The 258,044-nt window shown below is 43.1% G+C and overlaps 3 protein-coding genes and 1 long non-coding RNA gene across 10 annotated transcripts; 1 reads left to right on the top strand and 3 right to left on the bottom strand.

Annotated features, from left to right (window-relative positions):
• Positions 1-17,320: 17,320 nt before the first annotated feature.
• RB1CC1 (RB1 inducible coiled-coil 1) lies at positions 17,321-77,762 on the bottom strand. 4 transcript variants are annotated; one of them, XM_079901640.1, is made up of 24 exons: positions 77,414-77,762; positions 59,920-60,033; positions 58,847-58,966; positions 57,729-57,855; positions 57,388-57,558; positions 52,558-52,760; positions 50,582-51,008; positions 46,673-46,843; positions 43,883-44,067; positions 43,530-43,716; positions 43,364-43,445; positions 43,181-43,242; positions 41,828-41,931; positions 40,988-41,114; positions 39,000-40,900; positions 30,692-30,857; positions 28,233-28,341; positions 27,921-28,149; positions 26,744-26,798; positions 25,699-25,746; positions 23,581-23,639; positions 21,787-21,923; positions 19,466-19,536; positions 17,324-18,723 (listed from the first exon to the last, which is right to left on the bottom strand). In XM_079901640.1, the coding sequence occupies exons 3-24, from the start codon at positions 58,915-58,917 to the stop codon at positions 18,646-18,648; spliced, it is 4,770 nt and encodes a 1,589-aa protein (XP_079757766.1). In that variant the 5' UTR covers positions 58,918-58,966; positions 59,920-60,033; positions 77,414-77,762; the 3' UTR covers positions 17,324-18,645. The 4 variants fall into 4 exon arrangements, with proteins under 4 accessions (XP_079757769.1, XP_079757766.1, XP_079757767.1 ...); XM_079901641.1 differs by having other exon boundaries at positions 21,796-21,923; XM_079901642.1 differs by having other exon boundaries at positions 19,466-19,530; positions 21,796-21,923.
• Positions 77,763-88,830: 11,068 nt separating this feature from the next.
• On the bottom strand, positions 88,831-156,350 carry LOC307175942. Its single transcript, XR_013824560.1, has 4 exons — positions 156,227-156,350; positions 144,036-144,201; positions 116,517-116,685; positions 88,831-89,686 (listed from the first exon to the last, which is right to left on the bottom strand). It is a non-coding gene; the product is annotated as an uncharacterized lncRNA (long non-coding RNA).
• Positions 156,351-157,246: 896 nt separating this feature from the next.
• NPBWR1 (neuropeptides B and W receptor 1) lies at positions 157,247-160,967 on the top strand. The gene has a single exon (XM_079901705.1). The coding sequence runs from the start codon at positions 157,361-157,363 to the stop codon at positions 158,360-158,362; it is 1,002 nt and encodes a 333-aa protein (XP_079757831.1). The 5' UTR covers positions 157,247-157,360; the 3' UTR covers positions 158,363-160,967.
• A 23,564-nt stretch (positions 160,968-184,531) lies between these two features.
• OPRK1 (opioid receptor kappa 1) lies at positions 184,532-250,065 on the bottom strand. Of its 4 annotated transcripts, XR_013824559.1 has the most exons (4): positions 216,759-217,159; positions 205,412-205,764; positions 199,366-200,438; positions 184,532-185,108 (listed from the first exon to the last, which is right to left on the bottom strand). XR_013824559.1 is itself a non-coding variant. In XM_079901675.1 (3 exons), the coding sequence occupies exons 2-3, from the start codon at positions 205,752-205,754 to the stop codon at positions 199,906-199,908; spliced, it is 876 nt and encodes a 291-aa protein (XP_079757801.1). In that variant the 5' UTR covers positions 205,755-205,764; positions 249,827-250,065; the 3' UTR covers positions 199,268-199,905. The 4 variants fall into 4 exon arrangements, 3 of the variants coding, with proteins under 3 accessions (XP_079757801.1, XP_079757799.1, XP_079757800.1); XM_079901675.1 differs by lacking the exons at positions 184,532-185,108; positions 216,759-217,159 and adding an exon at positions 249,827-250,065 and having other exon boundaries at positions 199,268-200,438; XM_079901673.1 differs by lacking the exon at positions 184,532-185,108 and having other exon boundaries at positions 199,268-200,438.
• Positions 250,066-258,044: the final 7,979 nt, after the last annotated feature.

Below are 258,044 nucleotides of genomic sequence, written 5' to 3'. Positions count from 1 at the left end.
AATTCATGCTTTGTATCCAAATCACAGTGGAAAAGCTCATATGCTATTCAAAGGAATCATCTATTAAATTTTGATTTTCCTAAGAAGTTGCCAACTAATGAAGAGAACAGATTTTAAGTCATTAATTGCAGGAAGACTCCATCAAATACCTATTGTATGAATGAGATCTAGATAGTTGAAAAAATTCCAGGTTTATATTAGATGTTTTCATCCATTATTCCTCAGCTCAGAGACTTGAGCGTAGCTGTATGATAAAGAGGCCTTGCTGCACCCTGCATGTAAATACTGGGCAGTTGCAAAGAAGCACAGTTAATTTCACATGCTCTTTCGGTGCCCTAATTACTAAAGCAGTTGCCACCTTTATAACCAGTACTCATCGATGTCAAGTGGAAGAGAGGAAATAGCGCATCATAAACTTGATGACCAATCGCTGAAACACCACAGTCACTTCAGCAAGATGGTGATTGTTGTTTTCAGTGGGACCATCCTTGACAGTTGTGAGACTTTGCCTGGTCTCACCTTCTGTCGCTAGGAATCACGTCCAGGCATATTTTAGAGAAGCAGATGGTGAGTAATAATATGTTTCCTAGGTGTTTCACTCAAACTCTAAATGCCCTTTCTCTTATCTTTGTCCTTATTGTACTGTTAGAGGAGTTCAGACTACTTGGTTAGGGTTAGGGTTAGGGTTAGGTTCAGGGTTGGGTTAGGGTTAGGGTTTGAAATCACGTCACTGAGGCCATCTCTGAGTTACAGGATATTGTTTCAGTTGCTAATACATGAGCTTTTTTTTTTCCTGATGCTGTCAGCAATTGGTGTTGAGGCCTTTGTTGTACCTGCAGGCTAACATACTTTGGAATGTACGTTTAAGGCCTTTTTATAAATTGATCCTCAGCCTTTTAGAAGAAATTAGAATTAAAAAAAGAAAAACTGTCTTAGAAGCACTAAATGTAATCTTCTTGTATGAAAATATCTTTCAACTGTGATGTAGCCCTATAAACTAGATGTTTAGTCATTATTACTGCTAAAATAATTTCATTTTAAGTATCACCTCTAAATTCAAAGAATTCTTTAATGGAATCATGAGAATATGGCTGTGAACACTAGCTTGAGAAATCCTGCCTTATAACATGGTTTAGAACATCTTTAGGACCATAAAGGGTATCATTTTAAAGAATAAATGGCTATTTAGATCATGTTTGATTCAAACTGTTGTCAGTATTAAGTCTGATGAAACAAAACTGAGTTGCTAAGGCTTTTTGCCACTGGTTCTGAGTCACAATTTCTAATAGATCATACTCTTGAAATAACCAATACTCACCAGTAAAAATTACTAATAACTCCCTAAGAGGATTAAGTACTTTTACTGAAATATATCGTGATTTATCCCCTCTCTTGTTAGTATGTTTGACTTTGGGGAGTAATGTGCTCATTACAGGGAAGATAAACACCTGCTAACGAGGAGGATGGAGGCCACGCAAGGACGACAGCTCACATCCACCGTGTAGACCGCGCCGGCTTCGTTCCAAGCCCTTTACATCTGATGACGGCTTTAGTCCTCACGGCCACCTATGAGCTGTTAATACTACGACCATCCCCATCTGCATCATATAGATGGAGAGACTGAATCCTGGAGAAGGTCACTGGTCCAGGGTGAGAGCTTGTGATCGGCAGAGTCAGGACTTGAACTTCCAGACTTCACGCTCTCTGTGCCCAGCCGACACCATCGCCTTCCTGTTTCTTCCTTCTACACGATTCGTCCACCGAACAGAATCATCTGAACCAAATCCGACGTCACCGGCTTCGCCGGTCAGGAGGCTCTGGCTCTGACCTGTCTGGGGAGGTGCGCGGAGCTTGCTCTGAGCTTGGCTTCCCTCTCCAGGCAGCACGTCTGCGTCTCTGCAAAATCAGCAGTTAGGTCCTTGGCCTGGCTGCAAGCATTCTACATGACTGCTGAGGTAACGCACTCCAGCTTCCCCACGAGGAGAGGTGTCTGTGAGGATGCAGCAGCGCCAAAAGGGCCACCGTGGACAGTGGCCGAAGGACGGCGGCCGTCTCGGAGGCAGCGTCGGCTGGCAGCGGCCCTCCTCCACATCCCCCGGGCACGGCCGGCACCACCAGGGCACACGGAGCCCTTCGCCTGGACCTCGGCAACCCCCCGGACGGACCTCCGATGGTCCTCTTGTTCCTGCCCCGAAGATGCTAATGAGGTAGCATTTATTTATGGCATGATTTCCTAATTGAAGGCAATTTTTAAGAATTTTAGTCTTAAGTATACACGAATCTAAAAACTGTTCATGAACAACACGGGACGTGTAGAAAACAGACGGTCCTTAGACGCTCACAGTGTCAGCCTTGCACTCGCAGCCCGCTTCAGCCACGCAGGAATAAGCACTGCGCCTCTGATGCTTAACGTGAGGGGGACGCGGACTCTCCCGGACCCTTTCTGGGGACGCTGCCGGTGGCCGTCGTGAGCTGCGCTGCAAGCCGCCTCTGCTGTCCAAGCCGCCTCTGCTCTCCGCGTCTCTTTAGTCGGCAAGGGGGCCGCCGGCGAATTCAGTGCAACGAGCCGAGCGTGAAAGAAGAGGCCTCGGACGAAATTTCCAAAGACAGAAAGCAAATGAGACAGCCTGGGCACCGCCCCCCAGTGCACTTAATGCAGCCCCGGACCCCCAGGAAGGTCCGTCACTGGAGTTCAGTAGAGAGACCTGTAACTGCTGGCTCTTCAAGTTTGGGGAATTCGACGCTCTTGCAAAAAGGCAGTTTCCCGAACGTCTTCAAGGGTTATGACCTAACAACTCGTACTGGACAGATTAACCCAAGTTGCACGAGACTGCCACAGTACTGCTGAATTTACTGACATCTACTTATACTTTTTGCTCTCCAAATTCAGGCTGGGAGCTCTGAGATTTCCCATAAGCATCCATCCCCGATGCACCTAGAGTGCTCACTAGGTAGGGAGCTCGAAAGCACGCCAAGCGTGACGCGGAAACACACAGGTCAGGAGGAAGGAAGAAAGAACATGGCAGATGAAGGGCAGGCTTGAATCCATACGTAACAACTCACGATCATCCAAGGCTTTTCAGTCACAAACAGAAATAAAACTAAACATTTTGATAGAACAATTTTGATGTGTCTGAAAAGTTGAAGTTCTCCTGAAAGAGAAATTAAAACCCACCAAGAAGCAGGTGGGATTAAACTGTTAAAGCTGCCGGTATATAGTGTGTGATGAAGGCCATGGAGACCGGTTTTAGTTTCAACGTTCTCCTTTGACACACTCTTTTTAAAAGGTAAAGAGTAAAACAGGTTCCAATTTGTTTAGAAAATTTCTTGGCATCTTCCGTAGTAACTGCACCCATTCATGTACTGTAACTTTCTTATTAATTTGTATTTATTTATAGTTACATAAGATAATAAGCCTTTATCGTAACTGTAGAAATAATATTTCTTTGTGAGCTGCTGGCCATTATTCCATTCACCGAAGATACTTTTCCATTAGCACAGACAAGTTTAGCTTTTTTCCTTTCCTTTGTGATTTCTTCTCTTTGTAAGATTAGAAAGTCTTCTCCCTTCCAGGGTGGTAACAAGTATTTAACTCCATCACTGGGCTGCTTTTTAAATGGAATCTACATTTTCTATCTTCAGTTCATCTGGATGTTATTTTGGGCAGGAAACTAGGTTCATTTTTTTTTGCAAGCGAGCCAGCTGCCTACATTTATAAAGTGTGTTGGTTTGGCTAAATGGGCCTCTTTCCTCCGCTGCTTTATAAAGGGGCGTGGGACTCAGCTCTTCCCTTGTGGTGTGTTTCAGCCTTGGGTGATGGGTTTAGCCGAGGGCAACGAGAGCTGCTAGAGGTCTTGTTCAAGGACTGAGACGCAAGATGCTGGCGAGGGTCACTTTGTGGGGTTCCATCCGGCGCTACCAGGCACCCAACGGTGACCAAGGAGGCCCCTCGATGTGGGGAGGGGCTTAGAAACGCAAAATAAGTCATTGCTCTCTTGTCCTTTCCCATCATCGGATGTGGACCTGCCCTTCTCTGTTCACACACACACCTCCTACAGGCTCACACTACACCACTGAATTTGATTTAACTTGAATCTCAGAATCGGGCAGATCATCTGTCCTGAGCCCCGAGTGTCCTGGGCATGCTAGCCACGGAGCACTGCATGCTCCGTAAAGTACTGGCAACAGGAAAAACACGGCCCTCCCCCATTGTCTTCCTTTGAACTCCCCTCTCTGACCATGTTCCTCCTGTGAGTAGACATGGACCAAGGGTTCAGCAGTCTAAAATTGCATGAGGTTGCATACAGATGGCCAACAGGCACATGAAAAGATGCTCAACATTGCAAATCATTAGAGAAGTCCAAATCAAAACTAAAATGAGGTATCACCTCGTACCAGTCAGAATGGCCATCATCAAACAGTCTACAAATAACAAATGCTGGCGAGGGTGTGGAGAAAAGGGAACCCTCCTACACTGCTGGTGGGAGTGTAAATTGGTGCAGTCACTATGGAGAACAGTACGGAGGTTCCTTAAAAAACTAAAAATAGAACTACCATATGATCCTGCAATCCCACTCCTGGGCATATATCCAGAGAAAATTCTAATTCAAAAAGATACGTGCACCCCAATGTTCACTGCAGCACTGTTTACAATAGCCAAGACATGGAAGCAACCTGAGTGTCCATTGGCAGATGAATGGATACAGAATATGTGGTACATATATACAATGGAATATTACTCAGCCATAAAAAAGAATGAAATAATGCCACTTGCAGCAACATGGGTGGACCTAGATTATCACAGTAAGTGAAGTAAGCCAGGCAAAGACAAATATGATATCACTTATATGTGGAAACTAAAATATGACATGAACTTATTTACGAAACAGAAATAAGTTGTCTATGTCTATTCACAGACATAGAAAACAGACTTATGGTTACCAAGGAGGTTGGGTAGGGATACACAAGGAGTCTGGGATTAGCAGATATACACTACTATATATATAATAGATAAGCAACAAGGATTTACTGTATACCACAGGGAACTATATTCAATGTCTTACAATAACCTATAATGGAAAAGGATCTGAAAAAAAAAAGTATGACTGGATCACTTTTCTATACACCAGAAACTGACACAACATTGTAAATCAACTCTACTTCAATAAAACAAAATAAAATAAAATTGCGTCAGGCTGGATTTAGACTTGAGGTAAAGGACTTCCCCAAGCCGAGGAGAAGGGAGCAAACTTGCTCTGAGCACCTCTGCCAGGCACCGTTCTTGCCTCTCTGGGGCTCACAGCCTGGAGGGTGATGAACGCGAGACAAAGACACACAAGGGCAGACAACACATTTAAAAGTCTAAGACATCCTCCATGGGAACTGAACACCTCAGAGCAGTGGTCCAATATGATGCTTACTACGTTTGAATTTGGGGACCAACGGGAAGGTCGTGTCCACCAGGGACACACACCGTCCCCAGCACACCCCGTCGCCCTCATGATGACTTGTGTATAGTAAGTACTGAGCAAGGGTCTGAGGGACACATGGACCTCCCAGTGGAAGTGAGAGGGAGAAGGCGGAGTGAGGCTGCCTGCGGTAGGAAATGGGAAGCCAGGAAAAGGAGGTAATTGCGAGTATTTCCATTTCTCTGTAACTGTTGAACTGGTGAGTGATTGACAGAATTTGTGATCCTGACCCTGAGCTACTCCATTAACCCCTGTGAGTATCAGTGTCCTTATGTGTAAAAACAGAGAAAGAGATTTATTTCGAGGTTGGAAAAGATGGTGAACCTGGCTCTCTGATTCAGCTCAATCCTTGAACTTCTAGGAAAGAAATATGTTGTCAAAAAATTTGGAAAGGGACTTCCCTGGTGGCGCAGTGGTTGGGAAGCCGCCTGCCAATGCAGGGGACATGGGTTCGAGCCCTGGTCCAGGAAGATCCTACATGCCGTGGAGAAACTAAGCCCATGCATCACAACTACTGAGCCTGCGCTCTAGATTCCGCGAGCCACAACTACTGAAGCCCACGTGCCACAACAACTGAAGCCCACGTGCCACAATAGAGCCCATGCTCCGCAGCAAGAGAAGCCACCACGATGAGAAGCCCGCGCACCGCAACGAAGAGTAGCCCCCACTCGTCACAACTATAGAAAGCCCGCACGCAGCAATGAATACCCAACAGAGCCAAGATAATTACCATAAATAAAATAAATTTTAAAAAAATTTGGGAAAAAACCTCTGAACAACACTAATACAGGCAGTGTCAAGAGAAACAAAAGGGACTAATGAGCGTGCTAAGACTTTGTATAGAGGAAAGGTTTTATTTAGGGAAAAGCATAGCTAGAAATAAATATAAATAAATAAAGCTTTAGACACTTATGGGAAAATGAAGCATATAGGTGGGTCTTAATAAATTACAGATAATCACCAGAAAGATTTTTTTAAGTGTATAACTTTTACACAAGTAGAAATAAAAAGGAAGCAGAGTAAAATTCTGCCAATATCAGGAAAGAGAATTAAGTCCTAAAATAACAATATTTAAAGTAAATGTTTTCTAAAAATCCATCAATATATTTTCTACAAGAGACACTTTATGTAAAACAAAATGCAAGAAAGGATAAAAATGAAGAGATCGAAAAAAGATGCCAGGCAAATATGGATTGAAAGAAAGCAAGGGTAGCTATTAAACAAGACAAAATATATTTTTTAAAACTAAAAGCATCACACTAAACAGAGAAGGATGTTGTATAAAGGTTAATGGGAAAATATATCAAGAAAATGTAACAATTATGAACATAGATCTGCCTAACAATATAGTCTAAAAATACATAGAACAACATATGGCAAAATAGGGAGAAGAAATTCATAAATCAACCATTGCAGTTATTTTAAAAAGTTGAGGTGAAAGACACATTTAGTGAAGTCTGTGAATACACCCACTGAACCCACCCCAATGAAAATATATACTTCTAGCACCCACGAAGTCTCCCTCAGGGCCCTTCTACAAAACTAACTTGTGTCAGCGTGGTTCATTTGCCCATTCTTGAACTTCACACAAATGGAATCATTCAGTATGGAATCTCTGTATCTGTCACTTCAGTTCATGGTTGTGTCCGTGCTATTTCTTTATGTTTCTATGTGTACCGATAGCTCATCCTTTCATGAACTGCTACATAATATACCACCGAGTGAATGTACCACAATTTATTTATCCATTTCTTCCTGAAAAGCATTTGGGGTGTTTCCAGGTTTTATCTCTACACATTATTGTATGCATCTTTTGGTAAACATATGCACTTATTATTCTTGGGTAAATACCTAAGAGTGGGATTACCAAGTCAGTGCAGTGTGTAATTTCAAAAGATACTGCCGTGCTTTCAAATCTCTTCCCCCCTGCAGTGTATGAGAGTTCCAGTTGTCTCACTTCTTTGTCAACACTTGGTAGTCTTTCGAATTTAAGCCAGTCGAGTGGGTGTGTAGTGGCACCTCATCGTGGTTTTGACTTGCATTTTCCTGATGATTAATGATATAAGCACTTTGCTAATAGCTTATTGGCCATTGGTTATCCTCTTTTGTGAAGAACCCATCAAGTCTTTTGTTCACTTTTAAATCAGCTTGTCTTTTTTTTTATCGATTTGCAGTTCTTTATATATTCTAGATACTGGTCCCTTGTCAGATGCATGTATAGCAAATATCTTCTCCCAGTCTGTGACTTGTCTTTTTACTCTAATTAAGGGGGTCTTTTGATAAATAGTAGTTCTTAGTTTCAATGACATCCAATGTCTCAATCTTTTCTTTTAATGTTTTCTTTGGTCCTTCCCCAGAGGGAAAAAGAAAAGGGATATTTTTCTATTTTTTTTTCTCCTAAAAGCTTCACTGTTTTACCTTTTATATTTAATTTTATGATCCATTTCAAAATACATTTTTTGTGTGTTTCAAATACACTTTGTGCATAATCTGCAGCCAGGGCCAAGGTGCACTTATTTTGCATCTGGTGTCTTTTATTAAGAAGACCATCCTTTCCCCACTGAATTGCAATGGTGCCTTTCTAGTAAATCAGGTGACTGTATATATGTGAGTCTATTTCTGGACTCTGTTTCTTTTCCATTTTACCCTGTGAGCAGAAACCGTAACTGGATTGTGAGACCGGAGACAGTCATTTCCCAAGATGCTATTTTTAGGTGGAGACATGAATGCTTTTGCTCTGGTAGAGTTCTTTTGATTCTTTTCCCTGACTTACTTTCCATCTCTTTATAAGGCCAAAGACGGCAGAGAGCTGTAGGCCATGTAATGGCCATGGTGATCCAGACACTTTTTACTATAAATTCTATTACATCTACTTTTTCTAATAGAAAAAATAATACAAAATTTATTATGTCCCTTAACCCAATATCCAGAAAACAAAGTGAAATTATATGAACGCCTAAGGAGCCTTTATTTTGCATTGTTCATCATTCATTTTCTATATTCCTGGTTGTATATATGGATACCTACTAGAAATATTCTACAAATGAGATCTCAGGGAAATAAATAAGAGCTAGTGCTATGACCTGGGATTTTAACTTTTCCTTTTCCTTTTATGAGTAAAAAAAAGTTACATCCATTTGTCTTTAATCTTGGCATTTATTATAATTATAGATATTCATGCTATCTGTGTCTGCACTGCAAATTATAAACTATCTTTTAATTAGAAAAGCACATTTTTAGCTCTTGATTGTGAATGGCAACAACAGCTACAAGAAGAAATATTTGTGTATATTTTGGCTGTGATATTTTTAAGAAATAAAATTATACATATTCTTCATACGATAACTAGAAAAAAAACCTCCTGATGTAAGTATTGATCACAGTTTCTCTGATGCACCCAGTGGGACTAGTTTACCAAATTCAATTCTCTACAAGTACTTGGTCACTGAATACTTAATACCTTGTGAAAATGTCTAAGTCCATCTCAGAATGCACCTGGTTCCCATAAACATAGGTTCAGCAGTATGTGCGACTTTAATGGTGAAATTATGGATTTCTTGTTTCCTCCTCTCCCTGCATTCACTCGGGAAGACTCCCCGTAGCAAAGCAGTTCATCCTGTTATAAGAGGATCATGAAGCAGGAAACAGTCAACACACTTCCTGTCGGACAAACCCTATCCTTACACGGTCTGCTTGTGCTCTTATATTAACGTACAGAACTTGCTCCCAGAAAGGATCACAGCCACCACGCATCACTTTCTGTAACACCCAACTTTGTTATTATGGGAAACTTGAATACAGAGGCTCTCCAAACACTGAAAAAAATATACGAGAAAATATTGAGCAAAGTAACTGTAATAAATTGATAGTCTAAATGTCAGTCATCTCCCATTTCGCAACTGCACCCTCCTAAGTAACGCTGCACGTGAAGTAGAAGGCATTTGGCTTTGGTCCCTCTAACCCCAATCAAACTTTGAATTTCACTGTTGCCTGAACAGCAGAATCATTTTGATGTCAGGCATTTATTTAATGGAAACTTTCTGAACTTCATTCTAATCATAAACTTTTAGCGACAAGCTCTGTAATTTTTTAACGAAATAGAAATAATATGGCAGTGAGCACTGAGCAGGTATTTTGGTATGTCAGAAGTGTTGGAATTGTCAAGATTTTTGTGAATAATCTGTGTATTTCTAATTTAAGTTTGCTTATTCTAATGGACACTGCAGAGAACACATGCAGGCATCCCTAGAACTTGAATAAAATTAGAAAAGTTTAGAGAAAAAATGCATTAGTCATCTGGAAAAATAGTCTTAGAAGCTGTGGATGTGTGGCTTCCAACAAGAGAAAGACTTCATCTATTACTACAGATCTTCCCTGACTTACATTGGGTTTACATCCTGATAAACCCAGCATTAAGTCGAAGATATTTCAAGTGGAAAAGGCATTGAATACACTTAACGTACTGGACACCGTAGCTCAGCCTCACCTCCCTCAGATGCGCTCAGAACACTCACGTTAGCCTACAGCTGGGCAAAATCATCTCACACAGAGCCTGTTTTATACTAAAGCACTGCCTATCTCATGCGGTTTACTGAACACTGTACTGAAAGCGAAAAACAGAACGGTTGCCAGTGCATCAGTGGATCACCCTGGAGACCTCTTGGTGACAGGAGCTGCTGCTGCCCTGCCCAGCATTTACGAGGGGATCCACCGCATCTCGCTGCCCAGGAAGATCAAAATCTAAAAGTCGAAGTACGGTTTCTACTGAATGCATATCGCTTTCACATGGTAGTCGAAAAGTTAAGCTGGACCATCGTGTATCCTATGTTCCCTTGGCAACTATATTACTCACCACAAATCAGCATGGTTTTGCTTTATACCAGAACCACGACCCCTGTGACATGGTCTGCCTTTATACATAATCATGGAAAAATTGGTACTACTGATTCTTAAATATATATCTATGTGTGTGTATATATATATTTAGGAAACAGTTTTGCGTAAAGATATTTAGAAGACAGCAGCACTGACATGCTTATAGAAGGAAAGTGATAAGTAATTCAAAGGGAATAATAAGACAGCATTTATGCTTCGAAAGTGGAGAAACTGTTTTGACGTTCCAGTTATATCCAGAAGCCTCTACCCACTAGGAATTATCATTTAGTTCATGCTGTGAGGTTTCAGCTACCTCAGCTGAGAATACCGTGATTACTGATTAACAGTAAATGGCCAGTTAGTTTTTCAAGAAATCAAAACTTCATGGTTTGAAAAGCCTCTCCAATGTCTTAAGGAGTACACGATGGTTCATATCATCACTGGTTAACATAGAAATGCTTGGGACGTATCAGGCACCAAGGTCGAAAGGTGGCCTCTGTCTAGCACGCTGATCGCCACGGAAAAGTCAGGATCAGAGTGATAAGAGAATTCTTGTAGAGTGTATAATTTCTGAATGCTCTTACTTATTACATGATGATACTATTATTTGTAAGGCATCTCAAAATATTTTAAATTATGTACAATTGCTTTTAGTGCTAATTGGGAAGAAGAGCCCTCTGGGAAGATTTCCAGAGTGTACATGGCCATTGTCATGGTTGAAAAGGTTGCTCATTCATGCTCCCTTGTATCCTTCAATGCTACAGCCTAAATCTGAGTAACATTCATGAAAATGTTACTTTTTTAAAAGGACCTAATTCAGTATATGGTGGCAGGAAAACATAGGGAAAAGTATGCATTTCGACTAGACCATGTACAACCTGTTTTAAAAGTAGTACCACCTAGGGGCTTCCCTGGTGGCGCAGTGGTTGAGAGTCCGCCTGCCGATGCAGGGGACACGGGTTCGTGTCCTGGTCCGGGAGGATTCCACACGCCACGGAGCGGCTGGGCCCGTGAGCCATGGCTGCTGAGCCTGCGCGTCCGGAGCCTGTGCTCTGCAACGGGAGAGGCCACAACAGTGAGAGGCCCGCATAACGCAAAAGAAAAAGAAAAAAAAAAAAGCAGTACCACTTATATAGACAGTGACATCTCCAGAAACCATACTTCTCAAACAGGTAGGGTGAAGAGATAAGCTTGTGTATGATTGTGACTGAAATTGCCAAGAATTCAGGCATCATATATGCTTGTAAGGTTAGGCCTTACACTTCCGTAGGAATTATTTAAGAACTCATTCTTTAAGAAACCAAGTTCATGTTAAAAGCCTAAGCTGGTTAAGCAGACACCCACTGGCCAAACAGAATTCCAAAGAGATTACGAGTGACACCTAGTTAATTATTCAGTGAGTAACATTACTACTATGACCAGTGGGGGAATTAGTTGGTGGCATTCCTAAGTCGGTCTAAGAAGTATTACAGCATCAATTCAGAATTAGACTGTCAGAGAAGCATCTGTGCTATTAGGGTCCACAAAACTGGAGAGATCCTTCTGAAGCGACACATAACGTTTGTAAAAATAGTCCCTGAACGCCACTGAAAGTGTTGAAATTTCCTAAATTGCCATTAAACTCTAGTGACAGTGACGACGGAGGATTCCTGCCTAGTGCCCTGCTCTGAAGGAAAAGGGTAACATCTGTTAAAGTGGTCTGACGGCCCAGCATTTTAGTGAGGCACAGACCCCGGACAGAAGTGTCCCTACGTCACACACACACACACACACACACACACACACACGTACTGCTTGCACCACAAGGCTATGTAGAGGACTGACGGTCCATTTCGTTATATGGAGGCTTGTTTCCGCTAACACCGGAAGTGATGCTGCTACTAGGCCTCATCTATCTTAAGGTGAGAAGGAAACAATCAGGTGGGGCTCAGCCTCGGTGGTGTCTGAGACACCTAAGAAGTATGTAAACCAAATAGCTTACAGCTGACAGGATGTCTCATTACCACTATGTTAGGAATTGTTTGAATTTCCATCTTACCCTTAAAGATTATAAATTATACAAAGTGTTTTTCAGAATCAGCCAAAGATGGCTTGCTTATATTCTAAGAGTATGACTAACATAAAAGCCATCAATTAATGGACATTAATAACATTTTAAACTGCTTCCCAGTCATCACTAGTAAGTGTTTAAGGAAAAGGGGAAATTTATGAAAATTAGATTTTAAAGCAAACAGTATTGGGGACTTCCCTGGCGATCCAGTGGTTAAGACTTTGCCTTCCAATGCAGGGGGTGCGGGTTCCATCCCTGGTTGGGGAGCTAAGATCCCACATGCCTCACGGCCAAAAAACCAAAACACAAAAGAGAAGCGATACTGTAAACAAATTCAATAAGAACTTTAAAAATGGTCCACATCAAAAAAATCTTAAAAAACAAAACAGTGTTCAGTTTTGTTGCTTTAGGCATCATTAAATCACATGCTTTAAGAAGAAAAATCTTCAAGGACGTTTATGCCTAACATTAAAGGCCAACAGCTACTCCTCTACTTTGAGTTGTGGCTCAGTCACTCAGTATGATCAGAAGACTGCGGTAGAAGTGACATAATTTGACTTCCAAGCCTCCGACTTTGTTGCCCCCTCTTTTAGGAATACTGCAGCCCTGCAGCCGCTGTTTAGAAACCAGGGCACTTTGACAGGACACATAAGGAACCAAGGCATCCCCGGTGACCCTAACTCAGTTCCAGCCAACTGAGCGATGTCAGCCATTCTGAGGTGAACTGACAGACGACTGCAGCCACGCCACGTAAAGCAAATGAACGATACTTTATGGCACTGCTCACTGAATGCGCAGTTACAATGTACTTGACACAGAAACTGGTACCCCAAACCCAGAACGCCTGGCACTGCCTGACAAGCCTGGGAGAACAGGGAACTAACTGTCCGTGAAGGTTGGAAAAGCAAAACTGCTATTGGAAGCTGGAAAGATGGTGAGTTACATCTGTAAGTAGCAAAACAACTGGCAAAACTAGCAAATGTGTGTTTTTGGCTAAGAAACTTTCTAAGAAATGTTCAAAGTGTCCACTGGTTTCCTTCAGCTCTGTATGAGGCATGGGAAGAGGCACATGAAAGAGAGAAGGAACTTTTCATTTGCAAGAAGAGTTCAGCAAAAATATAGAAGACACAGGACCTGTAAGGTTGGGTCCACTCTCTCCAGAGCTGAAGATTCTCAAAGTACGAAATCGTTCCTGGGTCATATGATCAAATCAAGACTGTAACTGCTATGCCCATTATTAAGACTTCAGGGTTACGCCAGCACCTAGAAAATCCTCTCAGCTACACAAAGGAGTTCTTAAGCATCTTAAGAGATTTTTCCCAGAGCACTTCACTATTCCAGAGACGTCTGTGTGAATCACGATTTAGCTTTTAAAGGACATTTAGGGAACTCCAAACAGTTTTATAGGAAACCCACAGCATTTTTTAAGGGAGTTGTACTTTGATAAACATATATGCACAAAGACATTTTAAAAATAAACAAGACCTCTCGACTCCCAACTTTGAGTAAGCAGGAAGGAGGATATAAACGATCCACTTCAGAGCACTTATGATAAATGTATAGTCCTAATTTCTAGCAAATATATATCTTCCCATCTGTGTTTGTTCTCTCAGGCCAATGCCTGAAAGAAATGGAATTCATGTAAATGACTCCAACCATCGGAATAAACTGAGCCATAAACCCAGGGCTTTGGGGCTTTCCTCTCTCTCCCTCAACTGGAAGAACATTATGCTAAGTCAGCAGTGATGATGTGATTCTCACTGAGCTCCTAGTTCTGAGACACTGGCCAAGTCACTAATCACTCCAAACCTGTCTTCTTGTCTTTAAAAGGATCAATCCAATAGTGACGTCACAAAAGATGGTGGATTAGTATCCAGAGAATGTGTCCCTCCATTTAAGATGCAAAAATCCTCAACAAAATTCTAGGAACCGAATGCAACAGATTAAAAGGATTACACAAAATGACCACCGGGTGGGGTGGGGAGGTCTATTCCAGAATGCAAGCGTGACTCAACATATGAAAATCAACGTAACACATAACATTAACAGAAGGAAGGACAAGAAAAACACATGGCCATCTCAATTAATACAGAATAAGCATTGGACAAACTTCAACACCGCTTTGTGGTTAAAAACATTCAACAAACTAGAAACTGAAGGGAACTTCCGCAACATGAAAGCCATACGTGAAAAACCCACCACAGTGAGTAGCATACATAATGGTGAGAGACTGAAAGCTTTCCCTCTAAAATAGGAACACAAAGATTCTCATTTTCACTGCTGCTTTTCAACACAGTATTGGAAGTTCTAGCCAGAGCTATCAGGCAAGAAAAAGAAATAAAAGGCATCCAAATTGGAAGGGAAGAAGTAGAACAATTTCTATTTGCAGATAATCTGATAATTAAGGAAGCAATTCCACTTACAAAATCCAAAAGAATAAAATACTTAAAAATAAATTTAACTAAAAAAGGACTGTACACCAAAGGCTACAAAATGTTTCTAAAATAAAGAGGATATAAATAAATGGAAAGACATCATGTATTTATGAACTGAAAGACAATACTAAGATTGTCAATACAGGCACTTCCCTGGTGGCGCAGTGGTTAAGAATCCGCCTGCCAATGCAGGCGACGTGGGTTCAAGCCCTGGTCCAGGAAGATCCCACATGCTGCGGAGCAACTAAGCCCGTGTGCCACAACTACTGAGGCTGCGCTCCAGAGCCCGCAAGCCACAACTATGGAGCCCACATGCCACAACTACTGAAGTCCACGCACCTAGAGCCCGTGTTCCGCAACAAGAAGCCACCGCAATGAGAAGCCCGGACGCCGCAACGAAGAGTAGCCCCTGCTCGCCGCAACTAGAGAAAGACCGCGTACAGCAACAAAGACCCAACACAGCCAAAAATTAATTAATTAGTTAATTAAAAAAAAAAAGATTGGCAGTACTGCCATAAAGTAACCTACAGATTTGATGCAATCCTTAACAAAATTCCAAGTCATTCTTCCAAAATGGAGAAACCAATTCAAAAATTCATATGGAGGGAATTCCCTGGTTGTCCAGTGGTTGGGATTCCATGCTTCTACTGCAAGGGGTACAGGTTCAATCCCTGGTCAGGGAACTAGGATTCTGCATGCCTCACGGCATGGCAAAAAAAAAAAAAAGAAATCATGTGGAAACTCAATGTACCCTAAAGAGTCAAACAATGTTCAAAGAGGATCAAAGTTGGAGGACTCATAATTCCAGATTTTAAAACTTATAACAAAATTTACTATAAAACTCAATATAGTAAAGACTGCAGTACTAAGGACACACACACACCCCCCAATGAATCAGAGTTGAGAGTCCAGCAATAAGCCCATACGTCAATGGTCAAATGATTTTCCACAATTCAGTTGGAGGAAAAAAAGTTTCTTCAGGTGGTACTGGGATTACTGGATATCCACATACAAAAGAATGAAGTTGGATGCCTACCTCACACCAAATACACAAGTCAATTTAAAATGAGTATGAGTTCATACCACAAAACTGTTAGATATGACATCAAAAGCACAGGCAAAAAAAAAATTCAATTGGACTTTATCAAGATGATAAACTTCTGCACATCAAAGGAGATTAGCAAGAAACTGACAAGATGACGTACAGAATGGGAGAAAATATTTGTAAATCATATGAGCCTAGTATCCAGAATATATAAAAAACTCTTACGACTCAACAACAAAAAGACAACTGAAAAAAATGGGCAAAGTGCTTGAACTGGTATTTCTCCAACAAAGATATACAAATGCCCCACAAGCACATAAAACACCCACTTAGGATGGCTACTGAAAAAAAAGTCATGATAATGTAAATGCTAACGAACCAACTAGAAAGTAATATACGGTTCAGGAAAGGTTCTTGTGATGTAACTAAATCTTCGTATCCTATGAGAAAGTAAACTGATAATATAAATTGATTTATCGAGAAATACCAGTATAGTTGTATAGTCTGGCACATAAAAAAAAAAAAAGGCCAAACAAGCAAAATTATTTCCACATGGCAAAACTGGGAAATAGGACAGGGGTTTAAGGGCATATTAATTTTTTTGAAAGCACGTACATGTTTTATACCATGATAATTTTTTTAAATAAATAAAAATGAAAGTTTGTATAATTTTTGCTCATTCTATTCTTAGGATATCCAGGTACTCTTGCAAAAATAAAACTATCCACGTAATTCACGTAAGCTTAAAGTTTACTTGCAGTTAAATGTGACTTAAACTTTCATTCTCATAATAAAGAGAGCTACATTTCTACTCGAGTTTGAACAGTGAATTTACAGATTCTGATAAAGAAATCTTTATAATAGCTAATGTTTATTCAGTACTTAACCTGTTTATCTGAAACTGTTCAAAGCCCTTTATAATTTTCATCACCTAATTTTCAAAATAACCCTACGAGGTAGGTCTTATTATTACACCATTTTATACATGAGAAAACTGAGGTTCAGAGTTTATGCAACTTGGCCAAAATTAAAGTTAGATCTGGGACTGAAGCGTGGACATTCTGACGCCAAGGCTCACCTCAACGACCCAATGGTAAGGGCTCAACCAGGCTTCATTTTTCTTCCTTTTAACTATGAAAACTGCATTTTCTTTCTGTTCGCTTTGTGAAGGTTTATGTGACCACTGATAGCATGGATATGAAATGGGATATAAGAAAAACTCTAAGCAACAGAAGCCAACGTTAAAGAGCGACACTCCTGAGATGTCACACGTCAGCCCACAGCCCCACGGCACGATGACCACGTGAAATCTCAAGTCAAACAGGCCCCCGGCAGATTCATTCAGACCAACCACATCTGCTCAGCAGGACCACTCTGCATATAAAGTTCTTCAGTGCTCTGACATTCTCTGCGTGAAGATGTAATGGAAGGATTGAATAGAAACATGTGAAATCATTTGTTCATTTATTCATTAATATGTTGTCAAATTCAGTTTTCTATACACTATGGTGTTTATTCCATTTTCTGTACTATTAGACATACATATTTAAAAAAATATTTAACTTATTTTTACGAAGAAATTAAATATTTTCTGAAAAAAAGAATCACTTTATTATTGTTCTCTAGCAACAAACCTGAAACAAGTCTCAACCAACTCAACTACTCATTTAAATACCCCTGCTCCGTGGCCACTTAGCTAAAGATCGGCTTCACACAACTCTACTCTACGTAACACTGTTTTACCCTGTTACATAGCATATAGTTAAAGAACATTTTTGTAATAAACATGTTTCTCTTTTGATATGATACAGAACAAGCTTTTCACACTTCGCAGCAATCACTCCAATATATTAAACATGTATCCTTCTTTAAAAGGCACACACACTTACAGGTTCAAATCTTTATTGTTTTAAAATTCTACATGTCTTTTACAATACAACATTTTGTTATATTTAAATGACCTCTAAATGGTTAATGTACAATGAATATGTTTTTTCTGAAACTGAACCATGAATTACGACTTCATCAATATGATTATTCTAAACAGAATAATAAAGTGTTGGGGGGGTCTGTGTGCTGCTTGAGAAACCATCACTAGCACACGCCTCCCTGTAGAACCCAGGCGACCAATCTGTTCAAAGTGCTTTTGAAGATTGCTGATTATGGCTGATCGTAAAGTCAGTCAATCAAATTAGAGTTCCTTCTTGTTTGGAAACATCAAAGGGCATTAAAAAAATAAATGAAACGATTTGTTTTAGTAATCTACAGAGGCAAACTCAAAATTATGATTATCTGCATGCAGTGACACTCCTCCTTAAATAGTTTTGAAGAATTTATACATTTTATAAAGAATGTGTTAAAGAGTGCAAGTCTTCTGATATTGATTTCACAAAAGGACAAATGCTGGTAATAACAACTAACACTGAATATCTAAGTTCAAGCTAAGGTATATGTAACAGGCAAAGAATATGGCTGATCATAAACCACAGTGCACGGGTGTGCCCTTTGAGAAGGTGAACTAGTTTGGTCCGCATTTCTAGAGTTACTTGGGTAGAAAAACAAAAACAAAACCATTTTAACTCAGCCAAGGGTTTTGATGAATTTATTGTTCCTAAAATGTAGCCAGGTAGAAAGTAAATGATATACACGAAAGAAGTATGCTGTCGTGTTGACTTGTATATAAAAAGATGGCCTGCTGTTTTTGGAGTGATGAATGAGCACTGTTGGGACAAACCAGAAAAACGTCACAGAATGTCTCAATTTCTTCCAAAATTATACTTTCTTATTCCATGACACAGCTTTCACTCTGTAAAACTTTGTCCCCAAAGGAACTTTAAATCTGTTTTGTGCCTAAGACAGAAAGAAAAGGGTGATTAAACCAAACTACAGAGGTACCATCCTACCACACTATGCCATGCTCCATCATTGTGGGAAGAGGGGTGTCTTTTTCAAAGGACACAGATCCGTCCCTCACCAGATGAGCATATAACAGACGAGCCACTAATACTGACGGAAGGGTCGGTAATCACTGCTAAAGAGTACAGTACAAAGTGAGCCATATGTTATTATTTTAAACATCAAAGAAACCTCAGCAACACACAGATCAAGTTCTATTGCTGTTCTGGCGCACAGGGTCCACAAACGAGCTAGGAAGACTGCTCACTGCTCTGACTCTACAGCACGGACGCTGCCGACATCAGTCAGGTGCATTCTGAGCCATCAATATCTCACATTACCTTTCTTCACTGGGGGTAGCATTATAAAAGTAAGGAAACATCAGCTCTACCTACAAACAGATCAATCACCAGCTATGCTGTGTTCCTTTTTTAGCACATGAAAACACTAGTAATTTAATACTCAGAACAGAAACTTGTTGTAGTTTTCCTGGATATGTTGATAGCTTGCTGGCCATCTACCTCTACTACTGTAAGGTAAATCACATAAATATTCATAAAATTGCTGGTGCAAACTCACACTCATTAAATTCAGGCCTAGTTCAAGTGAATTAGAAGGCCAAGAAGAGCACTGTTCTGCATAAAGCATCCTGAGAATCTTCTTAAACTCCTAGGTCCACGTCCCACGATGGGCTTACCTTTTTGGCCTGACAGTACTCCTTCTCCATCACTTTTCCAAGGACCCATGGTCTTCGAGATGCACCTGAAGCTATGGAATCAAACCATTGAATTCTTTTTGAAAGTACAACTATAATTATTCATGAAAACGTAACTGCCCGAGTCACAACAGTTTAATGACATTCTGAGAGTGAAATCACAGAAATGCATAGCGATTTATAAAACAAAACGGAATTCACTTTACTTTTCAACCACTAATTTTGGCTTCACTTACTCATTAAGTGCAGATGGTAAGTCAAATCACAGAACTGACAAAGTTCAAGAAACAAAAACACAATCTGAGTACAAATCATGAACAAATAGACCTAGGAATTCTAAATTAGCTCAGCAGTGCCACCTACTGAAAGTGCTAACACATGACCTTTTCTGCTACTGAAAGCAGACAGTTACACAGACAAAATTTATATTCTAGGTTCAAAGCAAAGCATTGTCTTCTCTTTTCTTTTTGGCACCGCAATGCAAACCCAGTCAGTGCACAATAAATAACTAATAAGGATGAAAGAAAGTCTAAAGGGCAGTACTTGTGTGGAGGGGAGATAAAAAAATGTGGAAGGAGACACGATGAAAAAGCTAGTTCTCACACGGCAAAGTATGTAAGAGATAAATACTCATTCTCTTTTAAAATTCATCGGAAGAGAAGTTGTCATAAAAGAGCTGATTCCAAAAGTATTCGACCAATAAATTATCTGTTAAGGGTAAAGCCTCTGAGAAGCTAAAACTGATTTTTTATTCCATAAACCTTACTTGGCATGATATATAAAAAAGATATCCTGAATAAACCATCTGAAATGAACATACAGACACTACCATGTGATACAAAGATAAAAAAGCTCCTGGACCACAGGATATTAGTCTAAGGACTAATAGAGCCCTTCAAGGCTAATTCACAATTTCTGAAAAGAATCATCTAACACTCATGTCCAAGGAGTGATGAGTCCCCGTCATGGGCATAACAACGCCCTGGTCACCCCCACACCCCCTGGGCAAGGAGTCGGTAGGCAGCATTACCCCAACTGGCATCCTGTTCTGTATGTATGCATGTACGTATGTATGCATGTATGTATGCAGGGAAGGAGGGAGGGAGGGACGGAGGGAGGGACGGAGGAAGAGGAAAATGGGGGGCCTGAGTTCTGTGGTAAAGTAAGACTATTAAATAAATTCTTTTCTGTGGGACTTGTGAGAGTCTCCACAATGCAAATGCGCGGCAGATGGTGAGCGGCCGCTAGGCGTAAACACCGAACGCTTTCTGCTCTGAGGAAATGCAGAGTGAAGTAGCTCAGGGGCAGGATGCCACCGCCTGGAAACAAACGTGCGCCCGCTTGCGTACAGCTGTGGGTCAGTACATTCAGACGTGCACAGGCAGAGGTAATGCAAATGGGGCAGAACGTGAACAGCAGGTGACTCTGGGCGAAGGGATATCGGGCTTTTTTATACTGTCCTTATTTATGCAACTTTTTTGGTAAATTTAAAAACCATTTTCAAATCAGTCTAAATAAATGAAAAACAAAAAACCTACCAAAAAAATTAAAGAAAAAAAATCAAGTTCATTGTTTTCAAGGTACAAAACCAGTAAATTAAATTGCAAGCTTCTTTTCTCATTTTTCATGGTCACATTCTACATAACCCACCACCAACAGCCATGGTGGTGTGATCGTGTGTGGCCTACTTCAGAGAACGGGCATATGACATGTTCACAAGTCATTTCAAGCAGGAACATCAAGCCAAACGGACACACAGTCTTGTTTTTGAATAATTCTATTTAGCCTAAGTATCCCAGGGCACCTATTCGGTTCTCTTCGAGTTCTTTAAAGATTAATGTAATCGATGATAGTAATATACTAACTGTAATTTAGTATACTTTAACAAAGTTTATTGCCTTTTAAAAAAAAATTACTGACAAGTTCAATGAAAGAAAAAGGTAGAAACAGGATAATAGGAGAGAAAAGACATAATTTAAAAGAATTTATTTTTGCCAAAACAAGTAATGCCCTTATAAACAAATGAGCATGTTATATTGAAGCTTAAATAGGTATGAGAATTTTGACAGTGTAATTCTGCTATTGCTAGAGTATGAGATACTTGACCCAACTGCATCAGCAGAATCCAGGAACAATAATCTGGATAATGAAGATTTTAGAAAAACAAACAAACAAAAACCTGATAAGGCAGAGTTCCTGCTCACCTACTTAATTCTGACATCATTAGACAACGTGGGAGAAAAATCTTTCATATATTCTCTCCACTCTAGGTTTATTGTTTTGGTTACAGATGTGACACTTACCCCCCTCACCTGGTTTGAGGTCCAGGGCAGGCAGCGACTCTGAGTGCAGGAAGTACAAGGTGGGACTCACGGTGAAGAGCACGTAATTGTCATGGCGCTCGTCCAGGATGATGAGGACCAGATCTCCCACCTGAAAACTGAACAAAGGAATGATTTCATTGATCTGAGGAGTCACCTTGATTCTGCAACGTTCAACGAAACATTCCATTAACAACGCAATAGGAAATTTCATACTTACGTGATTTGTTTTTTACTCTACCCAGGCCCTCACGGGAATGCTGGACACACACAGACGCTCAAAGGCTAACGCGAGCAACCGCCAAAGACCCAAAATTTTTAAACATAAAATTTCCAATAAATCTACTGTTTAAAAGAGCACAACCCAAAACAGGCTTGGGTGAGGGGGAGACAAAGAATACCCATTATAGTGCATCTAGTATAGAAAGAAGGCATTCATCCTCATCTTTCATTTTACAATAAAAAACATAAATTGGGGGAGCAAACTTAGTCACAGTGGGAGAGAAAGAACTACCTTATACTACTTCTCCGGTCTCCAAGTAGTCTCCTCAATTTGAAAGAAAACCCAACTGAACCAGCTGCATGTACTTAGTTAGGCTCAAACAAGTCAACAGCCCGACTCGGGGTGAAGCCAGCAAGGAGGGCGCAGAAGGAGAGAGTAGGTGTGACCGCCTAGGGTGTCTCAGCTGGTGTCTGTCTCTCCAGGGTCCTTCGGAAGTGTCGTTTGGAATATCAGTTCAACGTTAACCTAGATCTAAGATAACTTAGTGGGTCCTACACCTAATAAATCATTAACATCACTGGGGAAACTCTAAAAAGTTAACAGTCTATCATCCACTACTTATTTACTCTACACTTAACTGCCTGCCTAAAAAGATGTGACAGGCACTGTTTTGGAGGATAATACCTTAAAAAAGGAAGATAGGGCCTCTCTGAGGCAGTTTTTTTTTTTTTTTAAGCTCATCTCTCTCTAATCTTTGAAAACCTTATATTGATTTGACTTGACATACAGCTGGTAGATAAAGACTGATACACCCAGCCCTTCCAAATCACTGAGAAAAGATAAAAGTCTAATGAGAAGTTAAAGATCAGTAACCGGGAGTGCCTGATAACCAGACATATGGTCGATGGATCTATTACGGACAAAACAGAGGGTCTTATTTATTTTTCAGTCAGTCCTGACAAGTAGAGAAGAAATGACCAGTATTCACAAGCTGCTAACAATGCTTTATCAGACACCCTCCTTTCCAGTAGCCCAGGCCAAAAATCAATACATTACTATGGGGTAATTTGGTCCTGGAATATTGTCTATTAAGTTATTCAAGTGATAATTTTAACAGTGTATTATGGATTTGTAGCATATCAATAAAATGAAGTCTGAGAAATAAAAATGAAGAAACACTCCAACTTCAAATATCAAGATTCTCCAATCTAAAATGAAAAAGACTAAGGTGATAAACGGGATTTAAGAGAGGTGGCACCAGCTGAAAAGGAAGTAGAATCCAAAGGCTTCAGGAATGTATGTGTAAGTGATAATTAAAGCTATGATAGGAAGGACTTCGAATACAATCCTAATGTTCCCAGAATAATTTAGAAAAACCTTGCTTTTCAATAAAAAAAAAGTTAACTACAAATGAGTACAAAACACTCAGCTGACTGAACCTGAAGTTGAAAGATTATAGCCATTGAAATACATTTTCATTGACAATTCAATACTACTCAGTTCGGTATATCATTTTCACAGAAAAACGCACAAAATACAAATCAAATACTTACTCTCTAATAGCTATCTTTTCCGAATGCCTTGGGGACACGGACGACATGCTCTGAGACATCTAGAGAGAGAACAGTTCACAAAGCTTACACAAGTAACATGTTCTCTCGATGCACTTACTAGGTCCACACTGCAAACGCTTCTTCCAACGTGACACACATTCACGTCTGTGTCCCAGCCTTCAGGGCCCAAACTTCTCTGCTCCATTAATGTAATTCCTTTCCTTCAACAATTACTTTCAGTGGACAAATTTACCTACACTTTTACTTATGTTATTTCTTAATCAGGTTTGGCTGGATTAAAGACTGAATATAGAATTTTATTTATAAATACATATTTAATCCTAAAAAATATCACTAGGAAGGAGACATGTTTTTCGAGAAGAGTTTAAAACCCACTCTTCTGAGCAAGCATGACACAAGGAAGGGGCTGCCCCCCTGCCCCCCCCCCACCAGTGAGCATCGCAGGGGACACGACGGGACGGGACGGGACAGGCTAACTGGTCTGTGGCTGCCTCAGCTCGGCCGGGACTCTCCGCTCCTCAGTCAGGCTTCCGCACATTTCTCACACTGTCACATGATACATGGGACATGGGTCTCACGGTATCCCTCCCAAGCAGTGTGGGCCCAGTTATAACCACACAAATCAAGGACAGAAAAAATGGATTTCTCTTTGTTCATAAGTTTAATTCTGACGCTCAGAATTTCTTCCATTTCCCTTTGAACACTACGAAGGGTCTCAATTAATGTTTAAAAACAAGAGAGAAAGAAAACAACAAATACTGACTAGAAAGACCTAAAAGTGTATTCCAACCTGTCTTCAAAATCATCCAAATAGTCTACATGCTGCCAGTGAGAACAAGCTTAATGACCCATTTTTCAGACTGTGTTCAACTCTGTTTAGATGTTCTTAAAAAAGCTTGACCTCTCCACGCATCTGTTACAAACGAGGGCTTAGACGGGAGGGAGCCCTGGCAGAACACAGCTGGCAATGACAGGAAAGTGCGAGTGACCCGGAGGCGCCGCTCGCAGGGGAGCGGCTGCGCTCTGGACCTGAAGGACCAGACCCTTTCCCTCGTAAGCCTTTCCCCAGCATCTACTGTGTGCTGTGCACCACCTACTATTCCGGGTGCCAGGAGCACACCTGTGAACAAAGTGCCTAAACCCTCGCCCAGCACAGCGTCCATCCCACTGGGGACGCTGCACGGAGCACACGTGGAGCATGTCTGTCCTGTGCAGCGTCCCCAGTGGCCACAGGAAACTCCTCCAAGGCTCCTTGAAAAGGGTTTGCTTCACTCACGGAAACAGCAAATAGCCTTCAAAGAATTGTTTTGGTGATAAATTCATGACTGACAGTCTAGCAGAGCCATGGAATTAATACGTAATTTTTGCTGTTCAAGTTAAGGCAGGCAAACGAAAGAAAGCACAGATGTCTCCCTACAAGACACTTTATTTAAAAAAAAAACTCAATTCTAATCTGTACCTTAAAATTTTTCAGAAGTCCTGAACACAGGCCTTAAACTGTTCCTATTTCCTCATGAACTGTCATCACCAGAATTTGAAAAATGAAGCAATTGCTTTATTAAAGCAGGTAAGATTGACTGTAAAACTGACTCATCAAGCACTTGGCTAGATTCACAGGCTAGAGGGAAGCCACGGCAATTCAGAGGGCCACGCAGGGTCTCAGGCAAGGTGTCAGGTTCAAACACCTTGAGTTAAAAAAAGAAAGAAAGAAAATCCGTGACGGACAGAACGTGCTGATTCCACACACCTCCGGGCGGATGCGCCAAGAGCCTCGTGAGGAGCAGTTCTGACTACCTGCGCACTTAACCAAGAGCCCCAACCTGACATTATAAACACGTGTAATTATGCAATCCGAAGAGATTATAGCTTATTAATAATCAGAAAAGACAATCTGGATTTTGCCAGCTGCTTTTAACATCGTAAGACTGAGACAGTGCATGTGGTCAGGCTTAAGGGTCAACTGTCATCAGTGACCAGCGCAGCTCAACGAAAACTACCAGGAAAGAACTAATCACGCCACACAGCCTTCTGATCTTTATAATGAAATGCAATGCAAACAGTTTAAATGTCAAGATCAACTGGGCGAGAAGACCTTACCAGTCTCTGATTCAACCGCTTGTTTTCTTCTTCTTTCAACTGTAGTGTCTGCAGGGGTGGGAAAGAGAGACCCCTGGTTTATGCTCGAAAATATAGTCTGCGTGCTCAAGTCTGGTTCTACCATAAAAGGTTTGTGGGGACATTCTTTTCTAGGAATCCTTTCCAACTGTCTTATTTACTGGCTTAAAAGAGAATAAGAACAATTTTAGGTTTATTTCCTTAAGCCAAGGATTCTCAAAGTTTAATATGCATTAGAACCACTTGTGACCTTGTAAATACGCAGTAACTATCTGAGATCCATCCCCAGAGGCTCTGTCAGGAGGTCGGGCCCAAGAGGAGGAATCTGCAATTATACTACTCATGCCAGCAGATGCTGATGAACCTTCACTAACAAGAGCACACGTGCAAGAGCACAAATCTGTACAATTCTGACTCTGAGTCCTTATCAGACGGTTACCTTGTAGGGAGCTAAAGTGTTAAAAATCTTCAAAGCCTCAGCAATGAAAAGTGGTCTCTGAACAAAGATGTGTAAAGTCTGCAGCTGAGAAGAAACCCCTTATTACCATTTTTTCTCTTCACTTCAATTAATCACTATAAAAACCCGAACTTTTCTTCATTATTCCCATATTCTACTTGTGCCCTACTTTGGAAAATAGTTAATATTTTGTTTTTTGAAATTAGTAAGTGAAATTCACACTTCTATTGCATTGCTGAATCCTGAACTGTTCCTGGCCGCTTGGATCAGAGATGACAGGACTTCTCGAAAGTAACCACAAAAATAACTGTTAAAAAAGATCTAATTTGGGGAAGTCCCTGGCGGTCCAGTGGTTAGGGCTCAGCACTTTCACTGCCAGGGCCCGGTTTGAGCCCTGGTTGGGCAACTAAGATCCTACAAGCCACACGGTGCAGACAAAAAAATTAATTAAAAAAAAAAAAAAACCTAATCTAAAAACACAAGTCTGCTTTCAGCGTAAGGTTTACTTCACTGCATCCCGGAGTGAACATATTTATTAAACCCTGTGTTTCAAGAAAACGATGCACTTACTCGTTCCAACAGCATTATCCTCTGCCTTTCTTCAGAGAGCATGTGGACGTTTTCTCTAAGAGAGAATGGCTTATTTTAGTTTAAGTCTTAAAATTCTGGACTTCGCAGTCTCCAATAAGGTTTTAGAAATGTAACTGTTAATACAGAGCACTTTACAGATTTAAGGGTTTGGACTAAATTTTCAGAAGCAGCCTGTTTAAATGAGGACCCATTTTGATGGTGTAGGATGGTACGAAATTTATACCACAGATCCTGAATCTACATCGATAAACCTTTTGAAATTATGAGCAAAACTTTGCGCATGCATCTTTCTAGGGATAATGTCTGAAATTTCAAGCTTTCTCCCAGGGACCATTCTTCTTATCCATGTTACAGATAAAACGGTCATTCTTGGGCGGCTTCACCATTAAAACTAGAAACAAACAAAATGCCACAAGTCCTTGAGTGAGCTATAAAACTCAAAGCTTCAGTTCATAAAGAACAAACCAAATCTATATAAAGACTACAAAAGTATTCCTACATGTCTACAAAGCCCTAGTCACTGTCATGTGTGAATCTGCCCATCACACTGAGGTAGTCAGAAACTAATCAGAAAAGAAAACAAGAGCGAGCATGCAGGCTTTTATTTCATTCTTTTAAGCTGAGCCATAACTGACAAGTAAAACCGTAATACGTAATACGTCTAAAGTGCGCAGCGCGACGGCCTGATACACAGGTGCGCTGTGGGAGGAGTCCCTCCATCAAGTTAACTAACACACCCATCACCTCACGTCATTTACCCGCCTCTTCGGTGAGAACACCGCCCATGCTCCACCCCAGCCCCTGGCAGCCACTTTCCTGCTCTCTGCTTCCGTGAGTTTGAATTTTATCTGATTTTACTTCAGTTTCCACACAGAAGTGACAACTCCCTCCCCATAGCACGGCCTCAGCACGCTGGACGCACCCTAAGGAAGTCCTGCGCCCCTGACGCCATGGCCTCGAGGCCTGGACCCCACTGCAGGGTCCCCGCCCGGCCGCCTGCACGCTGCGGTGGCACCTGGGCACGGTATGAAAACGTGCCGAAGTGGATTCCCGCACACCATCAGTGGCGCTATCACAGGCCGCGGCACGGAGAATTCACACGCGCAGCTCTCAGGTCCACGGGCCGCGGCCCCCGGCGAGTAGGACGGGCACTCACCGGACAGACATCGTGCTGGTCTCCAGCGCTGAGTCCGGCCTGCCTTCGCTGAGGGCATCCGGGGCCTCCGCCGGGGGCTCGGGCGCACAGGCCCCATACAGCTCGGGGGCGGCGGCCACCCCCGGGAAGGGGACAGGGCCGCCGCCCCGCAGCCGGCTGACCTCCTCCTCCAGCCTCTTCTTCTCCTCCAGCAAGCGTGCGCGGTCCTCGGACAGGGACTCGATCAAATCTGCAGCCCCGGGCGGACGTGAGCGTTACAATCATGGAGTGTGACACAGAACTAACAACGCTGCGTGAGGAAGCGCCACTGACCTTTGTCCCGCTCCTGCTGCTGCATCGTGCTTTTCAGCTTGTCACTGAGGTCACTGATTATGTTCTCTTTTCTCATTTTCTCTCTTGTTAAAACAGTATTAAAATTGGTCTGCAACAACAGAACGATAACTACTTAAATTATCTGCATGCACAGGGCAGCCAGAGCTAAAGAAAATACGTCTATTTTTGCCCGGTGCATCTCTATGGGGAGAAGAAAAAGCATAATTCACAAGTGATGTTTATTTTGAAATAAAAATGCCACGCTGTGGTGAACACATTTGATTGTATTTTCCTAGTTCCGTACTAAGATATGCTCCAATTTAATATCTTGAAAATGAATGCTATTTTCACATTATTGTCCACATATTTATTGTCAGAGGAAAAGCATCAGTAAATATGTCTTAAATGTGGGGGAAAGAAATAAAATAGCCAACACTTTAACCAGTGCTGTTATATACTTAACTGTTCCTTTTAGTGATCTCCCTGCCTCTGGAATCTTCCTTCTGTCCTTAGCTAAATCTCGATTCCACAGTCACATTTTGGACATGACTGTATCCCATCTCCTCCTCTCATCTGGATATCTGCTGGTTTATAATGGCTGGACCTGCCACTCCTCGACTTCTAGGAAAGCCTGCTCACTGCGGATCTCACACATGCCAGCTGCCTGCAGAGATCCCGTGAGCCAATGTCCACAGTTAAGAGTCAAGATCCTCCAGTCAATCATTAATGCCAATGATGCTAGAAACAGAGACGTTTAACAAGAACGTGGCATTCTTGGGCCAAAATTAGTGAATTTGTTAAATACTGAGTTAAACTCATTTCTAGCCAGAAAGCAGACAGGAAGATCCCCTCAAAAAGAATATTTATGATATGCCTTTGTATTAAACCATTGCTCTGTATCATTTATGGTAGAAAATTAACAAATATTTATAATAGTACATTAGTTACTTTGTTTTCATAACCTCTGGCTGTTTCTGCAATATCAAATGGATTTTCAGAAAAGTTAACACAATTTATAATACACATATTAGAAACAAGACTAGTTAATGTAAGAGCCAACTAGGGCCAAGGAGCCCTTATAAAGCTAGTTACAAATCAACTCAAGTAACTACCACTTAACATCCAAGCACCACTTAAAATTGGCAGGTACCTTAGGAGTCACCTCCCCTCTCATCTGACAGCTATTAAAAGAAGAACTACATTTGGATCAGATGGCTGGCAGCTTTCCACGCTGGTCTCCGTCTTATTTCATCCCCCCTTAATGCTGGAAGTCTGCAGTTGCACAGGCTCACAGGAGCACAGAGACAGGCAGCAAGAAAGCGGGAGAGAAAGACCTAGCTCACGGAGGAGAAGACATGAAAGAATGCACAACTTCAGACTTCTAAAAACAGACCTGAATGGCCTCTTCACTTTAAACCTGGTGGCTCCTCCCAGCCCTGGGCAGTGCATTTCCCTGGTTTCCGTGAAGCACACTCTTTCCGGTTACTCTTTCTCATTCCCCCTTTTCCAGGCTCCTCTGTCCTTCCCCAGGCCTTAACATTTAAAGTTCCTAAGTGTTTGGAGCTTTACTTCTACATTTTCTTTCTGTTCTCTGGTTGACATTTTTTTTTAACTCTAAAAAGACAATAAGAAAAGGAAAACTACACCACACCACATCAAATGTGCACATTAACTGTAACATGCCTACCAGTCTCAGAAACGTATTCCTCGGGATAAAAAAGGATGTCGTGCTACCCTGGCCTGACTTACACCTGCTCTCACACCGGTCTGCTCTGGCAGCCCTCACTCTGCCCTGCGCCCCAGCCAGAGATCCTGATTACGTAGAAATCCAACCGCGTCGCTCCTTTATTTCCTCTCCCACTGCCGCCCAGCACCGTTGCTGATGTAATGTTCCCTCACAGGGCATCCTGACCCTCAGTGGACTGGCCGCTGCTGACCTCACAAGCGTCAGCTCTCACCACTGATCCATATTAATAAGGGAATCACCAAAGTTCAACAGTATTCCACCATAACCTACCGCCAGCCTATCACATGGATAAGAATTATCAGCATGTAATTTAGAATAAAATTTTAGAGTTTAGAAAAAAAAATTCAAATATCATCTATGCAGCAGTACAAACACTTTCATTTGCAAAAACACCAAACTGATGTGAAGAGGTTAAATGCTGTTTACGAGGTCACACAGGTAGCTAGGCAACCAGGAACAGAATTTACATTGCCTCTTTCTAACCTAGCACTGCTTCATTCTGAAGCACCTACTATGTGACATAATGACGGTTAAAAAGAAAATGCTTCTATCACGAAGAAGATATTCAATAATAAATGCCATCAGGATCAATGTGGGAAAATCACATTTAAGCTATAAGAAACCTCAGCTACACAAAGAAAATTTACTTGTAAATGTATGTTCATCTCCTCTAGACCTCAAATGAATGCAGTAAGGTGGGAGACCTACAAACCTGTTGTTCAGCAATCAAAGACGTTCGCACATTCTGCATTTCTTCGTTTTTTCTTTTCTCCTGCTCTTCAAGTTGTTCTAGAAACTTAGCTTTTTCTTCCTGGAGCTTTTCTTGAAGTTCAGCGACTAGGCTTGAAGAATCTTCTTTGGTAGATTCAATGGTATGACTTTAAAAATTAAATACAACATTAATTTTTTGAAAATTACACAGAACTAACACAAAATTATAAATCAACTATACTTCAATAACATTTTTTTTTTTTTTGTGGTACACAGGCCTCTCAATGTTGCGGCCTCTCCCGTTGCGGAGCACAGGCTCCGGACGCGCAGGCTCAGCGGCCATGGCTCACGGGCCCAGCCGCTCCGCGGCATGTGGGATCTTCCCGGACTGGGACACGAACCCGTGTCCCCTGCATCGGCAGGCAGACTCTCAACCATAAAATTTTTTTTAAAAAGTAACCAAATGTATTTTAAGTACAATGTAAAGTCACTGAAGAATTTTGTCTAGAAAGAATGACATATAGTGAATTTAGATTTTTAAAAGACTGTTGTAAGGATCCTGGTCAGAACACCGGGGCATGTCTGCATGAGAGGTTTCAGCTGACACAGGACGCTAAGTAATAAGAATCCTGTAGGAGTGCAATTGTGCGCTCACATCGCGTGTGCAGGCACAGGCGGGAAGGACCTTCCTTCCTAGGTGCCCTGCACCTGTACGCTGCCCAGTGCACCGAGGGGAGTGCTGTTTCTATTTCAGGGTCAGTGCTGTGCAAGGATGAGGCAGGAAGGACAGTTCAGGCACAAGGACGTTCAGACACTACTGACTCTGTAAACACACGGTCATCCCCAACACCCAGGATGAGCACCCGTGACATCAGCACAGGGTATATACTGACCCGCAAGGTGAACACTTTGGCAGTAAAAACAAAGAAAGGAGAGCTTACGGGGCTTCCCTGGTGGCGCAGTGGCTAAGAATCCGCCTGCCAGTGCAGGGGACACGGGGTCGATCCCTGGTCCAGGAAGATCCCACCTGCCGCGGCGCAACTAAGCCTGTGCACCACAACTACTGAGCCTGCGCGCCACAACTACTGAGCCTGAGTGCCACAACTACTGAAGCCCGTGCGCCTAGAACCTCTGCTCCGCAACAAGAGAAGCCACCGCAATGAGAAGCCCGCGCACCACCAGGAAGAGCAGCCCCCGCTCGCCGCAACTAGAGAAAGTCCACACGCAGCCAAAAAAAAAAACAAAAAAGAGCTTTTAACACAAAGAATGATCAAGAACCATGCTGTGCTGGGGCAGGGCTTCTCGTAGCTTTATGGGCGGCCCTCCTTATCCTTGGGTTCCGCATCCACGGATTCAACCAACCACGAGTTGAAAATATCCCAGAAAGTCCCAGAAAGCAAACCTTGAATTTGCCTGAGGGCTGGCAACTATTTACACAGCACCTGCATTGTTAGGTATTACAGGTAATCCAGAGATGCTCTGACGTGCACAGGAGGTTATATGCAAACACCGCACCACTCTATACAAGCTGACTTGGGCTTCGGCGGGTTCTGGTATTGGGGGAGGTCCTGGAACCAATCCCGTGACATCGAGGGACTGTTATTATTAGTCTGAGCCAAAGTACACACTGTGTCACACTGCTGGAGGCTCCCATAGAAAACGCTGCAGATTACCACCAGCCCCATCATTCAGATGCAGTTTGCAGGACTCCAAGGCCCCAGGCGGCTGACCTCAGGGGGCATTAACCCTAGCAAACTGAGCAGTAAGGAAGAGCTGAATATTTTAAGTAGCTTTTTAACAGCATCACTGGCGGGCTTCCTCTGGGGAATTAGGAGCCATGTTTGTGTTGTGTGGGGAGAAGACATAAAAAAGGGTTCCAGTATCTCACAATTTAGCTAAAGCTGTTTCTGATCCAGCGGTACTACCATGGAAATCTAAGAAATTTATCAATAAAGGTTGCCCTCCCCCAAAAGAGAAACTTACACAACCCTATCTTTCCATATATTAATTTAAAACCTTAAAAAGGCCCTGAACTTAAAACTGAAGGAAGCAAGGTATATCTGTTACCAGCTGGGAACGTCATCCCATCACACAGAACTTGAAACAGAGCAACTCTGGTTCCCCCACGTCCATGAACCAGTGTGTGCGAGCAAAGCTATTACACCCAGTGCTCCTAGTAACTAGGAAACCCGCACTGAACACACACCAGAGTGGCCTCTCCCCCATCAGTGACTGTATTAGATTTGGGCCTAGTAACCGAGTAGTTGATCGTGGGTTTTCAAAAACTCTTCTGAGATCACAGAATAAGAGGTTCGAAACGACACCCTATTCCAGTGTTCCCGTCCCCAGGCAGACCCACAGCAACTGCTCCTGGACACACGCCTATGAGCGGCACGGGAGGCAGGCTTCCCGACACATACAAACCACACACACGTGTCCTGCATGCGTGTTCCGTGTACACGGGGTGTGAGAAAGCCCTTGCCCTCAACTCTCAAAATAATATATACTACTGACTTCATTTTTCCCAGTTATAAGGCACCCACTTTTAATTCTGCATTTGCTTAATCCCAAGTAGACGGAGCAGCTCTTCGCACCCTGGCTGTCTGTCTCCTGTCTTCTCTGACCTGTCGATTCACATCCTCCGCCCATTTTTCTCACGGATTGTTTGCCCTTTTCTCTCTGATCTGCGGGACCTCTCTGACATTACAGACATAATTAATACTCCCATTTATATCTCGCCAACGTTTCTCCCAGGCAGGTGGCCTCTCAACGCTGCTGCTGGCAGATGGACAACCGGCCGAGTGGGGACGGCTGGGAGAGGAGCTGGCCCGGGTGCCGTCACAACAGCACCACTCCCTTCATGTCGTCACATCAGCACCACTCCCTTCAAGTCTCCTCACTCCTTTCAAGGGTTTCCTCTGTGCGACGGCAGCCGAGAACGACACTATCCAGAATCCCCTTCCCAGGAAGCTCTGGTTTCAAGTTTGGCAACAAAAAGTTACCTGCATGAAGGAGTGCTAAAGAGTCTATCACTCCAGAGGGCGCTGTGACCAGACAGGAGGGCAGTGAGGGTCACAAGGGGTTTCCTGGGTCGACGTCTCAGTAGACACCTGGCAGCAATCTCCGGAGAATTTGTAACGGTTTCCTGACGAGCCACCAGCTTTGTACTTAAGGTGACTGTGAACCTACCGATTCCCAGCCCTTCCGCAGCAACGCTTACCCTTCGCTCCGTCAGCCCTCCCCAAATTCACACAAGTTCTAAACCTAGTATTAAACCCTTTATTCTTGGAATACTTAAAAGAGGTTCTATTTTTCTAAGCTCATACCAGACAGATACAAATACGACCCTAGGGGAGAAAACCATCAAGACAGGGACCTGGAACTGATTCTCTGACCGGCTCCAACCGGAAGGCAGCAACCACCTTGGCGCCAGGGCAATAGGCGCTCCAGTGGAGCCAGGCCCCCACTGCAGAACCGGACAGCTGTGTCTTCCGGGAGCGAGAGTCTGGAGACATCCAGCGGAGCCCCCAGTGCCCACCAAGCTCCCCTACCCCCTTCTCTGGAGAGATCAGGATCACCTTCCTGAGGTCCCTTCTCAGTTAAGCTGATCTTCCTTCTCGACAACCTCTCCCACCATTTCACTACTACCAGACCCAGAGCGGCTTTCAAATCCCCAGATCCCAGAGGAGCTAAAAATCTAACCAAGGAGAAAATACAATTGCAAGATTTTCTTCATTTATTTTGGCAGAATCATAGGAAGTATGTACACGGATGGATCCAATGAGAGTTAGAACAGGAAGAATCAGGCCAAAATTTGCGTGGATGTAAAGACCAGAGATTCTAGATTCAATATTAGCTATTATCAGTTTGCTATGGTGATTGCCTGAGACGTGGACCTAACGGGTAAACCACGGCCTGCGGGCCAGATCCGGCCTGTGACCTGTTGAGTTTCACCGGAGCACAGCCGCGCCTGTTTGTTCATCTCTCTCACTCCTCTTGATACAACAGCGAAGCTAAATAGCTCAGAGACCACTTAGCCCACAAAGCCTAGAATACTGAAAAGGAAGCCTTCACAGAAAGTGCCAACTGGTTCCCTATACCAGTGACTCTCAAAGGGTGATCCACAGAACCCCGGAGGTAACTAAGACACTGTCCAGGGATCACTAAGGTCAGAACTACTCACACGATGACGCCAAGATGCTGTCTTTTACTCCCTGCTGGCATCGCACAGATGATAAAACTGTTGACACCTTAATGGAGAGACAGCAGCACCAACTATACTCTCAATCACTGTATCCTGCACTTCAAGGCGCTCCAAGTGAAGGCAGGTTTACTTTGGAATATCCTTGATGCAGTAAAATTATTAATATTACTGGATCCTGACCACTGAGCCTACATCTTTTAATCCTCTGTGTGACAAAACGAGAAGTACCTACGAAGCCCTTCTGCATCACGAGGTACGTCTGTCTCATGGCAAAGCACCTGCACAGCTGTTCTGTGTGCGCCGAAGGAGCACCTTCTTTCATGGTGCGCTACTTCTATTTGAAAAATGACAAGCTTTGGTTACTTAGACTTGCGTTTTTGATAGATGTTTTCTCAAAAATGATCAACGTTACTTCAATGAATAAATGACATAATTTGTTACCACTGACAAAATGTGACACTTTAAAAAGAAACTAAAATCTCGAGCTTTATCATATACCCCTGGTAGGGCCCAGAGAATGCTCCTTCACCAAGGCTTTCAGAAACACCACCCCAAAGGCTCTGCAGGGCGCCTGCAGGACAGGGAGAGTGGCGGGACAAGCCAGTAAAATTCAGCGAGCTTCACGGGCAGGACAGGCTCTGGAGGGGAGGGGCCGACCAGCACCACTTAACCAGACGCAGGACGTGGCACCCTCACAGGCAGCAGAGCCTGAGCAACCGAAAGTCTGACCCAGAAAAACCTCTGGCAGTGGCTGTCACTAGGGCTCTAACAGAATGGGCCGATAAAGGCTTTTAAACTGACTTTTAAAAAACCCAGTAGCTGGCGTTCAGAGATCTAACTTCCAGAGAATCGCCATCTTTCACCCAATTCCAAGACCTGAGTCAGTCACCAACTACAATGCCAAAATTTTATACAGAGTTTTCTTTCCAACCTTCAAAGAGACCCACGGCCATTTTCCAGGCTGAGTGTGTATTCAAGGAAGGTAATTAATCAACTTTTGAGGGAATCCTGAGCATCGGCTCTCACGTAACTCTTAATGCCGCTGTGGTCCACCAGGACACCACTGACAACCATACACGAGAGACGCGTCCTTCCATCCAGGATCTGAAATGGAACAGATGTAAAAGCAACTGTTGGCGAATCACTGCTGGTCCCCCTACTGATGGAACGAGGACCATTACGGCAGGAAGAGCCATAAAATCCCTGAAGCACAGAGGAGATTTCTACCACAATCTCGCTCAACTTAAGTATGCGTCCTGTCGGAAACATAAAAACAAGCAACGGGTTATCATGATTTAATCAGGTAGTGACTCCAATAAAACTGCTATTTCATACATAACCTCTTCACTGGAGCAAATTAACAAGACCACTACTACCTGACATGTAGCTACTGATTCGGTGATTTCCTCCCCCTTTATTCTTATTAGTACAGACCAGGGATAAACAAACTTTTCTCTGTAAAGACAAATACTGAATAGTATAAATGTTACTCAGACAATCTCCGTCACAGCTACTCAACTCTGCTGAAAGCAGCCACAAAGCAGAAATGGCCTCTCCGTGAGCCAATACAGCTGTCTTTACAAAACCAGGCTGTGGGCTGGATTCCCACAGGCCACAGACTATCAATCCCGGGTAGAGACCACAGGAAGCAGTGTGATTTCACCAACAGGGACCGCCATCGACTCTGTCTTATCCAGGATTAGATCAACTCTCCGGGCCTCTGTTGAAGTCTCGTTGGCAGGCATTATCGACCTTCCTGCTATCCCTCAAGAAATCACACTAATGCAACCCACTTATGGCAACATGCTCCTCAGGCCTGGTAAACAGGAATTAGCCACTACCTGAGCTACCAGGGCAAGACACATGAGTGCCGGTGGGGTGAGCAATGAGGGCCGTGGAAGCCCACAAGCCTGTCAGCACAGCGAGATTTCTGAGTGCCCAGCGGTCCAGGCCTGCGAGACGCCCGTCCAGGGTGCGGGTGAGGACCCCGAGGGCTGCGGGCAGCACCCAGTACGCTCAGCTCCTCCTGGACACCTGCCCAGCCTCCTGCTGTGTGGGAGCCCCTGCAACCCGTGCCAGCTGCCCTGCGGCGGGGCCCGTCTCCCAGCGGGTGCCAGACGTGTCTGCAGCAGAAACGGGCAGTGTACGGGGCCCCGGCAAGTCCTACAGGAGAATCGCGGCTGAGGCCCTCAGGATTCTGAAGCAGGTGAGCGTTTCCCTTCCGTAAGATGGCTCAGGGCTCGCTCCTGGGTCTGTAGAGGCCGAGAGCCTGACCGTGCTCTCCCCAGTTACCGTGTGACCCGAGCCGCCTGTCAGGAAGAGGACACTGTCTCGCCCACGGAGCCAGAACGCCGGGGGGGACACTCGGGTGACGACGTGGTGGACGCGAGGCGGGCCCACACGAGCCCCAGCAGCGCCAGGCGGGCACAGGAGGTGCTTCCCTTCCCTCTATCACAGCCACGGCGAGCCCGGCAGGGAAGCAGACTGGCGGGCCCGGTTTCCAGAGGACGCTGCACAACACGCGGGCCCGGCTCCAGAGCCCAGGGGCAGGACGAGAGCCCGGCGGGCAGGGGCGCCCATGATCAGCAGTGAACTCGAGGACGCCCGCCCCGGGGGAGGACCGGCCAACAGAGTATGGGAGAGAGGCCGTCCGTGTGGAAAGGTGAACGAAGAGCCGCGCATCCACTCCGGGGTGGCGGGAACGCTCCAGGGAGGGGAGACGGGGGACAGAGGCCGCGTCGCAGGAGCCTGGCTCCGGCAGGTCAGTGCGGGTGAGAGAGACGCGGGAGCCGCGGGAGGCCAGGGTGCTCGGTGCCGGGCGGCCAGCCGTGCTGCGCCCACCCCAGTGCCAGAGCCTCACCTGCACCGGATTATTCACGGAACCCCCTCTGCAACCGGAAATCCGCCAACGAGGAGGACGAGCGTGGAGTCCGGAAGGAGAAGGGCGGCTGGGCCTGCTCCCCGGGGCCGCTCCCCATCGTCCAGGAACACAGTCCCGGGCCGAGCCGCACCCCGAGCCCATCGCTGGGCCCCGCGGGGACGCCCGGAGCCGCCGCGCCGTCCCAGGGGCCCCGCCGGCCGCCAGCCGAGGTGGGCGCGCCCGCGTCTGTCCTCCTGCTGTGTCACCGGTGCCCTCCCGGCCTTCTGCGGTGACTGCCGGGACCTCGGCGTCCCCCAAGCTCTGAGAAGGTTCGAGTATGGCCTAGTTCCTCTAAGAGCCCGCCATCCTTCCAGAACACATAAAGGCTTTCTGTCTTCAAAACAGACGCGGAGGGTAAACTGCGCACCAGGGTATGAACACCACACAGCGGACAGTCGATCACTGGAGGCGGTGTAAAAGTCCCTTTAACCTCCGGCCAGAGGTTAAAACAGCCAATGCAAATATACCTATCGTATGTTCCCTTGGAAAAATTAATGATGGAACCAACCGATAACGTTCTAGAAATTGTTTATTAGGCCACAAACCCCTTCAAGTAATTTTAACGAGTGGAAATGCAGAAGCCCAATTTCTCTCGGCCAAGGCAGTAACATCCGGCAGCAACAATAACAACGCAAAAACCCTCACCACTGTATAAACCCAGCATTTAACGTTATCTTTTGAATCACAGAGGAAATAACTGAAATTGTAATATCAAGAAAATAACCACCAGAAAGCTACACAGCACCAACCCGGAAGGTACTAACTGCTGCTCTTTATACATACATACATACAGTATTTTAAAAGAATGAAAATAAGTAACTTTCAAATGAAGAATTTAGGGAAAGAACTACAAACAAACCAAAAGGAAATTTATAACTTGAATAAGAAGATCCCGAAAACATAGGAAATTTTCAAAAATTATTCCTCTCAAAATCCAAAAGACGAATCCATTTTTAAAAGCCATCCTAATGGATTCACGTAGCCTGTTAATTCTTTTTAGATGTCTGTGAGAAACACTACTTTCAAAAGTACGTTTTTACTTCATGAAGTATCTCCACTGTTACCGTTACCTAAGGTATTACCTAAGGTAAATGAGTAAATCAAGGCACTGCGATTACGCTCACAATTAAAACCTCCATCACTGAGACTTTAATTTTATGATTAGAGACTAAAGTTCATTCTTACCTTTTTGCTATTTGACTCTCAAGATGTTTAATTTTTTCTAACAACTCCTTCTCAACAGCTTCCCTTTCCAAGCTCATTTCTTTACGGGCAGTCTCAACAGCTGCCTCTTTTTCACAATTAAGCCTCTGAATCAGCTGTTCTCGGTCCTGTTCGTGCCACATGACACATTCCTCTTTGTCTTTTTCAAGGTTCTGGATAATAGCTCTGTACTTCTCTTCTTGCCGGGTGATCTTCTCATCTTTTTCTTTCTCAAGAGCACTCAGTTCTGAGTCCAGTTTACTCTGCAGTTCAGCCAATCCTTCTTTCAGGCCTTTTTCTACTTCAGATGCTTGGTGATGCAATGATGTCACTTTGTTTACCTCGGCCCTAAGCATATCAGATTCTTCTTCGTGTCTACTAATTAACTCTGAAATGCACTGATCTTTTTCAATTGTCATTAAAGTTCGTAGTTCGGCCAAGCCCACCTGGTAATTTTCATTATCATCTTGAATCTTCTGGTTTAGTTTACCTATCTCTGTTCTCAAATGTTCTGTCTCTTGTTCCACGAGAGATTTTAAGCTCTCTTTCTGCTGGGCTCTGCTTTCTTCCAGCAAAATTTTTATTTCATCCGTTTCTGCTTCCTTCAGGGCAAGTTCAACCTCTAACTTACACCTCATGTCCGACAAATCAGAAACCTTGAGTTTTAATTCCTGGAGCTGCTGTTCTTTTTCCTGGATGGCTGTGGCATGAGAATCTTGCATCTGCTCGATTCTCTGTTGACTTTCCTTTTCTAATTTCTCCAAACAGACCTCGTGGCCGGTCATGACCTTCTTGAGCTCCTGAGTGTGCCTGACTTGCAGAGTGTCCTCCAAGTCCTTCAGGTGGCTCTGCTCCAGGCACTGGAGCTCTGCCCTCAACAGCTGGAGCTTCTCATCGTTCTCCACGCGGAGCCTCTTTAAGTCTGCTAGCACGGTCTCCCGTGACTGCTTCAGTTCTTCCATCTCGCAGTGTTGCGTATGCATTATACTTTCCATCTCTAACAACTTCTGATCCTTTTCTTTCTGCAGGCAGATGACAGCTTCCTTCTCATGTTTAACCAAAGCAAATTCGTTATCTTTATTTTGTAAAACCTCCTCAAGGCACACCAAGTCTCCTTTCAGCTTTGTGATTTTGTTTTCATTTTCTTCACTCTCCTTTACTAGTGCAGCAAGTTTGCCCTCATATTCACTTTTTAAAGACTGTAGTTCTTTTTGGTGTCTTTCATTTAGTGTTATTTCCAAAGAGCATTTTACTTTTTCAATAATGTTTCTTATTTCTACTGCTGTACACTTTAAAGAATTTGAGAAGTCACACTGTTCCTTCTGCACAAACGTTCGGAAGTGGCAAAGGTCCTCCTTTATGGTTTGTACACTGAGGTGCGAGTCGTGGGCAGTGACACGGCACTTCTCCAGCTGGATGCCGAGAGACGCGTGGTGGCCCGACTGCTCCTGACCTCGGGCACTCGTGTCCTGCATTCGCCTGCTGTCGATGGCATTGATGACTGAGGAGTAAAGGGATTCCACCATCATCTCTGGACTCTGTGGATCACTGATAGGATTGGGAGATGACAAGTTTTCCTCTATTACAAACTCATTCACTGCAGACATGAAATCTGATTCAGGACTTTCTGCTAATGAATCCAAGTCTAACGAAGCCTGGTGAAGAGTCTGTTCTATGTTTGGATGGGGGATAGTTTCAAAATCAAATGTATGTGCATCAATGCTATCCGGAGACAATTCTTCTAAGGGACAGACTGCAGGACACAAGGGGCCCTGCACAGTGAGTGGAGGGGGTGTTCTGGGTGAGGTAGTAGTTGTGATTCCTGTCGTGCTTTCTATCCGGGGTGAGGAAGCCGCCTGTGGGGACGTCTGACTCGCGGATGCCTGGAAAAGAGAGGGACAGGCTTACAGAGCTGCAGCAACACAGGCATTTACGCTAACGGGCGAACCACTGGAAAGAACGGGATTTGCCTTTTGTTCGCTCAGTAGGTCTGTAATGGTCTGTGACATTTCATCCAAACTTTGTGCTGCTTTTACCAAATTATGTAGAGCAAGTACATGCTGGTGTAGAGGGTCAAAGTCACAAAGTAAGGGCACCCTGAAACAGAGCACAATCGAATTAGATTTCTAATTTCTCAATGAAAAATGGATAACTGCAACCAAATACTATAATCTATGTCAAAAGCAACTCACCATCGTCTTTCAGTCAATACCAGGAATAGTTCAAGCAGACTAAGACATATCATTAAAGGGGGGGGGAAGGAGAGGGTGGGACGAATTGGGAGATCAGGATTGACATATATACACCACCGTGTGTAAAATAAATAGCTAGTGGGAACCTGCTGTACAGCACAGGGAGCTCAGCTCAGTGCTCTGTGACGACCTAGAGGGGTGGGAGGTCCAAGAGGGAGGGGATATAGGTATACATATGGCTGATTCACTTCACTGTACAACAGAAACTAACACACCATTGGAAAGCAATTATACTCCAATTAAATAAATAAATAAATATATATAGTAAATAAAAGTGATAAATCAGAAATCTCTCACAGTATGCAGCAACGTCAGATCACTACCAGAAAAGAATTAACTTCACGTAAGGCATTAATTCCCTCCTAGTTTATCTTCTTCATTTTTTTCTGATCACTTTTATACTCCCCAGAAACTTCCCAGCAGCCACGAGCAGCCAGCTCTCACAATGTGCTCCTCTGCTCCGGCACCCCTCGCGGTGCTGCTGCCCTTCCCACAGCTCCAGAGTAACGAAATCATCACAAGGCAGTAACTAAAGCTAAAAATATGAACTGTATTTACCTGAGGAACGGCTGAACTTCGGAAGGACAAAATGATTGCAGAAACTGTAAATCTTTTAATGAAATATCTGGAAGTTCACAGTCAAACTTTCGAGGCTTCTGTGTCTATATTAAAAAAATAGTAATTTACAAAAAAATATACAGTATAATTTTGTAACTGATTTCTTAGTATAATCAAATTCAATAACCAACAAAAATGCTTCAAATGATCTCCTCACACCTAAGAAACTGAATAAAATAATAAAAGGCAAATGAGGGACTATTCAGTGAGGATGGGGAGACCACTTTTCTGAGTCTGAAATAACAGGGACGTGCAAGCTGTTGGTGATCAACTGCCGTGCTCACTCCCCACTTCTCTGTTCTCAGCGTCTTTTCATGGGAATTCTGGTATTCCCGCCAGCATTAAAGGAACCCATTTGTCTCGCTATTACACAGGCTATTCCCAAGTTTCTACCTGACCAACAGCACAGTCGTGAGGACAGCCCCAGCCCTCTGTATCTATTCCTGTCACCTACTAGCGTGCTGTGTTGTTTTAATGCAGTAAAGATCGTTTTTTCTTACGCAAAACTTCCTCCTTGCCCTTTTCTTCACCTTTTCATTACATTTTCCAAAATACAAAGTCTTAGCCAATTTCAGATTCATAAAAAAATTATCTACCATTTCTTTATAAATACTGCCAAGAAATGCACCTTTTAGGATAACTCCAATGGTCTGAGTCATCACTTATGCAGATTTAGAGACGTCAAGACACCCTTCATTAAGCAGGGTTCCTAGATAAAGGAGTGTGGGAAATCCTGCCTATTACAACACTCATTCATAGATACACAAAAGCACATACATTTAAAGCCCTAAGGAATCCTGCAGTACAAACACATGTTGAACAGTTAAGCAGTGTGTCTGAGGAGAAAACAACAAACCTACAGCATTTCCAAAACTTCTTTGATCACGGAATCATATGTTTCATGTAATAAAATTAGTGGTCCCCAGACCACTCTGGTTTAGAAATACAGCAACCTTATTTTTCATGGTTTCAATGAAGATGATCTGATGGGTCACCCTATTCTGATTTGTGCAACATGAATGATAGGGGAGGGGAGGGGAGGGAAAGGGCAGCAGGGACAGGAGGGGTGGAGACAGATAAGGTGAGGGGGAGAATCTGTTCCCACCCATCTCGACAGTGCAGTAGGACTTCATCGTCCCATGCAGTGAAAACTCCTGACCAAAAACTATGAATTCATCTTAAAGCCAAAAACATTTTGATAAAAAATTTCTGTTTCTGATAAATATCTCTACTTCTGAAATAAAGGTCTGAACACACACAGGATTTAGTCATATTAGAAAATAAATTACGTACACAAAAGGATGGGGGCCAGGAGTCCAATCCCCTAAACAGACGATTTCTTAAAAAGGACTTCCCTGTGTAAAGAAATTAACAATATGGTTATTTTACAACTCATGCTATATAATGCTATTCATATCTATGAAATAAAAACAGCATTTTTTCTTAAAAAGTATGTTATTAATAAAGAACACTTACTAAATAACTTCCCAAAGGATTCCCTTTTTGACTTTTCAGCCTCATATAATCGCTTTCCGTCTTTGACTAAAGCACCAGCCCACTAAGAAAAGGAAAGCCTCTGTTAGTGTCACACGCCAAGTCACTGAGGCTCAGGCACAATCAAAGTACAATCCAACCTGCATACCTCCCTGTAGTGTTTTATGAACATCTTTCTCCTGACAACCTCAACAGCAGCTAAGCAGTACATCTGAGGAACTGTACTCAGAGCTTCAACGATCTTGACTCTCTCTAAGAGCTCTATAACGAGGCGGAGCAAAGCCTGCAACTTCTCTCCATCCTGATCAGCATGAAGCATCACAAAGCAACACCACCTACAGAATGAAATCAAGACACACAAGCTCTGTAAACATCATCCAAGCCCATGTCAATCAACCAGTGAAGTATGTCAACATGGTGATAAGATTACGCCATCACTTGGGAGAAATAAAAAAAAATCAACTCTCAACATCCCAAATTAGATACCCTAGAATCACTTACTTCAGTCTGACATGAAGGTTATTTGCTAGTTCTTGTTTGGCAGTGGTGCACTTCTGTTTAATATCCAACAGTTTTCTATGATTTTGCAACATAATCATCAACTGATTTGCATGACTCAGGCACAAATCAGGTAACACAGACGCATCTTTCAAGTTTTCAGCTCTCATCTGATTAGCTAAAAATCCCTTTGGGAGAAAATATTTTAAAGGATATTAACTTTCATGAAAACCATGAGCATTCATTTAAGAGGAAAAGCTTTACGTTAGACATGAACTGTTCTACTTTCAAATAAGATTTTAAAATCTCCTACTTTTCTGAGTGTAGTAGGTGTGTCCATAGCAAAGATTCAGAGTTCTTAAGAAATGTATGCTCATCTAATTCTGTTCCATTTTCGTGCTAGAAAAAAAAAAATGAGACCCAGGAAGCTAAAGCAACATATCCAAGGACACAGCAGGCAAATCAGAACTAGAACCTATGACTGTAAACTCCTGTTACACCACAGTTCAGTCAGAGCACAGGTAAATAAAAACAGGGGCACTGACTTGAAGCCCTGTGAAAACTAACAACAGATTTAATCTAATCAATGATATTCAATAGCATATTATACACTTCCCCCAATAAAAATCAATCGACTTTGCACTACTCCCTGAAAAGTCATTCCCTCCTCTGGTATTTCTGGGCTATTATACACTTTGTTCCACTGATCTGTGCTCATTATCTTTAGAACAATGACTTCTACAGTGTATTTTATTGTTTCATAGGAAAAGTAATTATCACACTTTTTTATTAGCTATCCTTATTTATTTTCACAGGTGAACCTTGCATCTTTTTGTTAGGCAGGGATGGTTTTTAGACTATAGATTAATTCAGACAGATGTGCCAAAGCCAAGAGCAAACACTTAAAAAAAAAAAAGTCCAAAGACATCTTGATGAGACATCTTGCTGATCACTGTATTCACAGGTTTTTTCCCTACTCTACTCACTAGTTACCATGTTATAGAAGTTTTAGGATCTGCACACCCATCTCGCTGTCACACTTGCTACTATAGGTAATTATCCTGGTAGGGCTCAACCACACAACCAACAAAGGACAGCAAGTGTGTCTTCTTACTTTCTGGTAGTTCTCTCTCTCTTTTCTGTTTCATGTTTTTTCTAAATATCATGAAAATATTTAAGTTTAAATGATGTGTGTTAAAAAAAAGTCGAGATGATTCAATATAGGAAAGTAAGATAATTTTAGTATTTATTTTACATCTTATTTTTCTTTCAATATCCTGCGTGCTTAACCGTGGCTGTGCTTTTTCTGTAACTTAATCTATTTTTACAAAGTAACTTACTGCTTTATTCTCTTTTGATAAAATCTTAATAGGTTTTCAATTGCTTTTTACTGAATCCAAGAAAAATATGGCATCAATCCACAATTCATGAAGTACAAGCCCAATGCAGGAGAAATACAAAGAAAGCCACACCTCACCATGTCAAACTGCTAAAACCCAAACCAAAGGCAAAGTGCTACAAGTAAATCAGTAACAGCCTAGAATTCTCTATTAAGAGAAAATATCCTTCAGAAACAAAGGATTTTCAAATGACAAAACCTGCATTTGCCCCTGGAAGGAAATACTAAAGGATATTTTAACGTATGATAGACTTTAATACATCAAGGATGTATGTATTCCTTAAAAGGAATACAGCTAATACGTTAAAAAGACAATATACTATGACCACATTGAGCTTATTCCAAGAATCCAAGGATGGTCCAAGATTCGAAGCAGAACGTACCTTTCTTAATCTGATAAAGGGTTTCTATTAAAACAAGGAGGAAAAACAACCTACTACGAACACTGTAATGGTGAAATGTCGATCATTTTTACAGATCAGGAATTAACCAAGGACAGCCAGTATCACATCTATCTTAGCATTACACTGAGAGGACTCCATTCGGTGCAAACACAAGATAAAGAAATTCAGTTCACAGTAAGGGGGCCGGATCCAAAATCAAGAGACAGAAAAAGAGAATCTGGTAATTACAAGATGAATTCAGTTAGTAAACTATAAAAATGCTATAAATATTTTCAACATGTTTAAAAAGAACACAGCAAGGCTCTATCTCCACGCTTTATCTACCTCCCCGATACTACACGTCCTCAGCCACGCAGGTGAAATACAACATTTGTACCCATTAAAGTGACCACTCTGACGTTCTAATGAAAGAAGACATTTGGAGGAAAAATGGTGGCAGGGAAAGTTGAACCAGCAAAGCATGTGTGAGCGTCAAGGTTAGAAAAGTGGCCTCTTTCGGCTCCAGGCTGTTCTCACAGAGTGCTCTCGCCAGGGGAGGGGCACACAAAGCAGTCGAGAGTCACAGCCAGTCACCACGTGGAAAACTCCCCTCGATTCCACCACCTCCTGCTGGTCATCAACCTAACCTGGCAACAGGGCTCCTAGAACACTGCATTAAACGAGACCTAAATTTTCTGAGGTTCCCGGCTTCCTCAGGAGGGAGCGGGGGCTGCTCGGGCGGCGAGCACGGGGCTGTCGCGTGCGTCGGTCTCCCCTGCCGCTCACAGCGTCTCCGGGCCGCCTCCCCGTCACCCTCCGCAGCCTCAGCTCACGTGGTGCTCTCAAACCCGAACGCGAAGAACTGGCCTCCACCTTTACTACGTGGAACCAGTAATACCGTGTGAACAGCATTCATGGGTGAAGTGAAAACACGGTGCACAGCAACTGACATAAAAGACGGGTCTAGAAAACCGCGAATTCCTTTTCCCGAGAGAAGTCTGCGACAAGCACCTGAGCGAGTTCTTTCTGCTCGTTGACGAGTCGGCCGCAGCTGGCGATCATCTGGTCCAGGGCGTACAGCCGGTCCTCCAGCCCCTTGATGGCCTTCATGTTCTGATTATCCAGATTGGCAATAGTCTGACGGCATTCTGCTATAAAGGGCCGAATGATCCGTGGATCAAGCTGAATGACAAGGAAACATGTGCGAATGAAATTTTCTGCAAATAGCTTAAAATGTATTTCACACTATTTTGATACACAGCTTTAATGAAAAACAGTAATAGTGAAAAATACAGAAAAGCAAAAGCATGAGAAATCAAGGTTATATTTCCACAAGAAGGTTAAGAACAGGGTAGTTATGGTGTTAATAAAACACAATTATTACTGATTATATTGGGATACATAAGTAGGAATCTAGTTCTAGACATTACACTTTTTTTTAAACTTTTTTTAAAAATTAATTATTTTTGGCTGTGTTGGGTCTTCACTGCTGCGCACGGGCGCTACTCTTTGCTGCGGTGCACGGGCTTCTCATTGCGGTGGCTTCTCTTGTTGTGGAGCACGGGCTTTAGGCGCACGGGCTTCAGTAGTTGTGGCACGTGGGCTCAGCAGTTGTGGCTCGTGGGCTCTAGAGCGCAGGCTCAGTAGTTGTGGCGCACAGGCTGAGTTGCTCCGCGGCATGTGGGATCTTCCTGGACCAGGGCTCAAACCGTGTCCCCTGCACTGGCAGGCGGATTCTTAACCACTGCGCCACCAGGGAAGCCGCATTACACCTTTCAATTCAAGCCACAATTCATTCAATTCTCAATATCCCACCGAAAATGTTATTTTCAAGGTCTTATGAAGTACAGCAGAACTAATAACGAAAACACATTCTTAGGTCATTACCTGTCTGATCGATCAACTTCCCCCTAAAACAAAGCAACACCTTCAAACCTCCCTCCCTCCTGGAGAGACCTTTATTCTCAGTCTGCAGCTCCTCAAGGAAGCTGCTTGATCAACTACACTCTCTTACTCTGCAATCTCTCCTGTTCCCGGGCTTTAATTCTCCAAGATTTCTGGGATTTAGGTAATTCAAGGAACCCCCAAAATTCTCTCCACCCTGCTCCACTTTCCCCTGGAAGAACACTGCACACTGGCGTCTTCCGTGCACTGGCTTCCGGCGGGGCTCACAGTGTAGCCCACCTACCCGTGGGAGGGAGACCACCCCTCGCAGCTTCGGGCGTCCCCTCCGCTGGGTCTGGCTCCTCTTCTGTCTCCTCCATAAACAGGCGAGATCCCGCAGGACTCTGTGCTATGGCCCATCCTTACTGTTTCTTACAGGATTTCGAAGGAGGTGAACTCCCCGCGCCTGTCCAACCCTTCATCCTTCTCACAAATGTTCAGCGGGTTTCTGCCTGCCCGCTCACACCTCCACGGGGACATCGGCCGTGATTACTAAGCTGTCCTCTGCTGGAATCCCGAAACGGCTCCCTCGGCACCCAGACGCGTCCCCAAAGCACAGAACACTGAACTGCAGACAAATGCTGTTTCTCTAGCTTCATCTTTGTTCACACGGATTGTCCTGCCAGCTGCTGAAGCCCACCTCAGCCCCCCTGTGAGGGGCCTAGTCAATACCACCTCCTTCGTGTCTTCCCTGATCGCCACAAAGGGACTGTAAATTACTCAGTTTAGGTACAGTGTTAGGTTCACAGACAACATACGAAAGCAGTTAAAAATGAACTGTTATCAAGAATTCAGTGTAGTCAATAAGAAGCTGCATTTCTAACATCACAAAAAAGTTAACACAGCCATTATTTAACACGGGCAGCACCTGCTTCACGCAATATTAACTAAAACTTGTGCATATGTGAACATTTCCTCATTTCCATGGTGAGTCCAATGTGCACACATTTCCAATCCAAAGTATTGACTAGTTATAAATTATGAGGGTGATAAAAGGCTAAAAAAGATGACTAAAATAATTCAAAATTTCAACCTGGGCCAAGTTACAGCTATACGTAAAACACAGCAGTGATTTAAGGAAGAAAAAACAAACTCCAAACCATGGCTCCTGGTTCTAATGCTTCTGTATCTCATAATTCACGCAGAGTACAACACAACTACACAGACAAGCATGGAAGAATATTTTAAGATTCACTGAATTCTGTAGGTATGAATTATTGTGAATTTTCGTTATTAAGCCAGAAAAGGACCACTGTTTCTTCTCTCTTGTCATATAAAGTGAATAAAACTTATGGCTTTGCCAGATTTCATTTAAACATGCAAACACAAAGCCAAATGCAAGCCCTTTAAAAAAGTGGTTCTCGTGGCCTAGAGCCCTGTTCTCTGATTCACGTGGAATTATAAAAGATGACGCTTCAATCACCCTATCACAATCACGTGGTTGATTTTCCACAATCACAGATGGAATTTTTAGGCTACTAAAATGTCAACAGTTTGAATAGGAACACTAGTTTTCATTCATTTTTGGCAGTAATCTTTGCACAATATATTCCATGCTTCCCCACCCTGGCAAATGTCTTAATTGAAGCGTTCTTTGACAACAAATAATAAATGGTCAAAATAAAAGAAATGCCTAAAGGATGTCATCAAGGAAATGGGTGTACTGAGAGAACTAAGAATAAACTTTGGAATGCATTCCATTTCTACTGTCCAACAACTTAAACGAGAAAACATGCTGCTATTTTCCAGGCATCCCAGACAGTGTGCTGCCTTTCCCCCAATAACCAACCAAAGATTAATAAGTCTCTTTTCCAAGTCAAAAGTTTACTTTTGAGAAAAGTTTAAGTATTCTGCCCATCATCTTTAGACAACAGCAGCCTTCAAAATACTGTTTCATATGGTCGGCATCACTGACGCATGGGCCTCAACAACCTCCTCTCAGGCCTCAAAGATTTTCTATCCACTTACTGATCAGATCTGAAGAGGTTTATTTCAGATTTATTCCCCAGGTTTAAAAGTTTTTATAAGTGTACTTGGGGGAGAACTTAATCCAAAACACAAGTCACTATGGTTACAAACTAAAAACACAATGTCTAGGTTTTGAATTTTAAAATATCTCAGGCAGATACTGTATCTAAAATTACTTCTTTTAAACCTCAGAGATGAGTTCCCTGGGAGGGGGTGGGTCGCGCGGGGGTGGGGGGTGGTGGGGGGAGTGATGCAAAAGAGGCCCATGGAGGTTTTCCGGGAGGTGGAAAGGTTCAATGTATCTGCCTTTGGATGTTGGTTACTCCAGTGAACTAACCACTCGAGACTTGTGTATTTCATCGAACGTCAATCATTCTCAGTGTAAAAAACTGTTATAAATAAAAACGAAATTATATCATTAATATTTTCCCCCCAAAAGCTTGAAAGTTCTACAGCATCTGTAAATGTGAACGTATGAATCATTATTAAGTTAATGTAAGAAACAGCGATGGCCAAATGTTATCACTTTATCGATTTACTTGCAGAGAATGCTCAGTACTCAAGGCGCAATAATGAAAACCAGCGAGACTGCTTTACCGAGCAGATCAAAGAGCCTCACTGTAGGGACAAGTTAGAGGACAGAAGATATTAAAAAGTCCAAGCAACATTACAGGATCAGGAGAAAAAAAATTCAAAGTACCACCACCACCAAGACCATCCCCATTGGAGTGGACACCTCAAGGCTCGGCACTGCATAGAGATTTTACCTATATTACTTCTAACAATCTTCCCAAATTTACTATCAGTTCATAAATAAGGTTATGCATTAAATGATTTGATTTGTCCAAAGTCTTAGATATGGTTATAAAGTTTTATTCCAAGGCTCATTATTTCCGCTATAACATGGTACTACCCCCGCCCCTTCTCCCATTACTGTACAGAAAATATTTAGTACAGGTAACATAATTTCAAGTGGTTAAATGACAAGAAAAATCAGATGACTCTTACCCTGCTCATGGAATCAAAGCACTTCCTGACCAGCGATTCCACGTCATTAGGCCTATCCTGCACATTGATCCAGTCTAACAAAGAAACATTAAAAAAAGGCAGGTCACCGTCTTTAGCATCTACTGCAGCTTCGTCCTGCTGGACAGGACTTGGACAAGGTTCCCTCATTTCTTTTCCACTTTCAGCATCTGTGGTGTCTGGGGCTACATGTTGCACGGACTTGTGAAATGAGGTTAAGGAGGGTTTGTTCATTGTTGCAGGCATATCGGGAGAGAGCACCAGTTCAGTGGAGGTTTTCATATCGGCCTTTTCTGAGCCTTCACATTCAGGCAAGGAATCCAGTCTTCCCAAACATTCCCTGTAACTATGTCTGGTTAGGCACTCCAACAGTGGAATCTTGGCCATGACTGAAACCGCAGTTCCTAAACTTAAAGTACAAAAGACCTGTCAGTAAAATAATGGGACTGCTCTAGTCAGAGGTTAGCATTTTGAAAGAAATAATATGTTATTATCACACACAGAAATCTCACCACCTCTCTGTTAACACTACATGCATCTAAGTAGTCCATGAGGTGTTCTTTAAAAGAAGACAGAGAGAAGGAGGATGTCATTCACATGCTGAAACACCCTCTAAAGATAGCAAGTTTACACTAGACACGTGGACACTTGGTTTTTAACAAACCTTAAGGTATAAAAAATTGGAACTTATAAAAAAGATTTACCATAGAAAGTTTAATGTTTGATTAGCTTAAAGATAAAACATTTTTGATATATTGAAAGCAAAGCATAAAATTAACACTCTTATTAGAGATTAAGGTTAACTCTTGCATTCATCACTCCCTGAAAATAAACAGGTAGATAGATGTATGCTGTCAAAAGAACATGGGAGGGCTTCCCTGGTGGTGCAGTAGTTGAGAGTCCGCCTGCCGATGCAGGGGACACGGGTTCGTGCCCCGGTTCGGGAAGATCCCACATGCCGCAGAGCGGCTGGGCCCATGAGCTGTGGCCGCTGAGCCTGCGCGTCCGGAGCCTGTGCTCCGCAACGGGAGAAGCCACGACAGTGAGAGGCCCGCGTACCGCAAAAACAAAACAAAAACAAAAACAAACAAACAAAAAAAAACATGGGGAAAAGATGAAATCTTGATGATTTGACTTCTGTAAAAACTATGTAAAATAATTCAGGATCCTACATTAAATTAACATCTGAGAGAACTACCCACCCCCCAAAACAGTTACTTGAAATCTCAGGTTATAAAAATTGTAAATGCTCCTTCCAGTCTTCATTAATCATTCCTTCCTTTTTATTTAACTCTAGTTAAATAAAAAGTTTAAGAACCAAAAAAAATGAATACAAAACACTGAAAGCACAAACACACACACAACAAAGGGCTACATTTGTGTGGAATTATTGTCGTATTGTTTTACATTCATTATAGCCCTTTTAAAAAAGAACCAATGGGTATCAGATGGGCTTATATGCAAAGAACCAGAAAAACATCTAAATGAGAACCGGAACACAAAGGTTTTTTTCCATCTCAGCAAGCCTTCATCATATGGCAATATTTAAAAAGAAAAATAGAATTTTCCTTGACTGCCTAATGTTTGAAAACTTTTCCACTCCCATTAGATTGTTACTTCTGCATTTTGCTTTACTTTATTGTAAAACTGGTAGCAAGGCAAGAGACAAAGGTTCCTGGTTTCTAAATGATTTCAAAAGTATTTTGAGTCTTTTACATAAAGAAAATACAAGAAAAAGAAACATGGCAGATTCATAAAATATATGGAGGATAAAACTGTCCATAATTTTAAAAATCTTACAGTCCATAAAAGTCATCATAAAAGTCTCAAAAACATGAACCTCAATTATAATAAATATATGGCCTACTAAGAACGCAATTACTGTTACTAAAACTACTGATAAATTGCAAAGGTATTTTAAACAAACATCTTATTATCCATTTTAATGGCATACATACTGAGTAAGTTTTAACTTGATGTCCTCTACGGATTGCAGGTAATTCGAATAAATACTTTCAAATTTGAAAAGTAGCTTTTGGTAGGAATTTGAACAATCCTCCAGATTGGCCATGATTGCCGCCCAGCCTTGGTGCTGAAGATGTTCATCATGGACCAGACCTTCACAGAAAGAGCAAAGTTTCTTGGCAACTTCATACATCTCCTATATTGGAAAAGAAGAAATAATCGGTAAAAGAAGGTAATGTTTGTGTGCACGTCTGCATATGTGTATTTACATACATGCATGAATGTGCTCTGAACTCATTTCAAAGGAAGCACTGCTACAGGAAAGTTTCCGTTTCTGGTTCCTGCTTGTTGCCGTGATAATGAGGAGGAACTCATTGCTCCTGGGAGTAAATGCAGCTAGAGGTCCACACAGGGCAACGCAGCAACAACCATCAAAAGTAAAACTGTGAACTTGCTATGGTGGAATACTACACAGCAGTGAATACAAACCACTAATACACGTGATTACATGAACGAGTCTCAGGAACGTAATGCTGAGTCCAAGAGGCCAGACACAAAAGAAAACAAACCGTTTTAGGAGTCAGGATATTGGTTAACTTCATGAAAGAAATAATGGGTCCTGAAAGGGAGAAAGCATGAAGTGGGGCTTTTGGGGTGACACCGTATTTTAAAATTTGCGTTCACTTTGTGAAAGTGCACTAACAATTATGAATGTGTAATTGTGATATGTCCATTTTCAAATATGTTTATCAATAAACAACACTCTATTATTAATTTCACTAGCAGTAAAGACAACAGTCCAAGGTCACCCAAGTAACTGGGAAACTTGACTCTGGAGACCACGCTCTGGATGGTTAAAAGACAAGAGGGCTGGGGACTTCCCTGGCGTCCAGTGGTTAGGACTCTGCACTCCCACTGCTGGGGGCCCAGGTTTGATCCCCGGTGGGGGAACTAAGATCCCACAAACACAGTGGTGCAGCAAAAAAACAAACAAGAAGAAGACCGAGCCTCTAATTGCTGACGTGATGGACAGTTTGACTGTGGGTCTCTGTCTTGGTTAGAGTAGCTCTGGGTGAATGTTACAAACTGGGAGGTACATTCTTCCCTCCACTTCCCATTCTTCTTTCTCATCACTTTCTTAGCTATTCCTGGACAGTGATCCTTCCAAGCAAACTTAATATCCATTTTATGTAAAACAAATAAAACAAACAAAACAACCAAATTCCCCTCACCCCCCCAAAGCAAAAATGCTTCATCATAGCAATTAACTGTAACTAATTAAGCTAGTGAACAGATAGTAATTAGAATATGATCATGAACATTAAGAATATATCTTTTCATTTGATTATGTTTTATTGTTAATAAACTATGTTCCATTATAAAATAAATTTTTTTTTAAAGATTAAAAAAATAATAAGTTTTTATGTTCTGGAACTTTATAGACTTTTGTTGTTGTTGCTATTGAGAATGCAATTTATTTCCCATTTCTATTCTAAAGCAGTGCCAATACAGAGAAATAGGAATGATGTTTATCTGTTTATCAAACACCCAATCAACCTTACAATTCCTTCCAGTGGGCTTTTATTAAATTCTCTCAAATTTCCCGAATATGCAATCATATCATCTAAAATGGACGTTTTTCACTTCTTTTCCATTAACTTCACCACTTACTTGATTTTTTTTACTTCAGTATATTTCCCAGAAGTTCCAAAAGAATACTGAACAGGTTTATTCTGATTTATGCAAGTGACTCTAGCTTTTCACTTACTTGAAAGCTGATTATCTTTTTACATTTGGTCGAGCCTGTGTTACATTTATTTTGCTCCCTTCTAGGGCTATTTAATTAATTAGGAACAGCTGCTGACTTTTAACACATGCCTCTTCCAGACAACATTAATATGATGCTCTATGTCTTCTCCTGTAAAGTATTAGTGATTGAGGCAATTAATTATATTAATACATATCCAAATATTGAACCATCCTTGTATCCCTATAACATCTGCTTTTTGCTATTAATATATTAGTCTTTTGATACTCTTCTGGGTTATTATCTATAAGGAAAAAAGTATATTCTATATTTTTAGGATTCAGAGAATTCAATCTAGTCCACAAGATCCTTTTGATTATGAGAGAAACGTATTAAAGTCTCCCTTAAAAATTTTTTTGTGGTGAAACACACATAAATTTTACCGTTTTAACACATCTTTAAGTGTGTGGCTCAGTACCATGAACTCGTTCACATTGCTGGGCAACCATCACCACCACCCATCTCCAGGATTCTCTCATCATCCCAAACTGGAACTCGGCATCCATTAAACAATTAACTCAACACTCCCCTCACTCCTCGGTCCCTGGTAACATCTATTCTACTGTCCGTCTCTATGAATTTGACTATTCTAGGGACCTCATATAATTGGAATGATACGCTACTTGTCCTTTCGTGTCTGGCTTATTTCACTTAGTACACTGTCTTCAAGGTTTCTCCATGTTGTAGCTTATATCACGAATTTCCTTCCTGTTGAAGGCTGAATGATATCCCACTGTATGAATATACCGCATTTTGTGTATACATCCACTGGACATTTGAGCTGTTTCCACCATCTGCTATGAACACTGACGTACGTCATTATATTAAAAGTTCTCCTGGGATTAATATTGTTATCTTTAGCCTGTGTTGATAGGCAAACACAGATGTGGCTTGGCTTTTTCACAAATTAAATCTTTTTTATTAATTTCACTTTTTTCTGTTTAATGCTTTTAACCACCACTATCTACTAGCTCCGTGCATATCTTTCTTCTTATACTTTAGCAACCTGTTTTAGCAGTATTTCTTGTGATGGCATAGTTGTTTTCTGTTTTGATCATACCATAAAATTTCTTTTAATAAGAGAAAAGTTGGCTAATTAATAACCAAATACTGGAGGACTGTATTAATCTCACTGTTTTATGTTTAGTATTCACTTTATTATTTCTATTATATCCTATCTAGATTTTTGCTAGTTTAATGAAGATAGTATCCATTCCTAGCTCTTCTCTGCTACTCATTATACGCCCTCCTCTTTCCTACTTGACTTAATCCATGCCTGGATTAAACCTTTACAATTCTTTAACTTGTCACCTGGCATCACTAGATACTGCAAAGATTGTTTACTGCTACACTAATCCTCTCTCTCATTTCATCTGTTTGATTTTTAAATCTTTTTATCAAGTTTTATTTGTTCTTTTGATTTTTTACTCTAATCACTTAACAATTATACGTCCTATTTGGTTAGCCTATAATTTTTATATCTAATATTACATTTTTCTATTAGCATGTAGTATCTATATTTTTCAATTAAATCAAAACCATTGCTTTTTAAGTGGTATGCAACTGTGTAACCTATCTTTATTAGTTTTATTAATTTATTTATAGACCAATAATCAGAAAACAAATCTCAAGGACTCTATTACATAAATTCAGTTTACAGAGTTTGTCTTTTTAAAAATAATTTTGCTTTCTAAAAATCATTTCCTGACTCTTTAATGTTTATTAAGCATATTCCAGAAAGATGAGGTTATTCTCTTTTTATGTTGTATCCTGTGTGAAAAATGGTATAGTTTCACAAATGTATGTACTACATTAAAACAACCTGCTCTGAAATTTCTTTTAAGAACGCAAATATTACTACTTAATAGTTTATTTCATTAATTTATTTTTATAAAAGGTAAATACTCTTTTTCAATTGATTCTAAAAGATAACATTTTTTTTTTATGTCTGAAAGCAAAATGTGTCCCACGACTGATAGCTTACAGCCAGTATTACAGTAAAGTACCAGCAAGTCAAAAACAAACACAAAAAAACAAAAAATAAACCAAATGGCTGGGAAACAATGCACGGGGGCTGCAAGCAGCAACACAGAGGTGTATGTATTAGGAAGAGACTGGGCGCTCCTCCAGGACCTAAATATGGATGTGAGAGAAAAGTCACAATCTTAAGAGTTCTTTAAGCTCTCTGTGCCTATGTCTGTCTACTCAAACATAGGTACTGCACTGATCAAAGCAATGTCCTGAAGTCATTAACTGCACACCATCATCTAGGAAAGAGTAAACAAACCATGTTTAAGACAGTTGTTCCACCCTAAGATTTTGTAACTGTTTGCAAACGTAGGATGACGAACAAAGCACACGCCTGAAATTTAAAATCCAGACAAAGTAATCACAAAATATTTTTTCAAAGTTTGTTATTTTTCATGTTTTTGGCATGTTTCCTCTATAATTTAGACTACTCTACTATTTAGATTTGAATGCTTTTATTTTTTAATAAATTTATTTATTTTGTATTTATTAATTTTTGGCTGCATTGCGTCTTTGTTGCTGTGCACAGGCTTTCTCTAGTTGCAGCGAGCAGGGGCTACTCTTCGTTGCGTGCGCGGGCTTCTCACTGCGGTGGCTTCTCTTGTTGCGGAGCACGGGCTCTAGGCACGTGGGCTTCAGTAGTTGTGGCACGTGCGCTCGGTAGTTGTGGCTCGTGGGCTCTAGAGCTCAGGCTCAGTAGTTGTGGCGCATGGGCTTAGTTGCTCCGTGGCATGTGGGATCTTCCTGGACCAGGGCTCGAACCTGTGTCCCTGGCGTTGGCAGGCGGATTCTTAACCATTGCACCACCAGGGAAGCCCAAGATTTGAATGCTTTTAGAAGCAATCAATTTTTTAGATCATTCGCCAATGCCTAGTAAGCTAATAGTCCACAAAAACATTACCAAGCATGTGAATAAGACATTATTCTGTTAAATAATGCCAATTTTTAATTTTAAACTGTACTAGGTATAAATAAATATTACAATTACCACTGCAAGTTGTGTCCTTGAAGCAACAGTGTGAAAAACTGCAGGCATCATAAGGGACTCTTCAACTTTTATCTCCATGTCATTTTCTGTTGAAAAGGTAGTTTTAGGAATAGCAGGTAGACGTTCCGATAAGATCATTTCCTTGTTAAAAAGAAAAATTGGATTTGTGTCCTATAGAAGTAAAAATTAAAAAAAAAAAAGAAGTAAAATGTTACAAATAACGAACGTGCACACTGCCCTCCATACACCAATCAGATACACATTCCTTGCGACCACGAGCCCTGAGCCCCTCCGTGAAGCTGGAGTGCGTCTGCATGGAAGGAAAGGCCCTGGACACCTACCGTCCCGGCACTGTAGGTGCACACTCTCCGGTCTGCAGCCATGCACTCTCCCCCGTTGACCACCAACACCTGGTGCTGAATAGCGATCTTGTACTTGCTGTGGATGGCATGTTTCAGGTCAGCCACACTTTAAAAGAGGGGGGGCAGGGGGCCAAAACATCAGCTATTTACAGTTGCCCAATGACAACTTTTTTCATTATCCAAGTGGCACTATGTAAAAAATACCTGACAGATAAATGAATTTCACTCTAAAAATTTCCCCAAAAACAGTAGTAAACACTACAAGCTTCTTGTTTCTGCAGCTGGATTCCATAATCAACCAGCCAATCATAAATAGCTAGAAGGTCAACGATCACCCGTGTCCCACACCTAAAAGTGAGCTTATGAAATGCAGGCAGTAGAAACATTTATTTTTGTGATCTTTATATAACGTAGCAAAGGAACATGCTCAAATTAGCATCAGGTCTGTTAAAATCCTCAGAACAAAGAATGTGTGTTAAAATCTCCACATCACATTACACAAAACACATGAAGTCTACACCATATGGAAATCGCTTTCTTTTCCTAATCTTTCAAAAAACCATTCCTTTACAGGTCAAATCAGATTTTATAAAAACTAGAACTTTCAAAAAAATAATTTCATAATTCCATTAAAAAATAAGATTAATTCGAAATTTTATTCTATCATTAACAAACAAAACAAACACTATTGACTTTATTCACATAAAATAATAAAAACAGTGACGAAAAACCACAGGGCTGGTACATGCTGGTTTATGTAGCTATAGCAATAACCCCCTCAGCAGCGCCCTGGGCAACTCAGAAGAGCAACTAGCTATGAAAACTTACTTCTATTCGACTGCTTTGGTTTGAAATCAGTATGTTTACTCTGAAAAACACAGTCACGCAAACAGAACAAAGCACAACTTAACACATTTATCATTAGCGCTTTAGAGGAAGATGACAACTGTATACGTAATATGCCGAGGATAAAAAAGTGAAGACTTGCCATACTGCTACTCTTATTTAATAAAGGAATAGTATTCTCAAAATCAAATCTTTAACTTTTTACATGTACAAAATGCAAAACTGATGAGAATCAATGAAACCCAGCTCACGTTTGCACTGTAAGTTCAGTGTCAAATGTCAGGGTGGTTCCAGTGTTCACCAGAAATACATACAACTTCATGATGATTTCTCTGGATTCTGTGAGCTTATACCTCACTCTGATACGATTACTGAAAGAAACAGACAAGAAAAGTGGTCAATTTACAAACGCAAGTACAAAGACAATTATGCTCACATAAGACAGAGCACAGTTATACTACATAAGCAACAAAAAAACGGAATAGGTTTTGATGTCTAGAACGGCTAACTGGACAATTCAGTAAACTTGTTGCTTAAAAAACAAAAATGAACAGTAATGAGGCTAATGAGAAGCGTAACTTCTATCATAAAGAAAAATAATTTGTTCTGAGGAAGAAAGAAGACAGTAGTTAGAACAGTTTGGTGTATTGTATATTTCACACTGTTCTCATGGACCACCCTATATTAAGAAGAAAAACAAAAATTAAAACTTTGGTCCAACATCATCCTAACTCCAAAAGTTCTTCCCCTGCTTCTACCTTGTAACAATGAAAAAGTCTTAAGGTTAAACTTACTAACAGCAAACAAGAAGAGCCACCACTTGCAATAGGAGGGAAAGAGTCAGTCCCTATTCCTTCCACCAGGTGCCTCTTACTCTGAGTTCCACCTCCAAGCTGAGTTAGAAACACTTCACGAAAGAAACTCTGGCCCTTACAGTTCATCACTTTGTGGAACAGCAGAAAGTGCACAGGTCGGGAAATCAGAATATTTAAAACAACCCTGCCATCACCTAGTTGTCCAAGTCAAAACCCCATATATATAATAAAGCTTCCTCATCTATAAATAAAAGGGACAGATGTCAAGAGCTAGCGTTTTATTTTTAACAACTGGAGGTAAAAATCCCCAATATCAATGTAAGTGACGAAAGATGACAAATACATTTCCAGAAACTAGTAGTTATCTTTCTTTATGCTCTCTCCACATGAACTTAGAGCAGATGAGGGAAGAAAAAAGCAAATAAGGCTTTAAAATTAATGTTTCCAAAATCGCTATTTTAAATGCATTAGATCAAAACTCCGTTATAAAGGCAGGAACTGTGACTTACCGTCAGGCACTGTGAAAAGGATTACCACTTTCTTAAAAAGCAGATTAAAAGTGGCTTATGTTTGCTTTGCTTGATATTGGCAACTGAATGGCATTACTGGTTAAACTCAGTGAACTGGAAAAGAAAAATTTCTGATTATAGAGAGAAATAATTCAATGTGACTACAAAAAACGGTTAAGTGCTCTTCCTTTTAACATTACCTTCTGAAAGAGTAATCTCTACTCAGCTTCTCTTCCTACCTGCACATTCACTGAACCACAAGCATATGACCTTGACCTACACCACTGCATTAAAAAGACACCAAACAAAAGTCCCCAAAGAATTCTCCGACACTGTCAAAGTGTACAGCCATTTTTCAGTCCTTAAAATATAACGGCCCCACTACTTGCATGCTTAACTGTTTCAGTTTCTTCTTTTGTAAGACAGGAATAAAATGGTGCCCGTAGCACTGGGCCTCTGAGGCAGCCCCTCGGCTTCCCCAAGTCCCCTTGCACGTGGGCGGAGCCTGTGATCTGCTTTAACCACTGAGATTCGGCCAAGGTGATGGGGTGTCACTTACATGACGGCTACTCAGGACCATGACCTCCCTCCTGCCAGCTTCCATGGAATGCGCTGTCATAGGGAGAGGCCCACGTGGCAAGAAACCGAAGCCAACAGCCAGAAAGAAGCTGAGGGCATCAGTCCAACAGCCTGCGAGGAACCACCGGTTCTTGACAACCACAGCGAGCTCTCGGAAGCGGATCATTCCTGCTGAGCCTCAGACAAGACCCCGCCAGGGCTGAAACCTTCACTGGAGTCTTGTGAGAGACCGTGAAGCAGAGGACCCCGCCGAGCCGTGCCCACAAACGTGGAATAATACGTCTGTGCTGTTTTAAACAGCGACGATCGTGATAGTTGTTCCTCAGCGACAGGTAGCGCGGCAGCCCACCACAGGCCCACAGGACAGCGCTGGGCAGGGCCGCCGCCAGCCTGCCCGGGCCCCTCGTCCTCCTAGGCCACCTCCCTAGCGCTCGGCTGGGACCTCACCGCCCCCCCGGGGCTGCAGAGGCACCACTGCCGACCACCGAACCCAGCCTGAACCACTCCCTGGCCCCAAGTTCTCTACACAACTCCTCTCGAATACGCTCTGCCACCTGAAACTCTGTTCATTTTTCACTTCTCTTTGTTGATGGAACCGACATTCACCCACTCTCACGTGCTGCCCTAGATCTTCCGTCTTCCTCACAGATCCATAAACGTCGGTAACGATCCACGTCTGCTTGGTTCTGACGCAACATCTACGCTACCTACCCCTGTTCCTGTGGCTACCCAAGCCCTCGCTGACTCTGGACTTTCTCAACTGGCTCCCCACCTCCTTGACCCCACCCCCGCATATACCCTCCCACCGCCCTCAGGGAGGCCATTCTCAACCCGGGTGGTCAGGCGCTTCTGCTCCGGGACACCAACCAGGGTCAGGATGACCTTAACAGCAGCAGCCACCGTTTACCAGTATTTACTATGTCCCAGGCGACTGCTCTAAACGCTTTACTAAATGAAACGTTTTCATTGGATCCTCACAAGAATCCTTTACAGTAGATACTATCATCATCTTCACTTTATAGACAAGGAAACTAAGAATTACGGGCTTCAGTAATGTCACAGGGTAATGAGTGAGGACTCAAACCCAGACAGTCCAATTCCGTCTTCTCGGGTCTCTAACCATAATGATAACACCCAGGAAAACAGCAGACGCTGCGTGGCTTCTTCCTCTCCACCCGCAGCCTCCCCACCGCTTCCCACCCCTCCCCAGCTTGTCACTCCCAGATACCACTCTGCCTACCTTCCTGAACAAAACTAGCCCTTTCAAGTCTCTGAGCCTTCGTGAGGGCTGTTCCCCAGCCTAGAGCCTCCTTCCTTGGTCTGCTGTGATCACCCTCCCCCTGCCCCCCCCCGCCCCGCACACACAGTCTTTCACCGAGTCAATCACACAATGCTGCCATTAGCTGTGCTGACTATGTACTCCACGTGCGCTTCTACGCTGCATATATTGTGATGTTTCTTTACAGAGTTCTCTCCTCTACTGAATGGCAAGCTTCTTTAAAGCAAGGACCCTGTATTCCTGGGAACTAGCTCTAAAATACTTTCTCAATAAAATGAATGATTAATCTTACACCAGTAAAGGATTTCATTATGAAGACTGCCAAGAAGTCACATGCGTGGCACTGACCACAGGTTCTTTATCTCCACCAAGGATAAGTAAGGCTGCACTTCACCCACCACCTACACACTCGCCCCACTACCGATTATGGGTGATGCAACTGCTCTACAAATGCAACCCCAGCGGCTCAGCCCAACTAAACAGATACCTAACTTACATGAAGAGATATGCTCCCGTTACACTACAGTAGAACCAAATCTTTTAATGAGTAAAGGAAAGTGACTAGGAAGCCAACAGACTGAAGTGATAAATAAAGAGCTGATTATCAGGGCATCCCAAGCAGCAGAGCTGGGTCTCTGGGTAGTAATAAGCACGGTCCCCTGCCCACCCCTGTGGGGCTTGTAGTGTGAGAGAAAAACATGTGAAAAATCACTGAAAGTTTAAATGAGAATTTCATACCAGAACATTATCCAGACTATCTTGACTTCTCTAAATTACTTGTCCATCACTTAATAATCATCCTTCCACACCATTACAAATACTTCATAAACATCAATATTGATGGCCAAAAAGCATTCCAACCTGTGAATTCACCACAGTCTATTTACTATCTATCTCCAGGTGTTTGCTTTTTCATCTCACAGGTACACATTTGTTCTTATGCTTAGGATCATTCCCATGAAGTCAATCCTAGAAGTAAAACTGCTGGGTCAAAGCATCCAAAATTTCAAGGCTGTTAGGCTTGCTTCTCTTACCAATTTATACTCCTCAGGCAACGCACCCAGTCAGCAAGGTCGCTGTACCCTTGCCATCACACTATTTTCAAATGCTTGCTAATAGTATTTCATTATTTTACATGTAAACCCTGTCTCTGATTATTTGTGAGTTTGACTTTATTCATGCATAGGTTGCCTACTACGTACCATGCACTATGTTAGACGTGGGATGTAACAGTAAATAAGACCAGCACAGTCCCAGAACTTCTGTGAACCTCAATTACCAGAAAAAATGGAAACTCATCTTATCCAGTGAGCTTAAAAATTAAGCAACACGATATATATATAAACATCCAACGCAATGCCTGAGACAAGCACTCAAGAAACGTACCCAACATTAGATTCTGTAGATTCTGTACATTCAAGGGCTGAGCACTGAAGATACAGAAACAATGAAAAAAAATGTAACATCTGCCGCCAGGAAAAGTAAGCAGAACGACCATAATCGCAATACTGTCTAAGAAGTATGTAGAGATGATAGGGAAACAGGAAAGGCACTCAGATTGACAAGAAAAGAGTAGCGAGAGGGTGCATCCCTAGGGAAAGGATGCAGACCTGAGCTGTTATCAAGAGAGGAAACTAGAGATAAGCAGGGCATCACATGACTGCAGTCAATGAAGATTTCATGGATAAAAGGGCGAATTAGTTAAAAAATGTCAGCGAATGCACAAACTTTATCTTACAGGTGAAGAGGAGCCATCTTGTTTCATGACAGATTATACAGCTGAAGTATGTGACTAAAACAGAAGTATAACAACACTGGTGGCGCAGATGATTCATTCATTCACTCACTCACTCATTCACTCATTCATTCATCCAAATCCACCCAATGCCTATGAACTTAGGCGCCAGGACTGGGAATTCTGTGAACAGAACAGATATGGTCTTTGCCCTGATGGAGTCCACCATCTTGAGGGAGAAGAAGGCATCAAACAAGAAGAAAGCAAACATGATGTAAGTTGTGATGATTACAATGAACGAAGAGTGGGCAGGAAGGAGGACCTACTTTAGGTTGGGGTGACGGCAGCAGGCCTCTGGGTGGGTCCATTTAGACAGGGTTGCAGGGGGTAAGAGGAAGCCCGTCCTGGGAAGGTGGGGAAAGCACTACAGGAAGACACAGCATTTCTCTGAGACTAAACACAAAGTCTTTATAATAATCACTATATTATTCTAAGTTTTCTTTCTTTGTTTCCTTTTCAATATTATTTACCTTTTTTGTTTTGATATAGTTTCACACATAAGAAAAAAGGTAACAAAAATAGTACAAAAAACTCCCTTCTGCCCTTTGCCCAGATTCACCCACTGTGCTCCACTGCTTTACCATTTGGACCAGTTCATGCTACGTGCACGGTTTTCTTTCTTTCTTCCTCTCTCTCTTTAGATACATATAAATATTAGATATATTTTTTCTGAACTATGAGAGTAATCTGAAGACAGAATAGAATGTCTCTTTATCCATAAATATTTCAGAATGTGTATTTCCTAACAGCAAGGATTTTCTTGTACATAATCAAAGTACATTTATCAAATCACTGATCACTACCGTTTATCTAATCCACAGACAATATTCAAACTACTGCCCCAATAATATTCTTTAAAGTTTTTTTCTCCCAATACAGGATCCAACTCAGGACCATGTGCGGCATTTAGCTGTAAAATCTATTTAATCTCCTTCAATCTGGAACACTCCATCTTTCCTTTTCCTTTTCACGACCTCACTCTCAGTCCATCAGGAGCATCAGAGATTAGCGACCGACCTCTGTCGCCGCCCTCCTCCACAACACCTGCAGCAAATGAGAGAAACTGACAAGCTGCAGCAGCTCCTGTGTCCTTCAAACAAACACCAGTCTTCTTTGGGCGCCCGCCCAAAGCCGCAGCTCAACCTGTGACCCGCAGTCATTCACAACACCGACAAAAACCTGAACAAAACTTATCTGAGGCTGAGTCTGTCTGCACACCTGATGAACAAGGTACCAATTTCAAGGACAGTGCTGATGTCAGTGGCTCTAGAACTCAGCAGAACTCCACTCCACTGTATCGGCACACTTGACCCCATCACTGCGCATTCAGCTCATTTCAACAGCTCCGAAGCCCACCCACCCCGATAGGATGTCCCATGTTTTCATCCCCTGACTATGGTTTACAGCCATCAAACCGGCAGCGTGAACCAGAGCCCCCTTCCGAATCTTCACTCCGCACTCTCACCGTCAGCCCGCACCAAGGGCCTCCCCTGAACATGTGCGGAAAACCCAGCTGGCGAGGTCAGTCATCATTCCCGGGGTCCACGGCACTGAGGGTCTGCGGCACCTGAAATCATCATTGCTGGTGCTTACGGGGGTGCACCATATGCGGTCATCATGCTCAGCATCACTTCACTCACTTTTCACAACACGTAAGATACCTATAGTATTACCGTCCCCCTCTGCAGATGAACAAAAAGACTCAGAGTTTCCTCAACTTGCCGAAGGCAGAAACTTAGTAAATACACGTTCCAGGGCCTTGAACCCAGGTCAATGAATAACATTCATTCAATAAAAATTCACCTGAGACTCTAGTACATCCTAGGCATTTTCTTGGCTTTGGGAATAAAGAGAAAACAATATAATAAAATTGCCTTCTCTCATAAAGCTTACATCTTAGTGGGCAACATGAAAATTTTATATCTAAACACAAACTCCATGGTATCTACTTTCAGAAAGAACAGCGAAAGAAGAAGAAAAAAAAGCACATTATTTTTAAGTAAAAGCAATTCCAACATCTACACTAGCTCTTTTCTGTTTTATTCCTTCAGCTGTGCGTACAGCTGGGAAACACGGCATCAGTCCCAATCCCCAGAGGAAATGGGGAATGAAGATGTGTGTCTGGCCTCCAGGAGCAGCCAGAGACTACAGGCCAGCCACGGGACGCTAGGTGATGAAGCCTCAGTTACAACTCTGCCCAACGACTCCGGTAAGCCCCAGGGCGCCATACTCTGTGCTGCGGCAGAGAGGGCAGCACGGAGCCTCCCTCGACCCCGTGGTGGGCACCACCAGAGCTCAGCGCCTGGAACCCTTCCAGACTCCCCTCCGTGCGGATCTGCCTCTGTCTGCTTTTCATCTTAATGTGTATCCTTTCGCTATAATAGAACTGTAATCATAAGCACAGCACTTTCCTGAATTCTGTGAGCCTGGGGAACGCCAGACTTTGCAGTCAGCTGGTCCGAAGTGAGGGTGGTCCTGGGCACCACCAAACCTGTGGCTGGTATCCCAAGTGAGAACGGTCTTGTGAGGACCACTCCATCTAAGTCCAGATTCGACTAAACCACCGCACAGGGCTTCCCTGGTGGTGCAGTGGTTAAGAATCCGCCTGCCAATGCAGGGGACACAGGTTCCAGCCCTGGTCTGGGAAGATCCCATATGCCGCGGAGCAGCTAAACACGTGCGCCACAGCTACTGAAGCCAATGCGCCTAGAGCCTGTGCTCCGCAACAAGAGAAGCCACCGCAGTGAGAAGCCCGCGCACCGCCAAGGAAGAGCAGCCCCCGCTCGCCGCAACTAGAGAAAGCTGGTGGGCAGCAACGAAGACCCAGCGAAGACAAAAAATAAATACATTAATTAATTAACTAAAAAAAAAAATCTATATAATACGATTCCTCTTTTTGGATGATAACAGCATTTTGGTTATAAAATAATAGTTGTAAAAAATAATTAGTTCTAAAAAAATTCATGTGTAAAATGATATTTGAAATGTTCTAAAATAGTCTAGCAAAAGCAAATTTAAGAAGGAAGAGAGGGAGGGAGGGGAGAGTTTAGCTAGACAGGGGGATAGATAAGATTGGCAAAATACTGGTAATCATTAAAGACATTCAGCATTCATATATTATAGGTGGGAATCTACTATAAATAATTATGACCTTCCTGAAAAGCAACCGGTGTTCCTGGGATAGGTAAGTAAAACTTTAATAAACACACACCTCTCTCATCTCAAAAGCAGAGATAATATCTTCCTTGCAGAGCTATCGGGGGCATATCTGTTCTTCAAAATTTACAAGATCAAAGTAGTGAGACAAGGGGAAGTGAGGGGTGAAGGGGTGAAGCAAGGGGTGAAGCAAGATTGGCCATGAGATAACTACTGAACAAAATGACACTTACATATGCCTGTGCAAGGGTTACACGCACACCAGAAATTATGAACCTGATCTCCCACCGTTCATGCTGGACAAAAACTTAATTCCTCCCACACCTTTTGGTCATCCTTTCTCATGTTGATGGATACAAGTCACTGAAACACTTTTGGAGCAGCCTTTCACTGTGGTAAGACAGAGCTAAGAAATTTTCTTTTCCATAATTTCTCCAAGGCAGTCTTCATCCCACTTTCAAGTAAGTCTGGACCCAGCAACTCCTATCAGCTCTCAGCATATCATATTCGCAGGCAATCCATGAAAATGAGCAAAATATACAAATAATGCCTGTACAGAGGGACTCTGTGGCCACTGTGTCCACGGAAAGGCATAAATATTATGCTTCACTACCTATAAGGAACAGTAACAACTGCCAGTGAAATGAAAATCCTAACTTCCTACAAGTGAGTATAAATATACAGAAACACAGAGACCAAACCTGCACTGTGCACCAACACCTGACCCATATACAGCATAAAGGCCAGTCCAGGCTTTCTTATTCTCAAACTGCAGACAGGAAAAATGAAATTACTGCTGAGCTAAGAGTTCCCCAAACCTGTCACTGCCCTGAGAGGAAAGACGCCCTGGACGACACCCACAGTACCGACCTACTCCAGGGAGGTTCTATAAGGTAAATTTTGTGTACATGGAAACAGACAAAATTGAGTCTCTGTCCTGAAGGGTATACCATCTTGCAGGGGTAACAAGCAAGATGTAACTAACAATTCAAAGAGCCAGATGTGAAATAAACAGTAAACGAGAAAGATGTCCCGTGACTCTCACACAAGCACGCTGTCCCAGTCCAAGCCAAGGCATATCACAGAGACCCCTGCTTTTCCACCACTTGCATTTCCTCATAAAGTTGCCTGATCTCAAGTTCTCTCTCCTTTACCTTAGCTCCTCTAAGACTAAAGTCCTTTAAAACAATCTATTTCTATCTTGAGCTGTAACTTCAACCTTGTATGACTAATTTTTAGGTGGTCATGTCACGGCTTCACAGCAAGCTAAGTTTGTTTGGTAGAGGAAAGATTTTATTTCTACATTTTATTTTTTTCATAATCTGCAGACTGGACACAATAATAAGGGAATGGAAATAGGAATCTGTATGTGAGCAAAATAAAAGCTCTGGTCAGATTCTAACTGAAAAGTATGGGTTATAAAATTAAATGTTCTAAAAGGGTAACAGAATGAACAAAATATATTTACTCATGCTAATATTTTAAATTATTTTAAAAGAAATGTCATAAGACCTATATAAAGACCAATTTTGTTTAATCTAAATCAAAGTTATAAAATTTTACTGAGTTACATCTTCTCCAGCCAATCCATGAGCCACATGGCTTCACTGTCAAGTAAACAGTTAAAAACAAAAAAAAACCCAATGTCCTCATCAGTACACATCCATCTGAATTTCTATTTCCTAACCTGTAAAGTAGGGATATTAGCAATACCTGCCTCATACTGCTTTTGTAGAAAACAAATAAAATAATGCCCACAAAAGAGCATATTCAGCACACTGCCAACTCCACAGTAAATACTCCAAAATGCTGCCTAGGGACAGGAAATATCTTGTGACATAACACAAAGTACTCAAGATTATCTGTTGAATGAATAGGTCCTCACCAACAAAAATTCCACTACTAGCAAAGCAGAGTTCAAATAGTAACTGAGAGAGATAACATCCAAGTAGCTAATCTTTGGTAGTTTCTTTAGCAGCCAACATATTCCAAGGTTCCTTAATAAAAACACAAAACAGTAATAATCACCTCTACCTTAAACATATCCTTCTCTTTATTAACTACCCCTCCTACCCACCTCTTTGTTTTTACCAGTGGTGATCAGTTTGGTTTAACATGTCTTATGCGAAGAAGTACTCCCTGGCACAGACCTAACAGCCCCAAGTCTGTGCGCCCCTCTGTCCATTTTACTCCCAGGAAGCGATCTAACTCAGCACTGCTACTGCACACCTGGGCCAACAGCCTAGCTCAGCTCCTTCTACCTGCAGCAGTCATGTCAAAGCCATCCTGGAGGACATCACCAACTACGCAATCTTAGTCTCACTTTAATGTCACTGTACTTCTCCCCAAACTAAAAACGCCTGATAACATCTACGCAATCATCTAAGTTCCTTGGACTAACATTCCAGCATCGCCTTTCTACAGCTCGCTACATGAAGCTGCACACCGTTTCCGCTGACCTCCTGAACAGGGAGGAATAAGCTTCACCTTTTGTGCCCTGGCTCCTATCATTTCATTGCCTCCATTTTTAAGCAAAAAGGTCAAAGACATCCTTCCTTACATGCAATTAATTATAAAGTACCAGCACAGAAGCCAACTGCTGCTGAAGGAATTACAAACTAACTTTATGTGCCTCATATAAAATATAAGCTTAGTTCCTAATGTAACATTACTTTCCACCCGTCAAGATTTTCTAAAATTTGCCATGTCTTTTTATATAAACTTTTCTTAATTTCTACAAGATGAAATCATACTCAGTATTACACAAGTTAACACAACGCAATTCTAAATTAAAACCAAAGGGTCAGGGGCTTCCCTGGTGGCGCAGTGGCTAAGAATCTGCCTGCCAATGCAGGGGACACGGGTTCAATCCCTAGTCTGGGAAGATCCCACATGCCGCGGAGCAACTAAGCCCGTGCGCCACAACTACTGAGCCTGCGGGCTATAGCCCGCGAGCCACAACTACTGAACCCACGTGCCACAACTACTGAGCCCATGTGCCACAACTACTGAAGCCCGCGCACCTACAGCCCGTGCTCCACAACGAGAAGCCACCGCAGTAGAAGCCTGCACACCGCAACGAAGAGTAGCCCTCGCTCGCCGCAACTAGAGAAAGTCCACACGCAGCAACGAAGACCCAATGCAGCCAAAAATAAAAATAAATTTTTTTAAAAAAGAAAGAAAATAAGCCAATATTAGATTTAAAAAAAAATCAAATGATTAGTAACTCAACCACTGACACAAAATTTTCTTGAAATTATGTGGCCCTTTGCATAAACACTGTCTTTAGTTTGTCGGTTGAGAATACAACTTACCAGCCTGCTGTACATATATTGAGACACTGTAGGAAAGAACATTGATCAAAACACATCAGACATACTATAACAGCAATTAAAACTAGGATTCTGGTCCATTAATAGATAACACATGGAACAGAAGAGATTCAAACGTATCTTTAAACACATACACACACATACACAATAGGAGAAATCCAAATTGAGAGAAAGTAAAAACTGTTCAAACAAAGTATATTATACTAAATGGCTATCCACAGCATGCAGAAAAACAAAGTCTATTTAAATACCATTTTTACACTTCAGATTACTATTAATGATTAATGAATAAAACGCTGACAAGGTAACAGTGAGCACACTGGCACAGTTCTGACAAGAATATAAATTGGTATACCTTTTAAGGAGATTTCAACTGGCAATATGCACCAAAATTTAAAATGTGCGAACCAGAAATTCCACTTCTTGAAAGGTATCGGAAGCAGATAACCAGGCAAGTGTACAAAGGTATATATTCAATGATTTCCATTACAGCGTTATTAACAATGAAACATCAGAACAATGACTGTCATAGGTGCCGGTCAAATAAACTACAGTTCAACTATGTAATGTGACATTACTCAGACATTTTAAAATGTTCATTAGATCTAGACCCATCGATTAATGATATATTTATCATTTAGTTACAGAAGGCAAGTTACAGAATATATCATGTGATTCTGTTTGTGGATTTTATTTTTATTTTATTAACTAATACTGAGGGGTATATACGCAGACACAAGCCTTAAAAAAGTTTGGAACATGGGCTTCCCTGGTGGCGCAGTGGTTGAGAGTCCGCCTGCTGATGCAGGGGACACGGGTTCGTGCCCCAGTCCGGGAGGATCCCACATGCCGCGGAGCGGCTGGGCCAGTGAGCCATGGCTGCTGAGCCTGTTCATCCGGAGCCTGTGCTCCGCAATGGGAGAGGCCACAACAGTGAGAGGCCTGCGTACCACAAAAAAAAAAAAAAAAAAAGTTTGGAACAACTTAACATCAATGTTTTTAACAAAGGCTATCTCTGGATGCAGGACTTTCACGCTCTCTGGTGTCTTTAAAATCACATTTATAATCTGAGGTTAAAAATACTTGCTTCCATTTCGAAAAAGAAAAAAAGACAACACTCTACACGTTCCAAAGAAATAAAGGACCTGAAGATACTGCCCTATAAGAGCTGGTCCAGCTAAGAGACAAGACAACCCTCCCCACCTGCTGGTCCCAGGCTGGCCCCCAATCGGGGCCCCAGGGGGACTCACCCCGCTTACTTTGCACACTTCCCTAGATGGCCATTCAAGTTTCATTCACTGTCTTGATGTGCACATAAGAGGGAGAAGAGAACTGTGAAAAGAACGTGAGATCACGAGTCAGAAGACCTACATGCAAGTCCCGCCCCCACTACCGACTGTGTGATGCCGATGGACCTCAACTAACCTGAATTGTTCTGATACAAAAAGGAAGGAGACTCCCCAACTCACAGGTTGTGAGAATGCAGAGAAGAATCTACACATACACAGGAGGGTTATGCAAACCGAGTGCAAGACAGTTAACTCTCCCAGACCTCTGTCCTCAGCTCAGGACCAGCGCCTGGCCGCTGCTGTCTCCAGTCAGAAACCACACTGTTCCTCAAACTCAACACGTCTACATTTCAACTCAGGGCTTTTCCTTTAAAGCTATTCCCTAAGTTCTTTTGCGAACAAAACGATGGTTCTCCTGCTACCCAAGACTTCAGTTATTTCTGTCTAAATCCTATCCCTCTTCCCCTTTATAATCGAGCCCCTCATTCTCCAACGACATAATCCTTCTTTCAGTGCCTGGAAGCTCTCCTCGTCCGGCTCCAGCCCTTCCTGAACACGCCCTCCACTTACAACACTGCGGGCAACGCCGCCTCGCCCCTCCACCCCGGAGCCTCACTGTTGCCAAAGCAGCTGGCACACCAGCGGCCCACCGTGCCCCGCCGTCTGTGACCTGGGTGCAGGACCCGGTTGTGTACACAGACAGTCTCCCTGAACTTCATCTTCTGCCTGCCCCGTCAAACGTGTGAAGCCACAGCTCTGGCCTAAAGCTAGATTCGCAGGAAAACGGCAAGAGCCACCTGAGTAGCAGCTCTCCCACGCTCAGTGCGCCTCTTCACACCAGTTTATGAACTGAAATCATACCTTCTGCAGAGTGTATGAGAGGGACAGCAATAATGCATTTCAGATTATGGTGTAAGGAATATAATAAAAGCTCCTAAAATGGTGCCAATTGTAATTTTAAGTAATCTTCAACATTCTAGGACTTCATAATCAACCCCAGTTTGTCTTTCTTAAAAGTCTCTCCAGCTACTCTCCTACACGAAACCCACACTCTCACTTTATCTATACATAGTCTTACCAGATAAAATAACTCGCCCCCATTTCGTCTCATCTGAACTTTATTCATCCAACTGTGATCAAAAGCCCTTCTGGGTACTTCCCTGGTGGTCCCGTGGTAAAAAAAAAAATCCACCTTGCAATGCAGAGGACGCGGGTTCGATCCCTGGTAACAAAGATCCCACATGCCGCGGGGCAACTAAGCCCACTGTGTCACAACCACTGAGCCCGCGTGCCGCAAACTACAGAGCCCACGTGCCACAACCAGCGAGAGAAAATCTGCAGGCCGCAACTAGAGAGAAGCCCGTGCACTGCAACTAAGACCTGAGGCAGCCAAAAATAAATAAAATAAATAATTTTTTTTAAAAAGCCCTTCTGGGAAGTCTTCCCTAGTCACAGGTGGCCCACAGTCTTCCCTTCCCTGCCTTGAACTAACAGCTCTTCACTGCCTTGAACTAACAGCTCTTCACTAACTATCAAGTGGTGTGAATTATCTTATTGGTAGGGGGGATAATCTCACATCATGAAAGGACATCTGTTTCTTCTGGATCCTCCTGGGATAAAGTCAGCTATAAATGAGGGGGAAAGGAGAGACATATTTTTAAAAATACTGATTCCGCTGCATTTATTCCCAGACATACAGGTGTTACAATTGTACTTTCATGCCCATAAAAACAAGAAAGCATCTCTCATACTCACAAAAGACAGTGTCTATCATTTATCATTGGAGATTAATTTGTAATTTCCTCTTTGAGAGATTACCACCACCATGATCAGGTCAGTCACTCCAGCTTACTGTCAACCGGTCTAATCCATTCAAAACTCAGAATCAGCTTCCCTACTTGGGGAGACCAAGGAGAAAGCCCCAGACAACAACTCTGCCCCCCAAAACTGAACAAAGCCAGTCATTATTCACCCTACTTTTATCGAACACCCGACATAAGCCAGACACTATGCCAGGTGCTGGGAGTACAAAGACCCTCAAGTTGCTTTCAAGTCTAGCAGAACACAGGAAATGTGGATGACGCTGGACAAGGTGGACCAAAAGCTTCATAAAGAACAAGGATTAGGAAAACTGATTTGCAATTCTGCAAACTGTAATTCAGCAGGTGGACCTCAGTGAGGGCCACGGGTGCTACACCAATGAAACTAGTTATGTTCACCACAAATGGAGTTGTCCGGGTTACCCAGGGACTGCAAACTGGGCTTCAACCTCTCCAGATCAGATTTATTCCCATCTGATCCTCCTCTTTCTCTGCCAAGAAGAAAAGAAAAGGAGAAAAAGAAGGAAAGAAGAGTAGGTCAGCCATCTTCCTTACACTCCCCGAAAGAGAACCTTTCCATAAAGGCCCAGGGCGTCCTAAATGAATGCCTTGCCTGCAACTAGACGGGCCACCTGACTGAAGGGCAGCACGACAGACAAGAACGGAGGCAAGAGGAATACTCTCAGCAGTGTGGAGTAGGTGCTTCGGGTTTTTCCTACGTGTGCAGGAAGTACATGTCTATGTGTGGACAGTTTGGTTTCTCAAAAATGAGATAACATCGTGCATACGTGCAATTTGTTTGAGTTGAATAATATAATATCACGGGAATCTTTCCATATCAGTACATATAAATGTATTACACACCGTGATGTCCTGACACTCATAAAAACTGCATAAAACACATGACTTAAAGATAATTTGGAATTGGAAATATTACTAAATACACAGTCTAAAAAATTAGTCCCAATAGAGAGTATCATTCGATTTCATCCTTAATACATTTAAAAATTTTTCATGTGTCATTTGATAGATTCTCAGAATAACCATTAAAATGAATTTAAGTCAGTCTGCTACAAAATAGCTCTCCGGCCTCCAAATATCAACCATGGAAGCCACAACCGTTTTTTCAGTATTAGTGTCATCGTGATGATGCTGAATCCAGGGCTGTGCGTGGTACAATTTTGAAATTCAATATCGACTTATGACACCTTCTTTAAATATGAATTGTTTTTTTAACTCTAAAGTCTCACACAATAGTATCTACAGCAAAGTTTTCTAGTTCTATGCTTCAATTTATAATAGATCCTAAGAGTAAAGAAATGGAACCAAAACTATCTTTTACAGCAAATGTTGAATTAGTTTCATTCTATTAAACCAAGACTATATGTAAATATACAGCAATATCAAAAAAGGATGTGCACATCTGGAATTTGCAGTATAATGGCTAAAACAGCCATGGAAATATGAACAGGTACTGTACTGATGCGACTAACATTTCGATATTCTGCTGGTTACTAACCAGTTATGTGAGGCACATGAAGGAAAACATGATGCAAATAAATAGTCCTGAACCAGCAACCAAAGGAGGGGGAGTCACCATTATTTCGTCTCAGCGTAATTACAAGCCAATAAAATATGAGATTTCGACAGAGAGCAAAATTGGGGGAGGGGGGCGGTTGCGGGGAGACACTGCGTAACCCTCTGGGTCCCCACTGGACGGCTGTGAAAGCAGACGCTAACCGACAGAGGAAGGGACCCTTGCAGCGCTCCAGCCCCATACCTGCAGAGAGATTTAACCGAACAGCAACTTCACCGAGCCACGGAAGAAAGGCCCCCCCTCCCAGGGCCCTGCACAAGGGGTCCAGGTTACAGACAAATTAGCTTTACTAGGTCCCCAATATGGAAGAATCAGAGTCATGTAATAATGAGAATATGCATCCTTTTCATCACTACATAGAGACGGCAAGTACTCCACAGTCTGCTCCCCCAGCACAGTGTCTGCTTCAGCATCTCGGAGCAGTCTGCGTTTGCAATTTATCTTCCTGAGAACTTCCGGTGTTTCACCATTTCCTACAACCTTGTATACAAAGCTTACATATAAAGTTCCTTTTGTTCACTGCTCGTGTTGCTGGAGCTAAAACTGGGTCCTGTTGGGGTTTAACATTTCACGAGCAAAGGAATGACTCTCAGCCCAAGCTGCTTCCCAGCTCTGCCAGGTTTACTGAACAAACCTCTGTGCCTTTGCACGTGGGGCTTAGAGTACGCTATCTTCCTTACTCAGAGCCCCGAAACCTGAGTATCTGTGGAGCCTCTGCTACCGCCACACGCTCCTCGGGGCTCCCCTCGCTCGCCCGCCCACTTCAGCAACCCGCTCCCCTTCCCTCGTATATGCCAAGGTCCTCAGAGCCTTCGCATTTACAATTCCTTCTTTCCCCAGACAGTCACACAGTCAGCTTCCTCACTTCTCTTGGGCCTTTCCTTCAGATTTCCAATTAATGCTTAAATAGTAATTAAGTGTATACAGGACTTCAATTTTCTTTCGTTATAAAAGGCAAAAACAATATCGAACACATTCCTGTATTCCTTGCAGTAACTGGTTCAACGGTCTGCCTTGGTAAGGAAATACTAACCATCTAAATGAGTGTGCGTGGAAAGGGACTGCTAGATTTTTACCTGAGTTGCCTGAACCAGTATTTTCTGAACACAGAAAGCTTAACTGGGGTTACAGAACAGCATTACCTGAATGAGAAAATTTCACTACCCACTACTTTTTTTGAAGAGTTATATACAGCTGAAAAGTAAAGCATAGGGCAGGTGTTCACACATTTGCTTGAATGCATGACAATTAAAGATAGTCTCAAAATCAGAGGCTAAATAAAAGCTCCTCAAGCTTACATAATAAAAATTTTAAGTTCAAAAGTGTGGCTTTTCAAAAACAAAGGTCTTGGGCCCTCTGCCCCTTCTGACTTAATGAATTTCATCTGCTAGGACTCAAATCTGCCATGTGTTCTGACCTTGTGCTTGTTGGCAAGGGCCAGAAAAACACTGTCCTCAGAGACGAGTTTCGCCTCCTCGCCTTCCCTGTCATCCAACATCACCATATAAGAATCAGGCCCCAAACTAATCCTGTGACTAACATAAAAGGTTCCAAACAGACGAAATAAAATTACTTTTTAAAACCGTGGTCTGAGTCCATGTCCGAGGTCCATCAACAGGCATTTGCCAACACAAACGTTTATCAACAGGAAGCATCTCTTTTCTAAAACTCTAGGTTTTAAACACGAAAATGTTGCTGAGAAAATGTGTTCACCCAGACCATATTCTATTGTTGCAACATTAAAAACAGAAAGGAAAAAGAGATCTTCACCTCGCCATCAAGGGTCTCCTTACGGATCGAGTCAGCCACCTTCCTCAGTGGTCCCTGGCTGCCCCTCATAGTAATGTCAGGATCGGAAGCGCGCTGCTTATATCAAATATGGACATACAACGGCCAGATTCTTCATCAAACAGGCTGTCTGTCTGCTTAAGCTGAGTACCCTGCTCCTAAGCGGCTCACCTTCCCACCCTCGGGAGAAACCACACAAGCACCACCCACACACGAAAACCTAGAAACTATACAAAACGGCGGTTAGGCCCTGCTCCTGCGGCCCAAATCATTGCTCCCTGCCTGGCGGACGCTCTTCCCCGGCTTCGGGTCTCGCAGCAACGCGCCTCTTTATCAACAGCGGGCACCTGCGCCTGCCCAGGGCCCCGCGGGGCGACTACACTTCAGACGGAGGGAACGCAGGCACGAAACCATCTACAACAAACGCAGCGCACGCGGCAGGCGGTGGGAGGCACGGCGGCGATGACCCCCCACGAGGGCCGTCCGGCTCCGGCCGCGGAAGCTGTGAAACCCGCACCCGCGCCTCGTCCCGCGCCCGCCCGCGGGGCGGCGGAGGCTGAGTCATTCCCGGGAGTAACTTTATCCGCATCGTGCCCTCGGGGAAGCCTCGCGCTCCGCGGCGGGACGGAGCCGCGTCTGGGACCCTCGCCCCGTCCGGCCTCCGAGCCTGACACCTCGGGGCCCAGCCCGGCGGCGGCGGCGGCGAGGGTGCGTCCCTGGGCCCCGGCGCTCCCGACGCCGGCGGGAGGCACCGGGAGGCCGGGGCTGCACAGGCCCCCGCGGAGCCGCCCGCCCCCGCCTCCCCCGCCCGGGGACCCGCTCCCTGGGCCGCGCCCGAGGGGCAGGACGCCGCACTCACCGGGAAGCGCCTCCTCCTCCGCCGGCGGCAGCAGCAGGGCCCGCGGCTCCCGGCACCATCTTCCGCCGCCGCCTTGTCTTCGGCGGCTGCTACCAACCGTCCATCGGCGCCGCCAACCGACACAACCGCCGCGGCCGGGGCCGCCGCCTCTGGGCGGCGGGGACGGGCAGGCCCCTCGGCTCTGGGTCGGGGGCCGGGGGAGGGCGGGCCGCGGCCGGTCAGAGCCGAGGGGCCGGGCGACGGGGAGCCGAGGCAGCGCCGGGCTCAGCAGGGCCGCGGACACGGCCGCCGCGGGTTTGTTATTGTCGACTCCGGCCCTTCCTGCGCAGGGCACGCCGGGAAGCGGGCGGGGGAGGGGCGGCGCGGCGGGCGCAGGGCAGCTCTGCGCAGGTCCGGAAGTCGGCGGGCCGCCGGGAAGGGTTGGACCCGGCTCCGCCTGGTGCCGGTGCTGGTGTTGGTGCTTCCCGGCTCGGGGCCCTGGTGTCCTCGCGTGACCCGGGAGACTCCGCTGGGCGGCTCGGGGCGGTGCTGGCCGCTGTCCGGGCGCGACTGCCCCAAGGTGAGCCTGACCTTCTCGCTCCAGCGAGTGGGCCTGCGCTCTCCGACCCACCGAATCCTGGGTTACCCGGGCGGAAGAGCTCGGCCCCCTCGGCCTGTCGCGGCCCCTGGGCTCCCGCCACCGGCCCAGGGCCCGTGCGGGGACGGGGCGCCGGGGAGGGGGGGCTGCGTGTCTCCCCGCCGGGCCTGCAGGCCGCCGGCCAGGGGCCTGGCAAGCCTGAAGGCGCTGGCGGCACAGGCTCAGATCAGGGAAGGGAAAGAAGGCAGTTAAGGCTGGGTCGGTGGGGAGGAGGTCGGAAGCGCCGCGACCACCGCATTTTTCAGCTCGAGCCTGAGCTCTCTAGTGGGTTAGCACGAGCCCCCTAAGGAAAGCAGTGTCGGGGGTCCTGATGCTGTGAAGACGGTGAGTCACGGGCAATGGAGCCGCAGCGCGCAAGTATTCAAGTCTGAGGAGCGGGAGTTGCAGGTAGAGTAAATACGTAAGACTTCTGGGCTTCCTGTTGGGTCCAGGAATCTCTGGTATGAGTAACAGCTTGGAGGTGCTACCGCTGAGTCACTAGAGGGCTTTTGAGTTGCGATTGCGTAAAGAGGCGTGTCAGCACCCTTTTCGAGGGCGCCCAAGCAGAACACACGCTCCGGGCAAGTGAAATCTGCGCTCCGTCGTTTGTAATGGTAGGACCTGAAAGAAAACGTCGAACAGCTGGTAAGCATTACGGATTTTCAGTTTCCATCGCGCTGACCCGGTATCTGAAAGTTATGGCTGAGACGGGCTAAGACGTGTTACCACTTGATTCTTAAGTTTACACTCCTGTCGATCCTGGAGAGGTCTTGTTTTTGGCGAGTGATTTTTACTTTTTTTTTTTTTTTAAGGGTGGAGTTTTATTACACCACCCCAACAAGCTACTACGGCAGGGAACTGAAAATTAAGAGGCTAAACCGTTGTTATGCCTTGGGGGAAGGTGTGAACTGGCAAGATGAAGAAAGGAGCTGATTTTATCAGGCACAGCGTGGTAACCAGCATAAAGAAAGTAAGTGGTCAGAAGGGATTCAGCCAGAAAATTGGCAAGCGGAGCACAGGATTAGGCCTCTAGAGAAGATACTGGTGCTTGACTTTCCTCTTAGTTATCAGTGACGTTCGGCAGTACAACTTAAATACACCGTAGAGTGTAAAATCAGGACTGGAATATGCCAATGATAATCTATTAAATAAAATGTTTTAAATGTTACTTGCCCGACTTCTTTATTTGGGGGAAAAAACAAAACAAAACCTAATTCAATCCTCATCTTCCTCTTCTCCAGAGTGTAAATAGTAAGAGTTGATACGCCTCATGTCCTTTCCTAGCGATAAGTGAAAATGTATCAACGTTCGTTTTTTGACATATATCTAGCTATCTAGAGAAAACACTGTTACAGTTTCCTGATGCTGCATGTGTCCATAGTAGTTCTCAGTAAGTCCCATTTTCCTTCAAACCAAGGATATTGAAAACCCTCTGCACTCTCCCTTAATAAATGAAAACAAGAACAAACAATCCTCATGCAGCGTTCCTTCTCACCCAAGCTTCTTGATAGGAAGTCCTCGATCCACAGTCTCATTTTTGCCAACTGTACTTTTCTTGCTGAAATTGCAGATTAATAAGGACCCCCAAATTATTGTATTAAATGGGCGACGCTGAGACTTAATTTGAACCTTCTAAACCATTTGCCCTGTTACACTTTTAAATCTTTTTTTCTCCCCCTTCCCTTTGTAGTGTCTCCCTCTTGGCTCTTAAATCTGTTCTTTTACTTGGACCTCTTCCAAATTCTCAAGTAATACGGATGCAAATGATGAAAATATAAGGTGCTGTGGGCGCGGAGATAAGAGACTTGATCTTGTTCTCATCACACTACTTCGTTAATTTGATAAACATTTTAGGTCCTCTGATAGATTTCCCATGATTGCAAAAGACAGTGGTTCTCTTTCTGAGTCTGTAAGAGGAGTAGGAAAAGTCTATTAAACACCCTAAATACTTCAGATCAGATCCAGCCTTTAACACCTCTTTTTCCTCTAAGTCTCAACTTCACTGTCACTTGCTTAGGGAGTCTTCCCTGACATGCCCGTAGTTCCCCTAGATCCTTGTACCTTTCAGCATCTATCTATCTGACCTGCTGAAATGTAAGTCCTTTAATGGAGCTGTTTCCCCAAATGCATGCTGTACAGTGCTGAGCGCTCACATTTGTTGACAGTGCCCTACAGTTTTTTTTAGTTGCTACCTCAGCTCACCACCCAACTTATCTTTCGTTATTTACTCAATCTAAGACCAACCTCATCCTGTCTCTAACCACCTACAACCTTCACTGATTTTGTTTGGTGTTTTACATACAATTTATGCTTCTTAGCATAAGAATCTCTTAGGTCCCAACCCACCTCTAGGGTATCTCCTGGCACTTGTCACGTTTACACACGCCTGGTATGAGTTTCATCATCCAGGGATGTTCTTCCACTCTTGTTCGTCTTTCAGAGGCATCCTTTAAAACAGAGCTTGGACCTCAGCCAGCTGCCAGCTTCTAGACAACATAGCGATCACTCCCCCTTCCACCACCTCTGCTTCGTATGACACAACTGTAAATTGTTGGCTCCCCATCTAAGTCTGAAACCTTTAAGACAAGGAACTATGAATTACTCATTTTTAAGTTCCTAGAACTTTATAGAGAGCTGGGCACTTAGCAATTAATAAAATATTGAATGTAATAAATTATGGAAATATTCAAGTTGAAGGTTGAGTAGGTAAGGTACTGTGGAAAATTTCTGCCCTCAAGTATCTCAAAAACTCGGACAGGGCATCATTCAAAAATCATTGTAGTGGCAAGTTTATGACATTAATCTTTTAACCAAAAATACATCAGGATACTGGGAAGATCACGGTACACAACTTAATTTTGTTCACTCTGCCTGATCGGGGATTTCATTCTCCATTTGTGTCAGATTTTTCTCAGACAATTTCATGTCATTAGCTTGATTTTTTAGATTATGTTCAAACAGCAGTAACCACGACGGACATGACTTAAAGTATGAATCATAATTTTCCATTTTCAAAAGTTAGCCCCTTTAAAAAGTCTCGGACTTTGTTTTGAAGACCATAGCTATTTGGTGTGTAAGATATGGTCACGTACGATACTTGGAGGCTTCTGGCATTATTCAGTTAATCTGTCCAGTGCTATTTACAGACCTTAAAGCTGCCCCGGTCAGCTGCTCTGCTGGTACTCACATGTTATTAATGATGATGACAGTTAATTTACAAGTGAGGATCTTCAGAGCTAGCGAGGAGCTTTGTGAGCTGTTTCTAATGCGACACCCACAAGAAAATACAGCATCCTTCATTTTCCGACAGATTTAAACCAATAGATTGAGACAAAACAGTCATTTTTTTCACATCGAGCTCCTGTCTTTCATTATTTTGACAAAGAACTTAAAACGTCAAAAAGTAGAACTGGGTTGTCTTAGATGTATTAAAAAAAAAAAAAGCAGAAACTACTGCTTCCTCAAATCATCCATTTGTTTTAGTGAACCCTACCTGCTGCCCATACATGTAAAACTCTTCCCAGTAGGCATCCTTTTTAATATGGTTTATTAAAGAGAGCACTAAACTGGGTGTCTGGAAACCTGGTGTCCATTCCTGCCTCAGCCATCTGTGCTGTGTTTGTTTCCCTAGTAGTGAACTCTGCTCGCCATCAAACTGCACTGCTCTTAAAGCCCTAATCCCCACTCCTTTGCAATTTCTCTCTCTTGGTCAGTAATCTCACCTCCGACATCACGAAGAAGTGGAAGCTGTGAGAAAGAACTCCGCTCTCCTGCCAAGTAATCTGCAAACCTATCCATGCCTACTGTTGGTACCCCCTCCAGTCACTCTTCTGTCCCTTCTACTGAAGGGAGTGGTGGGCTCTGGACTCCATCCCACCATCTCATTCAGTCATTCCGTGGGGCCCCTTGGTAAGTGCCAAATTTAGTGTACACGGCAAATGTTTTACAGAATTTAAGTAACATCTTTTGAAATTGGAATTCATCCTTAATTGCCTGTTGTTCCACTTAAAACGAAAATCAAGTAAGAAAGCATTACATCAGCAGTATGATTTAGTAGTTACGTAAGATATCTTTTGATCTCTCAGTTTTATTAAAATTCACTTATTACTTGCTAGACAGTTATTTACACGAAATGTCATGTTGATCTCTTAACAAAAGGTTAATGTTAAAACTCTTAGGCTGGGCTTCCCTAGTGGCGCAGTGGTTGAGAGTCCGCCTGCCGATGCAGGGGACATGGGTTCGTGCCCTGGTCGGGGAATATCCCACATGCCGCGGAGCGGCTGGGCCCGTGAGTCATGGCCGCTGAGCCTGCGCGTCCGGAGCCTGTGCTCTGCAACGGGAGAGGCCACGACAGTGACAGGCCCGCATACTGCAAAAAAAAAAAAAAAAACTCTTAGGGAGATATGAAAACTATAGAAAAATTGTTTTCCTTTTTGTTTCTGTAATATTTATTTTTTAACTTTAGTTTTGACTGCTTTGATTATATGAATTTTCAATAAAAACTTTCAGTCTTAAAAAAATTTTCAGTGTTTCTTTCTTTTTTGGCCATTATTATTATTTCATGATTGTTACTTAAATTAATTTCGTTATATGAAAAAATGGAGTATTAGAAGTTTATCCACTCTTTAATACACTAGATATATACCAGTGACAGGGTCCAAGACTTTTTTAACATGGTCTAAAGGGAATTCTAATGCAGATGATGGCCTTGAGGAACAAAGGACTAAATCTCTACAGCCCCTTGCAGTCCTACAAAATACTCCTTCTCCTTTTAATCCATAGTGCTACCCTTTCTCTCAAAATGAATTCATCAGATAAATACTAATTCATTCACAACTTTCTATATCTTTGTACTGTTGAAGGGATTCATTTGAAATCACTTGTCATTTTCAAATGTGCCCTAATTGTTTTTTGAATTTTACTTTATTTATTTTTTATACAGTAGGTTCTTATTAGTTATCCATTTTATACATATTGGTGTATACATGTCAATCCCAATCCCCCAATTCATCCCAACACCCACCCACCTGCCGCTTTCCCCCCTTGGTGTCCATAGGTTTGTTCTCTACATCTGTGTCTCTATTTCTACCCTGCAAACCGGTTCATCTGTACCATTTTTCTAGGTTCCACATATATGCATTAATATACGATATTTGTTTTGCTCCTTACTTTACTCTGTATGACAGTCTCTAGATCCATCCACGTCTCTACAAATGACCCAATTTCGTTCCTTTTTATGGCTGAGTAATCCATTGTATATATGTACCACATCTCTTTATCCATTTCTCTGTCAGTGGGCATTTAGGTGGATTCCATGTCCTGGCTATTGTAAATAGTGCTGCAATGAACATTAGGGTGCATGTGTCTTTTTGAATTATGGTTTTCTCTGGGTATATGCCTAGTACTGGGATTGCTGGCTCATATGGTAATTCTACTTTTAGTTTTTTAAGGAACCTCCATACTGTTCTCCATAGTGGCTGTATCAATTTACATTCCCACCAACAATGCAAGAGGGTTCCCTTTTCTCCACACCCTCTGCAGTATTTGTCATTTGTAGATTTTCTGATGATGCCCATTGTCTAGTATTACATTTAGGTCTTTAATCCATTGTGAGTTTATTTTTGTGCATGGTGTTAGGGAGTATTCTAATTTCATTCTTCTACATGTAGCTGTCCAGTTTTCCCAGCACCACTATTGAAGAGACTTTCTTTTCTCCATTGTATATCCTTGCCTCCTTTGTCATAGATTAGTTGACCATAGGTGCGTGGGTTTATCTCTGGGCTTTCTATCCTGTTCCATTGATCTATATTTCTGTTTTTGTGCCAGTATCATATTGTCTTGATTACTGTAGCTTTGTAGTATAGTCTGAAGTCAGGGAGTCTGATTCCTCCAGCTCCGTGTCTTTCCCTCAAGACTCCTGTGGCTATTCGCGGTCTTTTGTGTCTCCATACAGATTTTACGATTTTTTTGTTCTAGTTCCGTAAAAAATGCCACTGGTAATTTGATAGGGATTGCATTGAATCTGTAGATTGCTTTGGGTAGTATAGTCATTTTCACAATATTGATTCTTCCAATCCAACAACATGGTATATCTCTCCATCTGTTTGTGTCATCTTTGATTTCATTCATCAGTGTCATAGTTTTCTGCATACAGGTCTTTTGTCTCCTTATGTAGGATTATTCCTAAGTATTTTATTCTTTTTGTTGCAATGGTGAATGGGATTATTGCCTTAATTTCTCTTTCTGATCTTTCATTATTAGTGTATAGGAATGCAGGAAATTTCTATGCATTAATTCTGTATCCTGCAACTTTACCAAATTCATTGATTAGCTCTAGTAGTCTTCTGGTGGCACCTTGAGGATTCTCTATGTATAGTATCATGTCATCTGCAAACAGTGACAGTTTTACTTCTTCTTTTCCGATTTGTATTCCTTTTATTTCTTTTTCTTCTCTGATTGCCGTGGCTAGGACTTCCAAAACTATGTTGAATAATAGTGGCAAGAGTGGACAACCTTGTCTTGTTCCTGATCTTAGAGGAAATGCTTTCAGTTTTTCACCATTGAGAATGATATTTACTGTGGGTTTTTCATCTAAGCCTTTATTATGTTGAGGTAGGTTCCCACTATGCCTGGAGATATTTTTTATCATAAATGGGTGTTGCATTTTGTCAAAAGCTTTTTCTGCATCTACTGAGATGATCATATGGTTTTTATTCTTCAATTTGTTGATATGATGTATCACATTGATTGATTTGCGTATATTGAAGAATCCTTTCATCCCTGAGATAAATCCCACTTGATCATGGTGTATGATCCTTTTAATGTGTTGTTGGAGTCTGTTTGCTAGGATTTTGTTGAGGATTTTTGCATCTATATTCATCAGTGACATTGGTCTTTAATTTTCTTTTTTTGTAGTATCTTTGTCTGGTTTTGGTTTCAGGGTGATGGTGGTCTCATAGAATGAGTTTGGGAGTGTTCCTTCCTCTGCAATTTATTGGAAGAGTTTGAGAAGGATTGGTGTTAGCTCTTCTCTAAATGTTTGATAGAATCCACCTTTGAAGCCATCTGGTCCTGGGCTTTTGTTTGTTGAAAGATTTTTAATCACAGTTTCAATTTCATTACTTGTGATTGATATGTTCATATTTTCTATTTCTTCCTGGTTCAGTCTTGGAAGTTTGTACCTTTCTAAGAATTTGTCCATTCCTTCCAGGTTGTCCATTTTATTGGCATAGAGTTGCTTGTAGTAGTCTCTTATGATGCTTTGTATTTCTGCAGTGTCCATTTTAACTTCTCCTTTTTCATTTCTAATTTCATTGATTTGAGTTCTCTCCCTCTTTTTCTTGATGAGTCTGCCTAAAGGTTTATCCATTTTGTTTATCTTCTCAAAGAACCAGCTTTTAGTTTTATTGATCTTTGCTATTGTTTTCTTTGTTTCTATTTCATATATTTCTGCTCTGATCTTTATGATTTCTTTCCTTCTACTAACTTTGGGTTTTGTTTGTTCTTCTTTCTCTTGTTCCTTTAGGTGTAAGGTTAGATTGTTTATTTGAGATGTTTCTTGTTTCTTGAGGTAGGCTTGTAGTGCTATAAACTTTCCCTCTTAGAACTGCTTTTGCTGCATCCCATAGGTTTTGGATCATCATGTTTTCGTTGTCATTTGTCTCTAGGTATTTTTTGATTTCCTCTTTGATTTCTTCAGTGATCTCTTGGTTATTTAGTAATGTATTGTTTAGCCTCCAAGTGTTTGTGTTTTTTATGTTTTTCCTCCCTGTGATTGATTTCTAATCTCATAGCGTTGTGGTAAGAAAAGATGCTTGATATGATTTCAAGTTTCTTAAATTTACCAAGGCTTGATTTGTGACCGAAGATGTGATGTATCCTGGAGAACGTTCCATGTGCACTTGAAAAGAAAGTGTAATCTGCTGTTTTTGGGTGGAATGTCCTATAAATATCAATTAAATCTATCTGGTCTCTTGTGTCATTTAAAGTTTGTGTTTCCTTATTAATTTTCTGTCTGGATGATATGTCCATTGGTGTAAGTGAGGTGTTAAAGTCCCCCACTATGATTGTGTTACTGTTGATTTTCTCTTTTACAGCTATTAGCAGTTGCCTTGTGTATTGAGGTGCTCCTATGTTGGGTGTATATAGGTTTATAATTGTTATATCTTCTTCTTGGATTGATCCCTTGATCATTACGTAGTGTCCTTCCTTGTCTCTTGTAAGATTCTTTATTTTAAAGTCTATTTTATCTGATATGAGTATTGTTACTCCAGCTGTCTTGATTTCCATTTGCATGGAATGTCCTTTTCCATCCCCTCACTTTCAGTCTGTATGTGTCTCTAGTTCTGAAGTGGGTCTCCTGTAGACAGCATATATATGGGTCTTGTTTTTGTATCTATTCAGCGAGCCTGTGTCTTTTGGTTGGAGCATTAGTCCATTCATGTTTAAGGTAATTATAGATATGTATGTTCCTATGACCATTTTCTGAATTGTTATGGGTTTGTTTTTGTAGGTCCTTTTCTTCTCTTGTGTTTCCCACTTAAAGAAGTTTTTTAGCATTTGTTGTAGAGCTGGTTTGGTAGTGCTGAATTCTTTTAGCTTTTGCTTGTCTGTAAAGCTTTGGATTTCTCTGTTGAATCTGAATGAGATCCTTGCTGGGTAGAGTAATCTTGGTTGTAGGTTTTTCCCTTTCATCACTTTAAATATCTCGTGCCACTCCCTCTGGCTTGTAGAGTTTCTGCTGAGAAATCAGCTGTTAACCTTATGGGAGTTCCCTCGTATGTTATTTGTCATTTTTTCCTTGTTGCTTTCAATAATTTGTCTTTGTCTTTAACTTTTGCCAATTTGATTACTATGTGTCTGGGTGTGTTTCTCCTTGGGTGTGTTTCTCCTTTCTCCTTTTTCCTATATGAGACTCTCTGCGCTTCCTGGAGTTGGGTGGCTATTTCCTTTCCCATGTTAGGGAAGTTCTCGACTATAATCTCTTCAAATATTTTCTCAAGTCCTTTCTCTCTCTCTTCTCCTTCTGGGACCCCTATAATGCGAATGTTGTTGCGTTTAATGTTGTCCCAGAGGTCTCTTAGGCTGTCTTCATTTCTTTCCATTCTTTTTTCTTTATTCTGTTCTGTGGCAGTGAATTCCACCATTCTGTCTTCCAGGTCACTTATCAGTTCTTCTGCCTTGTTATTCTGCTATTGGTTCCTTCTAGTGTATTTTTCATTTCAGTTATTGTATTCTTCATCTCTGTTTGTTTGTTCTTTAATTGTTCTAGGTCTTTGTTAAACATGTCTTGCATCTTCTCGATCTTTGCCTCCATTCTTTTTCCGAGGTCCTGGATCATCTTCACTGTCATTATTCTGAATTCTTTTTCTGGAAGGTTGCCTATCTCCACTTCATTTAGTTATTTTTATGAGGTTTTGTCTTGTTCCTTCATCTAGTACAAAGTCCTCTGCCTTTTCATTTTGTCTACCTTTCTGTGAATGTGGTTTTCCTTCCACAGGCTACAGAATTGTAGTTCTTCTAGTTTCTTCTGTCTGCCCTCTGGTCAAGAATAGCTTTATTGTTTTGCCAGGCAAAGGGGAGCACAGAGAGCTCCTGCCCTCTAAAACTATGTGTCCCTGCCCTAATTTTTTTCAATATGTGTATATTTCTACATAACTAGTTCATAAGGTTGTTGGCATTTAGGAGGTGGAAAACCTGAGATCTCATTTGGATTTGGAAAATCTATGATCTGAAGTTCCTCCTGTTAAAATGGTGTTGGCAGTACCTATTGTAGCTACTCCACATTAACTCTCTAGGTTAAAATTTTAAAAATATCATGTAGGGAATTCCCTAGCAGTCCAGTGGCTAGGAATCTGCATTTTCACTGCTGAGAGCCCCAGTTCAATCCCTGGTCAGAGCAATTAAGGTCCCGCAAGCCATGCAGCGAGCCAAAAAAAAAAGGGGGGGGGCATGTAAAATATACTGCAACTCAAGACATGTTGTGTCGGCCCAGAACGATAATTATACAATGGCCACTCGATACATTCTGAAAAATGCAACTCCATCAGTTCTTGAAATTAATAAAGTGTTTGTCAGTACACACATCTAGGTACATTTAAAACACAAAAGAATTTCCCAAATTATTTTACATCTTGTCACATTCATATTATAGGCTTTTTACCTCTTCCCCTTTCTCCCTTCCTTCCTTTATACCTCTAAATTCCTAGAAGCTGACCCAAGAGAGATCTTTGTGTGAAATGCTTGTCTTTTCCTTTCTATACAAGGCTCCCGAGAATACTTTTTACTCCTGTTTCAAGAAGATTATTGTTTTGTTGCCACTGTCACCTTCTGAGGTGGCCCACACTCTGTCTGTGGAGTGTGTTTCTCTCTAAATCACTTCTTACCTGTCAAAAAAAAAAAAAGATTATCATTTTGAAAAATGTCCAACACCACCAAGAAATAAGCTGAGAATCACAGGTTTCCTGAAAGTTCATCCAGCCTTTTTAAAGAAGTTATGGAATGGATGTCTTCAACAGAGCAGATAGTACACATTCAAAAAAAGCAACGGTCCACACTAAGTGATTAAGAAACATCCTTTTCCTATTTCATGTGTCTGCCTCAGTGGTACTGTTTACTTTAAAACATTTTTATTAGATTTCTGTAATGTAGCAATAAATTTAAAAAAGGAAATAGAGAAATCAATTCCATTTTAATAGCATCCATTTTAAAAGCATATAATAGGAGTAAGTTTAACTAAAGAAATGTAGGACTTGTACACTGAAAATTACAAAACGTTGAAAGAAATTAAAGACATCCCCTGTGCATGAATTAGAAGACTTACTAAGATGGCCGTGCTTTCCACAGTGATCTAGAGATTCAACATAGGCCCTACCAAGTTCCCAGGTAGGTTTTTTTGCAGAAACTGGCAAAAGCTCACCATAAAATTCAGATGGAAGTGCAAGGGACCAGAATAGCCAAAAGAATCTTGAAAAAGAACAAATGTGGAGCATTCATACTTCCCAGTTTGAAAACTTACGACAAGGCTATGATAATCAAGACAGTGTGGTACTGCCGTAAGGTTAGACAGATTAAAGGAAAAGGATTGAGAGTCCAGAAATGAACTGTTAAAGTTACTTGATTTTCAAACAGAGTACCAGGACACTTCAATGGCGGAAGAACAGCCTTCTTAACAAAGGGTGTTGGGACAACTGGATATCTACATGCAAAAGATGAAGTGGGGCTCCTACCTCATACCACCTACAAAAATTAACTCAACCTGGATCAAAGACCTAAACGTAACAGCTAGAATTATAACACTCTTACAAGAAAGCATAGGAGCAAATCTTTATGACCTTGCATTAGGCAATGGTTTCTTAGATATAACACCAAAAATGCAGGCAATACACATACACACAGAAATTAGATAAATTGGACCTCATCAAAATTAAAAACTTATACTTCAGAGGATACCATCAAAAAGTGAAAAGAGGGCTTCCCTGGTGGCGCGGTGGTTGAGAGTCCGCCTGCCGATGCAGGGGACATGTGTTCGTGCCCCGGTCCGGGAAGATCCTGCATGCCACGGAGCGGCTGGGCCCGTGAGCCATGGCCGCTGAGCCTGCACGTCTGGAGCCTGTGCTCCGCAACGGGAGAAGCCACGACAGTGAGAGGCCCGCATACTGCAAAAAAAAAAAAAAAGTGAAAAGACTACACAGAAGGTGAGAACATATTTTCAAATTACATATCATATAAAGAACAAGTACCCAGACTCTCTAATGAACTCTTACAACTCAATAATAAAAAGACAACCCAGTTTTTCAAATGGGCTGAAGATTTGAATGTACATTTCAACAAAGATATACAGATAGCCAATAAGCACATGAAGACATCCTCAGTTTTGTTAGTTATTAGGGAAATGCAAATCAAAATTACAAGAAGATACCACTTCATATCAGCTAGGGTGCCTAAAATCAAAGACAGGCGATAGCAAGGCTGTGGATAAATTGGAACTCTATATGTTGCTGGTGGGATTGTAAAGTGCTGCAGCCACTTTGGAAAACAGATCGGCAGTTCCCCAAAAGGTTAAACATAGAGTTATCATAGAGCCGCACAATTCCATTCCTAGAGAAACAAAAGCACGTCGCCACCAAAAACTTGTACACAAATGTTCGTACTACATTATTCGTAACAGTTAAAAAGTGGACACAATCCTAACATCCACCAGCTGACCAATGGATAAACAAGATGTGGCACATCCACACAGTAGAATACATGCGATGCAAGAATTTCAGTTCCTCACGTGACAATTACCACATGACCCAGAGATTCCACTCCTAGGCATATACCCAAGGTAATTAAAAACCTACGTCCACACAAAGATGTGGACACAAATGTTCATAGGATCCTTAGTAGCCAAAAAGTGAAAGCAACCCAAATATCAACTGATGAATGGCTATACCAGATGTGGCTTATTCATACAATGGAATATTATCTGGCAATAAAGAGGAATGTACTGATACTTGCTACAACATGGATGAACCATGGAAACATACTAAGTGAAAGAAGCTACTCAGAAAAAGTCACAAACTCTATAATTCCACTTATATAAAATGTGCCGAATAGGCACTTTCCTAGACAGAGAGCAGATGAGTGGTTGCTAGGGGCTAGGGAAAGGGAAGAATGAGATGAATACTTATGTGCATGTTCTGGGACTTCCCTGGTGGTCCAGTGGCTAAGGCTCCACGCTCCAGATGCAGGGGGCCTGGGTTCGATCCCTAGATCCCACGTGGCACAACTAAAGATCCTGCATGCCACAACTAAAAAAGATCCCGTGTGCCACAACTAAGACCCGGCACAGCCAAATAAACAAATAAATATTTTTTAAAAGACTATGTGCATGTTTCTTTGGGGAATGATGAAAATATTCTGAAACTAAATAGTGGTGATTGTTACAAAACTTTATGACTATACTAAAAACCACTGAATCACGCTTCAAAATGGTGAATTTTTGCTTTGTTTTTTTAAAATACTTATTTATTTACTTTGGCTGCACCAGGCCTTAGTTTTGGCATGCGGGATCTAGTTCCCTGACCAGGGATCGAACCCGGGCCCCCTGCATTGGAAGTGTGGAATCTTACTCACTGGGCCACCAGGGAAGTTCCAAAATGGTGAATTTTTGGTATGTGAATTATATTTCAATAAAAAGTTCACAACATTTTAAAATTATATTTTTAAAAGTCAAATGAGGGCAGCTTCCCTGGTGGCGCAGTGGTTGAGAGTCCGCCTGTGAATGCAGGGGACATGGGTTCGAGCCCTGGTCCGGGAAGGTCCCACATGCCGCGGAGCAACTAAGCCCATGCGCCACAACTACTGAGCCTGTGTGCGCGCCTAGAGCCCGTGCTCCGCAACAAGGGAAGCCACCGCAATGAGAAGCCCGCACACCACAGCGAAGAGCAGCCCCCGCTCACCGCAACTAGAGAAAGCCCACGCAGCAACGAAAACCCAACGCAGCCATAAATAAATAAATAAATTTATAAAAAAGTCAAATGAGATAAGTAGTAAACAGAAAAACATAGCCACATGAATCACCTGTTGCTAAGCTCTAGTTCACATTAACTATCACTGAAGTGCTTTAAAAGTACTTTGAAAGCAGAAATCTGATTTAGCCCTCACTTGAAGTGGCAGTCCTTTAGAAGGAGAAATCTAATGGAAATCTAATGACTGGCCCTGGGTGCAGGCAATAAGGTAGAGCACTGTCGATGTTAATTATTTAACAATAATAAATATAACTTTAATCAGTCTGCTTTTATTATCACTATGTGCCAGCAATCTTAAACAATGCTCCAAAAAAATACTTCTCCCCAAAAAATCTTTTGTTAATCCAAGCCAGGTTTCCTCAATCTGTTGTTATTTTTGGCCAGATAATTCTTTATTGTAGGAGGCTAAAAAACCTAAACGTAAGAGTGGAAACCATAAAACTACTAGAGGAAAATATAGGCAGAATACTCTTGGACATAAATCATAGCAATATTTTTTTAACCTGTCTCCTAAAGCAAAGAAAATAAAAGCAAAAATAAATAAATGGGACCTAATTAGACGTAAAAGCTTTTGCACTGCGAAGGAAACCATAAAATAAAAAGACAACCTACTGAATAAGGGAATTACTTGCAAATGATATGATCAATAAGGGGTTAATATACAAAATATATATACAGCTCATACAACTCAACATCAAAAAAAAAAACCCACTTTTAAAAAATGGGCAGAAGACCTGAATAAACATTTTTCCAAAGAGGAAATGCAGATGGCCAACAGGCACATGAAAAGATGCTCAACATCGTTCATCATCAAGGAAACACAAATCAAAACCACAATGAGATATCACTTCACACCTGTCAGAATGGCTACCATCAAAAAGTCTACAAATAACAAATGCTGGTGAGGATGTACACAACAGTGTACAAGAGCACACTTGTACACTGTTGGTAGGAATGTAAATTGGTGCAGCCGCTATGGAAAACAGTATGGAGGAACTAAAAATAGAATCATTATATGACCCAGCAATTCCACTCCTGAGTATATACTCCCAAAAAACAAAACACTAATTTGAAAAGATACATGCACCCCCATGTTCATAGCACCATTATTTACAACTGTCAAGTTATGGAAACAATCTAAATGTCCATCAACAGATGAATGGATAAAGAAGATGTGGTATATGTACAGTGGGATACTACCGAGCCATTAAGAAGAATGAAATTTTGCCATTTGCAGCGACATGGATGGACTTGGAGGGTATTATGCTAAGTGAAATAAGTCAAAGAAAGACAAACTCTGTATGATCTCACTTATATGTGGAATCTAAAACACAACAAACTAGTGAATATAACAAAACAGAAGCAGACTCACAGATATAGAGAACAAACTACTGGTCACCACTGGGGAGACGGAAGGGGGAGGGGTCATACAGGGGTAGGGGATTAAGATGTACAAACTATTATGTATAAAATAAGCTACAAGGGGCTTCCCTGGTGGCGCAGTGGTTGAGAGTCCGCCTGCCGATGCAGGGGACACGGGTTCGTGCCCCGGTCCCGGAAGATCCCACATGCCGCGGAGCGGCTGGGCCCGTGAGCCATGGCCGCTGAGCCTGCGCGTCCGGAGCCTGTGCTCCGCAACGGGAGAGGCCACAACAGTGAGAGGCCAGCGTAACTCAAAAAAAAAAAAAGCTACAAGGGTATACTGTACAACACAAGGATATAGCATATATTTTATAATAACTATGAATGAAGTATATTGTGAATTACAATAGTGTACACCTGTAACTTATATAATATTGTACATCCATTATACTTCAATAAAAAAATTTTTTTAAATGGGTACACCACTGATTTCAGAGAAGGAGAGGGAACTAAGAAAATGGAATGAGCGTGTGTGAGGTATCATGGTAGGTGCTTTATACACAAGCTCAGGCTTACTTAAGTGGCCATTTATCCTCAAATTCTATTTAAAATTCTAAATAGCATGAATAATTTGTGTTAGCAGATTTGTTGCTATCTCAGTCTTGGGCTGATTATTGCTCTCTCAAAACCAAACAATATAGTAGCACACTATTTATATAATTAGTAACTTTTAAACTTCTGCACTTTCTTAGTTCTTAATAAGAATACCTTTCCAGGACATTAGTATACTTCATGGCAAGACAATTGTCTCAAGATTATGGAAATATTAGTACATACATGTATTTTATTTATTTATTTTTAATAATATAACATACTTTATTTTTAAATTTATTTATTTATTTATTTTTGGTTATGTTGGGTCTTCGTTGCTGCGCATGGGCTTTCTCTAGTTGTGGCAAGGGGGGGCTGCTCTGTTGCGGTGCGTGGGCTTCTCATTGCAGTGGCTTCTCTTGTTGTGGAGCACGGGCTCTAGGTGCGTGGGCTTCAGTAGTTGTGGCACGTGGGCTCAGTAGTTGTGGCTCGCAGGCTCAGTAATTGTGGCGCACGGGCTTAGTTGCTCCTTGGCACGTGGGATCTTCCCGGACCAGGGCTCGAACCCGTGTCCCCTGCACTGGCAAGCGGATTCTTAACCACTGCGCCACAAGGGAAGTCCTAGATGCTTAGTCTTGCATTTAATTAACGCTTGCCAAATGAATAATGTATTAAGTTTGTAGCTTGCCTAGTCAACATGAACTCAGCTCAAAGAAAAATTGTCCGGAAATGGCTCTTTCAGGAAAGTCTTGGTGCACAATTTTATTTTGAAAGACAGGTAAATAATAAGAGGATGTAGAATCATTAAGATAAAGTACAATTCTAAAATATAGGACAGGAGAGAAACAAAACTATTGTCTTTTAACATACTCCTAAAATGTTCTCTCCTACCTACAATTGTAAAACTTTTGGAGTGAATTCTATTCCCATAGTAGGAAGCTAGATACCAGCAAGAAGGATGTATGGCCTTTTGCCATGGAATCAGAAATTTCTAAGCTTGGCCTCAGTCGACCACATTTCAGTGTTCCTTTGCCCCAGCACAAAATGCATCGTTCCCACATATTAAATAATGTCCTATGCCAAAACTTGCCATCACTGGAATGTCAGTGTTGTAAAAGTTCTTATGTGGAAGCTGTCCCTTTGTCATGATATAAAAACCAGCTGGTGAATCAGAATATATGAACTCGAACTTGAGCTTCAAATAACTGGTCTCGTTTTAACAACAAAGCAACCTAGCCGGATTTATTCTTGATTCAGTAAATATAAGCCACACTCAGGTTGTGGTGGCCCGTAGCTAGCTGGGTGTGTCCCTACAATTCAAAAGATCACTAATAAGGTACTGTTTACATTTAAGAGTAGAAAAATTATCCTTAATATACACTTCGATTAAGTGATAATTGAGGATATTAATGCCAATTATGAAAACTGAAAAATTACACAGAGCTTAAAAGCAGTGAAAGGCTATTCTTCCCCAACCCTTCCCATCCACCTCTAAGGTCTTGAAAAGACAGCAGGTAGCTGGGCTTGGAGTTTCTTGGGCATCCCTTCGACACTGCAATTTGTAGTAGGGATTCTCAACTATAATCCATACCAGATGTCTAACATACTTTGCAATCAGTTTCTTTGTTACTCATTGATTCATTAGTTTATTCATTCACTCAACAAACATTTATCATGGACGAGGCACTCTGACAAGGATAAAGTGACATGGGAAAATCATAATTGTCCACTAGTGGAGATGTGGATAAATAAGTAGCAGTATATTTAAGTTATACGATTGAATACTATTCAATGCATGAACTAGAGCTATATATATCTCCAAAACGTAGTATTTAAGTAAAAAATAGTGTTGGAAAGGAGGTGAGAAAGTGGGCACATATTTATTTCTGGGAGTGTAAGTGTATTACAACCTCAAAGGAGGGCAATTTGACAATCCATTGTGATTAATGTTACCATAAAAGTGTCAATTCTAATTTATTCTATAGACATAACTGCACGTATGGGAACTGAACAAGAACACATGAACAAGAATAATTATTGAAATATTGTTTGTAGTAGTAAAATATGGATTGTTCATTAATAGAAGACAAGTTAAACAAATTATGTTTATACATCCATGAAGGATTTGAGGTGAACATTTTGTTTTCATTGCAATAGCATATCCAGAGATAAATGTTCTAGTGTTCAGTATGAGTTACTTAGATTTATCTCATATTATTACATAGACAACTGATTTCTTAAATTTGCTCTTCTTGGGGGAACACCTAATTCTGCATAATTGTGGATTTTAAGGCACTTGAAAAATATCTATGTTTCTCCTTTTAGATATTGCCTTCCACTAGATTAGATAAGTCTGAATTCCTATAATCACTTTTTATTTTTCCTATTGCTTTAATAGCTTTGAGTTGATAAAATGAATTTATTTCCCAAATGGTTTTATTGTAAAATTTTAAAATAGCATCTGCAGGTATTACCTAATACAGTGTTGCTCTTTTGTATGTTTAGTGCACAGAATCGAATTTCACGTGGATAAATTTGCTACTTACCCCATGGGTCACCAGGAAGGAGGAGCTTTCTATACAGTTTGCCCACTCCGGCCAGTAGATCATCAGTAGATGATCTTAAAGATCTTAAGGATGATCTTAAAGATATGAATAGCATACTGCATATTTTTCAAAGTAACACCAGGGGTCACTATTAGCTAGAAACCTTCAAATGTTTTAAAATGTTGAGTTCAAGTCAATCACATGATTTTTATTTGAATATTAAGCCACAACAAAATAAATTCAGTATTTATTATTCAAAATAAACAGGCAAATGAAGGATAAGGACAACAGGAAGAGTAAATTCAGGTTGAAGATTAGATAGGATACTTTTCAATTTGGGGGTCAGGTGGGATAGGGTTTATACAGGAAACAGAGTTCCGGTCACCAAACTATAGATTTTAGCATTTTAGGGGATCATTAACCCCTTCTGGAATTTGCTTATGGCTACAGACATTCTGACCCAGAAAAATGCACAAAATTCAGTGTTTACCAGTAAAGAACCAAGGCTCTTGGGTTGAGAAACTCTACCATAGGCATTTCAGTCTGATTTCTCTTATGTGTAAAGGATAAGCAAGGATGGGTTGTGTTGTAGGTTTGCTTTTAGCTACAGTTAGATCTGTGCTGGGGTAATTCAGCACCCAGCAAACTTGCCCCACAGAAGCCACTGGCCAGGCATGATAAGTGCAATTCTGCTTCTTAGCAGCCTAACCTATACATGAATCAGTACCTTCACCCAGAAGAGCCAGTGACACTGAGGCTGAATGCTTGCCCTCATCCTTTGGATTATTTATGAATTGCCCCTCCAGAGGCTATAAGTTAGGGCGCAACAAAATTATGAACGAAAATGCGTGCGATTTTCAGTCGCAAATAATCATTACCGTGAAGGTCATCTTAAGAAAGTGACTACTTCGTTTGACTTGATATGTGGTTGCCATCATGCATATTTCCTCACCCCTGAGAAGGCAAATTTAAAAAGACACTGTGGGGACTTCCCTGGCAGTCCAGGGCTTAGGACTCCGCGCTTCCACGGCAGGGGGTGTGGGTTCGACCCCTGGTGGGGGAACTAAGATCCCTCAAGTCATGCGGCCAAAAAAAAAAAAAAAAAAAGAAAAGGCACTGTAGACTCTTGTGTATTTCATTATAATGTAGACAGGGAATACATTTATTACTGCCTTTGCACGTCCATCCTTCCTTCAAGGGAAAGCAAATCAGAATGTGGAAAGGACTTGTTAGATTTCCACTTGTTTGGGGAACCAAGGAGGTTTGCAGCTATGACAAAGGGTAGAGTGTATTAGAGAGGACAGTAGTATTAAATGAAGAAAAATTGTTTAAATAGAAAAGATATTTAAAACTTTCCCAACACCACAGGGAATAATTTGTGTGCAAAATCGGTGGGATTTAGGGCGTGACTAAATCAAAGGGGAGAGATGAGCTATGAACAAAGTCAAGCTACACTGCTGAGACTTCATCTTCAAGGAGGTATTGAAGGTGTTTAAACACAGGAGTGGCAGAAACGGTTTTGGCTTTTTGGAAAATCACCCTGGCAATCAGGGAGCAATGCATAGATGAATAGAGGCAGGAGGTGCAGATGGGAACTAGGATGGTGGACGTGGGAGCGAAGAGGGAAACACTGGGAGAGGCAGGGTGACTGGCTGGATGTTGTTTACTTTTGTCTCTGTGGTGTCCTGGTGCCAACCGCGCCTACTACTAGTTTAGGCATTACCAATAAACTTATATTTATAATAATTTTTAACAAACGAGGGGCCTTTGCATAATAACGTATGTTTCAGGTTTCTGGTTTGGCTGTTGAGCCATTCACTGAGGTAGGTAAATAAGTGTTTCTAAGCATCAAAGGGATGGCAGGCCTCTGAAAGGAAAGGGTAGGGAGATCTGACTATAAAAGATCTAAATGTCTATACATCACAATGGTTGTGAATTGATTGTGAATAAAATGAGAGAATAAAGTAGGAAATAATATTTATAAAAAATGATTGGATGCTTATTACGTAAACAGCTCATACAAATCTCTAAGAAAAGCATGAAGAACTCAAAAGGAGGAAATAAGACAAAATGACACTAACAGGTAACTAAAGAAATACAAGTGACTAAACCCCATCACATAATTCATCAATTCAACCTCTGGCTATATATCCGAAGGAAATGAAGACGGAATCTCTGAGAGATATCAGCACTCCCATGTTCATAGCAGCATTATTCATAATAGGCAATATATGCAAACAACCTTCGTGTCTGCTGATGGAGGAACGGATAAAGATGATGTGGTAATAATACACAGTGAAATACAGCCCAGCCATGAAAAAGGAAATCCTGACATTTATGGTCACGTGGATGAACCCTGAGGACATTATGCTAAGCAAAGTAAATCAGAGAAAGACAAATACTGGATGATCTCACCTATATGCGGGATCTAAAAAGGCTGAACTCATAGAAACAGTGGTGGTAGCAGTAGCAGTAGGTGGGGGAAATGGGGAGAGGTTGTTCAGAGGGTACAAACTCCTAGTTATAAGATGAATAATTTCTGGAAACCTAGTACATAGCATGGTGACTACAGTTAACAGTACTGTATTATGTACTTGAAGGTTGATAAGAGAACTTAAATATTCTCATGGAACTGCTATCAAAAAAGATTCTGCATAGATTTCTACTTCTGGCCATGATGGAATAAACGGAATTGGATTAGCTCTCAGGACCACCTTTCCCCGCCCCCCCAGCTATTTGGTTATAATTGAAATCAGATTAAACAGACTATTTAGCTAGGTATCATACATTCATAGTTTGCATTAATAGAGCTAGACAAGTAAGCCCCAAAAGGATCACATGGATTTCAAGTAATTTAACTGCATTTTAGAACTGAAACCCTAACATATTTAAAGGAATTTTTAAAAAAACCCAACATCCAATAGCATATAATTGACAGCATTGGCATCTAATCATATATTGCCAGACATAAAATTAAGCAGTAAAACGTGTCCCAACACCAAGAGGAAAAAACCAGGATGCAGATACAGAAATGACATAACTAATATAGTCAGCAGACAAGATATTAAAACAGCTATTAAAAATATACTTCTTATGCTCAAGGGGATTAGAGAAACGAAATGCACGTTGTAAAAAGATCCAAGTTAAATTTCCAGATGTGAAAAATATCACATCTGAGACGAAAAAAAACAATGGATGAGATTAACAGCATGTAAGACACCATCAGATGCTGAAAAGAAGGCTTGTGAAATTGAAGACAAAGCAATTGAAAATAACCGAAATGAAACTCAGAGGGAAAAGAGTTTACAAAAATGAATAGAGCAACATAATACAGCTTAATATACATCATACATATAATCAGTCTTAGAAAGGAGGGAGAAGGGGTTCAGACAAAAAATGTTTGAAGAGATAACGGCTGAATATTTGTCATATGATGAAAACCATAAAACGAACAGGTCAGAGCCCAAGTAAAAGAAACAGAAAGATTAAACATAACAAAGTACATCTCACTGAGAAGTAAATGGCAAATTAGTGCATGAAAATCTGCTCGTGATTATTCGTCGTTAGGAAAAGAAAATCAAAATGAGAAGCCACTCCATACCTACTAAATGCAACATTTAAAAAGGCTTCCAATACCAAATGCTGGCAAGGACACAAAGCAACTGTAACTCTCATACATTTCTGGTGGGAATGTAAGTTGGTAGAGCAACTCTGGGAAACGTTTAAGTCTTTAAAAATTAAATGCTTAGGGCTTCCCTGGTGGCGCAGTGGCTAAGAATCCGCCTGCCAGTGCAGGGGACACGGGTTCCAGCCCTGGTCCGGGAAGATCCCACATGCCGTGGAGCAACTAAGCCCGTGCGCCACAACTACTGAAGCCCGTGTGCCTAGAGCCCGTGCTCTGCAACAAGAGAAGCCACCGCAATGAGAAGCCCACGCACCGCAACGAGGAGTAACCCCTGCGCGCCACAACTAGACAAAGCCCGCGCTCAAAAGCGAAGACCCAACACAACCATAAATACGTTAAAAAATTTTTTTTAATATTAAATGCTTACCATACAATTCAGTAGTCCCACTCTCGTATTTAGCCAAGAGAAATAAATCCCTATGTCCACACAAATACTAGTATAGCAGATCTTTAAAGAAGATTTACTCACAACCCAAAACTAGAAACAACCCAGTGTCCATCAACAGATGGACTTAATAAAACAAATAACCCATTAATATCACCCCCTCTCACTCTCAAAAGTGTACCAGTTCAGACAGAAAATTACAATAAATTACACATCTACCTGTCTAACCCTCACTTATCCCAGGGCAGAACTTTTTTAGTACATGGTTAGTGGCACATGTACTGAAAGAATGTTGTAAAGTGTTTACCCTGAAAGACCCAGAGTAAATCCTCTAAACCAATGCTTAACGTAAACAGTTCTTACAGTTGATTAAAAATCACTGCTGCTCAGTGTGGCTTTGATTTCCATTTATTGGTCATCTACAAAGGAACTCTCAGGTGGGATAGAAACAATTGTTTTTATATTGCTGGGGGATAAGTCCCTCGGAAACATTCCATACCCAACAATTCAGCTTCCTTGCGTCTTGGGTTGGATGACTCTGAGACTTGCGTTTTGTACTTTTCCCCAGAATTTTCTTGCCTGGTGTCACTTCTCCTGTGTCACTTCTCTCCTCCCGGTGTCACTTCTTCCCTTCTCTACCAGTGTTTCCAGAACCTTCCAAATACACTCTTTGCATTTAAATCCTTGTCTCATCTGCACGGGATGGGGGAGGGGGACCCAAACTAATTTACAAACATTTTGTCATTTGGCCATCAGCTTAACCTTTAGAGGATGGCAGAATAATATTATTTCACTTTTAAAAAGGAAACAGAGGTTGTGCACTTTTCAAAGCCACCCATCTAGTAAGATTCTGAGTTGAGAGATGAACTAGTCTTCTATGTTATTTCCCTTATACCTTGAATCCCTATATTGAATCCCTCTATCCAATCTCATAGACAAGAACATCTACATTGGTAGATGTGTGAATACGAATAGGTAAAGTCATATGAATATCACAGGGAAACAATGGTCTAAGGTCAAAAATGGACAAGTAAGGTATAATGCAAAGAATTAACCAGTTGTTGAAAATCATGTTTACACTAAGGTGATGACTCAAGAGGAAAGAGACCAAAGGTGGAGGTAAGTGCACTTACTGTAGAAAGTAGCCTTGGTAGAAAGCACGGGAACAGGTGGGCAGGTGGTCCATGGGCTCCAAAGGGAGGTTGCAGGCTAGGTCAGAATGCTCGGTGTTATTATTCCAGTTGCTGCAGCCCAACTGGAGGTTCCCCGGGGCATTGGTAATGGTCGTGGGCCCTGCTGCCCAACAGGGCTCTCTCCAGTATCACAGAGAATGTCTGAACCTGCATTAAAAACTATCTTTGAAAGACCAGAGTACGGAGAAGTTTGGAATCTTTTGAGACGTGCTCATGGTCATTAATAAGGTAACATTTCAACATGACAGAATTTTAGAAAATGGCCTTACAGAATTGAAAAGTTTACAATCAAGATTTAACCTTCATTCTCATTATCCTGCTCCCCCTCCTCTCCTATCTGACCTTCTCCCTCATCCACATCTATTTATCTGAGAATCCTGACGGCACCTGGCTGTTGGCATTCAGACCATTTAATTCCTTCTAGTGATAGCTTTCGTGGGCCAGCAGACATCCAGCCTTCTAAGCACACAGACATCCTACTGTGCTTCAGAAGAGTAAATGTATTCCTATAAAACATTTCCACAAATAGGGAGAACTTTTCCCTTATCTCTACTCTGTCTCTTTTTAAAATGAGATTAACAGAACTGAGATCGGTGGGGATTCACTGGAAGGACCTTTGTGAAATCAGAAAGCCTGGATTTCTCTCTTCATTTTACCTCTAATTGTGGTACCCTAAGCACACCATAGCATAGTCTCATTAGAAGGTCCTACTGAGAAAAGCAGGAGCAGGGAGCCATCTCGTGCGTAAGGTGGCTGTGGCTGAAAAATTTATGTGGCTAAAAATAATCTCAATGTGACGACTCTTGAAATTAGGCACCTGGGCAAACATGCTGCCTAGTGACCAGCCCAGGAGACTGCTATTCTCCCAGCCTCTGCACAGAGATCAGATGGAGTAAAAAGCCCTGGAAAACCACAGCCCTGGTTTGGGGGTAGAGGATTGACAGGTATATGGTTTCAAAATGACCACAAAGATGGAGGCATGATCAATAATCACCATGATGCCTCTTGACAGATTTGAATAGAGTGTAGAGCACGGAGGCTTGGGGCGGGGGGGACGATGAACTGTGCAAATATAAAGAGGGGTGCCTGGGTAAGAACATGATTGGCAATGCCAAACATGGCCCAGATCTGGAAGACGTAGACAGTTCCAGATGGATGTTAATAATATAGTGCTGCATTAATTCTAAACTTACAAGAAGTATAAGAAAAGCTTTCAAGTTCATTTCTTTCATCATTTAATTATGAAAAGTTTTAAATACACATAAAAGTTGAAAGAATTTTACACTATAAACCTGTTTACCCACAACCTAGATTTTACCATTAACATTTTATTTGATTTGCTTTATTGCCTATTATCAATCTGTCCATCCCTCTGTTATCCATCAACCCATCTTATTTTCTGATGCATTTCAAAGTAAGTTGCAGAAATCAGTACACTTTCCCTAAGATATATATATATATATTTAAATTTTTTTTGGCCACACCGCATGGCTTGTGGGATCTTAGTTCCCTGACCAGGGACTGAACCCATGCCCTCGGCAATGGAAGTGCAGAGTCCTAACCACTGGGCCACCAGGGAATTCCCCTAAACTCTATATTGTTTACATTTTTTTAAGGTAAAATTTACACAATGAAATAGACAAATCTTGTCTACTATTCTGTGAGTTTTGATGAATGCATACATCTATGCATTCCAAATCTCTATCAAGATTTAGAGCTTCTTCACCTGAGACACTCGCCCCCCTTTCTCATCTCCAGCCAATCTTTGTCCCTGCGCTCCCAGAGGCAGTCACTATGTTCATTCCTACATTCCAGGTTAGTTCTTCCTGTTCCAGAGCTTCATGTAAATGGAATCATACGCTTTGTACTCTTTTCTGTTAGGCTTTCATTCAGCATAATGCTTTTGAGGCTCCCCTCCAGTAGTTGTGTATTCAGAGCTTGTTCCTTTTTTTTATTGTTAATTAGTGTCCATTTTATGTATACACCGCAGTATGTTTTTCCAGTCTCCTATTGATGGATACTTGGCGTATATGCAGGAGGAGAATTGCTAGGGTAGGTGTATGGTTCCCTTTTGAAGGAAGCGTGGGGTCATTTTACAAAGCAGTTGTTCCATTTTCACATTCCCACCAGAACAGTCTGAGGCTTCAGTTACTCCTCATATGCTTGCTAGCACTTGCTACTGCGGGTGTGCAGTGACATCTTACGCAATTTTAATTTGCATATTGTTAATGAATAATGACACTGGGTAGCTTTTAATGAGATTACTGACCAATTGTATATCTTCTTTGTGAAGTATCTGTTCAAATCTTGTGTCCATTTTTTCATTGGGTTATTTGTTTTTATTACTAAGTTGTAAGGAGTCTTTGCTTATCCTTAATACCAGATATATGTTCTGGTATTAAGGACATATATTATATATAATAATATAATATAAAAATATTATATTAAGGACATATAATATATATTTTATATATATATAATATATATTATATATATATAATACAGATATATGTTCTGTTTAGCATTCAATACCATTTCACAGTCACTTGATGTTTTAAAAAGTTAAGAATGTGTTTGCGAGCCTGCCTGGAGGGTCCTCTTCCCCGTTCATGGAACAGCTGCGCCAGAGTGTGCTGTGCACAGGGAACTGATGGCTGATGCTTCAGGGCCGGGGTGGGGTGCGATCCCATCATTTCAGCAAACGGCTCCGGCTCAGCGGCACCAACCAGCGCTGGAAGACGGCGCCGCCTGGATCTGCCCTCCAGCTCCCCCAGAACCGCTCCGCGCTGCATGTTTCTGTTGACTGACCGTTTTCCTTTTCCTCTTTTTCCTATCCTGGGACCTTATAATAATATTTTAATACTGAAGAAAATTCAGATGGTCTGGGCCTGCCACGCATCCCATTCAAGGGAGGGAGGCGGGGAGGGGAACGGCCGGAGGGGGAGGAAGATGACTAATCTATCTGAGCTCGTATCGGAGCCGGAAACTTCCACGGATTCCGTATTTCACATACCAGACATTTATTTCACACTCATTATGGGCCAGGGATTTTGACATATTATATATTTGCCTCATCTCACCTGCCGAGGAGCATGGGGGGTCAGTATGATTATAAAACCCGTTTTCCGTACAAAAAGGAAGCTGAGGTTCAGACATAAAATGATTTACCCCTGGAATTTCAACCTAAGCCCGTTTGACTTTAAAGCCTGTCTATTCCATCCCCCAACCCAAAGAGGCTCTGTTAACAAAAGATCCTTATTTCACAATACCACAGGAAGGGCTCTTAATCGGATTTCTTTCAGTTTTCAGAACTCCAGGTTTACTTCCAGGACCCCAGGCGTTGAGGAAAGATTCAACTGCCTTCCGAGATCTTGGAAACACAGCGAAGTAACAATTCCTCCTGCCTCTCACGATGCATCTTCTTTCTTTCTCAGCTACTTCTCTCTGCTGGGTTTAGGGGATCTGGGTTAGCGACAATAGATAAGAAATGAAAAAGGACGCCGGGCAATGACAACCTTCAGGGAAGAAAACTGCCGTTGTTAGCAGGCAGTGTCTATACCTGCTGTAGGCCGGATCACCGGGCCGGAGAGCACCTGGCAGCGTGGGTCGGCCTCCTGCCCAGGGGTGCCCATTGTCCTCCTGATGGTCCTGGGTGCCCCGGAGCACCGCATCCCTGCACGGAGGAGTTCCAACTCATCCTACTCGGTGCGGCTGGCACCCCTCGTCCCAAATTATTCCGCTCGGCTCAGCTACAGAATTACCATTTCTATTTCCAACTGGCAGCAGCTTGTCACCCTTCCCAGACATATTTCCATCTTAACAAAGCTCTTATCACGCCAGTCCTTTGCCTAACACTTTCCAACCTTTTCCCATTGTAAGTGGAATAAAACCCCATTCCGTTCTGGCGCCCTGCAGGCCTTCTGAGATCTAGCCCAGCTCTGCCATCCCACGTCCCCTTCCTCCCTCCCCCCCCCCCAACTCGGGGGCCCCAGCCGCACTCCTCGCTTTTCTTTCAAACGCTCCAAATGCATTTTCATTTTCTGAAACCTGGCTTCTTCCCATCAGCAGGGCGCAGCTCATCTGAAATCTCAGCGGGCCTTTGCTCCCCTTCACGCGTACACAGCCTCCTCCCACACACTCTGGCTTCAGCTCTATCACGTCGCCCTCTCTACTTTCTCCAAAGCAAGTTTCACAGGCAGAAGTCATGCTTCAGGTTTATTTGCTCATTTTGTTTTCTGACTCTCTCCTTTGGAATGGAAGCTCCGTTTAGATCCCTCTCTGCTCGTCTCCCACTACGTTCCTTGTGTGCGGAACGGGACGTACTCAGTAAATATTTATCAAAGGAGGGCAGGGTATTAACACCAAAGGGTGGCTGACCATCAGTGGGATTTTAGCTACTGTAGCAAATAGGTAAAGGAAAGATCTTGCATAGACATAATGTAGGGAACAGGAGGCGGGTCTTAGGTCCTATTCTCTCCCTAAGTTTCCTCCAAGTCATTGGCACGTGCAAGTAAAAACAACACAGGCAGCCCCTGTCTTGGTTGGTCCCGATATGCATGAATTTTCATTTACCCCCCATTCAGCTCAATAAAGCAGTCCCCCAACAACTCAGTTGAAATGTCAGTGTCCACCATACATGAACTGTAAGTGGATAAAGTACAAATTTAACTGCTAGGTCTTCAGCGTGTACGTCATTACATAAATAGCAGGTGTGTGTCATCACATCTTTCAAAGTCCTTTGGTGATGAGTCCCTGAGCAGTTACTCAGGTCACACACAGGCAGCAAAGCATGTAGCTCTGTTGCCTCCTTGTCTCCCACTTGTAAACCCCTGTGACATTTCCTGAAAATAGACACAGAAAAGGAAACTGGCCAACGACGACAAAAGTGCAGCAAAGAAGCAAAATCTGACCATGCTGGAAGTGAAATCTGAATGAAACATCAATGGAATTATAGAAGTGAAACCGGACCATAGCAATGTTGACCCTGCTGCCCCAAGAGCTTCTAGTCGTGCAGCCTAGAGGAACTTATCAACATAAACAAGGACCGTGGTTGTGAGAAAAGGACGACAATGTCTCAGAGACCGTGACGCTGGCAGAAAGCTTCACGTTAAGGGAATTCTTGACGATATTTCATGACATCAAAGGCACAAACTATAAAATATTGGAAGCTAATCCATTTAGAAAGGAGTATAATTGACCAAAGCAAGGAAAATATGCTCCCTTTGTTCTGTAAGTTATACAGTGTTCAAGCTGCTCTTAAGTTTTTCAAGAAATAAAATATTTCTATTCTCAATGTTCCTAATATTTAAAATTAGGATTCATTAGGATTTAAATGAATATTAGTATAATTAATATAAATTCATATTTGAATATTAGCATTAACAATGTTTAAATTTTTTTCATTTTCCTTTATAACAGTAAGAGCTTTATTTATTTATTTTAAAAATAAATTTATTTATTTATTTTTATTATTTATTTTTGGCTGTGTTGGGTCTTTGTTGCTGCACCCTGGCTTTCTCTAGTTGTGGCGAGCAGGGGCTACTCTTCGATGCAGTGCACGGGCTTCTCACTGTGGTGGCTTCTCTGGTTGCGGAGCATGGGCTCTAGGTGCGTGGGCTTCAGTAGTTGTGGCTCACGGGCTCAGTAGTTGTGGCTCACAGGCTCAGTAGTTGTGGCACGCAGGCTCAGTAGTTGTGGTGCACAGGCTTAGTTGCTCCGCGGCATGTGGGATCCTCCCAGACCCGGGCTCGAACCCGTGTCCCCTGCATTGGCAGGCGGATTCTTAACCACTGCACCACCAGGGAAGTCCAAGAGTTTTAAATATTTTGACAAAAACTTTAAAAAGTCACAGAACAATCATACTTTCCCCTTTGATGTTATGGGACTGAGCATGGTTTCAGTGTGCATGGTCATTTTTACAGCCCAACCATGTGAAGGGAGGCCTGCCTACAGCCTCACAGGCCCACCAGCACCTTCATGCATCCGGATATGATTCCCCAGATTTAACTAACACAGAGGTTTAAAGAATAGAATTTTTGCAACGGAAGAATTTATCACTGTAGTAATTTGCTTAATACTGTGCACTGCTTTGACATAATAAGCTTTCCTAAAGAGGAATTCTTAAAAATTTGGAAACGTTCCGTGTGTACTTGAGAAGAAAGTGCAATCTGCTGTTTCTGGATGGAATGTCCTGTAAATATCAGTTAAATCTATTTGCTCTATTATGTCATTCAAAGCTTGTGTTTCCTTATTAATTTTCTGTCTGGATGATCTGTCCATTGGTGTAAGTGAGGTGTTAATGTCCCCCACTATTACTGTGTTACTACTGATTTCCTCTTTTATAGCTATTAGCAGTTGCCTTATGTATTGAGGTGTTCCTATGTTGGGTGCATATATATTTATAATTGTTATGTCTTCTTCTTGGATTGATCCCTTGATCATTATGTAGGGTTCTTCCTTGTCTCTTGTAAAATCTTTATTTTAAAGTCTATTTTATCTGATATGAGTATTGCTACTCCAGCTTTCTTTTGATTTCCATTTGCATGGAATATCTCTTTCCATCCCCTCACTTTCAGTGTGTATGTGTCCCTAGGTCTGAAGTGGGTCTCTTGTAAACAGCATATATATGGGTCTTGTTTTTGTATCCATTCAGTGAGCCTGTGTCTTTTAGTTGGAGCATTTAGTCCATTCATGTTTAAGGTAATTATTGATATGTATGTTCCTATTACCGTTTTCTGAATTGTTATGGGTTTGTTTTTGTAGGTCCTTTTCTTCTCTTGTGTTTCCCACTTAGAAGTTTTTTAACATTTGTTGTAGAGCTGGTTTGCTAGTGCTGAATTCTCTTAGCTTTTGCTTGTCTATAAAGCTTTGGATTTCTCCGTCAAATCTGAATGGGATCCTTGCCAGGTAGAGTAATCTTGGTTGTAGGTTCTTCCCTTTCATCACTGTAGATATATCATGCTGCTCCCTTCTGGCTTGTACAGTTTCTGCTGAGGAATCAGCTGTTAACCTTATGGGAGTTCCCTCGTATGTTATTTGTCAGTTTTCCCTTGTTGCTTTCAATAATTTCTCTTTGTCTTTAGTTTTTTGTCAATTTGATTACTATGTGTCTCGGCATGTTTCTCCTTGGGTTTATCCTGCCTGGGACTCTCTGCATTTCCTGGATTTGGTTGGCTATTTCCTTTCCCATGTTAGGGAAGTTTTCAACTATAATCTCTTCAAATATTTTCTCAGGTTCTTCCTCTCTCTCTTCTCCTTCTGGGACCCCTATAATGCGAATGTTTTTGCATTTAATATTGTCCCAGAGGTCTCTTAGGCTGTCTTCATTTCTTCTCATTCTTTTTTCTTTATTCTGTTTTTCAGCAGTGAATTCCACCATTCTGTCTTCCAGGTCACTTATCCATTATTCTGCCTCAGTTATTCTGCTATTGATTCCTTCTAGTGTAGTTTTCATTTCAGTTATTGTATTGTTCACCTCTGTTTGTTTATGCTTTAATTCTTCTAGGTCTTTGTTAAACATTTCTTGCATCTGCTCGATCTTTGCCTCCATTCTTTTTCCGAGGTCCTGGATCATCTTCACTATCATTATTCTGAATCCTTTTTCTGGAAGGTTGCCTATCTCCACTTCATTTAGTTGTTTTTCTGGGGTTTTATCTTGTTCCTTCATCTGGTACAAAGTCCTCTGCCTTTTCATTTTGTCTATCTTTCTGTGAATGTGGTTTTCCTTCCACAGGCTGCAGAATTGTATTTCCTGCTTCTGCTGTCTGCCCTCTGGTCTGTGTATAGATTTTTACACTGGAAAATTGCTTTTAATCAAAACGTTACGTATATGTTTAGACCATATCAAAAAAATGATAAATGAATGATCTGAGAAGAAAACTGATACACTTGTGTATGTGTGACATAGCAGGTGTTAGTATCTCAAGGTGGGAGTGTTTCATTAAGCATCCAAGATGATTTTATGGGAAATCTCATGCTATTGGTGAGAGTGAAGATTGGATCGACCTTTCCAGGGAGCAATATGAACATGTATCAAAATTTCAAAAGTAAACATCCTTTGATCCAGGGTAAATTCAATCCTAGGAATTTAATCTTAGGAAATAATGGGAAAACTGCAAGGTTTTTCATCATGTCTTTGTTTATGAGAGTGAAAATAGAAAACAACAACTTGTATTCCTCACAATAGATGAATAATCAGGAAAATTTTGATCCAGGTATATCATGTAATATAATACAGCTGTTATATTATGGCATAAATTTATATTTTTGAGATGGAAAAAGTTTTAGGACACGTTAAGTTAAAAAAAAACCCAAAATTATAGGATGGTATGCAGGGGCTTCCATGGTGGTGCAGTGGTTAAGAATCTGTCTGCCAATGCAGGGGACACAGGTTAGAGCCCTGGTCCAGGAAGATCTCACATGCCGTGGAGCAACTAAGCCTGTGTGCCACAACTACTGAGCCTGCACTCTAGAACCCGTGAGCCACAACTACTGAGCCCACATGCCACAACTACTGAACCTCACATGCCTAGAGTCCATGTTCAGCAACAAGAGAAGCCACTGCAGTGAGAAACCTGCACACTGCAATGAAGAGTAGCCCCCACTCGCCGCAACTAGAGAAAAGCCCGTGCACAGCAGCGAATACCCAACACAGCCAAAAGTAAATTAATTAATTTTTAAAAATACAGTATGCAGAGAATGGTTCAAGTCTTGTAGGAAAAAAAGGATAGAAAGATACATGTATTTCTTTATACACAAATATATAAATTTACTAGTGTCTGGAGAACACCAAATATAAGAGCTATAAGCCTTCGCCGCTGTGTCTGGACAGCAGGTGCTTCTCCGCTGGGCACAGTGAGATCCAGCTCGGAGCTTCCTGTGTCAGCTCAGACCCCTCTGGAGGTGGGCAGGGGCTCTATCTTCCTGAGGTTCGCAGCTTGAACCACCACAGTGTATTTGTGCCGGTCTTCCTCTGTCCTCCTGACGCTTGTGTCAGCTTGATTTCCCAAAGTCCAGCCCGGGTGGATGCTGTGCCTTCTGCTGGGCGGCCCCCCGCCCTAAGTGCAGGGGGCTCTCCAGCCGCAGTCTCTGCCCCGAGGTCCTGGGCTCGACCCCCTGGGCCCTCTTCTAGTCCTCCAGGTGACCTGCACCCCAGGAAGGTGCGTGCCCGTCTCAGGCCACTGCCCTTCTGCTCTGAGTGATTCACGCCCCTCGGCTCCACTGCATTCTAGAATTCGTGTTTATCCACTTTAGCATCCGAGCACAGAGAACAGAGCTGTGCTCAGTGCTCACTGTGTGGTTATGAATGAAAGAAGTAATACAACGAGTGATTGATTGCTCTTAAAAAATTAGTTTCTTTCCATTCCCTCTGGTTATTTGTATATAGCGATTTTTGAGAGGAGAAGTTTCTGTAATCAAATGTAGAGAAAATTTGTTTTTCAGGGTTGTGCTAATAGAGAACAAAATATTTACACTCTCCCACACTTGCTGTATCGTTTATAATTTACCTTGCAAACTCCCTCTGGACCATCCCACTAGTCTAGGAATCAGTACAGGTGGGCGTTCATTCCTTCCCCCGAGACTGCCAGCTCTCATCCCCTTCTCTGATTTTCCTTCCAATCTTTTTCTTTTCTTTTAAACTGTCTTTTTAATTTTTAAATTGATATCCAGTTGATATATAACATATTAATTTCAGGTGAATGACGTAGTGATAAAAATATTTGTATACATTATGAATTATCACCACAGTATTTCTAGTTAACACCCAACACTACACAAGTACAATTGTTTTTTCTTGTAATGAGGACTTTTAAGGTCTATTCCCTTAGCAACTTTCAAATATACAATACAGTATTGTTAACTATCCTCGACAAGCTGTACATTACATTCCCAGGCCTTATCTATTTTATAACTGAAACGTTGTACCTCTTGACCACCTTCGCCCATTTCAGCTCCCCACCCCCACCTCTGGCAACCAGCAATCTGTTTTCTGTATCTATGAGTTCATTTTATTGCTGTCGTTGTCTTACATTCCACATTAAGTGAGATCATACGGTGTTTGTCTTCTCTGTCTGACTTATTTCATTTAGCATGATGTTCTCTGGGTCCATCCATGTTGTCACAAACGGCAGAATTTCTTTTTTAGGGCTGAGTAAGATTCCATTGTACATATACATACCAGTGCCTTATGAGGGGCTAGAACATAGCAAACTCTCAACACACGTGGTTGTTCTGAATGAATGTTTAAGCAAGGTAATGTCTATGAAGTTTACTCTAATTAAAAATGGCACAGAGGGCTTCCCTGGGGGCTCAGGGCTTCCTTGGGGGCACAGGGGTTAAGAATCCGCCTGCCAATGCAGGGGACACAGGTTCGAGCCCTGGTCTGGGAAGATCCCACATGCTGCAGAGCAACTAAGGCCATGCACCACAACTACTGAGCCTGCATGCCACAACTACTGAAGCCCGCGTGCCTAGAGCCTGTGCTCTGCAACAAGAGAAGCCACTGCAATGAGAAGCCCGTGCACTGCAACCAAGTGTAGACCTCGCTCACTGCAACTAGAGAAAGTCCGCATGCAGCAAAGAACGTCCAATGCAGCCAAAAATAAATTTTTTTTTAAAAGGGCATAGAAATGTTAGGAGTTTTAACTAGCCATCTATAACCAGACGATACATGTGTTGTTGATGAGAGTCATGTCCTACCCCGACTGAAGCACACCCACCACTTCCTATTTTGTTCACGATGGAATCTGAACACTTTATGGGTGCCCGGCAGGGAGTGGGCAAGGTGACCTGCCTTTCAGTCTCGTTAAGCTATATTTTTAAAATGCTAGGCAAAGTAGTGGTTTTCTTTCCTTTTTTTTTTTTTTTGCGGTATGCGGGCCTCTCACTGCTGTGGCCTCTCCCGTTGCGGAGCACAGGCTCCGGACACGCAGGCTCAGCGGCCATGGCTCACGGGCCCAGCCGCCCCGCGGCATGTGGGATCTTCCCGGACCGGGGCACAAACCCGTGTCCCCTGCATCGGCAGGCGGACTCTCAACCACTGCGCCACCAGGGAAGCCCTGGTTTGTTATTTTTGCTAATAAATATCTTCTGACATCCAATGAGACTTGAAAGCCAACAGTGTTCTTTCTTCAGATTTTTCTTGTCCTAGAGTGCTGATCTGCATTTCTGTTAGGTATGATTTTCTTGATTCTATTTCATGAGAAAAGTAAATGTTTACAAACCATGCATCTGCATTTTGTAACTTACTTCTGGAAGGCAAAGATACCTTCATCTAACCCTTGCCCTTCATCTATAATGAGTTTTTTGTTTCATTTTGATTTGATTTTTCTTTCAGTTCTGCTACATCAATAGGCAAAGCTTGAAATATTATTTCAGGATCTCTTTGCTGGAAAAGCAAACTAAACATTTCATTTGGTGCTATAGCCCCTGAAGACCCCGTGGGGACAGCGTCACCATTTCCATGCTCACGACTGTTGGGTGCAATAATCCTTCATTATTACTAAACCTTCTGAATTTACTGGTTCTGGGGAGGAAGAGAAAGGTGTAAATATTTGAGTCTTCCCTGCATGTTGCAACTCAACTGCGTCATCGCAGTTCAATGCGTCCTTGAGTCAGTCCATTTGCATAGAGAATAGGGTACTGGGAAAGAAAGCTATCAGTAGTGTCAAGTTTGAATCCGAGAATGATCTTCTGAGTTTAAAAATACATATAGAAGAATGGAGTTCACTCCTATATACCCTCAAAGATTGCTCTGAATGACACCAATGTTTTTATGCTGGTACAGGCTTATGGCGTTTTAGAATTGGAGGTTCTGTTCGGACCCACTCATTTTATAGGTGAAGAATTGGAGGCCCAGAAGGGCCAGTAGCCTGTCAGAGTTCAGGCGGCTTGCTCCTGGCAAAGGTGATGCAGAAATACAGGCCTTGGGATCTGCAGGCCACCTTTCTCTGGACTACAGGTGCTTTGTAATGCTTGCTGATTATTCAGTTTGGAGATTATTCAGAGCTATTGCTTCTCCTCCCAGGTCCTGCATCTATTTCAGAGCATTTGCTAATTGTACCTAATATCGCTGAGAGGTTAGTTACCAGCCAGCCAATTTTGCGCTCTTTCGTGGATTTGGTAAAGGTTTAATAGGAAGGAGGTTTTTTCCTAAGATAAAAATAAACTTTTGGCAAGATTCTGTGGTTTTTATCGATGGCTCCATGGTTTCCTCTCAAGTTAATTAAAAATATTTCAATGTATATGTACCTCTTCTTTATCACATCGACATAGATTCGTATCAATATATTACCAGAAATCTGGTAGTAATCTGATTCCAGATAGTATTATCAACTAATGTGCTTCATCCTGTGATGTAAACATTGCATTGCAGTGTGCTTCGTCATCCTACAATAGTGCTTTGCACCACCACGGCCTGGAGACCGCATTTATCACGGTGCCCAGTGACTGCAGCACGGGAAACCAATGGCCCTTCCCTGTCCCGTCCTGCTCTAACAGTGGACAAGGCTGCTTGGTCACCTCCCTTCTTCAAAGCCTCTTCCTCATCTGGGTTTCTAGGGTGTCACGCTCTCCCTCCTCTCATCTCTCCTGCTGTCCCTCCTCGTCTCTCTGACCTTGGACCTCACCTCTGTCACACCCAACTCATTGGCATCAGACACCGACTCTACAGCCTCCACTCCCAAATCTGTGTGTCCAGCTCAGACCTTGGTTCTAAACTCTAATCATATATCCAGTGTTCTATGGGAAATCTCCAAAATATGCCCAAACACACGCTTTTTTTTTTTTTTTTTTTTTTTGGCCACACTGTGTGGCTTGCAGGATCTTAGTTCCCAGACCAGGGATCAAACCTGTGCCCCCCTGCAGTGTAAGAGCAGAGTCTTAACCACTGGACCTCCAGGGAAGGCCCCCAAACATACTCTTGATTCTCCAAGACCCCTGCATGCAACAACTTAATCTTCCATTTGTCTTTGACCAAACTCCAACTTACCCTTGATTCTTTTCTTTTACTCTCACCCCTCAAATCCAATCATCAGGAAACTCTCTTGGCTCCACCTTCAAAAGATCCAGAATCTGACTGCTTCTCACCTCTCCCCTCCTATGCTCTGGTCTAAGTCACCACCGTCTTCTTCATTAGACTATTCTAATAGATGCTTAACTCTTCTGCCTGCTTGCCCCCCACCTCCTTTGTCTGTCACCAACACAGCAACCAGAGCGTCATTTTACAGCTCAATTCTAGGTACGTAGTTCCTCTGCTTGGAGCCTCCAACATCATTCCTCTCAGGGCAGACTCTTCTCTGGCAAAAATCACATAATAAGATCCAGGTTAACAAATATGTCACGATATGGATCCAAACCCTAATCCCAGGGATGGGCGGGATGCGGATGGCAGAGTGTGGATGGTGGAGCCGGGTTAAAACACGGTCCAGCTAGAGAACACTTTGATGGTAGAGTTTTTACGCTTCTAGCCGACAATTTTAAGTTTCAGAATTGGGAGACGGGGCGACTTCCTCATCCCTTTGCTTCTTTTTCTTGAATCTGTCCTTCAGTGACCTGAGCGTAAAGCAAGTTCTTGAAGCCAGCTGTTGGGTAAGACAACCTGTCAGAATCTGCGTCCGGCAGGTAGTATCCGTGGCCGCGGAGGGTCGAGCCAGAGAGCTTTGCTGTGGACTCTGCTGCCCTCTCTGGGGTGGAAATGTTTCTGACTTTGTCTCTGTGTTGTTTATTTAATTTGGAATAACTTAGATTTAGCAAAATGTGGTGGTGGCTTGGTGCAGTAACGGAGATGCCGCAAGGAAAATGAACAGTCTTTGGACTTAAAATTACACTGGCTGTGAGGTTTCTTTTTCTGAAAATGTACCTTCTGAAAATAGACCTGATATTTTAAGTCTTTTCAAAAATACATACTCCATATATAAACTTTATGACATTCCTGTATAACTAAACTCAAAACATACTGTCTGCATCTATTCTGTTTAGAACATTGTGTAATGGGTTAAAGTATTGCTTTGTGTGTCATCAACAAATGTTCCCCAACTCGCCAGAGTGATCCTTTTTTTTTTTTTCTTTTTTAATTATGAAAGACGGGAGGGATAGAGTGGGAGTTTGGGGTTAGTAGATGTAAGCTTTTATATATAGAATGGATAAACAACAAGGTCCTACTGTAGAGCACAGGGAACTATGTTCAGTATCCTGTGATACACCATAAGGGAAAGGAATATGAAAAGGAATGTCTGCATGTGTATAACTGAGTCTCTTTGCTGTACAGCAGAAATTAACACAACACTGTAAATCAACTATACTTCAATTTAAAAAAGACTACAAAAGAAATAACCGCTCTAAACATTTCTAGCAACATGAAAGCATATGTAAACTATATATATATATATATATATACTTTTCAATCTCTTTCCTTTCCCCCTTCTTATTCCAGAGCTTCAGAAGCAACCTCTATTTTCCACTGGGTATGTACCTTCCTAAAATCTTTACTATTAGTATTACTCTGCAGCAGCTCCATAACACAGCACCACAGACTGGGGGGCTTAAACAACAGAACTGTATTTTCTCACAGTTCTGGAGGCTGGACATCCAAAATCAAGGTGTCAGCAAGTTTGGTTTCTCTTGAGGTCTCTTCTCCATGGCAAGAAGACGGCCATCTTCTTGCCATGTCCTCATATGGTCTTTTCTCCCCTGTATCTCTTTGTGTGTCCAAATTACCTGTTCTTATAAGGACACTGGTCAGATTGGATTGGGGCCCACACTAGCAGCCTTGTTTTAACTTAATCACCTCTTTAAAGGCCCTGTCTCCAAATACAGTCTCATTCTGATGTTTTTGGGGTAGGGCTTCAACATATGAGTCTGGGGGACACAATTCAGCCCATAACACTATGTATAGATTGAGTATAGATTGACACTCAATCTATACACACATTTTCCTGTGATTTGTTTTTCAGTTAGCAATGTAACATGAAGATCTTTCGATGCCTATAGTTGTCCTTTTCACTGACTGCACCATCCCCTAGTTACTTGTTTAACCATCACATTGTCAGTGAACATTTAGGTTGTCTCCAATTACTTGCCAGCATATACACGATAATATTAATTTATACTCACAAGAAGCACTTTTGAGAGTGACTGCTAACCTCAGCTCTCACTGAGTTTGAATATTATCAATAGTTTTTAAAATTCTTATATATTTGATGGGCAAACTTACCATTTTAATATGCATTTCTCGGGCTTCCCTGATGGCGCAGTGGTTGAGAGCCCGTCTGCCGATGCAGGGAACAGGGGTTCGTGCCCCGGTCCGGGAAGATCTCACATGCCGCGGAGCGGCTGGGCCCGTGAGCCATGGCCACTGAGCCTGCGCGTCCGGAGCCTGTGCTCTGCAACGGGAGAGGCCACAACAGTGAGAGGTCCGCGTACCGCAAAAAACAAACAAACAAACAAAAATAACCACATGCATTTCTCTTATAACTAGACAGGTTGAACATCTTTTTGTATGTTCCACCTGTAATTTTGTGATTGTGTCTTGTTAATTGTCTTTTCTATCAGATGCCCATTTCTCTATGGGATAGTTTATCTTTTTCTTGTTCATAATAATTCTTCATATATTATGACTATCCTTCATCTGTTATACATTTTAAAATACTTCTGTCAGGCAGGTACAACTTGTGTTTTAACTTTGTTTGTGTGTGTTTTCTTTTTTTGACCTAGAAAGACTTTACATTCCTATGTGATCAAATCTGACAGCATTTTCCTTTATTTTTATTTATTTACAGTTTTTGGCCACACCATGAGGCATGTAGGAGAATAGTTCCCCAACCAGGGATTGAACCTGTACCCCCTGCAGTGGAAGCGTGGAGTCTTTAACAGTGGACCACCAGGGAAGTCCCTCGTTTGTTTTTTTTTTAATTGAAGTATACTTGATTACCAATGTTGTGTTAATTTCTGCTGTACAGCAAAGTGATTCAGTTATACGTATATATACATTCATTTTTGTATGCTTTTCCATTCTGGTTTACCCCAGGATATTAATTATAATTCCCTGTGCTATACAGTAGGACCTTGTTGGTTATCCAACGTGTTTTCCTCTTAAAGGTTTGCATGTTTTTAGGAATGCCATCTCTACTAAAAGACAATGGCGCTTTTCCTGTATTCCTTTGGTATGAATTAATTACACATATTTCTCCTTTTTATCATGTCACAGTTTTAAACTCTGCAGAGGAACTTGCAGTGAAACATGAAGGTCTTCTCTACTTTTCCATCTCCTGGCTACACACCCACCCCTCCTCCCCTCCCTGGGCAACCAGTGTTCACTATTATTGCCCAGCACCCTAACAGCCTCGCTCATTCACTGTGCATTTAAACGATCCCTGGGTCTCATTATAGAATCATAAATGAGATTGAGGTTCATGTCCGTTCATTTCACTGGCTTTTCCATGCAGCAGTATGTCTTAGAAACTTTAAATGTCAGTACAAATAAGTCTACCTTATTCTTTTTAGTTTCTTGGAAACTTTAAATGTCAGTACAAATAAACGTACCTTACTCCTTCTGGTGGTGAAGGCTGTGGCATACCGTTACACTATACTTTATAAACTGTTTCGTTCATGACGAACGTGCAGTCCTTTTCAAATTTGTTTTTGCCACTACCATAATTTCAAAAGGTTGAAGTGTTAGTTTTGTTTTTTAATGTTTAGATTTTAATCTGATATTTATTTTTATATTTAGTATAAGTTGTTTACTCAGCCGTACATTAAACAGCCCATCTTTTCTTTATCAATTTGAAATGCTACTTTATTATATTTTATAATATTATGCCTAATTCTGCTTCTTGACTCATTTTTCTTGTTTTCCTATTGCTATTCCAAGACAACGCTGTTTTAATTATTGAATAATTATTAAATATTTATCTGCTATAGCAAGTTCATTTATATTATGATTTTTTTTCCAGAAAAGGATTCAGGCTGTTCTTGCCATTTGCTTTATTTTCTTAATGAGCTAGAAACAGCATGTCAAAATATGGAGACTTTTGGGAGTCTCTAGGCTGAGAGATTAATTTGTTGGAAGCATTGACTTTTTGGGAATTCCCTGGCGGTCCAGTGGTTAGGACTCCACACTCTCACTGCTGATGGGCCCAGGTTTGATCCCTGGTCGGGGAACTAAAATCTCACAAGCTGCGCAACTAAAAAAAAAAAAAAAAAGCATTGACTTTTTAGAGTATTGTGCCTCCTGTAATAATAATGGCCTGTCTCTCGCTATTTTTCCTGGTTTTCTTTGCTGTACTTCAATAAAGCTTTCTTTATAATGGCCTGCATGCTTACTTTTAGTTACATTCCTAGGTATACTCCTGTTTTGCTAAATAAATGGGATTCTTTTCCTATTACATTTTATAGTAGGTTATGGCTGTTAGATAGGAAGGTTATTGTTTTCTTTGCATGTTTATCTTACTTCTCATTAAGAAACAGACCTGTCCCAAAGAACTTACAAATTTAATGCAAAGAGAAGTCAATATTTAAGTTAGAATGTAAGAATAATTAGAGGCACAGGTGTGTGATCTGCTCCACAAATTACTTTCAGAGCTCTAAAATGTTCAAGAAAGCTTATCACAGTTACTGGTGGAGCTACGTGGCCCTTTAAGGAGAGGCAGCTCTCTAAACAATAGGTTATAGTGAATGTTGGCACAGAGATGACATTGAGTATGACATATGCTTAAAAGGATGACTGGCATCTCTTTTTTTTTTTTTTTTTTTTGGCCACATTGCGTGGCTTGTGGGTTCTTAGTTCCCTGACCAGGGATTGAACCCACACCCTCAGCAGTGAAAGCACAGAGTCCTAACCACTGGATTGTCAGGGAATTCCCTGATTGGCATTTCTTGTCAGGTCAGATGAAATCTAAAGACCAGTGTGAACAATGGACAGAAAGGAAGGGGGAGTGTATTACGAAAGCTCCCCAAAGGTCAAGCTGAGTATTTTAGATTTAATCCAATAAATAATGGGACTCATTTTGGGGTTAGAAATGTGACATTCAGAACATAGAGTTGGGACTTCCCTGGTGGCACAGTGGTTAAGAATCTGCCTGCCAATGCAGGGGACACGGGTTCGATCCCTGGTCCGGGAAGATCCCACATGCCGTGGAGAAACTAAGCCCGTGTGCTGCAACTACTGAGCCCGTGTACTGCAACTACTGAAGCCCTTGTGCCTAGAGCCTGCGCTCCACAACAAGAGAAGCCACTGCAATGAGAAGCCCACACATCACAACGAAGATTAGCCCCTGCTCACCGCAACTAGAGAAACCCCATGTGCAGTAACAAAGACTCAACCCAGCCAAAAATAAATAAATAAAAATAAATGTATTAAAAAAAGAACACAGAGTTGTAGTTTTGGGGTTTTTTTGGGGGGCACACTGGATGCAATCTGGGATCAGGGTAGCCCACTGGAAAACTATTCCAGTAATATAATCTTACAGAGAAAAAGGGACTGAAACGAAGATAGAGGTAAATAAGGCATTTTCAAAAAAGAAAAAAAATTAGGACAAAAAATTGAATATGAAGGAAAAGTAAGATATTTACAATATTTTTATCTTAGTTGAACAGAATAACAGCAATATGGTTACCAGAAGTGGGTGGGAAGCTGTTTTAATGAAAGATAATTGTTAAAAAAGACATGACAGGCCCTAAGTAGAGTGACCTGTGCTCAGCGTCACATCAGCAAACCAAGACTTAACACCTAACCTAACCGCAGTTACAACCTCCCCCAGGACTGTAGTCTCAACTGGTCAGTCTTGAATTTTCAGGTCAGCACCAATGAGGTATCTGCCACATAGTCCCCTTTTATCCCCTGTAGGTAGGTTCCCTAAACCTGAAACAGTGCGCTCTTTGCCGCCTTCTGCCTATAAAAGACTTTCATTTTGTGCAGCTCCTTGGAGCTCCTCTCTACTTGCTGGATGGAATGCTGCCTGATTCATGAATTGTTTAATAAAGCCCATTAGAATCTTCAATTTACTCAGCTGAATTTTTGTTAACACAAGAAGAGTTTGGATTAGAACATGTTTAGATAAATATTGAGGTAGTAGAAAAATTTATTTGGTATGAAACTGAATCTGGGTGATTGGTGCACTGAAATAATTCAACAGCATCACACGCTCTTGTTTTTGGAGGAACTCAGCTTGTCCCAATCTGCTTTTTTTTTTTTTTTTTTGCAGTATGGGGGCCTCTCACTGTTGCGGCCTCTCCCGTTGTGGAGCACAGGCTCCGGACGCGCAGGCTCAGCGGCCATGGCTCACGGGCGCAGCCGCTCCGCAGGATGTGGGACCTTCCCAGACCGGGGCACGAACCCGTGTCCCCTGCATCGGCAGGCGGACTCTCAACCACTGCGCCACCAGGGAAGCCCACAGTCTGCTTTTGATTCATGGTGTAGTAAGACTTAATTCCTGTGGGTTTCTACTGATGTGGTTAAAGGGGCTTTGTTTTGTTTTGTTTGTGCTTTGTTTTTGTTTTGTTAATAGTCAAAAATCATTCAACTGGTGAAAAACTATGAACTGGGATGAGTTTACAGAGGAGATGATTTTCTAAAAACTACAATCGTGTTCAAGTTAAGCCCTTTATAAGGGGTATTTTGGTGAAGATATCTGAGAAGGGAGTGAACAGAGGGAGAGATGCTGGGAAACGCCAGGGAGAGAAATAATGATTAATGATGAACTCAGAATACACCTTAGAATGACTGCTCTCCTTCATCGTCACACTGGCTTTTGGGCTATAGGCACATGTAACTGCAAAACAGGAAGAAACGTCAACATTCATTGCTACCTAAGTAGACCTAGTGAGTAGTCAAGGGATGTGCTTGTATTTGCCAAAGTGTGCGTGTGTGTGTGTGTGCGCGCGTGTGCGCGTGCAGTCAAACTGAAGAACGGCATGGCAGGTTCTGGTTTCGGGATCTGAGTTTTGGGAGCACAGCGCGGGGGAGGGAGCCCTCCAGACAAGAGGGGCCCTTTAGTCCCCTCTGCTCCTCTAAAGGCCGAGGCCCCAGCGCCCCAGCTGTCTTCTTTCTCCATTTCTGCCCCAGGCGAGCAAGTGCTGCACAAGGACAACACAGCCAGGGAGAAGCGTGGGAAATTCCCCCCAAAAGTTCAGTACTGAGCCCAGAATTAACTAACTTTCAACAAGAATTTTCAGGGGAAGAAAGTTAATTTCACTCATCAGATAGATGAGTTTCTCATAAGTATATTTTAAAAATTGAAGACTTTTTTCCTGTGGTACTTAAATAAGGATGAAATGAAGCTCTTCAATCATTTAGGGTTGTTTGTGTGTTTGTTGGCAGATTTCTGTTGGAAGAAGGATGCACTTCTGACAAAACACTAAAGCTATTGGCAACAGCATGAAAAAGATGATTAGTTTTTGAGCTTTCAGGCAAGAACATTGTTGAATTTAAAAGGCTTTGTCTCACTGGGAGCAAACCAGATTTAGCTGAACAATTAGAATAGTTTGAGCTGCCACCCAGGCTTGCAGATGTCCAGGGAAGAAGTGATTTCCCCTCAAGCCCAATTTTTGAATTGTTTTTATTTTTTCCCCATAAAACAGGCAAAAATGGTATGACTCAGTTCCAACACTCTTATAGGTATTGTCCACATATTTCACCCAGCCCCACCGGGCAGCGTGTCCGATTTGTGCCATCAGCGGCTGACAAGTCTTGTTGACTGCAGTGTCACATGGAGCTTGGAGCCCTGAGAGTCTTCACTTGGTGTCCCCCAGGGTACCTGCGGCTTATTGCTTCCCAGGTGTTACTGTTGGATGGGAGAGAACTTGAACTGTGCCATAGATCGGATTTTAACGAGAAAAATAACATTGGAAGAAAGGGAGTGACTGAATGCACCACCAGAATTGTATGGGAAACATTTCCCTGTTCTCATTTCATTTTGTTTATTGCCCCAAATGTGCCACATCTCAAGTACATTTTGTTCAGATATGGTTTATGAAGCCTGTTTTTTTTTAATTAAAAATTTTTTGGCTGCATTGGGTCTTTGTTGCTGCGCGCGGGCTTTCTCTAGTTGCGGTAAGCGGGGGCTGCTCTTCCTTGCGGTGCGCGGGCTTCTCACTGCGGTGGCTTCTCTTGTTGCGGAGCACGGGCTCTAGGTGCGCGGGCTTCAGTAATTGTGGCACGCGGGCTCAGTAGTTGTGGCACGTGGGCTCTAGAGCGCAGGCTCAGTAGTCGTGGTGCACGGGCTTAGCTGCTCCGCGGCATGTGGGATCTTCCCGGACCAGCGATAGAACCCCGTGTCCCCTACATTGGCAGGCGGATTCTTAACCACTGCACCACCAGGGAAGTCACTGAAGTCTGTTTCAATGCAGGGTCCCATCTTGGTGACTTCTTCAAAGGGTTCCTTTTTTTTTTTTTTAAATATTTATTTATTTATTTGGCTGCTGTGGGTCTTAGTTGCGGCACGCGGGATCTTCGTTGCTGCATGTGGGCTATTTGGTTGCAGCAAGTGGGATCTAGTTCCCTGACCAGGGATTGAACCCGGGTCACCTGCTTTGGGAGTGCGGAGTCTTAACCACTGGACCACCAGGGAAGTCCCCAAAGCGTTCCTGTTTGATGGGTTCAGTAGAACCACTGGCACTTAACACCTTTCTCTATAGTCTTTATAGACACACCACAGTTTTGTGACATTTATTTATTTATTGGTCAAATAAATTCACAGGAAGTGTTTAGCATCATAGGTGGTCACTGTGTGATATCTTTGGAGCAATACGTGCACCGTACGTGAGTTCATTCATGATGCTGAACAGTAATCACCCACACAGGACCTAGAACGAGGCTGACAAGTAATGGTATGAATAGGCTGTCTTTCAAGTGTCCTTTAGGTGCTGTGTTTCTCCCACAGTTACCCCATCCCTTCCTGTGTCCTATAGACCAGAGTCCCTGTGCTCAACTCCATCGTCCAGAGCCCATCTCCACGTTAACCCTCCTGGGCTGCTCACCCCCTGGGAGCCAGATTGCTCCAATGTATCCTCTCTCTCTGACCTCCTATGTCCTCCACGAGAAGGTGCAGGTGAGGAGTTTGTATTTTCAGCTCACAGGACGCTGCTTCACACTTCTGTAACTCTGAAGCCAAGGACAGAGGGTTGTTGGCCATTCAGTGGGAGGGGCCTATTCTATTTCCTCAGGTTTTTTGTTTGGTTTTTTTAAGGCCAAGAAACAGTTTTTTAATGCTTAACCCTGTACTGTTACATAGTAGCAACAAGCAATTATAAAATGAAATATACAAAAAATACACAATTTACAATAACTTCAAAAACCGTCTAATGCCATACTGTGAGGAATTTCTTTCTGTTCCTTGTGCTATGTTTTCTTCTACATTTGGAATCTTTTTTTTTTTTTTTGGCATCCTCGTGTTTTTAAAAAGATGACTAAGGTTACCAGCGGGTGAACACTCAGCTTCTGTGGGAAAGTATCTGACTCTGTTCATGCAGAGATAGTTTCATAAATGACATGTGCATATATCTAAACAGATTAGCTGACTTTTGGGCAAGGATATCTTGATCTAGGGATCAGAAAGAACCTTGGACGTAGTTACCTAGCAACAAGCTTTAAATTATAATGAGATTAAGTCAGTTTGCCCAGAATCCAAATGGTATCAGGAACAGACACCTGGCCAGGATTAACCAAAATCTATTAACTTGAAAAGTCCCATAAGTCAAGGTTGCCTTCTTAGGTATAAATAAATATAATGCTTCAAAGAAGATACATAACGTTGACGTCTGAGCCTTTACTGCATCTGAAACTCTGTGGTCGATTGTGTTTATTCTTCTCTTGGTCTTCAGTCTGCCTGTTCATCTCCTCCCTCTCGTCAGCTCTCCCTCCTGATGCCTCTCACATCGGTTTGTCCTTCCACCTTTGTGCTCAGCCCCTCTTGTTTATACTGTCATCACCTCTCACCACACCATTCTCCATATTTGTAGAAATCAGTCCACAAAGAGGAAATGCAAAGTAGTTTGGCTTACACTTTTCAGTTCCTGTTTCTTTTTTTAAAGGTATAGGAGCCTTTTATTTATTTTTAAAATTAATTTATTTATTTGGTTGCAGCAGGCTTGCTCCTTAGTTGTGGCATGTGAACTCTTAGTTGAGGAATGCATGTGGGATCTAGTTCCCCAACCAGGGATCGAACCCAGGCCTCCTGCATTGGGAGCGCTGAGTCCTATCCACTGCGCCACCAGGGACGTCCCTGTTCCTGTTTCTTAGTTCTCTGCACACTGGAATTTCCAGTGAATTTAATTCTCAGGTTCCTAAAGTTCATAGTTAAGACTATTGTGCAGCCAGGAGCTCAGCGGGATTCAGTGGGAAGGATTCATTAATAGTCATACTTTTGTCTGCTCCCCTGTGACCTGGAACACGTGTTTCCTGACTGCCTTTGAGAAAGGATTCTCCCTTCTCTTCATCCATGTCTCTTCCTGAGCTGGGTACCCATGTGTGTCCAGGCAGACGTGCAGGAGTGGTCTGCAGCCTTCCTTCTTCTCTGTGTTATTGTCAGCACCAGCAGGGGTACCTGTTCCTCATGAGAATTGGGGAAACATGGCCACCAATACCTTCTGAAGGTGCAAAATTGGAGTTCTGGTTATTTGACCATTTTCTTTGCCCTGTTAATGGAGTGAATAGCGTTCTTACCAGGAACTAATGTTGACTTTTTAGTCATTAGAAGTTCAGGAAGATTGAAATAATATACACCAAAAAGTTAGGAGCAGTTTGTTCTGATGAATAGTATTAGGGGTGCTTTTTATATTTGCCTTTTTGTTCATATATTTTTTCTTTATTGTCCATCAAGGCCACATATTATTTTTTTAACATCTTTATTGGAGTATAATTGCTTTACAATGTTGTGTTAGTTTCTGCTTTATAACAAAGTGAATCAGCTATTCATATACATATATCCCCATACCCCCTCCCTCTTGCGTCTCCTTCCCACCCTCCCTATCCCACCCCTCTAGGTGGTCACAAAGCACCGAGCTGATCTTTCCGTGCTATGCAGCTGCTTCCCACTAGCTGTCTATCTTACATTTGGAAGTGTATAAATGTCCATGCCACTCTCTCACTTCGTCCCAGCTTACCCATTCCCCTCCCCGTGTCCTCAAGTCCATTCTCTACATCTGCATCTTTATTCCTGTCCTGCCCAGAGGTTCGTCAGAATCATTTTCTTTCAAAATTCCATATGTATGTGTTAGCATACAGTATTTGTTTCTCTCTTTCTGACTTACTTTGCTCTGTACAACAGACTCTAGGTCCATCCACCTCACTACAAATAACTCAATTTTGTTTCTTTTTATGGCTGAGTAATATTCCATTGTATATATGTGCCACATCTTCTTTATCCATTCATCTGTTGATGGACACTTAGGTTGCTTCCATGTCCTGGCTATTGTAAATAGAGCTGCAATGAACATTTTGGTACATGACTCTTTTTGAATTATGGTTTTCTCAGGGTATATGCCCAGTAGTGGGATTGCTGGGTCATATGGTAGTTCTATTTTTAGTTTCTTAAGGAACCTCCATACTGTTCTCCATAGTGGCTGTATCAATTTACATTCCCACTAACAGTGCAAGAGGGTTCCCTTTTCTCCACACCCTCGCCAGCATTTATTGTTTGTAGATTTTTTTTAATTTATTTATTTTATTTATTTATTTTTGGCTGCGTTGGGTCTTCATTGCTGCAAGTGGGCTTTCTCTGGTTGCGGCGAGTGAGGGCTACTCTTCGATGTGGTGCGTGGGCTTCTCATTGCAGTGGCTTCTCTTGTTGCGGAGCACGGGCTCTAGGCGCACAGGCTTCAGTAGTTGTGGCATGTGGGCTCAGTAGTTGTGGCTCATGGGCTCTAGAGCACAGGCTCAGTAGTTGTGGCACATGTGCTTAGTTGCTCTGCAGCATGTGGGATCTTCCTGGACCTGGGCTCGAACCCATGTCTCCTGCATTGGCAGGCGGATTCTTAACCACCATGCTACCAGGGAAGTCCTGTTTGTAGGTTTTTTGATGATGGCCTTTCTGACTGATGTGAGGTGCTACTTCACTGTAGTTTTGATTTGCATTTCTCTAATGATTAGTGATGTTGAGCATCTATTCATGTGCTTGTTGGTAATCTGTATATCTTCTTTGGAGAAATGTCTATTTAGGTCTTCTGCCCATTTTTGGATTGGGTTGTTTGTTTTTTTGATATTGAGCTGCACGAGCTGCTTGTTAATTTTGGAGATTAATCCTTTGTCAGTTGCTTCATTTGCAAATATTTTCTCCCATTCTAAGGGTTGTCTTTCCTTTTCTTTTTTTTAGATTTACATCTCTTTATTTTATTTATTATTATAAATTTATTCATTCTATTTATTTATTTTGGCGGCATTGCGTCTTCATTGCTACACATGGGCTTTCTCTAGTTCTGGCGAGCGGGGGCTATTCTTCGTTGTGGTGCGTGGGCTTCTCATTGTGGTGGCTACTCTTGTTGCGGAGCGTGGGCTCTAGGCTCTTGGGCTTCAGTAGTTGTGGCACGTGGGCTTAGTTGCTGCACAGCATGTGGGATCTTCCCAGGCCAGGTCTCGAACCCGTGTCACCTGCATCCACAGGCGGATTCTTTTTTTTTTTTTTAACATCTTTATTGGGGTACAATTGCTTTACAATGGTGTGTTAGTTTCTGCTTTATAACAAAGTGAATCAGTTATACATATACATATGTTCCCATATCTCTTCCCTCTTGCGTCTCCCTCCCTCCCACCCTCCCTATCCCCCCCCCTCCAGGCTGTCACAAAGCACCGAGCCAATATCCCTGTGCCATGCGGCTGCTTCCCACTAGCTATCTACCTTACTACATTTGTTAGTGTGTATATGTCCATGACTCTCTCTCGCCCCACAGGCGGATTCTTAACCACTGCACCACCAGGGAGATCCTTAAGGGTTGTCTTTTCATCTTGTTTATGGTTTCCTTTCTTGTGCAAAAGCTTTGAAGTTTCGTTAGGTCCCATTTGTTTCTTTTTGTTTTTATTTCCATTTCTCTAGGAGGTGGGTCAAAAAGGATCTTGCTGTGATTTTCTCCTTCAGTTTGTTAATATAGTGTATCATTGATTGATTTGCATATATTGAAGAATCCTTGCATTCTTGGGATAAACCCCACTTGATCATAGTGTATGATCCTTTTAATGTGCTCTTGGATTCTGTTTGCTAGTAATTTGTTGAGGATTTTTGCATCTATGTTCATCAGTGATATTAGCCTGTAGTTTTCTTTTTTTGTGACATCCTTGTCCTGTTTTGGTATCAGGGTGATGGTGGCCTCATAGAATGAGTTTGGGAGTGTTCCTCCCTCTGCTATATTTTGGAAGAGTTTGAGAAGGATAGGTGTTAGCTCTTCTCTAAATGTTTGAATAGAATTCACCTGTGAAGCCATCTGGTCCTGGGCTTTTGTTTGTTGGAAGATTTTTGATCACAGTTTCAATTTCAGTGCTTGTGATTTTTCTCTTTATATTTTCTATTTCTTCCTGGTTCAGTCTCGGAACAATGTGCTTTTCTAAGAATTTGTCCATTTCTTCCAGGTTGTCCATTTTATTGGCATATAGTTGCTTGTAGTAGTCTCTTATGATCCTTTGTATTTCTGCAGTGTCAGTTCTTACTTCTCCGTTTTCATTTCTAATTCTGTTGATTTGAGTCTTCCCCCTTTTTTTCTTGATGAGTCTGGCTAATGGTTTATCTATTTTGTTTATCTTCTCAAAGAACCAGCTTTTAGCTTTATTGATCTTTACTATCATTTCCTTCATTTCTTTCTCATTTATTTCTGATCTGATCTTTATGATTTCTTTCCTTCTGGTAACTTTGGGGTTCCTTTTGTTTTTCTTCCTCTAATTGCTTTAGGTGTAAGTTTAGGTTGTTTATTTGAGATTTTTCTTGTTTCTTGAGGTAGGATTGTATTGCTATTAACTTCCCTCTTAGAACTGCTTTTGCTGCATCCCATAGTTTTTGGGTCAGTGTATTTTCTATGTCATTTGTTTCTAGGTACTTTTTATTTCCTCTTTGATTTCTTCAGTGATCTCTTGGTTATTTAGTAGCGTATTGTTTAGCCACCATGTATTTGTATTTTTTACAGTTTTTTTCCTGTAATTGATATCTAGTCTCATAGCATTGTGGTCGGAAAAGATACTTGGTATGATTTCAATTTTCTTACATTTACCAAGGCTTGATTTGTGACCAAAGATATAATCTATCCTGGATAATGTTCCTTGAACACTTGAGAAGAAAGTGTATTCTGTACAAATTGGAAAGAAGAAGTAAAACTGTCACTGTTTGCAGATGACATGATACTATACATAGAGAATCCTAAAGATGCCACCAGAAAACTATTACAGCTAATCAATGAATGCGGTAAAGTTGCAGGATACAAAATTAATGCACAGAAATCTCTTGCATTTCTATACACTACTGATGAAAAATCTGAAGAGAAATTGAGGAAACGCTCCCATTTACCATTGCAACAAAAGGGATACAACACCTAGGAATAAACCTACCTAAGGAGACAAAAGACCTGTATGCAGAAAACTATAAGACACTGATGAAATAATTAAAAATGATACCAACAGATGGAGAGATATACCATGTTTTTGGATTGGAAGAATCAATATTGTGAAAATGACTATACTACCCAAAGCAATCTACAGATTCAATGCAATCCCTATCAAATTACCAGTGGCATTTTTTACGGAACTAGAACAAAAAAATCTTAAAATTTGTTTGGAGACACAAAAGACCCTGAATAGCCAAAGCAGTCTTGAGGGAAAAAAACGGAGCTGGAGGAATCAGGTTCCCCTACCTCAAACTATATTACAAAGCTACAGTAATCAAGACAATATTGTACTGGCACAAAAAAAGAAACATAGATCAATAGAACAAGATAGAAAGCTCAGAGATAAACCCACGTACCTATGGTCAACTAACCTATGACAAAGGAGGGAAGGATACGCAATGGAGAAAAGACAGCCTCTTCAATAAGTGGTGCTGGGAAAATTGGACAGCTACATGTAAAAGAATGAAATTAGAACACTCCCTAACACCATACACAAAAATAAACTCAAAATGGATTAGAGACCTAAATGTAAGACCAGACACTACAAAACTCTTAGAGGAAAACATAGGAAGAACACTCTTTGACATAAATCACAGCAAGATCCTTTTTGACCCACCTCCTAGGGAAATGGAAATAAAATCAAAAATAAACAAATGGGACCTAATGAAACTTAACAGCTTTTGCACAGCAAAACAAGACGAAAAGACAACCCTCAGAATGGGAGAAAATATTTGCAAATGAATCAATGGACAAAGGATTAATCTCCAAAATATATAAACCGCCCATGCAGCTCAATATTAAAGAAACAAACAACCCAATCCAAAAATGGGCAGAAGACCTAAATAGACATTTCTCCAAAGAAGACATACAGATGGCCAAGAAGCACATGAAAAGCTGCTCAACATCACTAATTATTAGAGAAATGCAAATCAAAACTACAATGAGGTATCACCTCATACCAGTTAGAATGGGCATCATCAGAAAATCTACAAACAACAAATGCTGGAGCTGGTGTGGAGTAAAGGGAACCCTCTTGCACTGTTGGTGGGAATGTCGATTGACACAGCCACTATGGAGAACAGTATGGAGGTTCCATATAAAACTAAAAATTGAATTACCATATGATCCAGCAATCCCCCTACTGGGCATATATCCAGAGAAAACCATAATTCAAAAAGTCACATGCACCCCAATGTGCATTGCAGCACTATTTACAATAGCCAGGTCATGGAAGCAACCTACATGCCCATTGACAGACGAATGGATAAAGAAGATGTGGTACATATATACAATGGAATATTACTCAGCCATAAAACGGAACAAAATTGGGTCATTTGTAGAGACGTGGATGGAACTAGAGACTGTCATACAGAGTGAAGTAAGTCAGAAAGAGAAAAGCAAATATCGTATGTTAGCACATATATGTGGAACCTAGAAAAATGGTACAGATGAACCGGTTTGGAGGGCAGAAATTGAGACACAGATGTACAGAATAAACGTATGGACACCAAGGGGGGAAAGCGGTGGGGGGGTGCTGGTGGTGGTGTGATGAATTGGGCGATTGGGATTGATATGTATACACTGATGTGTATAAAATTGATCACTAATAAGGACCTGCAGTATAAAAAAATAAATAAAATAAAATTCAAAAATAAAAAATAAATAAATTTACCATAAAAGTAAAAAAAATGTGTATTCTGTTGATTTTGGATGGAACGTCCTATAAATATCAATTAAGTCCATTTTGTTTAATGTGTCATTTAAAGCTTGTGTTTCCTTATTTATTTTCATTTTGGATGATCTGTCCATTGGTGAAAGTGGGGTGTTAAAGACCCCTACTATTATTGTGTTACTGTCGATTTCCCCTTTTATGGCTGTTAGCATTTGCCACTTTTATTGAGGTGCTTCTATGTTGGGTGCATAAATATTTACAATTGTTATATCTTCTTCTTGGATTGATCCCTTGATTGTTATGTAGTGACCTTCTTTGTCTCTTCTAATAGTCTTTATTTTAGTCTATTTTTTCTGAAATGAGAATTGCTACTCCAGCTTTCTTTCGATTTCCACTTGCATGGAATATCTTTTTCCATCCTCTCACTTTCAGTCTGTATGTGTCCCTAGGTCTGAAGTGTGTCTCTTGTAGACAGCAAGTATACGGGTCTTGTTTTTGTATCCATTCAGCCAGTCTATGTTTTTTGGTTGTAGCATTTAATACATTTACATTTAAGATAATTATTGATATGTATGTTCCTATTACCATTTTCTTAATTGTTTTGGGTTGTTTTTGTAGGTCTTTTCCTTCTTTTGTATTTCCTGCCAGAGAAGTTCCTTTAGCATTTGTTGTAAAGCTGGTTTAGTGGTGCTGAGTTCTCTTAACTTTTGCTTTTCTATAAAGGTTTTAATTTCTCCATTGAATCTGAATGAGATCCTTGCTGGATAGAGTAATCTTGGTTGTAGGGTTTCCCCTTTCATCACTTTCAATATGTCCTGTTACTCCCTTCTGGCCTGCAGAGTTTCTGCTGAAAAATCAGCTGATAACCTTATGGGGATTCCTTTATATGTTATTTTTTATTTTTCCCTTGCTGCTTTTAATATTTTTTTCTTTGTATTTAATTTTTGTTAGTTTGATTAATATGTGTCTTAGTGTGTTTTTCCTAGGGTTTATCCTGTATGGGACTCTCTGTGCTTCCTGAACTTGGGTGACTATTTCCTTTCTGATGTTAGGGAAGTTTTCAACTATAATCTCTTCAAACTTTTTCTCAGACCCTTTCTTTTACTCTTCTTCTTCTGAGACCCCTATAATTCAAATGTTGGTGCATTTAGTGTTGTCCCCGAGGTCTCTGAGATCGTCTTCAATTCTTTTCATTCTTTTCTCTTTATTCTGCTCCTTGGCAGTTATTTCCACCATTTTGTCTTCCAGCTCACTTATTCGTTCCTCTGCCTCAGTTATTCCGTTATTGATTCCGTGTGGTGTATTTTTCATTTCATTTATTGTGTTGTTCATCTCTGTTTGTTTGTTCTTTAGTTCTTGTAGATCTTTGTTAAACATTTCTTGTATTTTCTCAATATGTGTTTCCATTCTATTTCCGAGATTCTAGATCACCTTTACTATCATTACTCTGAATTGTTTTTCAGGTAGATTGCCTATTTCCTCTGCATTTATTTGGTCTTGTAGGTTTTTACTGTGCTCCTTCATCTGTGACATTTTTTTGCCATCTTTTTTTTTTTTTTTTTTTTAATGTGTGGGATTGTGTTCCTGTCTTACTGGTTGTTTGGCCTGAGGTTTCCAACACTGGAGTTTGTAGGCTGTTGGGTGGAGCTGGGTCTTGGTGCTAAGATGAGGATCTCTGTGAGACCTCACTCTGATGAATATTCTCTGGGGTCTAAGGTTCTCTGTTAGTCCAGTGGTTTGGACTTGGAGCTCTCACTGCAGGAGCTTCAGCCAGACACCTGGGTCGTGACCCAAGATCCCACAAGCTACGTGGGGTGGCAAAAAAAAAAAAAAAAAAAGAACAATAACAAAGTAAAAAATAAAATTAGACTAGGAAACTAACAGATATGTTAGTAAGAATGTGAAAATAAAAATATAGATGAATCAACCAACCAATCAATCAACAACCAAAAGGTACATCAGTACCACAATAGTAAAAAAAGAGGAGGAGGGAAAAGAAAAAAAAGGTGGGGGGGAAGGTCTTGGCTGTGGAGGGCGGGGCCTAAGCAATGGCGAGATTTGGGGGGGGTGGGGCCAATGCTCAGGACCCACAGAGGTGGAAAAGGCCCTGGGGACTGCGGGCAGTGGGGCTTAGGCCCAAGGAGCAGAAGGGGCTCAGGGTGCCCCCCACCCTGGTCTCAGAGGGCGGGGGACTCACCTGCGAGCCCAGCAGGCTTCCTGGGCTCGAGTGCTCGGGGCAGATACCCTCCTCTCTGCTTCTGTTCCTCCGGTCTGGGAGGGCCCCTCCCACCTGCTTCTCCTGATCTCCCTGGCTTCCCTCTTATGCCCCCAGGACCAATGCGGTGCGGGTCAGGGCTTGGAGGGCAGGGGACCCGCCTGCGAGCTCAGCAGCCCCCCTGGCCTGAGTGGGCGGGGCTATGCCCCTCTCCTGTTCCTCTTGGATGGCCCCTCCCACCTGCCTCTCCTGACCTCCCCCGCCTCAGGGACGCGGATCTTGCCTGGCCTCCACTCCTCCTCCCCCCTCACTCCCCCTATACCCTACTGGTTCACTTTGGGGTTCCTCCCGACTCCTTGGGGGTCAGAGTCTCCCCCCAGCGGCCGGCGGGCACCCTAATTGTGGGGAGAAGCTAACTCTGCATCTTCCCACACCGCCATCTTGACTCCACCCCTCTTTAACTTTTAAACAAATCAAATTTAAAGATTAAAAAAAAAAAGGATGGGCTTCCCTGGTGGTGCAGTGGTTGAGAGTCCGCCTGCCAATGCAGGGGACACGGGTTCGTGCCCTGGTCCGGGAAGATCCCACATGCCGCGGAGCGGCTGGGCCCGTGAGCCATGGCCGCTGAGCCTGCGTGTCCGGAGCCTGTGCTCCGCAACGGGAGAGGCCACAGCAGTGAGAGGCCCGCGTACCACAAAAAATAAAAATAAAAAAAAAGGATGAAACTACATGACTCAGAAAGCGTATGATCTATATACTAGAACTAAAATAAATTCATCAGTAATTGTGTATTAAATCCATGCTTGGCGCACAGAGAGAAGAAAAAAAGAATGTTTTGAAACTCAGATTGAACTAGTAAATTATTGAATGATTCACGGTAAGTTGACATCCCTAGCTGTTGCCTGGACACACACTCTTAATTGTGACTATCCCCTCGTGACTCAGAAAACTTAAATGCAAACAGAATCAAACAAATATAGTCAATTTGAGGTTACACCTTCTCCTAAAAGATTGGTTACTTGTTTAAGACATCAATTCTCTGGCTATCCTTTCCCCTTCCAGGGAAATTAATCCCTGCAGCAACCCCAGCCTGGTCTGCCCCTGCCACGGACCACTCACCAGTTGTTGACGCCCACACTGCTCACCCTTTCCTCACTCTCCTTTCTGGAAATTCTCTCCATCTCAAATGCTTCCTCCCTATGAAAACTTCTGAACCCCACGTCAGTCTGTGATTTCCTCGGATGTATGGGCTGCTGCCTACTCTTCTTGTCACCAAGCACCAGGAGATGCTTCACACCAGGTGCCCAGGGCATGTTTCTTGAGGGAATCTCTCTGTTATCTAGTACAGGGAGGCTGTGTTTCTCTGACTGTTCTCTGCATTTTTATGGGGACATGCACATATTTCTCATCTTCTCTCACGGATTATAAGGTCTTGCAGAGCAGCTCTATTTGTTCTTGTATTCACATGTGCAGAAAGAAGCGGTCGGGGGAAGAGACAGGTGTGAAGCAGGTGGGGGCGGGGAGCCTGGTTGGTCAGAAGTCTCTTCTAGAAGGTGATGCCCAGCAACGAGTAAGACCCATGATTTGTGGTGAGGAGTTGGAATTTCCAGAGGCATCCAACAGACTGTAACCTTGTGTAGACATTCAGTTCGCCATTACATTTCCAGACTTGCAGAGAGCAGGTACCTTAATAAATATTTCTTATATGAACCAATAAATGAGACAAAAAGCAGCATGATTTGTACAGAAAATGACAAGCCTTTCTGTGGTGCAGGCTGGAAGCAGTAAAATGATGTGACTTACGGGTCGGGTTCCCGTCAAGGAGGTGTTACCTGCCGGGAAACTGCCCTGCACCGAGAAAGGGTGCCGAGGACAGTGGCAGGGGCAGAGGTGGGGTTGTACTGATGACCTGAGACTAGTGCTAAGGCCAGAATCCAGCAGGTCTAGTCTGACAGTACCAAGAAGGATCATAAAGCTTTTGCAACAGACCCAGCCTGAGAGTGGGTAGTTGGCTGGAGAGAAGGCAAGACATTTGAGAAAATCAGCACATTTTGATAATTGATTAGATATAGACAGAGAGGGGGGAGTGAAGTAAACAAGGATCATTTTTTAAAAATTTATTTTATGGACGTATACTTTGATTGACAATGTGTTAATTTCTGCTGTACAGCAACGTGATTCAGTTATACATATATATATATTTTTTCATAATGGTTTATTACAGGATATTGAATATAGTTCCCTGCACTATACAGTAAGGACCTTGTTTATCCATCCTACATATAATAATTTGCATCTGCTAATCCCAAACTCCCAATCCATTTCTCCTCCACTCCATCCCCCTTGGCAACCACGAGTCTGTTTTCCACGCCTGTGGGTCTAAAATGATGATCCTTTAAATGGTGGTTCCATTAAGTTAAGAGGATAGAAAGAGCAGCACTTTGATGGGGGAGTCTGGTGAGAGGTAAGAAGGAGCTGGGGAAAGAGACCTACGTGGGCTGGAGGCTGCAACAGTGAGCGCTGAATAAATGATTGCTGACTCGAATTAAATTATAAAGAAGCCAGATGTCCTTTACTTTTTCCCCATCTGTGAGTCTGAAACAGGGAAGTGCTGGATGCTAAGGCCAATGTGTGCCGTTAAAATAAACCCTTTAGAGCAGGTTTTGATCAAATGAGTGATAGGATGCTGTGGGTACCACCTTTAAAGTAAATGTCAAGATATGTGCTTAATGGTAGCCACTTGACGGATCAGAGATGAACGTTCTGCTTGATACAGGCTCCCTGATTGCTTCAGAGCTCCTTGGAAGGGCAGCAGGTAACCAGTCAAAACCTGTCTGATGAGGGAAGCACACGATTTTTATTGTCCTTGTACAGGGCAGCTAGACTGTCATTAAACTACAGACAGTCTCAATTTCCTTTTGGAGCCCCAGAAGACAGACTCATTAACTTTTTAAGAACTTTTTTCCTTTGTAACCTTCAGAGAAATGCCAGCAATTATCAAAAAGGTGGACCCACAGACCAAGCGATCTGAAGACAAATGCAACACCAAGAGCTTTTGGAAGCATATAATTTACTGAAATTTAATATAAGAATTTAAATATATTTCCTTTTTAAATTGAAGTATAGTTGATTCACAGTATTCACAATACAGAAGCTCCTTGCCTTTGCCTAAGGAACACCATCCCTCGTCACTGCATGAAAGCCCTTCACCTCTGGCCGCTCTCCCACTGGTATTCCCACTCTCTGGCCAAGCCAAATCCCTCCACTTCCCTGTGCGTCCACGCTCTCTCTTGCTTTGACCCATTCTGCTCCCGACATGGAGAGTGCCGCCCCCCATCTTGCTGTGCCAGTTCAAGGAGCGGCTCCACATAGAATTTCTAGCCCTTCCGGTGGGTCCCTGCCTGGGGCTCTAGCCACGCCCACGTCTTATTCCAGCGCTCATCACCATGCCTGCCTATTTGTCTGGGTCCCTGACGAGACTGTCAGCTCCTCCAGGAGGCAGCAGGGGAGTATGAATGAATGAATGAATGAATAAACGAGCTCCAACACTGTCCCTTCCTCTCATAGACCTGACTGCAGGAGCTGATCACAGTGAGAATTTTCACTGTCTCATCTAACGTGCACAGCTGTCCAGCGAGGTTGGCATTCTGACGGTGCCCATGTTAAGGATGAGGGAACGGAGGCTCAGAAATGTTCAGCGATTTGCCCGGGGTCACGGCCCGTGAGGTCAGCGCTGGGACGGCTCCTGAGCCGGAAGCCGCGTCATGGCGCTTCTGCTCCTGGCTCACTCTGACCACCGGGTTGCTGCCTTCTTTCTACCTTGACTGGAATGTATGAAACAGTGACAGACGGCGAGGGGGAAGCAGCTGTTTTCAAGGCCAACAAGTAGATTACAGATCATAAAACTCAAATTGTAGGAGAGGGGCATTGACTCATTACGTCCTTCTTGTACACAAAGTGTGCGTGTCGATCACCATCAGTCATTCCCACCAGCGCCACCTGAGGCAGAGCCAAGCATCACTCATCGTCTGTCGTGATTTGTGAGTCCGTACGTGCTGCACTGCGGACCTGTACCAGAGAGCGACGAAATATTCCAAGGGTCCAATGATCTGCTCGCTTGGCTTTAGCTGTTACTTATCTGAGTACTTTTCCAGCCCCACCTCTTTCTTCTCTCCTTTCTGAGACTAGGTGATGGGAATGTAAGGGCTGTAGTGATTTTTTATTTTTAACTTTTTTTTAAACATCTTTATTGGAGGATAATTGCTTTACAATGGAGTGTTAGTTTCTGCTGTATAACAAAGTGAATCAGCTGTATGCATACGTATATCCCCATATCTCCTCCCTCTTGCGTCTCCCTCCCACCCTCCCTATCCCACCCCTCTAGGTGGTCACAAAGCACCGAGCTGATCTCCCTGTGCTGTGCGGAGCTGTAGTTCTTATCCCACAGGGAGAAGGGCCCTGAGGCTCTGTTCATTTATTTATTTATTATTACTTAAAACAATTTTTTAATGTTAATTTTTTAAAGTTTATTGGAGTATAGTTGATTTACAATGTTGTGTTGGTTTCAGGTGTACTGCAAAGTGATTCAGTTATACATATACATATATTCATTCTTTTTTAGATTCTTTTCTTTTAGATATACGTTATCATAGAATATCGAGTAGAGTTCCCTGTGCTATACAGTAGGTCCTTGTTGTTTATCTATCTTATATATAGTAGTGTATGTGTGTATGTGTGTGTGTGTGTGTGTGTGTGTGTGTTCATCCCAAGTTTCTGATTTACCACTCCCCTGTTTGTTTATTTTTCAACCTATTTTCTCTCTTTTGTTCAGATTAGAAATTTTCTAATTTTCCATTTTACCGTGTACCGGTTCTTTCCTTTGTCCCCTCCTGTCTGCTGTTGAGCCCATCAACAGCGCTTTTTATTTCCATTATTGTATTTATTTCGGTTTTAAAATTCCCACTGGGCTGCTTTTCTCTGCCGAGGCTTTCTGTTTTTCACTTATTTCAAGTGTCTTGTGATTGCTCCTGGAATTATCTTTATCGCGGCTGCCTGTTCTTTGTAGGCTGATTCTAATATCTCTGTCGCTGTGCTTCTGGCTTCCACTTACTGTCTTTTGTTCTTTCAGCTTGAGACCTTGTTCTTGGTGTGATGAGTAAGTTTCTATTGAAAGCTGGACATTTCTGTATTATATTATGAAACTCTGCATCTTATTTAAGCTTTGGGTTTTAGCTGTTTCTTTTCTGACACTTCTCTGGCAAGAAAAAGGGGGGGGGTGCATCTCCTTGACACTGCCAGCAGAGGAAGAAGTCCAAACTCCCCATTTGGTCTCCCAAAGGGTTTGGGTCTCCTGGTTACTGTTGGGTTGGGCTGAACGCCAAGTCTCCCCTCGTGGGGTCCAGGGACACTGTGTTGGGGTCTCATGACCTGCACGCAGTCATGAAAGTCCCTGGTTCTCGCACTGTGGGGATGAGGGGTGCCCGGTCACAGGCTGGTGGGGACCAGGAAGCTGGGTTCCTCGCTTTCCTTTTCCTGTGGTGTTTGGCTAGAGTAGAATGATTATTGTCTAAAAGTTTCTGTCCTCAGAGATTACAGTTTTCCTTGTCCTTTGACTAGAGAGAGCAGATCTTTTACTTGGTGGGGTGAGGGGACTTTTTGGATCTGCACCTCTTGGTGTTTCCAGGCTGCCTGTTTCTTTGGCTCCACAGGTGAGGCAAGAAGAAAAGCCAGGGAACTGCCCTGTGCTCCTCAAGTCAAAAGGTCCCTAGCTGGTCTGCTTGCTCTCTACATTTCTGAGTTTTCTTATGTATGCTTTATGTAACGTCCAAGGTTTTTAGTTATACTCAGTGGGAACAGTAGGGAAACGTACATCTACTCAATCTCGGAACTGGAATTTCCCCTCCCTGTGGACTTGAGCTCATTTCCTGCCCATGTAGGCTGGGATTCAAGGGTCATTTTACGGCTCAACCAGTCACAGGTTCTTTTAGTCTAGACTGTGGCTTCCTGGTAAAGTAGACCCTGGCAGGCACTGCCCGGACCTCCATCTAGAACTGAAGGACTGATTTTCCTGGTAACCGGGAATGATGCAGCAGTTAGCCCTCAGCATCCGTTAGCCCTGAGCTGCCCTTCCTGGTGCAGCCACGTCCCTACGGCCAGTGCAAGGGTACCAAGTCCTCCACCATCACGCCAGCTTCAGAGCCCCCATGGGCTGGCTGAAGCCACCACTGAGGCTGTGTCGGAGCCAGGCTTGTCCTCTGTGAGTCCTGTTTCCTCCCTTCCCTTCCCCTGGGGTGGGGGAAGGCAGGGGCTCCCTGTAAACTCAGAGTGTGTCTCTCAACGAGCCCCACCTGTGGCTGGGAGCTGTACGGCCATCTTTGAAACCTCAGAGACTTTGTATCTATTTGATTCCAGTGACTTCTGCTTGCTGGTGACCACACCCACGGTTCTTGCAGAGTTATAGCCAGACTGGTCGTAACCCATTGCTTTCTTTCTCTTCACCCCCATGCCTCTCATGCCCAACTTCAAGGGGGACCTGAGTGGGTCCCAGTGGGGGACCTGCACTCTGAGTCATTCCTTACAATTTAGAGAACTCAGCGGGCCCTGCACCAGCAAGCCACGGCCCGCAGTGCCTGGGGGACAGGCTGCATGGGCACAGCCCAGGGAGCTCCAGCCTGTGTGTGTCCAACAGGACTTCCCCCAAAATCCCCTCCAAACTTTGATTTAAAAAAAAATTAAAGTGAGAAACCTTAGACATTGAAGTTATAGAAACCATTCTCCAAATTGATAGCAGACAGGATAAAAGTTATATTTGCCACAGGGCTTTTTGTTTCTATGTGTTTTTTAATTTTAGCAAACAAACGAATGAAACCACAACCCACTGACTTTTGTCGACACCAATAACCCATAAATAATCTATTATAAGAATAGAAATGAGTTTTATCTGAGTCACATGAGAACTATAGGCCCGGCAGACACAGATTCAAGAAGCACTTGAACTGTGTTCTCCCGACTACAAAACGGGGGGAGCTTACAAAGGCAGAACCCACAAAGTTAAGTAAGTTGTTGGTCAAGAATTAGGATGGGAGCTGGCAAGCAGCAAGGGTGCTTGTTAGGCAAGGATCGGGTGGGGTCTGAAGTGGTTGCACACTCAAGGGGAGACCTGGAGACCCTGAGGTGGCAGCTGGCGGCTGCGGGCAGGTCCTGCTTTGAGGGCAGCTGGTGGTGTCCCGACTTTGACACAGTTCAAAATTCAAGTTCTCAGTGATGCAGGAATGTGTCTGAAACCAATATTCACAGTGACAACTGGGCTCCATTTCCGATGCCTGAACCACGGTTACTCCATTTTGTGTTTTTTGTTTGTTTATTTCATTTGACAAAAACGTGTGTTACCATATTCAGTTGAAAAGTAAATACAAAGTTGTGCATGTGCTTCGTTTATAACAACGTCAGCATGTAGGAGACTCAGTAAACGCTTGTTGAAGGTATTAATGAATAACGTAGAAAATTCTCATGCCCATGGGCAGAGATCAAAAGATCAATATGTAAAGTGATCAGTTGTAGTAGGATTCTGGCCTTTTCCTCTTTCAGAGGCATCTTTAATTTGTACATTTTCAGCTCTTCCAGGTTTGAGTACAGCCAGCTGCCTAGTTCCTTTTTTTTTTAAATTTTTATTGGAGTATAGTTGATTTACAATGTTGTGTTACTTTCTGCTGTACAGCATCCATTTGGACTTATCAATGCATTCTTTTCTTTAATGCGTAAAGCAGATGTACAGTACATGTCTGACGGGCCAGAAGACCGGCTGTCCATGAGCATAAAGTTCAAGAGAAATCACATACGAGCTAGAACGGCTTCCCCACACCTCAATGTGTGAAAATTTCTCCCATCACTTTAGATACTTTCATCTTCAACATACTTGTCAGAAGTTAATAAATATGTTCAATATCAAAAGCTTTAGAAAGTTATATTTGCCATGAAAAATGTGAGTATTAAGAAAGCATTTCCCTTTTGAACTATGAACGTAAAATTGTTTGTAGGCTTCTGCAGCCGCTACACAGATGCATAGTTAAGCAGAAGAAATGAAGACGCCTTGCTGGAAAACCTTTGCCCTTGCCTGATCAGGCTTAAAGAATCACGGAATCGGGACTGTGTCCTCAGAGAGTAATCTACCGATGCTAAGTGGCTCCCATTTCTAGAACTTCACTAAGATTTCCATAAAAAGCATTATGGGAATTCTAATATTTATAAATATATAATGTGAATACATTTAATATTGTTATAGGTGCCCTGTATTGTAATGCAAGCATCTGTACAACTTGGAAATGGAAGAAAACACTAGTTAAAAAAAAAAAAAAAAGAAACACTATTTGCTCCTAGTAAGATAAAAATAATTTAATGAGAGAATAAAGAAGGTAGGGAATGAAGGCTTTTTTCCCCTCCCTCAATTCTTTTTGGCATTTGCAACATGTGAAAATTCTATGAGTTTTGGGCCTCTTAAATTTAGTTGATTTCACCTATTTTTAAGATTTACTATTAAACTATTGCTGTAATGCCTGCTTTGTTGACTATTTAAACAACATGAATTGAGTTACTACCTCCTGAGAGGATACGGCACCTGCTTGGACGGAATTTACAGTTTGGTCAGAAAGCCAGACGCGTAAACAAGTTAAGTAGGGTGACGAGAGGATGGGGGCAGTCAGAGAAGAAACATGACAGGAGACGGGCACGACCTGCTCCTGGCAGAGCAGTGACATCCTGGCCTCACACGTTTATGTGTCGTGTTTCCTACCCAATGCCTTCATTCATTCATATTCACTTATTCGGCACACGGTTTTCAGGAAATGCCATGGGACACTTACATCACAGAAACAAGAGGCATTTTTCTCGTCTCACACATACCCCTTATCTTCTTCAAAATTGTATTTCCAATGTGGCCTGTGCTACTTTAAACTATTCTGGTACTTTTCACTCATAATTTGTGAAGAGGAGAGAATTAGAGTAATTATTTAGGTAGATCAAAAAAATATTTTCATATCTGTTTCCCAAATATTTCAGCATAGAATGTATAGGAGAATTATCTTAATTTGAGAGCAAAGGAAGTAAGAAGAGAAAAAGAAAACCCAAATGATTGGCCAGAGGAAACCCAGAAGAAATGCCCCACATAAGTGATTCAAACTACCACAAAGGCGTGACTCTCTCTCGAGTCCATCTGTGTGTGTCTAGTCACCCGTACTACTTTTCCTCCAAATAAACACTTTACTTGTTTCACTAAAAAAAAAAAAGGAAAAGAAAGAAAGAAAAGAAAAGAAAAAGAAAACCCAAGAGGTTAGTATTATACTAATTTTCTTAACCACATTTTGAGTGGCCCCATTTCATGAGGCTCTTACAATTCCTGCAGCACACAGTGACAGAGAAGTACCGCGTAGTGTTTTCTGCTCAGCCCTCTCTGACCCCCCTCCCACCTTCTCCCCATGCTCTAGAGTGTGTGGGTCCAGGGACACTGACCTCTGTGGGTTGCATCCACAGCCCCCCTTGCCCTCTGGCTTCCCACTGAGTTTGGCCAGTGGGATGCTGTGCAGAGGTCAGAGGACAGGAAGGGACTGAGGGGTGTTTTCTGGGGTCTCCTCCCTGTGGAGCCAGGAGGTCCAGCTGCATCCTTCTCCCTTAGGGTGGTCCAGCTGCACGGCCCTGACCCTGAGACTGCTCTCTCTGTGTCCAGGGAACCCGGCCCTTGTTCACTCTTTCAGGCCCGTAGGAGGTGATGCCTCCTTTTCCTCCGCTGAGGCTAGCTGTAGGATACATTTTTTCTTACTTCTTACCAATTTTCCTAAACATTACCTACACCTTTCAGGGTCCTCTTGTTAAGACTCCTCAAAGGACTTCTCAAACGGAGTGTGCCGTTCGATTATGGCTGGGCCTGGAACATACTCTAAAGTGTATCTCAACAAAAATCCCCGAGTGGCTGTCTGGAGTGTGCCTTGAGCAAACCTGAAGTGTAGACAGCTCCACTTCTTAGTTTTAAAGGGTTTCAAGTCAAAAGAATAGACTAATTACAATGGAGACATTCTATTTCCTAAGAATTACGGACTCATTACAAATTCATGTACTGGAGTTTATGTTTCAACTTCATTTTAATTTGAAATAAACTTTAATTATTTAAAAGCTTTGCTAGGAAGATCATAAAATATGAATGGAAAAAGTTATTTCACACTATGCTAGCCGTGGTGACTATAACTGACCATATGAGAATGTCTGGCACGCAATAAACGCTTATTACATGAAGGATTCATTTGTGATACAGCAGTACAAATTCTAACTTAAATTAAGTGAACGTGTCTACAAAAGAAAAAACTCTTCAGAAAATTAAATTTCATCAGAGAATTGAAAATGTGATATTTTAGAGAGGCTGCCTTATACCTGTACCTTATCAGCAGCTGCCCCTGGCCTGGTAAATGAAAAGATAATGGACAGCTCAGCAGGAAGAGACAAGTGGGCACAGAGCAGCCCCTGGGTTTCTATGACGTTATCCCCTTGGTTTATCACAAACTGGCTTGAAGCAATCGGGATGCAAGACGGTTAGCATGTCACTAACATACTATCAAGAGCTATTGAGTACTATCAAGAAGTGAAATCTTAGAGGCTTCCCTAGTGGCGCAGTGGTTGAGAGTCCGCCTGCCGATGCAGGGGACACGGGTTCGTGCCCCGGTCCGGGAAGATCCCACATGCCACTGAGCAGCTGGGCCCGTGAGCCATGGCCACTGAGCCTGTGCATCCGGAGCCTGTGCTCCGCAACGGGAGAGGCCACAGCAGTGAGAGGCCCGTGTACCGCAAGAAAAAGGAACTGAAATTTTAAGTGTTAGCTGGTAAACAGAAGTGTCCGCAGTTTGGAAAACTATTTGGCAAGTTGGACAGCTTTACTGAATGTAACTTCAATGCTTTCTTGCATGATCTATAATTTTTTAGTTCTAAGAATTTCCCCATGTATGACTTATTTATAAGGGTCCCTGGATATCATATTTTGCTTCCTGGCCTTCTATGGCAATAACTGAAGGGGAAAAGCAGTCTGGAGGAGTAATTAGGAGCAAGGGCTGGTGTGGTCTGGACTCTCCCACATCCGCTTACCACTTTGTGACCTTCAACCCATGCTCTCTACACCACAGTGTCCTCATCGGGAGGATGGGAGGTAATCACAGCACCAGGCTGAGACTCAGACGAGCTGACGCAGGCAAACCCGGCACTACACGAACATCCAGTCAACCTGAGTGTTTTACCAGAATGAGTTTTCTGCCGCCGTCCCTCCAAGCACGCCCACTTTCCTTCCGGCTATCACAGGCAGTGACATGAAAATATCCATCTTGGTTTCAATCGTCAAAAATGTAAGACTTCTTGTCAGACAGAGAGAGACAAATGTCGTATGATATCGCTTATATGCCGAATCTAAAAAAAAAATGATACGAATGAACTTATTTACAAAACAGAAACAGACTCACAGACTTCGAGAACCAACTTCTGGTTACCAGCTGGGAAGGGTCGGGGGGAGGGATAGTTAGGGAGTTTGGGATTGACATGTACACACGGCTGTATTTAAAATGGATGCCCAACAAGGACCTACCGTAGAGCACAGGGAACTCTGCTCAATATTATGTAGCAACCCAAATGGGAAAAGAATAGATACGTGTATATGTATAACTGAGTCACTTTGCTGCACACCTGAAACTAACACAACATTGTTAATCAACTAGACTCCAATATAAAATAAAAAGTTAAAAAAATGTAAGACTTCTCGACCATTTTTTAACACGAGCTAGTCTTGAAACAAGTCGAACTTTAGAAAAAACATTTTGCAGGATTTCTTGATTGTTTCCCTCGGGCACCTACAACGCAGGCGGGAAATGGGGGTGGGGGAGATCCTCCACGCACATGATGTTTTCCCAATGAAGCCGTTGCCAAGAGCGCTGGCTTCTCAGAACTTCTCACGCAGTGTGGTCTCAGGGCATCATGCCGCGGTGCCCAGAGCTCTTCCGGGGGCAGCTGAGGTGTGTGCCTGGCACCGTCTCTGATTCTTCAGACCTGTGCAATGCTGGGAAGGGGCAGGTCATCTGAGGAGAGCCTACCTAGAGAGCACGGCAGCAGAACTCTTTCAAATCACAGCAAAGAGGGAAAAAACACTCACGTTGCTTAGAGATGGTAAGTTCTGAGTAGTAGGTTACCATCCGTATACAAGGGTTATCATGCCATCGTACACCTTTTCCAGTTCTCAGCATTATATTCTAAGCAGCTAAATAAGAACCTCCATGAATTATCAATATTACCTCTGTGCTTCTCACACAGGGCCATAAAAGAAAGCAGATGAATGATAACAGCCTTTGGTCTTTTATTAAAGTTCCGTGACCTTTAAGTTACAGAAACTCCAGCCACGCCTACGTTGCCTGCAAGCCGAGCTGACAGTGAAGCCGTAAAAATGGCCAGTCCTACAGGCAGCCTTGCATGTTACCAGGCTGGCCGAGGGTAACCATGGAGAAACATAGATAACGATGAACAGCCGGGACCTCCTCTGAGTGCGTGCCGTACGGGCAGCACATAAGCGGTTTGATCTGAGGGCATCCTTGCTTCAGAGTTTTCTCCACTACCCAGCTCAGTAACCAAAAATCTGAAGACTTCCCTCATGTTGAAACATCTTCTTTGAAATATCTGAAATGACAAGCATCATCTGAGAAGGTTCGTGATTCACTCAGTAGCACCCTTTGAGACAGTAATTTGAGTTTATTGATTCTTCCATTAAACATGTATTGAGCACCTCCTGGGTGCCTGAGAGTCAAAGTCCAGAGACGAAGTCTACGTTCACCTCTCTGAATCGGCCCCAAACAGTCCCAAAGGTAACTGTACCTGTCACAGACCATATGAACAATTCCTTACATTCAGTCGTCTGCCGCCGCAAATTCTGCTCCCTAAAGACTGACTGTAAAGTCAACACCCAGTGAGGATGAATCTCTCCTCCTCCATGATGGAACCGAACCAGTGACCAACCTGCAACCAGGTAGCTGGTTGTTCCTCCTGGAGAATTGTTCCCTGTTTTGGGCTAAACCATTTCTCTCTGCTGTTGGCAGACAAGGCCGCAGAGAGAGGGGTCAGCCTTGGCGAGGAGGAGTGTGTGTTGCTGAGCCCGTGAATGGCATCCTTATCACCACGGATACTCTTCTCTCGTCCATGGGAAGGTCCTGTGGGGCTGTGGAAGGATGCTGACTGAAGCCACGGAGCGCCTCCTCAGCAGTGGATACCCTTTGACGAGTCTTCACACGAGAGTGTGGTGGGCAGCCTCCTAGGATGGTTCCCGGGGGTCCTGCCTCTGGGCGTGTACGTCCTTGTGTGACGCCCTCCCCTTGAGTGGGGACTGGACCCAGTGACGTGCTTCGAGGAAACGAAATGTGGGAAACCGGTGACATGCCACCGACACAACGAGGAACTCCGCCTGCACACGTGCCCCGACGGAGAGGACGACCTGTCACGTGGTGAAGCGTGGGCCACGGCCAGCAGCCCAGGAGGGACTGAGGCTTCCAGATTCAGAGGCTGAGTCTTGCCCACAACCATGTTCCCTGGAGGGGGATCCTGTCCCAGAAGAGCCGTCACTTGAGCCAGCAGCTCTGACCCCTGAATGCAACCTTGCCAGCCCGCGAAGCAGGGGACCGGCTAAGCCATTCCTGGATTGCTGTTCTGAGCCTCTAAGTTTTGGAGGGTAATTTGTTAGATAGCAACACATAACTAATACAGACACAAACCCCATTTGAGAGATCTATCTACAGAGGTATGTGGATACCCCAAACTTCCCCGTCACTAGTCCTCCAATCCTGTCCTTTCTGCATCCCTTACCATGCATTCAGCCAATCCATTAGCTACTGCTCATGAACTGAGGTAGATGAATATTTCCCATCATCTGTCAGGTCAGAGAAGGCACACCAATTTTCTTTCAAATAACATGAAAGGTGACAGAGATGTCAGTTAGGATTAAATTTTGCTATAATTTTGCTGCAACCCTCCTGTCTGACTGTGCTGCAAATTGTGAGATACAAACAAGGTCATTTCATCTTCAAGAGGCTGACATACAACGACCTCAAAGATGAAAGTTCATTTCATCTGTAAGAGGCTGATCAGAACTCATTCTCTGCCACCGTAAAGATGGACGTGATTTTGATATCTGCATCAAGTCATTTGTTTTCTCAGATTTACGGATTAATGTCACAAGGGTTAATCCCTAAGAGGCTACTGTAGCTAGTCGCATATTTCTGGATGTTGGATAGAAGATCCCTCAAAACCTTATTGTCTCCTTAGGGCTCTGTCCTAATCTCCAGGAATTGTCTCGTGAAAATTTCACCAAGAACCTCTTCTTCACAAATTTAACAAGTTCAAAATAATCCCTTACCTTCATCTCTCACATGCCACTTCCTTCATCTTCTAGTTCTTTCTGGTCAAAAGTTTTATTTTTCTTTTTCCCTATCATCAGTAAATAGTGCACCAACCTCCTGGTCTTCTGGACTAGGAATGTCAAAATTCTCTCTCCTCAAGGAACACCATGCACGTTCACGCCTCATTCTTTTGTTTGTTTGTGCTCTTTGACCAGGACTGTCCATATCCACATCTTATCCTCATTATATCCTTCGGAAACCAGCTACAATGCCACCTCCTCAGTGACGCCTCCCCTGATTTCCCCTGGTCGGCAAGAACAATTCTTCTCATGGACTTCCACCAGACTTTGCCTCAGCACTACTTCGTCTTCATTTTGGTACTTTATTCTTTGCTGCGTTTTCTTAGGTGTGTTCTGTAGAATGCTTGTCTCTTGGAAGCATCCACATAAAAAAGTGTTTTCAGGTAATGAAAGTCTATAGAATTCTGCCTACTGCTGTTTGAATTGGAGTTCCTGATTTACGTTAGCACACTAAGGATTCCGAGAGGACCTGCAATAAGAAACTTATTCGGCCTTCACTTCCTTGTTCTACCGTTTTTCACTTATGATCTATGACAAACTTGCAGAACTCTTTTGCCTTGTACAATAGCTGCTTTCTCGCTGTCCTATTTCCCAGTATCCTATACATCGTCTCATGCATTACGGTTCCTCAGTGATTGTTGCATATGCTGTGCATTCCTCCACACTCTGAGGCAGACAAATCTCAGACAACATTTTGGTGGTATTTTCTTCCAGCAAACTCTGCTAGAACTGGAACCAGGCCATCAGGAAGTAAAGGAAATAAATTATTCAGCTACAACCAGAGGGAGCTGACTGAGAAATTAGGACTCCTTGGGGCCACTATTAGTGAGAGAAGAGAGGAAGATGAATAAATAACACCACAGGATTTTAAATGGAACAATTATAAACCTTGGATGAAAGAAGACATAAAAACTTTAAGATTCACTATTCGAACTAAGCATTAGAGCATTCGTTCTACTGGATAAAGTGCCGATGAGTCAGCCAGGTCACAGAAGCACCCAGCCTCCTGTGGCTGGTGGAGTCACACGCCAACCTGGGATAATGCCTAATTGGCCATGAGTTGGCGGGTAAGTGCCTTGTCCATGTAGGTACCATATTCCAGGACTTTAATTCTATTGTCATGTGAGTCTGTGTGCTACTGACCTGCCTTCCAATATGATTATGAGGAATCATCCTGTTACTGACATATTGAATTAGCGTAGTACATTTGTTACAACTGATGAACCAGTATCGATAAATCATTATTAAAGTCCATAATTTACATTAGCCTTCACTCTTCGTCTGCTTTTCCCCCCAAGATTTGATTAATAAACTCGGTGACCACTTCGCCCTGATGACTGTTTCCTTTCGTGAATCTCTCAGCAGCGTGACGCACAGAAATCAGATGTCATATGTTTAGTCATATGTTTAGTATAATCAACAGCATTTCATTTTAAAACAGTAAAAACCAAGCAGCTCTAAGAAGATTTATCCCCAAAAAATGAACACAGTAAAATGTTGCAACTTATTTTATGATGGGAAATATCTTCCAAAGAACATCTGTGTAAACAAAACAGCATTGTGCAGACACTTATGCCCTCAGACTTGAGGCATCAGATCTTCATCACCCATCGCTCAGTCTCAATGATGCTCTTGGCACACAGGGCTCCAACAGGAAGACACATTTTGACCAATTTGTGTTTATTATCTTCTCTTCCTAAGCTATAAAAGCAAACTGATACCAAGAGCGGTATTTGAGAAGAAAAGCATTTCCCTCTACCCTTTCTAGGTTGTTCTGGCTGGTCTAAGAATTAAATTGACGTGAGACAGATTAACAGGAGAAAACCAGATGTAATTACGTATATACAGGGGCCCCGTAATGTAAGGCCACAGATGTGGCATCTGAGAGAGGAGAAGGGGGTGTGGGGGGGGGACTTCAGCGGGGAGAAGGCAGTTCACACGGAGGCGGGAAAGCAGATGTTTGGTGACAGATGCTTGCTGGGCCCCCAGGCACAGTGGGACACACAGAGGACTCTGGTCTCCCAGCCCTGTGCAGCTCCCCCCAGCGCCGACCCATGTTCTTTGTAGATCTCCGGTGACAGTGCCCTTCCTGGACCAGGGCCTTTGTCTGAGTTCTTTAGGCAGTTAAGGGGCAGGTAAGAAGACAGACTTCCTATTGTATTACCTAGGATTTCCAGTACAATATTGAAAAAGAGTGGTGAGAGGGGACATCCTTGCTTTGTTCCCAATCTTAGGGGGAAAGCATGTAGCTTCTCATCATTAAATATAATGTTACCTGGAGGGGGGTTTTTTGGATAAATGTTCCTTATCAATTGATGTTCTCCACTATTCCTGCTGAGAGTTTTATCAGCATGAATGGGTGTTGGATTTGGTCAAATATTTTTGATGTTTCTATCGATAAGATATTTGATTTTTCCTCATTAGTCTGTTGATGTGATAGAGTACATTAACTGATTTTCAAATGTTGAACCAAGCTTGTATACCTGGGATAAATCTGACATGGTCATGTTGTACAATACTCTTTATACATTGTTGGATTCAATTTGCTAATATTTTGTTGAGAATTTTCATCTATGTTTGTGAGACACATTGATCTGTTGTTTTCCTTCCTTATAATGTCTTTTCCTGGTTTTGGTATTAGGGTGATGCTATTCTCACAGGATGAGTTCTGAAGCGTTTTCTTTGTTTCTATTTTCTGAAAGAGGTGGTAGAGAATTGGTATCACTTCTTTCTATTGTTTTTGTGTTTTCAGTTTCATTGATTTTGACTCTGACTTTTATTGTTTCTTTTGTTCTGCTTACTTTGGATTTAATATGTTCCTTTTTTTTTTTCTACTTTCCTACAGTGGAAGTTTAGATTATTGATTTTAGATCTTTTTTCTTTTCTTTCAAATATACGCATTCCATGCAATTTCCCTCTCAGCACTGCTTTCGCTGCATACTACAAATTTTGATAAGCTATATTTTCATTTAGCTTAAAATATTTTAAAATTTCTCTTGAGACTTCTTCTTTGCCCCATGTGTTACTTAAAAGTGTGTTGTTTAATCTCCAAATATTTTGGGATTTTCCAGCAATCTGTTATTGATTTCTAGTATAATTCCATTTTGGTCCAAGAGAAAACTTTATATTGTTTCTGTTCTTTTAAATTAGTTAAGGTATGTCTTACGGCCCCAAATGTTTTCTGTTTGGGGGAATGTACCATGAGCTTGAGAAGAATATGTATTCTCCTGTTACTGGAGTAAGTAGTCTGTAAGTGCTGATTAGATCTAGGTGATGAATGGTACTGTTCAGTTCAACTATGTCTTTACTGATTTTCTGCTTGTTGGTTCTTCTGTCAATTACTGACACAGGGGTGTTGAAGTCTCCAAGTACAATAGTGGGTTAGCCTATTTCTCATTGTGGTTCTATTAGTCTTTGCTTCATGTATTTTGACTCTATTGTTAAGTGCTACACATCCAGGACGGGTCTGTCTCCTTGGAGCGCTGTCTCCTCTATCTTTATGGGTTTTTTTGTTTGTTTTGTTTTGTTTGTTTGTTTGTTTTGTGGTACGCGGGCCTCTCACTGTTGTGGCCTCTCCCATTGCAGAGCACAGGCTCCGGACGCGCAGGCTCAGTGGCCATGGCTCACGGGCCCAGCAGCTCCACGGCATGTGGGATCTTCCTGGACCGGGGCACGAACCCGTGTCCCCTGCATCGGCAGGCGGACTCTCAACCACTGCGCCACCAGGGAAGCCCTCCTCTATCTTTACGTAATGCCGTTTCTTATTCTGACAATCTAGCTGGGTCTGAAATCTGCCACGCCTGAAATTACCATTGCTATTCCAGATTTCTTTTGGTATATCTTTCCCCATCCCTTTACTTAAATTTTTTTTATTGCGGTAAAATATGTATTATATAAACATGACATTTTCTTTCTTTCTTTTTTGGCTGCGCTGTGCGGCTGGTGGGATCTTAGTTCCCCCACTAGGGATCGAAGCCACACCCTCGGCAGTGGAAACACAGAGCCCTAACCACTGGACCACCAAGGAATTCCCTAAATATGACATTTTAACCATTTTAAGTAACCAATTCAGAGACATTAATTATATTCACAACATAGTGCAACCATCATCATTATCTATTTCAAAACCTTTTTTTTTTGTAGCCACGGTTTTAAATTTTTTCCAGTGTTACTGAGGTATAATTGACATATCACATTCTGTAACTTAAAGGTATACAACATGTTGATTCGTTACACATATACGGCAATGTGATTACCGGCATAATGTTAGCTAACACCTCCATTATGTCATACAATTACTGTATCTTTTGTGTTGAGAGCACTGACATTTATTCTCTTAGCAACTTTTAAGTATATAGTGCAGAATCTATGATCAGTTGATAACAATACTATCTATCCCCAGAACTTATTATCTTCTAACTGGAAGTTTGTACTTTTTGACCAACATCTCCCCATTTCCCCCTTTGCACAGCTCCTGGTAACCACCATTCTACTCTCTGCTTCTATGACTTCAGCTTTTTTAGATTCTCCTTATAAGTGAGAACAAACAGTGTTTAATTTTCTCCATCTAATTTCACTTAGCCCAGTACAGTCAAGGTCCATCGTGTGTTCGCAAATCATGGGATTTTTGTCTTTCTCATGCTGAATAATACTTCATTATATATATATAATGTGTTTGTGCTTTAGGTGTCATATCCAAAAAAATCATTGCTAAGACCCATGTCAAGGGGCCTCTTCTTATGTTTTCTTCTAGGATTTTTACAGCTTCACATCTTACATTTAAGTGTTTAATCCATTTTGAGTTAATTTTTGTTTGTGGTGTAAAATAGGGACCTCGTTTTATCCTTTTACATGTGACTATTCAGTTTTCTCAGCACCATTTATTGAAGAAACTATCTTTTTTCCACTGAGTGTCTATGTTCCCTTGTCCATTATTAGTTGACCATATATGTGTGAGAGCCCAAGCTCTCAATTCTGTTCTATTGGCCTATGTGTCTGTTCTTATGCCAGTACCATACTGTTTTGATTATACGGTTTTGTAACATAGCTTGAAATCCAGAAGTATAGTACCTCCTGCTTTGCTCTTCTTTCCCAGGATTGCTTTGGCTATTTGAGGTCTTTGTGATTCCATATGAACGTTAGGATTGCTGTTTCCACTTGTGTAAAAAATGCCATTGGAACCTTGATAGAGACTCCATTGAATCATTGATGGCTTTGGGTAGTATGGACATTTTAATAAAATTAATTCTTCTAGAATATGAACACGAGACATTCATTTATTTGTGTCTTCTTCAAATTTGTTCATCAATGTCTTATAGTTTTCAAGATCTTCCACCTCCTTGGTTAAGGTCTTTGTCTTTGAATCTCAGCAGTTTTATTATAATGTGTCTTGAGGAAAGTCTGTTTGGATTAAAATAATGGGGTGGTCTATTAGCTTCGTGGACTGCAATGTCCAAATCTCTCCCCAGGTTTGGGAAGTTCTCCGCCATTCTTTCTGTAAATAACCTTTCTGCTCCCTTCATTCTCTTTTCTTCTGGAACTTCAATAATTCAGATACTAGTTTTTCTGATGGTGTCCCACAGATCATGTTGGCTTTCTTCACTCTCTTTCATTCTTAGTTTTCTCCTCAGAAAAATAAGGTTACTTCAAAGTTCCTGTCCTCTATCTCATTGATTCTTCTATTTAGTGTCCTCTATTCCATTTTTCATTCCACTCATGAATTTTTCAGCTCCAGAATTTCTGTTGATTGCTTTTTATGGTTTTTATCTCTTTGTTAAATTTCAATCTTTTTGTTCACTTTTGATTGCATATTGTTTACTTGATTTCATTCGTCTTTCTCTGTTGTCTTGTAGGGCACTGAGTTTACTTAAAACAGCTATTTTGAGTTCTTTATCAAGTAAATCACAGACCTCCATGTCTTTGGGTTCAGTTACTAGAAGATTATCATGATCTTTTGTGACTTCATGTTTCTTTGATTTTTCATGTTCTTTGGAGTTTTGCGTTGTTGGATTCAAATGTGAAGTAGCAGTCACCTCCTCCAGTTTTTACTAAATGGCCTTCAGGGCAGCAATTCCTTTCATCAGTCCTGCTGTAGAGTCTGAGGCTTTCTCTGACCTTGTAGGGATACCCCTGCTTCTCATTTCTTGATCCCTCCCCTCTTATGGCAGAAGTCTTACGCTTCTGTGTCTTCTCTCAGTCCTACTAAGCACCAGACAGGTTGCTGGTAGCCTCTGCTGGTTCCCTGAAGGTGGCACACAGACCACGTCTGTGATTTCTCCTTTGCCTGCAGACCCTGGCCTGCCTTCTGCCTGTGCCCCCCACCTACCAGAGCTTGCTCAGCCCACTGTATGCACAGGGAGCCCACTGCAGAGTGCTAGGAGCTGTGGGGGCTGCCTGAGGGTCACTTGGGGAGTGGGGATCTGTGGGTGGTATTTCCCCTGCATCTTGCGGGCAGGCTTCCTGAGTCCAGAATGGAGTCAGCAGGGAACCTCGTACCCCACTCTCTATCTGCTCCTTCCTCCATCATGGCTCTCCCTCTTCAGTGTTCTGAATGCTGCAAGAGAGAAATGAGTCTCTCTGGCAGCATCCTGCACAGCTCAGGGAGCCAGGAGTTCACTCACTGGCTCTCCCTTTCCCTCATGGGAGAAATCACAGGCCATCTAGTTTAGCCCTAAGCTGTGCGGCCTTGGGTGATGCCAGCAAAGATAAGCTGTTCCTTTTACCCTCTAATGTGTCCAAGCTTGTGGGGGGTTTTCCCTCCAAAGCAGTGCTGGAGCTTCTCTGGAAACCTTGACTTCCGCAAAAGCTCTCTTGCCTGAAGGTGACCACCCACGTCAGTGTTATGCAGAAGCTCCCAGGCAGCGGCCAAGAGGGGCTGGAACCAGCTCACAGTGTCCTGTAGGTTCCACAGCTGGTGCCACAGTCTGTCTGCCTATCACCTGATGCACCGGTGGGTGAGATTCCTTCTGGGTCCCTTGGTGTATGGTGCTTGGTTCCACAAATTCCACAGAGGCACTTCTGCTTACGGATGGATGCCAAATTTTTGTTGTTGAAGGGGAGAACAAACTAAACTAAAAGTACCATTAGCTCTAAAAAGTCTCAACAACGAACAATTCTTAATCTTTTCAAGTATTTAGAAAGTACTTACGTTTTACACATCACGATAACCTTATATATCCTTTAAGTATCTTTTGGCCTGCAAGTTCCTCTTTCTACATCTTTTACTTGCATCTAGTATAATTTATGACACATAGATAGATGATGCCCAGTATATGACAGCTATATAAAACTGACTTTAGAAAAAATCAAGACCATTAATGAAAGGGTAATCCATAAAGCACATACAAATAATTCCAACTGCAAAATTTGTATTATAAACTGTCGCAATCAACTCACTGATGGATGGACAGTAGTTCAGATCCCAAATGTATTCCATGATAATACTAAGAGAGACACAACTGGTGTAGCTGTAATAATATCAAACAAAGGAGGCGACGTACAAGAAGTAGTCGTAGCCCAGTTAAAGAAGAATATTTTACAATGGTGAAAGAGTCCACTTCATGGAAAAATATGACAATCTTAAATCTGTGTGCATCGAATAAAACAGCATCAACCTATGTAGTAAAAATTGACAAAATTAGAAGCATAGAGAAATCCACAATCATTGACGGATATTTTTTAACACATCTATCTCAAAAATTGATAAAACAATCAGATAAAAAATACTGAGAGAAGATTTAAACAACACAATAATAAATTTGACTAGCTGACGTTTGTAGGGTGCAATAGTCTACACCCAACAACTGCACCCAACAAATGCAGAACACACATTATTTTCAAGTAAACATAAACTAATTAGAGAACTATTTATTGGGCAATGTTTCAACAAACGCCAATGAACTGAAATCATACTATTTGTACTGTGTCCACGTGCAATTAAGCTAGAAATCAATAATTAAAAAGCTAGAAAGTCTCCAAATGTTTGCCAATTAAGCAACTACATACATATGTATATATACACATATATACGTATACACACATACATACACACAGATATATGCATATGTATATACATATGTGTATTATATATACATTATATATATTATATGTGTGTATATATCTTTCTTTTTGGTTTCACTTAACATCGTATGGTGTTTTCTCACATATTTTTGCTCATGGACATTGACTCTCTTGACATGTTATTCACACGACGCATGAAACTGCAGGGAAGCCAAAATTATACAGATTCTAGTAAAAGGAGGATTGAGTGGGTAAAGGAAAGCATTTGTACCGCTGCCCCTTCCAGGCTTCTTCCACTGGCTCCTTTGGGTCTCTTTCTCGGTGTCTCAAGCCCTCTCCTTTTCCAAGGCTTCATAAAGGATCAAACATGCACTTTATCTGGGCTTTTGCCTGCTCTCGTGAAAGGGAAATTTCTTGGAGGGAAGCAGGATAGAACCCCGTGCTTTAATTTGCTGGCTCTCCCAAAGGAAAGTGGAGGACGAAAACAGGAATTCGAGGGAAATAATACTGAGCTGATTTCACTCGGTCCTCAGAGATGAGGTGCCCAAGGTGAGGTCCTCTTAAATGAGGAAGACTTGGAGGCTCCCGGAGCGGGGCCTTGGCAACACTGCTGCGACCGCGGGGTAGTTCTCTTCAGGGCAGAATCGGAAACACTTTATCTTTATGTATATATTTATAAATAAATAAATATATTTTTTTTTTCCAGAAAGCACCCTTAAGTATCTCAGATTGTCGACCATGACGTGTTCCTAACAACCTTATAAACTTGTGGAGGCCAGAGTCACAGAAAACGGGTTGCATTTGAAGACTGCGTGCACGTTCCCTCTGTATAGCCTTGCAATATGAATGTAACTTAACATTTTAAATTACATAAGCCCACTGGGGGTACGGTGTTAAAAAAAACTGGAACGGGAGCCTTAACTGCCTTGCGCTCCTTTTCAAATAGACCCGGCAACACCTTACCTTTGCTTTCCTTTCATTTAATTCTTAACAGGAGCGCTTTTCATGAATTCAGACGGAGTGAGGTCACACTGGCGGAACGAGGAAAGTTAGTCCTTAATTTCCGGGTGAGGCTGTTCTCGGTTCCCGGCTGCTCTGCTTGGGGCCGGGCGCTGGGGGCGGGACGAGCCGAGGCGCGGGAGGCCGGCTCCCGGCGCGCGCAAGGGGCGGGGCCGCGCGGCCCGCGGGCGCCGCTGCCTCCCCCGCCCCTACCCCCGCCCCTACCCCCGCCCCTACCCCCGCCCCTACCCCCGCTCCCGGAGCGCTCCGGGAGCCGCAGGACCGACCGTCCCGGGACCGGCCGGGGGAGGCAGCGGTTGCTGTTGGGGCCGCTCTTACCCGGGGCGCACGGAACCGCGGGTCCCCGAAGCTGGCCGCTGCCGGGCTCGCTGGGGTGACCGGGGCCTCCGGGGGCCGGGCGGGGGCCAGAGCTGGGCCAGTGGGTTTGTATTTTTCCCCTGAGGGTAACGTTTGCTGGAGCCAGCGGGTCAGAATAAGAGTTCAACAGGTGGCAGAAAGTGGTTGTTTGAACAAAACCCTGCCTCCTCCAAGCTCTGGACCCTAAATCCCCGCCCTCAACTAGAAAGGTGTTGACCAGGAACTGAGATACCGAGATAGTTACAGGATTAGATGTTGTTCAAGTTGGAAGAGACTGAGAATTGACTTGGTCTAATCTCTTCATTTCAGACATGGGGAATCTAAAGCCCAAGAAGGAGAGGTGATGGAGGTTGATTCCCATGGAAGACTAATAAAAGAATCTACCACCTCGGGAAAAGACAAAGCAAAACAAAACAAAACACAGGTGGCAGAGAGCGATCACGTGGGGCAGGTTGGGCGGCGAGCCGCCCCCTCGCCTCGGAACCGCCCTTCGGTGCTGCCCGTCGTCGACGAGCCTAGCCGGCATTCTCCGCTCCGCTCTGCGGCTCCGGCGTCCGCGGCGCCCGTGCGCTGAGAGGCCGGCGGGAGCGCGCCGCCCCGGGAAGGCCGGAGACGGGCTCGGAGCGCGGCCGCGAGCGCCCCGGCGCGGGTCGGGTCCCCGGGACCACGGAGCCCCGCAGGGAGGCGGCCGAGGGGACCGAGGCCCTGGCCCCGGCCAGGATGCACAACGCGTCGTCCTGGGGCCCGGAGCACGCCAACACGTCGTGCCCCGCGCCCGCGCTCGGCTGCCCCAACGCGTCCGGCCCGCTGCCGCCGCTGCCGCCGCTGCCGCCGCCTCTGGCCGTGGCCGTGCCCGTCGTGTACGCGGTGATCTGCGCCGTGGGGCTGGCGGGCAACTCGGCCGTGCTGTTCGTGCTGCTGCGGGCGCCCCGCATGAAGACCGTCACCAACCTGTTTATCCTCAACCTGGCCGTGGCCGACGAGCTCTTCACGCTCGTGCTGCCCATCAACATTGCCGACTTCCTTCTTCGGCGCTGGCCCTTCGGGGAGCTCATGTGCAAGCTCATCGTGGCCATCGACCAGTACAACACCTTCTCCAGCCTGTACTTCCTCACGGTCATGAGCGCCGACCGCTACCTGGTGGTGCTGGCCACGGCCGAGTCGCGCCGGGTGGCCGGCCGCACGTACGGCGCCGCGCGCGCCGTGAGCCTGGCCGTGTGGGGAGTCGTGACGCTGGTCGTGCTGCCCTTCGCCATCTTCGCCCGGCTGGACGACGAGCAGGGCCGGCGCCAGTGCGTGCTGGTCTTCCCGCAGCCCGAGGCCTTCTGGTGGCGCGCGAGCCGCCTCTACACGCTGGTGCTCGGCTTCGCCATCCCCGTGTCCACCATCTGCGTCCTCTACACCACGCTGCTGTGCCGGCTGCGCGCCATACGCCTCGACAACCACGCCAGGGCCCTGGAGCGCGCCAAGAAGCGGGTGACCGTGCTGGTGGTGGCGATCCTGGCCGTGTGCCTCCTCTGCTGGACGCCCTACCACCTGAGCACCGTGGTGGCGCTCACCACCGACCTCCCGCAGACGCCGGTGGTCATCGCCGTCTCCTACTTCATCACCAGCCTGAGCTACGCCAACAGCTGCCTCAACCCCTTCCTCTACGCCTTCCTGGACGACAGCTTCCGAAGGAGCCTCCGCCAGCTGCTGGCGTGTCGCGCCGCCGCCGCCTGAGCCGGCGCGCCGGGAGCCAGCGGCCCGGCGCTCAGGGTGGTCCCTGAGCCGCAGCTTCGCCTCCCGCCCACCAGCTCTCTAGAGATGCAGGTTCTCGGGCCCCTGCCCAGGCCCCGCGGACTCGGACGCGCTTTGGCTCCGTCCGCCCTTTCAGTGTGCCAAGCCCTCCAGGTGGTGCGGAGGCGCGCAGGACATGGGGACCGGCCGAGGCGGCGGAGAGCGCACGGACCTCTCCCTCTCCCTAAGGCCCAAGGGCGCCGAGGCGACCCCCGAGCTTGACACGGAGGGGAGGAAGGGGAGAAAAGGGGGCAGTACTGCAGAGACCCTCTTCCGGTTCCCCCCGCCTCCCGCCCCAGCCGTCCGCAGCCCGGCTCTTCGTGGAGCCCTCGGCGCTCCCTCGCCGCGGAGGTGCGAGGGGAGAGATGCTAAGGCCGCCCGGGCCTTTGACGGGGAAGACAGACAGCTCGGGTGGCGTGTCAGGAGTGAGTGTGTAAGTGTGTGTGTGTGTGTGTACGCGCGCGTCTATGCGTGCGCGCGTCTAGCAGAGGCCGGGGCTTTGGATGCAGGGGGATGGAAATTGGCTGTGATGCCTACACAGCAGTGATAAGAATGGTGACAACCCCCTTCCTGTCCCAGACTCTTCTTTCTTTGCCTTTCCGCTTTCCCACCCACGCTGTCCCTGCGGGGACCCGGCCGCCGGGCTCGGGAAGGGCCTGGAGTCGGATCCCCGGCCGGGTTGCGGCGCCCCCTGGCGGAGCCAGCTGCGGGAGCCGAGCATCCAAAAACAGCGCTGGGTGTGCAGGTGAGCGCACCTGCGAAACCGCTCTTTCCGTGGCTGGGTTACTTGTCATCGCTTCTCTCTCCAGAGGGCTCCACTCCCCCACACACACACCAACGCCCCTGTGCCCCCGTCGACCTAGTACAGCTTGGAGCAGTTCGTTGCAATTCTTAGTGTGCAATTGCTTTTGAAGACCGAGAACTTTACGTGTGCCCTAATCTCACGTTTTGGGCGAGATAATGAGATGAGGAGATGCGTATCCATCCTCCGTTCCCCTCTTCCTCATATTCCTCTTGCTGTTCGCCTCAGGGGACCCAGGGAGCTGAAATGACCGACGCCCTCATGATAACCTCTCCTGGTTCCCTTTCCACAGGGAACTGTGGATTATTTGTACTTTATTTCTTCGTCCCAGACGGCAACTGGGAGATGTCTGGTCTCACGGGGAGACCAGACAGCACCCTATATTTTATCTCTACTTCTGGGAGACAAAAGTGAATTAAGAGAGAGGACTGACATTGGCTTTGCCCAGCCATCTGCAGTTTACACTTCAGACCTGAGGGCAGAGCTTTAACCAGACTACAGTCATTAATGAGTCTTTTAAAAGATACTTTTTTCCCTTTGGGATGAATTCCAAACAGGAATGAAAATTTCTAAAAGTATTTGTTTCCCAGGGTCAGTGTTACGTGTGATAAAAATTATGAGTGTTGCTGGCAGAATTTGTTTACTTAGTTTGATGGCCATTAACCACATTCTCAATTACTTATCTTCAAAATACTTCTAACAAAATAAATGAAAAGGAAATCTCTCCCTTAGGTTTTTCCCAAGGAAGAAGCTAACTCCCTTGCTGATTTTCATGAATAAGAATTGCTTCCTTAGCTCTCAGAGTAATTAGGAACAATGCGATACTTCACAGCTATCAGTTTAGAAAATGTAAATTTAGAAACCCACCTTGGGTGACAAATAATAGTAAAATTTCCAAACCATGGTTTCCGTGCATCTCCAGTGCATTTTGAATGATGTACATCATGGCATTTGGACAGTTCCCTGCTGGTGGGCTTCAGAGGCCTCTTGGAATTCGTTTTAGTATCTTCCAATTTCTTGGAAACATTCTATTGATTTTCTTTATGACTCACAAAATTATTTTGTGAATCCTCCGTATATTTTCAAAAGAAAAAATGTAAGCTTAGCGTAACTACCACATTCTCTAAGGTAACGGACAGAGAGTTAAGTGGATATTTGCCGCAAACACAGACGAGTGTGATAATCTGGATTTGAAACCTCATCTGCCTTCGTAAACTCCGTGGCTGTACTTTGACATCTTCTGACCACAGATCGGGGGAGAGCCATGTGATCCACCTGTCCACGGCATCATCCCTCCCACAGGTCAGCCTGGCTGTCTTGGAATCTACCAAGAAGACTGCTGGAAAAACACAGGACTGACATGGCTGCGCTGTCCACACAGCAAGGCGTGGACTGGCATCCTAGTGTGCGTGTGTGATTAAATGGGACCCAGTACTTCAGTTTCCTCCTGGCTTTCTAAATTATTTGATGGACTGTTGTATCATTACTTCTAGGTTGTTGCCTTCTTATTAGCATGCAGAAACCCAGACTGTACGTCTCAGACTTCCTTTTTAGGACTTGGGTCCTAGGTAGAATAAATAATGCCGATAGCCAGGCCAAAGTAGAATTTACTTACATCGTTGCATTGCAAAGCTTTTAACTCTGTGTTTGATTTTTGCAGTCTTCCTGTAAACCGTGTTGTTTGGTTATACCACTTCTGATATTTTTAAATGTCCATTTGGTTTTACTTAACTTAGTACAGTTATATAATGTATGTGCTTAGGCGTTCTCTTGAGAAATGCAGAAACCCTGCTAGTCCCTTGCACAGAAGCTCTGTTTAAAATAAAAGCTGAAACAGTCTGTGTGAAGAGTGAATATTCTATTTCCTGAGAACATGGGATCCATAATTCAGTCACCTTAGTATTTATGCATCATTACTTTTATTTTATTATAAATTTATTCATTTTATTTATTTATTTTTGGCTGCATTGGGTCTTCGTTGCTGCACACGGGCTTTCGCTAGTTGTGGCAAGCGGGGGCTACTCTTCGTTGCGGTGCATGGGCTTCTCATTGCGGTGGCTTCTCTTGTCACAGAGCACTTGCTCTAAGTGCGCGGGCTTCAGTAGTTGTGGCACGTGGGCTCAGTAGTTGTGGCTCGCAGGCTCTAGAGCACAGGCTCAGTAGTTGTGTCGCACGGGCTTTGTTGCTCCACGGCATGTGGAATCTTCCCGGACCAGGGCTCGAACCCGTGTCCTCTGCATTGGCAGGTGAATTCTTAACCACTGCACCACCAGGGAAGTCCCAATGCATCATTAATTTAAAAAATACTGCCTTCAGGGAAAACTTATCTAATGGGTAAGCAATGCATAAACAGAAGTACTTGATAGGATAAGGTTAAGAATGAAATCCCCCCCCCTTATTTTGGTTGATTGTGGAGATGATGTCAAACTGCTGATTAGCACAAGAACCCTAGTACATGCGCTGGGCGGAGAAAGGATAATTAGCTTTTTATCGTATTCATTTCTTGAAAATTTGAGCAGCTTGTGTGGAGAGTGAGAAGGGAAGAGAAATTGCTTAAGTTGCCAGCACACACATTACTGTTTCAGCTAACAGAATGCACAGATGTGGCACACACGTGTGCAAGGTAGAGAGTCTCACCAAAAAGACCCTCAAAAGACCCAGAAAGCTCTCCTTTCCTCAGCAGCATGCTGGGAAAACAAGAGCAAACAATGTTCCTCCTAGATGGCCATGACCTCTGCTTATCCACCTAAGGAAGACATCGAAGAACGCGCCCCTTAATGCTCTTGCACTAGGATGGCTTCGGGTCTGGTACTTTGGTTCCCATTTTATATACAAAGTGAGGTACAGGAAGTGGGTCGTTTTGGCGAGGACCACAAAGACCAATCAAGACCAATCAGAGCCCATCTGGTTCCTATTCTAGGCATTGTCTCATCCCATTCCAGCAGAGATGAAATTGGTTGCAATGTATAATTTGAAATTATTAGACCATAGAAAACATGGATCAAGCAAGATATACCTACTAGTACTCCATCATGTGGTACAAAGGGAAGACAAGTTTTAATAATAAAACTTGAATCCTAACTCAGAGTCTTTGAAGTGTATGGTGTTGTTAAAGTTTATATGAGAATAACATTTCCTTGGCCAGGGCTGGCTGCACGTAGTGTTCAACTGCAAATGCACCAGGTACGTTGTAACCTGCATGCTTTGTGCGTAAGGACCTGGGGCCCAGGTGCGCCGTTTAAGTAGAACAGAATGTTATCGGCACTTCTATTTATACAGAACAGAGTTTTGCAGTGGATGATACTGTCCTTAAAATTAGGGCAAGGTACATTTATTTGTACCGTATCTCACAAGGTTACACAAAGACATCATATCACATCAATTAAATGAAAAAATAAAAGATGGGGAAAGGGAGGGAAAGTGAAAATGGCATCTCTGAGAAACGTCAGCGTGGATGAGCTGCATGTCTCCCGCCCGCCAGAACAGGATTTCCCTTTTGGGAAATCCCTCCTGGCAGGGACAGAGGTTGCCAGGTTTACACCTCAGTGGTTTAATTCGTTGCTCTTAGACATGATGATTATGAGATTTGCGGGGAGGGGCGCTGTTGGCGCTTCTGGACGCTAGTTGTGTTCAAAGGGTCTCTTCCCTCATTCTCTTTTCAGACTTTACTCCATCTCCCTATTTTTGTTCCCACACTTGGTTCCTGTCTTCTCCTGCCTGGTTCCCTGTGTCCAGCACACACCTGGGTCCAGTTTCTCCAGAGCAAGAACTTCTGCCCCCCATGGGGTGGGGGAGGGGAGTCACCCAGCTGCGGGGGTCAGATGTGGCACCCCAGCTCTCCTTGTACGCTTCCAGCCCCTGTGTGGGACCCTGCAGCTGCCCCGGCTCCCAGGGGCTTGGGGCCTCTCGGGGGGCTTTGGAGGCAGATCAGCTGGGATGGAGCCCGCGTCGCCCCCGTTAGCACTTCTCCCGTCTGCTGCCTGGAACCTGCCCTTTCCAACCTGCTGACGTCTCGTCTCTGCCGCCCTTGATCCGGCTCTCTTTGTGCATTTAAAAATTACTCCCCTACTGTCGTAACAGGGGCTTAAGAGAAAATCACAAGAATACGTATGAACGCCATCACCTTAAACTGCACTCTATGTGTGTAGACATATGTGTCCCATGGGTATGTATACACACATGTGTGTGTGTGTGTGTGTGTGTGTGTGTGTGTGTATATAACAGGTTGATGAAACTTTAGTAAACCTACTTCTTGAGAGGAACTCAGTCAGAAATCAGTTCCTTGGAAGCTTAGTGTATAAAAGTAGATATGTCATCCAAATGTCATAGGACGTCTGGAATGAAAAGCAATCGAAAATCCTAGTTTTCTCTGACGACAAGCATTCTGGTGTCTGGAGATACCTACATGCAGTCTGTCGAGAAAGCATAACCCACTCGAAGCAGAGCTGAATCTCTGTGTAATTCAGCACCACCCACGTGCCCAGCACAGCTGACGTGGCAGGATTATCCAGATACTGCCGGGCTGCCTTTGAGACCCATGAAACCAGGTTCCCTGAGGGGCTCCTGGCAACAGCACGCCCCTCAGCTGACATGTCCCCATGGAGAACAAATGCTTGTCGTCTTATATCACTGGGATACGTGACCTTATTGAGGTGAAAGCTGACACACCAGACAAGATTTTGTTTGCTCACCTGTCATTACATAAATAACCGATTTGGGCCTGCTTTTAATTGACCTCACTCAGAAGCTTTCACTTTTTCTTGCCGGATCATTGTTTAAGTTATATTTTACAATAGTAAACTAGAATCATTTGAGTAACTAATAATAGTTTTAAAATATCAAAGTATTGATTATTTCAGCTTCCCAGGGCAGAGACATCTCTTGACAGTAGAGCTTTTTTTAAAAAAAGTCATATAAGAATTATTTCTTTGGCCTGCTGGCATACTTCAAAGTGCTTTTTTTCCCCCCCTGCCATTAGTATATTGAAATATAACATGCTTCAAAATAAACATTCTCTTTATGAATAATAGTTTATGAATTTTGTTATTCTCAGTGGGAGGAGCCACATTGATAAAATAAACCTACTTGTTTAAAGCATTTGTAAAGAGAGGACTTGCCTGTCCCCTTAAGGATGATTTATGCAGAACATCAGGCTTTGCAGTGGCAGCTGTACTAGTTTTTTTTTTTAAATCAGAAAACTTCAAGCAAAAAATATTGATTTTTTTTTTTTTTTTACTTGCTGGGTTCCTATCTTCCTATAGGTCTCCTAATTATAATTTTTAATGACAATATTCTATAGAGAGTGAAAATATAATAGTATTTGCCATTCCTCTATTGCTGTTCCTTTACTACTCTTTTTCTTTTTTTTTTTTTTGCGGTACGCGGGCCTCTCACTGTTGTGGCCTCTCCCATTGCGGAGCACAGGCTGCGGACGCGCAGGCTCAGCAGCCATGGCTCACGGGCCCATCCGCTCCGCAACATGTGGGATCTTCCCGGACCGGGACATGAACCCGCGTCCCCTGCGTTGGCAGGCGGACTCTCAACCACTGCGCCACCAGGGAAGCCCTACTATTCTTATTTTAAATAATTTTTTATTACTATATGGTATTTTCATGTTCGTGTATGTTTTATCTTCTTTTATCATTTCCTTAGGGTGTGGCTAGGAGTGGACTTATTTTCTGACCTCACATCCAAGCCTCTAAGCCCCACACCTTCCCTCCTCCGTCCCGTCACGTGAAGGAGCGTGTCCCATTGCTGCCGATCCCTTCCTTCCACCTTCTCAAAGGCTGTTCCCTTCATTCCTGAATTCGCTACATTCACCTTCTACTTACAGTGTTTATGGCACTCAATCTTTCTGCAATGATGAAGAAAAGAGCTGCCATAAACTCTTCTGTGCAGAGAACAACAGCTAATAAATGCAGAAGAAAGGACAGAATTAGAAAAAAATCACATTTTACGGTTAGAATATGAACCACTTTGTAATAATTGACTCAAGCAAGGTTTATCAATAGATAACGAAATTATCAGGTGGAAGATTTATTGGGAACAAGGATATTTGTGTGATGCCAAAATATCGCTCCAAAGATTACTTGCTAATTTCAAGGATAGAAGATATCCATGTATAAAGGAGGAATCTGGTGGTATTATCAAGGAATCAAATTTAGCATGACTAATGACAGGACAACCTGACATTAAGTGCTGTGTGATACTGTGCACTGTAACTTATACATACATGTATGCATACACACATACTGTGCACTCCAACACACACACATATACATGTATGCACACATACATACCGTGTACTATAACATATACACACATATTGCATTCACACATAACGTACACTATAACATATACATACATGTGTGCATACACACATACTGTGCACAGCATCACTGTGGCATGTTTAACTGTAATTTAATCAGACATTTGACTAACTTCTGGTTAACAGAGAAAAACCAAGAAAGGACCCAAGAAAATACTTGAAGAGATTATAGTAGAAAACTTCCCTAACATGGGAAAGGAAATAGCCACCCAAGTCCAGGAAGCACAGAGAGTCCCAGGCAGGATAAACCCAAGGAGAAACATGCCGAGACACGTAGTAATCAAACTGACAGATTAAAGACAAGGAAAAATTATTGAAAGCAACAAGGGAAAAATGACAAATAACATACAAGGGAACTCCCATAAGGTTAACAGCTGATTTCGCAGCAGAAACTCTACAAGCCAGAAGGGGGTGGCATGATATACTTAAAGTGATGAAAGGGAAGAACCTACAACCAACATTACTCTAGCCAGCAAGGATCTCATTCAGATTCGATGGAGAAATCAAAAGCTTTACAGACAAGCAAAAGCTAAGAGAATTCAGCACCACCAAACCAGCTCTACAACAAATGCTGAAGGAACTTCTCTAAGTGGGAAACACAAGAGAAGAAAAGGACCTACAAAAACAAACCCATAACAATTCAGAAAATGGTCATAGAAACATACATATCGATAATTACCTTAAATGTGAATGGACTAAATGTTCCAGTCAAAAGACACAGGCTCGCTGAATGGATACAAAAACAAGACCCATATATACGCTGTCTACAGGAGACAATGATCAGATTTCCTGTCCAGGAAACATTTCCTCTGATCTTCAGACTTGTTTGTCTAACTGCTCCCCACCGACTGTACTCAGATGTCTCAGAGCAGCCTTATGGGAACAAGCCCCAGGAGAACATTTGTGCTTCACCCAAACCTCTGCCCCTCCCCCCCAATCGACACCTCGCCCCTTCTGGAGGTTTGTTCTCAGTTTCTTTCTCTTTTCCTGCATCTGTGTCCAGTTTATCAGCTTTGGTTCTGCCTTTAAAGTAGATCTTGAATAAGGACTCAGGGCTCTGCACTTGCCCCCTGTCTCTCTCCCTCTCTTTTTCCCTCTTCCTCTCTCCCTCCCGCTCTCTCTCCCTCGTCCCTGAAGTCACCCTAGCACAAGCCACTACCCTTTCCTGAAACACCCTGTAACCAATGTCCTGCCTTCACTCTGACTTCTCTCTGATTCACTTTCCATCCACGTAGCAGCAAGACTGATTCTATGAAAAGGTAAATTGTTCCATTCGCTGCCCTGAATATGCCTCTTAAGTAGATTTTCATCACAGTTCGGATGAAATCCAGATTCCTTGCTGTGTTCTGGGGGACCGCATGGTTCCACTCTGCTCACCCAGCCCTGCAGCGCTGCCCTCACCCCCCAGCCCTGCAGCGCTGCCCTCACCCCCCAGCCCTGCAGCGCTGCCCTCACCCCCCAGCCCTGCAGCGCTGCCCTCACCCCACAGCCCTGCAGCGCTGCCCTCACCCCACAGCCCTGCAGCGCTGCCCTCACCCCCCAGCCCTTCTCTGTGCGGTGCCTTTGCACCTGATCTTTGCTCACCAGCGATGTCAGCCAGCTCTCACCTGGCCAATTCCTCCTCGTCCTCAGACTTTGTCCCCTCAGAAGATCTTGCCCTACTACTTACTGCTGTTCTCTATTTCGACTCCCTGTTTGTTTCTGTTACAGTTTCTAGGTATTTTATTTCTTTATTTCCCTGACTGTTGTCTGCCATCCCCACTGGAATGAGAGCACCCTGAGGGCAGGCTTGTGCTGCCCAGTTACCTGAATCTGTGATACACGTAAAATGGAGTCTGTCACATAATGGGGTTAAATTAAACAAACGAGGCCATGAGACTGGGATGGCTCTGGTACCTTAGCATCCTAAAGGGAGCAAACCCAAACCTAAGCCTGTAAATGCCTCAAGGTTTTGAAATCAAACCCTAAAGACAATCACAGCTCACCTTTCCCAATAAGATAGCCTCTTATACAACCAAACAAGTAACTTCCTTGCTTTGTTTCCGTGTCTTTTCTGTGGGTGGGAGGGTCCTAACCACTCCTGGTTTGGTGCTGCCTGATGCTAGTGGATTTTTCTCAGATAAACTCTTACATTTTTTAATATGCCTCAGTTTATCTTTAACAGCAGGTACTCAATGAATGTTTTTGAATGGAGGGATAAATGACTGAGTAGCTTTAAATCCAGGCAGTTAGGGTTCGGGGAGCTTCACTGCATCTTTTATCATTCATACCCATTTTCATACCAATCGTTTAGAGTTCTGGTAAATTTTCTTTGAAAGTTTGAGTCCTGAAAACAATTTAAATTCAGAGTAGATGAAAGTCTATTTTTGAGAAAAGCCACCAGAGGGAGCACTGAGATAATTTTTGTAAGAAAAAAAATAAAGAATTTTTCAAGTCCATTGGATCTTTTATATAAGAAATTTCACCAGGTTTCTTTCAGAACAGAAAATTTTCTTAGGACTATGGAACTATGTCTGATACAGTAAATCAAAAATTACAAAGTTCAACCCCCCAAATTAAAAATGTTGATAGTCACAGAGTTATTCTTAGATATCCACAATTAAGATAACTCTGGCTTGAAAAGTTCAAGTCATTATGTTAATCTTCTGTATACTTTGGAGTTTGAGAATATGTTTGGATACAATTACTAGGGAATTTAAATTTTCATTCTATGCTTATGTCTACAGGATTTAAACACCAGGATTTTTATTTAACAATAGCTATACTTGGATATCATTTTTATGTTATCTCAAACATTTGGATTTTTCCAAATACAATCAATTTAAACATAACCTTCTTAGTTCTGCTATGTGAATGTTGATAAACCTGGTAATTAACCATAAGATAGATTAGCCTATTAGTAATTAATAAGTGATAACTAAGTGAGTAACATTTGTCTCCATATAACTCCTTTTATGGACGGCAATTTTTCTGATAAGTCTGGAGTCGGCAGTTCAGAGTTGATGCAATGATTCCATGATGCTGTGAATGTCCCGGGGTCCTTTAAACCCTTCCCTGCACCATTCCTAGCATATGCTGTTGTCTTGCCACTTCGTCGTCACAAGGTGGCTGCCCCAATGCCGTCCTCTTTTCTTTCTTCCTTTCAGGACGAAAGAAAAGAGAAAGAGGAAGAGGTCGCACCTGTACTGAGAAAGCAACAATTTCCCTGGAGATCCCCGAAGGATCTGCACTTACATACACATCACTGACATTACATATGGTTCACTCTTGGTGGTGTCCATTTTATGGGTTTGGACAAATGTGTAATGACATGTTTCCACCATTATAGAATCCTACTGAATTAGCGTCATCCCCACCCCCTCCATGTTCCCGGTGCCCTACCTACTCATCCCCTATTCCCCCAAACACTGGCAACCACTGATCTTTCTACTGTCTCCGTAGTTTTGCCTTTTTAGAATGTCATATAGGTAAAAATCACACAGTGTGTCGCCTTTTTATACCGGCTTCCTTCAGTTAGTAACGTGCATTTAAGTTTCCTCCATGGCCGTGCCACGTGGCTTGCGGGATCTCAATTCCCTGACCAGAGATTGAACCCTGGTTCCAACAGTGAAACTGCCGAGTTCTAAACACTGGACCACCACGATTTCCCCCGAAAGCTGATTTCTTTTTGTGCTGAACGATATTCCAGTGCCTAGATGTACCATAGTTCGTTAATCCATTCACCTACTGAACTGTCGACATCTTGGTTGCTTCCAGGTTTTAGCAATTATGAATAAAACTGCTGTAAATATCTGTGTGCAGGTTTTCGTGTGAGTAAAAGTTTTCAACTCATTTGGGTAAATACTAGGAACGTGAGAAAAATCTAAATGAGAAATTCTTCCCCAGTTAAGCAAAGAACTGAAATTTACCTTATTTGAAATTGCTATGCATTCACATAAAGGGAATGACAGACAAAAACATGGAGTGTGAATATTAAGAAAACTCTTTAAGAAGAAAAGTAAAAAGTAATGGAAATGCTCTTTCATAAAGGTAAAACCCCTTTGTAATACTTCAACATTATTTTCTGTTTATTTAGGTTTCATAAAACCTTTATTTGTGAGACTATGAATTTTACGGAAAGGGCATATTTATTCAGTAATAGCAAAGATAAATGGCTTTTTAAAAAGATTATATGCCTTAAATATTATTAAATTTCATATCTTCAGCGGAAGCTTCCTGGATTTCCTTCTCTATGAAAACTTTGTAAATGTTCACTAGGTGGCACAAAGAGGCCAGGAATACAGAGAGACCAGGAGAAATGCAGAGAGACCAGTACTTTAACAGATGCTAGGAAGGCTTAAGTGTTATCATGAAGGTTCTGTGAAAAGAATCTCAAGGAAAACTCTGAATTGAAAGTATTAGGATCTAGAGAGATTAGAAAATCTTGCTGGGTGGGTACCTTAGGTGCACATTTGGGCTGAATGTGATTTCTGAACTGATATCTCTCTCCTTTTAAAAATCTAAGGTATACTGGTCCATATTATGAAATTTAAGACGATATTAGTATATAAACGGAATGTCTAATAATCCATTTCCAAATCTTGTTAGGGGTTAAAATTCAAAGTATTACAATGATCAATTTTTATTTGAAAAATTAAAAGGTTTTATATTATAACATGAAAATAATGGTCCTTTACAAGACCCGGGTGCTTATTCACATTGTTCTTTTTTGACTGAGCCTCATGGCATGCGGGATCTTAGTTCCCCACCAGGGATGGAACCCGTGCCCCCTGCATTGGGAGCGTGGAGTCTTAACCACTGGACCGCCAGAGAAGTCCCTCTTCTCTTCTTTTCCAGTTAAGGGATAAATAAAGGAGATAAGCTGGTAATGGGTTGCAATTTTGGGTTTAGTTATGGTGGGCTTGATGAGTGTAGAAAACAAACAGCAATAAAATCAAGTCACAACACGAAACTAAATGATACTCATAACGACATCCCCTTACACAGCCTCTCATGGCCCCCCAATTGGGTTCAGTGTCCTTCCAATATACGCTCGCACCCTCTTATCTGTACTCAGCACATCACAGCGCTTGCATCTTCTATTCACAGTTCGTTCACCTCCTGCACTTGACTTGCAGCTCCTTGGAGGCAGGAGCTGTGTCTTATCAATCACCATCCTTGTACGTAGGAGACACTCTGTGGGTTTTAGGGATGTGGATTCTGCCCCCCCCCCCACCCACAGATGTTGGTTTGTGTTTCAGCTCCACCACTTACCAGGTATGAATAAAATCCGTGAAGATCACAAGAGTAGCTCTTCCACAGAGTTTTGCAAATGAGATAACAGAGGTGAAGCATGGCATCTGGAACACAGGAGGATCTGCAGGACTTGGCTGTACAGCTGAAACCAACACAACATTGTAAATCAACTGTCCTCGGATATAAAATAAAGCTTAAAAAGTTACCTGTTACTAGTATTGTTATTATTATTATTATTAAGAAACATGTGTTGAATGAATGAATCTTGATTAAATTCTCTGAAACCAACACTTATCATTTTGGGTTATTGATGCCGCTGTGATGTGGACACTTCTCATCCTTTGGTGCATAGGGTTAGGAACATGGTAAAATAAGTTAGTTGAATATTTTAAAAACCCAGACACACAATCTCTACAAATAAGTAGTCAGAAAACTTATCTGAAACTTGGGAATAAACAAAAGATCTGGCTACACTTTCAGTGCAGAGCTGGACTTGATTTTATCGTCTGGACAATTTTCCTCTGCAGAAGCAAAGATTAGCTTGTAGATTTTTCCTGGTAGAGACACAAGTAATTTCTGTTCATTCAGTTAACTCAGAGGTTGTGGTCTATGGTTTCATTGGGCGGACACCGGTTTTATATGTAACGTAGCAATCTTATTCTAACATTTTCTTATCCAATAGCGTATATACACATAGTGCTCAAGTGCTTTGGACCTGACCTACCATCTTACTGGCTCCTCCACTGATTACTATGTTAAAAGAACCTTTCATTTTATATCTGCACCAGAGTAATGATTTCATATGTTTGACAATTATACTCGAACGCAGCGCAGTTTAGCAATACTTTAGTAAGCTGTGAATCTCAACTCTGACAATTAAGGAGTCAAGAAATCTCCCCATGGATCTGAGCTGGGTTGTACATCTAGGACTCTAATCTGTAACACCTGTATAACCATTTGGTTTTCTTTGATGACTTATACTTAACAGTTGGAAGTTAAGTATGAAGATATGACATGTTAAACATTTGTTGACATTTGAACAACCCTGATGACGTAAGTGTTTTTTTGTTTAATTCTCATGGAAGGAGGTTTAGGAGAAAAAAGCAACAACAGTAACAAACCCACAGGTTGTTACAACTCCTTTGCCTTAGCAATGAAGCAACCACTGTTTCTTTGTTTCGTTTAGCTCACAGTACTGATGCTGGAAACTGTATATTTGGAAACAGTATCTGTAGATGCCTTTGCTTTTGGTCCCAATTATAATCCTCTGTCCAAATATATAAGATAGTAACCAAGCTAACATCTAGATTTGGTTTAATGTTGGCAAAGGGAAATTTCCCTTGTAAAGAGAACAGTTTTGGAACAGCTCCATAAAGTCAAAGAGTCAAAAGGCTCTTATCAAAAATAGTCAGTAACTAAATGCAAAGGAATAAGAGATCTAGGCTCTAGATTTTCCTGAAACATTCCTGATGGGTAAAGAACTTCTTGGCAAGATGAACACAGGATTTGTTTTTCACCAGAACCCAAACATTTTAGCATTTACCACACATAAAACCAATTTTGATTATCTGTATATACTAGTATTATACACTTTATTCATCAGAACATTCTGGAAGACCAGAAAACAGATTCCTGGCAGAAGACAAAGGCGTTTTGGTTGGCATTATATACACATATACAGTAGTGTTTACTATAAATCATTTGAGAAACTTGAGGCTTTGGCTAAAACAGTGTTTGCCCGAACAATTTTATAATAACATATTTTTCTATGATTCTAAGGTACTTTAAATTTCTTAATGTCTCTAGTCGATTACAGGTTTGAATATCTGTCATTGCTTTATAGTGCTTTTATTGACCTGCTAGTTAATAAAATATACCTGCTCTAGTATCTAATAAGCAAGTTTTTACTATATGAAAATGTAAAATGCATGTTTTTATAGCTGAAGAGACTCTACTTTTTCCCACTTACTTTTGTTATTGTTTCCCAAGGGTGAAAGCACGTTGCTTTTGCAGTGGTACAAAAGGGCATATGAACATTTCTGATCAAAAGCACTTTAAAGGCATGAAACCAGGCCACAGTCATCCCTGGTGACACAAAGTTCTGAGAGGCGAATTATGAGCTGAAATTTCAGGTCATTTCCCAGCGTAGAAGGATAGTTTAGCTAAGAAAGGAAAGCAGAGAAATCATGTGCATTCAGCATGCTGATTTCCCCAGCACAGAAGAGCTCTCATCTAGAAAGGAGCTAGATTAGAAATCCTTTTTTTTTTTTTTTTTTTAGTTTTATGTAGAGGAGGGCTAACAAATACTGCTCACAAAGGAAAAGATTGTACCTACCCACATCAAGATAGCCAGGGAGGTCTACCGTTCAGTCATTCTCGTTCATAATAGCAAATATCTAGACATATCCACCATGCAGATGTTTGGCAATCCGTGGGCAGAATACCCAAGGGGCCATTTATTTTGTTAGATTTCTATTTGGATATTTGAATACTGACAATAAGCTTAAACGAGTGAAAAAAGCTGAATGTATGCATCTCTTAATTAACATATTCATTCATTCAACAAATACGTATCTGAGGTCTTGCTGTGGGCAAGGTCTGAACTCATATGGAAGATACAGCAGGCAGGAAGGCAGGAAGGGTCCCCGTCCGCATGAACCACACGTGGGGTTCATATTCACTGACTGAGCATCCTCTCTGCCCCTCTGCACCAGGCTGACCAATATAGGAAGAAATATAGGAAAGGTTTCCTACTTCCAGAGAGCTCATGGTCTAATGGTGGAGAGGGCCACGTCCAAGTGCAGATGAAATGCCATGTCATCGAGATAGGTAAGAGGTGCTGTGGAGATGGTTAGGAACTAGACCTGTAACCATGTTTTATCTCAATAGCTGCTGAAACGCTGTGTCACTCAATCACAAAGAAGCCACATTAGAGCATTAAGCTGGGTATTTACTATCGATCTGTCGGTTTACAGCACACATCACCATTTGTCTTGGAGATGAGAGTTTACCACTGAGAGCCTATGGGGCTTTATAGAAATGAATACGTTAAAGAAAATGATAAGAGAAACAAATACAGAAATAAATGACAATGGATGTGGCTTCTGACTCAAAAACAAGAGTTCGAGGTAAAAAAAAACAGGTTCCCTACATTGGAGCCCATCACGTCCCTGGGCCACTGTTGGAGGCTGGGGTTTGACTGTGGTCACCAGCCACAGTTACTCGGGACCTCACCTTGGAATTTTTTTCCTCTTCCTCCGCTCAGTGTGAGGACAAGAACATGAATAATTTGAGACATAAACTGCACAGCTGTAGAGAACTGTGTAAACCCAGGCAAACCTAAAGGATTCAGTGCCTACTGTTGGCCGCGTAGCCAGAAACCTGCTTTTGTCTTGAGTTATGGCTACGATTGCCTGAGACCTACGGAAGCAAGTCCCTCAGTTGGATGTTCAAGGGGCAGAGCCCCACCCACTTCCCTGCAGGCCGCAGCTGTCAGGACTTACAGGCTGTCCCCTGGGTCCCTCTGACTCATTTCTGACTCCAGCCAGCTCCCCTCTCTGTTCCCACACGTCTCTGTGGACTCACTGGCCTGAGTTTTATGCTTCTCACTAATTGCATCTATGTCTCCATCCTCTCTCCAGGTCATCACAAATTACTGTTTCCAAACCCCATTTTTATCTTAGCTGCTCATGAAATGATTCTTTTTTAAAGATTGAAAGAGCCTCTGTGATCACATATAACTGAATACAGAACTAGCCTCCCTGTTTATCGGTTTCATTAATGGGGGGAAAAAATGGGAGAAAAATCAGTCCTGACAACTGGGGAGCCTCGTTTAGACAGAACAGCAAAGCTGACTGAACGCTCTGCTTCTGAACTGGATGCCTTGGTCTTGGGTAAACAGTACAGACATAGAAATTAATCATTCTGAAATGTGAACTTTGATTTAAAAAATATTTTAAGGAGTTGTCTGTATTATTTACAGGATCCAATCTAAAACCTTTATCATGTCATTCAAGATTCACCATAATTTAGTCTCAATTTAGTTTATAATTCTTTTTTAAAATTGAGGTGAAATCCTCGTAACAAAAATGTAACCTAAAAATGAACAATTTGGTGGTATTTAGTACATTCACAAAGTTGTGCAAACACCACTTCCATCCAGTTGCAAACATTTTCATCTCCCAGAGTAAACTCTGTACCCACTAAGCAGTCTTCCTTCACCCCTCTTCCCCAGCTCCCGGCCACCACCAGCCTGCTTTCTGTCTCTAACGAGTTAACTATTCCGGACATTTCATATAAAGGGAATCATACAATATGTGACTTTTGGGTCACATACAAAGGGAATCATATAATACGTAACATATTTCACTCAATATAACGTTTTCAAGGTTCATCCACATTGTAATATGTATTAGTACTCTATTCCTTTCTATGGCTGAGAAATATTCCACTGTTCCGTGTTGTATTTACGCATTCATCAGTTGATGGACATTTGATTTCTACACTTGCTACCTTTGGCTGTTATGAATAATGCTACTATGAACATTCAGGTACAAGTTTTTATGTGGACATGCTTTCATTTCTCTTGAGTGAAAATGAATGGAGTTACTGGGTCATATGGTGACTCTATATTTAACCTTTTGAGGAATTGTCAGACTCTTCCAAAGTGGCGGTACCATTTTACATCCTAATGGTAGAGTCTAACAGTTCTAATCTATCCACCTTCTCACCAACACTTGTTATTATCTCCTTTTAAAAAATCACAGCCTCCTAGTGGGGATGAAGTGGTATCACATTGCAGCTTTGATCTGTGTTTCCCTAATGACATTGAGCCCGATTGCATGTGCTTGTTGGCCGTTGGCACGTCTTCTTTGGAGAAATGTCTGTTCAAGTCCTTTGCCCACTTTTATGTATGTACGTATGTACTATTTACACCTGATGTCACCGTCAGGCTCAACGGTGACATACATTTTTGAAGTTCTAAAACTTGCATTGAGTAATTTACTAAATTTTCGTTTATGTGGGAAGTCTGAAGCTGAGTAGCAGATTAATAGAAAGATTTTCATTGAAAGAAGGTGGTCATAGAAATAGAATGCACCATGGATCTAAAAGTGCGCCCATTTTTAAATTGGATCATTTGTCTTTTTGTTGTTGAGTTGTAAACATTGAATATTCTGGATCCTAGACCCTTATCAGGTATATGATTTGCAAAAATGGTTTCCCTTCTGCGGGTTGTCTTTTAATTTTCCTGATCGTGTCCTTTAATGCACAGAAATTTTTAATTTTGATGAAGTACAGTTTATTTCTTTTTTCTTTGTTGCTCATGCTTTTAGTGTTAAGTTTTAAATTTTAGATCAAAGAAAAGATGAAGAGTGAAAAAGCATCTCTCTGGCTCAGTGCTATTTGACTGCCTTCAAAAAACTTACAGGGAAGGGAATGATGAGTTGTGGCCACCACTTTCTCTCACTGTTTACAAGCATGAGGAACAAACAACAGAGGCCTTTTAATGTTTATAAATGATACATTTTTCTGAGAACTTGCCACTCATCGGAAAGAGCACTTTTACTTCAAGAGGCTGAGATCTATCCTCAAGGATAAAGTGCAAATTGCTTGTTTATGATCAAAAGGCTGTTTTCTGGAAGTCTGCATTTTATATCTTTTCTTAGAAAATACTGTGGATGTTTTCCCATCCCAAATGGCAAAATCCTAATTCTAACAGCTACATACTAGACGAGGGTCTTGTGAAAGGTACTAGCATTTATAGGGTACCTCCAGGTTTTAAGTACATGAGAGATCCTTGACGAGGATTGCCCATTTAATTAGAAATAGACTGTCTTATCTACATGATTGCATTGTTATGACTCTAGTTTAAGGCTTAGCGGGAGTATATAAAATATGCCTTACGTCTTTCAGTTTGTGGCTGGTAACTGGGGCGGGAGCCATACAATTTCAGCGGCTCCCGTGCAGCCCCCCTGAGGACGCCCTGGCAGGGGAGTCAAGGATGGAGGATGAGCTCTCTCTTGGCTGCACAGACAGCACCATGAAAGGACAAGGTGCTGCCCTCAGGTTCCACGGGCACGGGTGTGGGGCAGAAGATAGCTCCCTGCTCAGCCCTGCGGGAAACACAGGTGTGGAGCAGTTTGGAAGGGGTGCAGTTTTCCTGCTGGTGTCTGCCCAAAGTGGGGTGGGTATTGCCAGAAAGGTTTTCCAGTGTTAGACCATCCCAGTCCTTTGGCCGGGGGAGCAGGCTTTTCTCAGAGTCTTTTGAGTCTGTGCCATTGGCAGTTCTGGACCAGAGGCTCTGGAGCGCCATGTCTGGGTGATAAGGGACCCAGGGGACCCGCTGCTGTGCTGTCCTCAATCCAAGGTCCCTGGGCTGCCCTCCTTCCTTCTACCTTCCAGAGTCTTCCTATGCTTGTTTGTTTATTATATCTGGGTTTTTTAGTTGGAAAAGGGAGGAACTGGTAGGAATAGGGTCTTTGCCAGAACTAGAAATCCCCCCCCTTTTTTTTTTTTTGGTGGTACGCGGGCCTCTCACTGTTGTGGCCTCTCCTGTTGCGGAGCACAGGCTGCGGACGCGCAGGCTCAGCAGCCACGGCTCACGGGCCCAGCCGCTCCGCGGCATGTGGGATCTTCCCGGACCGAGGCACGAACCCGCGTCCCCTGCATCGGCAGGCGGACTCTCAACCACTGCGCCACCAGGGAAGCCCTGAGGCTGGTATTTTTAACTTCCTCTTTTGGGATTTGGGGTGTGCTCTTTTTCCCCTATTCAGAGGAAGTAGAGAGTGTCTTTATTTTTTTTCCCAGACAGGTAGCTCTCCAGTGTTGACACAGAAAACCAAAATATTCTCATTCTTAGAAACAGCTACATTTACTACGGCCAGCCTGCATAACCAAGTTCATTTATAACGTTGTTTCTATGGGAAAATGCATTTAAAGCTCCATAAACTCTCAGTAGAATGGAACTTCGGGAAGAGGAGCTGAATGTAAATTGGAAACACCTGCAGAGACGTAGCCTCCCGACCATGGGGCTCTTTCTCATAAATGTCATTCTCAGTTCACCGTGTTTCACGCATCTTCTCCTGTTTGTCTCTATATTAGTAACTATTTCCCTTTTTGGTTATTAGGAGAATATGAAAGTTTAATTCACTGGAATCCTCTCCTTTCTTCCCTCTCTCCTCCCTGCCTTCCTTCCTTCCTTCCTTCCTCCCCTTCTCTCTCCCTTCTTTTTGTAGAGGAGGAAAAACTTTTTTTCTCTACGCTCTTCAGTTCAGAAATTGGGGCCTTGGGCTTCCCTGGTGGCGCAGTGGTTGGGAGTCCGCCTGCCGACGCAGGGGACACGGGTTCATGCCCTGGTCCGGGAAGATCCCACATGCCACGGAGCGGCTGGGCCCGTGAGCCATGGCCGCTGAGCCTGCGCGTCCGGACCCTGTGCTCCACAACGGGAGAGGCCACCGCAATGAGAAACCCATGCACCGCAACGAAGAGTAGCCCCCACTCGCCACAACTAGAGAAAAGCCGCTCACAGCAACGAAGACCCAACACAGCCAAAAATAAAAGAAATAAATTTAAAAAAGAAGAATGATAAAAATAATTTAAAAATAAAATTAGAAGAAAACTAAGTTGGAAAGGCAAATTTTATTTATTTTATTTTTTTGGCTGTGCTGCTGTTGCTGAAATATCGGCTTCCCTGGGCACCGAGGCCGAACAGAAATACGGAGACAGGGATTTTGGAGGCAGAGAGAGATGGCTTTATTTTTCTGCCAGGCAGAAAGGAAGACACAGCAGGTTAGCGCCTCAAGAACTGTGCCCCCCCTCCTTGGGAATCAGGGAAGATTTTATATGTGGGGCTCGCAGGCCAGGGTCTATGATAAGAATCAAAGTAATGATCCAAAGCCTTGCATTCTTCCTTTCCTTTACGTTATTTCAAAACAGTCAGAGGTGGCGTCAGGCTGCCCGGTAATTGGGGTCCGGCAGTCTGGTAATTGTGTCCTTTGCCTCTGGTTTATCCACCGGTGACCTTGAAATGCAAAAACTATAGGGGGTGATTTGTTACGAGGGGTGTATAGAGTGTAAGTGCTGGGGACATAATAAGGCTAAGGAGTGAGAGGCACGGGAGGTAACTCACACAGAGTCGGGGTGACTGGTGCCCAATGTAAGTTACATCGTGTCAGGGAGTGAGGTTAGCTTTGTAAAGTAAAAGTCTAGTTACTACAAATGAGTGACAAAGTACAATAAGAAGTGATTAACTTTCAGGCCAGGTTATGCTTCTTCTCCAGCCTGTTCACTGTTCCCTTTATTTTCCTTGTTCTGAGGGAGGGACAACTTCATTTTTATTTTTGCTGCAGCACCACACACCTTGCAGGATCTTAGTTCCCCAACCAGGGATTGAACCCGGGCCTCAGCAGTGAAAGTACCGAGTCCTTACCACTGGACCGCCAGGGAACAACTGAGAAAATTTTTAAAAGATAAATCTGGTGAATGGCAGAGCAGAAGCAGAGGGTTTTTCTAAATTTGGCTTTGGGGAAGAAGGAGGTAAAATTTGAATGTGTTCCCCATGCCTTGGAGAGGAAGGAGGGACTGAGAGGTTCTGCGGGTTTATGTCCAAGTCCTCTGGCACAAATGGGTCAAAGATGAAGCCAGGGAGGAAAGTATTGGGAGGGGGCAGAGGAGAGGTTTATCCCCCTGGGACTCGGTAGTGCTTGTTAAATAAAAAGAACCCGAAGTCCCAGCCTTCTCACTCAAGTTATTGCGCGTCCTTGGACTCACAGCGAGATCTGGAAAGCGGAAGTCGACAGCTAAGTCGTGATGTTTTAACGCACTCGATTGACAGTCAAGGATGTTCTTAGCGTTCCTGTTGTCTGCCTCCAGATGACACTCTGGGGACGAGTGATCCTTCAAATTTCTAATTAACAAGAGAAGGTCAATGGAAATTAACTGCACTGCATCCTTCATTATTGTTTTCAAAGGTGCAAAATGCTGTTGATGTCCTTTTTGTTCCGTGTGTTGCATTTATCACTTTGCCTCATTTCTTACGTCCACTTGAGGCTTATTTTTCCCCAAACCACTAATTCTCTTCCTATAGTGGTGATTTTTATGTTAAGTTTTCAGGAGTATAAATCTTACAGTTACCAAGGGAATGCAGTGTCCTTGTAGCTTATAAATGCCTATTATTGTTACTATAATTATCATTATTTTCTCTTTGGCTGCTCAGCGCACCATGTGGGGTCTTAGTTCCCTGACCAGGGACGGAACTCTGCAGTGGAAGCGCAGTCTTAACCACTGGACCGCCAGGGAAATCCCTTATAAACGCCTATTATTTCTGAAGTAAGTGGCCTAGACTCCGAGTGTCAGTTGCTTTCCTCCTGATGACTGAAGGTTAAGTGGAATGCTTCTACAAGCTTTCTTGCCCTTGAAACATCACCTTCTGCCCACACCCAGGAGGAATCTGGGCTGGTTCCTGGTGGGCTCTTGACTTCCCACAGTTCTGGAACTTGCAAGCAGCTCAGTGACTCGTGGAAATCCTCCATTGAATCTGGTCTTCCTTGTTTACCCTAAAACTGGAATGCCAGACGCAAAATGCTGATTTCACTGAAGGGAAGAGACTAAGGAACTCAGATTAATGGCGCATGCACGCCCTAGATTCCATGGCGCGATCCCACGAGAAGCACACGAGAAGTATTTGTACTGATGTGGCCTCTCCTTCCTCACAACCATCCGTGGGATGTCGACAGCAGAACTGCTGGCCTGAGATACTTTAAAGTGTTCAGGCTCTTGGTGTGTGCAATATCACAGTAGAGATGTTTTATCAGGCAACGCCGGATGTGAGTCATAGATAATGAAGCAGACTGAGCCACCCTGGCTTATGGGTGGGCAGATAATTTGAATTGGAAAATTTAATTCTCCCTGAATTTGCTACTGATTAGCAGGAAAATCAATGTGAATTTCAAGATCAGACACAACTGATCACCTAGAATCTCTTAGTTGTCCATTAAATACACAAATGGATAAACACATATGTGGCTGTCATGAAATCATCAAATGTTAATTGAGACAAGAAGGGCCTTAGGAGTATTCTGGGGGGAGGCTCTGAGAGCTGCAGACGGGCCCCCCGAGTCTCTGGCAAGTATCGCAGGAAGCACCCAATAATGACAGTCGGAGAGCACGCGGCGCTCCCACTGGACTGGACGTAGTTCATGTTCACACCAGCTACAGGGAATAAACTTGGTAAAACATGGACACAGCAGAATGCTCAGGAGAATATCCCTCAGTCGATGAGTTAGCTCAAGCTGCCGTAACGAACACCGTAGACTGGGTGGCCTCAACAACAGAAGTGAATATCCCGACAATTCTGGAGGCTGGGAGGCTCCTGGTGACAGCGCTCTTCCTGGCTCACAGGTGGTCACCTTCTTGCTGTGGCCTCACGTGGCATTTCCATAGCCAGGAACAACTTTCTTCCGTGCAGTGACCAGGGGCTCAGCCACTCCCCAGACAGGTAGAAGGGGAAGAAGCAGGGGCGGGGGGAGCACAGAAAGAAGAACCTTCTGGGCCACATTCCTTGAGGTCACAGTCCAATATACAGAATGCAGTCACTGGACCATGTTTAACCGCAGAACTATTGGTGTGGATTTTGGTGAGCAGCTGATGGTTTCCACTCCAGAGACCCCCCAGTACCCATCATGCCTTCCACTGCACACATGTGAAACCCTCACCCTCCTCTTAAGAGACAACTCAAATCCCATCCGACTGCTGCACTCAGCTCAACTCTGGATCTCTGTGCCGTCTTCTTTGTTAGGTCCTGATGTAGTTCCCCATAGCCTGGCACTTATGAACTAAAAGGCAGGTGGTCTGTGCTCCACCTGCCATCCCCCATCCCATAATATATGATGGTAGAGCAAGGACAAGGTAAGTGAAGCAAAAACTCTATGCAATAAAAGGACAGATAGTATCGCAGGGCAGTCCCAGGTTCACAGAAGTAATGGGATTCTCCTGGGTGGGTGTCAGGACTCTCCTGTGCCCTGGCTGGGGTCTGCTCTCTGGGGTACATGCTCTTGTCTAATGTGTCCCCTGGGTCCAGCCTCTGGGAAGTTCTTCCTTCTCCACCATCTTCCTTGGTCACGTCTGAAGTGGACATTCACGAAGAACAAGAGTTACGATACTACAACTTGTTAAATCAAATATCCATGTTAAATGTCAAGGGTATCAATGATAGATACAGAAATATAGTTTATAACTCCCAAATCACAGGGGGAGAAGTAAGACTAGTGAAAATCTGATCGAGCCAATGAAAAGGAGTTAGTGCATGCTAAGTGGAAAACACAAACTAAAACGGTAGGAAAAATCAGAATACATCTCTAAGTACACTAATGTAAACAGATAAAACTTACTAAATAAAAGAGATTCTCATATTGGATAAATTGGAGAATCCAGCTATATGCTTTTTACAAGGAAATCACACAAAACATAATTACACAGAAAAGATGAAAGTAAAGGGATGACAAATACTCCATGTTCATTGTGACATCATTTGCAGTTGTTCAAAATTAGAAATAATATACATGCCCGTCAGGAGGGAGCGGATAAACAAATGCAGTCACTGCACTTGGTGTGAATGTGCTCGATTTACTCTTATCAACATGTATGAACCTTAAAAACATAATATTTGTGAATGAAGCTTAGTAATGCAAGGATGCACAGTCTGACACCAATTATTTAGAAAAATGTAAGGTGTAAACAATATGAATATATACAAATATAGTACAAAGTTTTAAAAACATACATAAAAAGATGCAAACTAACTTTAGGATAGTGGTAAACTATAGGTTGGGAGAGGAAAGAGATATAGGGTTGGGATTCGATTATTTAGATACTATTTATATCTTAAAAATTGAAGTCAAATATGGTAAAATGTTAAGTTTGGGTGTGTACAATTTAATATATATTATATTATATTTCTATGTATCTGAAAAATATACTACTGATAAAATAAGTGTTTGGGCTCATGCCCAAACACTAAGTCATCCAACATCATTATACCTTTCTCTCCTGCAAAACTTCCTAGTTAATATTTCCTTCATTCCAAGCTTCAATAAGTGCTTATTCCAGTTAGAAGTTAATAGATTCTTCCTTTTAATATGCACACTTAAATCCAAAACCCCCTTTGTGTTTCTGTTCTCTGTCCCAAAGGAGATGAGGAGAGTGGTGGGTCTAGGTAAGAGTGATGAATTTGAAGCACCTGCTCACTAGAATAGAAAAGCCCTGGGAGAATTCTAAAAGATAAGTTTAGGAACTTCCCTGGTGGTGCAGTGGTTAAGAATATGGCTGCCAATGCAGGGCACACGGGTTCAAGCCCTGGTCCAGGAAGATCCCACATGCCGCGGAGCAACGAAGCCCGTGCACCACAACTACTGAGCCTGAGCTCTAGAGCCCGTGAGCCACAACTGAGCCCACATGCCACAACTACTGAAGCCCACGCGCCTAAAGCCTGGGCTCCACAACAAAGAGAAGCCCATGCACCACAATGAAGAGTAGCCCCCGCTCACCGCAACTAGAGAAACCCCGCACGCAGCAATGAAGACCCAACGCAGCCAAAAATATAATTTTAAAAAATAAAAAATAAATTAAAAAACTGACCTGGTTGTTACAGGAATTCCAGTGTCTCTTTTCTCTGTCCTCTCCTTGCAAATAACAATCTACCAAGTTAAAACAAAAAAAAGTAAAATGTAATCTTTTTTGATTCTAATCAGAAACACTCAAAAGTTATATATAAAATCAACATATAAATGTTATTAGGTTAGGGCTTCCCTGGTGGCACGGTGGTTAAGCATCCACCTGCCAATGCAGGAGACACGGGTTCGAGCCCTGGTCTGGGAAGATCCCACATGCTACGGAGCAACTAAGCCCGTGCGCCACAACTACTGAGCCTGCGCTCTAGGGCCCGCGAGCCACAACTACTGAGACCACGTGCCACAACTACTGCAGCCCACGTGCCTAGAGCCCGTGCTCTGCAACAAGAGAAGCCACCACAATGAGAAGCCCGCGCACCGCAACGAAGAGTAGCCTCGCTCACCGCAACTAGAGAAACCCCGCACGCAGCAACGAAGACCCAATGCAGCCAAAAATAAATAAATAAATAAATTTATAAAAAAAGATAAATTTAATAGTTGGGGGCATAGAGAAGTAACTTTAGAAGAGAAAGAATATTTCAGGGAAGAGGTAATTTTGTTATTATTTTTGTTGGTGTTGCTGTTAAGCAAAATTATTTGGGTGAATTGATGACTCATCTTGATGTAATAGATCAGAGCAAAACAAGACCTAAATATCCCCGATTTTCAGTGCTTGAATTTTGACCATTAGACTGTAATTCTTATAAGTATGGAACATTTTAGATATTTCTTAATGACTAAATGTTTAAAAGCAGTGAATTCATTGCTTTTCAGAATGAATTAGAGTTAAGATCATTATCTAAAAATGGTTTTTCCATAAAAGTGGAAATTTACAGCTTACTTTAAGAATTTATTGAAAAAGCTCTTTTTGAACAATGTCAGAGAAAAAAAATTATTGTGTCCTTCTCCTTTTACTGCATGTAGCATTTAATAAATTAGTATTTGAATATTTCAATGCAAGATATATAATATGTTCACATGCATTATTCAGATCTTCTTTGCAATTTATCAGTTTGTAAAATTGATATTTATACAGCATTTAAACTTATTTTAGTTTGAAAGATCATCTTTCTGGAGTTGGCTGTCATCCCAACCAAGGTTGCTGTGAGGCTTTCTCTCAGGTGGGTTAATAAATACAAGGGGAGGAAAAAACTTTAAGACAGTGTAATTTCAGTGTCAGGACATGCTGGCTGGCATAGCATAAATTATTAGAATAAATATGAAAGCAGTAAAATATATTTAGATGTGAGGATTTTGGTCGATAAACATTCTCAGAATAGCATAAGAAAACTACTGTTTTTCAATGTACACAAATCTGCTTGATAAATATACCGAAGGATTCAGTTTTAAAATTCAAAGGAAAAATAATAAAGTTTTAAAAATAATCAAGCCAAACAATGATCTTACGAACTTGAAACCTGGGGAAAAATTAATTCTTATATGATTAGAATGTGTGGGGGAAGAAAAGGTTTTGCCTTTTACCCTCCTAGGTTCTTCAGCTGGGGCCCTGCAAATCAGACTGACAAAAGACACATTAATCAGAGAGAAGTAAACAGAAGTTTACTCACATGTGCAGCACGCATATATACAGGTGAGTGATGAGTAACTCAAAAGGGTGGTTAGAACTTGAGCTTCTGTCTATAGCATCTTACCAAAGACCTATACATTTGTAGAGAAGTGACAAGACAAAGGAAAAGGTTTTAGGCTTCCAAGGGTGACAAACTGTGGGTAGGTAAACATGGGGGAAATTATGGAGTAAAGTATGTTTGTGCACGTGCATCTCTGCACCTCATCTGTCCTCCATGTGGTTATAAAAAAAAAAAAAAATCCCTGCAGAGGGGATATATGGCAGTCCTGATTTCTCAGAAGTTTCTGCTTTTGGTCGAATAAGGGAAGCTCAAAAAAGGTATCTTTCTGCATCTACTGACTCTCAAATGTCTTCAGCTAAAAATAGTCCTTATGCCAAAGTGGTGTATTTTGGGGTGGCATATTTTGATTTTATAAAAATGCATTTAAATTAGTTTGGACCCTAACATTGATCGTAACACCTACCCTTAGCCTAACATTAATCCTAACTCTATGAAATGACATTTACCTATTATTATGCTTCCTTTTGTGTTTGCTTACTTTGCTATTTCTCCCCAGAGGTGAAGAAATGCCTCTATGTAGGGGGCATCTTAAAATTTTTATGAAAAATACTTATTCAACCAAAAGAGCTTAAAAATAGAAGTACTCTACAATAACGTGTGGCTTACAAAATCTTTTGGCGTTACCTCCTCCAAATGCTGCAGCCGCGCTTGTGGTCAAGTGCACATTCGTTGGAAGGAGTTTTGGTGCTCTGGTATAAAGGGTAGACATTTGGGGGAGCTGAGACTTTTAACAGTGCTCCAAAAGTGTTTCCTTTCCACGTGTTCCTCCCACGGCCCCTCAGGCACCGGCATGTACTTCAAAATATGCCAGCGTAGCCCTGCCCTCAATTTCAGTGGGGTTTCAGAAGGTAGAAAGGGTACTTCCCTGCAAGAGAGGCCCGGCGAGGCAGAGGGCTTTTAGGAGGACTGCTCAAATTATGCCACAGTTGTCACCTTCCCACTTTGCCCATGAATACTGTTTGCAAAATGAACACGTTCTTTTCTGGAACACGAAATTTACCTCTCAAGAGGTGATTTGACAAGTCCCAGACAGGAGTAACAGTTTTCTCTCTTGGTTATTTATCTGAGGATCGACATTTCAAAGCCCTGACCCACAGATCCTAGAACATTTTCAAGGAATGCTTTTACATGCAATCAATAGAAGTGCTTTTTCCTTGGAACTGAAGCGTCAGTGGCGCTTGGTGGTCTTTAATCATGAATTGTTCGTGATGGTTGTTGGCCTCTCACCAGGCACTCTGCCCAACTTGCCCGCCATCTACACCAGTAATTGTACTTTACTTGTGCTGGAAGCTGCCAGCTACGTGAAGACAACTAGTTTCCCAAATAATTGGCCTAAAACATACTGCATTTTCACTCTGCATTGCATTTAATAGAAGTAAATCCCCCTTTCTGTGCACCACAAAAGACTTTTATTTTTGTCTCTATTATAGCATTGCTGTCATTCTATCTTAAATCATATCAAGCTGTTTTCAGACCTACCTCACCATTAGACTATTAATTCCTCACATGTAGGTATGTTTCTTATTCATTATTATATTTCTGACACCTAGAATATGGTACCTGGTATATATCAAATGTTGTTTAAATATTGTAAATGAAATAACTTTCACCTTATGGTAGGGTAGGATAATTTGAGGGGCTCGTGTGTGCACATGGTGTTATATGGAGATGTATTTAAAATTTCACGTGTTGTAAGAATAAAAGTAAAAGATGCCTCCAGATGAGAGAAAGGATTTGAGTGAGAAGAGCTGTCAGTGGCGAGCAAGGGAAAGCCTTGTCTGGTTATTCCTTACTCTGGAAATGAACAAGTGCTGGAAACATTCCAGCAAGAGTAGCTTAGTGGTGGCCCCGACAGAGCTGCTTTCAAAGCACAAAGAAGGTTTTCAGCTGAGCCTCGTTGAAGAGCTCTAGGTAGCAAGACCTCTGAGATCACTTCTACACCCCCCTTTTAAGGGCAAGAGTCTACCTTGTAATAGAGACCTTGCTGAGCACCCTCCATAGTTAGACACTGCTGGCCTTCGCAGCTGCTAAGTCAGCAGCGCAGGGCGGAGGTTAGGGTGAGGCCTCCTGCAGAGAACCACAGATCCTGCTAGGAGGGGGAGGGGTTGCCAGGACAACCTCAAAGCCAAGGAAGTTGGGGTTCTCTAGTGAGTTAAGTGCATGCACTTTGCTCGCAGTCAGATTTTGACCTGAAGCAAGTTAAGTAAGTCTTCCTTTCTTCATCCGGAAAGTGAGGATGATTCCTGGCACAAAGTCAGCACTAAATACTTGATGTTATTATTTTTACGTTACCTTTATTATTGGAGTGGCAAGAGCTAGGCTAAAGAGAACAAAAAGGCTCCGGGATAGAAGAGCAAAGCAGCCAGGAGCCCAGAGGGACAACTCGTTTATCCACAACTAAAGATAAATCGATTCAGGAAGGGTCAAGGATTCCACTTGGTTTTAAGATGTTATCAGCTCAGACTCAAAGTTCGAATCAATTTAAACTGAAAGATAGTAGCTCAGCTCAGCCAGATAATGTTGAGGAAAAGATAACAAGGGCTGTGTTCTCCACCTGCTCTGCCGTCCCAATTGCCTGTACTGTACAAACACGTCCATGTCTTTGCACTCATGGAATTTTCTTTATTTTCCTTTGCTTACATTTTCAGGGTTCCTTCTGGAAAATGCTAATCTCATGGGAACAGAGGGTCTAGAGAAGCCTCATAACCCAGGGAGTAGACAGGGCTGAGCAGAAGTGAGCTCACAAGACAGCAAGGTTGTTTCTCCCTCTCAGGCTCCTCTCTAAACCAGAAAGAAAGAACTGCCGAGAGACGTGATCTGGGCTGCCTCGTGCACGTCCTGAGTGATGACAAATCCAGTCTTACTGAGTTAATATGAGCTGGCTTTTTAAAAATCTTTTACCAACATATACTATTGTAAATAAATACCTGGTTGTGTCAGCTTTTAAACTTTTGTGGATAAGTGAAAATTTACTACGTTAGAAGATATTTTCTTAGTCCCATACTGTAGATTTCATACACATTTAGCAGATGAAAGGAGAAAAGTTTCAAAATGTTGGGTTTTATATATATATATATATATATATATTTTTTTTTTTTTTTTGGCTGCGTTGGGTCTTCGTTGCTCGGCACGGGCTTTCTCTAGTTGCGGCGAGCGGGGGTTACTCTTCGTTGCGGTGCACGGGCTTCTCTTGTTGCGGAGCTCGGGCTCTAGGCAAGTGGGCTTCAGTAGTTGTGGCACGCGGGCTCAGTAGTTGTGGCTCACGGGCTCTAGAGCACAGGCTTCAGTAGTTGTGGCACATGGGCTCAGTAGTTGTGGCTCGCGGGCTCTAGAGCGCAGGCTCAGTAGTTGTGGCGCATGGGCTTAGTTGCTCCGTGGCATGTGGGATCTTCCCGGACCAGGGCTTGAACCCGTGTCCCCTGCATTGACAAGCGGATTCTTAATCACTGCACCACCAAGGAAACCCGTTGGGTTGTATTTGACAAAAGCTTTTTAAAAGCTTTAAATGTTACTTTAAATCCAGTTCTTTATCACCCTTTTCCATTTTCATAATATCTCACTTCATTCCTGATGAGTGGGATGCTTTTCTACATATGCCTGGGACGGAAGACTCAGCTTACAAGCTCGTGGGAACGCTGCGCTCTTGCAAGTGCCAGGTCAAGACGTTAAGAGGGCTTTGCTCTCAGTCTTTTTCCCTCCAATTAACGTGCTGTTCAAGGAAAGAATCCCAAAGACTGTAGACAGCTTCTCCTTCTTTCCTTTCAAATCGACTGCATGATTGCTTGCAAATAACATTTGTTTTGCAAACTGGCTGCAGAATCATTATAAGCCAAACCTGGATCTCTCGGGGTTGATTTTCGACTCTTATTTTTACATCTTGTTCTGAAATTTGATGAACTGGAAGTAGCACAAGAAAACTGTTTAAAAAGCTCTTGCTGGGGGGACGTTTCATGACTTATGGTTACAGAAGGGATCTCTCTGGAGCCCAGAGGTGGTTTTGTCAAAGATAAGCCAAGCGGACGTTTGTTCAGGTGGTGAGAATACTTTATTGTCACTACCGACAGCTGGGAGAGTGGAGCCCCATTCCGATTTGTGCTGAGTGACGGGATGTTATAACGGGAGGGTGAGGGAGTGAGAGGGGCAAGCAGGGTCTCAGTAGAGTCAGGGAAGGGAAAAACCACAGAGCCTTGGTCAGTGTAAATGCATCCAGGCAGCTGTGTCTGCTGGCTGACAGCTAAGAGAGTTAGGATTTTATTCTCCCATAGAGACTGGAAGACGGAGGCCCTATGCTTCCTGATTCTTTCAGAGTGGCCTTCAGGTCCTTGAGAAAGGCACTCCTGAGTTGTAGGAGACACACGCCCATCTCAAGGGCAGAGAGGAAGGATTCACAACGGTAAACCCTTTTCAGGAAAAGCTCTAAGAAACGGAGGTCAAGGGCCCATCCCTTGGTGTTAACTAGAACAAGCAATAGACAGCCCTGAGCAACTCCAGACAGGAACTCAGAATGGGCTGGGTCTCCCCAGAAGCACTACCTTAAGCTGCTGGAGGCCAGTTTAAAGTCTGGTCCAGTCTGCAGCCTGGGGTCTGAAGGAGCCGTCACTGCCAAGAAGTTCTGTGGTTCTGGGTTCATGCGAGAGACCCAGTGCTTCAGTTTAGACGCGTTTTTCAAAAAGCTTTCTACAGTATTGTAAATCTAAGCTCCCTATTTTTGAATGGCACGAATGCCCTTGAGTTACCTTGATACTGTCAACAACATCAAAGTAAGCACAATTTGCATCTGTTCCTTTGAATACTTCACGTATTACTTCTGAGAAAAGTATTTGATTAGAACCCGTGAACTCAGGGGAAGAGCAGAAGGAAAGAGTATGTTCTGTCCAAGTTTGCACCCACTTCAGTTACATTTGCTTTCTATGAATAGTGATCAAAGGGTTGACTTAATACGTGAGAGTTCATCTTTTTTCATAATTTCAATTCCTTAAAATTTACAGCTCATACACTACTGTTTCATGATACTCTTTTAAACCACCCTTTAAAATTATTCTTCTGTCTTAGGATTTATGTTAACCCAGAATAGATTTTTAAACACTCCTTGATTAGCTCTGTAGAAAATCTGTCGCCTCTGAAGTCAACTCAGCCTTAACCCAATACCTCAAGATTATTTATTATTCAATTAAAGGGTTCTGAAATAAATGTAAATGGCTGCAGAATTTTAAAATATGTTGATAATGGCTCCCCATGAGACAAGCTGTCAAAGAAATGACTAGCATCTAAAATAAACGTTTCCCCACGAGGGCTTCAAACCGCTAGGCTGAGGCAGTGCATCTCAGACTCTCACTATTCCGAAGTGCAACGTTTTGGAGAAGCAAGCTAGCAAGCTTCCATTTCAGACAGCAAGAAGCCCCTCAAAGTTTTCAGAAGAGCCGTGTTTTAGGGCGCAGTTAACAACCTTTAAAAGGCCATTTGCAACCACAAGAGGCAACAAATGACATTTAGCTTGTAAACTAGCAAGACGCTTTTGCTTCTCTGCGTGTGTGAATGTGACTGTGTGTGCACATGTGTGTGTTGTGGATGCGAGAGACAGAGGCAGAGAGAAGGAGGCAGGGAAAGGAGGAGGGGAAGGCAGCCACTCTGAAATGGACCCAGAGCAGCTGCTCTGTTACGTAGAATTAGTTTGCTAGGGCAGCCGTAACAAAGTACCACGGATTGAGTGGCTTAAGCAACAGAAATTTATTTTCTCACAATTTTGCAGGCTAGGAGTCCGAGATCAGGTGTCACCAGAGTTGGCTGTCTCCTTGGCTTGCAGATGGCCACCTTCTCCCTGTGTCCTCACTTGGTCTTTCCTCTGTGTGTGTCTGTGTCCTAATCTCTTTTTATAAGGATACCAGTTCCATTGGATTAAGACCCACCCTAATGACTTCATTTTAACTCGAGTACCTCTTTAAAGGCCTTATCTCCAAATACAGTCATATCCTGAAGTTCTGGGGGTTAGGACTTTACCATATGAACTTTTGGGGGGGGACACAGTTTAGCTCATAATATGTGCGTTAATATTTGACTCTCAAATTTCAAATGAACATTTATCACAAATTCAGTATAGGCGATACACAGGAGTGAAGGAGAAAAGCTTTATTAAAAAAAAGTAGCTCTCAGGAGATGAGTTTTTTTAAGAAAGCACTCAGAAGGGCCAAGCAGGACAGCCACCATTTCTCCCAGTCAAGGCCATAACACCATCTCCTGCTGCGCCATTTTCAGCTAAGCTTTGGAGTGACAAACATACCTGTTATCATGAGGACTCTAATGCCTCAAGGAGAAACCCTTTCATGACGACCCTTCCTTCTCCCCGCTGCCCTTCAACACACCCCTACCCCCAACCAACTGGGTCACAGTAAATCCGACAGGAATGAAGTCAGAGGCAAGGATTAGGCTAACTCACAGGATAAAATATTTGTGACTTTTGTTCACACCTTCTTGTTTACAGCGGAAACAATACGTGGATACACAGCTAGTTAACATCAGAGCCGAGTTCCTAATTTAAGATCATTGCATACTGTTCAGGATTCTGTAGCTTCTATGTAGAAAGTGGAAACATTTACACATCTGTTCCACATACTTAGTTGATCTTACCATACACAAAGCACTGTGCTAGCCTCTGAGAAAATACAAATTACCTGTAAGATTCTGCAGCTGGATTCAGAGCGCCTGTAGCTGTTGGGAGGTGGCTGATGGGAAGGAGATTGGGACATGTTCCCAAATGTTTCTAAAAGAGGACAGTTTAAGATCAGCATCATATGAATGGATAAAGAAGATGTGGCACATATATACAATGGAATATTACTCGGCCATGAAAAGAAACGAAATTGAGTTATTTTAGTGAGGTGGATGGACCTGGAGTCTGTCATACAGAGTGAAGTAAGTCAGAAAGAGAAAAAACAAATGACCTTGAGAGGGTCATCTTATCACAGTTTGTTCATGTAAGCAGAACTCAAATATGAAAACAGGCTACGGAAAAAAAATATTTTAGTTTACAAAAAAAAACGTCAGCACTAAAAAAACAAATCAATTCAGTATCTATTGGTGCATTATTCCTTAAATTATCTCAGCACACAAACACTCTTAATTTTCAGTCAGACGGAAACATGCTCCTGCAGGCATGTGTCACAGTCTTGTGTGCAGTTACCAGAAGAACGGCAGAGCCCTCTTCTCTGTATACTGATGGAAAACACATCATTTTAGGAATTTTCCCCTCACTGCCCCTGTATCATAATCTCTTCTCCATGGCAATGTAATGCCTGGCTCCATCCTCCTTGAAATGATGTCTAATTTAGACCTGATAATTGCAGGGTAAACATAAGTATAAATACCCACCATATGACCAAGTGTCATCTTTATGGAAGATATAAAAAGTTGTAAGACACGGAAGGTATGGCAGGTGCAAGAAAGCATTAATTTAGCCGGCAGTGATAAGCAACTGTACACCATGTTCTGTATTAGCAGTGCCATTTTTAGTGTTATTCCAACATCTGAAAATATTAATTTTTTTCCTAACAAATGTCACCTTGTATTATTTATAAAATAATGTCAGTGTTAGAACTCTTCAAAAGTATTGTTCCGTGGCTTATGTGCTAAATTTTACTTACTAATTTTAAGAGCACCCTATTCTTTTTTATGAATCCAAAATGTGTAAATTTGAATACTAATTGCTATTAGCACTCAGGAATATAAATATTTTTAGTGTGGGTTTTCTTCTTGGTTAACCATAAATCCAGAGCCCAGTTCCCAGAACAGAAGGAGAGAAGTGAGGTAGTTTGTCGGAGTGCCATGTCCCTGGGTCCTGTGCTATATACTGGACTATACTGCTGCTCTCCACCTGCAGATACCTTTTACAGGTACATTCCTTTCAAAGCTGCTGTCTCCATTTTTCTCTTCCCGCCAGTTTCTTCCCCTTTCTTCCTGTAGAGCCCTTGAGGAGAGGGTGAAAGTTTGACCAGATGGATACACTGGTGGACAGCTGTTGTATTTCTCTTCCCAGGGTCCATTTCCTGTCTCTGGTAATAGATTCCTCCTTCTAATGGAAATCCACTCTATGAGGTTCAAGGCAAACTACCCTTCCCCAGCCCCTCCCTGCTAGTACACACACGGGGCTGGATGGGGGGCACATAAACCAGGTCCGGCCAGTTGGAGTATTGCATCCCTCGGTAACAGTGATTGACGCAGGGATGGGGCAGTTGGAATCCCTTCCTTGGATGTGTGGGTGCTGGAAAAGAGAGGGTCCCTCTGTTTCTTGGGTATCATGAGCGATAAGGACCATATGAGCCTGGAGCTGCCAGTACCACAGAGAGAGATTTCCCGAAAATGAAGGCAACACAGAAGAACAAAGATATGAGGAGCAAAACAAAGCCCTGACATCATCATTTGAGCGTTGAATCCATTCATGTCTATCATCCGAGACACTCAGCATCCCTGAGCTACGTGGCAAACAGAGCCCCTGTGCCTTATGCACCAGCTGCGGTGGTCCCTTCAGGTTAGGAAGTAACCAGGTCAGTCCTTTCCTGTTCCCAGTACAAACAAACGCTCACTTACAGGAGGGATCACCCAATGAGGATAAGGCAGTTCGTTTCTCAGGAATGAATACCTTCTAAGTTTGGAGAAGGAAACAAAGCCCTTGGACTGGGCCTCTCATGATGCTGGAAGACAAAGCCCTGTTTTCATCATGCTGGAATACTCAGACCCCTCCCCAGGACACAGCTGTGTCCACGTTTTATTTTGCAACGACTGATGGGAAGGAGGTGACAGTAGATGTGAGTCGTGTCCTCACTACCTGCTAGATACCATGTGTCCAGATTTGTCACGTGGTGATGTGATGCAGCCCACGGGGATCTCAGAGTTGTACGACTTTAGAATTGGAAGAAACCATAGAAATAATGGAATACAATGCGTTTGCAGTGAAGCTAATGGAGAATAATAATTATTATATTAACTAACACTTGCTGAGTATTGACTGTAGTATTGTATGAGTCCAATAATTCCAGGTGGTAGGTATTCTTTCTGTCAATGTCTTATAGAGGATGCTGCAGTGCAGAAAAGATAACATCTTGCACAAGACCACACAAATCTCACCTGGAGCTGGGATTTAAAGCGAGGTAATCCAATTCCCAAGTCTGTACTAGTTTTTATCCTCCCACTTGCATCTGTTGCAACTTACCAACCTCCCGTGAACTCTGACCCTAAAAGAGCCCATCGCTTTGCATGTAATAATCACATTTTTTCCCACCTCTGACACTTACTAACATGTGACATGGGCAAATTTTCGTGACATCTCTGTTTCACACAAGTAACTCATAGGTCTGTTGAGAGTATTAACTCAGGACCTGTAAAGCAGTTAGTACAGCAAAAAATGTAAGGTTTTATAATGATTAATACTATATATTGCCATAGAAGCATTGTTCTTTTTAAATCAAAAATTAACCCATCTTTTCCTTTAGTAACTCTCAGCCTTTTGTTGTTTTTTTTTTTGACACGAAGCTTGTAGGATCTTAGCTCCCTGACCAGAGATGAAACCCCGGCAGTGAGAGCGCCACTGACCGCTGGACCGCCAGGGAATTCCCCATCTCTCAGGCTTAAGCTGCATATTTTCAGCCTGAATTTCAGGCTGAGGTGCGTTATGCCACAGAAATATCAAGTTTTATTGGTAATTTCAAGAATATAGGAAATCTACAACTGTGATGGAGAGACAGCTGAGACTTCAGTGTGCTTCCCTGGTCCTTCTTTTTACATCAGACATGGACTCTCTTCCCCTAAATAATATTATTATTTAGATCACCTCGAACAGCATGGAAAGTGTATAAGTTATGAAACACATCCAATTTATACCCCACCCCAAACCATAAACCTACAGATTATAGGTCTATTCCAAGTAATCCTCTAGCCAGGGACATCCTGCTAAGGGCATTCTCTAGATAAGGTCTCTCCCACGGAGCAAAAATCATTAGTTAGCAGAGCTCCAGAGGTCCCGCTGAGAAGGACATCAGGCAGAGTCACCTGGCTTCACTCTCCCCACTCCCTCCCCATGAGCAGTGCGTTGACTGCAGACCAGCTGTTTCAAATCTGTACTCTCCAGTTCCACTAAAAATATGAAAAGCAACTACATTAGACCCTGTAGTTTGGTCTGTGTTTTATATACATCTTTACAGCACGCCTCATAATTATCAACGTCTCACCCTCTGGTATAATCCCAAGACTGTACTGTTGCTAAATTATTTGATTTCCAACATATCGGCTTCCTTGACTATTTGAAACTCAAATAAGTCACATATTGTTTAGTAGTTGCCATGTTAGTTATCTCCAATTATTGGAATACTGTTATTTTAAATTTTCTAGTAGTTTTAAGTGTATCATAAAGACATGGATAGAGCAATTGTAAAAATATATCTAGGTTGATGGACAGATAGACCTTTCGGAATAGGCTCCATTCCACTAATTCGTGCCTCCAGTGCAATACATCATAATTAATTCGTTAGTTGCTTGTTTTTCTTAGACTGTAAGCCTCAAAAGTGTATCTGTTTTGTTCACCTGTCTATCCAGAATCTAATATGACTCCTGGCATAAATCTGAATGAACACCCTTTCAAGCACCAGTTATTGAAAAAAATTAATTATAATGCTCATTTGTTATTGTTATCACTAGTTTCCACAAACGTGGACACTGTCCACCAGAATGTGTAGTGCTGTCAATTAATTATTGAGAGGAAAAGACGTCATAGTGCCTACAACTTGCTGCATACTGAGTTTTCCCTCCAGTCAAGTATGTTAACAATTTCCTTAAAAACTAAATTTCTAATCACGTTCAGCATAGTCCAACATTTTTACAACCAAATATATAGCATCCAGCCCAAGGAAAGGACCTTGTTGCAAATGAATAACTATTTGCTTCCTTAGGCTTTTTCCAATTCTATTTGGAAGGATCCACCAAAAATGGAGTCTTAAAACATACTTGAGCTCCAATCACTCATGAAAAATTGAGTTCGCAATTAAAGATAAATAGTAGGAAGAAATTTGCAGTTTTAAATGAGAATAGGACTTGCTAGTGTGTTGTCCCCAATTAGTAAAAGGAGTTCCCCTTTTCACTTCCCTTTCCTAAGTTTTTGTTTTTATTTACAAAAAATCTTTCTTTTGTCAAGATACTGTTTTTTAAATTGTTCTGTGAGTGTTCAAATACCCTGAGGTTTAGAAACAGTTCACGGCAGTGATGTGGTTGTATTTTATTGGGAGCAGGGCGGAAGGCTGCTTGTTGTTTCCAGAAGAGTTTGATTTTTTCATGTTTTTATTGGTGGAACAGTTCGATTTTGAATTTTGCATATTTTTAATAGTGAAAAAGTGGCTTTTCATAGGGAAGGCAGTATGTACCATTGATTCTGGGATCTTGGTAGCATTACTCTGGAAACAAGTGCACTTTCCTAAGTGACTGATAGGTTTGGGAATTTAAATCATGCACGGTTTAGATTCCTACATGTTCCGTTCCTTTCCATTAATCAACAACAACATTGTCGTGGATGGAAAATTAAAGCAACAGTTTATATTTTTGAGAAACAGTGAGCATCATTCTTGCCGAAGTGCAGCATCATTGAAGCCATTAAAGAATAAATGACTGATTGAGCACAGTAATGGACTGATGTGATTTTAGGTACAGTTTTTATTTTATTGCAAGGCACACAATCATATATACAATGCATAATTATCACCTTCTAAGTACAAGATATAAAGAATATACATTAGAGTAAGGACCATATGGATATGCTTCTGTTTCAGAGAAGAAAACCGCCTTAGGGCAAGCAGGTTCATGCCCTTTTGGGAAGACATTTTCATATTTATGCTGAATCTTCCAGGCAGCTCTTGCTTAGAAAATAAATCTACTGAGTGGACATACAATCTTGTCACAGTTTTCTCCTGAAAAAGCTCTAATTTAAAGCCAGCCAATGTATTATTCCTTTTATTCCAGTTATTCTTATGTCCCAGTACTAGATGAAACACCTATAAATTGCCTGATTAACAGCTATACAGATTTAAGAACTTTATTTCTCAGTAATGCATCACAGAATGAAACCATGTTCTTAAGACTTCTGTGAATTTTCCTTGATTTTTTTCAAAACTATCTTTGCAAACTATGCTTCCTTTTTAGTATTAAGTCTGGAGTTTTGACTTAAACTCTGCATAGGGGATGCATCCAGATTCACAGAGTAACACAAAACACTGACTTCTACTCTTCTTCCAGTCGGAATTATGGCTTTTCATCCTCATTGCCGCCTCCTGCACAGTTTTATTTGTCTGCATTTTTCTGACCCCTCACTAGGTCCTGTCTTCCAGTTCTTGCCAGGGAGGGGAGAAGGGGCTCATGGAGGAAGCTGAATTCAAGGTTAGATACTGGTCCCAAAGAGACACAGTGGACAGTACACTCCTTGCCGTGATTGGAGAACAGGAACATGACGAGATGGGACACAGACACACACTCTCACACACTGTGCATGCACACACACACACACAATGCACGCACACATACACTCAACTCTCACACACACGCATACACACCTTTGGCAAAGAAATATATTGGTGTAAGAGATATTTTTCCTAACATACATGATTCACTTCAACATCCTTTAAAGTACTGCCCTAAAATGACACAGCCGTCCTCTCCTCTTCTGGTCTGGGGACTCTGGTGCTTCCAACAATGGAGAAGCTTGGAACACCATGACCTCACGGGCACTGAGAGCTGTTCCTCTCTCTCCTGGGGCTGCAAACTTAGACACGAAGAGATGCAGGACGCTCAGGCTAACCTTTAGGCTGCAATAATGGCAAGATGCTATAAGGGTATGTGGAGTGTGAATTTAAAGAGATTGTCATATTTCCCACCTCAGCAGGGTTTGTTCCTGGAACCCTCCATTTAAATATCCCTCTCATATGATGGCCAACATTTTTAACCACGGGGTGAACGTCAACCAGTATTTAAGCCATTCCTATGTACTTTTAGCTATAAGAATACAAGGACACCTAAGAAAATCAATGAAAGGTAGGAAATGCTCGAAAGAACAGTTCATTTTCATCAGGGAAAACCTTGCCCCACTGCCTTCACTCAGCTGTGCTACGTGCCATGAAAACCTGCAGCGTGGACAGACAACATCACAGTAAAATTCTGAAACCACGTACAAACTCTTCCATGCAGGGTATGTTTCCAAAGGAGCGAGTACACACACAGGAGAGAAGGTACTCGGTGAACAGAACTTATCGATGTAGTGACGACGGGAGTTATATCGTCTACACATTTGATTTTCCTATAAATTCCACAGGATGCTGCCCTAATAACATACAGGCTTAAAGAAGAGACGGGTGTTATTTCTAAATTAGCCCTTTCTTCTGCCCAGGCAAATTGCAGAAAAAGCCATTACCTTGAAACCATACGTTTCAGGGGAAAGACAGAGGAATGTATATGTCATCTGGAAGTTTTAGCAAAATCACCCTAAATGTGCTGCCCGTTGGCATTATCCTCAGCAGGTGTGCTCCCCGTGCAGCATGGTGCCAGGTATGTCCAAGCCCACAAGTGACATGATGTCCCCCATTCAGCCCACAATTAGGATCAATTTTACTTCTCGCTGAAAGCCACAAAATAGTACCTCAAGATTTACATGAGCAAGACGCCCTCCTTCCATGAATAGAGAGAAGCTGGTAGCAGCGATATATTCATACAGAGACACTGCTTAGGAGCTAGACTCTGCCGAGGCTACAACCTGGGAGCGAGTTAAGCATTTCCTGATTCCTTAACACATGAGTTCTGGGCTCAGAACACCCATTACAGGGCTAACGGGCGCTCAGGGAGTCATGGCGCCGTGACTGATCCCCAGACGGAAGCTTATGCAGCAGCAAAATATCTCGGCATCAACCCTGAACGACTTGGGATCTCATCAGCGTGCCCTCGGGAAACCATCTGGCGGGGAGGCAAGCCCATTCCTTATTTGTACGTACACTGTTATTTACAGAGGAAGCTCTATGTATAGTTGGTGGTATTTAAACCACTTTGTGTCTCTTGACACCAGGACATGCTTTATCATGAGGTTATTTATCTGAATAGCATGCTAAAAACAAAGAAACCATAGTTTTCAAGAGGTTAAACGATAACCACCTCTTGCACGTTTAAATGACTTTGTAAACATCAGGACAGTTTCCTACTACACGTGAACAGCAGACGCCCCAGGTGTGGGTGTCTTAAGCGGAACTCCTCACCATGCAGCCACAGGAGATGCGTGTCCACACGGCGGTAAGCGAGCTGGGCATGGGCCCTGGACATGGTTTTCCTTCTTAATGACGTTGCTGCTGTCAGTGTTCAGCGTCCGGATTGGATGCCCGCTAAGCTCTGAAACCACTTTTCTTTTCTTTTCTTTTTTCCTAAACAGAGCTTTAGACTCCACGTTGCATAGGAAGGTCACAGCAGATGGGTCCTGAACGAGATCTAGGCAACCGGAAGGAAAAGGCTCGTTTCTTGGTCCCTCAAAGGAACTGGGAGTCGGCCTCGCTTCCCCTCCCTAGACAGGGGCTGCATCTCCTTGCTCACACCTCTTGCGCTCTGTCCCCACAGCCTTGATGTCTCCACTGACCTGGGTCGCTAATGCAGCCTGCATCTCACCACCTCGGACCATGAGATTTCTGAAAGTTTGTTAAAACTGCTGCCCTTCCAGCTCAGACTGCAGTAGTAATCTGAGTTAAACCTAGATCGTTGAACTCCTCTCTACCCGGAGAACTGCAGGACGACATCTCCACGACTAGTCATACTGGTTTATTTATCCCATCAGCATCCCTCAGGTGGGCAGGATCCTGAACGGTGTTTCTGACTCTGTCAGTGCCCTGGCGCTCCATCCTCATCTTAATTGGAAAGCAGAAGTCCCTGAAACACCGCTTGAAGTTTTCATCGAGAAACGCATAGAGAATGGGGTTCAGGCTGCTGTTGGTGTAGCCTAAGGCGATACAGAAGTAATAGCTGGAGAGCGCAGCCGTGCTGTAGGAGCTGCTGCCCAGAGCCTCCACGAGGATGAAGATGTGGATGGGGGTCCAGCAGATGACGAAGACCGCCACCACCACCAGGACAAGCCTGGTGATGCGACGGAGGTTGCGGTCTTTCTCTCGGGAGCCGGAAAGGAGCCGGACGCTTTTTAAGCGCAGGATCATGAGGGTGTAGCAGACGATGATGATGAAGACGGGGATCACGAAGGCAAAGACGAAGACACAGATCTTCATGACGAGGTCCCACCAGGAGTAGTCGTCATCCGGGAACTGCAAGGAGCACTCGACGACGTCCATGTCTGCAGGAGGTGACAAAGCAAAGCCACGAGAGGAACATCAGTGGTTAGCTCTCCCCTGCAATTTATATAGCGCCTTCGGTTGCAAAGGTCCAATCATGGTGAGCCGCTATTACCTGAAGCAGATCACCAGTTAGGAATGAATGCCGTGCATATTAACCGTGCTATCTCTGCATGTACAACAATGGAGCCAGGTCACCATCCACTATTAACAAACACAATGCTACAGAATAAATACGATTAGCCAGCAATACGAATTATCTCGCTGTGGAATGGGCTGACGCGATGATTCTCAGAAGAGCTAAACTGTTCATTTAACGCATGAGTACTTGTTTGCATTTCCATACATTAACAATTCTCCCAGATCAAAGGCTATGACAATAAAAGCTAGTATCTATTTGTAATAAATGATTAAATATTTCAAATCTAGCCATTCGATTTAACAAAAGCCAACTTGTCCAAAAAACATTAAGTGGTTTACAAGAAATCACAATGTGGGTCGATAAAAATTTAAACAAAATTTGTCTAAATATGACCCAGCTGTTGTGATTTAATGGAAACAGTGGTGGTCACTGTGATTGAGAGCATTGTTGAAACATGAGTAAACTTTTGAAGAAGAAAGAGACGGAGGAGGACAAAAAGGAGGAGAAGAAAATGGAAGCGGGGGGGGAGAGAAAGGAGGAAGAGAGTCACCGTCATCACCGTCATCAAGGAAGTTCATAAATCAGACACGTTTTTTACTTTTGCCAACGTTGACTATGTAACAGGTAAAACGACTATGTTTATAGGATAGCTTAGAAAATGGCTTTATTTGCTCTGCTTCTCTTTGCTGGACAGTATTCTCTTTGGAGTGATCATAATATTAGAAAGAGCAGAGACCCAGGATAAGAACATTTTATAATATAGAACTCCCACTGGGGGCCCGCTTACCCCTCCCAGGCTCCCTTTTCCCCAGGCATCAGCCACTGAGCACGGAGCAGGCTAAACTCTCTTTGTCCTGATTCTTCTTTAGATAAAAGAATCATGAACAATACTAAGTTGTAATTTTTAGAATGAAAATATTTTCTTCTGACACTGGAAAATCCGCTTCGAAAATAGTATAAGAATATTTTTCAAATAATGAAAGAGCTCTAATAGTAGTGTTTTCTAAAACATCTTCATGTGCCCTTAATCGTATATCCCTTAGTAAAACAAGATCTTAGAATTTCGATTAGACATACTTTAAGACACAGAGAGTATAATCATTTTGGCCAATTAATAGAGATGACTATCTTAGAGTCATTTTCTATCAACTAAATACCATATCAAACCTTTCAATAGTAAATGAAAGCTCCCAGAAGAACTTGTAATTTTTGATTCCCTAAAAAAGCCATTGTCCAAAGTACCATCACTAGGAAGACTCCAAGAAACAAACAAGGATCTCTCTTATTTTTGGCTTTAGTGTTTATGGAAATAAGACCAAAGTCATTTTTTAAAAATCATCACTATCACCATAGAAGAAATGCATTCATTCAACACCTTTTTAGGGTGGCACGTTGCTACCTGGCTTCCTTGAAGGTTGTTTCTTTCCTGCTTAACTTCTGTGTGTTCCAACAGTGCCTCCTTCTGGCCTCCATCTGGCCTCAGCGTAGACGTCACCTTAGAGACATTTATACAGAGGCTGACCCATGTGAACAGACCTCTTCCCTGCAATTCATATTTTCTATATATTATACTTATTCTACTTTTATCGTTGTAATAATAACAGAAGCTAGACAGAAACCAGACAGAAGCTCTTCAGTAATAATGTGTTGCCTTTCCTAACGTTTCTCTCTCCATCCAGAATGTAAACTACCTGAGGGCAGGTAACAATCCACCTTGAATAATATTCAGTCCCTGCCACATAGGGAGGCAGGAATACATGGTGTTTGAGGAGAATAATTTGCTAAATAAACAAATTAATACCACAAGGAAACCCTTGAATGAACATATGGACTCAGTACAGTAGTTACTGTGGAAGAGTAACCTGTTAAGATAAGCAAGGCAACGTAAGGGCTGACGTTTATGATTTGGAGACATCTTTTAGCTCTGAGGGTCAGCTTCCTCTCGCATGTAGTAGGAGCTCAAAAAACGTTTAATGAATGGGTGAAATAATCAACTGCAAGACTTTTACAAGACTTTGGGAAACATCCAGTGATAGAGTCGTAAATATCGTCGGGAACGTCCATGAAGCTGAACTGGTACCTACAAGGGGAAAGGAGAGTACGGAGGCGACCACCAAGGAGATCCAAGTCCAAGCACCCATTCTTATTAAATGTTTGATTTCAAGAAAACAGAGTGCATCTTTATCTTTAAAGATATATCTAGGCTGAAAGTGAAGGGACAGAAAAAGATATTCACTGAAAATGGAAACCAAAAGAGAGGAGAGGAGTAGCTAGCTATACTTACCTCAGACAAAACAGCCTTCAAGTTAAAAACTGTCACAAGAGGCGATTTTATATAACAATAAAAGGGTCAATTCATCAAGAGGATAAACAATTGTAAATATATATGCACCCAACACCGGAGCACCTAAATATAAAAAGTATATATAAACGGAACTGAAGGGAGGCATAGACAGCGATACAATAATAGTAGGGGACTACAATATCCCACTTTCAACAATGGGTAGATTAACCACATAGAAAATCAGTAAAGAAATGGCAGACTTGAACTCAACAAATATACACAAAACATTTCACTCAAGAGCAGCAGAACAGGGGCTTCCCTGGTGGTGCAGTGGTTAAGAATCCGCCTGCCAATGCAGGGGACATGGGTTCGAGCCCTGGTCCGGGAAGATCCCACATGCCACGGAGCAGCTAGGCCCGTGCGCCACAACTGCTGAGCCTGCGCTCTAGAGCCCACGAGCCACAACTACTGAGCCCGCGAGCCACAACTACTGAGCCAGTGCGCCTAGAGCTGTGCTCCGCAACAAGAGAAGCCACCGCAATGAGAAGCCACGCACCACAACGAAGAGCAGCCCCCACTCGCCACAACTAGAGAAAGCCCGCACGCAGCAACGAAGACCCAATGCAGCCAAAAAAAAAAAAAAAAATGCCAATGCCAATCAGCTCTGATACAGTGTGTGGAGATCACCTAAAGTACTCTTCTTGGTCACCCAGGAGTCTTGACATGCAGTGTGAAGCATGCTAGCCGGTCTGGAGACAATCTTTCATCACATAAACAACGCATGCTTCACAAAATAAAAGACACACGGAAAGGATGGAGCCCTCCTACAAGACTACTCTTCTCTCATTTCTCCCTCTATTAGTTTTGCCACACAAACTAATCTTCTGCTGACACTGGGGACTCTTTTCTGCCGTTGCATCTGCACTCGTCCATCTCCAGCACCTCCTTCCTGGAAAACCCACATCTATCTTCATTTCCTTTCAAAAACCTAACTGAAATCCATTTCTTCTAGAATGTCATTTTCTGACAATGATTACAGGCGTTGTGGTTAAGTCGACAAGTATAACTATTTACAAGTAGAACTGTAAAAATCAATTCTTTGTTTGCCCTGGGAAAAAATCACCCATCTTCTTATGTTACTTAGCCCATCGTTCTCACCCTCCCAGTGCACGTGCAGCATCTGCTCTTGAATCTAAGTTATTACGCACCAACCCCTAGGGCTCAGAAGAGTTTCCTGCAATTTTATTTCATGTGTTGTGTGTATGAAGAAACAAAATCCTGAGTGTAGTTGATCATATTTTAAAGTGCTTCTCTGGTAAAGTTTGGCTTTTCTTAAAATTTACCAAGTATTATAGCTTGACACTTGCAGTGCTTATGCTGTAAACTCATTTTGTAGTTTAAGAGGAAAAAGATTATGCTTCATTTAAAAATGTGTACCATGCAGGATAAGCTATGATTTCAGCACCTGCCTTTTCACGGCGACCTGTACTCACAGGTGTCGTGAGCCCGCAAAATAAACTGGAGCATTCAGACAACTGCTGAAGCGATAAACAGCATTTATAAAGTCCAGAGTGATCATTCTGCTCCCCCACCCCAGTGAATTTCTATTAAGACCAAAGATATTTTCACAGCTTTACCTTCTACAAGTAAAGCTAAGCTCCTAGAGCGGTAGTTCTCACCTTGGTTACAGGTCAGAGTCACCTGGGGAGATCTTAAACATCTTGACACCCAAACTGTGCCTCAGGTCAATTAAACCGGACCCTCCGGAGTGGGACCAGGCAGCAGTATTGTCTAACGTACCCAGGTGATTCCAACACACGTCCCAGGGTCAGGACCACTGTCCTAGAAATACAGGAAAAACATCAAATGTCCTGTTTGCATGGGGTAGAAAGTAACGAGTCCAAAATCTGATGGTTTTGCTTCTTTGTACTACCATCCATCTGTGAACCTAATTTTGAATGGCCTACGCCCACATGAAGCTGCCACGATAGTGGCCCGGAGGTTAACCCCTAGGGAAAAAGAGTAAACAGCCAGCACGACTCTAATGACTCAGGGTGCTTTTGGGGAGGAAGGAGCGGAGCAAGGAGGTGTATCTTAGAATTGCCAGGACGCAACAAATTGTATTTTAAAAACCCACATGACTGTGGTTCCTTATTTCATCCCCACCCCTCCAGATTCCAGTAAGCGCTTTCTGAATAGGGGATAGGTTGGGTGCCTGTGTTGCGGTCATGCCATTAACCCATCCTATGTTTAGATGTGGAAAGGAACACAAAACTGTTTTATTTCTCATCTTCCGTGGATTTAGCATTATATTTCCGTTGGCATTTGGCTTTTCTTCTAGCTATGTGGCCTACTCACTCCCACATTAAGAGTTTGTGTAATTAGAAGTTATATTCTAAAAAATGAAACGATTTAACCAAATCACTTTGCTGAACACCTGAAACTGACACAACATTGTAAATCAACTCTACTTCAATAAAAAATTATTTGTTTTATGAACAATGATAAAATCAACAATTTTTAAATGAAATTTAAAAAGTCGCCCTTACCTTCCCTGACTCTGGTTCCTCCAAGGACTATGGCAGAGATGCCAACAGATGAAGACAGGATCCAAATACAGATGTTGATGACCTTTGCCTTCAGGGGCGTGCGGAAGTCGAGAGCCTTGACTGGGTGGCACACAGCGATGTACCGGTCCACACTCATCATGGTCAAGGTGAAGATGCTGGTGAACATGTTGTAGTAGTCGATGGAGATGACGATCTTGCACAGCACGTCCCCAAAGGGCCAGGAGTTCATCAGATAGACCGTGCTCTGGAAGGGCATGGTCGTGGTAACCAAAGCATCTGCTAAAGCCAGGTTAAATATATAGATGTTGGTTGCCGTCTTCATCTTTGTGTATCTAAGAGACAAGAAACAAGATTATTTCTCTCCATCTTCCTGTCATACCCATGATGTAAATGTGCCGCTGGGTTTTTGAGTTCGTTTTTCATTCACTTATTCTTTACGTATTTATCATCTAACATGTAAAAGGACTGTTCTAGACATTAGGGGTAGTAGAAAAATGGGCAAACATTTCTGACTTTATTTAGCTTTTATTCTAGTGCTTTGTTCCAAAATCTATTTAATTTTAAAAGGGTAAAGAAACGAGTATAGACAGACAGATGAGCATGCATACAGATCTTTTCAGCAGCCTTGCGTGTGATACAGGTCTTTATTTTGTGACTGACAATTCATTTTAATCCTACCCAGAACTGCTTGGCTTTGTTCATTTTTTAATGCTTTATTTCGTTTCACTGTGTGAAGCAAGATAAAACGTACCCAACTCTTCCTCGAGGAAGGTTTACCCAACTTTACTTTGAGAAATCACTCTTTGTAATTATGTCTTTTAAAATGGTTTTTAGTTTTAAATACATTCAATTTCAATGACTACAACACAACTAAGCGTTGATTTTTGTCTACCAGTGTCCCACTAGCTTCTCATTTTAAATGCACTATGTAAAAAAAGCAGGCTGAGTTCTTCCCTTGTACACGGTGTAGCATAAAACATAATCTGGTACGGTCGGTGAGAAAGAAATCTGTTTTCCTTTACTTTCATCTTGAGAGGTTTATAAAGCACACAATGTGTTTCATTTTCCAATTGAGGGAACAAAGAATTTCAAAATAGGTCAGAAATATTGCCTTTCAGCCCAAATTATTTCTTTCAGTTTTAACATGAAGCTTAGAACAATTCCATTTTCTACTAAAACTGAATTAAGAAGATTAAGAAGATTGTTTTACTCAGAGAACGCTTCCTTAGAGACCTGCAGGGCATGAAATGCACCAAAGTACAGCAGCGGGTTTTCTGAGGCCAAATGCTAAAATATGTTGGGAAAATCCACGTATTAATTACTTTCTACACACCTCACATTTGTGGACCTAACCGCAATTAATTCAGCCAGGTCCCATGTACCTACAAGGAGCCAGACATCAATGTTAGGGCCTTGATTTTAATTAAAAAGCTTCTTTGTAAGGAGCCAATTACGGAAAGCGACTTCTACTTTGGCTGTAAAGTCAGTATCAGTGGTATTGATTGATCACTGTGTCCGTGCTGCTCAACCCACAAATGTCCACGTGACACTTCCGTGACAGGTGGTGACACAACAGCTCTGTCTCCCCTTTTGTAGGCCCTGCGGTCTGATGCGGAGTCAGACAGTCCTGAGCCTGAACTCAGTGTACGACTTTTCTGAGTTTCAGGTCCCATGAAACAAGGACAATAAAACCGAACTGACAGGACACGACATAAAGGCAGGAGACAACCTGACTCAAAATACCCGACACACAGGATCACACTGCACTCAGGGTCCCACCCCGGCACCAGTCTCCTTGCCTGCTTCCTCTTCCTGCCTGTGCTTGGATGAAAGCATTGTGAACACCTGTACCCAAGTCAGTACCTCTTGGCCTCCGTTTTGATGCTCTGTTAACTAAAGAGTGCCTTAATCTGGAGAGCGAGGAGTTTATTCTAAAGTATGTTTTGCTTTTACATTTTTTACTCAAATATTATTAAATGGCCCGTAAGTTTTAGAAAGCGATTGAATGTATACGCCCAAGACTCCGGGCACAGGCTTTTAAAGGCACAGATAGCTAAGCCAGTGCACTTCCTGAGACAGAGACAAGTGTTTCTTTTTTTTTAAACCATTTTTTAAATTGAAGTATAGTTAATTTACAATATTGTCTTGGTTTCAGGTGTACAGCAAAGTGATTCAGTTACACCTATATATCAATACACATACATGTATTCTTTTTCAGATTCTTTGCCATTATAGGTTATTACAAAATATTGAGTATAGTTCTCTGTGCTCTACAGTAGGTCCTTGTTGATTACCTATTTTATATACAGTACTGTGTATCTGTTAATCCCAAACTCTTAATTTATCCCTCCTCCCACTTCCCCTTTGGTAACCATACATTTATTTTCTATGTCTGTGACTCTGTTTCTGTTTTGTAAATAAGTTCATTTACATCATTTTTTTAGATTCCACATATAAGTGATATCATATGATATACGTCTTTCTCTTTCTGACTTACTCTGCTTAGTATGATAATCTCTAGGTCCATCCTAGAGATTACACAAGCCCCCTTGTCACCATCCTGCTGCCACTCTTATTATGCTGTTAGCGTCACCGTTCATCACCCACTGCAGTCCTAGTAACTGTTACAATCCTGCAAGATACAGCAGCCCCACTTCCTCTGAAGAGGAAGCAGCCTTAGAGATGACTCTCAGTGCTTCTCGGAATCCATCCCTAATAAGTAAAGGAATTCAGGACCATAGTCCAAAGTTTCTTAAGGAGTCAGAAATTTTATGAGAGGACTAACGGGATTCTGTGAATCCTGCTACTTCCAGCAGCCAAAGGGTTGAAGAACATTCTGATCAGTGTGGTTTAGTGTGCATGATGAGGGCAGAAAACATGTGACAGGATGAAACGGGGCCTGGTCCAGGGAATGCAAATATAAAATATTAACATCTCACCCCTCGATGGACAAATGCCGTCAGCACGTTACGGTGTTTCAGGTTCTCCATAAGCAATACCCATTTTTTTTCAGGTGAGGAAACTCAGCAAAGAGGTAGTAAGTGATTTCCTCAAATTTGAGAGACAGTGGGAATTAAAATCTGAGCCTTCCGAGTAGTCGTCAAACTACTGCTCCAACATCATGAAAAAACAAACACCCTACTGGCCATTTTTCTGAAGAGACTCCTTTAATACAGCAAATAGCTAACGGCCGATAGAAAGCTCCTGAAGAAACACTGGTCTGGCGAAAAAAACGAGCGTGACCAAAGGCTCCCGCCCCACGGGAACCTGGCCACTACCCCACAAGCCTGGAGCCGCACCACGAGTCTGAAGGCCCCAAATGCCAGACTCAGGAGGAGGACAGCTCTACAGCACCTGGGAAGATGCAGTCCTTTTTGACCAGCGGTGGGAGAACAGCACAGTGAGAGATGGGTTTCGGCACTCTTTTCCCTGCATGATTTATTCATCCTCCTGGGCATGCTTTCCAGATACACAGCATTCTAGATTTTATGTTTAAAATAACCAGACATGATGGCTGTACTGATGTGAATTCTCAGGAGAACTTATTTGAAAACATAGTAAGTTTGCTTCATTAAATTCTCCAGATATTTCCGGTTCATCTCAATGAAATGAATGTGCTATACATCCTTTTAGATTATTTACTACTGAAATTATGGTTCTTTACTCAAGGGCAGTAGCTTATTAATTTTTTTTTAAAGAAGGGAAATTCAGCCATGGTTTCTCCAGTGATCTGACTTTGAAATTGCCTCAATCTATAGTATTTTAAAGGAGTCATATTCACGTAGGTATCAGGTCCCTGATACTCTCCTACCTGCAAAGAGCAAAAGCTTTCATGAGAACAGAGGAGTGGGGCGTGTCTCCCATTCCTGCCTCTTGTGACTGCAGGTACCAGGATGCTAGTGATGGACAGCCAGAAGGGCGGGCAGGCATCTCACTGGGTGCTGCAGGAGAAGGGGAGGAAGGCCGATGCAGAAGCAATGCTTTCACTGCAATAGCCAGGGCCCCAGAAACTACTCATCCTCCCTGCACTCACGGCCCTGAGACCCAGAAGAAATGTTCTAGTGCGTTCGGTGGTGCACGCTGGGCGAGTGTTTATCACGCCCAGCCACACCTGGTAGAAAACTACAAATCTCAAGTGACTGACATGCTGCTTCCTAGTGTACAACTATCTGGATACCTAGAAGAACATAGAATTCTTAAGTGATTTTTCCGTTTTTATACAGAAAACTGACCTAGCTAAGGTGAACCACAGGGTGCCACAGAGAGGTGACAGTAGGTGGAAAGCAACACAGTAAAGCAGAGACAGTTTAGAGTTGCGTTGTGAGGTTAAGAGTTAATACTCGACAGAACCTTGGAAAATCGCTCCTATTGCCACAGCCGATCGTTAAAGCCTCAATAACTCCAGCCGTTCTTAGTCTGAAGGCTGCCCCGCTCAACTGCAGACCAGTTCCTTTGGGGTATCTCAGTTCATCACGTTTTATGCTTTTCTCATTTTTCATTTAAATTCTGACTTGCTTGGCCAGTGGAGTGGGTTAAAAAAAAAAAAAAAAACAAGACATAAGCCTTTTATAATATTAGCTTCACTCCTAAAACCTATTCTTCTTACGTTAGTCTTCCTTATCTAAGACAAAAGCCAGCATCCTCTCCAAAGAAAGAAACAAACAAAAAACGATTGGCTGATTTTCTGTCAAGGAATAAATGAATGTTATTCTGAAACTATCTTTTGTTAACACGGTATCTTGTTAAGCCTGTAAAACTTGCACCACTGAAACCATGTTAAGGCAAATCTTAGAAAGGAAACCGTCCTGCGCACGTAGAATTTTAGGGTTTTAGCTGAGCACAGAGCACCCCGTCACCCTCCCACCTTCAACCGCCAACCCCCGGTAGCGACAATTGAGTGTGTCCACAGGTTAACCTGGAGTAAGGGAGATGCCTGCTGCCCAGCCCTCCCGAAGACACTGCTGGCTGCCCCAGAGACACAGCTGGAGACACGGTCAATGGAGAGGTGCTAGCTTCTCCCAGCGAGAAGTCAGTGCCTCCTGAAACTAACTCTAAGACAGGCACTGGGAAAACCTGTAAAGGCAACACAGTCCAAAAGGGATTCTGAAGACTACAGTTTTGCCCAAGTCTGTTAAAGCTTAAGAGCTCTATACCTGATCACCACCTTGTTTTTTTTTTTTTTCTTTCTTTCCTTTTCTTTTTTCCTGTTTTTTTTTCTTCCTCCCTTCCTTCCTCCCTCCCTCCCTCTCTCTCTCTCTCTCTTTCTTTCTTTCTTTCTTAGCAGTCATTTAGTCTCTGCTCTCTGAAACAGCTCCATGAGGATTTGGACGTCTGCGATGTCCCACAGCAAAGAAAATAATTCCATTTAGCTAATCCATATAAACAGTGGCAGTGAAGCCAATTGTCTCTTTTAAGAGCTTATCAAACAATAAAATTACTTCCAGAAATTCATGATAGGCTCTTCTGAAAATAATTTCTGAAGTTATTTTACTATGCTTGCTTTAATGGAAATGTTGGGTGTTGATTCAAAGAGAGGATTCGGGATAAATTACAACATATTTTTTTAAACCAAAGCCTAAGGTAAGACTGCTGTTGGATAGCCACACCCCTCTGCCTTTCCTCTCACACCTCCCTAGGTGTCCCTTGGTGACACTATCTAAGGTCGGCTCCCTTGACATTTTTTTTTTTTTTTTTTTGCGGTACATGGACCTGTCACTGTTGTGGCCTCTCCCGTTGCGGAGAACAGGCTCCGGACACGCAGGCTCAGCGGCCATGGCTCACGGGCCCAGCTGCTCCACGGCACGTGGGATCTTCCTGGACTGGGGCACGAACCCGTGTCCCCTGCATCAGCAGGCGGACTCTCAACCACTGGGCCACCAGGGAAGCCCACCCTTGACATTTGACAGAACCTGGAATACCTTGCACATACAACTGCAGTGATTACAAGCAACACTTGCGGGAGGGGGGGCTAGGACACCTGTCGTGGAAAGAGGCAGGCAGTGTAGCAGACACTCTGACTGGCTCACCCCATCCCCCCTTCCATACTTCCCCAAAGTGGTTATACCACACAGTTTTGGCGGGACGGGCATAAGCTCAAGCACGGGGTCCCCACTGACTCAGAGGTGGCCTGAGTGAGTCAGATGTTCTCAGCAGAGTGGAGCGTGGGACTTCTGTCATGCCTGGGGAAGAAACACCCTGCCCCCTAATTTATGAGCCAGAGAACAGGTACCTTCGTGAGGAACAACTCCATGCCCAGCAAGCTTGGGGGCGTTAGCTGCCTTTGGAGAAGAAATCTGAGATCAGGAAATGGAACGATTTCCAGAGGATTTCTGTGGTTCTGTTGTTTTCTAAGCCCCTTACAAAGTTACCTGTTTCGGCAAATTCCAACACCGCCCAAGATGAATGATAGGGAAGCCAAAGTCTTCTACTCCAAGGGCAAAGTCAGCAGAATGATGACCCCTAGAGGTCTTTATTATGGTAGCAAAGTATTAATGAAAACTAATGAGAAAAGGAAAAGGCAAAACCTAAGACCAAGCACCAGATAATTTTCCGATTTCTGTTATTTTTTTCCTAATAATTTTTCCTTGCGTATCCTTACACTCAATCTAAAAAGAAACATACCTTTATAAGAGTAAAGCTTTTCTTTAAATTAAACAAAAGAAAAAATATATGTACGTAACTTCATAAAGACTGAAGCTTGAAGTGTCTTCTTAAAGAGAACAGGAAATGGAGAAGCGGTGTTTAGAGCTGAATTGTGTCCCTCCAATTCATATGTTCAAGTTCTACCCCCCAGTACTTCAGAATGTGACTGTGTTTAAAAGTAAGGTCTTTAGGGCTTCCCTGGTGGCGCAGTGGTTGAGACTCCACCTGCCAATGCAGGGGATACGGGTTCGTGCCCCGGTCCGGGAAGATCTCACATGCCACGGAGCGCCTGGGCCCGTGAGCCATGGCCGCTGAACCTGCGTGTCTGGAGCCTGTGCTCCACAATGGGAGAGGCCACACTAGTGAGAGGCCCACGTAGCGCAAAAAAAAAAAAAAAAAAAAAAAAAAGTAAGGTCTTTAAAGAGAGGAAATGAGGTAAAATGGGGTCATTAGAGTAGGTGCTAATCCAACATGACTGGTGTCCTTATAACAAGAGGACGTTAGGACACAGAGAGTAGGGATGTCGTCTACACAGACGACCGTGTGAGGACACAGGGAGAAGGCAGCCGTCTGCAAGCCAAGGAGAGAGGCCTCAGGAGAAACCAAACCTGCCAACACCTTGATCTTGAACTTCCAGCTTCTAGAACTGTGAGAAAACACATTTTTGTTGTTTAAGCCACCTGGTCTGTGGTACTTTGTTACGGCAGCCCTAGCAAACTAATACAGGCAGATGTCTAGAAGTCTGAGCTACCTGTGAGATAATCGCATAGAGCCATCCAGAAGGAGGCCAGCTGACTCTGCAGCTGGGGATGAATAAGTGGGAGAGAGATACACAGACTCAGGACTGGTCAGAATTTCCCTGACAGTTACAGCCACAAGCATGGATGACACCACTAAGAGTGACGGTCAGTTTGACAGGCCATCTTGGCCAGGCTACAGTCTCTGAATATTCAGGCACTTACCAAGGTGCGGCTGTGAAGGTGTTTTGTAGATGTGGTTAAAGTCCATAATCAGTTGACCTTAAGCAAAGAAGATGACCCTAGATGATCTGGTGGCCCTGGTCCAATCAGTTGAAAGGCCTTAACTACAGGGCTGCGGCTTCCCTGAGAAAGAAGAGATTCTGCCTGGGGAGGGCAGCCTGCCTCTCCCGATGCCTGCGCTCGGGGCTGCAGACCCGCCTAGCCAGCCCCGCAATCGCGTACGCCAATTCCTTGGAATAAACCCTCAACACACACATCCCCTACTGGTTCTGCTCCTCTGGCTGAATCCTGACTAATACGGAGGGTGTGCAAAGTGAGGACAAAGAGAGCTGAGAATGCTCTGGAAAAGAGGAGCATTTAGGGAACGTCAGGGAAGAGGGGGCTGTGATGGAGGCTGAGGAGAAACCCAGCGGATGTGGAAGGAAGTCAAGGAGAAGGTGAGACTGGTCCAGCATGCCAAATCCCCAGGGGAGTCAAGGGACAGCCAGGCCGAAACAAGCATCCGGACTGTGGGAGCTTCAGCTCCGGGAGAGGAGTGTCACATCACAGGCACCCCCAAGGTGTTGGTAGGACCCAAGGACGTGGATCAAGGGCTGAGGTAAGAACATCCTACGCCAGGACCACAAACCCCAAAGCCTGGAGAGGGAGGCTGGAGCGCTTAAATTTTAAGGTTTTCAAAGTGAAAGGTTAAAGTACCCTACCATTAGGCAATTATAGCAGTTGCTACACATTAAATGATGAAAATCCTTGAAATCCTAGATTATCTTCACAAGATACTGGACAGCATTCCAGGTGTTCAAGGTGGGAAAAGCTATGTGTAAGGCAAGTCTAAAAACAGTCAAAGCTTTTTCCACAACCCTCACTTTCTCCCCAGGTCTGAGCTGGCCATCCCAGACCTGCACCTGCCCTGCCATCCAAGCGTCCAAATTCCATCTCCAGAGTGACTTCCTAGAGAACTCAACCAGGACTCTTTTGCATGTACAATATTTCAAAATGACGTCCTTGTCGACACAGAGAGGGGGAAGGGTAAGCTGAGACGAAGTGAGAGAGTGGCACTGACATATACACACTACCAAATGTAAGGTAGATAGCTAGTGGGAAGCAGCCGCGTAGCACAGGGAGATCAGCTCGGTGCTTTGTGACCACCTAGAGGGGTGGGATAGGGAAGGTGGGAGGGAGACGCAAGAGGGAGGGGATATGGGGATGTATGTATACATATAGCTGATTCACTTCGTTATACGGCAGAAACTAACACACCATTGTAAAGCAATTATACTCCAATAAAGACGTTAAAAAAATAATGTAATGTCCCTCTCAAAAGTGATCCCCCATCTTTTCAGGCGATGCTGGTCAGCCCTCAACGTCAATCACCAAAGCTGCACTTGAATTCCACACTCTGGCTCTGCTCTGAGTTCTGATGAGCAAACCACCGCCTGCTGCAAACCATCTTCAGCCCTTTTCTCTCCTGAGCAAAATAAACCCAAGTCCATCAAGTTTCCTTCTGAGGTTTCATTTTTCAATTCTTTGACCCTGTATCAGCTTGAACAAAATGCTCCGTAACGCTCTCAGCCATGGATTTAAGCCAAGTATTGTTTCAGTAGGTTGGCTTTCCAGGGTGAGAAGAGAACTCTTCCCTCTTCATTTACTATCAAGTGGGGTGGGAGGAAGGATGATGTTATGTGAACTCTCTAACTCCTATTGTATTTTTAGCTGAATTTATCCCCTTCACACAAATTTTAATCTTGGATATCTTTGGAATAGATATATTCAATTTATAATTATACTTTTTTATATTTATCATTAAAAATCCTAGTCAATCTACAATGATTCTTTCTTTCTGACATGTCTAATGCTCCCCGTGGAGTTCCCTTTGCATATATTTTAAGATTCTTTATTCTTTTTAATCCTAGACTGCAGGGCTATATAAAAAGTTGTAGAGCAACTAAGAAGCCCTTCTCAAACTCAGAACTTCAAGTTCTCATTCAAGTGACAATAAGATGTATCTGTCTCACTCAAGCACTTAAATATGACGAGAAGGAACAGAGTGGGTTTGTTTTTAGTATCCTCTTTTCATGTAACAATGTTTTATTATAAGACAACAGCCGCTGTAGCAAAGATCTTCTAAAAAATTTAATTATAGTCTAGAATACAGCTGTCTTTTCTTTTCTTTTGGTTACTATAATCTTCCCTCCAATGGAGAGCAGCCCTAAAATTACTAATGACTTAGGAAAACAATGTGTTTTTAAAATATTCCTCCTTCTGTATCTTGTACTCATCACTGATAGAAATCCTGTAAAATGCAATAAGCAATTATGAAAAGCAAGGTTACCAAGCTAGAGACGCTAATTGTAGGTGAAAAGAGCTTTATAATATGTAATCGGAAGCTTAAATGATGGTTTTCAGTTCCAGAGCACAGATGAGGATAAAAGACCCGACATTTCCGAGAGAGAGAGAGAGAGAGAGAGAGAGAGAGAGAGAGAGAGAGAGAGAGAGAGAGAGAGAGAGAGAGAGAGAGAGAGAGAGAGAAGGGAGGCAGGGGGAGGGGGAAGGAAGGGAGAGGGAGGGGGAGGGAGGGGGAGGGAGGGAAAGAGGGGGAGGGAGGGAGGGAGAGAGAGAGAGACAGAGAGAAAGCGGTGTTTGAAACATTCATGCTACTGCAGGTATTGTTCTTAAAGTTCGTAATAAAGAGATATTAGTTCTTCACCCTTTCAATGTCCCTAAACAGCGTGACTTGCAGCCTTCCTTTACTTCACAGGAACTTCTCAAAGGAATCTCAGCTTTGTAGTCACTCTCAAAGGTGCAACTGCAGAGCATTAAGTCTGCCAGAAAGGGAAACTTCTCAAAGAGAATCCAGACAATGTTAGGATTTTTTTTTTCTCTTGTTTCCTATGTTGCAAGAGGCCAAAAGAGAAATCACTTCACTTACCAGAAAATTTACATATACGTGGATATCTGGATATTTATTACTGGAAGTTGACATCAATCTATCCACAAAAGAACAATAAAATCAAACCTTCAGTTCTCACCGTGGAAGATAAAAAGCAAAGCAATTTTTGGAAACCTCCAGCAGCTGTACGTTAACAGATAAATATTAGGGGGTTTATGTACAAAGGTCACTGGTATTCTAAACAAATAAGACGGCGTATCAGTACTAACAAGGCTCACGTATGGATACCAACCACCCTCAACAGTATGCGGGCTTTGCTTCATAAACCATAACACCAGTCTGACGAGCCACAGGAAATTCTTCAGTGCATTAGGTGGGCATGAATTTTATCTAAAGAAACATTTGCAAAGGGCAAAATGAAGTGCTCCAAACGGGCGCAGGGGCAACCAGGCAAAAGGCCAGGCAAATGGACCAGTTTCCCTCCCACGAGACACTGACCTTGCCCCTTGCAGGGACACCCCCTGCACTCTCCCTGTCCGTAGGGTTTTCAGTAGGGGTTTGGGGGGGGTCAGGGAGGGTCACTCCTAAATCCTCAAGACACCTCCGGCTGCTCGGCTTCGCCCTCTGTGAACCTCGAAATCCCGCACCAAAAACTCTCCCAGGAAATCTCACTTCGAGGAGGCCACGCTCTGAGGCTTTGAGGAGCCCGACAGAACGGGATCCCCATTACCGGGCGGGCGCCCTCCGCGCGTCCTGGTGGCCGGCCCGACCTTCCCTCCCTGCTGCGGCCACTGCGGCGCCCGGACCCCGAGCTCACCGGACGATCACGAACATGACCAGCGAGTTGCCCACCAGGCCCACGACGAACACCACGGAATAGACCGCCGTGATGATGACCGGGATGACCGGCGAGATGTGCTCGGGCTCCGGCGGCGCGTCCTCGGAGCCTGCGCTGCCGTTGCGGTCCGGCTCGGCCCAGCCCGGGAACCGGCCGCTGCCGTTGGGGGGCAGGCAGGTGCTTGGGGCGCAGGTGGAGCCCGGCTCGCCGCGGAAGATCTGGACAGGGGGCTCCATGTCGGGCGGCTGCAGCTGCGGGGCGAGGACAGGCGACACCTGCGGGCTGCGGGGGCGAGAGAACCGGCTGGACCCCGGAGGCAAACTTTGGCTGCGCCCGAGTCAGCGCGCGAGGCCAGCGGCGCCGAGGGCCCAGGGCCCGCTGATGCCCACCCCGGGGGACTGGCCTCTGGCTGCCGCCCGCGCCTGCAGACGCGCCGCGGAGGCCAGGAGGGGCGGAGAGCGCGCCCGCCTTTCCCCCGGTTCCCGAAATCCGCCACCCTTGGAACCGTCCCCGGACCGCGGCCCGGAGCCCCCAGGGACACGAGATCCCTGGAGCACAGTCCTCGCTCCCAAGCACGGCGCCTCGAAAGCCCAAAGCTCACCTCTGAGCCAAAGACGCGCGGGGCGACGCAGTGATGCCGGTCCGCGCGGGTCCTCGCGTCCCCGGGTCCGCTCGGCCCTCGGGTCGCCGCGCTCCCGCAGCCCCGCGCTCCGGCCGCGGACGCCTCCCCCCGAGCGCGTCCCCGCCGCTCAGCGCGCGGCTCCCACGAGCGGAGGCGGCTGAGCCCCCGGGACGCAGCGAGGACGCGCGGGCGCCAGGGACCCCGCCCCGCCCCTGCCGGCCCGCCCGCCTGGGCCTGCGGCGCCCCCGGCCCCGCGCGCAGCCTCGGTCCGACGGCCCCCGCCGCCTGACAGTGAGCAGGTGGGCGTCGGGAAGGGTGCGCCGGTCCAGGACGAGTCAGCAGCTGGGGTACTCGCCGTGTGTCTAGAGCTGCTGCAGGCCCAGCTCTCAGGACACGTCTGCCTTCAGGTGAGGGGGAAATCGTAATTCTATTTGAGTGGCCCGTCCAAATACAGTAGCGAAATGATGCAATTGGAACGAGACCAAATCACAACATTCAAATGACTGAATATACATACACAGAATATTCTGTCCCTTCCAGCCTCCTCTGTCGGAGACGATGCACAGAACGCGCCTTAAGGCAGCACCTGCGTTTCGCGGTGCTACCTGCGGAAAAGCAAGACCCCCGCCTTACTCAGGCCTCGGTGTAGGTGCAGGTAGGTGACCGTGTCTCTTTCTCCCACGTTAATCTCTGCAGCCCTCATGGTCCCTAACTACGGCACCTTTTCTCTAAAACCTCCGAGGGCCTGAGCCCCGCAGAGAAATTCGATCATCCTTCCTTCCGGTGACTCTGCCAGTGCCAGGATCAGGTTCTGCTGGTAAAAGAAACCCTCAGCACAGCGACCAAAAGGCTGGAGGAGGGAAACAGGACTCAGCCACTGAGATGAGGGCCTCAAGGAGACCGGAGAGGTTCCCCTTTCCCAGTTGGGTACTGGCGGCAAGATGCCTGAGTTTCCTGGGAGGACTCCTGTCTAAGACTGGCTGACATTGAGACAAACACGGGCCCTCGCTTGCTTCCCACAGATCACGTCGGTGCCCACACCTGGGCACCATCATGGCCCATACAGTCATTCCATCCGCTGGCTGACAGCAGAAGGGAACCCCTACCTCTTCCAAGACACTGTGACCCCCAAAGAGGGACGTGCCCACCAGGGTCTTACCCCAGCCTGGAAATGTGCGGCTCTTCTGGGAAGCGTGATGTGAGTCCAGCAGCATCCCTTCAACCCTGGTGCCCTAGGAGTCTTGAAATTAAGTTTTGATAAATCTTATATTTAAGTCTGACTGCAGATTTTCATTAGAAGATGACATCTGCTTTCACAAAACATCGGAATGCTGTGACCTCCGTGGGTCTGAGGGTCCCTGTCTGTCAGGAAAATGGCAGACACATCTCGAATCTTCTCCAGATGTCTGGGGGCTCACATCCTGACGGTGGGATCCCAGGCTGCCACCAGAGCAGCCCAGCAAGACGTTTGTTTGAAGTTCACAAGAACTGAGCAGTACCCATGTCAGAAAGTCGAAATAATACATTAAAGGAAAATAACTGAGAAGCGCGTGATTATCCATCTATCATCCTGTTACCTATCTGTCTATTTATCTGTGAATTCAGCACTGAGATACAACTGCCTCTGTGCTACACACTTTGAAAGGATGTTGACAATATCTATCCTCCTCTTGCACTTGTTTATCACATAGAGGTTTTGTTTGTTTTGGTTTTGGTTTTTGTGCACACACATAGGTGGCTTGCACAGCTGGTAACGTTAGAGCTGGGTTCAAACACAGGTATTTCTGTCTCTTGCCATATGTTGATTGAACAGAATGATTTCATGTAAAGGAGCCTCTCTTCCCCAAAAGACAAAACAATATAGACGGGGATATTTAGCAAGAACAAAAAAGAAGAAAGGGAAGAGTATTACTTGAAAAAATTTAAGGAAAGTTTTGTTTTGTTTTGTTTTTTTGCGGTACGCAGGCCTCTCACTGTTGTGGCCTCTCCCGTTGCGGAGCACAGGCTCCGGACGCGCAGGCTCAGCGGCCATGGCTCACGGGCCCAGCCACTCCGCGGCATGTGGGATCTTCCCGGACCAGGGCACGAACCCGTGTCCCCTGCATCGGCAGGCAGACTCTCAACCACTGAGCCACCAGGGAAGCCCTAAGGAAAGTTTTAAAGTGAAAAACTTTAAAGAAGTGTCCAAAAGTTGGTACAAGTCCAATAATTCCAATTCTTGATCGCCCCTTCCCATATATATATACACACTATATACAGTGTGTGTGTTAGGAGGGATTTTGCTGGAAAAATACCTCTCTAATGGAAACAGAATCCTGGAAAAATACCTCTCTAATGGAAACAGAATGCAGGACTCAGACCCTTCTGTCTTTGGTGAAGGAAGCCTATGAGCTATTGCAGGTGTACACACTGCACGTGTCTTTTAGACTGCAAAATGATGTTCTAATTTTGATCGTCGGTAAGAAACCTCTACTAGTTGGGACAGTCTTTGAAGGCAAAAAATTACTAATTATGATAAAAGTAGTTTTGTTTCATCTGAGTACTCCTATTTTTTTTACCAAATTAATGGCCAAAATAAAGTGAAGCCGAAATGGGCAGAGCGTTAAGAAGCCTTTAGACAGCTCTGGTTGCCAGGAGAATCTGGCCTGTGTCTCTGGACACAGAGAGGAAAGCTACCTACTCCGTGGAGTCAGGTTGACATGAAATGTTATCATGCTCTTGGAGTAAAGCTTATAAAATAGGAAGGAAAAAGAAGCTGTTGGCACTCCGCACCCTGTTATATGCTGATGTGAAACAGGTTATTGAACTTACTAGCACTTTATCCCCACCTGCCATTCTGCTCGATGCAAACGCTATGTTTATAACTGCAAGTAAAGCTCTTGTAAAGCTGAGCGTGTGTTCAGTGATTTTTATTGACTGGTGCTACGAGCATCTTGGGTGATGGGTGCTCTGGCATTTCTGTCACATAGACTAGAGAACCCACCAGCAAACTGTGTCCGTTTGCTTTCTCATGTCTCCAACGGTAGACAGAAACCTGCAATGGGTGTATCTGAAGGGAGCAGTTTCATTTGCGTAGACCCTGGGTGCAGCCAGTGCAGCCTCCAGAAAGCCAGAATGCAGCGCCCTCCAGGTCACTTCACTCCTCAGACGTTGCCCAATGCCCCCAAGCGGAAGATGATGAAGAGGCAGGATTCTGAGGGTCCAAAAATAAACAGGGCAAAGGCAGTCCCTTCCCAAAGAGGATGTGCAATCTGGTGTGAGAGACAGATCGAATTTTTTTTACCTTTATGAGTAATTAATAACAAACACAGCTAACCCTGGTAAGTGTTCTAGAGGAAGTGTTTAATAAAACAGACAAGCCGACAGCCAAGGCAGCAAGTTTGTGCGAGATGAAAAATGGCGTCCCTTCCTCGAGACACTTTACTAATTAATGTCTGTCAGCAAATTGCCACGTTAAGGATTCAAGTCCCCTTCTGTCTTTGGCGTGAAGGAAGCCTGTGAGCTATTGCAGGTGTACACGCGGCACATGTCTGTAGGGGCCGTGAAGACCGGGCGTCAGGGACCCTGACTCAGTACGAAGTGGCGTCGAAGCTGACATTGGAAGACTGTGCGGCAGTTCCCCAGGTGAAGGGGAAGAAAGGGACCGTCCTCAGCAGAAGCCACACCTGTGGCGGCCGTGATGGGCAGGAGAGGACACATACGTGGGCCTGCGGCCGGGGTGGGGGGGGTCAGGGAACCTGAGTCTGGGGACCGGGGAGGTGTGACACCAGATAAAGGGGCAGCCGAGGCCCAGATCACACTGGGCTCTCACAAACACTTGGATTTCAGCCTGAGAGCAACAGACACTGGAGGATATCAGGCGGGGGCGGGTGGCATACTCAGATCTGGGATTTTTGAAACATCACTCATCTTTAATGAGTAGAATGCACTGGAGAGACAAGAGCAGATGTGGGGAGCTTCGCACTGAATCAGCATCACGCACTGTTATAACCAAAGGGCATCTTGATGCGCCCCATACCTGCGTGTTATGCAAGTGACGACTTTCCCATGGTCACAGAGCAGGGATTTAAACCTGAAACTTCCTGCACTGAAATTCTTGATCAAAATGAATCCATGGATTTGTAAATTCAGTGCCACTCCCACGTCAGGCCCTAGGTTACGGAGTGAAAGCATGGCAACACAAAGCAACACGTGGCATAAAAGACTGATTAGTCCAAAGGACTAATTGGACAGAATTAGTGCAAAGGCGTCAGGATTACCTCCGGTCATAGAGGAAAAGTGGGCGTCCAGGTAGGGACCGGCGTCTGAACAAGACTTACCAGGAAGGCACAGAAACACCTATGCCGAGGTGTGAAAGCTGGGCCGTGGTGGTCGTGTGTCTGCAGTGTTACCAGGGCGATGGTGCTGAGGTGAGAACCACGGGAGGTTGGAGGGAGACGGACGCAAAGAGGCCGCCGGTGCCCAGACGGCGGGGCTGGGCTAGGGCTTGAGTGGCCTTCAGGATGGAGGTGGTGGGGGTGGGACCGCGGGGGCCGTGCTGGCGGAGAGAGCAGTGCTAGAGCTGTCGTCATGGTCTAGGTGAGGGATGATCCAACGCTAAAGCAAGGCGATTGCTGAGACAGCAGCGAGGAGATGATCGTTTTGAGAACCGTTTAGGAAATTAGATTGGCAAGGCTCGTGGTTTGAATAAACATGGAAGTTAGGGAGGAGGATGAGCCTAGACGGACTTTAGGCTTGTGCTTGGGTGACCAAGGGCAGGACGGTCCCATTAACTGAAACAGGAAACACAGGAGCAACCACAGCAACTTGGGGAGAACGTCACGAGCTCAGGTTCTGCGAGGCTGTGTTTGGGGCGCGGGTGAGACCTGAGTGTGTGTATGTGGTGTAGGGCCCTCTACCGCTGGGAGCGTCTGTGTTGGAGAGATAAGGGGCAGGTAGAGCCGGGGCAGGAATAAGGGCACCAAGGTGAGCACGGGAGAACACCACGCTAATGAGAAAACGCTACAGAAACCACACCATTTAACAGGGCGTCAGCAAAGGGGACTGATGACAGGCATAGAGGAAGGAGGAGAATCGGACTCAGAGAAATCAAGAGAACAGAGAATTCAGGAAGGAGAGGTAATCAATGGTGTCCACATGACACGGAACGTGAAGTAGGACATCTGACAAGGAGAATGTCACTGGGGTCCGGGCATTATATAGGATTAAGATCGTGATTTATAGTTGAACATCAGAACTGAAATGAACAGATAATACAGCATCACAAAAGTTGCTACTGAGTTCTCTGTTGAAGGACGTCTCACCTGGGAGACAGGGTTATGTCAGGTGGCGGGTGGCAAGGCGATTCCTCACATTCTATTTTATTTCACTTCATTTCATTTCATTTTTTGGCGGTGCCAGGCGGCATGCGGGATCTTAGTTCCCCCACCAGGGATCCAACTCGTGCCCCCTGCATTGCAAGTCCAAAGTCTTAACCACTGCAGCCCAGGGAAGTCCCTTTGTATAGCCCTGCAGGGAACAGAGAGGCCCACCCATCTGGGCCGGCTGCTGGGTGGGGGACGTGCGCGCTCTGAAGGTGGAGGTCCATCTGTACTAGACAAGGTCCCAGGCTGTCAGCTCCTGTGATGTTTGAAGGTAAAGGACTCAGCCCAGGGGCACAAGGACACCAGCTTTCCGGTTCTCCCTCCCCATGTGGATACTCTGTTCCCCCTGCACATCACTCTCCACCTGCTCTGAGAAGGGAGCGTTCCAGCTGGGTCCAGGTCTGGAAGGCACCTGGGAGAGATCGGAGGGCAGGTGGAGAGTGAGGTCCTATGTGACCTGGTGCGCTCCAGCCTGGGCACCGCGGTCGGCCTACGACCCCCGCCGAAGGGGCAGCTCCCGCCTAGGCCCTCTCTGTGCGGCCGTCCTCTCAGAACGACAGGGCTCGCTCCTCCCTCTGCCCTTCAGGTCAAGGGGTGGCAGAACCCCTCTCTCCTGCGTCCCTCACTGCGGTACTGAGCTCATCCTTTGCTGGTTCACTCAGCTCTCCCCACACCTTATCGACAGACTTTTACTAAAATCTCTCAGTTCCGGAGTTCAAGGTGCTGGTCTCTCTGGTCTCAAGACCCCCATGCCTGATTCACGCAGGGTCTCTGCTAGGTGAGCTCAGCCATCCGCAAGGCGGTTCTGGGCAGGACCTGCTCATCTGTCCCCTGGGGCACATTTAACCCGCATCCACAGAGAAGGAAGGCGATGGTGACTTCCTCTAAGCTCGTTTTGGAAGATGACGCGTTTGGGTTTGATCCTTTGTGTTCCCAGAGCCTGGACTGAACCTGAAAAGTTGCTGTCTTGCCCGGCCTTGGTGTCCGAGGGAAGAGCTTGCCGGGGAGTGTCCTGGTGAAACATTAGTGCCTAGAATAGTATCCACACGCACAGGCACCCCGTGTGGATAGAGCAGTATCCACACGCACAGGCACCCCGAGCAGAGGGCCTGCTCCCTTTCAATCATCACCCTTAGGAGGTTTCCAGTGAGGTTAAAACAAACAGCTCCACACACCGGAGGTCATGACTTGATCGGATAGTGTCCAAGGAGTGTCCTCACTGGCTGTGGGGAGAGACGGCCAGTCCAGGGGGTCACACACACCACACACATTGTGTCAGCCCGTGAGAGAGGAGACTCAAAACTTTCCCTGCGGTTCCTAGTGGTATCGTAGCTCACATAATTGCATTTGTCTAAAGTCTTTTGCAGAAACGTTATGAAAATGTCAAGGGATTCTTTTATTTATTTTTTCTTTCTTTCTGTTTGGTTTGTTTTCTGTCAAACCAGTGGGGTCTCAGACATTCAATGCCTTACATCTTCATCGCTACTAAGACGGAGACTCTGGGAATTTCCGTCTCTCCCCCAGTCTTTGTATCCTCCTCGTGTGGCTTAGAAAAGGCACAGTAAGAAGGGGATCCCCTGGAGATCCTTTCCATAGACATTTTCTAAACCCATCCCTCCGTCTCTGAGACACTGCACCCCGAGTGGGCCTGGAGGAGAGGAACGTGCTTCTCTCCACGCCTGTCTTTGTTCCTTGAAAACACTGGCTTGGGGTGTAGCAGAAGGACTGCAGATCCTCAGCTTCTGAGAACTACATCGGAAAAGCCATTTTAAAAACATGAGGACGTGTGACGTATTGCTCAGAGTTCACAGGATTTCACTTTGTGTATAAAAACATGAGTTTCAACGGAGAACGAAAAGGCCAGGAGCTTTTAATCCTCAGGAATAACCATGACCACTGATGCACAACTCAGCACGCAAGGACATTTAGGGCAGGTTTCCAAAGGCACTGTCCATTGAGGGACTGATGGACTCCTGGTTTGGGGGATAACTGGTTTCCCAGGGACTGAGGGACTCCTGGTCCCTGAATGGCTTTCTGCCTTGTCCTCAAATGGCCCAGAAGAGGCCGTGCAGAACCCCCGAGTGTGGCCAGGGCCTCTCACAGACACAAACCCCTGTCACCCCCTCACTCGCTCACTCGACCTCACCAAAGGCACCCTTCTGTGTGCAAGGAGTGAAAAGCATTTGACTTAATAAATCATCATAATGACATTACTGCTGATATCCCCCATATAGTATCCAGCACCTACAGCACATACATTGGCTGAATGAATTAAGAATACGGCACATTTCACAGTAAAGAAGCAAATGGCGGGTGGGCGGGCTTGGGACCAGAAAAGATGCTGACAGAATGTCAGCATGTGTTTGAAAGGTAGCATTAACTTGAGACAGTAGTTACATTTGATTTATCGACTTTAAAAGCATTTTCTTTCCCTTTTTTCTCACATGCTTCTTAAAGCAAAATTATGAGCAAAGGGACAGCACTCAAGGGATAACAGATCTAGAGAAAACGAGCTGCTGGATTCCTCTGAATACTACGTAGCGCCACGCACTTTCAAGATCAATACAGTCACTGAGCTTAACAACACTTAGCAGTTCATGACTCCAAAGAGTTCAGACTCAGAACAAGCTTTGTATTTGGAGGCTGTCCTTGCCAAAAATGTTTCTTGTTTTGCAATAAATGTCATGATTATTCAATTAGCACTCAGAGTCTAGAAACAAACATCCCCTGAGTGGAGAAGCCACAATACATCCTGAATCTAGTACCACCGTCTCTGACTGACTGCTTTGTTTTATAAGACTTCCTTCAACTTCCAGCGTTTTTAACGCATGTACTATTAAAATTGAAAGCTTTTAGACTGCACCCAAAGGGTGAGGTTTTAAAAGAACATCAAAGCCTCGTTCTATCAACTGCCCAAAAAATTACAGAATGTTTGAATCATCTACCCTTAGAAATAGATCATTTCAATACAGGAATATTTCAGGAGACACAGAGGTGAATCCCCTTTGATTTTATTCCTAACCCCTACCCCCCAGCCCCCAGTTTAACAGAATATGAAAACCAGGACAGTTGAACAGCAGAGGGAGTAGGTAAAGAGACAAAAGTAAATAAAATTTCAACCGACACACAAATATTTTCAGTAAAACAGCAAAGTTTGAAGCCAGCTTTATTTCAAAGGTACAGTTTTTTTTCTGATTTCAAAATCTATGCAGCATATTAAAAGATCGCTTTGTGCTGATGGCAGTAACAATATAAAAATGTGTACGAGCCTTTGATTTTGCCAAAGTACTTCCTACGATAACATCTCATTTGGTCACGTTAACTTCCTTGCGCTTTATGCAGAATAACCCTATCTCTACTTTATAATTAAAAACAGGCTTTGAGGGTTAAGTTGCATAACCATGATCATTTAATAAGTGGAGGAGCTAGGAATAGAACTGTTCCTTTGAATCCTACCCAGTGATCTTCTCACCTTCCCAGTTTGCACAAAAGCTGTAGCGTGAATGAAAGCAGAGGTGAGTCACACAAGTAAAATTAAAATGTGAGAAGAAGGTCAAGTGTTCGCTTTGACGCTGAAGCGTGAGCCGTGGCTTCATTGTCTACTGTGCAAGAGGTGGTTAATCTATTTTATGAAACAGAGACTAACGCAGTGGCAATTATTTTGAAAAATTACGTCAATGTTAGTATGTTAAACTCCCCTGTAAAGGTGGTATGTTCACACAACTAAAGCAAGAAGGGAAGACTGATCAATTCTACAGTCAAGTCAAAGAAAGATATTAAATAAGTGAATACTGAAAATATGCTAATTCTGGGGAAAAGAATTGATATGAACAGGATTATATAGCACATGTGAAAGTAATATAGTACAATTTATCAAGTTTAGTTGGGAAACATTAAGAAAACATCATTTATAGTTCAAAATGGACAGTGATTTCTTTTAATTGGTTTAAAAAGATTGTTACTTTTGCTCATACATTCACATGGGCCAAAAATCAGAACTACTTACAAAGGTATTGTAAGTAGCCTTATCTCTGTTTTCCACATCCAACCCTCATCTCATATAAGAAAACTATTTTTTTAGTTTCCTTTGTATTTGGGGGGTGTTTCGTTTTTTGTTTTTTTTATTTATTTTGTTTTTGGCTGCGTTGGGTGTTCGTTGCTGCGCACGGGCTTTCTCTAGTTGCAGCGAGAGGGAGCTACCCTTCATTGCGGTGCGTGGGCTTCTCTTTGTGGTGGCTTCTCTTGCTGCAGAGCACGGGCTCTAGGTGCACGGGCTTCAGCACTTGTGGCATGTGGGCTTCAGTAGTTGCGGCATGCAGGCTCAGTAGTTGTGGCTCGCGGGCTCTAGGGCACAGGCTCAGTAGTTGTGGCTCACGGGCTTAGTTGCTCCGCGGCATGTGGGATCTTCCTGGACCAGGGCTCGAACCCGGGTCCCCTGCATTGGCAGGTGGATGCTTAACCACTGCACCACCAGGGAAGTCCCTGGGGGGTGTTTCTTTATGCAAATACAATTAAATTGCTTTCTCTACATTTTTACACAAAAATATTCATTGTTCTGCATTATGCGTTCTTCATGTAACAATGTATACTGGAGACAGTTCTATATCGATACATAGTTTTCTCATTCTTTTTAAAATAATTAAACTTGTTCAGAGCATTTCATTTTGTGGAAATATCAGAGTTTATGTAACCAGTCCTTCTCATATAGAAATTTGGATTGTTTTCGTCTCCTGCTACACAAACAATGCCGCAATTGTGCTTACATGTCCTTGGGCGTGTGTGCAGGTACATCTGTAGGGTAAGTTCCCAGAGGTGGGACAATTTGATCAGAGAGTAGGTGGAATGGTGTACTGAGATCAGCTGTTAGAATTTGGGTAATCTTTTGACCAGCTGTTAGAAACAGATCCTACTAAAAGTTAAATTACATAAACTTACAATTAAATAAATTATATTATAAATAAAGCTAATAAATACTTAAAAGTGAATCCGTGCCACTTACTGTACTATGTTTCACTATAACCTCTGCTTTGGAGGCTGTGACTGTTGCATCGGTATGGGGGAACCACGGAACGGGTTAGTAGCTGAAATCAGTACTGATGGGGTACCTACACCTCCACAACCGGCAAATGCCTCAAACCAGGCTTTTGTTCTGCTTCTTCCGGAGAGCCAGTTGTGAAACATTTACTTGCATACCATTCATTGATGACTTTAAGTATTTATAATCCATAACAGTGCTGTAGACTTTATTTTGATAAGCTGAAATTAAATATTTTTAACTGATATGGGATTCTCACTTTCCAAGAATTCACTTCTTTTATTGAATCTCTTTACCTTTTATGGCAATGTAGTTATTTGCATAAGTTCAATAAGAATTTGGCCTTATTTTTACCAGGATATAATTGGAAAAATTAGTGTCTTTTCACATGTCAGTTTTGGTAAACTGTACTTTCCTATAATTTCTCATTTTGCTCCTTATGATTTCTTTTTTTTTTTTTTGCGGTACGTGGGCCTCTCACTGCTGTGGCCTCTCCCGTTGCGGAGCACAGGCTCTGGACGTGCAGGCTCAGCGGCCATGGCTCACGGGCCCAGCCGCTCCGCGACATGTGGGATCTTCCCAGACCGGGGCACGAACCCGTGTCCCCTGCATCGGCAGGCGGACTCTCAACCACTGCGCCACCAGGGAAGCCCCGCTCCTTATGATTTCTTATCTTTTATATTTGAAATTTCTCCCCTCTTCAAAAATAGGTTAGCAAGTGTTTTACCTACTTTAATATTTATCGTTATTGTTTCACAATATGAACTTGAATTCACTATTGTTTTTTATTTTTTAATTCCATAATTTTGGCTTTTAACTTTACTAATTCCTTTTGTTTTGTTTCAGTTAACCTGTTTTTCTTCTTACTTTTCCATTTGGTGGATAATTTATTTCTTTCCTTTTTTAAATAGGTAAGAGTATTTAGGGCTATAAATTTTCCTCTGAGCGCCCTTTTCTTTTTATTCAAAATGATCTTAAATAAAATGTTTTCATTATTGTGCTTTCAGGAGATTCTCTAATTTTGATTCATATTTTCCCTTTGATAGAAGAGTTGTTTAAATGAGATTGATTTTTCTTAAATGTTCCTATGAAAAAATCTTTTTTGTTTTCTGATTTTTAAAATTAATTTCTATTCCTGTGACATTGAGATCAAAATCTTGCCTGCAGGAGTGACCAAAAGGATAACAAAGAAGGCTAGTGAACTTCTCTCCTACGGATGCACCAATTCTATCAATACAACTACATACAGAGAAATTCCCTTTGAAAGAAATCCAGAAACGAAGTGACTCCACACATCAGGTGAAAGAGAAAATACCCATGTTGAAACAGACAGGAAACACTGAGACACACTCACCGCGGTCCCCACTCTCAGCACAGCTCCTTAGAATTGGGAGGAGACTCCTAATTCCAGCTTCTCCCTGAGGACTGAAGCATTTAGAAGACACAGCTAGCACCCCAGCCACCAAGACTCCCTCCTGAGGGACGGGCCCCCAAAACACCTAGCGCTAAAAGCCAACAGGCTTGCCTCCTTGAGACCCACAGGACCGCAGCAAACAAAGAAGCGTTTCCTAACAGTCACACGAGCACTCACTGAGAATGTCCCTCCAGGGCTCAGGGTGGAAGGAACAGGCAAAATGCCCATCTGCTCATCCTTCGCACGAAGGGGTCTAACTACAAGCATCTCCAGGATGCTGCCTGATCATCCAGCCTCCAACGTTAGCATGCATCTAAGGGCTGCCTGCAACCCTCCCTGGAGACTGAGGAAGCCTGCAGACACCTTCCCCATCCTCCCCTCTGGTCTGTTCCAACAATAAAGCCACGGCGCCAGTATCTCTTGGAACAAGCTCATACGTACATCTGACGGCCCAGCTTTTGCGGCTGCTGACCAAGGATAAACACCTACATCATCTGGCTCTAACAGCCAGTGGGGTTTGCGTTCATGAATCCCACAGGTCTATAGCAAATAAAGAAGCGGTTTTTAAACAGACGCAGAAGCACTCTGCCATGGCGGGACATCTGGGCGCAGCACACAGGGAGCAAAAACGTTCATCTCCCAGGTTCTCCCCGGACAGGGTTCAACTAAATACTTTCCCAGCTGCTGCCTGAAGGTCCAGCTTCTAACCAGCCTACATCTAGGTGCTGACTGTGGTCCATCCCTTTGGGACACGGATAGATCGTGGCACTACCTCGGACACTGGGAGCCACTAAGCACAAAGAAGACGGGCTGGATTGTCACAGTGGTTTGAGAGCAGCTAGGAGCTGGGGTGAGCAGGTTTATCTGCTAAATGAGACAACTCTGTAAAGACTGGGAGAGGCAGTTGTCTTCTTTAACGCACAGAAACCAACAAAGAAAGTCAAGGAAAATGAAGAAACAGAGTAATATATCCTAAAACAAAAGAACAAGATAAATCTCCAGAGACATCTTAATGACCAACCCTTTGCAAACGCTTCCAAAAATACAAGAAGAAAGAAATCCAAACCATTCCATGAGGCCAGTATTAACTAATATCGAAGTAGTTAAAGCTATCACAGGAAAATAAAACTACAAACCAATATCTCTTATGAATGTAGATATAATTTGTAACATAAAACCGCCTCTTACCATAAGCCCAAATTTTATAATTATAGGCCCACAGCCCCCCATATCAAGCCCTTGGGCTCTCATGTACTTTAGAATTTAAAATTTTTCAAAAGATTATCTGGGGACTTCCCTGGTGGTCCAGTGGGTAAGGCTCCGCGCTCCCGATGCAGGGGCCCCGGTTCGATCCCTGTTTGGGGAACTAGATCCCGCATGCCGCAACTAAGTGTCCATATGTCGCAACTGAGAAGTCCGCATGGCGCAACTAAAGGATCCCGTGTGCCGCAGTTAAGACCCAGCACAGCCTAAATAAATAAATATATTTTTTAAATTATCTGGTATGTACACCATGTTTTACATAACTTCTTCACTAGGTCTGAGGCAGCCCTCTTGTAATCAAACATTAATATCTCTGAAGTGAAACAGAGTGGGATAAACACCACAAGACGTCTCACTTCACTTCAGACCAGATTTTTGCCTCCTTATGAACTTGCTGCTAATTTCTGGGGAAAAAAATTGATTTTCAGAGCTTCTTGCATTTTAGAATCACAATTAAGTGATCCTACACTTGTAATCTAAATGACTAGGGCACTTCCAGAGAATAACTCTAATTCCAGAGAATTAGAGAATAACTAATTTGTCACATGACAACTGTAACCAAAGAAATGAAAAAAAGATGCAGTCCTTCAAGTCTAATAAGAAATCATACTTAATTCCCTTATCTTCTCACCATCCTCATCTACCCTCACAGAAACCAGAATCAAGCAGGGTTTCATACTTTAGAGATGCCATTTAGCTACACAGTATCATGACTCTAATATATTTAAAATACAATTAACGTTAGGATTAAGTCCACTTTTCTTTCTCTCTCTGAGCACTTTATCACTAGTGTTGCCTGTGACCAGCCTTATGTGAGGCCCAGAAGTAAGAGAGGATGTGACCAGAAAAGGGATTTGGAGACACACACAACTCCAGTTGTACTGTGAATTGATAGACAAATAAATATATTGTAAGCGTTAAATTTCATTGATATATATGCTAGAAAACAGATTTTCTAAAGCTCCCCCCATAGGACAGAATTTGGAGAAAATTATTTCAAATCAGAATTCAGGGATTTCTTCCATGAAAGTAGCACCATTTAGCTCTGAAGCAAAAGATTACATTTTAGTTTGTTTAAACCATTCGGTGGGTGCACAGGTAATAACCCAAGTCAACAGTTGGTTGGTTGTACATTTTTATAGAAATTATAAACAATACTATATCAAATTTTGATCTGATGATTAGTTTCTCTGGGGAAGAAAAGTATTACATCGCTCGTTCCAGCGTTCAAGTTCAGGAATGGTACGGCAGGTAAGAGAGTGTTTCTCTCACAAGTGATTCAGTGGGACTCTCACTCTCTGGCCTTTGAGAAGCCTGTTGTACAAAAGTTCCAAAGGAGTCTCGTCAGAGACAAGGCACCAGTCCTGCTAGGAAACACATTCGGCTCATGTTTTGAGAGTCAAGTCAATTGACTGACGCTAACTTTAGGCACATTTGCTTGTGATCCTGGCTTTTGGCAGAGACACTAATATAAATTAAGTTATGGAATAACTTTAGTTTCTCTTTTAAATATGCAAAATTTCTCGAGTTACGCTTGTTTGATGAGAAGATAGAATGTCCTGTACAGAATTAATTCCATATATACAGCTCTTAGAATGAAGCAGAAGTATGAAATGGATTCCCAATATGCAATATAAAAGTGTAATAGATATACAGTTTATAGGGTGATACTGAAATTTCCTCTCTCTCTTCATTTCTCTGTCTAGAATTGCTGACTAATCAACTTTTTAAATTATCAAACACATACAAGCATCTAACCACAGACCGTACTTTTTTGGATCTATGAGGCCAAAGTGAGTTGCTATAACCTTAAAGTCATTGATCTAAGAAAGAAAAAAAAGGAAGTAAGGAGGAAAGAAAGAGGGAAGGAGGAAGGAAGAAAGAGAATACATAGATGCGTATAAGGGTTATGCTTATACCAACAAAATTGCTGTTTCTCCAAAAATATTAGAATACTGTTCCTTTTATAATTTCACTCAGAAACTTTGTACATGTAAAAATCATGGAGTTTTAAAAATTTAAATGCCCTTTTGGTATTTGGAAATAAATCACTTTTAGGCTTGTACAGGCATACCCTGAAGATATTGCAGGTTTTGTTCCAGACCACAAGAAAGCGAGTATCACAGTACAGCAAGTCACACACATTTTTTTCATTTCCTAGTGCATATAAAGTTATGTAGTCTGTTAAGTGTGCAACAGCATTATATCAACGAAACAATGTGTGTATATATATATTAATTAAAAGATACTTTATTGCTAACAAATGCTAACCATCATCAGAACCTTCAGTGAGTTGTAATCTTTGTGCTGGTGGAGGGTCTGAAATATTGTGATAATTACCAAAATGTGACACAGAGACAGGAAGAGGGAAGTGCTGTCGGGAAAATGGTCCTGATAGACTTGCTTGATGCAAGGTTGCCACAAACCTTCGGTTTGTAAAACAAAACAAAACAACACAATATCTGCAAAACAACACAATTATTTGCAAAGTGCGATAAAACGAGGTATGCCTGTGTAGTGAATCAAGTTAATCAGACTGTTGTTTTGGATGGTTCTTGAAACGTGTTATGAGGACGTTTATAAAAGCCGAGTCCCAAAATGCTTTTAGCAATGGCAACACTTGGAAATACATGTTTGGATCAGTCAGAGTCCGGTCAAAAACCAGACACCACTCTAGGTATTTCAAACAGGAATATTTAATCCAGGAAACTTATTACATTGAGGACAGAAGAGCTGAAGAGAGAAACAGGATACAGACAGAAAGGGGGCCAGAGAACAGAGGGATCTGTACCAGCTCCAGGAGTGGAAGACTCTGGGGAAATGGTTTGGGAACATACATATATATGGCAAGAGATAAAACCACAGGAAGGGCTGCCCTGAAGGAGTTCAGACCCCAGAGGGAAGGACTGCTCAAAGGAGCTGGGGCGACAGGGAGGTGTAGGCACTGCCAGAGACGCCGCTCAAAACAGGGAGCTGGGGGGAAGGGAGGTCTTGTCCTCTTCACCCCTCTCGAACCCAGACTTGTCCAGGACGCCCTGTTGGTTGAACTGCCTGGGAACTAGGAAGCGGTGAAGCATGGAAAGGCATTCCCTGCCACTTGGAGGACAGAGTGTAGAATGCGGCGGAGAACAAACCAGCACAGGTTTGCCACCTCTTTGGGTAGAACTCTGAAAACATGACTTATTTCCATGCTTCTGCATGTCTGTTCATTTGTTCCCCAGATAACTGAGCACAAACACCTGACAGCCTCATTCTTTCAAGGAACAGGAAGAAGGAAGTAGCTGGAGTGATTTCAGCGAATGAGGGAGGTGAAGGATGAATGATGAGGCTGCAGAGAAAGCAGGGGGCTGAGGAGCCAGGGACTCAGAGGTCTTGTGAAGGAATCTTATCTGAAGTAGAATGAGAAACCCAAACACAGTTTAAACCAAGGAGTGGCAGGATCTTATTTTTTCCTAAAGATATTACTCATACTGCTGTATTTGCAAAATATTAAGGGTGTGGGGGGGCAAGAGGGAATGCAGGAAAGCCAGGTGAGAATACATTTATGTCATCAAGGCAGAGATAATAGTGGTATGGAGTCTGGGCTAGTGTTGGAAATATAAATACATGAATTTTAACATGATTTAGAAGTTAACAAAAAATGTTGGTGGAGTGACTGTGGAGAATGAAGGAAAGGAAGGAATCAAGGGTTGCCTCCAGATCTTTGTTTCCAGTAACCGGGAAGTTGGGGGTCCCATTTACTAAGAAGAGGAGGGTGGGATCTTTTAAAGCTTCAGAGCTGAAACATCATGATGCTTTGGCCATGTTAACTTGTAGGTTACTCCTCAGCTTCCAAATGAAAGTATTTTATTCAGTTGGAAATAGAGTCCTGTTAACAGAGGAGGGAGCTAGAACCTGAGAGGTAAGTCTAGGAGTCGTTGATGTTTAAATAGTCATGTAAAGCTGCAAGACTAAACGAAAAAGAAAATGTAGAGATTGTGTCACTCTGACAGGAGCATGACCTGCTTAAGGGAAGATTCAGCATAAAAACGTTCTGGTGGAGGGATTCATGGAGCGCGTCTTGGGACAGGTACTCCCACACCCGAGTTCCTCTCCGTGGGCACGCTGGGGAGCAGTAACTGACGGGCACGTTGAGCTTCTGTCACATGAAAAACTACACTCAAAACTTGCTGCTTAGACACTCCCGCCTATCCTATTTTCAGATCTTTCTGTCTTTCTCGAGATTTTCATTAGATTTGGAAATGTTTCATCCATTATTTCTTCAAATTCACTTCTCCTGCATCTCCCCTCCCGCTCCTTCTAGAACTCCAATGACACACAGGTTACATCTTTTGACCATATCCCACTATATCTCTTGCACACTCTGTCCTGTTTTGTTTTTTTTCCCTTTGGATATATTCAATACATCTGTCCTCTTTTTTACTAGCACTCTCCTCTGCTCTGTTCAGTGTGATGTTATGAAACCATTCACTATGTTCTTATTTAAGATATTTTCTAAGTTCTGTAATGCTCATTTGATTCTTTTAATAGATTCTAATTCTTTGTTGAAATATTCCTTTTTAATCCATTTTTGTCCAGCCTTTTCTCTACTTTCTTTAACATGGAAATGACAGTCATATTAGGGCCTCATCTATTATTTCAAAGATCTGAATCATCTTTGGTGTTCTACTAACCAAACTGTCTTTTGATTATTGATCACATTTTCCTGTTTATTTAAATACCTGGTCATCGAATGCTGGGTGGTGTGGGTGATACCTTCTGAAGCTGTGGATCGTGTGATCCTCTCCTAAAGAGTGTTGGCCTTTGTTCCGACAGGCAGACAAATTGCTGGCAGATCACCTGTCAGGCTAAGGCAGTTCAGATGTGCTTTTGTGTTTCTTCCTAAGGCACAGCCCTTACTCCTACTGTGTGATCCTTTCTCCTAAGGTGTGATCTTTCTAGGGTTTCAACTGAAGGTATGGGATATCTCCCCATCAATCTCCTCACTCTAAGCTTGAACTTGAGCGTCTCCCTGGATACGTACGCTCTGAAGGTATGGGATCTCTCCCCATCAATCTCCGCACTCTAAGCTTGAACTTGAGCGTCTCCCTGGATACGTCCGCTCTCCAGAGTCTCCACTTAGCGCTCAGCCTCCTAGCACCTGCTTTCTGCTCTAGGCTCACAGAGCTACGAGCCACCCAAGGACCCGACATGAGTTTCCACTCACATTCTGAGGACCCTTCTCCGTCGCCCACCCTCTCTGTCAATCTGGCCCCCAAATCTCAGTCCCCTTAGTACCTTGGACTCTCCTCTGTCTCTTCTACCCAGCAAGACCTCTGCACTCATATTCCCTGAGCAATGGCCTGGAAGCACGTCCCCAGGGTGAAGCCTGGGTGAATCTGGGGCTCACCTTGTGTGCCCCTATGTTTCCAGCATTGCAAGTCTGCACCGGTTGCTTTCCAGTGCCCGTAAACCGCTGTTTTTTAAAATATATTTTCCAGATTTTATAGTTGTTTGTGACAGGATGGTAAGTCTGATTTCACCTTCTTTCTTATGGCTAACAACCTAGTTATAGTTTTATAATTTATTTCCAACTTAATTTACTTTGATTTCATAATTCGGTCTCTCTGATATCAAACCTTTGAGATTTGCTGAAAGTTTTTTTAAGATTTAGTACATAGTCAATTTTTGTAAGTAGCCATGTGCGCTAGAAAATACGTGCTCTTAACAAGTGAATATGGGATTCTACATGTACCAATATGAAGCTCGCTAATTGTGCTGTTCTTATCTTCAATATCATTACAAAGTTTTTGTTTGCTTAATCTATCAATTACTGAGTCACGTTAAATTTGTCATTTTCTCTTCGAGCTTCTGTTCATCTTCACTTTATGTCTTTTGAGGTAATACTGCACATTTATACAAGTTTATTTTTTTAATATTAATTAATTAATTAGGCTGTGCCGGGTGTTAGTTGTGGCATGCAGGATCTTTTGTTGTGGCATGCGGGCTCTTAGTTGCAGCATGCATGTGGGATCTAGTTCCCCAACCAGGGATCGAACCCAGGCCCCTGAATAGGGAGTGCGGAGTCTTACCCACTGGACCACCAGGAAAGTCACTATACAAGTTCAGAATCGTTTTCTTACCCCATGTATTTGATCCCTTAATTATTCTCACTTAGTGACTCTTTGCATCCCCAACAACACTTTCTGACTGAAAGCCCACTCTGTCTTCTAATAATTTAGCAAAATGCCATCTTTCTTTTTTTAATCCCTTTACTTGACACATTTTTGTGAGCTTTCATTTTAGGTGTATGCCTTGTACGGACATATTAAGAGGTGGATTTTGGTTTTCGATCCAAATGACATTCCGTGTCTTCTCACTGTTTACCATTTATATTTTGTGATTACTGACATGTTTGAATTTCTTTCTTTCTTTTTCTTTCTATATTTCCAGCGTTGTCTGTACTTCTCCTTCCTTTCTTCTTTTAGATCGACTTGGAGTTTAAAATTTCATTCCTCAGCCTCTACCCTTTCGCCAATTATACACTGTTTTCTCACTTACTGAGTAGTTATCCTCAGTGTTAACATGCTGCGTAAGTCAGGGTGCTCTCAGGAAGTTAACTGCTCAAATGAGAACATCTTAGTGAGGGATTTTTCCCGAGGTGTAGTCAGGGTTAAGCAGAGGACCAGTGAGGGGTCATCAGCACATGTAGGCTTTAAAGGGCAAGGTAGGGAGAGTGGTTTCCAAGCCCAGAAAGAACACATGTGGCTCTGGGAGCTTTGAAAGAGCGCTGTCCCATCAATGCTGTCTTTGGAAAAGGGAAGCAGCCCACCTGTGGCGACCCAGCCTGGGGGGAGCCAGGGAACAAGTACCTCTATTCACTCTTCTTCCCCTTCTGTGCCTCTCACAAGCGAGCCAACAGAAATCTAAAGGGCAAGGAGAGGGGTGGGATAGGGAGGGTGGGAGGGAGGGAGACACAAGAGGGAAGAGATATGGGAGCATATGTATATGTATAACTGATTCACTTTGTTATAAAGCAGAAACTAACACACCATTGTAAAGCAATTATACTCCAATAAAGATGTAAAAATAAATAAATAAAGGGCAAGGAGAGCGCGTGGAGCAGTGCACAGGGGTCACACCCAGAGTCGGGTGATGGAGAGAGAGCTCAGGGAAAGATGTCTAGCACACAAACATGTTTTCATTCCAAAGTAAATCCACATCTTTACTCTCTCAGATAAGACAGGGACCCTGGAGCACATTCAATACAACCATTGTAACTTATGCAGTAGGTCTGCATTCTAGGTGTATTTTAATCCCCCCAAATAAACATTGTTTCTTTCTTATCTGTTGTTGGTTCTAAAGGTATCTTTTTGCACCCAGACCTTCTCTTGTGAGCCACTGTCTTTTTTCCTCAAGTTCCTTCCGAAGTTCTTTCACTGAGAGCATGATGGTTATGAGTAGCCTCAGTTTTTGTTTGTCTGACAATGTCTTCATTTTGTACTTATTTGGAATGAGAGACTGACTACATCATTTTCGAGTGACCATTCTTTTCCCCGAGCGCTTGTGGATGTTACCACACTTGTTTCTGGGTTCCGTCATCTTTGAATCACATCAGCTATTGGTCCAAGTATCACTGCTTTGTAGAAATCTGTCTTTGCTCTTCATCTGCTTTTAATATCTTTGTCTTTGCTCTTTCAGCTCTTTAACTACAATTATCTAAGGCTTTTTTTTTTTTTTGGAAAAAAGTATCCTGCTGAGAATATTGTGTTCCTCTTGACTATGAGTCTGTATGTCTTCCGACAGTTTTTTAACTTCTCAGCCATTCTTTCCTTAAATATTCCGTCTTCACGTTCTGTATTCTTTCCTTCTCAAATGTTGAGTGTCTATTAGACCATCATTCTCTAGGTCTCTTAACTTCTCTGACATATTTTCCATTTCCTCTTCTCTTAGTGCTGTATTGTAGGTACTTTAAGCCATTTTTCTGGTTTACTAATTTCCTCTAAGATGTGTCTAATCTGCTGTTTGAATGATCCACTGAGTATTTAATTCCAAAGATTATGTTTTTCGTTTTTCAAGCTTCTATTCTATCATATTTCAAATCTGCCTTTTCTTATTTGATAATATCTTGTTTCTCGTTAATATTTTAATTTCATCCTTCATTTCATTAAGATTTTAAGTACTGCTTTTTTTTTAAGTTCTCTATCTGGCTATTCCAATGTCTGTGTCCTCGGAGTCTCACTCAGCCATTGTCTCCACTGCAGGTGTTTTGTAATTTTGACTGTGTGGCCACGCCCAGCAGAACCTTACTGAGGGTAATTCTGAAGGAGGCTGAATTGGGAGTATTTCACTATGTCACTTTTTTTTCCACAAGAACCCAGGATACTCTTATTGTGAGGGTATTTTCATTTAATCCTTAGCATGTAATTGGACTACAAAGGTAACATAATTTAAATTCTAAACCTATATAAGGACTTGTTCAGGGTTACAAATTCTCCAGAGAAAGAAGTATCTTTCCATCTAGAGCCGTGGGCTGGACGGGCAAGTTGTTCTGTCCGTTAGTTTGCCAGACGGCAGGTTTCTTCAGACCCAAGGGCAGCCCTCTGCCTCCGCCCTGAGGACTGATATCCCTTCTGGAAGACAGCGGTTCTGCTGGGAAGCGGGGCTGAGTGAGTGCGCAGGGGCTGAGCCGTCCTGCTGCTCTGGCTTCGTATCCCAACCCGCCACCCCGTCAGGGTCCCTTGGCCCTTCTCCTCTCTGTTCGGTGACCCGGGCTCTCTCCCGGTGACACCCCCCACCCCTCTGGCTACACTCTCCTCTCCTACCCAGTCCCACCCACATCAGTGCTCCAGAGATGAAAGTCTCTTTCTGTCTTTCACAGGAAAAACGCCTCTTTTTGAGCAAAGCTTGTATCTACTTTCTGCAAAACGAGAATTGTTTCTATAGCTTTGTTTAGAGAGGGAAGACCAGCTGACGCTCAGTTTACATCTTGCAACTAAAAGAATATTGGACATAACCGATAAATTATGTTTAGTGCACTCTGCTTTAAACGTCTAGGAAATAATGTATGCATTTAGTCACGATTAGGAGGAAAATATGCGGGGAAATGTAGTACGGAAGGAAATAAAAGTCTTGGGTGGAAAACGTACTGAACCGCAGTCGTGAAACCTGGGTTCTACTCTTTGCCCAGTCACTCATCAACAGTGTGCCATTGTCAAGGTGATGTAGTCTGCGTTGGCATCAGTTCACCCAACTGAAAATACGGAGAATTTCATTAGATGTTCTCGAGTATGACATTCCTTTCTAAAATCCTGTGAAGTTTAGTTACTTGGAAAACTTACGTATGTGCGCTAGATACTTCCCCGAGGATGCTGGATAAATGAGGAAACACGCACTACCAAACTCTTCATTATAAAGACCAATATAAAAGCTTGAATACCTCTTACTAAATCTCTTTTGACCTAAAGGAGATAAAGGGTAAAGTTCTTAGACTCTGTTCAACATTGTTTCAAAGATGTTCATCATGCTTTGCCCAAATACGACACATTATTCTTGGTGGCAATATATGTGGGAAAACACAACTGGACATAAAGCCAATAACTATTGAATTCCCAGTTATGAGTTTGCCAATCAAGCAAGAAAGAATGAAGGTCTTCTGTCAGGCAGTTATTAAGAAAGGAAAAGGCAAAGCTACTATGATTTACTTCTTATCTGATACCATCCCAGCCCACTGTCTTGCTCTCGCCCCTGCTCTGGCAAGGGGTGTAGCCTGAGAGACATTAAGCACGTGGCCCTTGCTTTCGGCTCTAATGCATTAGCTGCGGTTACATGGGGGCCCTGCAGGAGTCTGCTCAGCTATTCCAGCACAAGCACAGATCTACAAGAGTGAGGGAGTGAACGTCCCTGGAGCAACCCCATTGTCCACCGGGCAGTGGAGCCAATGCATAAATGCTCCATTTTCCGTGTCGGAGATGCACGCTCTTGTGCATTCTGCAAAGTTCTCCAGGCGGCTCTCAACAAGAGCCCCGGGTGCCCAGAGCAGCGACCAGCTTGGTGTGAACTAGTGCTTCGGCTGGCTGCCTCCCCCTCTCCATCTGACCCTTCCCAGTCCTCCCAACCCCATCTCTGTCCTCGTGGATCACTTTCGTGCAAGCTGCAGTGGATGACGGGGCACTCTGCCCCGCCCACCCGAGAGAAGGCAGGCCCTCAGGTTCCAGGGCTGCAGCTACTGTTCGTTGCTGACTCTGATAATTGCTTGAGACTGAGGCGCCGCATTACTCGAGGATATACTGCTTTCTTGGGGCCAGTTAATACTCAATGACTGGCCAGGCCTGGAGCACGAAGGCTTCTCCCCTTGCCCCAGTTCGGGACCACTCCGCAAGGCCATCTCAGGCTCAGAGCTCACTGAGGGACTGACTGTTTCCTCTGCTGCAAATGCACCACAGTTCAACCCCTCTGTTTGTCCAAAGCCATTTCTTCCACTCCCTTACACGGTGACACGGAGACCAACCTACTGTTAAACCTGCTCACCTCAAATCTGCATCCAAACTCTGCATGCACGTTTCCAAAGATGCAGCTCTCGGCCCAGCCTTTGTCTGGGGAGGTAACCAAGCTAAGACAATTGCCTTGAGCTCTCATTCTCTTTCTCTCTCTCCCTCTCCCACTCCATGGGTGTGTGTGGGTGGGTCTGTGTGTGTGTGTGTGTGTTGGTGGGGAGTTGATGATCGCTTACTTTCAGCAGTATTTTCTTAAGGTTTTAATTACAGTCCCTTTGCCTTAAGAATCAATCGTAACAAAAGAGAGAATATTTTTTAAGAAGGAAATCAGGACTAATAACTAAAGCATCCCAATTAGTTATTGGGTAGATGAAGGGCAGTGGCAAGGACACACGTCTCAGTGTGTGGGTTTTTTTCTTTCTTATTAGTAAATTATATTTATCATTATTTTGGGACGTTACAATGAACAAAGTAAATTTATATTTTTTCTTCAATTTTTCTAAGCAGTGGCGATCTATAATTAATTTGCACCTCTTTATGCTGTATAAGCTTCTTTCTCTCTGGATATGCCTAGAAATTCTTGGCACTTTTGCATTTTAGCTGCTCTCAGCTCTGTTGTCCCATTGCCAATCGACTATCCTTTGTAACTGCAGTTTTAAATTAGCAGGTAATATACCGCCTTTTCAGGATAACCAGTAAATTGATAGGGATGTTAAACTCAAGTCTAGAGCTGATTCCTGCAGGGCCATTCAGCTTTGGCACTTAATGCCACCTGTATATGCAGGAAATTAAGTACCGTCCTTTCCTTGACTATGAACGTTTCCTTTTAGTGGTGGTATAAATCAAGTGATTGCAGAGAAAAAATAAATTACAAAGAAAAGAAAAATGGGATGAAATGTGTAGCCTTTCTCAACAGGGCGTGATGCAGTGAAGGATTAAGCAATAATGCAATGATTTTTATTCAAACGGGCAATCCATCTGCAACTCTCAGGTTTCTGAGACATTGCTTTTTTCTTTAATGGAAATAAACTTAAACTGTATAATTTATTACTTCCAATAGTCATTTCATTTTGTTTTCACTAATCTGGTTGGTGTCAAAGAAAAATAAGAAAACGCTTTGGCTTTCATTTTCCTTAGGCCTTTTCCATTTCATGTGAATCATCCACATCACATTGCAGAGTGATGAATACAAGTCATTAAACGATGCTTCTGGACTGAAGCAACAGCGTTAACTACTTGGGTTTTTGGAGAACACGAACATGCATGGAGCTTGTCGACAAGCAAACACCCTGTTTGTCACTGTACTGCTCTAATGTGCAGAGAAGATCACTTTTGTTAAGTGAGAATACAAGGGAACAAGGTCAGGTCTAGTTAAAATTCCAGAACGAATTGTGAATTCCTTTCCCTATATGTTCCTCTCCTCATGGTCATGGCTGCACAGCCACATACCCAGGGCAGGTGGCCCAGGGCATCCTAAAGCTCTGCATACTCTAATTATTCCACCCCTTCCCTTACTCTCTTCCTCAAGTCATCGATATTGCTTTCCAAGCACTCAGCCGAGACTCATCTCAAGTCAGATGGATACGCAAGTCTATAGGACACAATTTGATGGGCACCTGCTTTCAAACCCTGACTTGTCATAATCAAGAGCCTCTTATGGTTAAGACTCCATTCCTGTTAGTTGCATAGGGGTTTCGGACTTGAAGGATCCCTAGTAAAATCCATAGACCTCTGAGAGGGTAACAGCAGCTAACATCATTACCAGCACTTTAAGGGTGATCCTAGCTGAGTAAGGCTATCAATGGGAGAATTGGAGAGACACCTGGGCTGAGAAGAGACTGGCCCTGCAGCCAGTCCCTGGGATACCTCAAACCCCTAACGTGTGCAGGAGTGCATGGCACATGGCAGGAACTCTGGACAGCGAGCGGAATTGTAGGCCGACGACGTGAAGGGGAAGGTGCCAGAGTCAGGCTTGACCAGCTTCACAGTGTGCTGTGAGGCGTTGTTCGATGACCCACGAGTCAGTCTCATAACAAATGTCACTTAACGTATGATATTAATAAAAAATTTTCAGAAATACTCCTCTAAAACACACCACAGACACACGCACACATGCATCGCACGTTCCACGGCTTCATGCACATGCATCTATTATAGCCTTTCTCACACGGCGTCTTTACTGACTTGGTCTACCCTTTTTTCCCCTTCAACTTGACTGCATGTCTCAGACTCAAGTGCTGACAAGGTCCCACAAGCAGCATGAATGTCTAGACCAGGTGGAAGTAGCTGAGAGTCTGCAGCTTCTAAAGGAGCAGCACTGCCCAGCCGACGGTTGTCATATGCAATCTGGGCTCATTGTTGCTGTATGTCTGTTTTTTTAACGCTGCTTAGTGTACATTAGCTTAATGTAATGGAGTACAGTGGAATAGCAGCACTTGTTGCCATTTAGAATTTGGGAGACCAACTCTGTACGGGCTAAACATACTGTTCATCTTAAGGCCAAACTGGCCCCCAGGCTGCTAACTTTATTTCCTCCGAACTAGAACACGATGTTCTGGAAAGAGCATCTGGGTCTTCTTCCTCTCTCTTTAGAGCTTAGTCTGTGCGGGGCTGAGTTTGAACATATGGCTTAACGTTCCCAGGTGAGACTAACGTTGAGAACGATCGTAATAAACCTGTGAACCACTGCCGTGGCCCTGGGAAATGATGATCTAGAGACTGTCTTTTCTCCTCTAAGAAGAAAATTTCTATTTTTACAGGCTCTTCTTTTTACCACAGATATTAAAAATATAAAAGAAGACGTAAAAGTTGTTCAAGGCAATATTATCAAAGATCTCAAAGTAAAAAGCTTTATTAAAATAACAGATCTTTGATATTTTATTCTGTCAGGTTGGACTGTGAAAACAAAATCCAATAAAATATGCCTGGACTGTTCCAGGTCCTCTGGAGCTTGTTCCTCTGGCCACAGATGGCGATTTCCATGCATCGATTCTCACCCACATTCACGTTGGTGGTGCCCTATGTGTTCATAAAGTTGCTGCCCGGGAAATTGTCAGAAGAGAGTGAAGAATCACTTGATTTTATGAGCTGACCCTTTGCCAAGAGAATTAAAATGAACCTCTATCTACACCACCACAGTGCAGGAGGGAGTCGGAGAAATTATACTCGGACTGAAAGAAGAGTTCAGCCCAAGTGATCAAATACAATGATCTATTTGGTTCAAATTCATCACCTGCTCCGGTTTTTTGCTTGTTAAGACAGCCTAAGTTTAATCTCCCTACTTCAGGCTAATGTTGGCTGCACCTGGAAAAAGGCACTCTGTGCTTTTGGTCAGGCGTCACAGCGTTTGAACCCAGGTGCATACATGAGCTTCAGGGGCTCCAGGAAATCCTTCCCCTTAAATTGTGTGCAAAGTATCTTCTGTATGTATTTTCCTTCTGAGAAGAGAGTGCAGAGCTTCCATTAAATTGTCAAAGAAACTAAGAAAATATTCATCATCACTGACCTAGACGACCCTCCACTTCCCTTCTAACACCGACATTTCTGTGATTATTTCAGGAAGTCGTGCAAAGCAGATATGACTGTGGGAATAACTAAAATTTGTGTAAATATTTTATTGGAATAATAAATTAGTCAACTTAAGAGTAAGTGGAAAATGGCCGGGCTTCTCAATGTTTGGGTTCTGCGCCTTTGAGGTTGTTCACTATCATTACAAAATGCAAAGCCAGTCTCAACACAGCTCTAACAAATTCACAGATGTGAACGAACTACTCAACACACACACAAAAAAGAGTAAATAACATTTCCACTCCTAGCACCAACCCTGATGTGTTACACAGAAATATAACAGGAATATATTTATTCTAATGAGCTGTATCCAGTTATCTGTCGTTATATGAGACCACCCCAAAACTAAGAGGCTTAATACAATAGTTTATTATAATGCGTCGTGCATCTGTGGGTCGGCTAGAGGTTGGTGGAAATTACCTGCAGTTACATGTCTGCAGGGACTGTAGATTATTCTTTGCTGGGATTGGCTGGGGCAGCTTAGCCTCTGCGGCTCTGCCCCATTTTCCTGCTGGGACCAGTGGGCAAACACCAGTGGGCCCTGCTCACGGCGATGGCAAACGGGCAAAGCCGGGCAGGAGCTTTGAGGACTCCTGGGATCGAGGTTGGAGGAACAACACCGTCACCTCTGCCTCATTCTATTGCCCAAAGCAAGCCATGCGGGCGAAGGATGGAGAGAGACAGCTCGAATCTACAACGCAAAGAACGGAAAGTCACAGGGAAGAGAGCATGCAGGGCGGTGGGGAAGGGAATTGAGGCCATTGACTCGATCTCTCGCGTGGGTCAAACTTTTGAAGAGTCCAGACAGGAAGCAGTTTTATTTTTCTCCCGCTATTGCCTTAAAATGTGTTCTGTGGAATCTCCGTCCTCCTGTCCCTTCCCTGTATCTCTACTTTTAGTTCTCCCTACGTCTCATTTGGGTAATGAAGTCTCACTTTCAGGCAGGACTCTTCCAAACAACCAGAGGCAAACTTCAGTCTCACACCCGGTTCAGAGCCCCCCAGGTGTCAGGGTTCCCGGTCCCGAGACCTGCAGGGAAGTCGGGATGGGGGGACGCCTGCCCAGCTGCGGGGTGTGGACAGCAGAGTCGGCAGCAGGAAGCCACCTGGGGCCTCGCCCTTCCGGAGGCCGCTGGTCCGCCCGCGGCGTGGAGGCCCAGCGGGCCCAAACCCGGCGGCGCCAGCGGGGTCTCCCCTCAGGTGCGCAGAGCCTCGCTTGGGCCGGCCTCGAGCTCTGCGGGGAGCTGCTTCTTCCTCCTCGTTTCAGAGTGGATGATCTCCCCAAAAAGCCTGCCGCCCACGCTCCCTCTCAGCATCTGCTTCCAGAAAACCCAGCCTGTGACAGGTTTGTCCTTTAACTCTTCCCTTTTTCCCTCTGCTTCTGCTTTCTCCAGGGGATGCTTTGGGGAATGGGAGATTAAAGGCAGTGGGAAAGTATTTTTTTTTACCTTTTTATTTTATGTTGGAGTAGAGCCGATTACCAATGTTGTGATGGTTTCAGGTGCACAGCAAGGCGACTCAGCCATACTTACACGTGGATCCGTTCTCCCAAGGCGGCGGGAGGGTATTAGTCGGTGGTGGTGTCGCAATTGGTGTGGAAGGCATCTATCTATCTGTACCTATCTATGCGCATCTATAAACACATCTCTATATCTATCTATACGTATCTCTATCGATTACCTATCCATCTTTACATACACACATAAATTCACAGCTCTACCTGTATATACGCGTCCATGTTCATCTACCTATACACACCTCTATGTATTCATCCATCTGCCTGTCTCCCAGGTGCCCGCCTGCTCATTATGCCTCAGTGCACCCTCCTCCCTCCTTGGCATCCCTTTGACGTTTGGGGAAACAGAGGCAGATTATCTCACGTCCACTGAGTCTCTCCCTGTGGTAGCTTCTCTGTCCTCTTCTTTCCACTGCCTTGAGCCTCTGGTCCTGTAGAGAGCAGCCTGGACAGTGGTAGGAATCCTTCCCCCTTCCCCATCTGCTGCCCCAGGGTCTTACAGAGGCTCCAGCAGGGAGGCCACACCTTCCTTTATGTACCTGTGCTCAAACCTCTGTGACCCCACTGCCTGTGTAAGGGAACAGATTTTACTGGAGTTTCAGAGACATCTATGGAGAATTGCAATGTAAAATAAAACTTTTAAACCAGATGCCTAATATGACCGAGTGCTGAGTTCAAGGGAAAGACAAAGAGAAAACTTACATCCTTCACGTGGGATCTGCATAAGGGTGAACTTGACTGTTAGCTTTACTCTCCTGAACTAGGGTATTTCCTCCTCTCCACCCCTCCTAAATCCACCCTCCACCCCTCAGATCTCCACACAACCTCCTAAATCTCCTTTTGCCCTGGGATTTGTCACTTCACCCGCCAGGAAAATCTCTGAGACGCACCTGTCCCTGACGTCTAAATTATGCACTAAAGCAGCACCTCTGAGGACAGTCTGCCAGTGCAGAGTGGATCTGAAAACTCTTTTTTCTCTTTGCGGTATCTCTGCCGTTGTGAAATGACAATGCGCTCGGCTTCTGCTCCGGCCTCTTGTGCAGGATACAGAATACCTTCATCACCCCTAACCTTCACCTTACAACCCACCCCCAAGGATATATCCACACAAGTTAGGTCTCGCTCAACCAAAGAAAGCACGGCATTCCAAAAACTCCTATTGGCTGTCCCTTCTGTTTCGAAGCACTGGACAAAGTTACACACTGATTTTTCACAACTATGGTGATGACATCCTTTTGTAATACTGTCCGGTCCTCAGTGCCCATGGGTTCTGCATACGTGAATCTGCAGATCTGGGGATGCAGAACCGGAGGGTACAGAGGGCCAGACGACACTACACCCTTTTACATAAGGGACTTGAGCATCTGTGGATTTTGGTATCCGCTGGAATTCCTGGGATGACTGTACACCAAATTCCAGGTGACAAAGGCAAAGTAACATAGGAAGTTAGCCAAAGATGTTTAGAAAGTCCAGAACATGGAGCATGCTTTATCAAGAAGCCAGTATTTTTATAGGACCTGGAGATAATAACTGAATTTTTTATGAAGTTGACCTTCATTCCAGTTGCTAGACTCTGATAATAGACAGAATCTCTGCATGTGTGATCCCAAGGCAAGGCTCACCCATTATAAACTGTGGCTTAGTTCACCTGGCGGGACAGGTGAACAAAATGACAAAATGACACAAAGAACTTCTCTAAGGTCAGCATTTCTTCCCCTAGAGACAAAAATGTCTCTGGAAATAATGGCAATATTTATAGGAGGAATAATGAAATTATTGACCATAACTAATTAACAAATGAAAAATAATAAAGTTGACTTTATCCAAATTCTTTGCTAAGTGAAAGCTATCATAAGAAGGGAATTTTTAAAGTTACAATACCATAAACTCCACCAAAAGAAACAAAGATGATTTAAAGGAAATGAAATTTCAAAATTGTATAGGACTCTCTAATAAATATTTAAAGGCATTTCATTTTAACACGTCTCCAGGGAGAACGCCACCACAGAAAAAGCACAAGACGAGAAGATGAATTACTTGGAAATGAAAACAAACTTGACAAGTTGACATTTTACCCCAAACAAACCACAGCGCCAGTAGTTTATCCAGTTCTGCATTAAAATGTGCCTGAGTACACACACACACACACAATCATTCTTCATAAGATGTATTGAACACTGGGATTTTCTTTCTAAGCTTTCTTTGTCCCATTTGACTTTTTTCATTTTTATTTCAGTTTTGAGTAACCTGACACTTTTAACAAATTAACATTCCCCAGCCTGGTTTCCAGTGCGTTCTCTTTTTCAGTTTTATTGTCTCCTATTTTTGCCCAAATTGAATAAAGTTCCTAAGTCCTTTTCTTCTGTAGAGCTGATCATTTACATAAGTAGTGAGCAATAGAGATAAAGTTGGTATAAAATCAAAAGGAGCCTTCCATTTTTTATTATTACTTTCAGAGAGCCTCCGTTCTCTACACTTTTTCCCACATCTATATACATTCTACAGGTACCATCTACCTATTGTTTGTGACTTTTTTTTACCTCGGTGGTTCAACTGCTCATCAAATTGACTTTTAAAGTTCTTAAAAAGAACATTTTGTTAAACTTGAAACAGTGTCAGTGTAATGAAGACCAGTGGACATTGTAACGCTGAGGCATCTGAAGCCACAGAAGACATAAATCCTTTAGAACGGGGGGGAACAGCACACCCTGCGTGAGTGCAAAGGCAGCGCTCTGTGATTTGCTTCTGCTTTTAGAAATGAAGTTACTGATGGAAATAAGTCAATGGAAAAATTTAATAAAGTGTGACATTAATGATACATAAACAACAGTTCTCAGTAAAAATTGCTTATTTTAAAAACTAAAATGGATGTCCACTTAGTGCAAAACCACCAGGATCAGAAGTAGCAAATGCGATTTTAATTAAATAATTTCTAGTAGGAAAGATGTGGAAAGAGAAGCCTAGTGAGGATCTTGGACTGAGAGCGTGGGGAAGGGTACCCAGGACGGTGCCGACCCCGCTCACCTCACCCCACCCCCGGGTTCGTTTGTATTTTTGGCCAAGTCCCTGTTTGCTATAATTTAAGGATGAATATAAAATGAGCTACAAATTTACCCTAATTTTTGCAAGAATGTGGCACCAGAATAAAATATAACCCTGAAAGTTTGAGCGCATGAACTTCTCTAAAATGTTTTAGAACAATCTACCTTAAAATAAACCCTGGCCGGCTTCCGGGAAGATGGCGGAAGAGTAAGATGCGGAGATCACCTTCCTCCCCACAGATACACCAGAAATACATCTACACGTGGAACAACTCCTACAGAACACCTACTGAACGCTGGCAGAAGACCTCAGACCTCCCAAAAGGCAAGAACCCCCCCCCCCCCACGTACCTGGGTAGGACAAAAGAAAAAAGAATAAACAGAGACAAAAGGATAGGGACGGCACCTGCACCAGTGGGATGGAGCCGTGAAGGAGACTGCGGGTGGCAGAGGGGGGAAGCCTCAGAGCCACGGAGAAGAGCGCAGCCGCAGGGGTGCAGAGGGCAAAGCGGAGAGCTTCCGGCACAGAGCATCAGGGCCGACCGGCACTCACCGCCCGAGAGGCTTGTCTGCTCACCCGCCGGGGCGGGCGGGGCTTGGAGCTGAGCCTCGGGCTTCGGTCGGAGCGCAGGGAGAGGACTGGGGTTGGCGGCGTGAACACAGCCTGCAGGGTGTTAGCGCGCCATGGCTGGCCGGGAGGGAGTCCGGGGAAAAGTCTGCACCTGCCGAAGAGGCAAGAGACTTTTTCTTACCTCTTTGTTTCCTGGTGCGCGAGGAGAGGGGATTGAGAGCGCTGCTTAAAGGAGCTCCAGAGACGGGCGCGAGCCGCGGCTAAAAGCGCGGACCCCAGAGACGGACATGAGACGCTAAGGCTGCTGCTGCCGCCCCCAAGAAGCCTGTGTGCGAGCACAGGTCACTCTCCACGCCCCCCTTCCGGGGAGCCTGTGCAGCCCGCCACCGCCAGGGTCCCGGGATCCACGGTCAACTCCTCCGGGAGAACGCACGGCGCGCCTGGTGCAACGTCACGCACGGCGCGCCTCAGGCTGATGCAACGTCACGCCGACGCAATGTCACGCCGGCGTAACGTCACACTGGCCTCTGCCGCCGCAGGCCCGCCCTCCACTCCGTGCCCCTCCCTCTCCCCCCCCCCCCCCCCCCGCCCCCGGCCTGAGTGAGCCAGTGCCCACGAATCAGCAGCTCCTTTAACCCCATCCTGTCTGAGCGAAGAACAGACGCCCTCCGGCGACCTACACGCAGAGGCGGGGCCAAATCCAAAGCTGAGCCCCGGGAGCTGTGTGAACAAAGAAGAGAAAGGGAAATCCCTCCCAGCAGCCTCAGAAGCAGCGGATTAAAGCTCCACAATCAACTTGATGTACCTGCATATGTTGAATACCTGAATAGACAACGAATCAGCCCAAACTGAGGAGGTGGACTTGAGAGCAAGATTTATTAGTTTTTCCCCTTTTCCTCTTTTTGTGAGTGTGTGTGTGTATGCTTCTGTGTGAGATTTTGTCTGTATAGCTTTGCTTCCACCATTTGTCTTAGGGTTCTATCCGTCCGTTTTTTGTTGTTTTTTAAATTTTTTTTCTTCTCTTAATAATTATTTTTTATTTTAATAACTTTATTATATTTTATCTTACTTTATTTTATTTTACTTTATCTTCTTTCTTTTTTTCTTCCTTCCCTCCTTCCTTCCTTCCTCTCTTCCTCCCTCCCTCCTTTCTTTCTTTCTTTCTCTCTTTCTACTTCTACTAATTCTTTCTTTCTACTTTTTCTCCCTTTTATTCTGAGCCATGTGGATGAAAGGCTCTTGGTGCAGCAGCCAGGAGTCAGTGCTGTGCCTCTGAGGAGGGAGAGCCAACTTCAGGACACTGGTCCACAAGAGACCTCCCAGCTCCACATAATATCAAACAGCGAAAATCTCCCAGAGATCTCCATCTCAACACCAGCACCCAGCTTCACTCAACGACCAGAAAGCTACAGTGCTGGACATCCTATGCCAAACAACTAGCAAGACAGGAACATAACCCCACCCATTAGCAGAGAGGCTGTCTAAAATCATAATAAGTCTACAGACACTCCAAAACACACCACCAGACGTGGACCTGCCCCCCAGAAAGACAAGATCCAGGCTCATCCACCAGAACACAGGCACTAGTCCCCTCCACCAGGAAGCCTACACAACCCACTGAACCAACCTTAGCCACTGGGGACAGACACCAAAAACAACGGGGACTACAAACCTGCAGCCTGCAAAAAGGAGACCCCAAACACAGTAAGATAAGCAAAATGAGAAGACAGAAAAACACAGAGCAGATGAAGGAGCAAGATAAAAACCCACCAGACCTAACAAATGAAGACGAAATAGGCAGTCTACCTGAAAAAGAATTCAGAATAATGATAGTAAAGATGACCCAAAATCTTGGAAATAGAATAGACAAAATGCAAGAAACATTTAACAAGGACTTAGAAGAACTAAAGATGAAACAAACAACGATGAACAACACAATAAATGAAATGAAAAATACTCTAGATGGGATCAATAGCAGAATAACTGAGGCAGAAGAACGGATAAGTGACCTGGAAGATAAAATAGTGGAAATAACTACTGCAGAGCAGAATAAAGAAAAAAGAATGAAAAGAACTGAGGACAGTCTCAGAGACCTCTGGGACAACATTAAACTCACCAACATTCGAATTATAGGGGTTCCAGAAGAAGAAGAGAAAAAGAAAGGGACTGAGAAAATATTTGAAGAGATTATAGTGGAAAACTTCCCTAATATGGGAAAGGAAATAGTTAATCAAGTCCAGGAAGCACAGAGAGTCCCATACAGGATAAATCCAAGGAGAAATATGCCAAGACACATATTAATCAAACTGTCAAAAATTAAATACAAAGAAAACATATTAAAAGCAGCAAGGGAAAAACAACAAATAACACACAAGGGAATCCCCATAAGGTTAACAGCTGATCTTTCAGCAGAAACTCTGCAAGCCAGAAGGGAGTGGCAGGACATATTTAAAGTGATGAAGGAGAAAAACCTGCAACCAAGATTACTCTACCCAGCAAGGATCTCATTCATATTTGATGGAGAAATTAAAACCTTTACAGACAAGCAAAAGCTGAGAGTTCAGCACCACCAAACCAGCTCTACAACAACTGCTAAAAAACTTCTCTAGGCAAGAAACACAGGAGAAGGAAAAGACCTACAATAACGAACCCAAAACAGTTAAGAAAATGGGAATAGGAACATACATATCGATAATTATCTTAAATGTAAATGGACTAAATGCTCCCACCAAAAGACACAGATTGGCTGAATGGACACAAAAACAAGACCCATATATTTGCTGTCTGCAAGAGACCAACTTCAGACCTAGAGACACATACAGACTGAAAGTGAGGGGATGGAAAAAGATATTTCATGCAAATGGAAACCAAAAGAAAGCTGGAGTAGCAATTCTCATATCAGACAAAATAGACTTTAAAATAAAGACTATTAGAAGAGACAAAGAAGGACACTACATAATGATCAAGGGATCGATCCAAGAAGAAGATATAACAATTGTAAATATTTATGCACCCAACATATGAGCACCTCAATACATAAGGCAAATATTAACAGCCATAAAAGGGGAAATCGACAGTAACACATTCATAGTAGGGGACTTTAACACCCGACTTTCACCAATGGACAGATCATCCAAAATGAAAATAAATAAGGAGAAACAAGCTTTAAATGATACATTAAACAAGATGGACTTAATTGATATTTATAGGACATTCCATCCAAAAGCAACAGAATACACATTTTTCTCAAGTGCTCATGGAACATTCTCCAGGATAGATCATATCTTGGGTCACAAATCAAGCCTTGGTAAATTTAAGAAAATTGAAATTGTATCAAGTATTTTTTCCGACAACAACGCTATGAGACTAGATATCAATTACAGGAAAAGATCTGTAAAAAATACAAACACATGGAAGCTAAACAATACACTACTTAATAATGAAGTGATCACTGAAGAAATCAAAGAGGAAATAAAAAAAATACCTAGAAACAAATGACAATGGAGACACGATGACCCAAAATCTATAGGATGCAGCAAAAGCAGTTCTAAGAGGGAAGTTTATAGCAATACAATCCTACCTCAAGAAACAGGAAACATCTCGAATAAACAACCTAACCTTGCACCTAAAGCAATTAGAGAAAAAAGAACAAAAAAACCCCAAAGTTAGCAGAAGGAAAGAAATCATAAAAATCAGATCAGAAATAAATGAAAAAGAAATGAAGGAAATGATAGCAAAGATCAATAAAACTAAAAGCTGGTTCTTTGAGAAGATAAACAAAAGTGATAAATCGTTAGCCAGACACATCAAGAAAAAAAGGGAGAAGACTCAAATCAATAGAATTAGAAATGAAAAAGGAGACATAACAACTGACACTGCAGAAATACAAAGGATCATGAGAGATTACTACAAGAAACTCTATGCCAATAAAATGGACAACCTGGAAGAAACGGACAAATTCTTAGAAATGCACAACCTGCCAAGACTGAATCAGGAAGAAACAGAAAATATGAACAGACCAATCACAAGCACTGTAATTGAAACTGTGATTAAAAATCTTCCAACAAACAAAAGCCCAGGACCAGATGGCTTCACAGGCGAATTCTACCAAACATTTAGAGAAGAGTTAACACCTATCCTTCTCAAACTCTTCCAAAATATAGCAGAGGGAGGAACACTCCCAAACTCATTCTACAAGGCCACCATCACCCTGATACCAAAACCAGACAAGGATGTCACAAAGAAAGAAAACTCCAGGCCAATATCACTGATGAACATAGATGCAAAAATCCTCAAAATATACTAGCAAACAGAATCCAACAGCACATTAAACGGATCATACACCATGATCAAGTGGGGTTTATTCCAGGAATGCAAGGATTCTTCAATATACGCAAATCAATCAACGTGGTACACCATATTAACAAATTGAAGGAGAAAAACCATATGATCATTTCAGTAGATGCAGAGAAAGCTTTTGACAAAATTCAACACCCATTTATGATAAAAACCCTGCAGAAAGTAGGCATAGAGGGAACTTTCCTCAACATAATAAAGGCCATATATGACAAACCCACAACCTACATTGTCCTCAATGGTGAAAAACTGAAAGCATTTCCACTAAGATCAGGAACAAGACAAGGTTGCCCACTGTCACCACTCTTATTCAACATAGTTTTGGAAGTTTTAGCCACAGCAATCAGAGAAGAAAAGGAAATAAACGGTATTCAAATCAGAAAAGAAGAAGTAAAGCTGTCACTGTTTGCAGATGACATGATACTATACACAGAGAATCCTAAAGATGCCACCAGAAAACTACTAGAGCTAATCAATGATTTTGGTAAAGTAGCAGGATACAAAATTAATGCACAGAAATTTCTGGCATTCCTATACACTAATGATGAAAAATCTGAAATTGAAATCAAGAAAACACTCCCATTTACCATTGCAACAAAAAGAATAAAATATCTAGGAATAAACCTACCTAAGGAGACAAACGACCTGTATGCAGAAAATTATGAGACACGGATGAAAGAAATTAAAGATGATACAAATAGATGGAGAGATATACCATATTCTTGGATTGGAAGAATCAACACTGTGAAAATGACTGTACTACCCAAAGCAATCTACAGATTCAATGCAATCCCTATCAAACTACCACTGGCATTTTTCACAGAACTAGAACAAAAACTTTCACAATTTATATGGAAACACAAAAGACCCCAAATAGCCAAAGCAATCTTGAGAACGAAAAACGAAGCTGGAGGAATCAGGCTCCCTGACTTCAGACTATATTACAAAGCTACAGTAATCAAGACAGTATGGTATTGGCACAAAAACAGAAAGATAGATCAATGGAACAGGACAGAAAGCCCAGAGATAAACCCACGCACATGTGGTCACCTTATCTTTGATAAAGGAGGCAGGAATGTAGAGTGGAGAAAGGACAGCCTCTTCAAGAAGTGGTGCTGGGGGCTTCCCTGGTGGCGCAATGGTTGAGAGTCTGCCTGCCGATGCAGGGGACATGGGTTCGTGCCCCGGTCCGGGAAGATCCCACATGCCGCGGAGTGGCTGGGCCCGTGAGCCATGGCCGCTGAGCCTGCGCGTCCGGAGCCTGTGCTCCACAACGGGAGAGGCCACAGCAGTGAGAGGCCCGCGTACCACAAAAAAAAAAAAAAAAAAAAAAAAAGTGGTGCTGGGAAAACTGGACAGATACATGTATAAGTATGAGATTAGATCACTCCCTAACACCATACACAAAAGTAAGCTCAAAATGGATTAAAGACCTTAATGTATGGCCAGAAACTATCAAGCTCTTAGAGGAAAACACAGGCAGAACACTCTATGACATAAATCACAGCAAGATCCTTTTTGACCCCCCTCCTAGAGAAATGGAAATAAAAACAAAAATAAACAAATGGGACCTAATGAAACTTCAAAGCTTTTGCACAGCAAAGGAAACCATAAACAAGAGGAAAAGACAGCCCTCAGAATGGGAGAAAATATTTGTAAATGAAGCAACTGACAAAGGATTAATCTCCAAAGTTTATAAGCAGCTCATGCAGCTCAATAACAAAAAACCAAACAACCCAATCCAAAAATGGGCAGAAGACCTAAATAGACATTTCTCCAAAGAAGATATACAGACTGCCAACAAACACATGAAAGAATGCTCAACATCATTAATCATTAGAGAAACGCAAATCAAAACTACAATGAGATATCATCTCACACCAGTCAGGATGGCCATCATCAAAAAATCTAGAAACAATAAATGCTGGAGAGGGTGTGGAGAAAAGGGAACACTCTTGCACTGCTGGTGGGAATGTAAATTGATACAGCCACTGTGGAGAACAGTATGGAGGTTCCTTTAAAAACTACAAATAGAACTACCATATGACCCAGCAATCCCACTACTGGGAATATACCCTGAGAAAACCATAATTCAAAAAGAGTCATGTACCAAAATGTTCATTGCAGCTCTGTTTACAATAGCCCTAGATGGAAACAACCTAAGTGTCCATCATCGGATGAATGGATAAAGAAGATGTGGCACATATATATACAATGGAATATTAGCCATAAAAAGAAACGAAATTGAGCTATTTGTAATGAGCTAGATAGACCTAGAGTCTGTCATACAGAGTGAAGTAAGTCAGAAAGAGAAAGACAAATACTGTATGCTAACACATATATATGGAATTTAAGGAAAAAAATGTCATGAAGGACCTAGGGGTAAGACAGGAATAAAGACACAGACCTACTAGAGAACGGACTTGAGGATATGGGGAGGGGGAAGGGTAAGCTGTGACAAAGCAAGAGAGAAGCATGGACATATATACACTACCAAACGTAAGGTAGATAGCTAGTGGGAAGCAGCCGCATAGCACAGGGAGATCAGCTCGGTGCTTTGTGACCGCCTGGAGGGGTGGGATAGGGAGGGTGGGAGGGAGGGAGACGCAAGAGGGAAGAGCTATGGGAACATATGTATATGTATAACTGATTCACTTTGTTATAAAGCAGAAACTAGCACACCATTGTAAAGCAATTATACTCCAGTAAAGATGTAAAAAGTAAATAAATAAACTCTAAAAATTTTACTCAAATCCCATGCTGTTCTATCAAAGTGCAGTGTGTGTGTGTGTGTGTGTCTGTGTGTGCACGCGTGTGTGTGCGTGCAGATGTGTGCTGTGCACAGGTGAAGTGAAGGCCTAGGACAGGGAAAAGATGAGTCTTCTTAAAGCACTGTGAGTTTAATTCTTTAAATTCCAAATTAACTGCAAAGCGATGAAAAACCAGCTTTGGCTACGTGGGGCTGAATAGGGAAGAGTGGGCATAACATAGGAAGTAAAAGCATTTTGTGATTTGCTTTCATTTTCAAATCTTCATTTTACAGAACACCATAAACCAATGGCCATATTTGAAGACAGATTCTATATTTAAGTAAGTAATCACTCTCATTGAATCAGTTCCCAGTGTGATATTTTCAGACCTGAACTGTCTGATCTGACTGCTTGATACTGTGAAGACCGACTCCACTCTTTTAATTACAGACTAAAACTCCACTATGGACCCCAAACGGCCCTCTTGACCCCACAGATTGATCAAGTTGAATGAGACTCATATTTCTTCCTCCTGACCTTTCAGGTAATTAACAATACGAAGGTCACACAGTTTGTGTGTTGGAGAAGCCAAATAAATGCTATTTGAAGTGCAAACACCATAACTCAGGTAGTGTCCCTTCATTTCTAGACTCTAACTCAGAAAGTGTGTTTCCAGTTCACATTTACACCCAAGTGTACCATCCAGGAATCAGAGTGTGAGCGCAGGTCCATGTGCCCGATGCACGGCGAGGACAACCAAACCGGAACGTCAGAGTTTGGAGCAGAGAAAGGTTTATTGCAAGGCCGAACAAAGAGACGAGGTGGCTCACGCCCCCAAAAGCCCCGAGCTCCCCGAAGGGTTTCGGCAAAGCACTTTTAAAAGCCAGGTGAGGGAGGGGGTGTCGCAGGGTAGAGATCAGCTTGTGCACAGTTCTCTGATTGGCTGATGGTGAGGTCGCAGGGCGGTGTCACAGCCTTTAACATTATCAGTCCTTAGGCTCCGGGAGGCCTGGGGCTGCGTGCTCAAGGTCGTCAAGTAGTTAACGTCTTCCATTTGCTGGGGGGTTTTGACATCTGTAAAGCAACTCAGGAAATGTGCATCAGGTACTGTTATCCGGGTACTTCAGAGAGGAGCTACAGCAGAAGGGGTCTGTCCCTGGAAGCCCCCATAGGGTCCTGCTTGGTTAGAAGAGTGAGTAATTTGTAGTGTTTGGGGGGGAAAAAAAGACACAATATATTAAGAATATAACTCTGCAGGTTCTGCCTGGACCTTTTTCTCAACACATGATTTAT

Source organism: Stenella coeruleoalba, assembly GCF_951394435.1.
Source record: "Stenella coeruleoalba genome assembly, chromosome: 17".
NCBI classification, from domain to species: Eukaryota; Metazoa; Chordata; class Mammalia; order Artiodactyla; family Delphinidae; genus Stenella; species Stenella coeruleoalba.
This window is presented reverse-complemented; position numbering and strand designations above follow the sequence as displayed.

What these genes read in the sequence shown, in the direction of transcription:
- RB1CC1 (XM_079901640.1), bottom strand. Translation starts at nt 58,917, where the DNA reads ATGAAGTTGTATGTATTTCTGGTGAACACTGGAACCACCCTGACATTT. An exon ending in CAAGGACACAACTTGCAGTG is followed by an intron (nt 52,761 to 57,387) that starts GTAATTGTAATA and finishes TTTCCAATATAG; the next exon opens with GAGATGTATGAAGTTGCCAA. An exon ending in GCTTTGATTCCATGAGCAGG is followed by an intron (nt 46,844 to 50,581) that starts GTAAGAGTCATC and finishes CTTGTCATTCAG; the next exon opens with CTTGATCCACGGATCATTCG.
- NPBWR1 (XM_079901705.1), top strand. Translation starts at nt 157,361, where the DNA reads ATGCACAACGCGTCGTCCTGGGGCCCGGAGCACGCCAACACGTCGTGC.
- OPRK1 (XM_079901673.1), bottom strand. Translation starts at nt 217,015, where the DNA reads ATGGAGCCCCCTGTCCAGATCTTCCGCGGCGAGCCGGGCTCCACCTGC. An exon ending in GTCATGTTCGTGATCGTCCG is followed by an intron (nt 205,765 to 216,758) that starts GTGAGCTCGGGG and finishes CTTGTCTCTTAG; the next exon opens with ATACACAAAGATGAAGACGG. An exon ending in AGGAACCAGAGTCAGGGAAG is followed by an intron (nt 200,439 to 205,411) that starts GTAAGGGCGACT and finishes CACCTCCTGCAG; the next exon opens with ACATGGACGTCGTCGAGTGC.